Source organism: Gorilla gorilla, chromosome Y, assembly GCF_029281585.2.
Source record: "Gorilla gorilla gorilla isolate KB3781 chromosome Y, NHGRI_mGorGor1-v2.1_pri, whole genome shotgun sequence".
Classification (NCBI taxonomy): domain Eukaryota; kingdom Metazoa; phylum Chordata; class Mammalia; order Primates; family Hominidae; genus Gorilla; species Gorilla gorilla.
Window position 1 is genome coordinate 6,078,987 of NC_073248.2, and position 288,358 is coordinate 6,367,344.

A 288,358-nucleotide genomic window follows, 5' to 3' on the forward strand; every position below is an offset into this window, starting at 1 on the left:
AAGGTGGAAATATCTACACCGCTATCTGTATAAACATGGAAATATATGCCCAAATATCTGTATAATCATGGACATATCCGCACTGCTATCTGTATAAACATGGAAATATCTACACCGCTATCTGCATAAACATGGAAATATCCACACCGCTATCTGTGTAAACACGGATATGTCTACACCGCTATCTGTGTAAACACGGAAATATCTACAGCACCATCTGTGTAAACATGAAAATATCTACACCGCCATCTCTATAAACATGGAAATATCTACACCGCCATCTGTATGAACATGGAAATATCTACACCGCCATCTCAATAAACGTGGAAATATCTACACCGCTATCTGTATGAATTTGGAAATATCTACAATGCTATCTGTATAAAATTGGAATTATCTACACCACTATCTCTATAAACATGGAAATATCTACACTGCTATCTGTATCAACATGGAAATATCTACACCGCTATCTGTATAAACATGGAAATATCCTCACCGCTATCTGTATAAACATGGAAATATCTACTACGCTGTCTCTATAAACTTGGAAATAACTACACCACTATCTCTGTAAACATGGAAGTATCTACACCGCCATCTCTATAAACATGGAAATATCTACACCACCATCTGTATAAACATGGAAATATCTATACCGCTATCTGCATAAACATGGAAATATCTACACCGCCATCTCTATGAACATGGAAATATCTACACCGCCATCCGTACGAACATGGAAATATCTACACCGCCATCTTTATGAACATGTAAATATCTACACCGCCATCTGTATGAACATGGAAATATCTACACCGGTAACTGTATGAACATGGAAATATCTACACCGCTATTGGAATGAACATGGAAATATCTACACTGCTATCTGTATGAACATGGAAATATCTACACCGCTATCTGTATGAACATGGAAATATCTACACCGCTATCTGTATGAACATGGAAATATCTACACCGCCATCTGTATGAACATGTAAATATCTACACCGCCATCTGTATGAACATGGAAATATCTACAACGCTAACTGTATGAACATGGAAATATCTAAATCGTTATCTGTTTGAACATGGAAATATCTACACCGCTATCTGTATAAACATGGAAATATCTACACCGCCACCTGTATGAACATGGAAATATCTACACTGCCATCCGTACGATCATGGAAATATCTACACCGCCATCTGTATGAACATGGAAATATCTACACCGCTATCTGTATGAACATGGAAATATCTACACCGCCATCTGTATGAACATGGAAATATGTACAACGCCATCTGTACGAACATGGACATATCTGCACCGCCATCTGTATTAAGGTGGAAATATCTACACCGCTATCTGTATAAACATGGAAATATATGCCCAAATATCTGTATAATCATGGACATATCCGCACTGCTATCTGTATAAACATGGAAATATCTACACCGCTATCTGCATAAACATGGAAATATCCACACCGCTATCTGTGTAAACACGGATATGTCTACACCGCTATCTGTGTAAACACGGAAATATCTACAGCACCATCTGTGTAGACATGAAAATATCTACACCGCCATCTCTATAAACATGGAAATATCTACACCGCCATCTGTATGAACATGGAAATATCTACACCGCCATCTCAACAAACGTGGAAATATCTACACCGCTATCTGTATGAATTTGGAAATATCTACAATGCTATCTGTATAAAATTGGAATTATCTACACCACTATCTCTATAAACATGGAAATATCTACACTGCTATCTGTATCAACATGGAAATATCTACACCGCTATCTGTATAAACATGGAAATATCCTCACCGCTATCTGTATAAACATGGAAATATCTACTACGCTGTCTCTATAAACTTGGAAATAACTACACCACTATCTCTGTAAACATGGAAGTATCTACACCGCCATCTCTATAAACATGGAAATATCTACACCACCATCTGTATAAACATGGAAATATCTATACCGCTATCTGCATAAACATGGAAATATCTACACCGCCATCTCTATGAACATGGAAATATCTACACCGCCATCCGTACGAACATGGAAATATCTACACCGCCATCTTTATGAACATGTAAATATCTACACCGCCATCTGTATGAACATGGAAATATCTACACCGGTAACTGTATGAACATGGAAATATCTACACCGCTATTGGAATGAACATGGAAATATCTACACTGCTATCTGTATGAACATGGAAATATCTACACCGCTATCTGTATGAACATGGAAATATCTACACCGCTATCTGTATGAACATGGAAATATCTACACCGCCATCTGTATGAACATGTAAATATCTACACCGCCATCTGTATGAACATGGAAATATCTACAACGCTAACTGTATGAACATGGAAATATCTAAATCGTTATCTGTTTGAACATGGAAATATCTACACCGCTATCTGTATAAACATGGAAATATCTACACTGCCACCTGTATGAACATGGAAATATCTACACTGCCATCCGTACGATCATGGAAATATCTACACCGCCATCTGTATGAACATGGAAATATCTACACCGCTATCTGTATGAACATGGAAATATCTACACCGCCATCTGTATGAACATGGAAATATGTACAACGCCATCTGTACGAACATGGACATATCTGCACCGCCATCTGTATTAAGGTGGAAATATCTACACCGCTATCTGTATAAACATGGAAATATATGCCCAAATATCTGTATAATCATGGACATATCCGCACTGCTATCTGTATAAACATGGAAATATCTACACCGCTATCTGCATAAACATGGAAATATCCACACCGCAATCTGTGTAAACACGGATATGTCTACACCGCTATCTGTGTAAACACGGAAATATCTACAGCACCATCTGTGTAGACATGAAAATATCTACACCGCCATCTCTATAAACATGGAAATATCTACACCGCCATCTGTATGAACATGGAAATATCTACACCGCCATCTCAATAAACGTGGAAATATCTACACCGCTATCTGTATGAATTTGGAAATATCTACAATGCTATCTGTATAAAATTGGAATTACCTACACCACTATCTCTATAAACATGGAAATATCTACACTGCTATCTGTATCAACATGGAAATATCTACACCGCTATCTGTATAAACATGGAAATATCCTCACCGCTATCTGTATAAACATGGAAATATCTACTGCGCTGTCTCTATAAACTTGGAAATAACTACACCACTATCTCTGTAAACATGGAAGTATCTACACCACCATCTCTATAAACACGGAAATATCTACACCACCATCTGTATAAACATGGAAATATCTATACCGCTATCTGCATAAACATGGAAATATCTACACCGCCATCTCTATGAACATGGAAATATCTACACCGCCATCCGTACGAACATGGAAATATCTACACCGCCATCTTTATGAACATGTAAATATCTACACCGCCATCTGTATGAACATGGAAATATCTACACCGGTAACTGTATGAACATGGAAATATCTACACCGCTATTGGAATGAACATGGAAATATCTACACTGCTATCTGTATGAACATGGAAATATCTACACCGCTATCTGTATGAACATGGAAATATCTACACCGCTATCTGTATGAACATGGAAATATCTACACCGCCATCTGTATGAACATGTAAATATCTACACCGCCATCTGTATGAACATGGAAATATCTACAACGCTAACTGTATGAACATGGAAATATCTAAATCGTTATCTGTTTGAACATGGAAATATCTACACCACCATCTGTATAAACATGGAAATATCTATACCGCTATCTGCATAAACATGGAAATATCTACACCGCCATCTCTATGAACATGGAAATATCTACACCGCCATCCGTACGAACATGGAAATATCTACACCGCCATCTTTATGAACATGTAAATATCTACACCGCCATCTGTATGAACATGGAAATATCTACACCGGTAACTGTATGAACATGGAAATATCTACACCGCTATTGGAATGAACATGGAAATATCTACACTGCCATCTGTATGAACATGGAAATATCTACACCGCTATCTGTATGAACATGGAAATATCTACACCGCTATCTGTATGAACATGGAAATATCTACACCGCCATCTGTATGAACATGTAAATATCTACACCGCCATCTGTATGAACATGGAAATATCTACAACGCTAACTGTATGAACATGGAAATATCTAAATCGTTATCTGTTTGAACATGGAAATAACTACACCGCTATCTGTATAAACATGGAAATATCTACACCGCCACCTGTATGAACTTGGAAATATCTACACTGCCATCCGTACGATCATGGAAATATCTACACCGCCATCTGTATGAACATGGAAATATCTACACCGCTATCTGTATGAACATGGAAATATCTACACCGCCATCTGTATGAACATGGAAATATGTACAACGCCATCTGTACGAACATGGACATATCTGCACCGCCATCTGTATTAAGGTGGAAATATCTACACCGCTATCTGTATAAACATGGAAATATATGCCCAAATATCTGTATAATCATGGACATATCCGCACTGCTATCTGTATAAACATGGAAATATCTACACCGCTATCTGCATAAACATGGAAATATCCACACCGCTATCTGTGTAAACACGGATATGTCTACACCGCTATCTGTGTAAACACGGAAATATCTACAGCACCATCTGTGTAGACATGAAAATATCTACACCGCCATCTCTATAAACATGGAAATATCTACACCGCCATCTGTATGAACATGGAAATATCTACACCGCCATCTCAACAAACGTGGAAATATCTACACCGCTATCTGTATGAATTTGGAAATATCTACAATGCTATCTGTATAAAATTGGAATTATCTACACCACTATCTCTATAAACATGGAAATATCTACACTGCTATCTGTATCAACATGGAAATATCTACACCGCTATCTGTATAAACATGGAAATATCCTCACCGCTATCTGTATAAACATGGAAATATCTACTACGCTGTCTCTATAAACTTGGAAATAACTACACCACTATCTCTGTAAACATGGAAGTATCTACACCGCCATCTCTATAAACATGGAAATATCTACACCACCATCTGTATAAACATGGAAATATCTATACCGCTATCTGCATAAACATGGAAATATCTACACCGCCATCTCTATGAACATGGAAATATCTACACCGCCATCCGTACGAACATGGAAATATCTACACCGCCATCTTCATGAACATGTAAATATCTACACCGCCATCTGTATGAACATGGAAATATCTACACCGGTAACTGTATGAACATGGAAATATCTACACCGCTATTGGAATGAACATGGAAATATCTACACTGCTATCTGTATGAACATGGAAATATCTACACCGCTATCTGTATGAACATGGAAATATCTACACCGCTATCTGTATGAACATGGAAATACCTACACCGCCATCTGTATGAACATGTAAATATCTACACCGCCATCTGTATGAACATGGAAATATCTACAACGCTAACTGTATGAACATGGAAATATCTAAATCGTTATCTGTTTGAACATGGAAATATCTACACCGCTATCTGTATAAACATGGAAATATCTACACTGCCACCTGTATGAACATGGAAATATCTACACTGCCATCCGTACGATCATGGAAATATCTACACCGCCATCTGTATGAACATGGAAATATCTACACCGCTATCTGTATGAACATGGAAATATCTACTCCGCCATCTGTATGAACATGGAAATATGTACAACGCCATCTGTACGAACATGGACATATCTGCACCGCCATCTGTATTAAGGTGGAAATATCTACACCGCTATCTGTATAAACATGGAAATATATGCCCAAATATCTGTATAATCATGGACATATCCGCACTGCTATCTGTATAAACATGGAAATATCTACACCGCTATCTGCATAAACATGGAAATATCCACACCGCAATCTGTGTAAACACGGATATGTCTACACCGCTATCTGTGTAAACACGGAAATATCTACAGCACCATCTGTGTAGACATGAAAATATCTACACCGCCATCTCTATAAACATGGAAATATCTACACCGCCATCTGTATGAACATGGAAATATCTACACCGCCATCTCAATAAACGTGGAAATATCTACACCGCTATCTGTATGAATTTGGAAATATCTACAATGCTATCTGTATAAAATTGGAATTACCTACACCACTATCTCTATAAACATGGAAATATCTACACTGCTATCTGTATCAACATGGAAATATCTACACCGCTATCTGTATAAACATGGAAATATCCTCACCGCTATCTGTATAAACATGGAAATATCTACTGCGCTGTCTCTATAAACTTGGAAATAACTACACCACTATCTCTGTAAACATGGAAGTATCTACACCACCATCTCTATAAACATGGAAATATCTACACCACCATCTGTATAAACATGGAAATATCTAAACCGCTATCTGCATAAACATGGAAATATCTACACCGCCATCTCTATGAACATGGAAATATCAACACCGCCATCCGTACGAACATGGAAATATCTACACCGCCATCTTTATGAACATGTAAATATCTACACCGCCATCTGTATGAACATGGAAATATCTACACCGGTAACTGTATGAACATGGAAATATCTACACCGCTATTGGAATGAACATGGAAATATCTACACTGCTATCTGTATGAACATGGAAATATCTACACCGCTATCTGTATGAACATGGAAATATCTACACCGCTATCTGTATGAACATGGAAATATCTACACCGCCATCTGTATGAACATGTAAATATCTACACCGCCATCTGTATGAACATGGAAATATCTACAACGCTAACTGTATGAACATGGAAATATCTAAATCGTTATCTGTTTGAACATGGAAATATCTACACCGCTATCTGTATAAACATGGAAATATCTACACCGCCACCTGTATGAACATGGAAATATCTACACTGCCATCCGTACGATCATGGAAATATCTACACCGCCATCTGTATGAACATGGAAATATCTACACCGCTATCTGTATGAACATGGAAATATCTACACCGCCATCTGTATGAACATGGAAATACGTACAACGCCATCTGTACGAACATGGACATATCTGCACCGCCATCTGTATTAAGGTGGAAATATCTACACCGCTATCTGTATAAACATGGAAATATATGCCCAAATATCTGTATAATCATGGACATATCCGCACTGCTATCTGTATAAACATGGAAATATCTACACCGCTATCTGCATAAACATGGAAATATCCACACCGCTATCTGTGTAAACACGGATATGTCTACACCGCTATCTGTGTAAACACGGAAATATCTACAGCACCATCTGTGTAGACATGAAAATATCTACACCGCCATCTCTATAAACATGGAAATATCTACACCGCCATCTGTATGAACATGGAAATATCTACACCGCCATCTCAATAAACGTGGAAATATCTACACCGCTATCTGTATGAATTTGGAAATATCTACAATGCTATCTGTATAAAATTGGAATTATCTACACCACTATCTCTATAAACATGGAAATATCTACACTGCTATCTGTATCAACATGGAAATATCTACACCGCTATCTGTATAAACATGGAAATATCCTCACCGCTATCTGTATAAACATGGAAATATCTTCTACGCTGTCTCTATAAACTTGGAAATAACTAAACCACTATCTCTGTAAACATGGAAGTATCTACACGGCCATCTCTATAAACATGGAAATATCTACACCACCATCTGTATAAACATGGAAATATCTATACCGCTATCTGCATAAACATGGAAATATCTACACCGCCATCTCTATGAACATGGAAATATCTACACCGCCATCCGTACGAACATGGAAATATCTACACCGCCATCTTTATGAACATGTAAATATCTACACCGCCATCTGTATGAACATGGAAATATCTACACCGGTAACTGTATGAACATGGAAATATCTACACCGCTATTGGAATGAACATGGAAATATCTACACTGCTATCTGTATGAACATGGAAATATCTACACCGCTAACTGTATGAACATGGAAATATCTACACCGCTATCTGTATGAACATGGAAATATCTACACCGCCATCTGTATGAGCATGTAAATATCTACACCGCCATCTGTATGAACATGGAAATATCTACAACGCTAACTGTATGAACATGGAAATATCTAAATCGTTATCTGTTTGAACATGGAAATATCTACACCGCTATCTGTATGAACATGGAAATATCTACACCGCTATCTGTATGAACATGGAAATATCTACACCGCTATCTGTATGAACATGGAAATATCTAGACTGCTATCTGTATGAACATGCAAATATCTACACAGCTATCTGTATATCAATGAAAATATCTACACTGCTATCTCTATAAACATGGAAATAACCACACTGCTATCTATATAAACATGGAAATATCTACACCGCTATCAGTATGAACATGGAAATATCTTCACCGGTATCTGTATAAACGTGGAAATATCTACAACGCTGTCTCTATAAACTTGGAAATAACTACACCACTATCTCTTTAAACATGGAAATATCTAGACCGCCATCTCTATAAACATGGAAATATCTACACCACCATCTGTATAAACATGGAAATATCTATACCGCTATCTGCATAAACGTGGAAATATCTACACCGCCATCTCAATGAACATGGAAATATCTATAACGCCATCTGTACTAACATGGAAATATCTATACCGCCATCTGTATGAACATGTAAATATCTACACCGCCATCTGTATGAACATGGAAATGTCTACACCGCTAACTGTATGAACCTGGAAATATCTACACCGCTATCTGTATGAACATGGAAATATCTACACCGCTATCTGTATGAACATGGAAATATCTACACCATTATGTGTATGAACATGGAAATATCTACACCGCTATCTGTACGAACAAGGAAATATCTACACCGCTATCTGTATGAACATGCAAATATCTACACAGCTATCTGTATATCAACGGAAATATCTACACAGCTATTTCTATAAACATGGAAATAACTACACTGCTATCTGTATAAACATGGAAATATCTACACCGCCACCTGTATGAACATGGAAATATCTACACTGCCATGCGTACGAACATGGAAATATCTACACCACCATCTGTATGAACATGTAAATATCTACACAGCAATCTGTATGAACATGGAAATATCAACACCGCTAACTGTATGAACATGGAAATATCTACACCGCTATCTGTACGAAGATGGAAATATCTACACCGCTATCTGTATGAACATGGAAATATCTACACCGCTATCTATATGAACATGCAAATATCTACACAGCTATCTGTATATCAATGGAAATATCTACACTGCTATCTCTATAAACATGGAAATAACTACACTGCTATCTGTATAAATATGGAAATATCTACACCGCCATCTCTATGAACATGGAAATATTTACACCGCCTTTTGTATGAACATGGAAATATCTTCACCGCCATCTGTATGAACATGGATATATGTACACCGGCATCTGGATGAACATGGAAATATCTACACCGCTGTCTGCATGAACATGGAAATATCTACACAGCTACCTGAATATACAGGGAAATATCTAAACAGATTTCTCTATAAATATGGAAATAACTACAGTGCTATCTCTATAAACTTCGAAATATCTACACCGCCATCTGAATGAACATGGAAATATCTGCACCGCCATCTGTACAAACATGGACATATCTACACCGCCATCTGTATTAAGATGGAAATATCTACACTGCTATATGTATAAACATGGAAATATCTGCCCAACTATCTGTATAAACATGGAAATATCCGCACCGCTATCTGTATAAATATGGAAATATCTACACTGCTATCTGCATAAACATGGAAATATCCACACCGCTATCTGTGTAAACATGGAAATGTCTACACCGCTATCTGTGTAAACATGGAAATATCTACACCTCCATCTGTGTAAACATGAAAATATCTAAAACGCCATCCCTAAAAACATGGAAATATCTACACCGCCATCAGTATGAACATGGAAATATCTACACCGCCATCTCTATAAACGTGGAAATATCTACACCACTATCTGTATGAACTTGGAAATATCTACACTGCTCTCTGTATAAAATTGAAATTATCTACACCACTATCTCTATAAACATGGAAATACATACACTGCTATCTGTATAAACATGGAAATATCTACACCGCTATCTGTATAAACATGGAAATATCTTCACCGCTATCTGTATAAACATGGAAATATCTACAACGCTGTCTCTATAAACTTGGAAATAACTACACCACTATCTCTTTAAACATGGAAATATCTAGACCGCCATCTCTATAAACATGGAAATATCTACACAACCAAGTGTATAAACATGGAAATATCTATACCGCTATCGGCATAAACATGGAAATATCTACACTGCCATCTCTCTGAACATGGAAATATCTACACCGCCATCTGTACGAACATGGAAATAACTATACCGCCATCTGTATGAACATGTAAGTATCTACACCGCCATCTGTATGAACATGGAAATATCTACACCACTAACTGTATGAACATGGAAATATCTACACCGCTATCTGTATGAACATGGAAATATCTACACCGTTTTCTGTATGAACATGGAAATATCTACACCGCTATCTGTATGAACATGGAAATACCTACACCGCTATCTGTACGAACATGGAAACATCTACACCGCTATCTGTATGAACATGCAAATATCTACACAGCTATCTGTATATCAATGGAAATATCTACACAGCTATCCCTATAAACATGGAAAGAACTACACTACTATCTGTATAAACATGGAAATATCTACACCGCCACCTGTATGAACATGGAAATATCTACACTGCCGTCCGTACGAACATGGAAATATCTACACCGCCATCTGTATGAACATGTAAATATCTACACCGCCATCTGTATGAACATTTAAATATCTACACCGCTAACTGTATGAACATGGAAAAATCTACACCGCTATCGGTATGAACATGGAAATATCTACACCGCTATCTGTATGAACATGGAAATATCTACACCGCTATCTGTATGAACATGGAAATATCTACACCACCATCTGTATGAACATGTAAATATCTACACCGCCATATGTATGAACATGGAAATATCGACACCACTATCTGTATGAACATGGAAATATCCAAACCGCTATCTGTATGAACATGCAAATACCTACACAGCTATCTGTATGTCAATGAAAATATCTACACTGCTATCTCTATAAACATGGAAATAACTACACTGCTATCTGTATAAACATGGAAATATCTACACCGCCATCTCTATGAACATGGAAATATCTACACCGCCATTTGTATGAACATGGAAATATCTACACCACCATCTGTATGAACATGGAAATATCTACACCGCCATCTCTATAAACGTGGAAATATCTACACCGCTATCTGTATGAACTTGGAAATATCTACACTGCTCTCTGTATAAAATTGAAATTATCTACACCACTATCTCTATAAACATGGAAATACCTACACTGCTATTTGTACAAACATGGAAATATCTACACCGCTATCTGTATAAACATGGAAATAGCTTCACCGCTATCTGTATAAACATGGAAATATCTACAACGCTGTCTCTATAAACTTGGAAATAACTACACCACTATCTCTTTAAACATGGAAATATCTAGACCGCCATCTCCATAAACATGGAAATATCTACACCACCAAGTGTATAAACATGGAAATATCTATACCGCTATCTGCATAAACATGGAAATATCTACACCGCCATCTCTCTGAACATGGAAGTATCTACACCGCCATATGTACGAACATGGAAATAACTATACCGCCATCTGTATGAACATGTAAATATCTACACCGCCATCTGTATGAACATGTAAATATCAACACCACTAACTGTATGAACATGGAAATATCTACACCGCTATCTGTATGAACATGGAAATATCTACACCGTTTTCTGTATGAACATGGAAATATCTACACCGCCATCTGTATGAACATGGAAATATCTACCCCACTATCTGTACGAACATGGAAACATCTACACCGCTATCTGTATGAACATGCAAATATCTACACAGCTATCTGTATATCAATGGAAATATCTACACAGCTATGTCTATAAACATGGAAATAACTACACTGCTATCTGTATAAACATGGAAATATCTACACCGCCACCTGTATGAACATGGAAATATCTACACTGCCATCCGTACGATCATGGAAATATCTACACCTCCATCTGTATGAACATGGAAGTATCTACACCGCTATCTGTATGAACATGGAAATATCTACACCGCCATCTGTATGAACATGGAAATATCTACACCGCCATCTGTATGAACATGGAAATATCTACACCGCTAACTGTATGAACATGGAAATATCTACACCGCTATCTGTATGAACATGGAAATATCTACACCGCTATCTGTATGAACATGGAAATATCTACACCACTAACTGTATGAACATGTAAATATCTACACCGCCATCTGTATGAACATGGAAATATCTACACCACTAACTGTATGAACATGGAAATATCTACACCGCTATCTGTATGAACATGGAAATATCTACACCGTTTTCTGTATGAAAATGGAAATATCTACACCGCTATCTGTATGAACATGGAAATATCTCCTCCACTATCTGTACGAACATGGAAACATCTACACCGCTATCTGTATGAACATGCAAATATCTACACAGCTATCTGTATGAACATGGAAATATCTACACCGCTATCTGTATGAACATGGAAATATCTACACCGCTATCTGTATGAACATGGAAATATCTAAACCTCTATCTGTATGAGCATGGAAATATCTACACCGCTATCTGTATGAACATGGAAATATCTACACCGCTATCTGTATGAACATGGAAATATCTAGACTGCTATCTGTATGAACATGCAAATATGTACACAGCTATCTGTATATCAATGGAAATATCTACACAGCTATGTCTATAAACATGGAAATAACTACACAGATATCTGTATAAACATGGAAATATCTACACTGCCATCCGTACGATCATGGAAATATCTACACCGCCATCTGTATGAACATGGAAATATCTACACCGCCATCTGTATGAACATGGAAATATCTACACCGCCATCTGTATGAACATGGAAATATCTACACCGTCATCTGTATGAACATGGAAATATCTACACCGCTAACTGTATGAACATGGAAATATCTACACCGCTATCTGTATGAACATGGAAATATCTACACCGCTATCTGTATGAACATGGAAATATCTACACCGCTATCTGTATGAACATGGAAATATCTAAACCGCTATCTGTATGAACATGGAAATATCTACACCGCTATCTGTATGAACATGGAAATATCTACACCGCTATCTGTATGAACATGGAAATATCTAGACTGCTATCTGTATGAACATGGAAATATCTACACAGCTATCTGTATGAACATGGAAATATCTACACCGCTATCTATATGAACATGGAAATATCCAAACCGCTCTCTGTATGAACATGCAAATACCTACACAGCTATCTGTATGTCAATGAAAATATCTACACTGCTATCTCTATAAACATGGAAATAACTACACTGCTATCTGTATAAATATGGAAATATCTACACCGCCATCTCTATGAACATGGAAATATCTACACCGCCATTTGTATGAACATGGAAATATCTACACCGCCATCTCTATGAACATGGAAATATCTACACCGCCATCTGCATGAACATGGAAATATCTACACCACCATCTGTATGAACATTGAAATATCTTCACCGTCATCTGTATGAACACGGATATATGTACACCGGCATCTGGATGAACATGGAAATATCTACACCGCTATCTGCATGAACATGGAAATATCTACACAGCTATCTGAATATACATGGAAATATCTGCCCAGATTTCTCTATAAATATGGAAATAACTACAGTGCTATCTCTATAAACTTCGAAATATCTACACCGCCATCTGTATGAACATGGAAATATCTGCCCCGCCATCTGTACAAACATGGACATATCTACACCGCCATCTCTCTTAAGATGGAAATATCTACACCGCTATCTGTATAAACATGGAAATATCTGCCCAACTATCTGTATAAACATGGAAATATCCGCACCGCTATCTGTATAAATATGGAAATATCTACACTGCTATCTGCATAAACATGGAAATATCCACACCGCTATCTGTGTAAACATGGAAATATCTTCACCGCCATCTGTGTAAACATGAAAATATCTAAACCGCCATCCCTAAAAACATGGAAATATCTACACCGCCATCTGTATGAACATGGAAATATCTACACCGCCATCTCTATAAACGTGGAAATATCTACACCGCTATCTGTATTAACTTGGAAATATCTACACTGCTCTCTGTATAAAATTGAAATTATCTACATCACTATCTCTATAAACATGGAAATACCTACACTGCTATCTGTATAAACATGGAAATATCTACACCGCTATCTTTATAAACATGGAAATAGCTTCACCGCTATCTGTATAAACATGGAAATATCTACAACGCTGTCTCTATAAACTTGGAAATAACTACACCACTATCTCTTTAAACATGGAAATATCTAGACCGCCATCTCTATAAACATGGAAATATCTACACCACCAAGTGTATAAACATGGAAATATCTATACCGCTATCTGCATAAACATGGAAATATCTACACCGCCATCTCTCTGAACATGGAAATATCTACACCGCCATCTGTACGAACATGGAAATAACTATACCGCCATCTGTATGAGCATGTAAATATCTACACCGCCATCTGTATAAATATGGAAATATCTACACCGCCATCTCTATGAACATGGAAATATCTACACCGCCATTTGTATGAACATGGAAATATCTACACCGCCATCTCTATGAACATGGAAATATCTACACCGCCATCTGCATGAACATGGAAATATCTACACCACCATCTGTATGAACATTTAAATATCTTCACCGTCATCTGTATGAACACGGATATATGTACACCGGCATCTGGATGAACTTGGAAATATCTACACCGCTATCTGCATGAACATGGAAATATCTACACAGCTATCTGAATATACATGGAAATATCTGCCCAGATTTCTCTATAAATATGGAAATAACTACAGTGCTATCTCTATAAACTTCGAAATATCTACACCGCCATCTGTATGAACATGGAAATATCTGCCCCGCCATCTGTACAAACATGGACATATCTACACCGCCATCTCTCTTAAGATGGAAATATCTACACCGCTATCTGTATAAACATGGAAATATCTGCCCAACTATCTGTATAAACATGGAAATATCCGCACCGCTATCTGTATAAATATGGAAATATCTACACTGCTATCTGCATAAACATGGAAATATCCACACCGCTATCTGTGTAAACATGGAAATGTCTACACCGCTATCTGTGTAAACATGGAAATATCTTCACCGCCATCTGTGTAAACATGAAAATATCTAAACCGCCATCCCTAAAAACATGGAAATATCTACACCGCCATCTGTATGAACATGGAAATATCTACACCGCCATCTCTATAAACGTGGAAATATCTACACCGCTATCTGTATTAACTTGGAAATATCTACACTGCTCTCTGTATAAAATTGAAATTATCTACACCACTATCTCTATAAACATGGAAATACCTACACTGCTATCTGTATAAACATGGAAATATCTACACCGCTATCTTTATAAACATGGAAATAGCTTCACCGCTATCTGTATAAACATGGAAATATCTACAACGCTGTCTCTATAAACTTGGAAATAACTACACCACTATCTCTTTAAACATGGAAATATCTAGACCGCCATCTCTATAAACATGGAAATATCTACACCACCAAGTGTATAAACATGGAAATATCTATACCGCTATCTGCATAAACATGGAAATATCTACACCGCCATCTCTCTGAACATGGAAATATCTACACCGCCATCTGTACGAACATGGAAATAACTATACCGCCATCTGTATGAGCATGTAAATATCTACACCGCCATCTGTATGAACATGGAAATATCTACACCACTAACTGTATGAACATGGAAATATCTACACCGCTATCTGTATGAACTTGGAAATATCTACACAGTTTTCTGTATGAACATGGAAATATCTACACCGCTATCTGTATGAAAATGGAAATATCTACCCCACTATCTGTACGAACATGGAAACATCTACACCGCTATCTGTATGAACATGCAAATATCTACACAGCTATCTGTATATCAATGGAAATATCTACACAGCTATGTCTATAAACATGGAAATATCTACACCGCCACCTGTATGAATATGGAAATATCTACACTGCCATCCGTATGATCATGGAAATATCTACACCGCCATCTGTATGAACATGGAAATATCTACACCACTATCTGTATGAACATGGAAATATCTACACCGCCATCTGTATGAACATGGAAATATCTACACCGCCATCTGTATGAACATGGAAATATCTACACCGCTAACTGTATGAACATGGAAATATCTACACCGCTATCTGTATGAACATGGAAATATCTACACCGCTATCTGTATGAACATGGAAATATCTACACCGCTATCTGTATGAACATGGAAATATCTAAACCGCTATCTGTATGAGCATGGAAATATCTACACCGCTATCTGTATGAGCATGGAAATATCTACACCGCTATCTGTATGAGCATGGAAATATCTACACCGCTATCTGTATGAACATGGAAATATCTAGACTGCTATCTGTATGAACATGGAAATACCTACACAGCTATCTGTATGAACATGGAAATATCTACACCGCTATCTGTATGAACATGGAAATATCCAAACCGCTATCTGTATGAACATGCAAATACCTACACAGCTATCTGTATGACAATGAAAATATCTACACTGCTATCTCTATAAACATGGAAATAACTACACTGCTATCTGTATAAATATGGAAATATCTACACCGCCATCTCTATGAACATGGAAATATCTACACCGCCATTTGTATGAACATGGAAATATCTACACCGCCATCTCTATGAACATGGAAATATCTACACCGCCATTTGTATGAACATGGAAATATCTACACCACCATCTGTATGAACATTGAAATATCTTCACCGTCATCTGTATGAACATGGATATATGTACACCGGCATCTGGATGAACATGGAAATATCTACACCGCTATCTGCATGAACATGGAAATATCTACACAGCTATCTGAATATACATGGAAATATCTACACAGATTTCTCTATAAATATGGAAATAACTACAGTGCTATCTCTATAATCTTCGAAATATCTACACCGCCATCTGTATGAACATGGAAATATCTGCACCGCCATCTGTACAAACATGGACATATCTACACCGCCATCTGTATTAAGATGGAAATATCTACACCGCTATCTGTATAAACATGGAAATATCTGCCCAACTATCTGTATAAACATGGAAATATCCGCACCGCTATCTGAATAAATATGGAAATATCTACACTGCTATCTGCATAAACATGGAAATATCCACACCGCTATCTGTGTAAACATGGAAATGTCTACACCGCTATCTGTGTAAATATGGAAATATCTTCACCGCCATCTGTGTAAACATGAAAATATCTAAACCGCCATCCCTAAAAACATGGAAATATCTACACCGCCATCTGTATGAACATGGAAATATCTACACCGCCATCTCTATAAACGTGGAAATATCTACACCGCTATCTGTATGAACTTGGAAATATCTACACTGCTCTCTGTATAAAATTGAAATTATCTACACCACTATCTCTATAAACATGGAAATACCTACACTGCTATCTGTATAAACATGGAAATATCTACACCGCTATCTGTATAAACATGGAAATAGCTTCACCGCTATCTGTATAAACATGGAAATATCTACAACGCTGTCTCTATAAACTTGGAAATAACTACACCACTATCTCTTTAAACATGGAAATATCTAGACCGACATCTCTATAAACATGGAAATATCTACACCACCAAGTGTATAAACATTGAAATAACTATACCGCTATCTGCATAAACATGGAAATATGAACACCGCCATCTCTCTGAACATGGAAATATCTACACCGCCATCTGTACGAACATGGAAATAACTATACCGCCATCTGTATGAACATGTAAATATCTACACCGCTATCTGTATGAACATGGAAATATCTACACCGTTTTCTGTATGAACATGGAAATATCTACACCGCTATCTGTATGAACATGGAAATATCTACCCCACTATCTGTACGAACATGGAAACATCTACACCGCTATCTGTATGAACATGCAAATATCTACACAGCTATCTGTATATCAATGGAAATATCTACACAGCTATGTCTATAAACATGGAAATAACTACACTGCTATCTGTATAAACATGGAAATATCTACAACGCCACCTGTATGAACATGGAAATATCTACACTGCCATCCGTACGATCATGGAAATATCTACACCGCCATCTGTATGAACATGGAAATATCTACACCGCCATCTGTATGAACATGGAAATATCTACACCGCCATCTGTATGAACATGGAAATATCTACACCGCCATCTGTATGAACATGGAAATATCTACACCGCTAACTGTATGAACATGGAAATATCTACACCGCTATCTGTATGAACATGGAAATATCTACACCGCTATCTGTATGAACATGGAAATATCTACACCGCTATCTGTATGAACATGGAAATATCTACACCGCCACCTGTATGAACATGGAAATATCCATACTGCCATCCGTACGAACATGGAAATATCTACACCGCCATCTGTATGAACATGTAAATATCTACACCGCCATCTGTATGAACATTTAAATATCTACACCGCTAACTGTATGAACATGGAAAAATCTACACCTCTATCGGTATGAACATGGAAATATCTACACCGCTATCTGTATGAACATGGAAATATCTACACCGCTATCTGCATGAACATGGAAATATCTACACAGCTATCTGAATATACATGGAAATATCTACACAGATTTCTCTATAAATATGGAAATAACTACAGTGGTATCTCTATAAACTTCGAAATATCTACACCGCCATCTGTATGAACATGGAAATATCTGCACCGCCATCTGTACAAACATGGACATATCTACACCGCCATCTGTATTAAGATGGAAATATCTACACCGCTATCTGTGTAAACATGGAAATAACTGCCCAACTATCTGTATAAACATGGAAATATCCGCACCGCTATCTGTATAAATATGGAAATATCTACACTGCTATCTGCATAAACATGGAAATATCCACACCGCTATCTGTGTAAACATGGAAATGTCTACACCGCTATCTGTGTAAACATGGAAATATCTTCACCACCATCTGTGTAAACATGAAAATATCTAAACCGCCATCCCTAAAAACATGGAAATATCTACACCGCCATCTGTATGAACATGGAAATATCTACACCGCCATCTCTATAAACGTGGAAATATCTACACCGCTATCTGTATGAACTTGGAAATATCTACACTGCTCTCTGTATAAAATTGAAATTATCTACACCACTATCTCTATAAACATGGAAATACCTACACTGCTATCTGTATAAACATGGAAATATCTACACCGCTATCTGTATAAACATGGAAATAGCTTCACCGCTATCTGTATAAACATGGAAATATCTACAACGCTGTCTCTATAAACTTGGAAATAACTACACCACTATCTCTTTAAACATGGAAATATCTTGACCGCCATCTCTATAAACATGGAAATATCTACACCACCAAGTGTATAAACATGGAAATATCTATACCGCTATCTGCATAAACATGGAAATATCTACACCGCCATCTCTCTGAACATGGAAATATCTACACCGCCATCTGTACGAACATGGAAATAACTATACCGCCATCTGTATGAACATGTAAATATCTACACCGCCATCTGTATGAACATGGAAATATCTACACCACTAACTGTATGAACATGGAAATATCTACACCGCTATCTGTATGAACATGGAAATATCTACACCGTTTTCTGTATGAACGTGGAAATATCTACACCGCTATCTGTATGAATATGGAAATATCTACCCCGCTATCTGTACGAACATGGAAACATCTACACCGCTATCTGTATGAACATGCAAATATCTACACAGCTATCAGTATATCAATGGAAATATCTACACAGCTATGTCTATAAACATGGAAATAACTACACTGCTATCTGTATAAACATGGAAATATCTACACCGCCACCTGTATGAACATGGAAATATCTACACTGCCATCCGTACGATCATGGAAATATCTACACCGCCATGTGTATGAACATGGAAATATCTACACCGCTATCTGTATGAACTTGGAAATATCTACACCGCCATCTGTATGAACATATAAATATCTACACCGCTATCTGTATGAACATGGAAATATCTAGACTGCTATCTGTATGAACATGCAAATATCTACACAGCTATCTGTATATCAATGGAAATATCTACACTGCTATCTCTATAAACATGGAAATAACTACACTGCTATCTGTATAAACATGGAAATATCTACACCGCCATCTCTATGAAGATGGAAATATCTACACCGCCATTTGTATGAACATGGTAATATCTACGCGGCCATCTCTATGAACATGGAAATATCTACACCGCCATCTGTATGAACATGGAAATATCTTCACTGCCATCTGTATGAACATGGATATATGTGCACCGGTATCTGGATGAATATGAAAATATCTATCTACACTGCTATCTGCATGAACATGGAAATATCTACACAGCTATCTGAATGTACCTGTAAATATCTACACAGATTTCTCTATAAATATGGAAATAACTACAGCGCTATCTCTATGAACTTCAAAATATCTACACCGCTATCTGTATGAACATGGAAATATCTACACCGCTATCTGTATGAACATGGAAATATCTAGACTGCTATCTGTATGAACATGCATATATCTACACAGCTATCTGGATATCAATGGAAATATCTACACTGCTATCTCTATAAACATGGAAATAACTACACTGCTATCTGTATAAACATGGAAATATATACACCGCCATCTCTATGAAGATGGAAATATCTACACCGCCATTTGTATGAACATGGTAATATCTACACCGCCATCTCTATAAACATGGAAATATCTACACCGCCATTTGTATGAACATGGAAATATCTACACCGCCATCTGTATGAACATGGAAATATCTTCACCGCCATCTGTATGAACATGGATATATGTGCACCGGCATCTGGATGAACATGAAAATAACTTTCTACACTGCTATCTGCATGAACATGGAAATATCTACACAGCTATCTGAATATACATGTAAATATCTACACAGATTTCTCTATAAATATGGAAATAACTACAGCGCTATCTCTATGAACTTCGAAATATCTACACCGCCATCTGTATGAACATGGAAATATCTACACCGCTAACTGTATGAACATGGAAATATCTACACCGCTATGGGTTTCAACATGGTAATATCTACACCGCTATCTGTATGAACATGGAAATATCTACACCGCTATCTGTATGAACATGGAAATATCTACACCGCCATCTGTATGAACATGGAAATATCTACACCGCCATCTGTATGAACATGGAAATATCTACACCGCTAACTGTATGAACATGGAAATATATACACCGCTATCAGTATGAACATGGAAATATCTACACCGCTATCTGTATGAACATGGAAATATCTACACCGCTATCTGTATGAATATGGAAATATCTAGACTGCTATCTGTATGAACATGCAAATATCTACACAGCTATCTGTATATCTATGGAAATATCTACACTGCTATCTCTATAAGCATGGAAATAACTACACTGCTATCTGTATAAACATGGAAATATCTACACCGTCATCTCTATGAAGATGGAAATATCTACATCGCTATCTGTATGAACATGGAAATATCTACACCGCTATCGGTATGAACATGGAAATATCTACACTGCTATCTGTATAAATATGGAAATATCTACACTGCCATCTCTATGAACATGGAAATATCTACACCGCCATTTGTATGAACATGGAAATATCTAAACCGCCATCTCTATTAACATGGAAATATCTACACCGCCATTTGTATGAACCTGGAAATATCTACACCACCATCTGTAAGAACATGGAAATACCTTCACCGTCATCTGTATGAACATGGAAATATGTACACCGGCATCTGGATGAACATGGAAATATCTACACTGCTATCTGCATGAACATGGAAATATCTACACAGCTATCTGAGTATACATGGAAATATCTACACAGATTTCTCTATAAATGTGGAAATAACTACAGCGCTATCTCTATAAACTTAGAAATATCTACACCGCCATCTGTATGAACATGGAAATATCTGCACCGCCATCAGTACAAACATGGACATATCTACACCGCCATCTGTATTAAGATGGAAATATCTACACCGCTATCTGTATAAACATGGAAATATCTGCCAAACTATCTGTATAAACATGGAAATATAAGCACCGCTATCTGTATAAATATGGAAATATCTACACTGCTATCTGCATAAACATGGAAATATCCACACCGCTATCTGTGTAAACATGGAAATGTCTACACCGCTATCTGTGTAAACATGGAAATATCTACACCGCCATCTGTGTAAACATGAAAATATCTAAACCGCCATCCCTAAAAACATGGAAATATCTACACCGCCATCTGTATGAACATGGAAATATCTACACCGCTATTGGTATGAAGATGGAAATATCTACACCGCTATCTGTATGAACATGGAAATATCTACACCACCATCTGTACGAACATGGAAATATCTACACCGATAACTGTATGAACATGGAAATATCTACACCGCTATCTGTATGAACATGGAAATATCTACACCGCTATCTGTATGAACATGGAAATATCTACACCGCTATCTGTATGAACATGTAAATATCTACACTGCTATATGCATAAACATGGAAATATCCACACCGCTATCTGTGTAAACATGGAAAGGTCTACAACGCTATCTGTGTAAACATGGAAATATCTACACCGCCATCTGTGTAAACATGAAAATATATAAACCGCCATCCCTAAAAATATGGAAATATCTACACCGCCATCTGTATGAACATGGAAATATCTACACCGCCATCTCTATAAACGTGGAAATATCTACACCGCTATCTGTATGCACTTGGAAATATCTACACTGCTCTCTGTATAAAATTGAAATTATCTACACCACTATCACTATAAACATGGAAATATCTTCACCGCTATCTGTATAAACATGGAAATATCTACAACGTTGTCTCTATAAACCTGGAAATAACTACACCACTATCCCTGTAAACATGGAAATATCTACAACGCCATCTCCTTAAACATGGAAATATCTACACCACCATCGGTATAAACGTGGAAATATCTATACCGCTATCTGCATAAACATGGAAATATCTACACCACCATTTCTATGAGCATGGAAATATCTACACCGTCATCTGTACGAACATGGAAATATCTATACCGCCATCTGAATGAACTTGTAAATATCTACACCGCCATCTGTATGAACATGGAAATATCTACACCGCTAACTGTATGAACATGGAAATATCTACACCGCTATCTGTACGAACATGGACATATCTACACCGCCATCTGTATTAAGATGGAAATATCTACACCGCCATCTGTATGAACATTGAAATATCTACACTGCTCTCTGTATAAAATTGAAATTATCTACTCCAGTATCTCTATAAACATGGAAATATCTACACTGCTATCTGTATAAACATGGAAATATCTACACCGCTATCTGCATAAACATGGAAATAGCTTAACTACTATCTGTATAAACATGGAAATATCTACAACGCTGTCTCTATAAACTTGGAAATAACTACACCACTATCTCTGTAAACATGGAAATATCTAGACCACCATCTCTATAAACATGGAAATATCTATACCGCTATCTGTATAAACATGGAAATACCTACACCGCCTTCTCTATGAACATGGAAATGTCTACACCGCCATCTGTACAAACATGGAAATAACAACACCGCTATCTGTAGGAACATGGAAATATCTACACCGCTATCTGTATGAACATGGAAATATCTACACCGCTATCTGTATGAACATGGAAATATCTAGACCGCTATCTGTATGAACATGGAAATATCTACCCCACTATCTGTACGAACATGGAAACATCTACACCGCTATCTGTATGAACATGCAAATATCTACACAGCTATCTGTATATCAATGGAAATATCTACACAGCTATGTCTATAAACATGGAAATAACTACACTGCTATCTGTATAAACATGGAAATATCTACACCGCCACCTGTATGAACATGGAAATATCTACACTGCCATCCGTACGATCATGGAAATATCTACACCGCCATCTGTATGAACATGGAAATATCTACACCGCTATCTGTATGAACATGGAAATATCTACACCGCCATCTGTATGAACATGGAAATATCTGCACCGCCATCTGTACAAACATGGACATATCTACACCGCCATCTGTATTAAGATGGAAATATCTACTCCGCTATCTGTATAAACATGGAAATATCTGCCCAACTATCTGTATAAAAATGGAAATATCCGCACCGCTATCTGTATAAATATGGAAATATCTACACTGCTATCTGCATAAACATGGAAATATCCACACCGCTATCTGTGTAAACATGGAAATGTCTACACCGCTATCTGTGTAAACATGGAAATATCTTCACCACCATCTGTGTAAACATGAAAATATCTAAACCGCCATCCCTAAAAACATGGAAATATCTACACCGCCATCTGTATGAACATGGAAATATCTACACCGCCATCTCTATAAACGTGGAAATATCTACACCGCTATCTGTATGAACTTGGAAATATCTACACTGCTCTCTGTATAAAATTGAAATTATCTACACCACTATCTCTATAAACATGGAAATACCTACACTGCTATCTGTATAAACATGGAAATATCTACACCGCTATCTGTATAAACATGGAAATAGCTTCACCGCTATCTGTATAAACATGGAAATATCTACAACGCTGTCTCTATAAACTTGGAAATAACTACACCACTATCTCTTTAAACATGGAAATATCTAGACCGCCATCTCTATAAACATGGAAATAACTACACCACCAAGTGTATAAACATGGAAATATCTATACCGCTATCTGCATAAACATGGAAATATCTACACCGCCATCTCTCTGAACATGGAAATATCTACACCGCCATCTGTACGAACATGGAAATAACTATACCGCCATCTGTATGAACATGTAAATATCTACACCGCCATCTCTATGAACATGGAAATATCTACACCACTAACTGTATGAACATGGAAATATCTACACCGCTATCTGTATGAACATGGAAATATCTACACCGTTTTCTGTATGAACGTGGAAATATCTACACCGCGATCTGTATGAATATGGAAATATCTACCCCGCTATCTGTACGAACATGGAAACATCTACACTGCTATCTGTATGAACATGCAAATATCTACACAGCTATCAGTATATCAATGGAAATATCTACACAGCTATGTCTATAAACATGGAAATAACTACACTGCTATCTGTATAAACATGGAAATATCTACACCGCCACCTGTATGAACATGGAAATATCTACACTGCCATCCGTACGATCATGGAAATATCTACACCGCCATGTGTATGAACATGAAATATCTACACCGCTATCTGTATGAACTTGGAAATATCTACACCGCCATCTGTATGAACATGGAATTATCTACACCGCCATCTGTATGAACATGGAAATATCTACACCGCTAACTGTATGAACATGGAAATATCTACACCGCTCTCTGTATGAACATGGAAATATCTACACCGCTATCTGTATGAACATGGAAATATCTACACCGCTATCTGTATGAACATGAAAATATCTACACCGCTATCTGTATGAACATGGAAATATCTACACCGCTATCTGTATGAACATGGAAATATCTAGACTGCTATCTGTATGAACATGCAAATATCTACACAGCTATCTGTATATCAATGGAAATATCTACACTGCTATCTCTATAAACATGGAAATAACTACACTGCTATCTGTATAAACATGGAAATATCTACACCACCATCTCTATGAACATGGAAATATCTACACCGCCATCTGTATGAACATGGAAATATCTTCACTGCCATCTGTATGAACATGGATATATGTGCACCGGTATCTGGATGAACATGAAAATATCTATCTACACTGCTATCTGCATGAACATGGAAATATCTACACAGCTATCTGAATGTACATGTAAATATCTACACAGATTTCTCTATAAATATGGAAATAACTACAGCGCTATCTCTATGAACTTCAAAATATCTACACCGCTATCTGTATGAACATGGAAATATCTACACCGCTATCTGTATGAACATGGAAATATCTAGACTGCTATCTGTATGAACATGCATATATCTACACAGCTATCTGGATATCAATGGAAATATCTACACTGCTATCTCTATAAACATGGAAAAACTACACTGCTATCTGTATAAACATGGAAATATCTACACCGCCATCTCTATGAAGATAGAAATATCTACACCGCCATTTGTATGAACATGGTAATATCTACACCGCCATCTCTATAAACATGGAAATATCTACACCGCCATTTGTATGAACATGGAAATATCTACACCGCCATCTGTATGAACATGGAAATATCTTCACCGCCATCTGTATGAACATGGATATATGTGCACCGGCATCTGGATGAACATGAAAATAACTATCTACACTGCTATCTGCATGAACATGGAAATATCTACACAGCTATCTGAATATACATGTAAATATCTACACAGATTTCTCTATAAATATGGAAATAACTACAGCGCTATCTCTATGAACTTCGAAATATCTACACCGCCATCTGTATGAACATGGAAATATCTACACCGCTAACTGTATGAACATGGAAATATCTACACCGCTATGGGTATGAACATGGAAATATCTACACCGCTATCTGTATGAACATGGAAATATCTACACCGCCATCTGTATGAACATGGAAATATCTACACCGCCATCTGTATGAACATGGAAATATCTACACCGCCATCTGTATGAACATGGAAATATCTACACCGCTAACTGTATGAACATGGAAATATATACACCGCTATCAGTATGAACATGGAAATATCTACACCGCTATCTGTATGAACATGGAAATATCTACACCGCTATCTGTATGAACATGGAAATATCTACACCGCTATCTGTAAGAACATGGAAATATCTACACCGCTATCTGTATGAACATGGAAATATCTACACCGCTATCTGTATGAATATGGAAATATCTAGACTGCTATCTGTATGAACATGCAAATATCTACACAGCTATCTGTATATCTATGGAAATATCTACACTGCTATCTCTATAAGCATGGAAATAACTACACTGCTATCTGTATAAACATGGAAATATCTACACCGTCATCTCTATGAAGACGGAAATATCTACACCGCTATCTGTATGAACATGGAAATATCTACACCGCTATCGGTATGAACATGGAAATATCTACACTGCTATCTGTATAAATATGGAAATATCTACACCGCCATCTCTATGAACATGGAAATATCTACACCGCCATTTGTATGAACATGGAAATATCTAAACCGCCATCTCTATGAACATGGAAATATCTACACCGCCATTTGTATGAACCTGGAAATATCTACACCACCATCTGTAAGAACATGGAAATACCTTCACCGTCATCTGTATGAACATGGATATATGTACACCGGCATCTGGATGAACATGGAAATATCTACACTGCTATCTGCATGAACATGGAAATATCTACACAGCTATCTGAGTATACATGGAAATATCTACACAGATTTCTCTATAAATGTGGAAATAACTACAGCGCTATCTCTATAAACTTAGAAATATCTACACCGCCATCTGTATGAACATGGAAATATCTGCACCGCCATCAGTACAAACATGGACATATCTACACCGCCATCTGTATTAAGATGGAAATATCTACACCGCTATCTGTATAAACATGGAAATATCTGCCCAACTATCTGTATAAACATGGAAATATAAGCACCGCTATCTGTATAAATATGGAAATATCTACACTGCTATCTGCATAAACATGGAAATATCCACACCGCTATCTGTGTAAACATGGAAATGTCTAAACCGCTATCTGTGTAAACATGGAAATATCTACACCGCCATCTGTGTAAACATGAAAATATCTAAACCGCCATCCCTAAAAACATGGAAATATCTACACCGCCATCTGTATGAACATGGAAATATCTACACCGCTATTGGTATGAAGATGGAAATATCTACACCGCTATCTGTATGAACATGGAAATATCTACACCACCATCTGTACGAACATGGAAATATCTACACCGATAACTGTATGAACATGGAAATATCTACACCGCTATCTGTATGAACATGGAAATATCTACACCGCTATCTGTATGAACATGGAAATATCTACACCGCTATCTGTATGAACATATAAATATCTACACTGCTATATGCATAAACATGGAAATATCCGCACCGCTATCTGTGTAAACATGGAAAGGTCTACAACGCTATCTGTGTAAACATGGAAATATCTACACCGCCATCTGTGTAAACATGAAAATATATAAACCGCCATCCCTAAAAATATGGAAATATCTACACCGCCATCTGTATGAACATGGAAATATCTACACCGCCATCTCTATAAACGTGGAAATATCTACACTGCTATCTGTATGCACTTGGAAATATCTACACTGCTCTCTGTATAAAATTGAAATTATCTACACCACTATCACTATAAACATGGAAATATCATCACCGCTATCTGTATAAACATGGAAATATCTACAACGTTGTCTCTATAAACCTGGAAATAACTACACCACTATCCCTGTAAACATGGAAACATCTACACCGCCACCTGTATGAAAATGGAAATATCTACACTGCCATCTGTACGAACATGGAAATATCTACACCGCCATCTGTATGAACATGTAAACATCTACACCGCCATCTGTTTGAACATGGACATATCTACACCGCCATCTGTATTAAGATGGAAATATCTACACCGCTATCTGTATAAACATGGAAATATCTGCCCAACTATCTGTATAAACATGGAAATATCCGCACCGCTCTCTGTATAAACATGGAAATATCTACACCGCCTCCGGTACGAACAGGGAAATATCTACACTGCCATCCGTACGAACATTGAAATATCTACACCGCCATCTGTATGAATATGTAAATATCTACACCGCCATCTGTATGATCATGGAAATATCTACACCGCTAACTGTATGAACATGGAAATATCTACACAGCTATCTGTATATCAATGGAAATATCTACACTGCTATCTGTATAAAGATGGAAATATCTACACCGCCATCTCTATGAACTTGGAAATATCTACACCGCTATCTGTATGAGCATGGAAATATCTACAACGCTCTCTGTATGAACATGGAAATATCTACACCGCTATCTGTATGAACATGGAAATATCTTCACCGCTATGTGTATGAACATGCAAATATATACATAGCTATCAGTATATCAATCTAAATATCTACACTGCTATCTCTAGAAACATGGAAATATCTACACTGCTATCAGTATAAACATGGAAATATCTACACCGCCATTTGTATGAACATGGTAATATCTACAGCGCTAACTGTACGAACATGGAAATATCTACACCGCTATCTGTATGAACATTGAAATGTCTACACCGTTATCTGTATGAACATGGAAATATCTACACTGCTATCTGTATGAACATGGAGATATCTACACAGCTATCAGTATATCAATGGAAATATCTACACTGCTATCTCTATAAACATGGAAATAACTACAATGCTATCTGTATAAACATGGAAATATCTACACCGCCATCTCAATGAACATGGAAATATCTACACCACCATTTATATGAACATGGAAATATCTACACCGCCATCTCTATGAACAGGGAAATATCTACACCGCCATCTGTATGAACATGGAAATATCTACACCGCCATCTGTATGAACATGGAAATATCTACACCGCCATCTCTATAAACGTGGAAATATCTACACGGCTATCTGTATGAACTTGGAAATATCTACATTGCTCTCGGTATAAAATTGAAATTATCTACACCACTATCTCTATAAACATGGAAATATCTACACTGCTATCTGTATAAAGATGGAAATATTTACACCGCTATCTGTATAAACATGGATATATCTTCACCGCTATCTGTATAGACATGGAAATATCTACAACGCTGTCTCTATAAACTTGGAAATAACTACACCACTATCTCTGTAAACATGGAAATATCTAGACCGCCATCTCTATAAACATGGAAATATCTACACCACCATCTGTATAAACATGGAAATATCTATACCGCTATCTGCATAAACATGGAAATATCTACACCGCCATCTCTATGAACATGGAAATATCTACACCGCCATCTGTACGAACATGGAAATATCTACACCGCCATCTGTATGAACATGTAAATATCTAGACAGCCATCTGTATGAACATGGAAATATCTACAACGCTAACTGTATGAACATGGAAATATCTACACTGCTATCTTTATGAACATGGAAATATCTACACCGTTATCTGTATAAACATGGAAATATCTACACCGCCCTCTGAATAAACATGGAAATATCTACACCGCCATCTTAATAAACATGGAAATATCTACACCGCCATCTGTATAAACATGGAAATATCTACACCGCCCTCCATATGAACATGGAAATATCTACTCCGCCATCTCTATGAACATGCAAATATCTACACCGCCGTCTCTATGAACATAGAAATATCTACACCGCCATCTGCATGAACATGTAAATAATTTCACCGCCATCTGTATGAACATGGAAATATCCACACCGCCATCTGTATGAACATGGAAATATCTACACCGCCATCCGCATGAACATGGAAATATCTACACCGCTATCTGTATGAACATGCAAATGTCTACATCGCTATCTGTATGAACATGGAAATATCTACACCACTCTCTGTATGAACATGGAAATATCTACACCGCTACCTGTATGAACATGCATATATCTACACCGCTATCTGTATATCAATGGAAATATCTACACTGCTATCTCTATATACATGGAAATAACTGCACTGCTATCTGTGTAAGCATGGAAATATCTACACCGCTATCTGCATGTACATGGAAATATCTACACAGCTATCTGCATATACATGGAAATATCTACACAGCTTTCTCTATAAACATGGAAAAACTACACCGCTATCTCTATAATCTTCGAAATATCTACACCGCCATCTATATAAACATGGAAATATCTACAACGCTGTCTCTATAAACTTGGAAATAATTACACCACTATCTCTATAAACATGGAAATATCTAGACCGCCATCTCTATAAACATGGAAATATCTACACCACCATCTGTATAAACATGGAAATATCTATACCGCTATCTGCATAAACATGGAAATATCTACACCGCCATCTCTATGAACATGGAAATATCTACACCGCCATCTGTACGAACATGGAAATATCTACACCGCCATCTGTATGAACATGGAAATATCTACACAGCTAACTGCACATACATGGAAATATCGACACAGCTTTCTCTATAAACAAGGAAATAACAACACCGCTATCTCTATAAACATGGAAATATCTACACCGCCATTTGTATGAACATAGAAATATCTACACTGCCATCTCTATAAACATGGAAATATCTACACCGCCATCTGTATAAACATGGAAATATCTACAATGCTTTCTCTATAAACATGGAAAATCTACACCGCTATCTCTATAAACTTGGAAATATCTACACAGCTTTGTGTATCAACAAGCAAATATCTACACCGCTCTCTGTGTAGACATGGAAATATCTAAACCGCCCTCTGTATAAACATGGAAATATCTATGCCGCCATCTCTGTAAACATGGAAATATCTACACCGCCATCTGTATGAACATGGAAATATCTACACCGCCATTTGTATGAACATGGAAATATCTACACCGCCATCTGTAGGAACATGGAAATATCTTCACCGAAATCTGAATGAACATGGAAATATCTACACCGCTATCTATATTAACATGGAAATATCTACACAGCTAACTGCATATACATGTAAATATCTACACAGCTTTCTCTATAAACAAGGATATAACTACACCGCTATTTCTATAAACATGGAAATATGTACACTGCCATTTGTATGAATATGGAAATACCTACACTGCCATCTGTAACGTGGAGACATCTATACCGCCATATGTATAAAAATGGAAATATCTACAACGCTCTCTGTGTAAACATGGAAATATCTAAACCGCCCTCTGTATAAACATGGAAATATCTACACTGCCATCTCTATAAACATGGAAATATCTACACCGCCACCTGTATGAACATGGAAATATCTACAACGCCATCCGTATGAACATGGAAATATCCACACCGCCATCTCTATGAACATGGAAATATCTACATCGCCATCTGTATGAACTTCTAAATATCTTCACCGCCATCTGTATGAACATGGAAATATCTACACCGCTATGTGTCTGAACTTGGTAATATCTACAATGCTAACTGTATGAACATGGAAATATCTACAACGCTATCTGTATAAATATGGAAATATCTACACCGCTATCTGTATGTACATGGAAATATCTACACCGCTATCTGTATAAACATGGAAATATCTTCACCGCTATCTGTATATACATGGAAATATCTACAATGCTGTCTCTATAAACTTTGAAATAACTACACCACTATCTCTAAAACATTGAAATATCTAGACTGCCATCTCTATAAACATGGAAATATCTACACCACCATCTGTATAAACATGGAAATATCTATACCGCTATCTGCATAAACATGGAAATATCAACACCGCCACCTCTATGAACATGGAAATATCTACACCGCTATCTGTATGAAAATAGAAATATCTACACCGCTATCTGTACGAACATGGAAATATCTACACCGATATCTGTGTGAACGTGCAAATATCTACACAGCTATCTGTACATCAATGGAAATATCTACACTGATATCTCTATAAACATGGAAATTACTACACTGCTATCTGTATAAACATGGAAATATATACACCGCCACCTGTATGAACATGGAAATATCTACACTGCCATCCGTAGGAAAGTGTAAATATCTACACCGCCATCTGTATGAACATGTAAATATCTACACCGCCATCTGTATGAACATGGAAATATCTACACCACTAACTGTATGAACATGGAAATATCTACACCGCTATCTGTATGAACATGGAAATATCTACACCGCTATCTGTATGAACATGGAAATATCTACACAGCTATCTGTGTATCAATGGAAATATCTACACTGCTATCTCTATAAACATGGAAATAATTACACTGCTATGTGTATAAACATGGAAATATCTACACCGCCATATCTATGAACATGGAAATATCTACACCGCCATTTGTATGAACATGGAAATATCTACACCGCCATCTGTATGAACATGGAAATATCTTCACCGCCATCTGTATGAGCATGGATATATCTACACTGGCATCTGGATGAACTTGGAAATATCTACACCGCTATCTGCATGAACATGGAAATATCTACACAGCTATCTGCATATACATGGAAATATCTACACAGATTTCTCTATAAATATGGAAATAACTACAACGCTATCTCTATAAACTTCGAAATATCTCCACCGCTATCGGTATGAACATGGAAATATCTACACCGCCATCTGTACAAACATGGACATATCTACTCTGCCATCTGTATTAAGATGGAAATATCTACACCGCCCTCTGTATGAACATGGAAATATCTACACCGCTATCTGTATGAACATGCAAATATCTACACAGCTATCTGTATATCAATGGAAATATCTACACTGCTATCTCCATAAACATGGAAATAATTACACTGCTATGTGTATAAACATGGAAATATCTACATCGCCATCTCTATGAACATAGAAATATCTACACCGCCATTTGTATGAACATGGAAATATCTACACCGGATCTCTATGAACATGGAAATATCTACACCGCCATGTGTATGAACATGGAAATATCTACACCGCCATCTGTATGAACATGGAAATATCTTCACCACCATCTGTATGAGCATGGATATATCTACACTGGCATCTGGATGAACTTGGAAATATCTACACCGCTATCTGTATAAACATGGAAATATCTGCCCAACAATCTGTATAAACATGGAAATATCCGCACCGCTAACTGTATAAACTTGGAAATATCTACACCGCTATCTGCATAAACATGGAGATATCCACACCGCTATCTGCGTAAACATGGAAATATCTCCACCGCCATCTGTGTAAACGTGAAAATATCTACACCGCCATCTCTAAAAACATGGAAATATCTACACCGCCATCTGTATGAACATGGAAATACCCACACCGCCATCTCTATAAATGTGGAAATATCTGCACAGCTATCTGTATGAACTTGGAAATATCTACACTGCTATCTGTATAAAATTGAAATTATCTACACCACTATCCCTATAAACATGGAAATATCTACACTGCTCTCTGTATAAACATGGAAATATCTACAATGCTGTCTCTATAAACTTGGAAATACCTACAGCACTATCTCTATAAACATGGAAATAGCTAGACATCAATATCTATAAACATGGAAATATCTACACCACCATCTGTATAAACATGGAAATATCTATACCGCTATCTGCATAAACATGGAAATATCTACACCGCCATCTCTATGAACATGGAAATATCTACACCGCCATCTGTACGAACATGGAAATATCTACACCGCCATCTGTATGAACATCTAAATATCTACACCGCCATCTGAATGAACATGGAAATATCTACACCGCTAACTGTATGAACATGGAAATATCTACACCGCTATCTGTATGAACATGGAAATATCTACACCGTTATCTGTACGAACACGGAAATATCTACACCGCTATCTGTATGAACATGGAAATATCTACACCGCTATCTGTACGAACATGGAAATATCTACACCGCTATCTGTATGAACATGCAAATATCTACACAGCTATATGTATATCCATGGAAATATCTACATTGCTATCTATATAACCATGGAAATAACTACACTGCTATCTGTATGAACATGGAAATATCTACACCGCCACCGGTATGAACATGGAAATATCTACACTGCCATCCGTACGAACATGGAAATATCTATACCGCCGTCTGTATGAACATGTAAATATCTACACCGTCATCTGTATGAACATGGAAATATCTACACCGCTAACTGTATGAATATGGAAATATCTAAACCGTTATCTGTAAAACATGGAAATATCTACACCGCTATGTGTATGAACATGGAAATATCTACACCGCCCTCTGTATGAACATGGAAATATCTACACCGCTATCCGTATGAACATGCAAATATCTACACAGCAATCTGTATATCAATGGAAATATCTACACCGCTATTTCTATAAACATGGAAATATCTACATTGCTATCTGTATAAACATGGAAATATCTACACCGCCATGTCTATGAACATGGAAATATCTACACCGCCATTTGTATGAACACGGAAATATCTACACCGCCATCTCTATGAACATGGAAATATCAACACCACCATTTGTATGAACATCGAAATAAATACACCGCCATCTGTATGAAAATGGAAATATTTTCACCACCATCTGTATGAACATGGATATATCTACACTGGCATCTGGATGAACATGGAAATATCTACACCGCTATCTGCATGAACATGGAAATATTTACACTGCTATCTGCATATACATAGAAATATCTACAGAGATTTCTCTATAAATATGGAAATAACTACAACGCTATCTCTATAATCTTCGAAATATCTACACCGCTATCTGTATGAACATGGAAATATCTACACCGCCATCTGTACGAACATGGACATATCTACACCGCCATCTGTATTAAGATGGAAATATCTACACCGCTATCTGTATAAACATGGAAATATCTGCCCAACTATCTGTACAAACATGGAAATATCCGCACCGCTATCTGTATAAACATGGAAATATCTACACCGCTATCTGCATAAACATGGAAATATCCACACCGCTATCTGTGTAAACATGGAAATGTCTACACCGCTATCTGTGTAAACATGGAAATATCTCCACCGCCATCTGTGTAAACCTGAAAATATGTACACTGCCATCTCTAAAAACATGGAAATATCTACACCGCCATCTGCATGAACATGGAAATATCTACACCGCCATCTCTATAAACGTGGAAATATCTACACCGCTATGTGTATGAACTTGCAAATATCTACACTGCTATCTGTATAAAATTGAAATTATCTACACCACTATCTCTATAAACATGGAAATATCTACACTGCTCTCTGTATAAACATGGAAATATCTACACCGCTCTCTGTATAAACATGGAAATATCTTCACCGCTATCTGTATAAACATGGAAATATCTACAATGCTGTCTCTATAAACTTGGAAATCACTACAGCACTATCTCTATATACATGGAAATATCTAGACAGCAATCTCTATAAACATGTAAATATCTACACCACCATCTGTATAAACATAGAAATATCTATACCGCTATCTGCATAAACATGGAAATATCTACACGGCCATCTCTATGAACATGGAAATATCTACACCGCCATCTGTACGAACATGGAAATACCTACACCGCCATCTGTATGAACATGTAAATATCTTCACCACCATCTCTATGAACATGGAAATATCTACACCGCTAACTGTATGAACATGGAAATAACTACACCGCTATCTGTATGAACGTGGAAATATCTACACCGTTATCTGTATGAACATGGAAATATCTACACCGCTATCTGTAAGAACATGTAAATATCTACACAGCTATCTCTACGAACATGAAAATATCTACACCGCTATCTGTATGAGCATGCAAATATCTACACAGCTATCTGTATATGAATGGAAATATCTACATTGCTATCTCTATAAACATGGAAATAACTACACTGCTATCTGTATGAACATGGAAATATCTACACCGCCACCTGTATGAACATGGAAATATCTACACTGCCATCCGTACGAACATGGAAATATCTACACCGCCATCTGTATGAACATGCAAATATCTACACAGCTATCTGTAAATCAATGGAAATATCTACACCGCTATCTCTATAAATTTGGAAATATCTACATTGCTATCTGTATAAACACGGAAATATCTACACCGCCATCTCTGTGAACATGGAAATATTTACACCGCTATTTGTATGAACACGGAAATATCTTCACCGCCATCTGTACGAACATGGAAATATCTACACCGCCATCTGTACGAACATGGAAATATCTACACCACCATTTGTATGAACATGGAAATATCTACACCGCCATCAGTATGAACATGGAAATATCTTCACCGCCATCTGTATGAACATGGATATATCTACACCGGCATCTGGATGAACATGGAAATATCTACACCGCTATCTGCATGAACATGGAAATATCTACACAGCTATCTGAATATACATGGAAATATCTACAGAGATTTCTCTATAAATATGGAAATAACTACAGCGCTATCTCTATAAACTTCGAAATATCTACACCGCCATCTGTATGAACATGATAATATCTACACCGCCATCTGTACAAACATGGACATATCTACACCGGCATCTGTATTAAGATGGAAATATCTACACCGCTATCTGTATAAACATGGAAATATCTGCCCAACTATCTGTATAAACATGGAAATATCCGCATCACTATCTGTATAAACATGGAAATATCTACACCACTATCTGCATAAACATGGAAATACCCACACCGCTATCTGTGTAAACATGGAAATGTCTACAACGCTATCTGTGTAAACATGGAAATATCTACACCGCCATCTGTGTAAACATGAAAATATCTACACCGCCATCTCTATAAACATGGAAATATCTACACGGCCATCAGTATGAACATGGAAATATCTACACTGAAATCTCTATCAACGTGGAAATATCTACACCGCTATCTGTATGAACTTGGAAATATCTACACTGCTCTCGGTATAAAATTGAAATTATCTACACCACTATCACTATAAACATGGAAATATCTACACTGCTATCTGCATAAACATGGAAATATCTACACCGCTATCTGTATAAACATGGAAATATCTTCACCGCTATCTGTATAAACATGGAAATATCTACAACGCTTCTCTATAAACTTGGAAATAACTACACCACTATCTCTGTAAACATGGAAATATCTAGACCGCCATCTCTATAAACACGGAAATATCTACACCACCATCTGTATAAACATGGAAATATCTAAACCGCTATCAGCATAAACATGGAAATATCTACACCGCCATCTCTATGAACATGGAAATATCTACACCGCCATCTGTACGAACTTGGAAATATCTACACAGCCATCTGTATGAACATGTAAATATCTACACCACCATCTGTATGAACATGGAAATATCTACACCGCTAACTGTATGAACATGGAAATATCTACACTGCTATCAGTGTGAACATGGAAATATCTACACCGTTATCTGTATGAACATGGAAATATCTACACCGCTATCTGTATGAACATGGAAATATCGACACGGCTATCTGTACGAACATGGAAATATCTACTCCGCCACCTGTATGAACATGGAAATATCTACACTGCCATCCGTACGAACATGGAAATATCTACACCGCCATCTGTATGAACATGTAAATATCTACACCGACAACTGTATGGACATGGAAATATCTACACCGCTATCTGCATGAACATGGAAATATCTACACCGCTATCTGTATGAACATGGAAATATCTACACCGCTATCTGTATGAACATGGAAATATCTACACCGCTATCTGTATGAACATGGAAATATCTACACCGCTATCTGTATGAACATGCAAATATCTACACAGCTATCTGTATATCAATGGAAATATCTATACTGCTATCTCTATAAACATGGAAATAACTACACTGCTATCTTTATAAACATGGAAATATCTACACCGCCATCTCTATGAACATGGAAATATCTACACCGCCATTTGTATGAACATGGACATATCTACACCGCCATCTCTATGAACATGGAAATATCTACACCGCCATTTGTATGAACACGGAAATATCTACACAATCATCTGTATGAACATGGAAATATCTTTACCGCCGTCTGTATGAACATGGATATATCTACACCGGCATCTGGATGAACATGGAAATATCTACACCGCTATCTGCATGAACATGGAAATATCTACACAGCTATCTGCATATACATGGAAATATCTACACCGCTATCTGTATGAACTTGGAAATATCGACACAGCCATCTGTATATCAATGGAAATATCTACACTACTATCTCTATAAACATGGAAATAACTACACTGCTATCTGTATAAACATGGAAATATCTACACCGCCATCTCTATGAACATGGAAATATCTACACCGCCATTTGTATGAACATGGAAATATCTACACCGCCATCTGTATGAACACGGAAATATGTACACCGCCATTTGTATGAACATGGAAATATCTACACCGCCATCTGTATGAACTTGGAAATATCTTCACTGCCATCTGTATGAGTATGGATATATCTACACTGGCATCTGGATGAGTATGGAAATATCTACACGGCTATCTGCATGAACATCGAAATATCTACACAGCTATCTGCCTATACATGGAAATACCTAAACAGATTTCTCTATAAATATGGAAATAACTACAGCGCTATATCTATAACCTTCGAAATATCTACACCGCCATCTGTATGAACATGGAAATATCTACACCGCCATCTGTATGAACACGGAAATATGTACACCGCCATTTGTATGAACATGGAAATATCTACACCGCCATCTGTATGAACTTGGAAATATCTTCACTGCCATCTGTATGAGTATGGATATATCTACACTGGCATCTGGATGAGTATGGAAATATCTACACGGCTATCTGCATCAACATGGAAATATCTACACAGCTATCTGCCTATACATGGAAATACCTAAACAGATTTCTCTATAAATATGGAAATAACTACAGCGCTATATCTATAACCTACGAAATATCTACACCGCCATCTGTATGAACATGGAAATATCTACACCGCCATCTGTACGAACATGGACATATCTACACCGCCATCTCTATTAAGATGGAAATATCTACACCGCTATCTGTATAAACATGGAAATATCTGCCCAACTATCTGTATAAACATGGAAATATCCGCACCGCTATCTGTATAAACATGGAAATATCTACCCCGCTATCTGCATAAACATGGAAATATCCATACCGCTATATGTGTAAACATGGAAATGTCTACACCGCTATCTGTGTAAACATGGAAATATCTACACCGACATCTGTGTAAACATGGAAATATCTACACCGCCATCTCTATAAACATGGAAATATCTACACCGCCATCTGTATGAACATAGAAATATCTACACCGCCATCTCTATAAACGTGGAAATATCTACACCACTATCTGTATGAACTTGGAAATATCTACACTGCTATCTGTATAAAATTGAAATTATCTACACCACTATCTCTATAAACATGGAAATATCTACACTGTTATCTGAATAAACATGAAAATATCTACACCGCTATCTGTACAAACATGGAAATAACTTCACCGCTATCTGTATAAACATGGAAATATCTACAATCCTGTCTCTATAAACTTGGAAATAACTACACCACTATCTCTATAAACATGGAAATGTCTAGACCGCCATCTCTATAAACATGGAAATATCTACACCACCATCTGTATAAACATGGAAATATCTATACCGCTATCTGCATAAACATGGAAATATCTACACCGCCATCTCTATGAACATGGAAATATCTACACGGCCATCTGTACAAACATGGAAATAACTTCACCGCTATCTGTATAAACATGGAAATATCTACAACGCTGTCTCTATAAACTTGGAAATAACTACACCACTATCTCTATAAACATGGAAATATCTAGACCGCCATCTGTATAAACATGGAAATATCTACACCACCATCTGTATAAACATGGAAATATCTATACCGCTAACTGCATTAACATGGAAATATCTACACCGCCATCTCTATGAACATGGAAATATCTACACGGCCATCTGTACGAACATGGAAGTATCTACACCGCCATCTGTATGAACATGTAAATATCTACACGGCCATCTGTATGAACATGGAAATATCTACACCGCTAACTGTATGACCATGGAAATATCTACACCGCTATCTGTATGAACATGGAAATATCTACTCCGTTATCTGTATGAACATGGAAATATCTACACCGCTATCTGTATGAACATGGAAATATCTACACCACTATCTGTACGAAGATGGAAATATCTACACCGTTATCTGTATGAACATGCAAATATCTACACAGCTATGTGTATATCAATGGAAATATTTACACTGCTATCTCTATAAACATGGAAATAACTACACTGCTATCTTTATAAACATGGAAATATCTACACCGCCATCTCTATAAACATGGCAATATCTACACCGCCATTTGTATGAACATGGAAATATCTACACCGCCATCTCTATGAACATGGAAATATCTACACCGCCATTTGTATGTACAAGGAAATATCTACACCGCCATCAGTATGAAAATGGAAATATCTACACCGCCATCTCTATAAACGTGGAAATACCTACATCGCTATCTGTATGAACTTGGAAATATCTACACTGTTCTCGGTATAAAATTGAAATTATCTACACCACTATCTCTATAAACATGGAAATATCTACACTGCTATCTGTATAAACATGGAAACATCTACACCGCTATCTTTATAAACATGGAAATATCTAGACCGCCATCTCTATAAACATGGAAATATCTACACCACCATCTGTATAAACATGGAAATATCTATACCGCTACCAGCATAAACATGGAAATATCTACTCCGCCATCTCTATGAACATGGAAATATCTACACCGCCATCTGTATGAACATGGAAATATGTACACCGTCATCTGTACGAACATGGAAATATCTACACCGCCATCTGTATGAACATGTAAATATCTATACCGCCATCTGGATGAACATGGAAATATCTACACCGCTAACTGTATGAACATGGAAATATCTACAACGCTATCTGTATGAAAATGGAAATATCTACACCGTTATCTGTATGAACATGGAAACATCTACACCGCTATCTGTATGAACATGGAAATAACTACACCGCTATCTGTACGAACATGGAAATATCTACACCGCTATCTGTATGAACATGCAAATATCTACACAGCTATCTGTATATCAATGGAAATATCTACACTGCTATCCGTATAAACATGGAAATAACTACACTGCTATCTGTATAAACATGGAAATATCTGCACCGCCACCTGTATGAACATGGAAATAACTACACTGACATCCCTACGAACATGGAAATATGTACACCGCCATATGTATGAACATGGAAATATCTACACCGCCATCTGTATGAACTTGGAAATATCTACAACGCTAACTGTATGTTCATGGAAATATCTACACCGCTATTGGTATGAACATGGAAATATCTACACCGCTATCTGCATGAACATGGAAATATCTACACCGCTATCTGTATGAACATGGAAATATCTACACCGCTATCAGTATGAACATGCAAATATCTACACAGCTATCTGTATAAAATTGAAATTATCTACACCACTATCTCTATAAACATGGAAATAACTACACTGCTATGTGTATAAACATGGAAATATCTAAACCGCCATCTCTATGAACATAGAAATATCTACACCGCCATTTGTATGAACATGGAAATATCTACACCGCCATCTCTATGAACATGGAAATATCTACACCGTCATTTGTATGAACATGGAAATATCTACACCACCATCTGTATGAACATGGAAATATCTTCACCGCCATCTGTATGAGCATGGATATATCTACACCGGCATCTGGATGAACATGGAAAAATCTACACCGCTATCTGCATGAACATGGAAATATCTTCACCGCCATCTGTATGAACATGGATATATCTACACCGGCATCTGGATGAACATGGAAAAATCTACACCGCTATCTGCATGATCATGGAAATATCTACAAAGCTATCTGCATATACATGGAAATATCTACACAGTTTTCTCTATAAATATGGAAATAACTACAGCGCTATCTCTATAAACTTCGAAATATCTACACCGCCATCTGTATGAACATGGACATATCTACACCGCCATCTGTATTAAGATGGAAATATCTACACGGCTATCTGTATAAACATGGAAATATCTGCCCAACTATCTGTATAAACATGGAAATATCCACACCGCTCTCTGTATAAACATGGAAATATATACACCGCTATCTGCATAAACATGGAAATATCCACACCGCTATCTGTGTAAACATGGAAATGTCTACACCGCTATCTGTGTAAAGATGGAAATATCTACACCGCCATCTGTGTAAACATGGAAATATCTGCACTGCCATCTCTATAAACATGGAAACGTCTACACCACCACCTGTATAAACATGGAAATATCTATACCGCTATCTGCATAAACATGGAAATATCTACACCGCCATCTCTATGAACATGGAAATATCTACACCTCCATCTGTACGAACATGGAAATATCTACACCGCCATCTGTATGAACATGTAAATATCTATACCGCCATCTGGATGAACATGGAAATATCTACACCGCTAACTGTATGAACATTGAAATATCTACAACGCTATCTGTATGAAAATGGAAATATCTACACCGTTATCTGTATGAACATGGAAATATCTACACCGCTATCTGTATGAACATGGAAATATCTACACCGCTATCTGTACGAACATGGAAATATCTACACCGCTATCTGTATGAACATGCAAATATCTACACAGCTATCTGTATATCAATGGAAATATCTACACTGCTATCCGTATAAACATGGAAATAACTACACTGCTATCTGTATAAACATGGAAATATCTACACCGCCACCTGTATGAACATGGAAATAACTACACTGCCATCCCTACGAACATGGAAATATGTACACCGCTATTTGTATGAACACGGAAATATCTACACCGCCATCTGTACGAACATGGAAATATCTACACCGCCATTTGTATGAACATGGAAATATCTACACCGCCATCAGTATGAACATGGAAATATCTTCACCGCCATCTGTATGAACATGGATATATCTACACCGCCATCTGTACGAACATGGAAGTAACTATACCGCCATCTGTATGAACATGTAAATATCTACACCGCCATCTGTATGAACATGGAAATATCTACACCACTAACTGTTTGAACATGGAAATATCTACACCGCTATCTGTATGAACATGGAAATATCTACACCGTTTTCTGTATGAACATGGAAATATCTACACCGCTATCTGTATGAACATGGAAATATCTACCCCACTATCTGTACGAACATGGAAACATCTACACCGCTATCTGTATGAACATGCATATATCTACACAGCTATCTGTATATCAATGGAAATATCTACACAGCTATGTCTATAAACATGGAAATAACTACACAGCTATCTGTATAAACATGGAAATATCTACACCGCCACCTGTATGAACATGGAAATATCTACACTGCCATCCGTACGATCATGGAAATATCTACACCGCCATCTGTGTGAACATGGAAATATCTACACCGCTATCTGTATGAATATGGAAATATCTACACCGCTACCTGTATGAACATGCATATATCTACACCGCTATCTGTATATCAATGGAAATATCTACACTGCTATCTCTATATACATGGAAATAACTGCACTGCTATCTGTGTAAGCATGGAAATATCTACACCGCTATCTGCATGTACATGGAAATATCTACACAGCTATCTGCATATACATGGAAATATCTACACAGCTTTCTCTATAAACATGGAAAAACTACACTGCTATCTCTATAATCTTCGAAATATCTACACCGCCATCTATATGAACATGGAAATATCTACACCGCCATCTGTAGGAACATGGAAATATCTACACCGCCATCTGTATTAAGATGGAACTATCTACACCGCTATCAGTATAAACATGGAAATACCTACACCGCTATCTGTATAAACTTGGAAATATCTGCAAGGCTATCTGTATAAACATGGAAATATCTGCACCGCTATCCTGTATAAACATGGAAAATCCACACCGATATCTGTGTCAACATGGATATATCTTCACTGCTATCTGTATAAACATGGAAATATCTACAACGCTGTCTCTATAAACTTGGAAATAATTACACCACTATCTCTATAAACATGGAAATATCTAGACCGCCGTCTCTATAAACATGGAAATATCTACACCACCATCTGTATAAACATGGAAATATCTATACCGCTATCTGCATAAACATGGAAATATCTACACCGCCATCTCTATGAACATGGAAATATCTACACCGCCATCTGTACGAACATGGAAATATCTACACCGCCATCTGTATGAACATGTAAATATCTACACCGCCATCTGTATGAACATGGAAATATCTACAACGCTAACTGTATGAACATGGAAATATCTACACTGCTATCTGTATGAACATGGAAATATCTACACCGTTATCTGTATAAACATGGAAATATCTACACCGCCCTCTGTATAAACATGGAAATATCTACACCGCCATCTTAATAAACATGGAAATATCTACACCACCATCTGTATAAACATGGAAATATCTACACCGCCATCTCTATGAACATGCAAATATCTACACCGCCGTCTCTATGAACATAGAAATATCTACACCGCCATCTGCGTGAACATGTAAATAATTTCACCGCCATCTGTATGAACGTGGAAATATCCACACCGCCATCTGTATGAACATGGAAATATCTACACCGCCATCCGCATGAACATGGAAATATCTACACCGCTATCTGTATGAACATGCAAATATCTAAATCGCTATCTGTATGAACATGGAAATATCTACACCGCTATCTGAATGAACATTGAAATATCTACACCGCTACCTTTATGAACATGGAAATATCTACACCGCTATCTGTGTCAACATGGAAATATCTACACCACTCTCTGTATGAACATGGAAATATCTACACCGCTACCTGTATGAACATGCATATATCTACACCGCTATCTGTATATCAATGGAAATATCTACACTGCTATCTCTATATACATGGAAATAACTGCACTGCTATCTGTGTAAACATGGAAATATCTACACCGCTATCTGCATGTACATGGAAATATCTACACAGCTATCTGCATTTACATGGAAATATCTACACAGCTTTCTCTATAAACATGGAAAAACTACACCGCTATCTCTATAATCTTTGAAATATCTACACCGCCATCTATATGAACATGGAAATATCTACAACGCCATCTGTAGGAACATGGAAATATCTACACCGCCATCTGTATTAAGATGGAACTATCTACACCGCTATCAGTATAAACATGGAAATACCTACACCGCTATCTGTATAAACTTGGAAATATCTGCAAGGCTATCTGTATAAACATGGAAATATCTGCACCGCTATCCAGTATAAACATGGAAAATCAACACCGATATCTGTGTCAACATGGATATATCTTCACTGCTATCTGTATAAACATGGAAATATCTACAACGCTGTCTCTATAAACTTGGAAATAATTACACCACTATCTCTATAAACATGGAAATATCTAGACCGCCATCTCTATAAACATGGAAATATCTTCACCGCAATCTGTATCAACATGGAAATATCTTCACCGCCATCTGGATGAACATAGAAATATCTACACCGCCATCTGGATGAACATGGAAATATCTACACCTCCATCTGTATGAACATGGCAATATCTACACCGCTACCTGTGTGAACATGGAAATATCTACACCGCTATCTGAATGTACATGGAAATATCTACACCGCTATCTGTATGAACATGCAAATATCTACACCGCTATCTGTAAATCAATGGAAATATCCACACTGCTATCTCTATAAACATGGAAATAACAACACTGCTATCTTTTTACACATGGAAATATCAACACCGCCATCTCTATAAACGTGGAAATATCTACACCGCCATCCGTATGAACATGGAAATATCTACACCGCCATCTCTAAGAACATGGAAATATCTACACCGCTATCTGTATGAACATGGAAATTTCTACACCGCTATCTGTATGAACATGGAAATATCTACACAGCTATCTGTATATAAATGGAAATATCTACACTGCTATCTCTATAAACATGGAAATATCTACACCGCTATCTCTATAAACATGGAAATAACTACACCGCCATCTCTATGAACATGGAAATATCTACACCGCCATTTGTATGAACATGGAAATATCTACACCGCCATCTGTAGGAACATGGAAATATCTTCACCGCCATCTGCATGAACATGGAAATATCTACACCGCTATTTGTATGAACATGGAAATATCTACACAGCTAACTGCACATACATGGAAATATCGACACAGCTTTCTCTATAAACAAGGAAATAACAACACCGCTATCTCTATAAACATGGAAATATCTACACCGCCATTTGTATGAACATAGAAATATCTACACTGCCATCTCTATAAACATGGAAATATGTACACCGCCATCTGTATAAACATGGAAATATCTACAATGCTGTCTCTATAAACATGGAAAATCTACACCGCTATCTCTATAAACTTGGAAATATCTACACAGCTATGTGTATCAACAAGCAAATATCTACACCGCTCTCTGTGTAGACATGGAAATATCTAAACCGCCCTCTGTATAAACATGGAAATATCTATGCCGCCATCTCTGTAAACATGGAAATATCTACACCGCCATCTGTATGAACATGGAAATATCTACACCGCCATTTGTATGAACATGGAAATATCTACACCGCCATCTGTAGGAACATGGAAATATCTTCACCGAAATCTGAATGAACATGGAAATATCTACACCGCTATCTATATTAACATGGAAATATCTACACAGCTAACTGCATATACATGTAAATATCTACACAGCTTTCTCTATAAACAAGGATATAACTACACCGCTATTTCTATAAACATGGAAATATGTACACTGCCATTTGTATGAACATGGAAATACCTACACTGCCATCTGTAACGTGGAGACATCTATACCGCCATATGTATAAAAATGGAAATATCTACAACGCTCTCTGTGTAAACATGGAAATATCTAAACCGCCCTCTGTATAAACATGGAAATATCTAAACTGCCATCTCTATAAACATGGAAATATCTACACCGCCACCTGTATGAACATGGAAATATCTTCACCGCCATCTGTATGAGCATGAATATATCTACACTGGCATCTGGATGAACTTGGAAATATCTACACCGCTATCTGCATGAACATGGAAATATCTACACAGCTATCTGCATATACATGGAAATATCTACACAGATTTCTCTATAAATATGGAAATAACTACAACGCTATCTCTATAAACTTCGAAATATCTCCACCGCTATCGGTATGAACATGGAAATATCTACACCGCCATCTGTACAAACATGGACATATCTACTCTGCCATCTGTATTAAGATGGAAATATCTACACCGCCCTCTGTATGAACATGGAAATATCTACACCGCTATCTGTATTAACATGCAAATATCTACACAGCTATCTGTATATCAATGGAAATATCTACACTGCTATCTCCATAAACATGGAAATAATTACACTGCTATGTGTATAAACATGGAAATATCTACATCGCCATCTCTATGAACATAGAAATATCTACACCGCCATTTGTATGAACATGGAAATATCTACACCGCCATCTCTATGAACATGGAAATATCTACACCGCCATGTGTATGAACATGGAAATATCTACACCGCCATCTGTATGAACATGGAAATATCTTCACCACCATCTGTATGAGCATGGATATATCTACACTGGCATCTGGATGAACTTGGAAATATCTACACCGCTATCTGTATAAACATGGAAATATCTGCCCAACTATCTGTATAAACATGGAAATATCCGCACCGCTAACTGTATAAACTTGGAAATATCTACACCGCTATCTGCATAAACATGGAGATATCCACACCGCTATCTGCGTAAACATGGAAATATCTCCACCGCCATCTGTGTAAACGTGAAAATATCTACACCGCCATCTCTAAAAACATGGAAATATCTACACCGCCATCTGTATGAACATGGAAATACCCACACCGCCATCTCTATAAATGTGGAAATATCTGCACAGCTATCTGTATGAGCTTGGAAATATCTACACTGCTATCTGTATAAAATTGAAATTATCTACACCACTATCCCTTTAAACATGGAAATATCTACACTGCTCTCTGTATAAACATGGAAATATCTACACCGCTCTCTGTATAAACATGGAAATATCTTCACCGCTATCTGTATAAACATGGAAATATCTACAATGCTGTCTCTATAAACTTGGAAATACCTACAGCACTATCTCTATAAACATGGAAATACCTAGACATCAATCTCTATAAACATGGAAATATCTACACCACCATCTGTATAAACATGGAAATATCTATACCGCTATCTGCATAAACATGGAAATATCTACACCGCCATCTCTATGAACATGGAAATATCTACACCGCCATCTGTACGAACATGGAAATATCTACACCGCCATCTGTATGAACATCTAAATATCTACACCGCCATCTGAATGAACATGGAAATATCTACACCGCTAACTGTATGAACATGGAATTATCTACACCGCTATCTGTATGAACATGGAAATATCTACACCGTTATCTGTACGAACACGGAAATATCTACACCGCTATCTGTATGAACATGGAAATATCTACCCCGCTATCTGAACGAACATGGAAATATCTACACCGCTATCTGTATGAACATGCAAATATCTACACAGCTATATGTATATCCATGGAAATATCTACATTGCTATCTCTATAACCATGGAAATAACTACACTGCTATCTGTATGAACATGGAAATATCTACACCGCCGCCGGTATGAACATGGAAATATCTACACTGCCATCCGTACGAACATGGAAATATCTATACCGCCGTCTGTATGAACATGTAAATATCTACACCGTCATCTGTATGAACATGGAAATATCTACACCGCTAACTGTATGAATATGGAAATATCTACACCGTTATCTGTAAAACATGGAAATATCTACACCACTATGTGTATGAACATGGAAATATCTACACCGCCCTCTGTATGAACATGGAAATATCCACACCGCTATCCGTATGAACATGCAAATATCTACACAGCAATCTGTATATCAATGGAAATATCTACACCGCTATCTCTATAAACATGAAAATATCTACATTGCTATCTGTATAAACATGGAAATATCTACACCGCCATGTCTATGAACATGGAAATATCTACACCGCCATTTGTATGAACACGGAAATATCTACACCGCCATCTCTATGAACATGGAAATATCAACACCACCATTTGTATGAACATCGAAATAAATACACCGCCATCTGTATGAAAATGGAAATATTTTCACCACCATCTGTATGAACATGGATATATCTACACTGGCATCTGGATGAACATGGAAATATCTACACCGCTATCTGCATGAACATGGAAATATTTACACTGCTATCTGCATATACATAGAAATATCTACAGAGATTTCTCTATAAATATGGAAATAACTACAACGCTATCTCTATAATCTTCGAAATATCTACACCGCTATCTGTATGAACATGGAAATATCTACACCGCCATCTGTACAAACATGGACATATCTACACCGCCATCTGTATTAAGATGGAAATATCTACACCGCTATCTTTATAAACATGGAAATATCTGCCCAACTATCTGTATAAACATGGAAATATCCGCACCGCTATCTGTATAAACATGGAAATATCTACACCGCTATCTGCATAAACATGGAAATATCCACACCGCTATCTGTGTAAACAAGGAAATGTCTACACCGCTATCTGTGTAAACATGGAAATATCTCCACCGCCATCTGTGTAAACCTGAAAATATGTACACTGCCATCTCTAAAAACATGGAAATATCTACACCGCCATCTGCATGAACATGGAAATATCTACACCGCCATCTCTATAAACGTGGAAATATCTACACCGCTATGTGTATGAACTTGCAAATATCAACACTGCTATCTGTATAAAATTGAAATTATCTACACCACTATCTCTATAAACATGGAAATATCTACACTGCTCTCTGTATAAACATGGAAATATCTACACCGCTCTCTGTATAAACATGGAAATATCTTCACCGCTATCTGTATAAACATGGAAATATCTACAATGCTGTCTCTATAAACTTGGAAATCACTACAGCACTATCTCTATATACATGGAAATATCTAGACAGCAATCTCTATAAACATGTAAATATCTACACCACCATCTGTATAAACATAGAAATATCTATACCGCTATCTGCATAAACATGGAAATATCTACACCGCCATCTCTATGAACATGGAAATATCTACACCGCCATCTGTACGAACATGGAAATATCTACACCGCCATCTGTATGAACATGTAAATATCTTCACCACCATCTCTATGAACATGGAAATATCTACACCGCTAACTGTATGAACATGGAAATAACTACACCGCTATCTGTATGAACGCGGAAATATCTACACCGTTATCTGTATGAACATGGAAATATCTACACCGCTATCTGTAAGAACATGTAAATATCTACACAGCTATCTCTACGAACATGAAAATATCTACAACGCTATCTGTATGAGCATGCAAATATCTACACAGCTATCTGTATATGAATGGAAATATCTACATTGCTATCTCTATAAACATGGAAATAACTACACTGCTATCTGTATGAACATGGAAATATCTACACCGCCACCTGTATGAACATGGAAATATCTACACTGCCATCCGTACGAACATGGAAATATCTACACCGCCATCTGTATGAACATGCAAATATCTACACAGCTATCTGTAAATCAATGGAAATATCTACACCGCTATCTCTATAAATTTGGAAATATCTACATTGCTATCTGTATAAACACGGAAATATCTACACCGCCATCTCTGTGAACATGGAAATATTTACACCGCTATTTGTATGAACACGGAAATATCTTCACCGCCATCTGTACGAACATGGAAATATCTACACCGCCATCTGTACGAACATGGAAATATCTACACCGCCATTTGTATGAACATGGAAATATCTACACCGCCATCAGTATGAACATGGAAATATCTTCACCGCCATCTGTATGAACATGGATATATCTACACCAGCATCTGGATGAACATGGAAATATCTACACCGCTATCTGCATGAACATGGAAATATCTACACAGCTATCTGCATATACATGGAAATATCTACAGAGATTTCTCTATAAATATGGAAATAACTACAGCGCTATCTCTATAAACTTCGAAATATCTACACCGCCATCTGTATGAACATGATAATATCTACACCGCCATCTGTACAAACATGGACATATCTACACCGCCATCTGTATTAAGATGGAAATATCTACACCGCTATCTGTATAAACATGGAAATATCTGCCCAACTATCTGTATAAACATGGAAATATCCGCATCACTATCTGTATAAACATGGAAATATCTACACCACTATCTGCATAAACATGGAAATACCCACACCGCTATCTGTGTAAACATGGAAATGTCTACAACGCTATCTGTGTAAACATGGAAATATCTACACCGCCATCTGTGTAAACATGAAAATATCTACACCGCCATCTCTATAAACATGGAAATATCTACACGGCCATCAGTATGAACATGGAAATATCTACACTGAAATCTCTATCAACGTGGAAATAACTACACCGCTATCTGTATGAACTTGGAAATATCTACACTGCTCTCGGTATAAAATTGAAATTATCTACACCACTATCACTATAAACATGGAAATATCTACACTGCTATCTGCATAAACATGGAAATATCTACACCGCTATCTGTATAAACATGGAAATATCTTCACCGCTATCTGTATAAACATGGAAATATCTACAACGCTTCTCTATAAACTTGGAAATAACTACACCACTATCTCTGTAAACATGGAAATATCTAGACCGCCATCTCTATAAACACGGAAATATCTACACCACCATCTGTATAAACATGGAAATATCTAAACCGCTATCAGCATAAACATGGAAATATCTACACCGCCATCTCTATGAACATGGAAATATCTACACCGCCATCTGTACGAACTTGGAAATATCTACACAGCCATCTGTATGAACATGTAAATATCTACACCACCATCTGTATGAACATGGAAATATCTACACCGCTAACTGTATGAACATGGAAATATCTACACTGCTATCAGTGTGAACATGGAAATATCTACACCGTTATCTGTATGAACATGGAAATATCTACACCGCTATCTGTATGAACATGGAAATATCGACACGGCTATCTGTACGAACATGGAAATATCTACTCCGCCACCTGTATGAACATGGAAATATCTACACTGCCATCCGTACGAACATGGAAATATCTACACCGCCATCTGTATGAACATGTAAATATCTACACCGACAACTGTATGGACATGGAAATATCTACACCGCTATCTGCATGAACATGGAAATATCTACACCGCTATCAGTATGAACATGGAAATATCTACACCGCTATCTGTATGAACATGGAAATATCTACACCGCTATCTGTATGAACATGGAAATATCTACACCGCTATCTGTATGAACATGCAAATATCTACACAGCTGTCTGTATATCAATGGAAATATCTATACTGCTATCTCTATAAACATGGAAATAACTACACTGCTATCTTTATAAACATGGAAATATCTACACCGCCATCTGTACGAACTTGGAAATATCTACACAGCCATCTGTATGAACATGTAAATATCTACACCACCATCTGTATGAACATGGAAATATCTACACCGCTAACTGTATGAACATGGAAATATCTACACTGCTATCAGTGTGAACATGGAAATATCTACACCGTTATCTGTATGAACATGGAAATATCTACACCGCTATCTGTATGAACATGGAAATATCGACACGGCTATCTGTACGAACATGGAAATATCTACTCCGCCATCTGTATGAACATGGAAATATCTACACTGCCATCCGTACGAACATGGAAATATCTACACCGCCATCTGTATGAACATGTAAATATCTACACCGACAACTGTATGGACATGGAAATATCTACACCGCTATCTGCATGAACATGGAAATATCTACACCGATATCTGTATGAACATGGAAATATCTACACCGCTATCTGTATGAACATGGAAATATCTACACCGCTATCTGTATGAACATGCAAATATCTACACCGCTATCTGTATATCAATGGAAATATCTATACTGCTATCTCTATAAACATGGAAATAACTACACTGCTATCTTTATAAACATGGAAATAACTACACTGCTATCTTTATAAACATGGAAATATCTACACCGCCATTTGTATGAACATGGAAATATCTACACCGCCATCTCTATGAACATGGAAATATCTACACCGCCATTTGTATGAACACGGAAATATCTACACAGTCATCTGTATGAACATGGAAATATCTTCACCGCCGTCTGTATGAACATGGTTATATCTACACCGGCATCTGGATGAACATGGAAATATCTACACCGCTATCTGCATGAACATGGAAATATCTACACAGCTATCTGCATATACATGGAAATATCTACACCGCTATCTGTATGAACTTGGAAATATCTACACAGCCATCTGTATATCAATGGAAATATCTACACTACTATCTCTATAAACATGGAAATAACTACACTGCTATCTGTATAAACATGGAAATATCTACACCGCCATCTCTATGAACATGGAAATATCTACACCGCCATTTGTATGAACATGGAAATATCTACACCGCCATCTGTATGAACACGGAAATATGTACACCGCCATTTGTATGAACATGGAAATATCTACACCGCCATCTGTATGAACTTGGAAATATCTTCACTGCCATCTGTATGAGTATGGATATATCTACACTGGCATCTGGATGAGTATGGAAATATCTACACGGCTATCTGCATGAACATGGAAATATCTACACAGCTATCTGCCTATACATGGAAATAGCTAAACAGATTTCTCTATAAATATGGAAATAACTACAGCGCTATATCTATAACGTTCGAAATATCTACACCGCCATCTGTATGAACATGGAAATATCTACACCGCCATCTGTACGAACATGGACATATCTACACCGCCATCTGTATTAAGATGGAAATATCTACACCGCTATCTGTATAAACATGGAAATATCTGCCCAACTATATGTATAAACATGGAAATATCCGCACCGCTATCTGTATAAACATGGAAATATCTACACCGCTATCTGCATAAACATGGAAATATCCATACCGCTATATGTGTAAACATGGAAATGTCTACACCGCTATCTGTGTAAACATGGAAATATCTACACCGACATCTGTGTAAACATGGAAATATCTACACCGCCATCTCTATAAACATGGAAATATCTACACCGCCATCTGTATGAACATGTAAATATCTACACCACCATCTGTATAAACATGGAAATATCTATACCGCTATCTGCATAAACATGGAAATATCTACACCGCCATCTCTATGAACATAGAAATATCTACACCGCCATCTGCGTGAACATGTAAATAATTTCACCGCCATCTGTATGAACGTGGAAATATCAACACCGCCATCTGTATGAACATGGAAATATCTACACCGCCATCCGCATGAACATGGAAATATCTACACCGCTATCTGTATGAACATGCAAATATCTACATCGCTATCTGTATGAACATGGAAATATCTACACCGCTATCTGAATGAACATTGAAATATCTACACCGCTACCTTTATGAACATGGAAATATCTACACCGCTATCTGTGTCAACATGGAAATATCTACACCACTCTCTGTATGAACATGGAAATATCTACACCGCTACCTGTATGAACATGCATATATCTACACCGCTATCTGTATATCAATGGAAATATCTACACTGCTATCTCTATATACATGGAAATAACTGCACTGCTATCTGTGTAAACATGGAAATATCTACACCGCTATCTGCATGTACATGGAAATATCTACACAGCTATCTGCATTTACATGGAAATATCTACACAGCTTTCTCTATAAACATGGAAAAACTACACCGCTATCTCTATAATCTTCGAAATATCTACACCGCCATCTGTATGAACATGGAAATATCTACAACGCCATCTGTAGGAACATGGAAATATCTACACCGCCATCTGTATTAAGATGGAACTATCTACACCGCTATCAGTATAAACATGGAAATACCTACACCGCTATCTGTATAAACTTGGAAATATCTGCAAGGCTATCTGTATAAACATGGAAATATCTGCACCGCTATCCAGTATAAACATGGAAAATCAACACCGATATCTCTGTCAACATGGATATATCTTCACTGCTATCTGTATAAACATGGAAATATCTACAACGCTGTCTCTATAAACTTGGAAATAATTACACCACTATCTCTATAAACATGGAAATATCTAGACCGCCATCTCTATAAACATGGAAATATCTTCACCGCAATCTGTATCAACATGGAAATATCTTCACCGCCATCTGGATGAACATAGAAATATCTACACCGCCATCTGGATGAACATGGAAATATCTACACCGCCATCTGTATGAACATGGCAATATCTACACCGCTACCTGTGTGAACATGGAAATATCTACACCGCTATCTGAATGTACATGGAAATATCTACACCGCTATCTGTATGAACATGCAAATATCTACACCGCTATCTGTAAATCAATGGAAATATCCACACTGCTATCTCTATAAACATGGAAATAACAACACTGCTATCTTTTAACACATGGAAATATCAACACCGCCATCTCTATAAACGTGGAAATATCTACACCGCCATCCGTATGAACATGGAAATATCTACACCGCCATCTCTAAGAACATGGAAATATCTACACCGCTATCTGTATGAACATGGAAATTTCTACACCGCTATCTGTATGAACATGGAAATATCTACACAGCTATCTGTATATAAATGGAAATATCTACACTGCTATCTCTATAAACATGGAAATATCTACACCGCTATCTCTATAAACATGGAAATAACTACACCGCCATCTCTATGAACATGGAAATATCTACACCGCCATTTGTATGAACATGGAAATATCTACACCGCCATCTGTAGGAACATGGAAATATCTTCACCGCCATCTGCATGAACATGGAAATATCTACACCGCTATTTGTATGAACATGGAAATATCTACACAGCTAACTGCACATACATGGAAATATCGACACAGCTTTCTCTATAAACAAGGAAATAACAACACCGCTATCTCTATAAACATGGAAATATCTACACCGCCATTTGTATGAACATAGAAATATCTACACTGCCATCTCTATAAACATGGAAATATCTACACCGCCATCTGTATAAACATGGAAATATCTACAATGCTGTCTCTATAAACATGGAAAATCTACACCGCTATCTCTATAAACTTGGAAATATCTACACAGCTATGTGTATCAACAAGCAAATATCTACACCGCTCTCTGTGTAGACATGGAAATATCTAAACCGCCCTCTGTATAAACATGGAAATATCTATGCCGCCATCTCTGTAAACATGGAAATATCTACACCGCCATCTGTATGAACATGGAAATATCTACACCGCCATTTGTATGAACATGGAAATATCTACACCGCCATCTGTAGGAACATGGAAATATCTTCACCGAAATCTGAATGAACATGGAAATACCTACACAGCTATCTATATTAACATGGAAATATCTACACAGCTAACTGCATATACATGTAAATATCTACACAGCTTTCTCTATAAACAAGGATATAACTACACCGCTATTTCTATAAACATGGAAATATGTACACTGCCATTTGTATGAACATGGAAATACCTACACTGCCATCTGTAACGTGGAGACATCTATACCGCCATATGTATAAAAATGGAAATATCTACAACGCTCTCTGTGTAAACATGGAAATATCTAAACCGCCCTCTGTATAAACATGGAAATATCTACACTGCCATCTCTATAAACATGGAAATATCTACACCGCCACCTGTATGAACATGGAAATATCTACAACGCCATCCGTATGAACATGGAAATATCCACACCGCCATCTCTATGAACATGGAAATATCTACATCGCCATCTGTATGAACTTCTAAATATCTTCACCGCCATCTGTATGAACATGGAAATATCTACACCGCTATGTGTCTGAACTTGGTAATATCTACACTGCTAACTGTATGAACATTGAAATATCTACAACGCTATCTGTATAAATATGGAAATATCTACACCGCTATCTGTATGTACATGGAAATATCTACACCGCTATCTGTATAAACATGGAAATATCTTCACCGCTATCTGTATATACATGGAAATATCTACAATGCTGTCTCTATAAACTTTGAAATAACTACACCACTATCTCTAAAACATTGAAATATCTAGACTGCCATCTCTATAAACATGGAAATATCTACACCACCATCTGTATAAACATGGAAATATCTATACCGCTATCTGCATAAACATGGAAATATCAACACCGCCACCTCTATGAACATGGAAATATCTACACCGCTATCTGTATGAAAATAGAAATATCTACACCGCTATCTGTACGAACATGGAAATATCTACACCGATATCTGTGTGAACGTGCAAATATCTACACAGCTATCTGTACATCAATGGAAATATCTACACTGATATCTCTATAAACATGGAAATTACTTCACTGCTATCTGTATAAACATGGAAATATATACACCGCCACCTGTATGAACATGGAAATATCTACACTGCCATCCGTACGAACATGTAAATATCTACACCGCCATCTGTATGAACATGTAAATATCTACACCGCCATCTGTATGAACATGGAAATATCTACACCACTAACTGTATGAACATGGAAATATCTACACCGCTATCTGTATGAACATGGAAATATCTACACTGCTATCTGTATGAACATGGAAATATCTACACAGCTATCTGTGTATCAATGGAAATATCTACACTGCTATCTCTATAAACATGGAAATAATTACACTGCTATGTGTATAAACATGGAAATATCTACACCGCCATATCTATGAACATGGAAATATCTACACCGCCATTTGTATGAACATGGAAATATCTACACCGCCATCTGTATGAACATGGAAATATCTTCACCGCCATCTGTATGAGCATGGATATATCTACACTGGCATCTGGATGAACTTGGAAATATCTACACCGCTATCTGCATGAACATGGAAATATCTACACAGCTATCTGCATATACATGGAAATATCTACACAGATTTCTCTATAAATATGGAAATAACTACAACGCTATCTCTATAAACTTCGAAATATCTCCACCGCTATCGGTATGAACATGGAAATATCTACACCGCCATCTGTACAAACATGGACATATCTACTCTGCCATCTGTATTAAGATGGAAATATCTACACCGCCCTCTGTATGAACATGGAAATATCTACACCGCTATCTGTATGAACATGCAAATATCTACACAGCTATCTGTATATCAATGGAAATATCTACACTGCTATCTCCATAAACATGGAAATAATTACACTGCTATGTGTATAAACATGGAAATATCTACATCGCCATCTCTATGAACATAGAAATATCTACACCGCCATTTGTATGAACATGGAAATATCTACACCGCCATCTCTATGAACATGGAAATATCTACACCGCCATGTGTATGAACATGGAAATATCTACACCGCCATCTGTATGAACATGGAAATATCTTCACCACCATCTGTATGAGCATGGATATATCTACACTGGCATCTGGATGAACTTGGAAATATCTACACCGCTATCTGTATAAACATGGAAATATCTGCCCAACTATCTGTATAAACATGGAAATATCCGCACCGCTAACTGTATAAACTTGGAAATATCTACACCGCTATCTGCATAAACATGGAGATATCCACACCGCTATCTGCGTAAACATGGAAATATCTCCACCGCCATCTGTGTAAACGTGAAAATATCTACACCGCCATCTCTAAAAACATGGAAATATCTACACCGCCATCTGTATGAACATGGAAATACCCACACCGCCATCTCTATAAATGTGGAAATATCTGCACAGCTATCTGTATGAACTTGGAAATATCTACACTGCTATCTGTATAAAATTGAAATTATCTACACCACTATCCCTTTAAACATGGAAATATCTACACTGCTCTCTGTATAAACATGGAAATATCTACACCGCTCTCTGTATAAACATGGAAATATCTTCACCGCTATCTGTATAAACATGGAAATATCTACAATGCTGTCTCTATAAACTTGGAAATACCTACAGCACTATCTCTATAAACATGGAAATACCTAGACATCAATCTCTATAAACATGGAAATATCTACACCACCATCTGTATAAACATGGAAATATCTATACCGCTATCTGCATAAACATGGAAATATCTACACCGCCATCTCTATGAACATGGAAATATCTACACCGCCATCTGTACGAACATGGAAATATCTACACCGCCATCTGTATGAACATCTAAATATCTACACCGCCATCTGAATGAACATGGAAATATCTACACCGCTAACTGTATGAACATGGAAATATCTACACCGCTATCTGTATGAACATGGAAATATCTACACCGTTATCTGTACGAACACGGAAATATCTACACCGCTATCTGTATGAACATGGAAATATCTACACCGCTATCTGTACGAACATGGAAATATCTACACCGCTATCTGTATGAACATGCAAATATCTACACAGCTATATGTATATCCATGGAAATATCTACATTGCTATCTCTATAACCATGGAAATAACTACACTGCTATCTGTATGAACATGGAAATATCTACACCGCCACCGGTATGAACATGGAAATATCTACACTGCCATCCGTACGAACATGGAAATATCTATACCGCCGTCTGTATGAACATGTAAATATCTACACCGTCATCTGTATGAACATGGAAATATCTACACCGCTAACTGTATGAATATGGAAATATCTACACCGTTATCTGTAAAACATGGAAATATCTACACCGCTATGTGTATGAACATGGAAATATCTACACCGCCCTCTGTATGAACATGGAAATATCTACACCGCTATCCGTATGAACATGCAAATATCTACACAGCAATCTGTATATCAATGGAAATATCTACACCGCTATCTCTATAAACATGGAAATATCTACATTGCTATCTGTATAAACATGGAAATATCTACACCGCCATGTCTATGAACATGGAAATATCTACACCGCCATTTGTATGAACACGGAAATATCTACACCGCCATCTCTATGAACATGGAAATATCAACACCACCATTTGTATGAACATCGAAATAAATACACCGCCATCTGTATGAAAATGGAAATATTTTCACCACCATCTGTATGAACATGGATATATCTACACTGGCATCTGGATGAACATGGAAATATCTACACCGCTATCTGCATGAACATGGAAATATTTACACTGCTATCTGCATATACATAGAAATATCTACAGAGATTTCTCTATAAATATGGAAATAACTACAACGCTATCTCTATAATCTTCGAAATATCTACACCGGTATCTGTATGAACATGGAAATATCTACACCGCCATCTGTACAAACATGGACATATCTACACCGCCATCTGTATTAAGATGGAAATATCTACACCGCTATCTGTATAAACATGGAAATATCTGCCCAACTATCTGTATAAACATGGAAATATCCGCACCGCTATCTGTATAAACATGGAAATATCTACACCGCTATCTGCATAAACATGGAAATATCCACACCGCTATCTGTGTAAACATGGAAATGTCTACACCGCTATCTGTGTAAACATGGAAATATCTCCACCGCCATCTGTGTAAACCTGAAAATATGTACACTGCCATCTCTAAAAACATGGAAATATCTACACCGCCATCTGCATGAACATGGAAATATCTACACCGCCATCTCTATAAACGTGGAAATATCTACACCACTATGTGTATGAACTTGCAAATATCTACACTGCTATCTGTATAAAATTGAAATTATCTACACCACTATCTCTATAAACATGGAAATATCTACACTGCTCTCTGTATAAACATGGAAATATCTACACCGCTCTCTGTATAAACATGGAAATATCTTCACCGCTATCTGTATAAACATGGAAATATCTACAATGCTGTCTCTATAAACTTGGAAATCACTACAGCACTATCTCTATATACATGGAAATATCTAGACGGCAATCTCTATAAACATGTAAATATCTACACCACCATCTGTATAAACATAGAAATATCTATACCGCTATCTGCATAAACATGGAAATATCTACACCGCCATCTCTATGAACATGGAAATATCTACACCGCCATCTGTACGAACATGGAAATATCTACACCGCCATCTGTATGAACATGTAAATATCTTCACCACCATCTCTATGAACATGGAAATATCTACACCGCTAACTGTATGAACATGGAAATAACTACACCGCTATCTGTATGAACGCGGAAATATCTACACCGTTATCTGTATGAACATGGAAATATCTACACCGCTATCTGTAAGAACATGTAAATATCTACACAGCTATCTCTACGAACATGAAAATATCTACACCGCTATCTGTATGAGCATGCAAATATCTACACAGCTATCTGTATATGAATGGAAATATCTACATTGCTATCTCTATAAACATGGAAATAACTACACTGCTATCTGTATGAACATGGAAATATCTACACCGCCACCTGTATGAACATGGAAATATCTACACTGCCATCCGTACGAACATGGAAATATCTACACCGCCATCTGTATGAACATGCAAATATCTACACAGCTATCTGTAAATCAATGGAAATATCTACACCGCTATCTCTATAAATTTGGAAATATCTACATTGCTATCTGTATAAACACGGAAATATCTACACCGCCATCTCTGTGAACATGGAAATATTTACACCGCTATTTGTATGAACACGGAAATATCTTCACCGCCATCTGTACGAACATGGAAATATCTACACCGCCATCTGTACGAACATGGAAATATCTACACCGCCATTTGTATGAACATGGAAATATCTACACCGCCATCAGTATGAACATGGAAATATCTTCACCGCCATCTGTATGAACATGGATATATCTACACCGGCATCTGGATGAACATGGAAATATCTACACCGCTATCTGCATGAACATGGAAATATCTACACAGCTATCTGCATATACATGGAAATATCTACAGAGATTTCTCTATAAATGTGGAAATAACTACAGCGCTATCTCTATAAACTTCGAAATATCTACACCGCCATCTGTATGAACATGATAATATCTACACCGCCATCTGTACAAACATGGACATATCTACACCGCCATCTGTATTAAGATGGAAATATCTACACCGCTATCTGTATAAACATGGAAATATCTGCCCAACTATCTGTATAAACATGGAAATATCCGCATCACTATCTGTATAAACATGGAAATATCTACACCACTATCTGCATAAACATGGAAATACCCACACCGCTATCTGTGTAAACATGGAAATGTCTACAACGCTATCTGTGTAAACATGGAAATATCTACACCGCCATCTGTGTAAACATGAAAATATCTACACCGCCATCTCTATAAACATGGAAATATCTACACGGCCATCAGTATGAACATGGAAATATCTACACTGAAATCTCTATCAACGTGGAAATATCTACACCGCTATCTGTATGAACTTGGAAATATCTACACTGCTCTTGGTATAAAATTGAAATTATCTACACCACTATCACTATAAACATGGAAATATCTACACTGCTATCTGCATAAACATGGAAATATCTACACCGCTATCTGTATAAACATGGAAATATCTTCACCGCTATCTGTATAAACATGGAAATATCTACAACGCTTCTCTATAAACTTGGAAATAACTACACCACTATCTCTGTAAACATGGAAATATCTAGACCGCCATCTCTATAAACACGGAAATATCTACACCACCATCTGTATAAACATGGAAATATCTAAACCGCTATCAGCATAAACATGGAAATATCTACACCGCCATCTCTATGAACATGGAAATATCTACACCGCCATCTGTACGAACTTGGAAATATCTACACAGCCATCTGTATGAACATGTAAATATCTACACCACCATCTGTATGAACATGGAAATATCTACACCGCTAACTGTATGAACATGGAAATATCTACACTGCTATCAGTGTGAACATGGAAATATCTACACCGTTATCTGTATGAACATGGAAATATCTACACCGCTATCTGTATGAACATGGAAATATCGACACGGCTATCTGTACGAACATGGAAATATCTACTCCGCTATCTCTATGAACATGCAAATATCTACACAGATATGTGTATATCAATGGAAATATTTACACTGCTATCTCTATAAACATGGAAATAACTACACTGCTATCTTTATAAACATGGAAATATCTACACCGCCATCTCTATAAACATGGAAATATCTACACCGCCATTTGTATGAACATGGAAATATCTACACCGCCATCTCTATGAACATGGAAATATCTACACCGCCATTTGTATGTACAAGGAAATATCTACACCGCCATCTGTATGAAAATGGAAATATCTACACCGCCATCTCTATAAACGTGGAAATACCTACATCGCTATCTGTATGAACTTGGAAATATCTACACTGTTCTCGGTATAAAATTGAAATTATCTACACCACTATCTCTATAAACATGGAAATATCTACACTGCTATCTGTATAAACATGGAAACATCTACACCGCTATCTGTATAAACATGGAAATATCTTCACCGACATCTGTATAAACATGGAAATATCTAGACCGCCATCTCTATAAACATGGAAATATCTATACCACCATCTGTATAAACATGGAAATATCTATACCGCTACCAGCATAAACATGGAAATATCTACTCCGCCATCTCTATGAACATGGAAATATCTACACCGCCATCTGTACGAACATGGAAATATGTACACCGCCATCTGTACGAACATGGAAATATCTACACCGCCATCTGTATGAACATGTAAATATCTATACCGCCATCTGGATGAACATGGAAATATCTACACCGCTAACTGTATGAACATGGAAATATCTACAACGCTATCTGTATGAAAATGGAAATATCTACACCGTTATCTGTATGAACATGGAAACATCTACACCGCTATCTGTATGAACATGGAAATATCTACACCGCTATCTGTACGAACATGGAAATATCTACACCGCTATCTGTATGAACATGCAAATATCTACACAGCTATCTGTATATCAATGGAAATATCTACACTGCTATCCGTATAAACATGGAAATAACTACACTGCTATCTGTATAAACATGGAAATATCTGCACCGCCACCTGTATGAACATGGAAATAACTACACTGCCATCCCTACGAACATGGAAATATGTACACCGCCATCTCTATGAACATGGAAATATCTACACCGCCATCTGTACGAACATGGAAATATCTACACCGCCATCTGTATGAACATGTAAATATCTTCACCACTATCTCTATGAACATGGAAATATCTACACCGCTAACTGTATGAACATGGAAATAACTACACCGCTATCTGTATGAACGCGGAAATATCTACACCGTTATCTGTATGAACATGGAAATATCTACACCGCTATCTGTAAGAACATGTAAATATCTACACAGCTATCTCTACGAACATGAAAATATCTACACCGCTATCTGTATGAGCATGCAAATATCTACACAGCTATCTGTATATGAATGCAAATATCTACATTGCTATCTCTATAAACATGGAAATAACTACACTGCTATCTGTATGAACATGGAAATATCTACACCGCCACCTGTATGAACATGGAAATATCTACACTGCCATCCGTACGAACATGGAAATATCTACACCGCCATCTGTATGAACATGCAAATATCTACACAGCTATCTGTAAATCAATGGAAATATCTACACCGCTATCTCTATAAATTTGGAAATATCTACATTGCTATCTGTATAAACACGGAAATATCTACACCGCCATCTCTGTGAACATGGAAATATTTACACCGCTATTTGTATGAACACGGAAATATCTTCACCGCCATCTGTACGAACATGGAAATATCTACACCGCCATCTGTACGAACATGGAAATATCTACACCGCCATTTGTATGAACATGGAAATATCTACACCGCCATCAGTATGAACATGGAAATATCTTCACCGCCATCTGTATGAACATGGATATATCTACACCGGCATCTGGATGAACATGGAAATATCTACACCGCTATCTGCATGAACATGGAAATATCTACACAGCTATCTGCATATACATGGAAATATCTACAGAGATTTCTCTATAAATATGGAAATAACTACAGCGCTATCTCTATAAACTTCGAAATATCTACACCGCCATCTGTATGAACATGATAATATCTACACCGCCATCTGTACAAACATGGACATATCTACACCGCCATCTGTATTAAGATGGAAATATCTACACCGCTATCTGTATAAACATGGAAATATCTGCCCAACTATCTGTATAAACATGGAAATATCCGCATCACTATCTGTATAAACATGGAAATATCTACACCACTATCTGCATAAACATGGAAATACCCACACCGCTATCTGTGTAAACATGGAAATGTCTACAACGCTATCTGTGTAAACATGGAAATATCTACACCGCCATCTGTGTAAACATGAAAATATCTACACCGCCTTCTCTATAAACATGGAAATATCTACACGGCCATCAGTATGAACATGGAAATATCTACACTGAAATCTCTATCAACGTGGAAATATCTACACCGCTATCTGTATGAACTTGGAAATATCTACACTGCTCTTGGTATAAAATTGAAATTATCTACACCACTATCACTATAAACATGGAAATATCTACACTGCTATCTGCATAAACATGGAAATATCTACACCGCTATCTGTATAAACATGGAAATATCTTCACCGCTATCTGTATAAACATGGAAATATCTACAACGCTTCTCTATAAACTTGGAAATAACTACACCACTATCTCTGTAAACATGGAAATATCTAGACCGCCATCTCTATAAACACGGAAATATCTACACCACCATCTGTATAAACATGGAAATATCTAAACCGCTATCAGCATAAACATGGAAATATCTACACCGCCATCTCTATGAACATGGAAATATCTACACCGCCATCTGTACGAACTTGGAAATATCTACACAGCCATCTGTATGAACATGTAAATATCTACACCACCATCTGTATGAACATGGAAATATCTACACCGCTAACTGTATGAACATGGAAATATCTACACTGCTATCAGTGTGAACATGGAAATATCTACACCGTTATCTGTATGAACATGGAAATATCTACACCGCTATCTGTATGAACATGGAAATATCGACACGGCTATCTGTACGAACATGGAAATATCTACTCCGCTATCTCTATGAACATGCAAATATCTACACAGATATGTGTATATCAATGGAAATATTTACACTGCTATCTCTATAAACATGGAAATAACTACACTGCTATCTTTATAAACATGGAAATATCTACACCGCCATCTCTATAAACATGGAAATATCTACACCGCCATTTGTATGAACATGGAAATATCTACACCGCCATCTCTATGAACATGGAAATATCTACACCGCCATTTGTATGTACAAGGAAATATCTACACCGCCATCTGTATGAAAATGGAAATATCTACACCGCCATCTCTATAAACGTGGAAATACCTACATCGCTATCTGTATGAACTTGGAAATATCTACACTGTTCTCGGTATAAAATTGAAATTATCTACACCACTATCTCTATAAACATGGAAATATCTACACTGCTATCTGTATAAACATGGAAACATCTACACCGCTATCTGTATAAACATGGAAATATCTTCACCGACATCTCTATAAACATGGAAATATCTAGACCGCCATCTCTATAAACATGGAAATATCTATACCACCATCTGTATAAACATGGAAATATCTATACCGCTACCAGCATAAACATGGAAATATCTACTCCGCCATCTCTATGAACATGGAAATATCTACACCGCCATCTGTACGAACATGGAAATATGTACACCGCCATCTGTACGAACATGGAAATATCTACACCGCCATCTGTATGAACATGTAAATATCTATACCGCCATCTGGATGAACATGGAAATATCTACACCGCTAACTGTATGAACATGGAAATATCTACAACGCTATCTGTATGAAAATGGAAATATCTACACCGTTATCTGTATGAACATGGAAACATCTACACCGCTATCTGTATGAACATGGAAATATCTACACCGCTATCTGTACGAACATGGAAATATCTACACCGCTATCTGTATGAACATGCAAATATCTACACAGCTATCTGTATATCAATGGAAATATCTACACTGCTATCCGTATAAACATGGAAATAACTACACTGCTATCTGTATAAACATGGAAATATCTGCACCGCCACCTGTATGAACATGGAAATAACTACACTGCCATCCCTACGAACATGGAAATATGTACACCGCCATATGTATGAACATGAAAATATCTACACCGCCATCTGTATGAACTTGGAAATATCTACAACGCTAACTGTATGTTCATGGAAATATCTACACCGCTATTGGTATGAACATGGAAATATCTACACCGCTATCTGCATGAACATGGAAATATCTACACCGCTATCTGTATGAGCATGGAAATATCTACACCGCTATCAGTATGAACATGCAAATATCTACACAGCTATCTGTATAAAATTGAAATTATCTACACCACTATCTCTATAAACATGGAAATAACTACACTGCTATGTGTATAAACATGGAAATATCTAAACCGCCATCTCTATGAACATAGAAATATCTACACCGCCATTTGTATGAACATGGAAATATCTACACCGCCATCTCTATGAACATGGAAATATCTACACCGTCATTTGTATGAACATGGAAATATCTACACCGCCATCTGTATGAACATGGAAATATCTTCACCGCCATCTGTATGAGCATGGATATATCTACACCGGCAAATGGATGAACATGGAAAAATCTACACCGCTATCTGCATGAACATGGAAATATCTTCAACGCCATCTGTATGAGCATGGATATATCTACACCGGCATCTGGATGAACATGGAAAAATCTACACCGCTATCTGCATGAACATGGAAATATCTACACAGCTATCTGCATATACATGGAAATATCTACACAGTTTTCTCTATAAATATGGAAATAACTACAGCGCTATCTCTATAAACTTCGAAATATCTACACCGCCATCTGTATGAACATGGACATATCTACACCGCCATCTGTATTAAGATGGAAATATCTACACCGCTATCTGTATAAACATGGAAATATCTGCCCAACTATCTGTATAAACATGGAAATATCCACACCGCTCTCTGTATAAACATGGAAATATATACACCGCTATCTGCATAAACATGGAAATATCCACACCGCTATCTGTGTAAACATGGAAATGTCTACACCGCTATCTGTGTAAAGATGGAGATATCTACACCGCCATCTGTGTAAACATGGAAATATCTGCACTGCCATCTCTATAAACATGGAAACGTCTACACCACCACCTGTATAAACATGGAAATATCTATACCGCTATCTGCATAAACATGGAAATACCTACACCGCCATCTTTATAAACATGGAAATATCTACACCGCCATCTGTACGAACATGGAAATATCTACACCGCCATCTGTATGAACATGTAAATATCTATACCGCCATCTGGATGAACATGGAAATATCTACACCGCTAACTGTATGAACATGGAAATATCTACAACGCTATCTGTATGAAAATGGAAATATCTACACCGTTATCTGTATGAACATGGAAATATCTACACCGCTATCTGTATGAACATGGAAATATCTACACCGCTATCTGTACGAACATGGAAATATCTACACCGCTATCTGTATGAACATGCAAATATCTACACAGCTATCTGTATATCAATGGAAATATCTACACTGCTATCCGTATAAACATGGAAATAACTACACTGCTATCTGTATAAACATGGAAATATCTACACCGCCACCTGTATGAACATGGAAATAACTACACTGCCATCCCTACGAACATGGAAATATGTACACCGCTATTTGTATGAACACGGAAATATCTACACCGCCATCTGTACGAACATGGAAATATCTACACCGCCATTTGTATGAACATGGAAATATCTACACCGCCATCAGTATGAACATGGAAATATCTTCACCGCCATCTGTATGAACATGGATATATCTACACCGCCATCTGTACGAACATGGAAATAACTATACCGCCATCTGTATGAACATGTAAATATCTACACCGCCATCTGTATGAACATGGAAATATCTACACCACTAACTGTTTGAACATGGAAATATCTACACCGCTATCTGTATGAACATGGAAATATCTACACCGTTTTCTGTATGAACATGGAAATATCTACACCGCTATCTGTATGAACATGGAAATATCTACCCCACTATCTGTACGAACATGGAAACATCTACACCGCTATCTGTATGAACATGCAAATATCTACACAGCTATCTGTATATCAATGGAAATATCTACACAGCTATGTCTATAAACATGGAAATAACTACACAGCTATCTGTAAAAACATGGAAATATCTACACCGCCACCTGTATGAACATGGAAATATCTACACTGCCATCCGTACGATCATGGAAATATCTACACCGCCATCTGTGTGAACATGGAAATATCTACACCGCTATCTGTATGAACATGGAAATATCTACACCGCCATCTGTATGAACATGGAAATATCTACACCGCCATCTGTATGAACATGGAAATATCTACACCGCTAACTGTATGAACATGGAAATATCTGCACCGCTATCTGTATGAACATGGAAATATCTACACCGCTATCTGTATGAACATGGAAATATCTACACCGCTATCTGTATGAACATGGAAATATCTACACCGCTATCTGTATGAACATGGAAATATCTACACCGCTATCTTTATGAACATGGAAATATCTACACCGCTATCTGTATGAACATGGAAATATCTAGACTGCTATCTGTATGAACATGGAAATATCTACACAGCTATCTGTATGAACATGGAAATATCTACACCGCTATCTGTATGAACATGGAAATATCCAGACCGCTATCTGTATGAACATGCAAATACCTACACAGCTATCTGTATGTCAATGAAAATATCTACACTGCTATCTCTATAAACATGGAAATAACTACACTGCTATCTGTATAAATATGGAAATATCTACACCGCCCTTTGTATGAACATGGAAATATCTACACCGCCATCTCTATGAACATGGAAATATCTACACCGCCATTTGTATGAACATGGAAATATCTACACCACCATCTGTATGAACATTGAAATATCTTCACCGTCATCTGTATGAACATGGATATAGGTACACCGGCATCTGGATGAACATGGAAATATCTACACCGCTATCTGCATGAACATGGAAATATCTACACAGCTCTCTGAATATACATGGAAATATCTACACAGATTTCTCTATAAATATGGAAATAACCACAGTGCTATCTCTATAAACTTCGAAATATCTACACCGCCATCTGTATGAACATGGAAATATCTGCACTGCCATCTGTACAAACATGGACATATCTACACCGCCATCTGTATTAAGATGGAAATATCTACTCCGCTATCTGTATAAACATGGAAATATCTGCCCAACTATCTGTATAAACATGGAAATATCCGCACCGCTATCTGTATAAATATGGAAATATCTACACTGCTATCTGCATAAACATGGAAATATCCACACCGCTATCTGTGTAAACATGGAAATGTCTACACCGCTATCTGTGTAAACATGGAAATATCTTCACCACCATCTGTGTAAACATGGAAATATCTAAACCGCCATCCCTAAAAACATGGAAATATCTACACCGCCATCTGTATGAACATGGAAATATCTACACCGCCATCTCTATAAACGTGGAAATATCTACACCGCTATCTGTATGAACTTGGAAATATCTACACTGCTCTCTGTATAAAATTGAAATTATCTACACAACTATCTCTATAAACATGGAAATACCTACACTGCTATCTGTATAAACATGGAAATATCTACACCGCTATCTGTATAAACATGGAAATAGCTTCACCGCTATCTGTATAAACATGGAAATATCTACAACGCTGTCTCTATAAACTTGGAAATAACTACACCACTATCTCTTTAAACATGGAAATATCTAGACCGCCATCTCTATAAACATGGAAATATCTACACCACCAAGTGTATAAACATGGAAATATCTATACCGCTATCTGCATAAACATGGAAATATCTACACCGCCATCTCTCTGAACATGGAAATATCTACACCGCCATCTGTACGAACATGGAAATAACTATACCGCCATCTGTATGAACATGTAAATATCTACACCGCCATCTGTATGAACATGGAAATATCTACACCACTAACTGTATGAACATGGCAATATCTACACCGCTATCTGTATGAACATGGAAATATCTACACCGTTTTCTGTATGAACATGGAAATATCTACACCGCTATCTGTATGAATATGGAAATATCTACCCCGCTATCTGTACGAACATGGAAACATCTACACCGCTATCTGTATGAACATGCAAATATCTACACAGCTATCAGTATATCAATGGAAATATCTACACAGCTATGTCTATAAACATGGAAATAACTACACTGCTATCTGTATAAACATGGAAATATCTACACCGCCACCTGTATGAACATGGAAATATCTACACTGCCATCCGTACGATCATGGAAATATCTACACCGCCATGTGTATGAACATGGAAATATCTACACCGCTATCTGTATGAACTTCGAAATATCTACACCGCCATCTGTATGAACATGGAATTATCTACACCGCCATCTGTATGAACATGGAAATATCTACACCGCTAACTGTATGAACATGGAAATATCTACACCGCTCTCTGTATGAACATGGAAATATCTACACCGCTATCTGTATGAACATGGAAATATCTACACCGCTATCTGTATGAACATGAAAATATCTACCCCGCTATCTGTATGAACATGGAAATATCTACACCGCTATCTGTATGAACATGGAAATATCTAGACTGCTATCTGTATGAACATGCAAATATCTACACAGCTATCTGTATATCAATGGAAATATCTACACTGCTATCTCTATAAACATGGAAATAACTACACTGCTATCTGTATAAACATGGAAATATCTACACCGCCATCTCTATGAAGATGGAAATATCTACACCGCCATTTGTATGAACATGGTAATATCTACGCCGCCATCTCTATGAACATGGAAATATCTACACCGCCATCTGTATGAACATGGAAATATCTTCACTGCCATGTGTATGAACATGGATATATGCGCACCAGTATCTGGATGAACATGAAAATATCTATCTACTCTGCTATCTGCATGAACATGGAAATATCTACACAGCTATCTGAATGTACATGTAAATATCTACACAGATTTCTCTATAAATATGGAAATAACTACAGCGCTATCTCTATGAACTTCAAAATATCTACACCGCTATCTGTATGAACATGGAAATATCTACACCGCTATCTGTATGAACATGGAAATATCTAGACTGCTATCTGTATGAACATGCATATATCTACACAGCTATCTGGATATCAATGGAAATATCTACAATGCTATCTCTATAAACATGGAAATAACTACACTGCTATCTGTATAAACATGGAAATATCTACACCGCCATCTCTATGAAGATGGAAATATCTACACCGCCATTTGTATGAACATGGTAATATCTACACCGCCATCTCTATAAACATGGAAATATCTACACCGCCATTTGTATGAACATGGAAATATCTACACCGCCATCTGTATGAACATGGATATATGTGCACCGGCATCTGGATGAACATGAAAATAACTATCTACACTGCTATCTGCATGAACATGGAAATATCTACACAGCTATCTGAATATACATGTAAATATCTACACAGATTTCTCAATAAATATGGAAATAACTACAGCGCTATCTCTACGAACTTCGAAATATCTACACCGCCATCTGTATGAACATGGAAATATCTACACCGCTAACTGTATGAACATGGAAATATCTACACAGCTATGGGTATGAACATGGAAATATCTACACCGCTATCTGTATGAACATGGAAATATCTACACCGCTATCTGTATGAACATGGAAATATCTACACCGCCATCTGTATGAACATGGAAATATCTACACCGCCATCTGTATGAACATGGAAATATCTACACCGCTAACTGTATGAACATGGAAATATATACACCGCTATCTGTATGAACATGGAAATATCTACACCGCTATCTGTATGAACATGGAAATATTTACACCGCTATCTGTATGAACATGGAAATATCTACACCGCTATCTGGAAGAACATGGAAATATTTACACCGCTATCTGTATGAACATGGAAATATCTACACCGCTATCTGTATGAATATGGAAATATCTAGACTGCTATCTGTATGAACATGCAAATATCTACACAGCTATCTGTATATCAATGGAAATATCTACACTGCTATCTCTATAAGCATGGAAATAACTACACTGCTATCTGTATAAACATGGAAATATCTACACCGCCATCTCTATGAAGATGGAAATAACTACACCGCTATCTGTATGAACATGGAAATATCTACACCGCTATCGGTATGAACCTGGAAATATCTACACTGCTATCTGTATAAATATGGAAATATCTACACCGCCATCTCTATGAACATGGAAATATCTACACCGCCATTTGTATGAACATGGAAATATCTAAACCGCCATCTCTATGAACATGGAAATATCTACACCGCCATTTGTATGAACCTGGAAATATCTACACCACCATCTGTAAGAACATGGAAATACCTTCACCGTCATCTGTATGAACATGGATATATGTACACCGGCATCTGGATGAACATGGAAATATCTACACTGCTATCTGCATGAACATGGAAATATCTACACAGCTATCTGAGTATACATGGAAATATCTACACAGATTTCTCTATAAATGTGGAAATAACTACAGCGCTATCTCTATAAACTTAGAAATATCTACACCGCCATCTGTATGAACATGGAAATATCTGCACCGCCATCAGTACAAACATGGACATATCTACACCGCCATCTGTATTAAGATGGAAATATCTACACCGCTATCTGTATAAACATGGAAATATCTGCCCAACTATCTGTATGAACATGGAAATATAAGCACCGCTATCTGTATAAATATGGAAATATCTACACTGCTATCTGCATAAACATGGAAATATCCACACCGCTATCTGTGTAAACATGGAAATGTCTACACCGCTATCTGTGTAAACATGGAAATATCTACACCGCCATCTGTGTAAACATGAAAATATCTAAACTGCCATCCCTAAAAACATGGAAATATCTACACCGCCATCTCTATGAACATGGAAATATCTACACCGCTAACTGTATGAACATGGAAATATCTACACCGCTATTGGTATGAAGATGGAAATATCTACACCGCTATCTGTATGAACATGGAAATATCTACACCGCTATCTGTATGAACATGGAAATATCTACACCACAATCTGTACGAACATGGAAATATCTACACCGATAACTGTATGAACATGGAAATATCTACACCGCTATCTGTATGAACATGGAAATATCTACACCGCTATCTGTATGAACATGGAAATATCTACACCGCTATCTGTATGAACATGGAAATATCTACACCGCTATCTGTATGAACATGGAAATATCTACACCGCTATCTGTATGAACATGGAAATATCTACACCGCTATCTGTATGAACATGGAAATATCTAGACTGCTATCTGTATGAACATGCAAATATCTACACAGTTATCTGTATATCAATGGAAATATCTACACCGCTATCTGCATTAAGATGGAAATATCCACACCGCTATCTGTGTAAACATTTAAAGGTCTACACCGCTATCTGTGTAAACATGGAAATATCTACACCGCCATCTGTGTAAACATGAAAATATCTACACCGCCATCCCTATAAACATGGAAATATCTACACCGCCATCTGTATGAACATGGAAATATCTACACCGCCATCTCTATAAACGTGGAAATATCTACAGCGCTATCTGTATGAACTTGGAAATATCTACACTGCTCTCTGTATAAAATTGAAATTATCTACACCACTATCTCTATAAACTTGGAAATAAATACACCACTATCCCTGTAAACATGGAAATATCTACACCGCCATCTCTATAAACATGGAAATATCTACACCACCATCTGTATAAACATGGAAATATCTATACCGCTATCTGCATAAACATGGAAATATCTACATCGCCATCTCTATGAACATGGAAATATCTACACCGCCATCTGTACGAACATGGAAATATCTATACCGCCATCTGTATGAACATGTAAATATCTACACCGCCATCTGTAGGAACACGGAAATATCTATACCGCCATCTGTATGAACATGAAAATATCTACACCGCCATCTGTATGAACATGGAAATATCTACACCGCTAACAGTAAGAACATGGAAATATCTACACCGCTATCGGTATGAACATGGAAATATCTACACCGCTATCTGTATGAACATGGAAATATCTACACCGCTATCGGTATGAACATGGAAATATCTACACTGCTATCTGTATAAATATGGAAATATCAACACCGCCATCTCTATGAAAATGGAAATATCTACACCGCCATTTGTATGAACATGGAAGTATCTACAACGCCATCTCTATTAACATGGAAATATCTACACCGCCATTTGTATGAACATGGAAATATCTACGCCACCGTCTGTAAGAACATGGAAATATCTTCACCGTCATCTGTATGAACATGGATATATGTACACCGGCATCTGGATGAACATGGAAATATCTACACCGCTATCTGCATGAACATGGAAATATCTACACAGCTATCTGAGTATACATGGAAATATCTACACAGATTTCTCTATAAATGTGGAAATAACTACAGTGCTATCTCTATAAACTTCGAAATAACTACACCGCCTTCTGTATGAACATGGAAATATCTGCACCGCCATCTGTACAAACATGGACATATCTACCCCGCCATCTGTATTAAGATGGAAATATCTACACCGCTATCTGTATAAACATGGAAATATCTGCCCAACTATCTGTATAAACATGGAAATATCCGCACTGCTATCTGTATAAATATGGAAATATCTACACTGCTATGTGCATAAACTTGGAAATATCCACACGGCTATCTGTGTAAACATGGAAATGTCTACACCGCTATCTGTGTAAACATGGAAATATCTTCACCGCCTTCTGTGTAAACATGAAAATATCTAAACCGCCATCCCTAAAAACATGGAAATATCTACACCGCCATCTGTATGAACATGGAAATATCTACACCGCCATCTCTATAAACGTGGAAATATCTAAACCGCTATCTGTATGAACTTGGAAATATCTACACTGCTCTCTGAATAAAATTGAAATTATCTACACCACTATCTCTATAAACATGGAAGTACCTACACTTCTATCTGTATAAAAATGGAAATATCTACACCGCTGTCTGTATGAACATGGAAATATCTACACCGCTATCTGTATGAACATGGAAATATCTACACCGCTATCTGTAGGAACATGGAAATATCTACACCGCTATCTGTACGAACATGGAAACATCTACACCGCTATCTGTATGAACATGCAAATATCTACACAGCTATCTGTATATCAATGGAAATATCTACACAGCTATGTCTGTAAATATGGAAATAACTACACTGCTATCTGTATAAACATGGAAATATCTACACCGCCATCTCTCTGAACATGGAAATATCTACACTGCCATCCGTACGAACATGGAAATATCTATACCGCCATCTGTATGAACATGTAAATATCTACACCGCCATCTGTATGAACATGGAAATATCTACACTGCTAACTGTATGAACATGGAAATATCTATACCGCTATCGGTACGAACATGGAAATATATACACCGCTATCTTTATGAACATGGAAATATCTACACCGCTATCTGTATGAACATGGAAATATCTACACCGCTATCTGTATGAACATGGAAATATCTACACCACCATCTGTATGAACACGTAAATATCTACACCGCCATCTGTATGAACATGGAAATATCTACACCGCTAACTGTATGAACATGGAAATATCAAAACCGCTATCTGTATGAACATGTAAATATCTACACCGCTATCTGTATGAAGATGGAAATATCTACACCGCTATCTGTATGAACATGGAAATATCTACACCGCTATCTGTATGAACATGGAAATATCTAGACCGCTATCTGTATGAACATGCAAATACCTAAACAGCTATCTGTATGTCAATGAGAATATCTACACTGCTATCTCTGTTAACATGGAAATAACTACACTGCTATCTGTAAAAATATGGAAATATCTACACCGCCATCTCTATGAACATGGAAATATCTACACCGCCATTTGTATGAACATGGAAATATCTACACCGCCATCTCTATGAACATGGAAATATCTACACCGACATTTGTATGAACATGGAAATATCTACACCACCATCTGTAAGAACATGGAAATATCTTCACCGTCATCTGTATGAACATGGATATATGTACACCGGCATCTGGATGAACACGGAAATATCTACACCGCTATCTGCATGAACATGGAAATATCTACACAGCTATCTGCGTATACATGGAAATATCTACACAGATTTCTCTATAAATGTGGAGATAACTACAGTGCTATCTCTATAAACTTCGAAATATCTACACCACCATCTGTATGAACATGGAAATATCTGCACCGCCACCTGTACTAACATGGACATATCTACACCGCCATCTGTATTAAGATGGAAATATCTACACCGCTATCTGTATAAACATGGAAATATCTGCCCAACTATCTGTATAAACATGGAAATATCCGCACCGCTATCTGTATAAATATGGAAATATCTACACTGCTATATGCATAAACATGGAAATATCAACACCGCTATCTGTGTAAACATGGAATGGTCTACACCGCTATCTGTGTAAACAGGGAAATATCTACACCGCCATCTGTGTAAACATGAAAATATATAAACCGCCATCCCTAAAAATATGGAAATATCTACACCGCCATCTGTATTAACATGGAAATATCCACACCGCCATCTCTATAAACGTGGAAATATCTACACCGCTATCTGTATGCACTTGGAAATATCTACACTGCTCTCTGTATAAAATTGAAATTATCTACACCACTATCTCTATAAACATGGAAATATCTTCACCGCTATGTGTATAAACATGGAAATATCTACAACGTTGTCTCTATAAACCTGGAAATAACTACACCACTATCCCTGTAAACATGGAAATATCTACAACGCCATCTCCTTAAACATGGAAATATCTACACCACCATCTGTATAAACGTGGAAATATCTATACCGCTATCTGCATAAACATGGAAATATCTACACCACCATTTCTATGAACATGGAAATATCTACACCGTCATCTGTACGAACATGGAAATATCTATACCGCCATCTGAATGAACTTGTAAATATCTACACCGCCATCTGTATGAAGATGGAAATATCTACACCGCTAACTGTATGAACATGGAAATATCTACACCGCTATCTGTACGAACATGGACATATCTACACCTACATCTGTATTAAGATGGAAATATCTACACCGCCATCTGTATGAACAGGGAAATATCTACACTGCTCTCTGTATAAAATTGAAATTATCTACACCAGTATGTCTATAAACATGGAAATATCTACACTGCTATCTGTATAAACATGGAAATATCTACACCGCTATCTGTATAAACATGGAAATATCTTCACTGCTATCTGTATAAACATGGAAATATCTACAACGCTGTCTCTATAAACTTGGAAATAACTACACCACTATCTCTGTAAACATGGAAATATCTAGACCACCATCTCTATAAACATGGAAATATCTATACCGCTATCTGTATAAACATGGAAATACCTACACCGCCTTCTCTATGAACATGGAAATGTCTACACCGCCATCTGTACAAACATGGAAATATCTACACCGCTATCTGTAGGAACATGGAAATATCTACACCGCTATCTGTATGAACATGGAAATATCTACACCGCTATCTGTATGAACATGGAAATATCTACACCGCTATCTGTATGAACATGGAAATATCTAGACCGCTATCTGTATGAACATGGAAATATCTACACCACTATCTGTACGAACATGGAAATATCTACTCCGCTATCTGTAGGAACATGCATATATCTACACAGCTATCAGTATAGCAATGGAAATATCTACACTGCTATCTCTATAAACATGGAAATAAATACACTGCTATCTGTATAAACATGGAAATATCTACACCGCCACCTGTATGAACATGGAAATATCTACACTGCCATCCCAACGAACATGGAAATATCTACACCACCATCTCTATGAACATGGAAATATCTACACCGCCATCTCTATGAACATGGAAATATATACACCGCCATCTGAACTTCCATGGAAATACCTACACCACCATCTTATGAACATGGAAATATCTACACCACCATCTGTATGAACACGGAAATATCTACTCCGCTAACTGTATGAACATGGAAATATCTACACTGCTATCTGTACGAACATGGAAATATGTACACCTCTATCTGTATGAACACGCAAATATCTACACAGCTATCTGTATATCAATGGAAATACCTACACTGCTATCTCTATAAATATGGAAATAACTACACTGCTATCTGTATAAACAGGGAAATATCTACACCGCCACCTGTATGAACATGGAAATATCTACACTGCCGTCCGTACGAACATGGAAATATCTTAACCGCCATCTGTATGAACATGTAAATATCTACACCGCCATCTGTATGAACATGGAAATATCTACACCGTCATCTGTATGAACATGGAAATATCAACACCGCTATTGGTAAGAACATGGAAATACCTACACCGCTAGCTGCATGAACATGGAAATATCTACACCGCTATCTGTATGAACATGGAAATATCTACACCGCTATCTGTATGATCATGGAAATATCTACACCGCTATCTGTATGAACATGCAAATATCTACACAGCTATCTGTATAAAATTGAAATTATCTACACCACTATCTCTATAAACATGGAAATAACTACACTGCTGTCTGTATAAACATGGAAATATCTACACCGCCATCTCTATGAACATGGAAATATCTACACCGCCATTTGTATGGACATGGACATATCTACACCGCCATCTCTATGAACATGGAAATATCTACACCGCCATTTGTATGAACATGGAAATATCTACACCGCCATCTGTATGAACATGGATGTATCTTCACCGCCATCTGTATGAACATGGATATATCTACACCGGCATCTGGATGAACATGGAAATATCTACACCGCTATCTGCATGAACATGGAAATATCTACACATCTATCTGCATATACATGGAAATATCTACACATATTTCTCTATAAATGTGGAAATAACTACAGCGCTATATCTATAAACTTCAAAATATCTGCACTGCCATCTGTATGAACATGCAAATATGTTCAATGCCATCTGTACGAACATGGACATATCTACACCGCCATCTGTATTAAGATGGAAATATCTTCACCGCTATATGTATAAACATGGAAATATCTGCCCAACTATCTGTATAAACATGGAAATATCCGCACCGTTTTCTGTATAAACATGGAAATATCTACACCGCTATATGCATAAACATGGAAATATCCACACCGCTATCTGTGTAAACACGGAAATGTCTACACCGCTATCTGTGTAAACACGGAAATATCTACACCACCATCTGTGTAGACATGAAAATATCTACACCGCCATCTCTATAAACATGGAAATATCTACACCGCCATCTGTATGAACATTTAAATATCTACACCGCCATCTGTATGAACATGGAAATATCTACACCGCTATTGGTATGAACATGGAAATATCTACACCGCTATCTGTACGAACATGGAAATATCTACACCGCTAATTGTATGAACATGGAAATATCTACACCGCCATCTGTATGAACATGGAAATATCTACAACGCTGTCTCTATAAACTTGGAAATAACTACACCACTATCTCTATAAACATGGAAATATCTAGACCGCCATCTCTATAAACATGGAAATATCTACACCACCATCTGTATAAACATGTAAATATCTATACCGCTATCTGCATAAACATGGAAATATCTACACCGCCATCTCTATGAACATGGAAATATCTACACGGCCATCTGTACGAACATGGAAATATCTACACCGCTAACTGTATGAACATGTAAATATCTACACCGCTATCTGTATGAACATGGAAATATCTACACCGCTATCTGTATGAACATGGAAATATCTACACCGTAATCTGTATGAACATGGAAATATCTACACCGCTATCTGTATGAACATGGAAATATCTACACCGCTATCTGTACGAACATGGAAATATCTACACCGCTATCTGTATGAACATGCAAATATCTTCACAGCTATCTGTATATCAGTGGAAATATCTACCCTGCTATCTCCATAAATATGGAAATAACTACACTGCTATCTGTATAAACATAGAAATATCTTCACCCCTACCTGTATGAACATGGAAATATCTACACTGCCATCCATACGAACATGGAAATGTCTACACCGCCATCTGTATGAACATGTAAATATCTACACCGCCATCTGTATGAACATGGAAATATCTAAAACGCTAACTGTATGGACATGGAAATATCTACACCGCTATTGGTATGAACATGGAAATATCTACTCCACTGTCTGCATGAACATGGAAATATCTCCACCGCTATCTGTATGAACATGGAAATATCTACACCGCTATCTGTATGAACATGGAAATATCTACACCGCTATCTGTATGAACATGAAAATATCTACACAGCTATCTGTATAAAATTGAAATTATCTACACCACTATCTCTATAAACATGGAAATAACTACACTGCTATCAGTATAAACATGGAAATATCTACACCGCCATCTCTATGAACATGGAAATATCTACACTACCAACTGTACGAACATGGAAATAACTACACCGCCATCTGTATGAACATGTAAATATCTACACCGCCATCTGTATGAACATGGAAATATCTACACCGCTAACTGTATGAACATGGAAATATCTACACAGCTATCTGCATGAACATGGAAATATCTACACCGTTATCTGTATGAACATGGAAATATCTACACCGCTATCTGTATGAACATGGAAATATCTACACCGCTATTTGTATGAACATGGAAATATCTACACCGCCATCTGTATGATCATGGATATTTCTTCACCGCCTTCTGTATGAACATGGATATATCTACACCGGCATCAGGATGAACATGGAAATACCTACACCGCTATCTGCATGAACATGGAAATATCTACAAAGCTATCTGCATAAATGGAAATATCTACGCAGATTTCTCTATAAATGTGGAAATAACTACAGCGCTATCTCTATAAACTTCAAAATATCTACACCGCCATCTGTATGAACATGGAAATATCTACACCGCCATCTGTACGAACATGGAAATATCTACACCGCCTTCTGTATGAACATGGAAATATCTACACCACCATCTGTATAAACGTGGAAATATCTACACCGCTAACTGTATGAACATGGAAATATCTGCACCACTATCTGTATGAACAAGGAAATATCTACACCGCTATCTGTATGAACATGGAAATATCTGCACCGCTATCTGTATGAACATGGAAATATCTACACCGCTATCTGTATGAACATGGAAATATCTACACCGCTATCTATATGAACATGCAAACATCTACACCGCTATCTGTATGAACATGGAAATATCTACACCGCTATCTGTATGAACATGCAAATGTCTACACAGATATCTGTATATCAGTGGAAATATCTACAATGCTATCTCTATTAACATGGAAATAACTACACTGCTATCTGTAAACATGGAAATATCTACACCGGCATCTCTATGTACATGTAAATATCTACACCGCCATTTGTATGAACATGGAAATATCTACACCGCCATCTCTATGAACATGGAAATATCTACACCTCCATTTGTATGAACATGGAAATATCTACACCGTCATCTGTATGAACATGGAAATATCTTCACCGCCATCTGTATGAACATGGATATATCTACACCGGCATCTAGATGAACGTGGAAATATCTACACCGCTATGTGCATGAACATGGAAATATCTAGACTGTTATCTGCATATACATGGAAATATCTACACAGATTTCTCTATAAATATGGAAACAACTACAGTGCTATCTCTATAAACTTCGAAATATCTACACCACAATCTGTATAAACATGGAAATATGTACAACGACATCTGTACGGACATGGACATATCTACACCACCATCTTTATTAAGATGGAAATATCTACACCACTATCTGTATAAACATGGAAATATCTGCCCAACTATCTGTATAAACATGGAAATATCCGCACCACCATCTGTATAAACATGGAAATATCTACACCACCATCTGTATAAGCATGGAAATATCCACACCACTATCTGTGTAAACATGGAAATGTCTACACCGCTATCTGTGTAAGCACGGAAATATCTACACCTCCATCTGTGTAAACATGAAAATATCTACACTGCCATCTCTATAAACATGGAAACATCCACACCGCCATCTGTATCTACATGGAAATATCTACACCGCCATCTCTATAAACGTGGAAATATCTACACCGCTATCTGTATGAATTTGGAAATATCTACAATGCTATCTGTAAAAAATTGGAATTATCTACACCACTATCTCTATAAACATGGAAATATCTACACTGCTATGTGTATAAACATGGAAATATCTACACCGCTATCTGTATAAACATGGAAATATCTTCACCGCTATCTGTATAAACATGGAAATATCTTCACCGCTATCTGTATGAACATGGAAATATCTACACCGCTATCTGTACGAACATGGAAATACCTACACCGCTATTGGGAAGAACATGGAAATATCTACACCGCTATCTGCATGAACATGGAAATATCTACACCGCTATCTGTATGAACATGGAAATATCTACAACGCTATCTGTATGAACATGGAAATATCTACACCGCCACATGTATGAACATGGAAATATCTACACTGCCATCCGTACGAACATGGAAATATCTACACCACCATCTGTATGAACACGTAAATATCTACACCGCCATCTGTATGAACATGGAAATATCTACACCGCTATCTGTATAAACATGGAAATATCTTCACCGCTATCTGTATATACATGGAAATATCTACAATGCTGTCTCTATAAACTTTGAAATAACTACACCACTATCTCTAAAACATTGAAATATCTAGACTGCCATCTCTATAAACATGGAAATATCTACACCACCATCTGTTTAAACATGGAAATATCTATACCGCTATCTGCATAAACATGGAAATATCAACACCGCCACCTCTATGAACATGGAAATATCTACACCGCTATCTGTATGAAAATAGAAATATCTACACCGCTATCTGTACGAACATGGAAATATCTACACCGATATCTGTGTGAACGTGCAAATATCTACACAGCTATCTGTACATCAATGGAAATATCTACACTGATATCTCTATAAACATGGAAATTACTACACTGCTATCTGTATAAACATGGAAATATATACACCGCCACCTGTATGAACATGGAAATATCTACACTGCCATCCGTACGAACATGGAAATATCTACACCGCCATCTGTATGAACATGTAAATATCTACACCGCCATCTGTATGAACATGGAAATATCTACACCACTAACTGTATGAACATGGAAATATCTACACCGCTATCTGTATGAACATGGAAATATCTACACCGCTATCTGTATGAACATGGAAATATCTACACAGCTATCTGTGTATCAATGGAAATATCTACACTGCTATCTCTATAAACATGGAAATAATTACACTGCTATGTGTATAAACATGGAAATATCTACACCGCCATCTCTATGAACATGGAAATATCTACACCGCCATTTGTATGAACATGGAAATATCTACACCGCCATCTGTATGAACATGGAAATATCTTCACCGCCATCTGTATGAGCATGGATATATCTACACTGGCATCTGGATGAACTTGGAAATATCTACACCGCTATCTGCATGAACATGGAAATATCTACACAGCTATCTGCATATACATGGAAATATCTACACAGATTTCTCTATAAATATGGAAATAACTACAACGCTATCTCTATAAACTTCGAAATATCTCCACCGCTATCGGTATGAACATGGAAATATCTACACCGCCATCTGTACAAACATGGACATATCTACTCTGCCATCTGTATTAAGATGGAAATATCTACACCGCCCTCTGTATGAACATGGAAATATCTACACCGCTATCTGTATGAACATGCAAATATCTACACAGCTATCTGTAGAACAATGGAAATATCTACACTGCTATCTCCATAAACATGGAAATAATTACACTGCTATGTGTATAAACATGGAAATATCTACATCGCCATCTCTATGAACATAGAAATATCTACACCGCCATTTGTATGAACATGGAAATATCTACACCGCCATCTCTATGAACATGGAAATATCTACACCGCCATGTGTATGAACATGGAAATATCTGCACCGCCATCTGTATGAACATGGAAATATCTTCACCGCCATCTGTATGAGCATGGATATATCTACACTGGCATCTGGATGAACATGGAAATATCTACACCGCTATCTGTATAAACATGGAAATATCTGCCCAACTATCTGTATAAACATGGAAATATCCGCACCGCTAACTGTATAAACTTGGAAATATCTACACCGCTATCTGCATAAACATGGAGATATCCACACCGCTATCTGCGTAAACATGGAAATGTCTACACCGCTATCTGTGTAAACATGGAAATATCTCCACCGCCATCTGTGTAAACGTGAAAATACACCGCGATCTGTACGAACATGGAAATATCTTCACCGCTATCTGTATAAACATGGAAATATCTACAATGCTGTCTCTATAAACTTGGAAATAACTACACCACTATCTCTATAAACATGGAAATATCTAGACCGCCATCTCTATAAACATGGAAATATCTACACCACCATCTGTATAAACATGGAAATATCTATACCGCTATCTGCATAAACATGGAAATATCTACACCGCCATCTCTATGAACATGGAAATATCTACTCCGCCATCTCTACGAACATGGAAATATCCTCACCTGCTGTCTGTATGAACATGTAAATAACTACACTGCCATCTGTATGAACATGGAAATATCTACACCACTAACTGTATGAACATGGAAATATCTACACCGCTATCTGTATGAACATGGAATTATCTACACCGTTATCTCTATGAACATGGAAATATCTACACCGCTCTCTGTATGTACATGGAAATATCTACACCGCTATCTGTACGAACATGGAAATATCTACACCGCTATCAGTAAGAACTTGCAAATATCTACAAAGCTATATGTAGATCAATAGAAATATCTACATTGCTATCTCTATAAACATGGAAATAAATACACTGCTATCTGTATAAACATGGAAATATCTACACCGCCTCCTGTACGAACATGGAAATAGCTACACTGCCATCCATACGAACATGGAAATATCTACACCGCCATCTTTATGAACATGTAAATATCTACACAGCTATCTGTATATCAATGGAAATATCTACACTGCTATCTCTATAAACATGGAAATAAGTACACTGCTATCTGTATGAACATGGAAATATCTACACCGCCACCTCTATGAACATGGAAATATCTACACTGCCATCTGTACGAACATGGAAATATCTACACCGCTATCTGCAAAACATGGAAATATCTACACCGCCAGCAGTATGAACATGGAAATATCTACACCGCTATCTGTATGAACATGGAAATATCTACACCGCTATCTGTATGAACATGCAAATATCTACACAGCTATCTGTATATCAATGGAAATATCTACACCGCTATGTCTATAAACATGGAAATATCTACATTGCTATCTGTATAAACATGGAAATATCTACACCGCCATCTCTATGAACATGGAAATATCTACGCCGCCATTTCTATGAACACGGAAATATCTACACCGCCATCTGTACGAACATGGAAATATCTGCACCACCATCTGTATGAACATGGAAATATCTACACCGCCATCTGTATGAACATGGAAATATCGTCACCGCCATCTGTATGAACATGGATATATCTTAACCGGCATCTGGATGAACATGGAAATATCTACACCGCTATCTATATAAACATGGAAATATCTGCCCTACTATCTGTATAAACATGGAAATATCCGCACCGCTATCTGCATAAACATGGAAATATCCACACCGCTATCTGTGTAAACATGGAAATATCTACACCGCTATCTGCATAAACATGGAAATATCCACACCGCTATCTGTGTAAACATGGAAATGTCTACACCACTATCTGAGTAAACATGGAAATATCTCCACCGCCATCTGTGTAAACATGAAAATATCTACACCACCATCTCTAGAAACATGGAAATATATAAACCGCCATCTGTATGAACATGGAAATACCTACACCGCCATCTCTATAAACCTGGAAATATCTACACCGCTATCTGTATGAACTTGGAAATATCTACACTGCTACCTGTATAAAATAGAAATTATCTACACCACTATCTCTATAAACATGGAAATATCTACACTGCTATCTGTATAAACATGGAAATATCTACACCGCTATCTGTATAAACATGGAAATATCTTCACCGCTATCAGTATAAACATGTAAATATCTACAAGGCTGTCTGTATAAACTTGGAAATAACTACATCACTATCTCTATAAACATGGAAATATCTAGACCGCCATCTCTATAAACATGGAAATATCTACACCACTAACTGTATAAACATGGAAATATCTATACCGCTATCTGCATAAACATGGAAATAACTACACCGCCATCTCTATGAACATGGAAATATCTACACCGCCATCTGTACGAACATGGAAATATCTACACCGCCATCTGTATGAACATGTAAATATCTACACCGCCATCTGTAAAACATGGAAATATCTACACCGCTAACTGTATGAACATGGAAATATCTACACCGCTATCTGTATGAACATGGAAATATCTACACCGTTATCTGTATGAACACGGAAATATCTACACCGCTATCTGTATGAACATGGAAATATCTACACCGCTATCTGCATGAACATGGAAATATCTACACCGCTAACTGTTTGAACATGGAAATATCTACACCGCTATCTGTGTGAACATGGAAATATCTACACCGCTCTCTGTATGATCATGGAAATATCTACACCGTTATCTCTATGAACATGGTAATATCTACACCGCTATGTGTATGAACATGGAAATATCTACACCGCTATATGTATGAACATGCAAATATCTACACAGCTATCTGTACATCAATGGAAATATCTACACCGCTATCTGTATAAACATGGAAATAACTACACTGCTATCTGTATGAACATGGAAATATCTACACCGCCACCTGTATGAACATGGAAATATCGACACTGCCATCAGTACGAACATGTAAATATCTACACCGCCATCTGTATGAACATGGAAATATCTACACCGCTAACAGTGTGAAGATGGAAATATCTACCCCGCTATTTGTATGAACATGGAAATATCTACACCGCTATCTGTAAAACATGGAAATATCTACACCGCTATCTGTATGAACATGGAAATATCTAAACCGCTATCTATATGAACACGGAAATATCTGCAACGCTATCTGTATGAATAAGAAAATATCTAGACCGCCATCTCTATAAAAATGTAAATATCTACACCGCTATCTGTATAAACATGGAAATATCTACACCGCAATCTGTATAAACATGGAAATATCTACACCGTTATCTCTATAAACTAGGAAATAACTAAAACACTATCTCTGTAAACATGGAAATATCTAGACTGCAATCTCTATAAACATAGAAATATCTACACCGCCATCTGTATAAACATGGAAATATCTATACCGCTAGCTGAATAAACATGGAAATATCCACACTGCTATCTCCATAAACATGGAAATATCTACACCACTATCTCTATAAACTTGGAAATATCTACACTGCTATCTCCATAAACTTAGAAATCTCTACACCGCTGTGTTTCTAAACATGGAAATATCTACACCGCTATCTCTGTAAACATGGAAATATCTAAACCGCCCTCTGCATAATCACGAAAATATCTACACTGCCATCTGTATAAACATGGAAATATCTACACCGCCGTCTGTATCAACATGGAAATATCTACACCGCCATCCGAATGAACATGGAAATATCTACACCGCTATGTGAATGAACATGGAAATATCTACACTGCTATCTGTATGAACATGGAAATATCTACACCGCTATCTGTATGAACATGGAAATATCCACACCGCTATCTCTATAAAAATGGAAATAACTACACTGCTATCTGTATGAACATGGAAATATCTACACTGCCACCTGTATGAACATGGAAATACCTACACTGCCATCCGTAGGAACATGGAAGTATCTACACCGCCATCTGTATGAAGATGTAAATATCTACACCGCCATCTGTATGAACATGGAAATATCTACACCGCTATCTGTATGAACATGGAAATATATTCACCGCTATCTGTATGAACATGGAAATATCTACACCGCTATCTGTAAAACATGGAAATACCTACACCGCTATCTGTATGAACATGGAAATATCTACACCGCTATCTGTATGAACATGGAAATATCTACACCGCTATCTGTATGAACATGCAAATATCTACACAGCTATCTGTATATCAATGGAAATATCTACACCTCTATCTCTATAAACATGGAAATATCTACATTGCTATCTGTATAAACATGGAAATATCTACATTGCTATCTGTATAAACATGGAAATATCTACACCGCCATCTCTATAAACGTGGAAATATCTACACGGCTATCTGTATGAACTTGGAAATATCTACATTGCTATCTGTATAAAAATGGAAATATTTACACCGATATCTCTATAAACATTGAAATATCTACACCACTATCTGTATAAACAAGGTAATATCTAGACCGCCATCTCTAAAAACATGGAAATATCTCCACCGCTATCTGTATAAACATGGAAATATCTACAAAGCTATCTGTATAAACTTGCAAATAACTACACCACTACCTCTATAAACAAGGAAATATCTACACTGCCGTCTCTATAAACATGGAAATATCTACACCGCCATCTGTAGAAACAAGGAAATATCTATACCGCTATCTGTATAAACAAGGAATTATCTACAGCGCTATCTCTATAAACATGGAAATATCTACATTGCTATCTCTATAAACTTGGAAATCACTACACCGCTATGTGTACCAACATGGAAATATCTACACCGCTATCTCTGTAAACATGGAAATATCTAAACCGCCCTCTGCATAAACACGAAAATATCTACACTGCCATCTGTATAAACATGGAAATATCTACACAGCCATCCGTATGTACATGGAAATACCTACACCGCCATGTGTACGAACATGGAAATATCTACACCGCCATCTCTATGAACATGGAAATATCTACACCGCTATATGTATGAACATGGAAATTTCTACACCGCTATCTGTATGAAGTTGGAAATTTCTACACCGCTATCTGTATGAACATGGAAATATCTTCACCACTATTTGAATAAACATGGAAATATCTACAACGCTGTCTCTATAAACTTGGAAATAACTACAGCACTATCTCTATAAACATGGAAATATCTAGACCGCCATCTCTACAAACATGGAAATATCTACACCACCAGCTGTATAAACATGGAAATACCTATACCGCTATCTGCATAAACATGGAAATATCTACACCGCCATCTCTATGAACATGGAAATATCTACACCGTCATCTTTACAAACATGGAAATATCTACACCGCCATCTGTATGAACATGTAAATATCTACACCGCCATCTGTATGAACATGGAAATATCTACACCGCTAACTGTATGAACATGGAAATATCTACAAGGCTATCTGCATGAACATGGAAATATCTACACCGTTATCTGTATGAACATGGAAATATCTACACCGCTATCTGTATGAACATGGAAATATCTACACGGCTATCTGTACGAACATGGAAATATCTACACCGCTATCTGTATGAACATGCAAATATCTACACAGCTATCTGTATATCAATGGAAATATCTACATTGCTATCTCTATAAACTTGGAAATAACTAAACTGCTATCTGTATAAACATGGAAATATCTACACCGCCACCTGTATGAATATGGAAATATCTACACCGCTATCTGTATGAACATGGAAATATCTACAGCGCTATCTGTATGAACATGGAAAGATCTACACCGCCATCTGTATGAACATGGAAATATCTACACCGCTATCTGTATAAACATGGAAATAACTACATTGCTATCTGTATGAACATGGAAATATCTACACCGCCACCTGTACGAACATGGAAATATCTACACTGCCATCCGTACGAACATGGAAATATCTACACCGCCATCTGTATGAACACGGAAATATCTACACCGCTAACTGTATGAACATGGAAATAACTACACCGCTATCTCTATGAACATGGAAATATCTACACAGCTATCTGTATGAACATGGAAATATCTGCACCGCTATCTGTATGAACATGGAAATATCTACACAGCTATCTGTATATCAATGGAAATATCTACAGTGCTATCTCTATAAACATGGAAATAACTACACTGCTATTTGTACAAACATGGAAATATCTACACCGCAATCTCTATGAAAAAGGAAATATCTACACCGCCATGTGTATGAACATGGAAATATCTACACCGCCATCTGTATGAACATGGAAATATCTTCACCGCCATCTGTATGAACATGGATATATCTACACCGGCTTCTGGATGAACATGGAAATATCTACACCGCTATCTGCATGAACATGGAAATATCTACACCGCTAACTGTATGAACATGGAAATATCTACACCGCTATCTGTGTGAACATGGAAATATCTACACCGCTATCTGTGTGAACATGGAAATATCTACACCGTTATCTGTATGAACATGGAAATATCTACACTGCTATCTCTATAAACATGGGAATAACTACACAGCTATCTGTAAAAACATGGGAATATCTGCACCGCCACCTGTATGAACATGGAAATATCTACACTGCCATCCGTATGAAAATGGAAATATCTACACCGCCATCTGTATGAACATGTAAATATCTGCACCACCATCTGTATGAACATGGAAAGATCTACACCGCCATCTGTATGAACATGGAAATATCTACACCGCTAACTGAGTGAACATGGAAATATCTACACCGCTATCAGTATTAACATGGAAATATCTACACCGCTATCTGTATGAACATGCAAATATCTACACAGCTATCTGTATATCAATGGAAATATCTACACTGCTATCTCTATAAACATGGAAATAACTACACTGCTATCTGTATAAACATGGATATATCTACAGCGCCATCTCTATGAACATGGAAATATCTACACCGCCATTTGTATGAACATGGAAATATCTACACCGCCATCTCTATGAACATGGAAATATCTACACCGCCATGTGTATGAACATGGAAATATCTACACCGCCATCTGTATGAACATGGAAATATCTTCACCGCCATCTGTATGAACACGGATATATCTACACCGGCATCTGGATGAACGTGGAAATATCTACACCGCTATCTGCATGAACATGGAAATATCTACAGAGCTATCTGCATATACATGGAAATATCTACACAGATTTCTCTATAAATTTGGAAATAAGTACAGTGCTATCTGTATAAACTTCGAAATATCTGCACCACCATCTGTATGAACATGGAAATATCTACACCGCCATCTGTACGAACATAGATATATCTTCACCGCCATCTGTATTAAGATGGAAATATCTACACCGCTATCTGTATAAACATGGAAATCTCTGCCCAACTATCTGTATAAACATGGAAATATCCGCACCGATATCTGTATAAACACGGAAATATCTACACCGCTATCTGCATAAACATGGAAATATCCACACCGCTATCTGTGTAAACATGGAAATGTCTACACCGCTATCTGTGTAAACATGGAAATATCTATACGGCTAGCTGAATAAACATGGAAATATCTACACTGCTATCTCCATAAACATGGAAATATCTACACCACTATCTCTATAAACTTGGAAATATCTACACTGCTATCTCCATAAACTTAGAAATCTCTACACCGCTGTGTTTATAAACATGGAAATATCTACACCGCTATCTCTGTAAACATGCAAATATCTAAACCGCCCTCTGCATAATCACGAAAATATCTACACTGCCATCTGTATAAACATGGAAATATCTACACCGCCGTCTGTATCAACATGGAAATATCTACACCGCCATCCGAATGAACATGGAAATATCTACACCGCTATCTGTATGAACATGGAAATATCTACACCGCTATCTGCATGAACTTGGAAATATCTACACCGCTAACTGAATGAACAGGGAAATATCTACACCGCTATCTGTGTGAACATGGAAATATCTACACCGCTGTCTGTATGATCATGGAAATATCTACACTGTTATCTGTATGAACATGGAAACATCCACACCGCTATGTTTATGAACATGGAAATATCTACACCGCTATCTGTATGAACATGCAAATATCTACACAGCTATCTGTATATCAATGGAAATATCTACACCGCTATCTGTATAAACATGGAAATAACTACATTGCTATCTGTATGAACATGGAAATATCTACACCGCCACCTGTACGAACATGGAAATATCTACACTGCCATCCATACGAACATGGAAATATCTACACCGCCATCTGTATGAACATGTAAATATCTACACAGCTATCTGTATATCAATGGAAATATCTACACTGATATCTCTATAAACATGGAAATAACTGCACTGCTATCTGTATGAACATGGAAATATCTACACCACCACCTGTGTGAACATGGAAATATCTACACTGCCATCCGTATGAACATGGAAATATCTACACCGCCATCTGTATGAACATGTAAATATCTACACCGCCATCTGTATGAACATGTAAATATCTTCACCGCCATCTGTATGAACACGGAAATATCTACACCGCTAACTGTATGAACATGGAAATATCTACACCGCTGTCTGTATGATCATGGAAATATCTACACTGTTATCTGTATGAACATGGAAACATCTACACCGCTATGTGTATGAACATGGAAATATCTACACCGCTATCTGTATGAACATGCAAATATCTACACAGCTATCTGTATATCAATGGAAATATCTACACCGCTATCTGTATAAACATGGAAATAACTACATTGCTATCTGCATGAACATGGAAATATCTACACCGCCACCTGTACGAACATGGAAATATCTACACTGCCATCCGTATGAACATGGAAATATCTACACCGCCGTCTGTATGAACATGTAAATATCTACACCGCCATCTGTATGAACATGGAAATATCTACACCGCTAACTGTATGAAGATGAAAATATCTACCCCGCTATCTGTATGAACATGGAAATATCTACACCGCCATCTGTATGAACATGGAAATATCTACACCGCTAACTGTATGAAGATGAAAATACCTACCCCGCTATCTGTATGAACATGCAAATATCTACACAGCTATCTATATATCAATGGAAATATCTACACTGCTATCTCTATAAACATGGAAATAACTACACTGCTATCTGTATAAACATGGAAATATATACACCGCCATCTCTATGAACATGGAAATATCTACACCTCCATTTGTATGAACATGGAAATACCTACACCGCCATCTCTATGAACATGGATATATCTACACCGCAATGTGTATGAACATGGAAATATCTATACCGCCATCTGTATGAACATGGAAATATCTTCACCGCCATCTGTATGAACATGGATATATCTACACCGGCATCTAGATGAACATGGAAATATCTACACTGCTATCTGCATGAACATGGAAATATCTACACAACTATCTGCATATACATGGAAATATCTACACAGATTTCTCTATAAATTTGGAAATAACTACAGCGCTATCTCTATAAACTTCGAAATATCTACACCGCCATCCCTATGAACAATGAAATATCTACACCGCCCTCTGTACGAACTTAGACATATCTACACCGCCATCTGTATTAAGATGGAAATATCTACACCGCTATCTGTATAAACATGGAAATATCTCCCCAACTATCTGTATAAACATGGCAATATCCGCACCACTATCTGTATAAACATGGAAATATCTACACCGCTATCTGCATAAACGTGGAAATATCCACACCGCTATCTGTGTAAACATGGAAATGTCTACACCGCTATCTGTGTAAACATGGAAATATCTCCACCGCCATCTGTGTAAACATGAAAATATTTACACCGCCATCTCTAAAAACATGGAAATATCTACACCGCCATCTGGATGAACATGGAAATATCTACACCTCTATCTGTATGAACATGGAAATATCTACACCGCTATCTGCATGAACATGCAAATATCTACACAGCTATATGTATATCAATGGAAATATCTACATTGCTATCTCTATAAACATGGAAATAACTACACTGCTATCTGTATAAACATGGAAATATCTACACCGCCACCTGTACGAACATGGAAATATCTACACTGCCATCCGTACGAACATGGAAATATCTACACCGCCATCTGTATGAACATGTAAATATCTACACAGCTATCTGTATATCAATGGAAATATCTACACTGATATCTCTATAAACATGGAAATAACTACACTGCTATCTGTATGAACATGGAAATATCTACACCGCCACCTGTATGAACATGGAAATATCTACACTGCCATCCGTACGAACATGGAAATATCTACACCGCCATCTGTATGAACATGTAAATATCTACACCGCCATCTGTATGAACATGTAAATATCTACACCGCCATCTGTATGAACACGGAAATATCTACACCGCAAAGTGTATGAACATGGAAATAACTACACCGCTATCTGTATGAACATGGAAATATCTACACAGCTATCTGTATGAACATGGAAATATCTGCACCGCTATCTGTATGAACATGGAAATATCTACACAGCTCTCTGTATATCAATGGAAATATCTACACTGCTATCTCTATAAACATGGAAATAACTACACTGCTATCTGTACAAACATGGAAATATCTACACCGCAATCTCTATGAACATGGAAATATCTACACCGCCATGTGTATGAACATGGAAATATCTACACCGCCATCTGTATGAACATGGAAATATCTTCACCGCCATCTGTATGAACATGGATATATCTACACCGGCATCTGGATGAGCATGGAAATATCTACACCGCTAACTGTATGAACATGGAAATATCTAAACCGCTATCTGTGTGAACATGGAAATATCTACACCGCTATCTGTGTGAACATGGAAATATCTACACCGTTATCTGTATGAACATGGAAATATCTACACCGCTATGTGTATGAACATGGAAATATCTACACCGCTATCTGTATGAACATGGAAATATCTACACCGCTATCTTATGAACATGCAAATATCTACACAGCTATCTGTATATCAATGAAAATATCTACACTGCTATCTCTATAAACTTGGGAATAACTACACAGCTATCTGTAAAAACATGGGAATATCTACACCGCCACCTGTATGAACATGGAAATATCTACACTGCCATCCGTATGAACATGGAAATATCTACACCGCCATCTGTATGAACATGTAAATATCTACACCGCCATCTGTATGAACATGGAAATATCTACACCGCCATCTGTATGAACATGGAAATATCTACACCGCTAACTGAGTGAACATGGAAATATCTACACCGCTATCAGTATTAACATGGAAATATCTACACCGCTATCTGTATGAACATGCAAATATCTACACAGCTATCTGTATATCAATGGAAATATATACACTGCTATCTCTATAAACATGGAAATAACTACACTGCTATCTGTATAAACATGGAAATATCTCCCCAACTATCTGTATAAACATGGCAATATCCGCACCACTATCTGTATAAACATGGAAATATCTACACCGCTATCTGCATAAACGTGGAAATATCCACACCGCTATCTGTGTAAACATGGAAATGTCTACACCGCTATCTGTGTAAACATGGAAATATCTCCACCGCCATCTGTGTAAACATGAAAATATTTACACCGCCATCTCTAAAAACATGGAAATATCTACACCGCCATCTGGATGAACATGGAAATATCTACACCTCTATCTGTATGAACATGGAAATATCTACACCGCTATCTGCATGAACATGCAAATATCTACACAGCTATATGTATATCAATGGAAATATCTACATTGCTATCTCTATAAACATGGAAATAACTACACTGCTATCTGTATAAACATGGAAATATCTACACCGCCACCTGTACGAACATGGAAATATCTACACTGCCATCCGTACGAACATGGAAATATCTACACCGCCATCTGTATGAACATGTAAATATCTACACAGCTATCTGTATATCAATGGAAATATCTACACTGATATCTCTATAAACATGGAAATAACTACACTGCTATCTGTATGAACATGGAAATATCTACACCGCCACCTGTATGAACATGGAAATATCTACACTGCCATCCGTACGAACATGGAAATATCTACACCGCCATCTGTATGAACATGTAAATATCTACACCGCCATCTGTATGAACATGTAAATATCTACACCTCCATCTGTATGAACACGGAAATATCTACACCGCTAACTGTATGAACATGGAAATAACTACACCGCTATCTGTATGAACATGGAAATATCTACACAGCTATCTGTATGAACATGGAAATATCTGCACCGCTATCTGTATGAACATGGAAATATCTACACAGCTCTCTGTATATCAATGGAAATATCTACACTGCTATCTCTATAAACATGGAAGTAACTACACTGCTATCTGTACAAACATGGAAATATCTACACCGCAATCTCTATGAACATGGAAATATCTACACCGCCATGTGTATGAACATGGAAATATCTACACCGCCATCTGTATGAACATGGAAATATCTTCACCGCCATCTGTATGAACATGGATATATCTACACCGGCATCTGGATGAGCATGGAAATATCTACACCGCTAACTGTATGAACATGGAAATATCTACACCGCTATCTGTGTGAACATGGAAATATCTACACCGTTATCTGTATGAACATGGAAATATCTACACCGCTATGTGTATGAACATGGAAATATCTACACCGCTATCTGTATGAACATGGAAATATCTACACCGCTATCTTATGAACATGCAAATATCTACACAGCTATCTGTATATCAATGAAAATATCTACACTGCTATCTCTATAAACATGGGAATAACTACACAGCTATCTGTAAAAACATGGGAATATCTACACCGCCACCTGTATGAACATGGAAATATCTACACCGCCATCTGTATGAACATGGAAATATCTACACCGCCATCTGTATGAACATGGAAATATCTACACCGCTAACTGAGTGAACATGGAAATATCTACACCGCTATCAGTATTAACATGGAAATATCTACACCGCTATCTGTATGAACATGCAAATATCTACACAGCTATCTGTATATCAATGGAAATATATACATTGCTATCTCTATAAACATGGAAATAACTACACTGCTATCTGTATAAACATGGAAATATCTACAGAGCCATCTCTATGAACATGGAAATATCTACACCGCCATTTGTATGAACATGGAAATACCTACACCGCCATCTCTATGAACATGGATATATCTACACCGCCATGTGTATGAACATGGAAATATCTACACCGGCATCTGTATGAACATGGAAATATCTTCACCGCCATCTGTATGAACATGGATATATCTACACCGGCATCTGGATGAACATGGAAATATCTACACCGCTATCTGCATGAACATGGAAATATCTACACAACTATCTGCATATACATGGAAATATCTTCACAGATTTCTCTATAAATTTGGAAATAACTACAGCGCTATCTCTATAAACTTCGAAATATCTACACCGCCATCCCTATGAACATGGAAATATCAACACCGCCCTCTGTACGAACATAGACATATCTACACCGCCATCTGTATTAAGTTGGAAATATCTTCACCGCTATCTGTATAAACATGGAAATATCTCCCCAACTATCTGTATAAACATGGCAATATCCACACCGCTATCTGTATAAACATGGAAATATCTACACCGCTATCTGCATAAACGTGGAAATATCCACACCGCTATCTGTGTAAACATGGAAATGTCTACACCGCTATCTGTGTAAACATGGAAATATCTCCACCGCCATCTGTGTAAACATGAAAATATTTACACCGCCATCTCTAAAAACATGGAAATATCTACACCGCCATCTGGATGAACATGGAAATATCTACACCGCCATCTCTATAAACGTGGAAATATCTACACCGCTATCTGTATGAACTTGGAATTATCTACACTGCTATCTGTATAAAATTGAAATTATCTACACCACTATCTCTATAAACATGGAAATATCTACACCACCATCTGTATAAACATGGAAATATCTATACCGCTATCTGCATAAACATGGAAAATCTACACCGCCATCTCCATGAACATGGAAATATCTACACCGCCATCTGTACGAACATGGAAATATCTACAATGCCATCTGTATGAACATGTAAATATCTACACCGCCATCTGTATGAACATGGAAATATCTACACCGCTAACTGTATGAACATGGAAATATCTACACCGCTATCTGTATGAACATGGAAATATCTACACCGTTATCTGTAAGAACATGGAAATATCTACACCGCTATCTGTATAAACATGGAAATATCTACACCTCTATCTGTATGAACATGGAAATATCTACACCGCTATCTGCATGAACATGCAAATATCTACAGAGCTATATGTATATCAATGGAAATATCTACATTGGTATCTCTATAAACATGGAAATAACTACACTGCTATCTGTATAAACATGGAAATATCTACACCGCCACCTGTACGAACATGGAAATATCTACACTGCCATCCGTACGAACATGGAAATATCTACACCGCCATCTTTATGAACATGTAAATATCTACACAGCTATCTGTATATCAATGGAAATATCTACACTGATATCTCTATAAACATGGAAATAACTACACTGCTATCTGTATGAACATGGAAATATCTACACCGCCACCTGTATGAACATGGAAATATCTACACTGCCATCCGTACGAACATGGAAATATCTACACCGCCATCTGCATGAACATGTAAATATCTACACCGCCATCTGTATGAACATGTAAACATCTACACCGCCATCTGTATGAACACGGAAATATCTACACCGCTAACTGTATGAACATGGAAATAACTACACCGCTATCTGTATGAACATGGAAATATCTACACAGCTATCTGTATGAACATGGAAATATCTGCACCGCTATCTGTATGAACATGGAAATATCTACACTCCTCTCTGTATATCAATGGAAATATATACACTGCAATCTCTATAAACATGGAAATAACTACACTGCTATCTGTACAAACATGGAAATATCTACACCGCAATCTCTATGAACATGGAAATATCTACACCGCCATGTGTATGAACATGGAAATATCTACAAAGCCATATGTATGAACATGGAAGTATCTTCACCACCATCTGTATGAACATGTATATATCTACACCGGCATCCGGATGAACATGGAAATATCTACACCGCTATCTGCATGAACATGGAAATATCTACACCGCTAACTGTATGAACATGGAAATATCTACAGCGCTATCTGTGTGAACATGGAAATATCTACACCGCTATCTGTGTGAACATGGAAATATCTACACCGTTATCTGTATGAACATGGAAATATCTACACCGCTATGTGTATGAACATGGAAATATCTACACCGCTATCTGTATGAACATGGAAATATCTACACCGCTATCTGTATGAACATGCAAATATCTACACAGCTATCTGTACATCAATGGAAATATCTACACTGCTATCTCTATAAACATGGGAATAACTACACAGCTATCTGTAAAAACATGGGAATATCTACACCGCCACCTGTATGAACATGGAAATATCTACACCGCCATCCGTATGAATATGGAAATATCTACACCGCCATCTGTATGAACATGTAAATATCTACACCGCCATCTGTATGAACATGGAAATATCTACACCGCCATCTGTATGAACATGGAAATATCTACACCGCTGAGTGAACATGGAAATATCTACACTGCTATCAGTATTAACATGGAAATATCTACACCGCTATCTGTATGAACATGCAAATATCTACACAGCTATCTGTATATCAATGGAAATATATACACTGCTATCTCTATAAACATGGAAATAACTACACTGCTATCTGTATAAACATGGAAATATCTACAGAGCCATCTCTATGAACATGGAAATATCTACACCGCCATTTGTATGAACATGGAAATATCTACACCGCCATCTCTATGAACATGGAAATATCTACACCGCCATGTGTATGAACATGGAAATATCTACACCGCCATCTGTATGAACATGGAAATATCTTCACCGCCATCTGTATGAACACGGATATATCTACACCGGCATCTGGATGAACGTGGAAATATCTACACTGCTATCTGCATGAACATGGAAATATCTACAGAGCTATCGGCATATACATGGAAATATCTACACAGATTTCTCTATAAATTTGGAAATAAGTACAGTGCTATCTGTATAAACTTCGAAACATCTGCACCGCCATCTGTATGAACATGTAAATATCTACACCGCCATCTGTTTGAACACGGAAATATCTACACCGCTAACTGTATGAACATGGAAATAACTACACCGCTATCTGTATGAACATGGAAATATCTACACAGCTATCTGTATGAACATGGAAATATCTGCACTGCTATCTGTATGAACATGGAAATATCTACACAGCTCTCTGTATATCAGTGGAAATATCTACACTGCTATCTCTGTAAACATGGAAATAACTACACTGCTATCTGTACAAACATGGAAATATCTACACCACAATCTCTATGAACATGGAAATATCTACACCGCCATGTGTATGAACATGGAAATATCTACACCGCCATCTGTATGAACATGGAAATATCTTCACCGCCATCTGTATGAACATGGATATATCTACACCGGCATCTGGATGAGCATGGAAATATCTACACCGCTAACTGTATGAACATGGAAATATCTAAACCGCTATCTGTGTGAACATGGAAATATCTACACCGCTATCTGTGTGAACATGGAAATATCTACACCGTTATCTGTATGAACATGGAAATATCTACACCGCTATGTGTATGAACATGGAAATATCTACACCGCTATCTGTATGAACATGGAAATATCTACACCGCTATCTTATGAACATGCAAATATCTACACAGCTATCTGTATATCAATGAAAATATCTACACTGCTATCTCTATAAACTTGGGAATAACTACACAGCTATCTGTAAAAACATGGGAATATCTACACCGCCACCTGTATGAACATGGAAATATCTACACTGCCATCCGTATGAACATGGAAATATCTACACCGCCATCTGTATGAACATGTAAATATCTACACCGCCATCTGTATGAACATGGAAATATCTACACCGCCATCTGTATGAACATGGAAATATCTACACCGCTAACTGAGTGAACATGGAAATATCTACACCGCTATCAGTATTAACATGGAAATATCTACACCGCTATCTGTATGAACATGCAAATATCTACACAGCTATCTGTATATCAATGGAAATATATACACTGCTATCTCTATAAACATGGAAATAACTACACTGCTATCTGTATAAACATGGAAATATCTCCCCAACTATCTGTATAAACATGGCAATATCCGCACCACTATCTGTATAAACATGGAAATATCTACACCGCTATCTGCATAAACGTGGAAATATCCACACCGCTATCTGTGTAAACATGGAAATGTCTACACCGCTATCTGTGTAAACATGGAAATATCTCCACCGCCATCTGTGTAAACATGAAAATATTTACACCGCCATCTCTAAAAACATGGAAATATCTACACCGCCATCTGGATGAACATGGAAATATCTACACCTCTATCTGTATGAACATGGAAATATCTACACCGCTATCTGCATGAACATGCAAATATCTACACAGCTATATGTATATCAATGGAAATATCTACATTGCTATCTCTATAAACATGGAAATAACTACACTGCTATCTGTATAAACATGGAAATATCTACACCGCCACCTGTACGAACATGGAAATATCTACACTGCCATCCGTACGAACATGGAAATATCTACACCGCCATCTGTATGAACATGTAAATATCTACACAGCTATCTGTATATCAATGGAAATATCTACACTGATATCTCTATAAACATGGAAATAACTACACTGCTATCTGTATGAACATGGAAATATCTACACCGCCACCTGTATGAACATGGAAATATCTACACTGCCATCCGTACGAACATGGAAATATCTACACCGCCATCTGTATGAACATGTAAATATCTACACCGCCATCTGTATGAACATGTAAATATCTACACCGCCATCTGTATGAACACGGAAATATCTACACCGCTAACTGTATGAACATGGAAATAACTACACCGCTATCTGTATGAACATGGAAATATCTACACAGCTATCTGTATGAACATGGAAATATCTGCACCGCTATCTGTATGAACATGGAAATATCTACACAGCTCTCTGTATATCAATGGAAATATCTACACTGCTATCTCTATAAACATGGAAGTAACTACACTGCTATCTGTACAAACATGGAAATATCTACACCGCAATCTCTATGAACATGGAAATATCTACACCGCCATGTGTATGAACATGGAAATATCTACACCGCCATCTGTATGAACATGGAAATATCTTCACCGCCATCTGTATGAACATGGATATATCTACACCGGCATCTGGATGAGCATGGAAATATCTACACCGCTAACTGTATGAACATGGAAATATCTACACCGCTATCTGTGTGAACATGGAAATATCTACACCGTTATCTGTATGAACATGGAAATATCTACACCGCTATGTGTATGAACATGGAAATATCTACACCGCTATCTGTATGAACATGGAAATATCTACACCGCTATCTTATGAACATGCAAATATCTACACAGCTATCTGTATATCAATGAAAATATCTACACTGCTATCTCTATAAACATGGGAATAACTACACAGCTATCTGTAAAAACATGGGAATATCTACACCGCCACCTGTATGAACATGGAAATATCTACACCGCCATCTGTATGAACATGGAAATATCTACACCGCCATCTGTATGAACATGGAAATATCTACACCGCTAACTGAGTGAACATGGAAATATCTACACCGCTATCAGTATTAACATGGAAATATCTACACCGCTATCTGTATGAACATGCAAATATCTACACAGCTATCTGTATATCAATGGAAATATATACATTGCTATCTCTATAAACATGGAAATAACTACACTGCTATCTGTATAAACATGGAAATATCTACAGAGCCATCTCTATGAACATGGAAATATCTACACCGCCATTTGTATGAACATGGAAATACCTACACCGCCATCTCTATGAACATGGATATATCTACACCGCCATGTGTATGAACATGGAAATATCTACACCGGCATCTGTATGAACATGGAAATATCTTCACCGCCATCTGTATGAACATGGATATATCTACACCGGCATCTGGATGAACATGGAAATATCTACACCGCTATCTGCATGAACATGGAAATATCTACACAACTATCTGCATATACATGGAAATATCTTCACAGATTTCTCTATAAATTTGGAAATAACTACAGCGCTATCTCTATAAACTTCGAAATATCTACACCGCCATCCCTATGAACATGGAAATATCAACACCGCCCTCTGTACGAACATAGACATATCTACACCGCCATCTGTATTAAGTTGGAAATATCTTCACCGCTATCTGTATAAACATGGAAATATCTCCCCAACTATCTGTATAAACATGGCAATATCCACACCGCTATCTGTATAAACATGGAAATATCTACACCGCTATCTGCATAAACGTGGAAATATCCACACCGCTATCTGTGTAAACATGGAAATGTCTACACCGCTATCTGTGTAAACATGGAAATATCTCCACCGCCATCTGTGTAAACATGAAAATATTTACACCGCCATCTCTAAAAACATGGAAATATCTACACCGCCATCTGGATGAACATGGAAATATCTACACCGCCATCTCTATAAACGTGGAAATATCTACACCGCTATCTGTATGAACTTGGAATTATCTACACTGCTATCTGTATAAAATTGAAATTATCTACACCACTATCTCTATAAACATGGAAATATCTACACCACCATCTGTATAAACATGGAAATATCTATACCGCTATCTGCATAAACATGGAAAATCTACACCGCCATCTCCATGAACATGGAAATATCTACACCGCCATCTGTACGAACATGGAAATATCTACAATGCCATCTGTATGAACATGTAAATATCTACACCGCCATCTGTATGAACATGGAAATATCTACACCGCTAACTGTATGAACATGGAAATATCTACACCGCTATCTGTATGAACATGGAAATATCTACACCGTTATCTGTAAGAACATGGAAATATCTACACCGCTATCTGTATAAACATGGAAATATCTACACCTCTATCTGTATGAACATGGAAATATCTACACCGCTATCTGCATGAACATGCAAATATCTACAGAGCTATATGTATATCAATGGAAATATCTACATTGGTATCTCTATAAACATGGAAATAACTACACTGCTATCTGTATAAACATGGAAATATCTACACCGCCACCTGTACGAACATGGAAATATCTACACTGCCATCCGTACGAACATGGAAATATCTACACCGCCATCTTTATGAACATGTAAATATCTACACAGCTATCTGTATATCAATGGAAATATCTACACTGATATCTCTATAAACATGGAAATAACTACACTGCTATCTGTATGAACATGGAAATATCTACACCGCCACCTGTATGAACATGGAAATATCTACACTGCCATCCGTACGAACATGGAAATATCTACACCGCCATCTGCATGAACATGTAAATATCTACACCGCCATCTGTATGAACATGTAAATATCTACACCGCCATCTGTATGAACACGGAAATATCTACACCGCTAACTGTATGAACATGGAAATAACTACACCGCTATCTGTATGAACATGGAAATATCTACACAGCTATCTGTATGAACATGGAAATATCTGCACCGCTATCTGTATGAACATGGAAATATCTACACTCCTCTCTGTATATCAATGGAAATATATACACTGCAATCTCTATAAACATGGAAATAACTACACTGCTATCTGTACAAACATGGAAATATCTACACCGCAATCTCTATGAACATGGAAATATCTACACCGCCATGTGTATGAACATGGAAATATCTACAAAGCCATATGTATGAACATGGAAGTATCTTCACCACCATCTGTATGAACATGTATATATCTACACCGGCATCCGGATGAACATGGAAATATCTACACCGCTATCTGCATGAACATGGAAATATCTACACCGCTAACTGTATGAACATGGAAATATCTACAGCGCTATCTGTGTGAACATGGAAATATCTACACCGCTATCTGTGTGAACATGGAAATATCTACACCGTTATCTGTATGAACATGGAAATATCTACACCGCTATGTGTATGAACATGGAAATATCTACACCGCTATCTGTATGAACATGGAAATATCTACACCGCTATCTGTATGAACATGCAAATATCTACACAGCTATCTGTATATCAATGGAAATATCTACACTGCTATCTCTATAAACATGGGAATAACTACACAGCTATCTGTAAAAAAATGGGAATATCTACACCGCCACCTGTATGAACATGGAAATATCTACACCGCCATCCGTATGAATATGGAAATATCTACACCGCCATCTGTATGAACATGTAAATATCTACACCGCCATCTGTATGAACATGGAAATATCTACACCGCCATCTGTATGAACATGGAAATATCTACACCGCTGAGTGAACATGGAAATATCTACACTGCTATCAGTATTAACATGGAAATATCTACACCGCTATCTGTATGAACATGCAAATATCTACACAGCTATCTGTATATCAATGGAAATATATACACTGCTATCTCTATAAACATGGAAATAACTACACTGCTATCTGTATAAACATGGAAATATCTACAGAGCCATCTCTATGAACATGGAAATATCTACACCGCCATTTGTATGAACATGGAAATATCTACACCGCCATCTCTATGAACATGGAAATATCTACACCGCCATGTGTATGAACATGGAAATATCTACACCGCCATCTGTATGAACATGGAAATATCTTCACCGCCATCTGTATGAACACGGATATATCTACACCGGCATCTGGATGAACGTGGAAATATCTACACTGCTATCTGCATGAACATGGAAATATCTACAGAGCTATCGGCATATACATGGAAATATCTACACAGATTTCTCTATAAATTTGGAAATAAGTACAGTGCTATCTGTATAAACTTCGAAACATCTGCACCGCCATCTGTATGAACATGTAAATATCTACACCGCCATCTGTTTGAACACGGAAATATCTACACCGCTAACTGTATGAACATGGAAATAACTACACCGCTATCTGTATGAACATGGAAATATCTACACAGCTATCTGTATGAACATGGAAATATCTGCACTGCTATCTGTATGAACATGGAAATATCTACACAGCTCTCTGTATATCAGTGGAAATATCTACACTGCTATCTCTGTAAACATGGAAATAACTACACTGCTATCTGTACAAACATGGAAATATCTACACCACAATCTCTATGAACATGGAAATATCTACACCGCCATGTGTATGAACATGGAAATATCTACACCGCCATCTGTATGAACATGGAAATATCTTCACCGCCATCTGTATGAACATGGATATATCTACACCGGCATCTGGATGAGCATGGAAATATCTACACCGCTAACTGTATGAACATGGAAATATCTAAACCGCTATCTGTGTGAACATGGAAATATCTACACCGCTATCTGTGTGAACATGGAAATATCTACACCGTTATCTGTATGAACATGGAAATATCTACACCGCTATGTGTATGAACATGGAAATATCTACACCGCTATCTGTATGAACATGGAAATATCTACACCGCTATCTTATGAACATGCAAATATCTACACAGCTATCTGTATATCAATGAAAATATCTACACTGCTATCTCTATAAACTTGGGAATAACTACACAGCTATCTGTAAAAACATGGGAATATCTACACCGCCACCTGTATGAACATGGAAATATCTACACTGCCATCCGTATGAACATGGAAATATCTACACCGCCATCTGTATGAACATGTAAATATCTACACCGCCATCTGTATGAACATGGAAATATCTACACCGCCATCTGTATGAACATGGAAATATCTACACCGCTAACTGAGTGAACATGGAAATATCTACACCGCTATCAGTATTAACATGGAAATATCTACACCGCTATCTGTATGAACATGCAAATATCTACACAGCTATCTGTATATCAATGGAAATATATACACTGCTATCTCTATAAACATGGAAATAACTACACTGCTATCTGTATAAACATGGAAATATCTCCCCAACTATCTGTATAAACATGGCAATATCCGCCCCACTATCTGTATAAACATGGAAATATCTACACCGCTATCTGCATAAACGTGGAAATATCCACACCGCTATCTGTGTAAACATGGAAATGTCTACACCGCTATCTGTGTAAACATGGAAATATCTCCACCGCCATCTGTGTAAACATGAAAATATTTACACCGCCATCTCTAAAAACATGGAAATATCTACACCGCCATCTGGATGAACATGGAAATATCTACACCTCTATCTGTATGAACATGGAAATATCTACACCGCTATCTGCATGAACATGCAAATATCTACACAGCTATATGTATATCAATGGAAATATCTACATTGCTATCTCTATAAACATGGAAATAACTACACTGCTATCTGTATAAACATGGAAATATCTACACCGCCACCTGTACGAACATGGAAATATCTACACTGCCATCCGTACGAACATGGAAATATCTACACCGCCATCTGTATGAACATGTAAATATCTACACAGCTATCTGTATATCAATGGAAATATCTACACTGATATCTCTATAAACATGGAAATAACTACACTGCTATCTGTATGAACATGGAAATATCTACACCGCCACCTGTATGAACATGGAAATATCTACACTGCCATCCGTACGAACATGGAAATATCTACACCGCCATCTGTATGAACATGTAAATATCTACACCGCCATCTGTATGAACATGTAAATATCTACACCGCCATCTGTATGAACACGGAAATATCTACACCGCTAACTGTATGAACATGGAAATAACTACACCGCTATCTGTATGAACATGGAAATATCTACACAGCTATCTGTATGAACATGGAAATATCTGCACCGCTATCTGTATGAACATGGAAATATCTACACAGCTCTCTGTATATCAATGGAAATATCTACACTGCTATCTCTATAAACATGGAAGTAACTACACTGCTATCTGTACAAACATGGAAATATCTACACCGCAATCTCTATGAACATGGAAATATCTACACCGCCATGTGTATGAACATGGAAATATCTACACCGCCATCTGTATGAACATGGAAATATCTTCACCGCCATCTGTATGAACATGGATATATCTACACCGGCATCTGGATGAGCATGGAAATATCTACACCGCTAACTGTATGAACATGGAAATATCTACACCGCTATCTGTGTGAACATGGAAATATCTACACCGTTATCTGTATGAACATGGAAATATCTACACCGCTATGTGTATGAACATGGAAATATCTACACCGCTATCTGTATGAACATGGAAATATCTACACCGCTATCTTATGAACATGCAAATATCTACACAGCTATCTGTATATCAATGAAAATATCTACACTGCTATCTCTATAAACATGGGAATAACTACACAGCTATCTGTAAAAACATGGGAATATCTACACCGCCACCTGTATGAACATGGAAATATCTACACCGCCATCTGTATGAACATGGAAATATCTACACCGCCATCTGTATGAACATGGAAATATCTACACCGCTAACTGAGTGAACATGGAAATATCTACACCGCTATCAGTATTAACATGGAAATATCTACACCGCTATCTGTATGAACATGCAAATATCTACACAGCTATCTGTATATCAATGGAAATATATACATTGCTATCTCTATAAACATGGAAATAACTACACTGCTATCTGTATAAACATGGAAATATCTACAGAGCCATCTCTATGAACATGGAAATATCTACACCGCCATTTGTATGAACATGGAAATACCTACACCGCCATCTCTATGAACATGGATATATCTACACCGCCATGTGTATGAACATGGAAATATCTACACCGGCATCTGTATGAACATGGAAATATCTTCACCGCCATCTGTATGAACATGGATATATCTACACCGGCATCTGGATGAACATGGAAATATCTACACCGCTATCTGCATGAACATGGAAATATCTACACAACTATCTGCATATACATGGAAATATCTTCACAGATTTCTCTATAAATTTGGAAATAACTACAGCGCTATCTCTATAAACTTCGAAATATCTACACCGCCATCCCTATGAACATGGAAATATCAACACCGCCCTCTGTACGAACATAGACATATCTACACCGCCATCTGTATTAAGTTGGAAATATCTTCACCGCTATCTGTATAAACATGGAAATATCTCCCCAACTATCTGTATAAACATGGCAATATCCGCACCGCTATCTGTATAAACATGGAAATATCTACACCGCTATCTGCATAAACGTGGAAATATCCACACCGCTATCTGTGTAAACATGGAAATGTCTACACCGCTATCTGTGTAAACATGGAAATATCTCCACCGCCATCTGTGTAAACATGAAAATATTTACACCGCCATCTCTAAAAACATGGAAATATCTACACCGCCATCTGGATGAACATGGAAATATCTACACCGCCATCTCTATAAACGTGGAAATATCTACACCGCTATCTGTATGAACTTGGAATTATCTACACTGCTATCTGTATAAAATTGAAATTATCTACACCACTATCTCTATAAACATGGAAATATCTACACCACCATCTGTATAAACATGGAAATATCTATACCGCTATCTGCATAAACATGGAAAATCTACACCGCCATCTCCATGAACATGGAAATATCTACACCGCCATCTGTACGAACATGGAAATATCTACAATGCCATCTGTATGAACATGTAAATATCTACACCGCCATCTGTATGAACATGGAAATATCTACACCGCTAACTGTATGAACATGGAAATATCTACACCGCTATCTGTATGAACATGGAAATATCTACACCGTTATCTGTAAGAACATGGAAATATCTACACCGCTATCTGTATAAACATGGAAATATCTACACCTCTATCTGTATGAACATGGAAATATCTACACCGCTATCTGCATGAACATGCAAATATCTACAGAGCTATATGTATATCAATGGAAATATCTACATTGGTATCTCTATAAACATGGAAATAACTACACTGCTATCTGTATAAACATGGAAATATCTACACCGCCACCTGTACGAACATGGAAATATCTACACTGCCATCCGTACGAACATGGAAATATCTACACCGCCATCTTTATGAACATGTAAATATCTACACAGCTATCTGTATATCAATGGAAATATCTACACTGATATCTCTATAAACATGGAAATAACTACACTGCTATCTGTATGAACATGGAAATATCTACACCGCCACCTGTATGAACATGGAAATATCTACACTGCCATCCGTACGAACATGGAAATATCTACACCGCCATCTGCATGAACATGTAAATATCTACACCGCCATCTGTATGAACATGTAAATATCTACACCGCCATCTGTATGAACACGGAAATATCTACACCGCTAACTGTATGAACATGGAAATAACTACACCGCTATCTGTATGAACATGGAAATATCTACACAGCTATCTGTATGAACATGGAAATATCTGCACCGCTATCTGTATGAACATGGAAATATCTACACTCCTCTCTGTATATCAATGGAAATATATACACTGCAATCTCTATAAACATGGAAATAACTACACTGCTATCTGTACAAACATGGAAATATCTACACCGCAATCTCTATGAACATGGAAATATCTACACCGCCATGTGTATGAACATGGAAATATCTACAAAGCCATATGTATGAACATGGAAGTATCTTCACCACCATCTGTATGAACATGTATATATCTACACCGGCATCTGGATGAACATGGAAATATCTACACCGCTATCTGCATGAACATGGAAATATCTACACCGCTAACTGTATGAACATGGAAATATCTACAGCGCTATCTGTGTGAACATGGAAATATCTACACCGCTATCTGTGTGAACATGGAAATATCTACACCGTTATCTGTATGAACATGGAAATATCTACACCGCTATGTGTATGAACATGGAAATATCTACACCGCTATCTGTATGAACATGGAAATATCTACACCGCTATCTGTATGAACATGCAAATATCTACACAGCTATCTGTATATCAATGGAAATATCTACACTGCTATCTCTATAAACATGGGAATAACTACACAGCTATCTGTAAAAACATGGGAATATCTACACCGCCACCTGTATGAACATGGAAATATCTACACCGCCATCCGTATGAATATGGAAATATCTACACCGCCATCTGTATGAACATGTAAATATCTACACCGCCATCTGTATGAACATGGAAATATCTACACCGCCATCTGTATGAACATGGAAATATCTACACCGCTGAGTGAACATGGAAATATCTACACTGCTATCAGTATTAACATGGAAATATCTACACCGCTATCTGTATGAACATGCAAATATCTACACAGCTATCTGTATATCAATGGAAATATATACACTGCTATCTCTATAAACATGGAAATAACTACACTGCTATCTGTATAAACATGGAAATATCTACAGAGCCATCTCTATGAACATGGAAATATCTACACCGCCATTTGTATGAACATGGAAATATCTACACCGCCATCTCTATGAACATGGAAATATCTACACCGCCATGTGTATGAACATGGAAATATCTACACCGCCATCTGTATGAACATGGAAATATCTTCACCGCCATCTGTATGAACACGGATATATCTACACCGGCATCTGGATGAACGTGGAAATATCTACACCGCTATCTGCATGAACATGGAAATATCTACAGAGCTATCGGCATATACATGGAAATATCTACACAGATTTCTCTATAAATTTGGAAATAAGTACAGTGCTATCTGTATAAACTTCGAAACATCTGCACCGCCATCTGTATGAACATGTAAATATCTACACCGCCATCTGTTTGAACACGGAAATATCTACACCGCTAACTGTATGAACATGGAAATAACTACACCGCTATCTGTATGAACATGGAAATATCTACACAGCTATCTGTATGAACATGGAAATATCTGCACTGCTATCTGTATGAACATGGAAATATCTACACAGCTCTCTGTATATCAGTGGAAATATCTACACTGCTATCTCTGTAAACATGGAAATAACTACACTGCTATCTGTACAAACATGGAAATATCTACACCACAATCTCTATGAACATGGAAATATCTACACCGCCATGTGTATGAACATGGAAATATCTACACCGCCATCTGTATGAACATGGAAATATCTTCACCGCCATCTGTATGAACATGGATATATCTACACCGGCATCTGGATGAACATGAAAATATCTACACCGCTATCTGCATGAACATGGAAATATCTACACCGCTAACTGTATGAACATGGAAATATCTAAACCGCTATCTGTGTGAACATTGAAATATCTACACCGCTATCTGTGTGAACATGGAAATATCTACACCGTTATCTGTATGAACATGGAAATATCTACACCGCTATGTTTATGAACATGGAAATATCTACACCGCTATCTGTATGAACATGGAAATATCTACACCGCTATCTGTATGAACATGCAAATATCTACACAGCTGTCTGTATATCAATGGAAATATCTACACTGCTATCCCTATAAACATGGGAATAACTACACAGCTATCTGTAAAAACATGGGAATATCTACACCGCCAGCTGTATGAACATGGAAATATCTACACTGCCATCCGTATGAACATGGAAATATCTACACCGCCATCTGTATGAACATGTAAATATGTACACCGCCATCTGTATGAACATGGAAATATCTACACCGCCATCTGTATGAACATGGAAATATCTACACCGCTAACTGAGTGAACATGGAAATATCTACACCGCTATCAGTATTAACATGGAAATATCTACACCGCTATCTGTATGAACATGCAAATGTCTACACAGCTATCTGTATATCAACGGAAATATATACACTGCTATCTCTATAAACATGGAAATAACTACACTGATATTTGTATAAACATGGAAATATCTACAGAGCCATCTCTATGAACATGGAAATATCTACACCGCCATTTGTATGAACATGGAAATACCTACACTGCCATCTCTATGAACATGGATATATCTACACCGCCATGTGTATGAACATGGAAATATCTACACCGCCATCTGTATGAACATGGAAATATCTTCACCGCCATCTGTATGAACATGGATATATCTACACCGGCATCTGGATGAACATGGAAATATCTACACAACTATCTGCATATACATGGAAATATCTACACAGATTTCTCTATAAATTTGGAAATAACTACAGCGCTATCTCTATAAACTTCGAAATATCTACACCGCCATCCCTATGAACATGGAAATATCTACACCGCCCTCTGTACGAACATAGACACATCTACACCGCCATCTCTATTAAGATGGAAATATCTACACCGCTATCTGTATAAACATGGAAATATCTCCCCAACTATCTGTATAAACATGGCAATATCCGCACCGCTATCTGTATAAACATGGAAATAACTACACCGCTATCTGCATGAACGTGGAAATATCCGCACCGCTATGTGTGTAAACATGGAAAGTCTACACCGCTATCTGTGTAAACATGGAAATATCTCCACCGCCATCTGTGTAAACATGAAAATATTTACACCGCCATCCCTAAAAACATGGAAATATCTACACCGCCATCTGGATGAACATGGAAATATCTACACCGCCATCTCTATAAACGTGGAAATATCTACACCGCTATCTGTATGAACTTGGAATTATCTACACTGCTATCTGTATAAAATTGAAATTATCTACACCACTATCTCTATAAACATGGAAATAACTAAACCACCATCTGTATAAACATGGAAATATCTATACCGCTATCTGCATAAACATGGAAAATCTACACCGCCATCTCTATGAACATGGAAATATCTACACCGCCATCTGTACGAACATGGAAATATCTACAATGCCATCTGTATGAACATGGAAATATCTACACCGCCATCTGTATGAACATGGAAATATCTACACCGCTATCTGTATGAACATGGAAATATCTACACCATTATCTGTAAGAACATGGAAATATCTACACCGCTATCTGTATAATCATGGAAATATCTACACCTCTTTCTGTATGAACATGGAAATATCTACACCGCTATCTGCATGAACATGCAAATATCTACACAGCTATATGTATATCAATGGAAATATCTACATTGCTATCTATATAAACATGGAAATAACTACACTGCTATCTGTATAAACATGGAAATATCTACACCGCCACCTGTACGAACATGGAAATATCTACACTGCCATCCGTACGAACATGGAAATATCTACACCGCCATCTGTATGAACATGTAAATATCTACACAGCTATCTGTATATCAATGGAAATATCTACACTGATATCTCTATAAACATGGAAATAACTACACTGCTATCTGTATGAACATGGAAATATCTACACCGCCACCTGTATGAACATGGAAATATCTACACTGCCATCCGTACGAACATGGAAATGTCTACACCGCCATCTGTATGAACATGTAAATATCTACACCGCCATCTGTATGAACATGTAAATATCTACACCGCCATCTGTATGAACACGGAAATATCTACACCGCTAACTGTATGAACATGGAAATAACTACACCGCTATCTGTATGAACATGGAAATATCTACACAGCTATCTGTATGGACATGGAAATATCTGCACCGCTATCTGTATGAACATGGAAATATCTACACAGCTCTCTGTATATCAATGGAAATATCTACACTGCAATCTCTATAAACATGGAAATAACTACACTGCTATCTGTACAAACATGGAAATATCTACACCGCAATCTCTATGAACATGGAAATATCTACACCGCCATGTGTATGAACATGGAAATATCTACACCGCCATCTGTATGAACATGGAAATATCTTCACCGCCATCTGTATGAACATGGATATATCTACACCGGCATCTGGATGAAGATGGAAATATCTACTCCGCTATCTGCATGAACATGGAAATATCTACACCGCTAACTGTATGAACATGGAAACATCTACACCGCTATCTGTGTGAACATGGAAATATCTACACTGCTATCTGTATGAACATGGAATTATCTACACCGCTATGTGTATGAACATGGAAATATCTACACCGCTATCTGTATGAACATGGAAATATCTACACCGCTATCTGTATGAACATGCAAATATCTACACAGCTATCTGAATATCAATGGAAATATCTACACTGCTATCTCTATAAACATGGGAATAACTACACAGCTATCTGTAAAAACATGGGAATATCTACACCGCCACCTGTATGAACATGGAAATATCTACACTGCCATCCGTATGAACATGGAAATATCTACACCGCCAACTGTATGAACATGTAAATATCTACACCGCCATCTGTATGAACATGGAAATATCTACACCGCCATCTGTATGAACATGGAAATATCTACACCGCTAACTGAGTGAACATGGAAATATCTACACCGCTATCAGTATTAAAATGGAAATATCTACACCGCTATCTGTATGAACATGCAAATATCTACACAGCTATCTGTATATCAATGGAAATATCTACACTGCTATCTCTATAAACATGGAAATAACTACACTGCTATCTGTATAAACATGGAAATATCTACAGAGCCATCTCTATGAACATGGAAATACCTACACCGCCATTTGTATGAACATGGAAATATCTACACCGCCATCTCTATGAACATGGAAATATCTACACCGCCATGTGTATGAACATGGAAATATCTACACCGCCATCTGTATGAACATGGAAATATCTTCACCGCCATCTGTATGAACACGGATATATCTACACCGGCATCTGGATGAACGTGGAAATATCTACACCGATATCTGCATGAACATTGAAATATCTACAGAGCTTTCTGCATATACATGGAAATATCTACACAGATTTCTCTATAAATTTGGAAATAAGTACAGTGCTATCTGCATAAACTTCGAAATATCTGCACCACCATCTGTATGAACATGGAAATATCTACACCGCCATCTGTACGAACATAGATATATCTTCACCGCCATCTGTATTAAGATGGAAATATCTACACCGCTATCTGTATAAACATGGAAATCTCTGCCCAACTATCTGTATAAACATGGAAATATCCGCACCGATATCTGTATAAACACGGAAATATCTACACCGCTATCTGCATGAACATGGAAATATCCACACCGCTATCTGTGTAAACATGGAAATGTCTACACCGCTATCTGTGTAAACATGGAAATATCTACACCGCCATCCGTGTAAACATGAAAATATCTACACCGCCATCTCTAAAAACATGGAAATATCTACACCGCCATCTGTATGAACATGGAAATATCTACACTGCTATCTGTATAAAATTGAAATTATCTACACAACTATCTCTATAAACATGGAAATATCTACACAGCTATCTGTATAAACATGGAAATATCTACACCGCTATCTGTATAAACATGGAAATACCTTCACCGCTATCTGTATAAACATGGAATTATCTACAACGATGTCTCTATAAACTTGGAAATAACTACACCACTATCTCTATAAACATGGAAATATCTAGACCGCCATCTCTATAGACATGGAAATATCTACACCACCATCTGTATAAACATGGAAATATCTATACCGCTATCTGCATAAATATGGAAATATCTACACCGCCATCTCTATGAACATGGAAATATCTACACCGCCATCTGTACGAACATGGAAATATCTACACCGCTAACTGAATGAACATGGAAATATCTACACCGATATCTGTATGAACATGGAAATATCTGCACCGTTATCTGTATGAACATGGAAATATCTATACCGCTATCTGTATGAACATGGAAATATCTACACCTCTATCTGTACGAACATGGAACTATCTACACCGCTATCTGTATGAACATGCAAATATCTACACAGCTATCTGTATATCAATGGAAATATCTACACAGATTTCTGTATAAATATGGAAATATCTACAGCGCTATCTCTATAAACTTCGAAATATCTACACCGCCATCTGTATGAACATGCAAATATCTACAGAGCTATCTGTATAACAATGGAAATTTCTACACTGCTATCTCTATAAACATGGAAATAACTACATTGCTATCTGTATAAACATGGAAATATCAACACCGCCACCTGTATGAACATGGAAATATCTACACCGCCCTCTGTATGAACACGGACATATCTACACCGCCATCTGTATTAAGATGGAAATATCTACACCGCTATCTGTATAAACATGGAAATATCTACACCGCTATCTGCATAAACATGGAAATATCCACACCGTTATCTGTGTAAACATGGAAATGTCTACACCGCTCTCTGTGTAAACATGGAAATATCTACACCGCCATCTGTGTAAACCTGAAAATATCTACACCGCCATCTCTAAAAACATGGAAATATCTTCACCGCCATCTGCATGAACATGGAAATATCTACACCACCATCTTTATAAACATGGAAATATCTATACCGCTATCTGCATAAACATGGAAATATCTACACCGCTATCTCTATGAACATGGAAATATCTACACCGCCATCTGTACGAACATGGAAATATCTACACCGCCATCTGTACGAACATGGAAATATCTACACCACCATCTGCATGAACATGTAAATATCTACACCGCCATCTGTATGAACATGGAAATATCTACACCGCTAACTGTATGAACATGGAAATATCTACACCGCTATCTGTATGAACATGGAAATATCTGCAATGCTCTCTCTATAAACTTGGAAATAACTACACCACTATCTCTATAAACATGGAAATATCTGGACCGCCATCTCTATAAACATGGAAATGTCTACACCACCATCTGTATAAACATGGAAATATCTATACCGCTATCTGCATAAACATGGAAATATCTACACCGCCATCTCTATGAACATGGAAATATCTACACCGCCATCTGTACGAAAATGGAAATATCTACACCTCCATCGGCATGAACATGTAAATATCTACACAGCCATCTGAACGAACATGAAAATATCTACACCGCCATGTGTATGAACATGGAAATATCTACACCGCCATCTGTATGAACATGGAAATATCTTCACCGCCATCTCTATGAACATGGATATATCAACACCGGCATCTGGATGAACATGGAAATATCTACACCGCTATCTGCATGAACATGGAAATATCTACACAGCTATCTGCATATACATGGAAATATCTACACAGATTTCTCTATAAATATAGAAATAACTACAGCGCTATCTCTATAAACTTCAAAATATCTACACCGCAATCTGTATGAACATGGAAATATCGACAACGCCATCTGTACGAACATAGACATATCTACACCGCCATCTGTATTAAGATGGAAATATCTACACCGCAATCTGTATAAACATGGAAATATCTGCCCAACTATCTGTATAAAGATGGAAATATCCGCACCGCTATCTGTATAAACATGGAAATATCCGCACCGCTATCTGTGTAAACATGGAAATGTCTACACCGCTATCTGTGTAAACATGGAAATATCTACACCGCCATCTGTGTAAACATGAAAATATCTACACCGCCATCTCTATAAACATGGAAATATCTACACTGCGATCTGTATAAACATGGAAATATCTACACCGCCATCTCTATAAAAGTGGAAATATCTACACCGCTATCTGTATGAACTTGGAAATATCTACACTGCTATCTGTATAAAATTGAAATTATCTACACCACTATCTCTATAAACATGGAAATATCTACACTGCTGTCTGTATAAACATGGAAATATCTACACCGCTATCAGTATAAACATGGAAATATCTTCACCGCTATCTTTATAAACATGGAAATATCTACAACGCTGTCTCTATAAACTTGGAAATAACTACACCACTATCTCTATAAACATGGAAATATCTAGACAGCCATCCCTATAAACATGGAAATATCTACACCACCATCTGTATAAACATGGAAATACCTATACCGTTATCTGCATAAACATGGAAATATGTACACCGCCATCTCTATGAACATGGAAATATCTACACCGCCATTTGTATGAACACGGAAATATCTACAACGCCATCTGTATGAACATGGAAATATCCACACCGCCATTTGTATGAACATGGAAATATCTACACCGCCATCTGTATGAACATGGAAATATCTTCACCGCCATCTGTATGAACATGGATACATCTACACCGGCATCTGGATGAACATGGAAATATCTACACCGCTATCTGCATGAACATGGAAATATCTACACCGCTAACTGTATGAACATGGAAATATCCACACCGCTATCTGTGTAAACATGGAAATGTCTACACCGCTATCTGTGTAAACATGGAAATATCTACACCACCATCTGTGTAAACATGAAAATATCTACACCGCCATCTCTATAAACATGGAAATATCTACACCACCATCAGTATGACCATGGAAATATCTACACCGCCATCTCTATAAACGTGGAAATATCTGCACCGCTATCTGTATGAACTTGGAAATATCTACACTGCTCTCGGAATGAAAATGAAAATATCTACACCACTATCTCTATAAACATGGAAATATCTACACTGCTATCTGTATAAACATGGAAATATCTACACCGCTATCTGTATAAACATGGAAATATCTTCACCGCTATCTGCATAAACATGGAAATATCTACAACGCTTATCTATAAACTTGGAAATAACTACACCACTATCTCTTTAACATGGAAATATCTAGACCACCATCTCTATAAACACGGAAATATCTACACCACCATCTGTATAAACATGGAAATATCTATACCGCTATCTGCGTAAACATGGAAATATCTACACCGCCATCTCTATGAACATGGAAATATCTACACCGCCATCTGTACGAACTTGGAAATATCTACACCGCCATCTGTATGAGCATGTAAATATCTACACCACCATCTGTATGAACATGGAAATATCTACACCGCTAACTGTATGAACATGGAAATATCTACACCGCTATCTGTATGAACATGGAAATATCTACACCGCTATCTGTATGAACATGGAAATATCTACACCGCTATCTGTATGAACATGGAAATATCTACAACGCTATCTTTTCGAACATGGATATATCTACACCGCTATCTGTATGAACGTGCACATAACTACACAGCTATCTGTTTATCAATGGAAATATCTACACTGCTATCTCTATAAACATGGAAATAACTACACTGCTATCTGTATGAACATGGAAATATCTACACCGCCACCTGTATGAACATGGAAATATCTATACTGCCATCTGTATGAGCATGGAAATATCTACACCGCCATCTCTATGAACATGGAAATATCCACAACGCCATTTGTATGAACATGGAAATATGTGCACCGCCATCTGTATGAACATGGAAATATCTTCACCGCCATCTGTATGAGCATGAATATATTTACACCGGCATCTGGATGAACATGGAAATATCTACACAGCTATCTGCATATACATGGAAATATCTACACAGATTTCTCTATAAATATGGAAATAACTACAGCGCTATCTCTATAAACTTCGAAATATCTACAGCGCCATCTGTATGAACATGCAAATATCTACAGAGCTATCTGTATAACAATGGAAATTTCTACACTGCTATCTCTATAAACATGGAAATAACTACATAGCTATCTGTATAAACATGGAAATATCTACACCGCCACCTGTATGAACATGGAAATATCTACAACGCCATCTGTATGAACACGGACATATCTACACCGCCATCTGTATTAAGATGGAAATATCTACACGGCTATCTGTATAAACATGGAAATATCTACAGCGCTATCTGCATAAACATGGAAATATCCACACCGCTATCTGTGTAAACATGGAAATGTCTACACCGCTATCTGTGTAAACATGGAAAGATCTACACCGCCATCTGTGTAAACCTGAAAATATCTACACTGCCATCTCTAAAAACATGGAAATATCTTCACCGCCATCTGCATGAACATGGAAATATCTACACCACCATCTGTATAAACATGGAAATATCTACACTGCCATCTCTAGGAACATGGAAATATCTACACCGCCATCTGTACGAACATGGAAATAACTACACCTCCATCTGCATGAACATGTAAATATCTACACTACCATCTGTACGAAGATGAAAATATCTACAACGCTAACTGTATGAACATGGAAATATCTACACCGCTATCTGTATGAACATGGAAATATCTACACCGATATCTGTATGAACATGGAAATATCTACACCGCTATCTGTAAGAATATGGAAATATCTACACCGCTATCTGTATGAACATGCAAATATCTACACAGCTATCTGTATATCAATGGAAATATCTACACTACTATCTCTATAAACATGGAAATAACTACACTGCTATCTGTATAAACATGGAAATATCTACACCGCCATCTCTATGAACATGGAAATATCTACACCGCCATTTGTATGAACATGGAAATATCTACACCGCCATCTCTATGAACATGGAAATATCTACACCGCCATCTGTATGAACAAGGAAATATGTACACCGCCATCTGTACGAATATGGAAATATCTTCACCGCCATCTGTATGAGTATGGATATATCTCCACCGGCATCTGGATGAACATGGAAATATCTACACGGCTATCTGCATTTACATGGAAATATCTACACAGCTATATGCATATACATGGAAATATCTACACAGATTTCTCTATAAATATGGAAATAACTACAGCGCTATCTCTATAAACTTCGAAATATCTACACCGACATCTGTATGAACATGGAAATAACTACACCGCCATCTGAACGAACATGGACATATCTACACCGCCATCTGTATTGAGATGGAAATATCTACACCACTATCTGTATCAACATGGAAATATCTGCCCAACTATCTGTATAAACATGGAAATATCCACACCGCTATCTGTATAAACAGGGAAATATCTACACCGCTATCTGCATAAACATGGAAATATCCATACCGCTATCTGTGTAAACATGGAAATGTCTACACCTCTGTCTGTGTAAACCTGGAAATATCTACACCGCCATCTGTATGAACATGGAAATATCTACACCGCCATCTCTATAAACGTGGAAATATCTATACCGCTATCTGTATGAACTTGGAAATATCTACACTGCTACCTGTATAAAATTGAAATTATCTACACCACTATCTCTATAAACATGGAAATATCTACACTGTTATCTGTATAAACATGAAAATATCTACACCGCTATCTGTATTAACATGGAAATAACTTCACCGTTATCTGTATAAACATGGAAATATCTACAACGCTGTCTCTATAAACTTGGAAATAACTACACGGCTATCTCTATAAACATGGAAATATTTAGACAGCCATCTCTATAAACATGGAAATATCTACACCACCATCTGTATAAACATGGAAATATCAATACCGCTATCTGCATAAACATGGAAATATCTATACCGCCATCTCTTAGAACATGGAAATATCTACACGGCCATCTGTACGAACATGGAAATATCTACACCGCCATCTGTATGAACATGTAAATATCTACACGGCCATCTCTATGAACATGGAAATATCTAAACCGCTAACTGTATGACCATTGAAATATCTACACAGCTATCTGTATGAACATGGAAATATCTACACCGCTATCCGTATGAACATGGAAATATCTACACCGCTATCTGTGTGAACATGGAAATATCTTCACCGCCATCTGTATGAACATGGATATACCTACACCGGCATATGGATGATCATGGAAATATCTACTCCGCTATCTGCATGAACATGGAAATATCTACACAGCTGTCTGCATATGCATGGAAATATATACACAGATTTCTCTATAAATATGGAAATAACTACAGCGCTATCTCTATCAACATCGAAATATCTACACCGCCATCTGCATGAACATGGAAATGTCTACACCGCCATCTGTACGAACATGGACATATCTACACCGCCATCTGTATTAAGATGGAAATATCTACACCGCTATCTGTATAAACATGGAAATATCTGCCCAACAATCTGTATAAACATGGAAATATCCGCACCGCTATCTGTATAAACATGGAAATATCTACACCGCTATCTGCATAAACATGGAAATATCCACACCGCTATCTGCATGAACATGGAAATATCTACACAGATTTCTCTAAAAATATGGAAATAACTACAGCGCTATCTCTATAAACTTCGAAATATCTACACCGCCATCTGTATGAACATGCAAATATCTACAGAGCTATCTGTATATCAATGGAAATTTCTACACTGCTATCTCTATAAACATGGAAATAACTACATTGCTATCTGGAAACATGGAAATATCTACACCGCCACCTGTATGAACATGGAAATATCTACACCGCCATCTGTACGAACACGGACATATCTACACCGCCATCTGTATTAAGATGGAAATATCTACACCGATATCTGTATAAACATGGAAATATTTACACCGCTATCTGCATAAACATGGAAATATCCACACCGCTATCTGTGTAAACATGGAAATGTCTACACCGCTGTCTGTGTAAAGATGGAAATATCTACACCGCCATCTGTGTAAACCTGAAAATATCTACACCGCCATCTCTAAAAACATGGAAATATCTACACCGCCATCTGCATGAACATGGAAATATCTACACCACCATCTGTATAAACATGGAAATATCTATACTGCTATCTGCATAAACATGGAAATATCTACACCGCCATCTATATGAACATGGAAATATCTACACCGCCATCTGCATGAAAATGTAAATATCTACACCGCCATCTGTATGAACATGGAAATATCTACACCGCTAACTGTATGAACATGAAAATATCTACACCGCTATCTGTATGAACATGGAAATATCTGCAATGCTGTCTCTATAAACTTGGAAATAACTACACCACTATCTCTATAAACATGGAAATATCTGGACCGCCATCTCTAAAAACATGGAAAGGTCTACACCACCATCTGTATAAACATGGAAATATCTATACCGCTATCTGCATAAACATGGAAATATCTACACCGCCATCTCTATGAACATGGAAATATCTACACCGCCATCTGTATGAACATGGAAATATCTACACCTCCATCTGCATGAACATGTAAATATCTACACAGCCATCTGTACGAACATGAAAATATCTACAACGCTAACTGTATGAACATGGAAATATCTACACCGCTATCTGTATGAACATGGAAATATCTACACCGATATCTGTATGAACATGGAAATATCTACACCGCTATCTGTACGAACATGGAAATATCTACACCGCTATCTGTATGAACATGCAAATATCTACACAGCTATCTGTATATCAATGGAAATATCTACACTACTATCTCTATAAACATGGAAATAACTACACTGCTATCTGTATAAACATGGAAATATCTACACCGCCATCTCTATGAACATGGAAATATCTACACCGCCATTTGTATGAACATGGAAATATCTACACCGCCATCTCTATGAACATGGAAATATCTACACCGCCATCTGTACGAACATGGAAATATATACACCGCCATCTGCATGAACATGTAAATATCTACACCGCCATCTGTATGAACATGGAAATATCTACACCGCTAACTGTATGAACATGGAAATATCTACACCGCTATCTGTATGAACATGGAAATATCTGCAATGCTGTCTCTATAAACTTGGAAATAACTACACCACTATCTCTATAAACATGGAAATATCTGGACCGCCATCTCTAAAAACATGGAAATGTCTACACCACCATCTGTATAAACATGGAAATATCTATACCGCTATCTGCATAAACATGGAAATATCTACACCGCCATCTCTATGAACATGGAAATATCTACACCGCCATCTGTACGAACATGGAAATATCTACACCTCCATCTGCATGAACATGTAAATATCTACACAGCCATCTGTACGAACATGAAAATATCTACAACGCTAACTGTATGAACATGGAAATATCTACACCGCTATCTGTATGAACATGGAAATATCTACACCGATATCTGTATGAACATGGAAATATCTACACCGCTATCTGTACGAACATGGAAATATCTACACCGCTATCTGTATGAACATGCAAATATCTACACAGCTATCTCTATATCAATGGAAATATCTACACTACTATCTCTATAAACATGGAAATAACTACACTGCTATCTGCATAAACATGGAAATATCTACACCGCCATCTCTATGAACATGGAAATATCTAAACCACCATTTGTATGGACATGGAAATATCTACACCGCCCTCTCTATGAACATGGAAATATCTACACCGCCATTTGTATGAACATGGAAATATGTACACCGCCATCTGTATGAACATGGAAATATCTTCACCGCCATCTGTATGAGCATGGATATATCTACACCGGCATCTGGATGAACATGGAAATATCTACACGGCTATCTGCATTTACATGGAAATATCTACACAGCTATCTGCATATACATGGAAATATCTACACAGATTTCTCTATAAATATGGAAATAACTACAGCGCTATCTCTATAAACTTCGAAATATCTACACCGACATCTGTATGAACATGGATATAACTACACCGCCATCTGAACGAACATGGACATATCTACACCGCCATCTGTATTAAGATGGAAATATCTACACCGCTATCTGTATCAACATGGAAATAACCTCAAAGCTATCTGTATAAACATGGAAATATCTACAACGCTGTTTCTATAAACTTGGAAATAACTACACGGCTATCTCTATAAACATGGAAATATTTAGACAGCCATCTCTATAAACATGGAAATATCTACACCACCATCTGTATAAACATGGAAATATCTATACCGCTATCTGCATAAACATGGAAATATCTATACCGCCTTCTCTAAGAACATAGAAATATCTACACGGCCATCTGTACGAACATGGAAATATCTACACCGCCATCTGTATGAACATGTAAATATCTACACGGCCATCTCTATGAACATGGAAATATCTAAACCGCTAACTGTATGACCATTGAAATATCTACACCGCTATCTGTATGAACATGGAAATATCTACACCGCTATCTGTACGAACATGGAAATATCTACACCGCTATCTGTATGAACATGGAAATATCTACCCCGCTGTCTGTACAAAGATGGAAATATCAACACCACTATCAGTATGAAAATGCAAATATCTACACAGCTATGTGTATATCAATGGAAATATCTACACTTCTATCTCTATAAACATGGAAATAACTACACTGCTATCTGTCTAAACATGGAAATATCTACACCGCCATCTCTATGAACATGGAAATATCTACACCGCTATTTGTATGAACATGGAAGTATCTACACCGCCATCTCTATGAACATGGAAATATCTACACCGCTGTGGGTATGAACATGGAAATATCTACACCGCCATCTGCATGAACATGGAAATATCTACACCACCATCTCTATAAACGTGGAAATAACTACGTCGCTATCTGTATGAACTTGGAAATATCTACACTGCTCTCGGTATAAAATTGAAATTATCTACACCACTATCTCTATAAACATGTAAATATCTACACTGCTATCTGTATAAACGTTGAAATATCTACACCGCTATCTGTATAAACATGGAAATATCATCACCGCTATCTGTATAAACATGGAAATATCTAGACCTCCATCTCTATAAATATGGAAATATCTACACCACCATCTGTATAAACATGGAAATATCTGTACCGCTATCTGCATAAACATGGAAATATCTACACCGCCATCTCTATGAACATGGAAATATCTACACCGCCAACTGAACGAACATGGAAATATCTACACCGCCATCTGTATGAACATGTAAATATCTACACCACCATCTGGATGAACATGGAAATATCTACACCGCTATCTGCATGAACATGGAAATATCTACACCGCTATCTGTATGAACATGGAAATATCTACACTGTTATCTGTATGAACATGGAAATAACTACACCGCTATCTGTATGAACATGGAAATATCTACACCACTATCTGTACGAACATGGAAATATCTACACCGCTATCTGTATGAACAAGCAAATATCTACACAGCTATCTGTAAATCAATGGAAATATCTACACTGATATCTCTATAAACAAGGAAATAACTACACTGCTATCTGTATAAACATGGAAATATCTACACCGCCACCTGTATGAACATGGAAATAACTACACTGCCAGACGTATGAACATGGAAATATCTACACCGCCATCTGTATGAACCTGTAAATATCTACACCGCCATCTGTATGAACATGGAAATATCTACAACGCTAACTGTATGGACATGGAAATATCTACACCGCTATCTGCATAAACATGGAAATATCCACACCGCTATCTGTGTAAACATGGAAATGACTACACCGCTATCTGTATAAACATGGAAATATCTTCACCGCTATCTGCATGAACATTGAAATATCTACACCGCTATCTGAATAAACATGGAAATATCTACACCGCTATCTGTATAAACATGGAAATATCTTCACCGCTATCTGTATAAACATGGAAATATCTACAACGCTGTCTCTATAAACTTGGAAATAACGACACCACTATCTCTATAAACATGGAAATATCTAGACCGCCATCTCTATAAACATGGAAATGTCTACACCACCATCTGTATAAACATAGAAATATCTATACCGCTATCTGCATAAACATGGAAATATCTACACCGCCATCTCTATGAACATGGAAATATCTACACCGCCATCTTAATGAACATGGAAATATCTACACCACCATCTGTATGAACATGGAAATATCTACACTGCTATCTGTATGAACCTGCAAATATCTACACCGCTATCTGTATGAACCTGCAAATATCTACACTGCTATCTGTATATCAATGGAAACATCTACACTGCTATCTCTATAAACATGGAAATAACTACACTGCTATCTGTATAAACATGGAAATATCTACACCGCCATCTCTATGAACATGGAAATATATACAACGCCATTTGTATGAACAGGGAAATACCTACACTACCATCTCTATGAACATGGAAATATATACACCGCCATTTGTATGAACATGGAAATATCTACACCGCCATCTGTATGAACATGGAAATAACTTCACCACCATCTGTATCAACATGCATATATGTACACCGGCATCTGGATGAACATGGAAATATCTACACCGCCTCCTGTACGAACATTGAAATATCTGCAATGCCATCCGTACGAACATGGAGATATCTACACAGCCATCTATATTAAGATGGAAATATCTACACCGCCATCTGTATGAACAAGGAAATATCTACACCACCAACTGTATGGACATGGAAATAACTACACCGCTATTGGTATGAACATGGAAATATCTACACCGCTGTCTGTATGAACGTGGAAATATCTACACCGCTATCTGTATGAACATGGAAATATCTACACTGCTATCTGTATGAACATGGAAATATCTACACCGCTATCTGTATGAACATGCAAATATCTACCCAGCTATCTGTATATCAATGGAAATATCTACACTGCTATCTCTATAAACATGGAAATAACTACACTGCTATCTGTATAAACATGGAAATATCTACACCGCCATCTCTATGAACATGGAAATATCTACACCGCCATTTGCATGAACATGGAAATATCTACACCGCCATCTCTATGAACATGGAAATATCTACACCGCCATTTGTATGAACATGGAAATATGTACACCGCCATCTGTATGAACATGGAAATATCTACACCGCTAACTGTATGAACATGGAAATATCTACACCGCCATCTATATGAACATGGAAATATCTACACCGCCATCTGTATGAACATGGAAATATCTACACCGCCATTTGTATGAACATGGAAATATCTACACCGCCATCTCTATGAGCATGGAACTATCTACACCGCCATTTGTATGAACATGGAAAGATCTACACCACCATCTGTATGAACATGGAAATATATACACCACCATCTGTATGAACATGGAAATATCTTCACCGCCATCTATATGAACATGTGTATATGTACACTAGCATCTGGATGAACATGGAAATGTCTACACCGCTATCTGCATGAACATGGAAATATCTACACTGCTATCTGAATATACATGGAAATATCTACACAGATTTCTCCATAAATATGGAAATAACTACAGCGCTATCTCTATAAACTTCGAAATATCTACACCGCCATCTGTATGAACATGGAAATATCTACACCGCCATCCGTACAAACATGGACATATCTACACCGCCATCTGTATTAAGATGGAAATATCTACACCGCTATCTGTATAAACATGAAAATATCTACCCAACTATCTGTGTAAACATGGAAATATCCGCACCGCTATCTGAATAAACATGGAAATATCCGCACCGCTATCTGTATAAACATGGAAATATCTACACTGCTATCTGCATAAACATGGAAATATCCACAGCGCTATCTGTGTAAACATGGAAATGTCTACACCGCTATCTGTGTAAACATGGAAATATCTACACCGCCATCTGTGTAAACATCAAAATATCTACACCGCCATCCCTATAAACATGGAAATATCTACACCGTCCTCTGTATGAACATGCAAATCTCTACACCGCCATCTCTATAAACGTGGAAATATCTACACCGCTATCTGTATGAACTTGGAAATATCTACACTGCTCTCTGTATGAAATTGAAATTATCTACACCACTATCTCTATAAAGATGGAAATATCTACACTGCTATCTGTATAAACATGGAAATATCTACACCGCTATCTGTATGAACATGGAAATATATTCACCGCTATCTGTATAAACATGGAAATATCAACAACGCTGTCTCTATAAACTTGGAAATAACTACACCACTATCTCTGTAAACATGGAAATATCTAGACCGCCTTCGCTATAAACATGGAAATATCTACACCACCATCTGTATAAACATGGAAATATCTATACCGCTATCGGCATAAACATGGAAGTATCTACGCCGCCATCTCTATGAACATGGAAATATCTACACCGCCATCTGTACGAACATGGAAATATCTATACCGCCATCTGTATGAACATGTAAATATCTACACCGCCATCTGTATGAACATGGAAATATCTACACCGCTAACTGTATGAACATGGAAATATCTACACCGCTATCTGTATGAACATGTAAATATCTACACCGTTATCTGTATGAACATGGAAATATCTACACTGCTATCTGTATGAACATGGAAATATCTACACCGCTATCTATACGAACATGGAAATTTCTACACTGCTATCTGTATGAACACGCAAATATCTACACAGCTATCTGTATATCAATGGAAATATCTACACAGCTGACTTTATAAACATGGAAATAACTACACTGCTATCTGTATAAACATGGAAATAGCTACACGGCCACCTGTATGAACATGGAAATATCTACACCGCTATCTGTATGAACATGGAAATATCTACACTGCTATCTGTATGAACATGGAAATATCTACACCGCTATCTGTATGAACATGGAAATATCTACACCGCTATCTGTATGAACATGCAAATATCTACACAGCTATCTGTATATCAATGGAAATATCTACACCACTATCTCTATAAACATGGACATATCTACACTGCTATCAGTATAAACATGGAAATATCTACACCGCTATCTGTATAAACATGGAAATATCTTCACCGCTATCTGTATAAACAGGGAAATATCTACAACACTGTCACTATAAACTTGGAAATAACTACACCACTATCTCTGTAAACATGGAAATATCTAGACCGCCATATCTATGTACATGGAAATATCTACACCACCATCTGTATAAACATGGAAATATCTATACCGCTATCTGCATAAACATGGAAATATCTACACCGCCATCTCTATGAACATGGAAATATCTACACCGCCATCTGTACGAACATGGAAATATCTATACACCCATCTGTAAGAACATGTAAATATCTACACCGCCATCTGTATGAACATGGAAATATCTACACCACTAACTGTATGAACATGGAAATATCTACACCGCTGTCTGTATGAACATGGAAATATCTACACCGTTATCTGTATGAACATGGAAATATCTACACCGCTATCTGTATGAACATGGAAATATCTACACCGCTATCTGTACGAACATGGAAATATCTACACCGCTATCTGTATGAACATTCAAATATCTACACAGCTATCTGTATATCAATGGAAATATCTACACAGCTATCTCTATTAACTTGGAAATAACTACACTGCTATCTGTATAAACATGGAAATATCTACACCGCCACCTGTATGAACACGGAAATATCTACACTGCCATCTGTACAAACATGGAAATATCTACACCGCCATCTGTATGAACATGGAAATACCTTCACCACCATCTGCATGAACATGGAAATACCTACACCGCTAAATGTATGAACATGGAAATGTCTACACCGCTATTGGTATGAACATGGAAATATCTACGCCGCTATCTGTATGAACATGGAAATATCTACACCGCTATCTGTATGAACATGGAAATATCTACACCGCTATCTGTATGAACATGGAAATATCTACACCGCCATCTGTATGAACCTGTAAATATCTACACGGCCATCTGTATGAACATGGAAATATCTACACAGCTAACTGTATGAACATAGAAATATCTACACCGCTATCTGTATGAACATGGAAATATCTACACCGCTATCTGTATGAACATGGAAATATCTACACCGCTAACTGTATGAACATGGAAATATCTACACCGCTATCTGTATGAACATGGAAATATCTACACCGCTATCTCTATGAACATGCAAATATCTACACAGCTATCTGTATATCAATGGAAATATCTACACTGCTATCTCTATAAATATGGAAATAACTACACTGCTATCTCTATAAATATGGAAATATCTACACCGCCATCTCTATGAACATGGAAATAACTACATCACAATTTGTATGAACATGGAAATATCTACACCGCCATCTCTATGAACATGGAAATATCTACACCGCCATTTGTATGAACATGGAAATATCTACACCACCATCTGTATGAACATGGAAATATCTACACCGCTATCTGTATGAACATGGAAATATCTACACCGCTATCTGTACGAACATGGAAATATCTACACCGCTATCTGTATGAACATGCAAATATCTACACAGCTATCTGTATATCAATGGAAATATCTACACAACTATCTCTATTAACATGGAAATAACTACACTGCTATCTGTATAAACATGGAAATATCTACACCGCTACCTGTATGAACATGGAAATATCTACACTGCCATCCGTACAAACATGGAAATATCTACACCGCCATATGTATGAACATATGAATATCTTCACCGCCATCTGTATGAACATGGAAATATCTACACCGCTAAATGTATGAACATGAAAATGTCTACACCGCTATTGGTATGAACATGGAAATATCTACGCCGCTATCTGTATGAACTTGGAAATATCTAAACCGCTATCTGTATGAACATGGAAATATCTACACCGCTATCTGTATGAACATGGAAATATCTACACCGCCATCTATATGAACATGTAAATATCTACACCACAATCTGTATGAACATGGAAATATCTACACCGCTAACTGTATGAACAAGGAAATATCTACCCCGCTATCTGTATGAACATGGAAATATCTACACCGCTATCTGTATGAACATGGAAATATCCTCACCGCTATCTGTATGAACATGGAAACATCTACCCCGCTATCTCTATGAACATGGAAATATCTACACCGCTATCTCTATGAACATGCAAATATCTACACAGCTATCTGTATATCAATTTAAATATCTACACTGCTATCTCTATAAACATGGAAATAACTACACTGCTATCTCTATAAATATGGAAATATCTACACCGCCATCTCTATGAACGTGGAAATATCTACACCGCCATTTGTATGAACATGGAAATATCTACACCGCCATCTCTATGAACATGGAACTATCTACACCGCCATTTGTATGAACATGGAAAGATCTACACCACCATCTGTATGAACATGGAAATATATACACCACCATCTGTATGAACATGGAAATATCTTCACGGCCATCTGTATGAACATGGATATATGTACACTAGCTTCTGGATGAACATGGAAATATCTACACCGCTATCTACATGAACATGGAAATATCTACACAGCTATCTGAATATACATGGAAATACCTACACAGATTTCTCCATAAATATGGAAATAACTACAGCGCTATCTCTATAAACTTCGAAATATCTACACCGCCATCCCTATGAACATGGAAATATCTACACCGCCATCCGTACAAACATGGACATATCTACACCGCCATCTGTATTAAGATGGAAATATCTACACCGCTATCTGTATAAACATGGAAATATCTGCCCAACTATCTGTATAAACATGGAAATATCCGCACCGCTATCTGAATAAAAATGGAAATATCCGCACCGCTATCTGTATAAACATGGAAATATCTACACTGCTATCTGCATAAACATGGAAATATCCACAGCGCTATCTGTGTAAACATGGAAATGTCTACACCGCTATCTGTGTAAACATGGAAATATCTACACCGCCATCTGTGTAAACATGAAAATATCTACAGCGCGTTCCCTATAAACATGGAAATATCTACACCGTCCTCTGTATGAACATGGAAATATCTACACCGCCATCTCTATAAACGTGGAAATAACTACACCGCTATCTGTATGAACTTGGAAATATCTACACTACTCACTGTATAAAATTGAAATTCTCTACACCACTATCTCTACAAAGATGGAAATATCTACACTGCTATCTGTATAAACATGGAAATATCTACACCGCTATCTGTATAAACATGGAAATATCTTCACCGCTATCTGTATAAACATGGAAATATCAACAACGCTGTCTCTATAAACTTGGAAATAACTACACCACTATCTCTGTAAACATGGAAATATCTAGACCGCCATCGCTATAAACATGGAAATATCTACACCACCATCTGTATGAACATGGAAATATCTATACCGCTATCGGCATAAACATGGAAGTATCTACACCACCATCTCTATGAACATGGAAATATCTACACCGCCATCTGTACGAACATGGAAATATCTATACCGCCATCTGTATGAACATGTAAATATCTACACCGCCATCTGTATGAACATGGAAATATCTACACCGCTAACTGTATGAACATGGAAATATCTACACCGCTCACTGTATGAACATGGAAATATCTACACCGTTATCTGTATGAACATGGAAATATCTACACCGCTATCTGTATGAACATGGAAATATCTACACCGCTATCTGTACGAACATGGAAATATCTACACTGCTATCTGTATGAACACGCAAATATCTACAGAGCTATCTGTATATCAATGGAAATATCTACACAGCTGTCTTTATAAACATGGAAATAACTACACTGCTATCTGTATAAACATGGAAATAGCTACACGGCCACCTGTATGAACATGGAAATATCTACACCGCTATCTGTATGAACATGGAAATATCTACACTGCTATCTGTATGAACATGGAAATATCTACACCGCTATCTGTATGAACATGGAAATATCGACACCGCTATCTGTATGAACATGCAAATATCTACACAGCTATCTGTATATCAATGGAAATATCTACACCACTATCTCTATAAACATGGACATATCTACACTGCTATCTGTATAAACATGGAAATATCTACACCGCTATCTGTATAAACATGGAAATATCTTCACCGCTATCTGTATAAACATGGAAATATCTACAACGCTGTCACTATAAACTTGGAAATAACTACACCATTATCTCTGTAAACATGGAAATATCTAGACCGCCATCTCTATATACATGGAAATATCTACACCACCATCTGTATAAACATGGAAATATCTATACCGCCATCTGCATAAACATGGAAATATCTACACCGCCATCTCTATGAACATGGAAATATCTACACCGCCATCTGTACGAACATGGAAATATCTATACCGCCATCTGTATGAACATGTAAATATCTACACCGCCATCTGTATGAACATGGAAATATCTACACCACTAACTGTATGAACGTGGAAATATCTACACCGCTGTCTGTATGAACATGGAAATATCTACACCATTATCTGTATGAACATGGAAATATCTACACCGCTATCTGTATGAACATGGAAATATCTACACCGCTATCTGTACGAACATGGAAATATCTACACCGCTATCTGTATGAACATGCAAATATCTACCCAGCTATCTGTATATCAATGGAAATATCTACAAAGCTATCTCTATTAACATGGAAATAACTACACTGCTATCTGTATAAACATGGAAATATCTACACCGCCACCTGTATGAACATAGAAATATCTACACTGCCATCCATACAAACATGGAAATATCTACACCGCCATCTGTATGAACATGGAAATATCTTCACCGCCATCTGCATGAACATGGAAATATCTGCGCAACTATCTGTATAAACATGGAAATATCTACACCGCTATCTGTATGAACATGGAAATATCTACACCGCTATGTGTATGAACATGGAAATATCTACACCGCCATCTGTATGAACCTGTAAATATCTACACGGCCATCTGTATGAACATGGAAATATCTACACAGCTAACTGTATGAACATAGAAATATCTACACCGCTATCTGTATGAACATGGAAATATCTACACCGCTATCTGTATGAACATGGAAATATCTACACCGCTAATTGTATGAACATGGAAATATCTAAACCGCTATCTGTATGAACATGGAAATATCTACACCGCTATCTCTATGAACATGCAAATATCTACACAGCTATCTGTATATCAATGGAAATATCTACACTGCTATCTCTATAAACATGGAAATAACTACACTGCTATCTCTATAAATATGGAAATATCTACACCGCCATCTCTATGAACATGGAAATAACTACATCGCAATTTGTATGAACATGGAAATATCTACACCGCCATCTCTATGAACATGGAAATATCTACACCGCCATTTGTATGAACATGGAAATATCTACACCACCATCTGTATGAACATGGAAATATCTACACCGCTATCTGTATGAACATGGAAATATCTACACCGCTATCTGTACGAACATGGAAATATCTACACCGCTATCTGTATGAACATGCAAATATCTACACAGCTATCTGTATATCAATGGAAATATCTACACAACTATCTCTATTAACATGGAAATAACTACACTGCTATCTGTATAAACATGGAAATATCTACACCGCCACCTGTATGAACATGGAAATATCTACACTGCCATACGTACAAACATGGAAATATCTACACCGCCATCTGTATGAACATATGAATATCTTCACCGCCATCTGTATGAACATGGAAATATCTACACCGCTAAATGTATGAACATGGAAATGTCTACACCGCTATTGGTATGAACATGGAAATATCTACGCCGCTATCTGTATGAACTTGGAAATATCTAAACCGATATCTGTATGAACATGGAAATATCTACACCGCTATCTGTATGAACATGGAAATATCTACCCCGCCATCTATATGAACATGTAAATATCTACACCGCAATCTGTATGAACATGGAAATATCTACACCGCTAACTGTATGAACAAGGAAATATCTACACCGCTATCTGTATGAACATGGAAATATCTACACCGCTATCTGTATGAACATGGAAATATCTACACCGCTATCTGCATGAATATGGAAATATCTACACAGCTATCTGAATATACATGGAAATATCTACACAGATTTCTCCATAAATATGGAAATAACTACAGCGCTATCTGTATGAACATGGAAATATCTACACCGCCATCTGTACAAACATGGACATATCTACACCGCCATCTGTATTAAGATGGAAATATCTACACCGCTATCTGTATAAACATGGAAATATCTGCCCAACTATCTGTATAAACATGGAAATATCCGCACCGCTATCTGAATAAACATGGAAATATCCGCACCACTATCTGTATAAACATGGACATATCTACACTGCTATCAGCATAAACATGGAAATATCCACACCGCTATCTGTGTAAACATGGAAATGTCTACACCGCTATCTGTGTAAACATGGAAATATCGACACCGCCATCTGTGTAAACATGAAAATATCTACACCGCCATCTCTATAAACATGGAAATATCTACACCGTCCTCTGTATGAACATGGAAATATCTAAACCGCCATCTCTATAAACGTGAAAATATCTACACCGCTATCTGTATGAACTTGGAAATATCTACACTGCTCTCTGTATGAAATTGAAATTATCTACACCACTATCTCTATAAAGATGGAAATATCTACACAGCTATCTGTATAAACATGTAAATATCTACACCGCTATCTGTATAAACATGGAAATATCTTCACCGCTATCTGTATAAACATGGAAATATCAACAACGCTGTCTCTATAAACTTGGAAATAACTACACCACTATCTCTGTAAACATGGAAATATCTAGACCGCCATCGCTATAAACATGGAAATATCTACACCACCATCTGTATAAACATGGAGATATCTATACCGCTATTGGCATAAACATGGAAGTATCTACACCGCCATCTCTATGAACATGGAAAAATCTACACCGCCATCTGTACGAACATGGAAATATCTATACCGCCATCTGTATGAACATGTAAATATCTACACCGCCATCTGTATGAACATGGAAATATCTACACCGCCATCTGTATGAACATGGAAATATCTACACCGCTATCTGTATGAACATGGAAATATCTACACCGTTATCTGTATGAACATGGAAATATCTACACCGATATCTGTATGAACATGTAAATATCTACACCGCTATCTGTACGAACATGGAAATTTCTACACTGCTATCTGTATGAACACGCAAATATCTACACAGCTATCTGTATATCAATGGAAATATCTACACAACTATGTCTATTAACATGGAAATAACTACACTGCTATCTGTATAAACATGGAAATATCTACACCGCCACCTGTATGAACATGGAAATATCTACACTGCCATCCGTACAAACATGGAAATATCTACACCGCCATCTGTATGAACATATGAATATCTTCACCGCCATCTGTATGAACATGGAAATATCTACACCGCTAAATGTATGAACATGGAAATGTCTACACCGCTATTGGTATGAACATGGAAATATCTACGCCGCTATCTGTATGAACTTGGAAATATCTACACCGCTATCTGTATGAACATGGAAATATCTACACCGCTATCTGTATGAACATGGAAATATCTACACCGCCATCTATATGAACATGTAAATATCTACACCGCCATCTGTATGATCATGGAAATATCTACACCGCTAACTGTATGAACAAGGAAATATCAACACCGCTATCTGTATGAACATGGAAATATCTACACCGCTATCTGTATGAACATGGAAATATCCTCACCGCTATCTGTATGAACATGGAAATATCTACACCGCTATCTCTATGAACATGGAAATATCTACACCGCTATCTCTATGAACATGCAAATATCTACACAGCTATCTGTATATCAATGGAAATATCTACACTGCTATCTCTATAAATATGGAAATATCTACACCGCCATCTCTATGAACGTGGAAATATCTACACCGCCATTTGTATGAACATGGAAATATCTACACCGCCATCTCTATGAACATGGAACTATCTACACTGCCATTTGTATGAACATGGAAAGATCTACACCCCCATCCGAATGAACATGGAAATATATACACCACCATCCGTATGAACATGGAAATATCTTCACCGCCATCTGTATGAACATGGATATATGTACACTAGCATCTGGATGAACATGGAAATATCTACACCGCTATCTGCATGAACATGGAAATATCTACACAGCTATCTGAATATACATGGAAATATCTACACAGATTTCTCCATAAATATGGAAATAACTACAGCGCTATCTCTATAAACTTCGAACTATCTACACCGCCATCTGTATGAACATGGAAATATCTACACCGCCATCCATACAAACATGGACATATCTACACCGCCATCTGTATTAAGATGGAAATATCTACACCGCTATCTGTATAAACATGGAAATATCTGCCCAACTATCTGTATAAACATGGAAATATCCGCACCGCTATCTGAATAAACATGGAAATATCCGCACCGCTATCTGTATAAACATGGAAATATCTACACTGCTATCTGCATAAACATGGAAATATCCACACCGCTATCTGTGTAAACATGGAAATGTCTACACCGCTATCTGTGTAAACATGGAAATATCTACACCGCCATCTGTGTAAACATCAAAATATCTACACTGCCATCCTTATAAACATGGAAATATCTACACCGTCCTCTGTATGAACATGGAAATATCTACACCGCCATCTCTATAAACGTGGAAATATCTATACCGCTATCTGTATGAACTTGGAAATATCTACACTGCTCTCTGAATAAAATTGAAATTATCTACACCACTATCTCTATAAACATGGAAATATCTACACTGCTATCTGTATAAACTTGGAAATATCTACACCGCTATCTGTATAAACATGGAAATACCTTCACCGCTATCTGTATAAACATGGAAATATCTACAACGCTGTCTCTATAAACTTGGAAAAAGCTACACCACTATCTCTGTAAACATGGAAATATCTAGACTGCCATCTCTATAAACATGGAAATATCTACACCACCATCTGTATAAACATGGAAATATCTACACCGCTATTGGCATAAACATGGAAGTATATACACCGCCATCTCTATGAACATGGGAAAATCTACACCGCCATTTGTACGAACATGGAAATATCTATACCGCCATCTGTATGAACATGTAAATATCTACACCGCCATCTGTATGAACATGGAAATATCTACACCGCTAACTGTATGAACATGGAAATATCTACACCACTATCTGTATGAACATGGAAATATCTACACCGTTATCTGTATGAACATGGAAATATCTACACCGCTATCTGTATGAACATGGAAATATCTACACTGCTATCTGTACGAACATGGAAATTTCTACACTGCTATCTGTATGAACACGCAAATATCTACACAGCTATCTGTATATCAATGGAAATATCTACACAGCTGTCTTTATAAACATGGAAATAACTACACTGCTATCTGTATAAACATGGAAATAGCTACACGGCCACCTGTATGAACATGGAAATATCTACACCGCTATCTGTATGAACATGGAAATATCTACACTGCTATCTGTATGAACATGGAAATACCAACACCGCTATCTGTATGAACATGGAAATATCTACACCGCTATCTGTATGAACATGCAAATATCTACACAGCTATCTGTATATCAATGGAAATATCTACACCACTATCTATATAAACATGGACATATCTACACTGCTATCTGTATAAACATGGAAATATCTACAACGCTATCTGTATAAACATGGAAATACCTTCACCGCTATCTGTATAAACATGGAAATATCTACAACGCTGTCACTATAAACTTGGAAATAACTACACCACTATCTCTGTAAACATGGAAATATCTAGACCGCCATATCTATCTACATGGAAATATCTACACCACCATCTGCATAAACATGGAAATATCTATACCGCTATCTGCATAAACATGGAAATATCTACACCGCCATCTCTATGAACATGGAAATATCTACACCGCCTTCTGTACAAACATGGAAATATCTACACCGCCATCTGTATGAACATGTAAATATATACACCGCCATCTGTATGAACATGGAAATATCTACACCGCTAACTGTATGAACATGGAAATATCTACACTGCTGTCAGTATGAACATGGAAATATCTACACCGTTATCTGTATGAACATGGAAATATCTACACCGCTATCTGTATGAACATGGAAATATCTACACCGCTATCTGTACGAACATGGAAATATCTACACCGCTATCTGTATGAACATGCAAATATCTACACAGCTATCTGTATATCAATGGAAATATCTACAGAGCTATCTCTATTAACATGGAAATAACTACACTGCTATCTGTATAAACATGGAAATATCTACACCGCCACCTGTATGAACATGGAAATATCTACACTGCCATCCGTACAAACATGGAAATATCTACACCGCCATCTGTATGAACATGGAAATATCTTCACCGCCATCTGCATGAACATGGAAATACCTACACCGCTAAATGTATGAACATGGAAATGTCTTCACCACAATTGGTATGAACATGGAAATATCTACGCCGCTATCTGTATGAACATGGAAATATCTACACCGCTATCTGTATGAACATGGAAATATCTACACCGCTATCTGTATGAACATGGAAATATCTACACCGACATCTGTATGAACATGTAAATAACTACACGGCCATCTGTATGAACATGGAAATATATACACAGCTAACTGTATGAACATAGAATTATCTACACCGCTATCTGTATGAACATGGAAATATCTACACCGCTATCTGTATGAACATGGAAATATCTACACCGCTAACTGTATGAACATGGAAATATCTACACCGCTATCTGTATGAACATGGAAATATCTACACCGCTATCTCTATGAACATGCAAATATCTACACAGCTATCTGTATATCAATGGAAATATCTACACTGCTATCTCTATAAACATGGAAATAACTACACTGCTATCTCTATAAATATGGAAATATCTACACCGCCATCTCTATGAACATGGAAATATGTACACCGCAATTTGTATGAACATGGAAATATCTACACCGCTATCTCTATGAACATGGAAATATCTACACCGCCATTTGTATGAACATGGAAATATCTACACAACCATCTGTATGAACATGGAAATATCTACACCGCTATCTGTATGAACATGGAAATATCTACACTGCTATCTGTACGAACATGGAAATATCTACACCGCTATCTGTATGAACATGCAAATATCTACACAGCTATCTGTATATCAATGGAAATATCTACACAACTATGTCTATTAACATGGAAATAACTACACTGCTATCTGTATAAACATGGAAATATCTACACCGCCACCTGTATGAACATGGAAATATCTACACTGCCATCCGTACAAACATGGAAATATCTACACCGCCATCTGTATGAACATATGAATATCTTCACCGCCATCTGTATGAACATGGAAATATCTACACCGCTAAATGTATGAACATGGAAATGTCTACACCGCTATCGGTATGAACATGGAAATATCTACGCCGCTATCTGTATGAACTTGGAAATATCTACACCGCTATCTGTATGAACATGGAAATATCTACACCGCTATCTGTATGAACATGGAAATATCTACACTGCCATCTATATGAACATGTAAATATCTACACCGCCATCTGTATGAACATGGTAATATCTACACCGCTAACTGTATGAACAAGGAAATATCAACACCGCTATCTGTATGAACATGGAAATATCTACACCGCTATCTGTATGAACATGGAAATACCCTCACCGCTGTCTGTATGAACATGGAAATATCTACACCGCTATCTCTATGAACATGGAAATATCTACACCGCTATCTCTATGAACATGCAAATATCTACACAGCTATCTGTATATCAATGGAAATATCTACACTGCTATCTCTATAAATATGGAAATATCTACACCGCCATCTCTATGAACGTGGAAATATCTACACCGCCATTTGTATGAACATGGAAATATCTACACCGCCATCTCTATGAACATGGAACTATCTACACTGCCATTTGTATGAACATGGAAAGATCTACACCACCATCTGTATGAACATGGAAATATATACACCACCATCTGTATGAACATGGAAATATCTTCACCGCCATCTGTATGAACATGGATATATGTACACTAGCATCTGGATGAACATGGAAATATCTACACCGCTATCTGCATGAATATGGAAATATCTACACAGCTATCTGAATATACATGGAAATATCTACACAGATTTCTCCACAAATATGGAAATAACTGCAGCGCTATCTCTATAAACTTCGAAATATCTACACCGCCATGTGTATGAACATGGAAATATCTACATCGCCATCCGTACAAACATGGACATATCTACACCGCCATCTGTATTAAGATGGAAATATCTACACCGCAATCTGTATAAACATGGAAATATCTGCCCAACTATCTGTATAAACATGGAAATATCCACACCGCTATCTGAATAAACATGGAAATATCCGCACCGCTATCTGTATAAACATGGAAATATCTACACTGCTATCTGCATAAACATGGAAATATCCATACCGCTATCTGTGTAAACATGGAAATGTCTACACCGCTATCTGTGTAAACATGGAAATATCTACACCGCCATCTGTGTAAACATGAAAATATCTACACCGCCACCCCTATAAACATGGAAATATCTACACCGTCCTCTGTATGAACATGGAAATATCTACACCGCCATCTCCATAAACGTGGAAATATCTATACCGCTATCTGTATGAACTTGGAAATATCTACACTGCTCTCTGTATAAAATTGAAATTATCTACACCACTATCTCTATAAACATGGAAATATCTACACTGCTATCTGTATAAACCTGGAAATATCTACACCGCTATCTGTATAAACATGGAAATACCTTCACCGCTATCTGTATAAACATGGAAATATCTACAACGCTGTCTCTATAAACATGGAAATATCTATACCGCTATCTGCATAAACATGGAAGTATCTACACCGCCATCTCTATGAACATGGAAAAACCTACACCGCCATCTGTACGAACATGGAAATATCTATACCGCCATCTGTATGAACATGTAAATATCTACACCGCCATCTGTATGAACATAGAAATATCTACACCGCTATCTGTATGAACATGTAAATATCTACACTGTTATCTGTATGAACATGTAAATATCTACACCGCTATCTGTATGAACATGGAAATATCTACACCGCTATCTGTACGAACATGGAAATTTCTACACTGCTAACTGTATGAACACGCAAATATCTACACAGATATCTGTATATCAATGGAAATATCTACACAGATGTCTTTATAAACATGGAAATAACTACACTGCTATCTGTACAAACATGGAAATACCTATACCGCTATCTGCATAAACATGGAAATAGCTACACCGCCATCTCTATGAACATGGAAATATCTACACTGCCTTCTGTACAAACATGGAAATATCTACACCGCCATCTGTATGAACATGTAAATATATACACCGCCATCTGTATGAACATGGAAATATCTACACCGCTAACTGTATGAACATGGAAATATCTACACCGCTGTCCGTATGAACATGGAAATATCTACACCGTTATCTGTATGAACATGGAAATATCTACACCGCTATCTGTATGAACATGGAAATATCTACACCGCTATCTGTAAGAACATGGAAATATCTACACCGCTATCTGTATGAACATGCAAATATCTACACCGCCATCTGTATGAACATGTAAATATCTACACGGCCATCTGTATGAACATGGAAATATCTACACAGCTAAATGTATGAACATAGAAATATCTTCACCGCCATCTGTATGAACATGGAAATATCTACACCGCTATCTGTATGAACATGCAAATATCTACACCGCTAACTGTATGAACATGGAAATATCTACACCGCTATCTGTATGAACATGGAAATATCTACACCGCTATCTCTATGAACATTCAAATATCTACACAGCTATCTGTATATCAATGGAAATATCTACACTGCTATCTCTATAAACATGGAAATAACTACACTGCTATCTCTATAAATATGGAAATATCTACACCGTCATCTCTATGAACATGGAAATATGTACACCGCAATTTGTATGAACATGGAAATATCTACACCGCCATCTCTATGAACATGGAAATATCTACACCGCCATTTGTATGAACATGGAAATATCCACACCACCATCTGTGTGAACATGGAAATATCTACACCGCTATCTGTATGAACATGGAAATATCTACACTGCTATCTGTACGAACATGGAAATATCTACACCGCTATCTGTATGAACATGCAAATATCTACACAGCTATCTGTATATCAATGGAAATATCTACACAACTATGTCTATTAACATGGAAATAACTACACTGCTATCTTTATACACATGGAAATATCTACACCGCCACCTGTATGAACATGGAAATATCTACAGTGCCATCCGTACAAACATGGAAATATCTACACTGCCATCTGTATGAACATATGAATATCTTCACCGCCATCTGTATGAACATGGAAATATCTACACCGCTAAATGTATGAACATGGAAATGTCTACACCGCTATTGGTATGAACATGGAAATATCTACGCCGCTATCTGTATGAACTTGGAAACATCTACACCGCTATCTGTATGAACATGGAAATATCTACACCGCTATCTGTATGAACATGGAAATATCTACACCGCCATCTATATGAACATGTAAATATCTACACCGCCATCTGTATGAACATGGAAATATCTACACCGCTAACTGTATGAACAAGGAAATATCAACACCGCTATCTGTATGAACATGGAAATATCTACACCGCTATCTGTATGAACATGGAAATATCCTCACCGCTATCTGTATGAACATGGAAATATCTACACCGCTATCTCTATGAACATGGAAATATCTACACCGCTATCTCTATGAACATGCAAATATCTACACAGCTATCTGTATATCAATGGAAATATCTACACAGCTATCTCTATAAATATGGAAATATCTACACCGCCATCTCTATGAACGTGGAAATATCTACACCGCCATTTGTATGAACATGGAAATATCTACACCGCCATCTCTATGAACATGGAACTATCTACACTGCCATTTGTATGAACATGGAAAGATCTACACCACCATCTGTATTAACATGGAAATATATACACCACCATCTGTATGAACATGGAAATATCTTCACTGCCATCTGTATGAACATGGATATATGTACACTAGCATCTGGATGAACATGGAAATATCTACACCGCTATCTGCATGTACATGGAAATATCTACACAGCTATCTGAATATACATGGAAATATCTACACAGATTTCTCCATAAATATGGAAATAACTACAGCGCTATCTCTATAAACTTTGAAATATCTACACCGCCATCTGTATGAAGATGGAAATATCTACACCGCCATCCGTACAAACATGGACATATCTACACCGCCATCTGTATTAAGATGGAAATATCTACAACGCTATCTGTATAAACATGGAAATATCTGCCCAACTATCTGTATAAACATGGAAATATCCGCACCGCTATCTGAATAAACATGGAAATATCCGCACCACTATCTGTATAAACATGGAAATCTCTACACGGCTATCTGCATAAACATGGAAATATCCACACCGCTATCTGTGTAAACATGGAAATGTCTACACTGCTATCTGTGTAAACATGGAAATATCTACACCGCCATCTGTGTAAACATGAAAATATCTACACCGCCATCCCTATAAACATGGAAATATCTACACCGTCCTCTGTATGAACATGGAAATATCTACACCGCTATCTGTATGAACATGGAAATATCTACACCGCTATCTGTATGAACATGGAAATATCTACACCGCTATTTGTACGAACATGGAAATTTCTACACTGCTATCTGTATGAACACGCAAATATCTACACAGCTATCTGTATATCAATGGAAATATCTACACAGATGTCTTTATAAACATGGAAATAACTACACTGCTATCTGTACAAACATGGAAATAGCTACACGGCCACCTGTATGAACATGGAAATATCTACACCGCTATCTGTATGAACATGGAAATATCTACACTGCTATCTGTATGAACATGGAAATATCTACACCGCTATCTGTATGAACATGGAAATATCTACACCGCTATCTGTATGAACATGCAAATATCTACACAGCTATCTGTATATCAATGGAAATATCTACACCACTATCTCTATAAACATGGACGTATCTACACTGCTATCTGTATAAACATGGAAATATCTACACCGCTATCTGTATAAACATGGAAATACCTTCACCGCTATCTGTATAAACATGGAAATATCTACAACGCTGTCACTATAAACTTGGAAATAACTACACCACTATCTCTGTAAACATGGAAATATCTAGAACGCCATATCTATATACATGGAAATATCTACACCACCATCTGTATAAACATGGAAATATCTATACCGCTATCTGCATAAACATGGAAATATCTACACCGCCATCTCTATGAACATGGAAATGTCTACACTGCCTTCTGTACAAACATGGAAATTTCTACACCGCCATCTGTATGAACATGTAAATATATACACTGCCATCTGTATGAACATGGAAATATCTACACCGCTAACTGTATGAACATGGAAATATCTACACCGCTGTCAGTATGAACATGGAAATATCTACACCGTTATCTGTATGAACATGGAAATATCTACACCGCCATCTCTATGAACATGGAAATATCTACACCGCCATTTATATGAACCTGGAAATATGTACACCGCTATCTGTATGAACTTGGAAATATCTACACTGCTCTCTGTATAAAATTGAAATTATCTACACCACTATCTCCATAAACATGGAAATATCTACACTGCTATCTGTATAAACATGGAAATATCTACACCGCTATCTGCATAAACATGGATATATCTTCACCGCTATCTGTATAAATATGCAAATATCTACAACTCTGTCTCTATAAACTTGGAAATAACTACACCACTATCTCTGTAAACATGGAAATATCTAGACCGCCATCTCTATAAACATGGAAATATCTACACGACCATCTGTAGAAACATGGAAATATCTATACCGCTATCTGCATAAACATGGAAATATCTACACCGCCATCTCTATGAACATGGAAATATCTACACCGCCATCTGTACGAACATGGAAATATCTCTACCGCCATCTGTATGAACATGTAAATATCTACACCGCCATCTGTATGAACATGGAAATATCTACACCGCTAACTGTATGAACATGGAAATATCTACACCGCTATCTGTATGAACATAGAAATATCTACACCGTTATCTGTATGAACATGGAAATATCTACACAGCTATCTGTATGCACATGGAAACATCTACACCGCTATCTGTACGAACATGGAAATATCTACACCGCTATCTGTATGAGCATGCAAATATCTACACAGCTATCTGTATATCAATGGAAATATCTACACAGCTGTCTCTATAAACATGGAAATAACTACACTGCTATCTGTATAAACATGGAAATATCTACACCGCCACCTGTATGAACATGGAAATATCCACACCGCTATCTGTATGAACATGCAAATATCTACACAGCTATCTGTATATCAATGGAAATATCTACACTGCTATCTCTATAAACATGGAAATAACTACACTGCTATCTGTATAAACATGAAAATATCTACACCGCTATCTCTATGAACATGGAAATATCTACACCGGTATTTGTATGAACATGGAATTATCTACACCACCATCTCTATGAACAGGGAAATATCTACACCGACATTTGTATGAACATGGAAATATCTACACCGCCATCTGTATGAACATGGAAATATCTTCATCGCCATCTGTATGAACATGGATATATGTTCACCGGCATCTGGATGAACATGGAAATATCTAGACCGCTATCTGCATGAACATGGAAATATCTACACAGCTATCTGAATATACATGGAAATATCTACACAGATTTCTCTATAAGTATGGAAATGACTACAGCGCTATCTCTATAAACTTCGAAATATCTACAGCGCCATCTGTATGAACATGGAAATATCAACACCGCCATCTGTATGAACATGGACATATCTACACCGCCATCTGTATTAAGATGGAAATATCTACACCGCTATCTGTATAAACATGGAAATATCTGCCCAACTATCTGTATAAACATGGAAATATCCGCACCGCTATCTGTGTAAACATGGAAATATCTACACCGCTATTTGCATAAACATGGAAATATCCAAACCGCCATCTGTGTAAACATGGAAATGTCTACAGCGCTATCTGTGTAAACAAGGAAATATCTACACCGCCATCTGTGTAAACATGAAAATATCTACACCGCCATCCCTATAAACATGGAAATATCTACACCGCCATCTGTATGAACATGGACATATCTACACTGATATCTGTATGAACATGAAAATATCTACACGGCTATCTGTACGAACATTGAAACATCTACACCGCTATCTGTATGAACATACAAATATCTACACAGCTATCTGTATATCAATGGAAATATCTACACTGTTATCTCTATAAACATGGAAATATCTACACTGCTATCTGTATAAATATGGAAATATCTACACCGCCATCTCTTTGAACATGGAAATATCTACACCGCCATCTGTACGAACATGGAAATATCTATACCGCCATCTGTATGAACATGTAAATATCTACACCGCCATCTGTATGAACATGGAAATATCTACACCGCTAACTGCATAAACATGGAAATATCTAGGCCGCTATCTGTATGAACATGGAAATATCTACACCGTTATCTGTAGGAACATGGAAATATCTACACCGCTATCTGTATGAACATGGAAATATCTACACCGCTATCTGTATGAACATGGAAATATCTACACCGCTATCTGTATGAACATGGAAATATCTACACCGCCATCTGTACGAACATGGAAATATCTATACCGCCATCTGTATGAACATGTAAATATCTACACCGCCATCTGTATGAACATAGAAATATCTACACCGCCATCTGTATGAACATGTAAATATCTACACTGTTATCTGTATGAACATGTAAATATCTACACCGCTATCTGTATGAACATGGAAATATCTACACCGCTATCTGTACGAACATGGAAATTTCTACACTGCTAACTGTATGAACACGCAAATATCTACACAGATATCTGTATATCAATGGAAATATCTACACAGATGTCTTTATAAACATGGAAATAACTACACTGCTATCTGTACAAACATGGAAATACCTATACCGCTATCTGCATAAACATGGAAATAGCTACACCGCCATCTCTATGAACATGGAAATATCTACACTGCCTTCTGTACAAACATGGAAATATCTACACCGCCATCTGTATGAACATGTAAATATATACACCGCCATCTATATGAACATGGAAATATCTACACCGCTAACTTAATGAACATGGAAATATCTACACCGCTGTCCGTATGAACATGGAAATATCTACACCGTTATCTGTATGAATATGGAAATACCTACACCGCTATCTGTATGAACATGGAAATATCTACACCGCTATCTGTAAGAACATGGAAATATCTACACCGCTATCTGTAAGAACATGGAAATATCTACACCGATATCTGTATGAACATGGAAATATCTACACCGCTATCTGTAGGAACATGGATATATCTACACCGTTATCTGTATGAACATGGAAATATCTACACCGCCATCTCTATGAACATGGAAATATCTACACCGCCATTTGTATGAACCTGGAAATATGTACACCGCTATCTGTATGAACTTGGAAATATCTACACTGCTCTCTGTATAAAATTGAAATTATCTACACCACTATCTCCATAAACATGGAAATATCTACACTGCTATCTGTATAAACATGGAAATATCTACACCGCTATCTGCATAAACATGGATATATCTTCACCGCTATCTGTATAAATATGCAAATATCTACAACTCTGTCTCTATAAACTTGGAAATAACTACACCACTATCTCTGTAAACATGGAAATATCTAGACCGCCATCTCTATAAACATGGAAATATCTACACGACCATCTGTAGAAACATGGAAATATCTATACCGCTATCTGCATAAACATGGAAATATCTACACCGCCATCTCTATGAACATGGAAATATCTACATCGCCATCTGTACGAACATGGAAATATCTCTACCGCCATCTGTATGAACATGTAAATATCTACACCGCCATCTGTATGAACATGGAAATATCTACACCGCTAACTGTATGAACATGGAAATATCTACACCGCTATCTGTATGAACATAGAAATATCTACACCGTTATCTGTATGAACATGGAAATATCTACACAGCTATCTGTATGCACATGGAAACATCTACACCGCTATCTGTACGAACATGGAAATATCTACACCGCTATCTGTATGAGCATGCAAATATCTACACAGCTATCTGTATATCAATGGAAATATCTACACAGCTGTCTCTATAAACATGGAAATAACTACACTGCTATCTGTATAAACATGGAAATATCTACACCGCCACCTGTATGAACATGGAAATATCCACACCGCTATCTGTATGAACATGCAAATATCTACAGAGCTATCTGTATATCAATGGAAATATCTACACTGCTATCTCTATAAACATGGAAATAACTACACTGCTATCTGTATAAACATGAAAATATCTACACCGCTATCTCTATGAACATGGAAATATCTACACCGGTATTTGTATGAACATGGAATTATCTACACCACCATCTCTATGAACAGGGAAATATCTACACCGACATTTGTATGAACATGGAAATATCTAAACCGCCATCTGTATGAACATGGAAATATCTTCATCGCCATCTGTATGAACATGGATATATGTTCACCGGCATCTGGATGAACATGGAAATATCTAGACCGCTATCTGCATGAACATGGAAATATCTACACAGCTATCTGAATATACATGGAAATATCTACACAGATTTCTCTATAAGTATGGAAATGACTACAGCGCTATCTCTATAAACTTCGAAATATCTACAGCGCCATCTGTATGAACATGGAAATATCAACACCGCCATCTGTATGAACATGGACATATCTACACCGCCATCTGTATTAAGATGGAAATATCTACACCGCTATCTGTATAAACATGGAAATATCTGCCCAACTATCTGTATAAACATGGAAATATCCGCACCGCTATCTGTGTAAACATGGAAATATCTACACCGCTATTTGCATAAACATGGAAATATCCAAACCGCCATCTGTGTAAACATGGAAATGTCTACAGCGCTATCTGTGTAAACAAGGAAATATCTACACCGCCATCTGTGTAAACATGAAAATATCTACACCGCCATCCCTATAAACATGGAAATATCTACACCGCCATCTGTATGAACATGGACATATCTACACTGATATCTGTATGAACATGAAAATATCTACACGGCTATCTGTACGAACATTGAAACATCTACACCGCTATCTGTATGAACATACAAATATCTACACAGCTATCTGTATATCAATGGAAATATCTACACTGTTATCTCTATAAACATGGAAATATCTACACTGCTATCTGTATAAATATGGAAATATCTACACCGCCATCTCTTTGAACATGGAAATATCTACACCGCCATCTGTACGAACATGGAAATATCTATACCGCCATCTGTATGAACATGTAAATATCTACACCGCCATCTGTATGAACATGGAAATATCTACACCGCTAACTGCATAAACATGGAAATATCTAGGCCGCTATCTGTATGAACATGGAAATATCTACACCGTTATCTGTAGGAACATGGAAATATCTACACCGCTATCTGTATGAACATGGAAATATCTACACCGCTATCTGTATGAACATGGAAATATCTACACCGCTATCTGTATGAACATGGAAATATCTACACCGCCATCTGTACGAACATGGAAATATCTATACCGCCATCTGTATGAACATGTAAATATCTACACCGCCATCTGTATGAACATAGAAATATCTACACCGCCATCTGTATGAACATGTAAATATCTACACTGTTATCTGTATGAACATGTAAATATCTACACCGCTATCTGTATGAACATGGAAATATCTACACCGCTATCTGTACGAACATGGAAATTTCTACACTGCTAACTGTATGAACACGCAAATATCTACACAGATATCTGTATATCAATGGAAATATCTACACAGATGTCTTTATAAACATGGAAATAACTACACTGCTATCTGTACAAACATGGAAATACCTATACCGCTATCTGCATAAACATGGAAATAGCTACACCGCCATCTCTATGAACATGGAAATATCTACACTGCCTTCTGTACAAACATGGAAATATCTACACCGCCATCTGTATGAACATGTAAATATATACACCGCCATCTGTATGAACATGGAAATATCTACACCGCTAACTGTATGAACATGGAAATATCTACACCGCTGTCCGTATGAACATGGAAATATCTACACCGTTATCTGTATGAACATGGAAATACCTACACCGCTATCTGTATGAACATGGAAATATCTACACCGCTATCTGTAAGAACATGGAAATATCTACACCGCTATCTGTAAGAACATGGAAATATCTACACCGATATCTGTATGAACATGGAAATATCTACACCGCTATCTGTAGGAACATGGATATATCTACACCGTTATCTGTATGAACATGGAAATATCTACACCGCTATCTGTATGAACATGGAAATATCTACACCGCTATCTGCACGAACATGGAAATATCTACACCGCTATCTGTATGAACATGCAAATATCTACACAGCTATCTGTATATCAATGGAAATATCTACACAGCTGTCTCTATAAACATGGAAATAACTACACTGCTTTCTGTATAAGCATGGAAATATCTACACCGCTATCTGTGTGAACATGGAAATATCTACACCGCTGTCTGTATGATCATGGAAATATCTACACTGTTATCTGTATGAACATGGAAACATCCACACCGGTATGTGTATGAACATGGAAATATCTACACCGCTATCTGTATGAACATGCAAATATCTACACAGCTCTATGTATATCAATGGAAATATCTACACCTCTATCTCTATAAACATGGAAATATCTACATTGCTATCTGTATAAACATGGAAATATCTACATTGCTATCTGTATAAACATGGAAATATCTACACCGCCATCTCTATAAACGTGGAAATATCTACACCGCTATCTGTATGAACTTGGAAATATCTACATTGCTATCTGTATAAAAATGGAAATATTTACACCGCTATCTCTATAAACATTGAAATATCTACACCACTGTCTGTATAAACAAGGTAATATCTAGACCGCCATCTCTAAAAACATGGAAATATCTCCACCGCTATCTGTATAAACATGGAAATATCTACAAAGCTGTCTGTATAAACTTGCAAATAACTACACCACTACCTCTATAAACAAGGAAATATCTACACTGCCGTCTCTATAAACATGGAAATATCTACACCGCCATGTGTAGTAACAAGGAAATATCTATACCGCTATCTGTATAAGCAAGGAATTATCTACAGCGCTATCTCTATAAACATGGAAATATCTACATGGCTATCTCTATAAACTTGGAAATCTCTACACCGCTATGTGTACCAACATGGAAATATCTACACCGCTATCTCTGTAAACATGGAAATATCTAAACCGCCCTCTGCATAAACACGAAAATACCTACACTGCCATCTGTATAAACATGGAAATATCTACACCGCCATCCGTATGAACATGGAAATATCTACACAGCCATCCGTATGAAAATGGAAATATCTACACCGTCATCTCTATGAACATGGAAATACCTACACCGCCATGTGTACGAACATGGAAATATCTACACCGCCATCTCTATGAACATGGAAATATCTACACCGCTATATGTATGAACATGGAAATTTCTACACCGCTATCTGTATGAAGTTGGAAATTTCTACACCGCTATCTGTATGAACATGGAAATATCTTCACCACTATTTGTATAAACATGGAAATATCTACAACGCTGTCTCTATAAACTTGGAAATAACTACAGCACTATCTATATAAACATGGAAATATCTAGACCGCCATCTCTACAAACATGGAAATATCTACACCACCAGCTGTATAAACATGGAAATACCTATACCGCTATCTGCATAAACATGGAAATATCTACACCGCCATCTCTATGAACATGGAAATATCTACACCGTCATCTTTACAAACATGGATATATCTACACCGCCATCTGTATGAACATGTAAATATCTACACCGCCATCTGTATGAACATGGAAATATCTACACCGCTAACTGTATGAACATGGAAATATCTACAAGGCTATCTGCATGAACATGGAAATATTTACACCGTTATCTGAATGAACATGGAAATATCTACACCGCTATCTGTATGAACATGGAAATATCTACACGGCTATCTGTACGAACATGGAAATATCTACACCGCTATCTGTATGAACGGTCAAATATCTACACAGCTATCTGTATATCAATGGAAATATCTACACTGCTATCTCTATAAACTTGGAAATAACTAAACTGCTATCTGTATGAACATGGAAATATCTACACCGTCACCTGTACGAACATGGAAATATCTACACCGCTATCTGTATGAACATGGAAATATCTACACCGCTATCTGCATGAACTTGGAAATATCTACACCGCTAACTGTATGAACATGGAAATATCTACACCGCTATCTGTGTGAACATGGAAATATCTGCACCGCTGTCTGTATGATCATGGAAATATCTACACTGTTATCTGTATGAACATGGAAACATCCACACCGCTATGTGTATGAACATGGAAATATCTACACCGCTATCTGTATGAACATGCAAATATCTACACAGCTATCTGTATATCAATGGAAATATCTACACCTCTATCTCTATAAACATGGAAATATCTACATTGCTATCTGTATAAACATGGAAATATCTACATTGCTATCTGTATAAACATGGAAATATCTACACCGCCATCTCTATAAACGTGGAAATATCTACACCGCTATCTGTATGAACTTGGAAATATCTACATTGCTATCTGTATAAAAATGGAAATATTTACACCGCTATCTCTATAAACATTGAAATATCTACACCACTATCTGTATAAACAAGGTAATATCTAGACCGCCATCTCTAAAAACATGGAAATATCTCCACCGCTATCTGTATAAACATGGAAATATCTACAAAGCTATCTGTATAAACTTGCAAATAACTACACCACTACCTCTATAAACAAGGAAATATCTACACTGCCGTCTCTATAAACATGGAAATATCTACACCGCCATCTGTAGAAACAAGGAAATATCTATACCGCTATCTGTATAAGCAAGGAATTATCTACAGCGCTATCTCTATAAACATGGAAATATCTACATGGCTATCTCTATAAACTTGGAAATCTCTACACCGCTATGTGTACCAACATGGAAATATCTACACCGCTATCTCTGTAAACATGGAAATATCTAAACCGCCCTCTGCATAAACACGAAAATACCTACACTGCCATCTGTATAAACATGGAAATATCTACACCGCCATCCGTATGAACATGGAAATATCTACACAGCCATCCGTATGAAAATGGAAATATCTACACCGTCATCTCTATGAACATGGAAATACCTACACCGCCATGTGTACGAACATGGAAATATCTACACCGCCATCTCTATGAACATGGAAATATCTACACCGCTATATGTATGAACATGGAAATTTCTACACCGCTATCTGTATGAAGTTGGAAATTTCTACACCGCTATCTGTATGAACATGGAAATATCTTCACCACTATTTGTATAAACATGGAAATATCTACAACGCTGTCTCTATAAACTTGGAAATAACTACAGCACTATCTCTATAAACATGGAAATATCTAGACCGCCATCTCTACAAACATGGAAATATCTACACGACCAGCTGTATAAACATGGAAATACCTATACCGCTATCTGCATAAACATGGAAATATCTACACCGCCATCTCTATGAACATGGAAATATCTACACCGTCATCTTTACAAACATGGATATATCTACACCGCCATCTGTATGAACATGTAAATATCTACACCGCCATCTGTATGAACATGGAAATATCTACACCGCTAACTGTATGAACATGGAAATATCTACAAGGCTATCTGCATGAACATGGAAATATCTACACCGTTATCTGTATGAACATGGAAATATCTACACCGCTATCTGTATGAACATGGAAATATCTACACGGCTATCTGTACGAACATGGAAATATCTACACCGCTATCTGTATGAACATGCAAATATCTACACAGCTATCTGTATATCAATGGAAATATCTACACTGCTATCTCTATAAACTTGGAAATAACTAAACTGCTATCTGTATAAACATGGAAATATCTACACCGCCACCTGTATGAACATGGAAATATCTGCACCGCTATCTGTATGAACATGGAAATATCTACACCGCTATCTGCATGAACTTGGAAATATCTACACCGCTAACTGTATGAACATGGACATATCTACACCGCTATCTGTGTGAACATGGAAATATCTACACCGCTGTCTGTATGATCATGGAAATATCTACATTGTTATCTGTATGAACATGGAAACATCCACACCGCTATGTGTATGAACATGGAAATATCTACACCGCTATCTGTATGAACATGCAAATATCTACACAGCTATCTGTATATCAATGGAAATATCTACAGCGCTATCTGTATAAACATGGAAATAACTACATTGCTATCTGTATGAACATGGAAATATCTACACCGCCACCTGTACGAACATGGAAATATCTACACTGCCATCCGTACGAACATGGAAATATCTACACCGCCATCTGTATTAACATATAAATATCTACACCACCATCTGTATGAACATGGAAATATCTACACCGCTAACTGTATGAAGATGAAAATATCTACCCCGCTATCTGTATGAACATGGAAATATCTACACCGCTATCAGTATGAACATGGAAATATCTACACCGCTATCTGTATGAACATGCAAATATCTACACAGCTATCTATATATCAATGGAAATATCTACACTGCTATCTCTATAAACATGGAAATAACTACACTGCTATCTGTATAAACATGGAAATATATACACCGCCATCTCTATGAACATGGAAATATCTACACCGCCATTTGTATGAACATGGAAATACCTACACCGCCATCTCTATGAACATGGATATATCTACACCGCCATGTGTATGAACATGGAAATATCTACACCGCCATCTGTATGAACATGGAAATATCTTCACCGCCATCTGTATGAACATGGATATATCTACACCGGCATCTGGATGAACATGGAAATATCTACACCGCTATCTGCATGAACATGGAAATATCTACACAACTATCTGCATATACATGGAAATATCTACACAGATTTCTCTATAAATTTGGAAATAACTACAGCGCTATCTCTATAAACTTCAAAATATCTACACCGCCATCCCTATGAACATGGAAATATCTACACCGCCCTCTGTACGAACATAGACATATCTACACCGCCATCTGTATTAAGATGGAAATATCTACACCGCTATCTGTATAAACATGGAAATATCTCCCAAAATATTTGTATAAACATGGCAATATCCGCACCGCTATCTGTATAAACATGGAAATATCTACACCGCTATCTGCATAAACGTGGAAATATCCACACCGCTATCTGTGTAAACATGGAAATGTCTACACCGCTATCTGTGTAAACATGGAAATATCTCCACCGCCATCTGTGTAAATATGAAAATATTTACACCGCCATCTCTAAAAACATGGAAATATATACACCGCCATCTGGATGAACATGGAAATATCTACACCGCCATCTCTATAAACGTGGAAATATCTACACCGCTATCTGTATGAACTTGGAATTATCTACACTGCTATCTGTATAAAATTGAAATTATCTACACCACTATCTCTATAAACAATGGAAATATCTACACCACCATCTGTATAAACATGGAAATATCTGTACCGCTATCTGCATAAACATGGAAAATCTACACCGCCATCTCTATGAACATGGAAATATCTACACCGCCATCTGTACGAACATGGAAATATCTACAATGCCATCTGTATGAACATGTAAATATCTACACCGCCATATGTATGAACATGGAAATATCTACACCGCTAACTGTATGAACATGGAAATATCTACACCGCTATCTGTATGAACATGGAAATATCTACACCGTTATCTGTAAGAACATGGAAATATCTACACCGCTATCTGTATGAACATGGAAATATCTACACCTCTATCTGTATGAACATGGAAATATCTACACCGCTATCTGCATGAACATGCAAATATCTACACAGCTATATGTATATCAATGGAAATATCTACATTGCTATCTCTATAAACATGGAAATAACTACACTGCTATCTGTATAAACATGGAAATATCTACACCGCCACCTGTACGAACATGGAAATATCTACACTGCCATCCGTACGAACATGGAAATATCTACACCGCCATCTGTATGAACATGTAAATATCTACACAGCTATCTGTATATCAATGGAAATATCTACACTGATATCTCTACAAACATGGAAATAACTACACTGCTATCTGTATGAACATGGAAATATCTACACTGCCACCTGTATGAACATGGAAATATCTACACTGCCATCCGTATGAACATGGAAATATCTACACCGCCATCTGTATGAACATGTAAATATCTACAACGCCATCTGTATGAACATGTAAATATCTACACCGCCATCTGTATGAACACGGAAATATCTACACCGCTAACTGTATGAACATGGAAATAACTACACCGCTATCTGTATGAACATGGAAATATCTACACAGCTATCTGTATGAACATGGAAATATCTGCACCGCTATCTGTATGAACATGGAAATATCTACACAGCTATCTGTATATCAATGGAAATATCTACACTGCTATCTCTATAAATATGGAAATAACTACACTGCTATCTGTACAAACATGGAAATATCTACACTGCAATCTCTATGAACATGGAAATATCTACACCGCCATGTGTATGAACATGGAAATATCTACACCGCCATCTGTATGAACATGGAAATATCTTCACCGCCATCTGTATGAACATGGATATATCTACACCGGCATCTGGATGAACATGGAAATATCTACACCGCTATCTGCATGAACATGGAAATATCTACACCGCTAACCGTATGAACATGGAAATATCTACACCGCTATCTGTGTGAACAGGGAAATATCTACACCGCTATCTGCATGAACATGCAAATATCTACACAGCTATATGTATATCAATGGAAATATCTACATTGCTATCTCTATAAACATGGAAATAACTACACTGCTATCTGTATAAACATGGAAATATCTACACCGCCACCTGTACGAACATGGAAATATCTACACTGCCATCCATACGAACATGGAAATATCTACACCGCCATCTGTATGAACATGTAAATATCTACACAGCTATCTGTATATCAATGGAAATATCTACACTGATATCTCTATAAACATGGAAATAACTACACTGCTATCTGTATGAACATGGAAATATCTACACCGCCACCTGTATGAACATGGAAATATCTACACTGCCATCCGTACGAACATGGAAATATCTACACCGCCATCTGTATGAACATGTAAATATCTACACCGCCATCTGTATGAACATGTAAATATCTACACCGCCATCTGTATGAACACGGAAATATCTACACCGCTAACTGTATGAACATGGAAATAACTACACCGCTATCTCTATGAACATGGAAATATCTACACAGCTATCTGTATGAACATGGAAATATCTGCACCGCTATCTGTATGAACATGGAAATATCTACACAGCTATCTGTATATCAATGGAAATATCTACACTGCTATCTCTATAAACATGGAAATAACTACACTGCTATCTGTACAAACATGGAAATATCTGCACCGCAATCTCTATGAACATGGAAATACCTACACCGCCATGTGTATGAACATGGAAATATCTACACCGCCATCTGTATGAACAAGGAAATATCTTCACCGCCATCTGTATGAACATGGATATATCTACACCGGCTTCTGGATGAACATGGAAATATATACACCGCTATCTGCATGAACATGGAAATATCTACACCGCTAACTGTATGAACATGGAAATATCTACACCGCTATCTGTGTGAACATGGAAATATCTAGACCGCTATCTGTGTGAACATGGAAATATCTACACCGTTATCTGTATGAACATGGAAATATCTACACTGCTATCTCTATAAACATGGGAATAACTACACAGCTATCTGTAAAAACATGGGAATATCTACACCGCCACCTGTATGAACATGGAAATATCTACACTGCCATCCGTATGAACAAGGAAATATCTACACCGCCATCTGTATGAACATGTAAATATCTACACCGCCATCTGTATGAACATGGAAAGATCTACACCGCCATCTGTATGAACATGGAAATATCTACACCGCTAACTGAGTGAACATGGAAATATCTACACCGCTGTCAGTATTAACATGGAAATATCTACACCGCTATCTGTATGAACATGCAAATATCTACACAGCTATCTGTATATCAATGGAAATATCTACACTGCTATCTCTATAAACATGGAAATAACTACACTGCTATCTGTATAAACATGGATATATCTACAGCGCCATCTCTATGAACATGGAAATATCTACACCGCCATTTGTATGAACATGGAAATATCTACACCGCCATCTCTATGAACATGGAAATATCTACACCGCCATGTGTATGAACATTTAAATATCTACACCAACATCTGTATGAACATGGAAATATCTTCACCGCCATCTGTATGAACACGGACATATCTACACCGGCATCTGGATGAACGTGGAATTATCTACACCGCTATCTGCATGAACATGGAAATATCTACAGAGCTATCTGCATATAAATGGAAATATCTACACAGATTTCTCTATAAATTTGGAAATAAGTACAGTGCTATCTGTATAAACTTCGAAATATCTGCACCACCATCTGTATGAACATGGAAATATCTACACCGCCATCTGTACGAACATAGATATATCTTCACCGCCATCTGTATTAAGATGGAAATATCTACACCGCTATCTGTATAAACATGGAAATCTCTGCCCAACTATCTGTATAAACATGGAAATATCCGCACCGATATCTGTATAAACACGGAAATATCTACACCGCTATCTGCATAAACATGGAAATATCCACACCGCTATCTGTGTAAACATGGAAATGTCTACACCGCTATCTGTGTAAACATGGAAATATCTATACCGCTAGCTGAATAAACATGGAAATATCTACACTGCTATCTCCATAAACATGGAAATATCTACACCACTATCTCTATAAACTTGGAAATATCTACACTGCTATCTCAATAAACTTAGAAATCTCTACACCGCTGTGTTTATAAACATGGAAATATCTACACCGCTATCTCTGTAAACATGGAAATATCTAAACCGCCCTCTGCATAATCACGAAAATATCTACACTGCCATCCGTATAAACATGGAAATATCTACAACGCCGTCTGTATCAACATGGAAATATCTACACCGCCATCCGAATGAACATGGAAATATCTACACCGCTATGTGAATGAACATGGAAATATCTACACCGCTATCTGTATGAACATGGAAATATCTACACCGCTATCTGTATGAACATGGAAATATCCACACCGCTATCTCTATAAAAATGGAAATAACTACACTGCTATCTGTATGAACATGGAAATATCTACACTGCCACCTGTATGAACATGGAAATACCTACAATGCCATCCGTAGGAACATGGAAGTATCTACACCGCCATCTGTATGAAGATGTAAATATCTACACCGCCATCTGTATGAACATGGAAATATCTACACCGCTATCTGTATGAACATGGAAATATATTCACCGCTATCTGTATGAACATGGAAATATATACACCGTTATCTGCATGAACATGGAAATATCTACACCGCTAACTGTATGGACATGGAAATATCTACACCGCTATCTGTGTGAACATGGAAATACCTACACCGCTATCTGCATGAACATGCAAATATCTACACAGCTATATGTATATCAATGGAAATATCTACTCTGATATCTCTATAAACATGGAAATAACTACACTGCTATCTGTATGAACATGGAAATATCTACACCGCCACCTTTATGAACATGGAAATATCTACACTGCCATCCATATGAACATGGAAATATCTACACCGCCATCTGTATGAACATGGAAATATCTACACCGCCATCTGTATGAACATGGAAATATCTACACCGCTAACTGAGTGAACATGGAAATATCTACACAGCTATCAGTATTAACATGGAAATATCTACACCGCTATCTGTATGAACATGCAAATATCTACACAGCTATCTGTATATCAATGGAAATATATACACTGCTATCTCTATAAACATGGAAATAACTACACTGCTATCTGTATAAACACGGATATATCTACAGCGCCATCTCTATGAACATGGAAATATCTACACCGCCATTTGTATGAACATGGAAATATCTACACCGCCATCTCAATGAACATGGAAATATCTACACCGCCATGTGTATGAACATGGAAATATCTACACCGCCATCTGTATGAACATGGAAATATCTTCACCGCCATCTGTATGAACACGGATATATCTACACCGGCATCTGGATGAACGTGGAAATATCTACACCGCTTTCTGCATGAACATGGAAATATCTACAGAGCTATCTGCATATACATGGAAATATCTACACTGATTTCTCTATAAATTTGGAAATAAGTACAGTGCTATCTGTATAAACTTCGAAATATCTGCACCACCATCTGTATGAACATGGAAATATCTACACCGCCATCTGTACGAACATAGATATATCTTCACCGCCATCTGTATTAAGATGGAAATATCTACACCGCTATCTGTATAAACATGAAAATCTCTGCCCAACTATCTGTATAAACATGGAAATATCCGCACCGATATCTATATAAACACGGAAATATCTACACCGCTATCTGCATAAACATGGAAATATCCACACCGCTATCTGTGTAAACATGGAAATGTCTACACCGCTATCTGTGTAAACATGGAAATATCTATACCGCTAGCTGAATAAACATGGAAATATCTACACTGCTATCTCCATAAACATGGAAATATCTACACCACTATCTCTATAAACTTGGAAATATCTACACTGCTATCTCCATAAACTTAGAAATCTCTACACCGCTGTGTTTATAAACATGGAAATATCTACACCGCTATCTCTGTAAACATGGAAATATCTAAACCGCCCTCTGCATAATCACGAAAATATCTACACTGCCATCTGTATAAACATGGAAATATCTACACCGCCGTCTGTATCAACATGGAAATATCTACACCGCCATCCGAATGAACATGGAAATATCCACACCGCGATATGTGTAAACATGGAAATGTCTACACCGCTATCTGTATGAACATGGAAATATCTACACCGCTATCTGTTTGAACATGGAAATATCCACACCGCTATTTCTATAAAAATGGAAATAACTACACTGCTATCTGTATGAACATGGAAATATCTACACTGCCACCTGTATGAACATGGAAATACCTACACTGCCATCCGTAGGAACATGGAAATATCTACACCGCCATCTGTATGAAGATGTAAATATCTACACCGCCATCTGTATGAACATGGAAATATCTACACCGCTATCTGTATGAACATGGAAATATATTCACCGCTATCTGTATGAACATGGAAATATCTACACCGCTATCTGTAAAACATGGAAATACCTACACCGCTATCTGTATGAACATGGAAATATCTACACCGCTATCTGTATGAACATGGAAATATCTACACCGCTATCTGTATGAACATGCAAATATCTACACAGCTATCTGTATATCAATGGAAATATCTACACCTCTATCTCTATAAACATGGAAATATCTACATTGCTATCTGAATAAACATGGAAATATATACATTGCTATCTGTATAAACATGGAAATATCTTCACCGCCATCTCTATAAACGTGGAAATATCTACACCGCTATCTGTATGAACTTGGAAATATCTACATTGCTATCTGTATAAAAATGGAAATATTTACACCGCTGTCTCTATAAACATTGAAATATCTACACCACTATCTGTATAAACAAGGTAATATCTAGACCGCCATCTCTAAAAACATGGAAATATCTCCACCGCTATCTGTATAAACATGGAAATATCTACAAAGCTATCTGTATAAACTTGCAAATAACTACACCACTACCTCTATAAACAAGGAAATATCTACACTGCCATCTCTATAAACATGGAAATATCTACACCGCCATCTGTAGAAACAAGGAAATATCTATACCGCTATCTGTATAAACAAGGAATTATCTACAGCCCTATCTCTATAAACATGGAAATATCTACATGGCTATCTCTATAAACTTGGAAATCTCTACACCGCTATGTGTACCAACATGGAAATATCTACACCGCTATCTGTGTAAACATGGAAATATCTAAACCGCCCTCTGCATAAACACGAAAATACCTACACTGCCATCTGTATAAACATGGAAATATCTACACCGCCATCCATATGAACATGGAAATATCTACACAGCCATCCATATGAAAATGGAAATATCTACACCGTCATCTCTATGTACATGGAAATACCTACACCGCCATGTGTACGAACATGGAAATATCTACACCGCCATCTCTATGAACATGGAAATATCCACACCGCTATATGTATGAACATGGAAATTTCTACACCGCTATCTGTATGAAGTTGGAAATTTCTACACCGCTATCTGTATGAACATGGAAATATCTTCACCACTATTTGAATAAACATGGAAATATCTACAACGCTGTCTCTATAAACTTGGAAATAACTAAAGCACTATCTCTATAAACATGGAAATATCTAGACCGCCATCTCTACAAACATGGAAATATCTACACCACCAGCTGTATAAACATGGAAATAACTATACCGCTATCTGCATAAACCTGGAAATATCTACACCGCCATCTCTATGAACATGGAAATATCTAGACCGTCATCTTTACAAACATGGAAATATCTACACCGCCATCTGTATGAACATGGAAATATCTACACCGTCATCTTTACAAACATGGATATATCTACACCGCCATCTGTATGAACATGTAAATATCTACACCGCCATCTGTATGAACATGGATATATCTACACCGCTAACTGTATGAACATGGAAATATCTACAAGGCTATCTGCATGAACATGGAAATATCTACACCGTTATCTGTATGAACATGGAAATATCTACACCGCTATCTGTATGAACATGGAAATATCTACACGGCAATCTGTACGAACATGGAAATATCTACACCGCTATCTGTATGAACATGCAAATATCTACACAGCTATCTGTATATCAATGGAAATATCTACACTGCTATCTCTATAAACTTGGAAATAACTAAACTGCTATCTGTATAAACATGGAAATATCTACACCGCCACCTGTATGAACATGGAAATATCTACACCGCTATCTGTATGAACATGGAAATATCTACACCGCCATCTGCATGAACTTGGAAATATCTACACCGCTAACTGTATGAACAGGGAAATATCTACACCGCTATCTGTGTGAACATGGAAATATCTACACCGCTGTCTGTATGATCATGGAAATATCTACACTGTTATCTGTATGAACATGGAAACATCCACAACGCTATGTGTATGAACATGGAAATATCTACACCGCTATCTGTATGAACATGCAAATATCTACACAGCTATCTGTATATCAATGGAAATATCTACACCGCTATCTGTATAAACATGGAAATAACTACATTGCTATCTGTATGAACATGGAAATATCTACACCGCCACCTGTACGAACAAGGAAATATCTACACTGCCATCCGTACGAACATGGAAATATCTACACCGCCATCTGTATGAACATGTAAATATCTACACCGCCATCTGTATGAACATGGAAATATCTACACCGCTAACTGTATGAACATGGAAATATCTACCCCGCTATCTGTATGAACATGGAAATATCTACACCGCTATCAGTATGAACATGGAAATATCTACACCGCTATCTGTATGAACATGCAAATATCTACACAGCTATCTATATATCAATGGAAATATCTACACTGCTCTCTCTATAAACATGGAAATAACTACACTGCTATCTGTATAAACATGGAAATATATACACCGCCATCTCTATGAACATGGAAATATCTACACCGCCATTTGTATGAACATGGAAATACCTACACCGCCATCTCTATGAACATGGATATATCTACACCGCCATGTGTATGAACATGGAAATATCTACACCGCCATCTGTATGAACATGGAAATATCTTCACCGCCATCTGTATGAACATGGATATATCTACACCGGCATCTGAATGAACATGGAAATATCTACACCGCTATCTGCATGAACATGGAAATATCTACACAACTATCTGCATATACATGGAAATATCTACACAGATTTCTCTATAAATTTGGAAATAACTACAGCTTTATCTCTATAAACTTCGAAATATCTACACCGCCATCCCTATGAACATGGAAATATCTACACCGCCCTCTGTACGAACATAGACATATCTACACCGCCATCTGTATTAAGATGGAAATATCTACACCGCTATCTGTATAAACATGGAAATATCTGCCCAACTATCTGTATAAACATGGCAATATCCGCACCGCTATCTGTATAAACTTGGAAATATCTACACCGCTATCTGCATAAACGTGGAAATATCCACACCGCTATCTGTGTAAACATGGAAATATCTCCACCGCCATCTGTGTAAACATGAAAATATTTACACCGCCATCTCTAAAAACATGGAATTATCTACACCGCCATCTGGATGAACATGGAAATATCTACACCGCCTTCTCTATAAACGTGGAAATATCTACACCGCTATCTGTATGAACTTGGAATTATCTACACTGCTATCTGTATAAAATTGAAATTATCTACACCACTATCTCTATAAACATGGAAATATCTACACCACCATCTCTATAAAGATGGAAATATCTATACCGCTATCTGCATAAACATGGAAAATCTACACCGCCATCTCTATGAACATGGAAATATCTACACCGCCATCTGTACGAACATGGAAATATCTACAATGCCATCTGTATGAACATGTAAATAACTACACCGCCATATGTATGAACATGGAAATATCTACACCGCTAACTGTATGAACATGGAAATATCTACACCGCTATCTGTATGAACATGGAAATATCTACACCGTTATCTGTAAGAACATGGAAATATCTACACCGCTATCTGTATGAACATGGAAATATCTACACCTCTATCTGTATGAACATGGAAATATCTACACCGCTATCTGCATGAACATGCAAATATCTACACAGCTATATGTATATCAATGGAAATATCTACATTGCTATCTCTATAAACATGGAAATAACTACACTGCTATCTGTATAAACATGGAAATATCTACACCGCCACCTGTACGAACATGGAAATATCTACACTGCCATCCGTACGAACATGGAAATATCTACACCGCCATCTGTATGAACATGTAAATATCTACACAGCTATCGGTATATCAATGGAAATATCTACACTGATATCTCTATAAACATGGAAATAACTACACTGCTATCTGTATGAACATGGAAATATCTACACCGCCACCTGTATGAACATGGAAATATCTACACTGCCATCCGTATGAACATGGAAATATCTACACCGTTAACTGTATGAACATGTAAATATCTACACCGCCATCTGTATGAACATGGAAATAACTACACCGCTATCTGTATGAACATGGTAATATCTACACAGCTATCTGTATGAACATGGAAATATCTGCACCGCTATCTGTATGAACATGGAAATATCTACACAGCTATCTGTATATCAATGGAAATATCTACACTGCTATCTCTATAAACATGGAAATAACTACACTGCTATCTGTACAAACATGGAAATATCTACACCGCAATCTCTATGAACAAGGAAATATCTACACCGCCATGTGTATGAACATGGCAATATCTACACCGCCATCTGTATGAACGTGGAAATATCTTCACCGCCATCTGCATGAACATGGATATATCTACACCGGCATCTGGATGAACATGGAAATATCTACACCGCTATCTGCATGAACATGGAAATATCTACACCGCTTACTGTATGAACATGGAAATATCTACACCGCTATCTGTGTGAACATGGAAATATCTACACCGCTATCTGTGTGAACATGGAAATATCTACACCGTTATCTGTATGAACATGGAAATATCTACAAAGCTATGTGTATGAACATGGAAATATCTACACCGCTATCTGTATGAACATGGAAATATCTACACCGCTATCTGTATGAACATGCAAATATCTACACAGCTATCTGTATATCAATGGAAATATCTACACTGCTATCTCTATAAACATGGGAATAACTACACAGCTATCTGTAAAAACATGGGAATATCTACACCGCCACCTGTATGAACATGGAAATATCTACACTGCCATCCGTATGAACATGGAAATATCTACACCGCCATCTGTATGAACATGGAAATATCTATACCGCTATCTGTATGAACATGGAAATATCTACACCGTTATCTGTATGAAAATGGAAATATCTACACCGCTATCTGTATGAACATGGAAATATCTACACCGCTATCTGGACGAACATGGAAATATCTACACCGCCATTTGTATGAACCTGGAAATATCTACACCACTATCTGTATGAACATGGAAATATCTACACTGCTCTCTGTATAAAACTGAAATTATCTACACCACTATCTCTATAAACATGGAAATATCTACACTGCTATCTGTATAAACATGGAAATATCTACACCGCTATCTGTATAAACATGGAAATATCTTCACCGCTATCTGTATAAACATGGAAATATCTACAACGCTGTCTCTATAAACTAGGAAATAACTACACCACTATCTCTGTAAACATGGAAATGTCTAGACAGCCATCTCTATATACATGGAAATATCTACACCACCATCTGTATAAACATGGAAATATGTATACCGCTATCTGTATGAACATGGAAATATCTACACCGCCATCTGTACGAACATGCAAATATCTATACCGCCATCTGTATGAACATGTAAATATCTACACCGCCATCTGTATGAACATGGAAATATCTACACCGCTAACTGTATGAACATGGAAATATCTACACCGCTGTCTGTATGAACATGGAAATATCTACACCGTTATCTGTATGAACATGGAAATATCTACACCGATATCTCTATGAACATGGAAATATCTACACCGCTATCTGTATGAACATGGATATATCTACACCGTTATCTGTATGAACATGGAAATATCTACACCGCTATCTGTATGAACATGGAAATATCTACACCGCTATCTGCACGAACATGGAAATATCTACACCGCTATCTGTATGAACATGCAAATATCTACACAGCTATCTGTATATCAATGGAAATATCTACACAGCTGTCTCTATAAACATGGAAATAACTACACTGCTTTCTGTATAAGCATGGAAATATCTACACCGCTATCTGTGTGAACATGGAAATATCTACACCGCTGTCTGTATGATCATGGAAATATCTACACTGTTATCTGTATGAACATGGAAACATCCACACCGCTATGTGTATGAACATGGAAATATCTACACCGCTATCTGTATGAACATGCAAATATCTACACAGCTCTCTGTATATCAATGGAAATATCTACACCTCTATCTCAATAAACATGGAAATATCTACATTGCTATCTGTATAAACATGGAAATATCTACATTGCTATCTGTATAAACATGGAAATATCTACACCGCCATCTCTATAAACGTGGAAATATCTACACCGCTATCTGTATGAACTTGGAAATATCTCCATTGCTATCTGTATAAAAATGGAAATATTTACACCGCTATCTCTATAAACATTGAAATATCTACACCACTATCTGTATAAACAAGGTAATATCTAGACCGCCATCTCTAAAAACATGGAAATATCTCCACCGCTATCTGTATAAACATGGAAATATCTACAAAGCTATCTGTATAAACTTGCAAATAACTACACCACTACCTCTATAAACAAGGAAATATCTACACTGCCGTCTCTATAAACATGGAAATATCTACACCGCCATCTGTAGAAACAAGGAAATATCTATACCGCTATCTGTATAAGCAAGGAATTATCTACAGCGCTATCTCTATAAACATGGGAATATCTACATGGCTATCTCTATAAACTTGGAAATCTCTACACCGCTATGTGTACCAACATGGAAATATCTACACCGCTATCTCTGTAAACATGGAAATATCTAAACCGCCCTCTGCATAAACACGAAAATACCTACACTGCCATCTGTATAAACATGGAAATATCTACACCGCCATCCGTATGAACATGGAAATATCTACACAGCCATCCGTATGAAAATGGAAATATCTACACCGTCATCTCTATGAACATGGAAATACCTACACCGCCATGTGTACGAACATGGAAATATCTACACCGCCATCTCTATGAACATGGAAATATCTACACCGCTATATGTATGAACATGGAAATTTCTACACCGCTATCTGTATGAAGTTGGAAATTTCTACACCGCTATCTGTATGAACATGGAAATATCTTCACCACTATTTGTATAAACATGGAAATATCTACAACGCTGTCTCTATAAACTTGGAAATAACTACAGCACTATCTCTATAAACATGGAAATATCTAGACCGCCATCTCTACAAACATGGAAATATCTACACCACCAGCTGTATAAACATGGAAATACCTATACCGCTATCTGCATAAACATGGAAATATCTACACCGCCATCTCTATGAACATGGAAATATCTACACCGTCATCTTTACAAACATGGATATATCTACACCGCCATCTGTATGAACATGTAAATATCTACACCGCCATCTGTATGCACATGGAAATATCTACACCGCTAACTGTATGAACATGGAAATATCTACAAGGCTATCTGCATGAACATGGAAATATTTACACCGTTATCTGAATGAACATGGAAATATCTACACCGCTATCTGTATGAACATGGAAATATCTACACGGCTATCTGTACGAACATGGAAATATCTACACCGCTATCTGTATGAACGTGCAAATATCTACACAGCTATCTGTATATCAATGGAAATATCTACACTGCTATCTCTATAAACTTGGAAATAACTAAACTGCTATCTGTATGAACATGGAAATATCTACACCGTCACCTGTACGAACATGGAAATATCTACACCGCTATCTGTATGAACATGGAAATATCTACACCGCTATCTGCATGAACTTGGAAATATCTACACCGCTAACTGTATGAACATGGAAATATCTACACCGCTATCTGTGTGAACATGGAAATATCTACACCGCTGTCTGTATGATCATGGAAATATCTAAACTGTTATCTGTATGAACATGGAAACATCCACACCGCTATGTGTATGAACATGGAAATATCTACACCGCTATCTGTACGAACATGCAAATATCTACACAGCTATCTGTATCTCAATGGAAATATCTACACCTCTATCTCTATAAACATGGAAATATCTACATTGCTAACTGTATAAACATGGAAATATCTACATTGCTATCTGTATAAACATGGAAATATCTACACCGCCATCTCTATAAACGTGGAAATATCTACACCGCTATCTGTATGAACTTGGAAATATCTACATTGCTATCTGTATAAAAATGGAAATATTTACACCGCTATCTCTATAAACATTGAAATATCTACACCACTATCTGTATAAACAAGGTAATATCTAGACCGCCATCTCTAAAAACATGGAAATATCTCCACCGCTATCTGTATAAACATGGAAATATCTACAAAGCTATCTGTATAAACTTGCAAATAACTACACCACTACCTCTATAAACAAGGAAATATCTACACTGCCGTCTCTATAAACATGGAAATATCTACACCGCCATCTGTAGAAACAAGGAAATATCTATACCGCTATCTGTATAAACAAGGAATTATCTACAGCGCTATCTCTATAAACATGGAAATATCTACATGGCTATCTCTATAAACTTGGAAATCTCTACACCGCTATGTGTACCAACATGGAAATATCTACACCGCTATCTCTGTAAACATGGAAATATCTAAACCGCCCTCTGCATAAACACGAAAATACCTACACTGCCATCTGTATAAACATGGAAATATCTACACCGCCATCCGTATGAACATGGAAATATCTACACAGCCATCCGTATGAAAATGGAAATATCTACACCGTCATCTCTATGAACATGGAAATACCTACACCGCCATGTGTATGAACATGGAAATATCTACACCGCCATCTCTATGAACATGGAAATATCTACACCGCTATATGTTAGAACATGGAAATTTCTACACCGCTATCTGTATGAAGTTGGAAATTTCTACACCGCTATCTGTATGAACATGGAAATATCTTCACCACTATTTGTATAAACGTGGAAATATCTACAACGCTGTCTCTATAAACTTGGAAATAACTACAGCACTATCTCTATAAACATGGAAATATCTAGACCGCCATCTCTACAAACAAGGAAATATCTACACCACCAGCTGTATAAACATGGAAATACCTATACCGCTATCTGCATAAACATGGAAATATCTACACCGCCATCTCTATGAACATGGAAATATCTACACCGTCATCTTTACAAACATGGATATATCTACACCGCCATCTGTATGAACATGTAAATATCTACACCGCCATCTGTATGAACATGGAAATATCTACACCGCTAACTGTATGAACATGGAAATATCTACAAGGCTATCTGCATGAACATGGAAATATCTACACCGTTATCTGTATGAACATGGAAATATCTACACCGCTATCTGTATGAACATGGAAATATCTACACGGCTATCTGTACGAACATGGAAATATCTACACCGCTATCTGTATGAACATGCAAATATCTACACAGCTATCTGTATATCAATGGAAATATCTACACTGCTATCTCTATAAACTTGGAAATAACTAAACTGCTATCTGTATAAACATGGAAATATCTACACCGCCACCTGTATGAACATGGAAATATCTACACCGCTATCTGTATGAACATGGAAATATCTACACCGCTATCTGCATGAACTTGGAAATATCTACACCGCTAACTGTATGAACATGGAAATATCTACACCGCTATCTGTGTGAACATGGAAATATCTACACCGCTGTCTGTATGATCATGGAAATATCTACACTGTTATCTGTATGAACATGGAAACATCCACACCGCTATGTGTATGAACATGGAAATATCTACACCGATATCTGTATGAACATGCAAATATCTACACAGCTATCTGTATATCAATGGAAATATCTACACCGCTATCTGTATAAACATGGAAATAACTACATTGCTATCTGTATGAACATGGAAATATCTACACCGCCACCTGTACGAACATGGAAATATCTACACTGCCATCCGTACGAACATGGAAATATCTACACCGCCATCTGTATTAACATGTAAATATCTACACCACCATCTGTATGAACATGGAAATATCTACACCGCTAACTGTATGAAGATGAAAATATCTACCCCGCTATCTGTATGAACATGGAAATATCTACACCGCTATCAGTATGAACATGGAAATATCTACACCGCTATCTGTATGAACATGCAAATATCTACACAGCTATCTATATATCAATGGAAATATCTACACTGCTATCTCTATAAACATGGAAATAACTACACTGCTATCTGTATAAACATGGAAATATATACACCGCCATCTCTATGAACATGCAAATATCTACACCGCCATTTGTATGAACATGGAAGTACCTACACCGCCATCTCTATGAACATGGATATATCTACACCGCCATGTGTATGAACATGGAAATATCTACACCGCCATCTGTATGAACATGGAAATATCTTCACCGCCATCTGTATGAACATGGATATATCTACACCGGCATCTGGATGAACATGGAAATATCTACACCGCTATCTTCATGAACATGGAAATATCTACACAACTATCTGCATATACATGGAAATATCTACACAGATTTCTCTATAAATTTGGAAATAACTACAGCGCTATCTCTATAAACTTCGAAATATCTACACCGCCATCCCTATGAACATGGAAATATCTACACCGCCCTCTGTACGAACATAGACATATCTACACCGCCATCTGTATTAAGATGGAAATATCTACACCGCTATCTGTATAAACATGGAAATATCTCCCCAACTATTTGTATAAACATGGCAATATCCGCACCGCTATCTGTATAAACATGGAAATATCTACACCGCTATCTGCATAAACGTGGAAATATCCACACCGCTATCTGTGTAAACTTGGAAATGTCTACACCGCTATCTGTGTAAACATGGAAATATCTCCACCGCCATCTGTGTAAATATGAAAATATTTACACCGCCATCTCTAAAAACATGGAAATATCTACACCGCCATCTGGATGAACATGGAAATATCTACACCGCCATCTCTATAAACGTGGAAATATCTACACCGCTATCTGTATGAACTTGGAATTATCTACACTGCTATCTGTATAAAATTGAAATTATCTACACCACTATCTCTATAAACAATGGAAATATCTACACCACCATCTGTATAAACATGGAAATATCTGTACCGCTATCTGCATAAACATGGAAAATCTACACCGCCATCTCTATGAACATGGAAATATCTACACCGCCATCTGTACGAACATGGAAATATCTACAATGCCATCTGTATGAACATGTAAATATCTACACCGCCATATGTATGAACATGGAAATATCTACACCGCTAACTGTATGAACATGGAAATATCTACACCGCTATCTGTATGAACATGGAAATATCTACACCGTTATCTGTAAGAACATGGAAATATCTACACCGCTATCTGTATGAACATGGAAATATCTACACCTCTATCTGTATGAACATGGAAATATCTACACCGCTATCTGAATGAACATGCAAATATCTACACAGCTATATGTATATCAATGGAAATATCTACATTGCTATCTCTATAAACATGGAAATAACTACACTGCTATCTGTATAAACATGGAAATATCTACACCGCCACCTGTACGAACATGGAAATATCTACACTGCCATCCGTACGAACATGGAAATATCTACACCGCCATCTGTATGAACATGTAAATATCTACACAGCTATCTGTATATCAATGGAAATATCTACAATGATATCTCTATAAACATGGAAATAACTACACTGCTATCTGTATGAACATGGAAATATCTACACCGCCACCTGTATGAACATGGAAATATCTACACTGCCATCCGTATGAACATGGAAATATCTACACCGCCATATGTATGAACATGTAAATATCTACAATGCCATCTGTATGAACATGTAAATATCTACACCGCCATCTGTATGAACACGGAAATATCTACACCGCTAACTGTATGAACATGGAAATAACTACACCGCTATCTGCATGAACATGCAAATATCTACACAGCTATATGTATATAAATGGAAATATCTACATTGCTATCTCTATAAACATGGAAATAACTACACTGCTATCTGTACAAACATGGAAATATCTACACTGCAATCTCTATGAAGATGGAAATATCTACACCGCCATCTGTATGAACATGGAAATATCTACACCGCTATCTGTATGAACATGGAAATATATTCACCGCTATCTGTATGAACATGGAAATATATACACCGTTATCTGCATGAACATGGAAATATCTACACCGCTAACTGTATGGACATGGAAATATCTACACCGCTATCTGTGTGAACATGGAAATACCTACACCGCTATCTGCATGAACATGCAAATATCTACACAGCTATATGTATATAAATGGAAATATCTACATTGCTATCTCTATAAACATGGAAATAACTACACTGCTATCTGTATAAACATGGAAATATCTACACCGCCACCTGTACGAACATGGAAATATCTACACTGACATCCGTACGAACATGGAAATATCTACACCGCCATCTGTATGAACATGTAAATATCTACACAGCTATCTGTATATCAATGGAAATATCTACACTGATATCTCCATAAACATGGAAATAACTACACTGCTATCTGTATGAACATGGAAATATCTACACCGCCACCTGTATGAACATGGAAATATCTACACTGCCATCCGTATGAACATGGAAATATCTACACCGCCATCTGTATGAACATGTAAATATCTACACCGCCATCTGTATGAACATGGAAATATCTACACCGCCATCTGTATGAACATGGAAATATCTACACCGCTAACTGAGTGAACATGGAAATATCTACACAGCTATCAGTATTAACATGGAAATATCTACACCGCTATCTGTATGAACATGCAAATATCTACACAGCTATCTGTATATCAATGGAAATATATACACTGCTATCTCTATAAACATGGAAATAACTACACTGCTATCTGTATAAACACGGATATATCTACAGCGCCATCTCTATGAACATGGAAATATCTACACCGCCATTTGTATGAACATGGAAATATCTACACCGCCATCTCAATGAACATGGAAATATCTACACCGCCGTGTGTACGAACATGGAAATATCTACACCGCCATCTGTATGAACATGGAAATATCTTCACCGCCATCTGTATGAACACGGATATATCTACACCGGCATCTGGATGAACGTGGAAATATCTACACCGCTATCTGCATGAACATGGAAATATCTACAGAGCTATCTGCATATACATGGAAATATCTACACTGATTTCTCTACAAATTTGGAAACAAGTACAGTGCTATCTGTATAAACTTCGAAATATCTGCACCACCATCTGTATGAACATGGAAATATCTACACCGCCATCTGTACGAACATAGATATATCTTCACCGCCATCTGTATTAAGATGGAAATATCTACACCGCTATCTGTATAAACATGGAAATCTCTGCCCAACTATCTGTATAAACATGGAAATATCCGCACCGATATCTGTATAAACACGGAAATATCTATACCGCTATCTGCATAAACATGGAAATATCCACACCGCTATCTGTGTAAACATGGAAATGTCTACACCGCTATCTGTGTAAACATGGAAATATCTATACCGCTAGCTGAATAAACATGGAAATATCTACACTGCTATCTCCATAAACATGGAAATATCTACACCACTATCTCTATAAACTTGGAAATATCTACACTGCTATCTCCATAAACTTAGAAATCTCTACACCGCTGTGTTTATAAACATGGAAATATCTACACCGCTATCTCTGTAAACATGGAAATATCTAAACCGCCCTCTGCATAATCACGAAAATATCTACACTGCCATCTGTATAAACATGGAAATATCTACACCGCCGTCTGTATCAACATGGAAATATCTACACCGCCATCCGAATGAACATGGAAATATTCACACCGCGATATGTGTAAACATGGAAATGTCTACACCGCTATCTGTATGAACATGGAAATATCTACACCGCTATCTGTTTGAACATGGAAATATCCACACCGCTATTTCTATAAAAATGGAAATAACTACACTGCTATCTGTATGAACATGGAAATATCTACACTGCCACCTGTATGAACATGGAAATACCTACACTGCCATCCGTAGGAACATGGAAATATCTACACCGCCATCTGTATGAAGATGTAAATATCTACACCGCCATCTGTATGAACATGGAAATATCTACACCGCTATCTGTATGAACATGGAAATATATTCACCGCTATCTGTATGAACATGGAAATATCTACACCGCTATCTGTAAAACATGGAAATACCTACACCGCTATCTGTAAGAACATGGAAATATCTACACCGCTATCTGTATGAACATGGAAATATCTACACCGCTATCTGTATGAACATGCAAATATCTACACAGCTATCTGTATATCAATGGAAATATCTACACCTCTATCTCTATAAACATGGAAATATCTACATTGCTATCTGAATAAACATGGAAATATATACATTGCTATCTGTATAAACATGGAAATATCTTCACCGCCATCTCTATAAACGTGGAAATATCTACACCGCTATCTGTATGAACTTGGAAATATCTACATTGCTATCTGTATAAAAATGGAAATATTTACACCGCTGTCTCTATAAACATTGAAATATCTACACCACTATCTGTATAAACAAGGTAATATCTAGACCGCCATCTCTAAAAACATGGAAATATCTCCACCGCTATCTGTATAAACATGGAAATATCTACAAAGCTATCTGTATAAACTTGCAAATAACTACACCACTACCTCTATAAACAAGGAAATATCTACACTGCCGTCTCTATAAACATGGAAATATCTACACCGCCATCTGTAGAAACAAGGAAATATCTATACCGCTATCTGTATAAACAAGGAATTATCTACAGCCCTATCTCTATAAACATGGAAATATCTACAAGGCTATCTCTATAAACTTGGAAATCTCTACACCGCTATGTGTACCAACATGGAAATATCTACACCGCTATCTGTGTAAACATGGAAATATCTAAACCGCCCTCTGCATAAACACGAAAATACCTACACTGCCATCTGTATAAACATGGAAATATCTACACCGCCATCCATATGAACATGGAAATATCTACACAGCCATCCATATGAAAATGGAAATATCTACACCGTCATCTCTATGTACATGGAAATACCTACACCGCCATGTGTACGAACATGGAAATATCTACACCGCCATCTCTATGAACATGGAAATATCCACACCGCTATATGTATGAACATGGAAATTTCTACACCGCTATCTGTATGAAGTTGGAAATTTCTACACCGTTATCTGTATGAACATGGAAATATCTTCACCACTATTTGAATAAACATGGAAATATCTACAACGCTGTCTCTATAAACTTGGAAATAACTACAGCACTATCTCTATAAACATGGAAATATCTAGACCGCCATCTCTACAAACATGGAAATATCTACACCACCAGCTGTATAAACATGGAAATACCTATACCGCTATCTGCATAAACATGGAAATATCTACACCGCCATCTCTATGAACATGGAAATATCTAGACCGTCATCTTTACAAACATGGAAATATCTACACCGCCATCTGTATGAACATGGAAATATCTACACCGTCATCTTTACAAACATGGATATATCTACACCGCCATCTGTATGAACATGTAAATATCTACACCGCCATCTGTATGAACATGGAAATATCTACACCGCTAACTGTATGAACATGGAAATATCTACAAGGCTATCTGCATGAACATGGAAATATCTACACCGTTATCTGTATGAACATGGAAATATCTACACCCCTATCTGTATGAACATGGAAATATCTACACGGCTATCTGTACGAACATGGAAATATCTACACCGCTATCTGTATGAACATGCAAATATCTACACAGCTATCTGTATATCAATGGAAATATCTACACTGCTATCTCTATAAACTTGGAAATAACTAAACTGTTATCTGTATAAACATGGAAATATCTACACCGCCACCTGTATGAACATGGAAATATCTACACCGCTATCTGCATGAACATGGAAATATCTACACCGCCATCTGCATGTACTTGGAAATATCTACACCGCTAACTGTATGAACATGGAAATATCTACCCCGCTATCTGTATGAACATGGAAATATCTACACCGCTATCAGTATGAACATGGAAATATCTACACCGCTATCTGTATGAACATGCAAATATCTACACAGCTATCTATATATCAATGGAAATATCTACACTGCTATCTCTATAAACATGGAAATAACTACACTGCTATCTGTATAAACATGGAAATATATACACCGCCATCTCTATGAACATGGAAATATCTACACCGCCATTTGTATGAACATGGAAATACACCGCCATCTCTATGAACATGGATATATCTACACCGCCATGTGTATGAACATGGAAATATCTACACCGCCATCTGTATGAACATGGAAATATCTTCACCGCCATCTGTATGAACATGGATATATCTACACCAGCATCTGAATGAACATGGAAATATCTACACCGCTATCTGCATGAACATGGAAATATCTACACAACTATCTGCATATACATGGAAATATCTACACAGATTTCTCTATAAATTTGGAAATAACTACAGCGCTATCTCTATAAACTTCGAAATATCTACACCGCCATCCCTATGAACATGGAAATATCTACACCGCCCTCTGTACGAACATAGACATATCTACACCGCCATCTGTATTAAGATGGAAATATCTACACCGCTATCTGTATAAACATGGAAATATCTGCCCAACTATCTGTATAAACATGGCAATATCCGCACCGCTATCTGTATAAACATGGAAATATCTACACCGCTATCTGCATAAACGTGGAAATATCCACACCGCTATCTGTGTAAACATGGAAATATCTCCACCGCCATCTGTGTAAACATGAAAATATTTACACCGCCATCTCTAAAAACATGGAAATATCTACACCGCCATCTGGATGAACATGGAAATATCTACACCGCCATCTCTATAAACGTGGAAATATCTACACCGCTATCTGTATGAACTTGGAATTATCTACACTGCTATCTGTATAAAATTGAAATTATCTACACCACTATCTCTATAAACATGGAAATATCTACACCACCATCTCTATAAAGATGGAAATATCTATACCGCTATCTGCATAAACATGGAAAATCTACACCGCCATCTCTATGAACATGGAAATATCTACACCGCCATCTGTACGAACATGGAAATATCTACAATGCCATCTGTATGAACATGTAAATATCTACACCGCCATATGTATGAACATGGAAATATCTACACCGCTAACTGTATGAACATGGAAATATCTACACCGCTATCTGTATGAACATGGAAATATCTACACCGTTATCTGTAAGAACATGGAAATATCTACACCGCTATCTGTATGAACATGGAAATATCTACACCTCTATCTGTATGAACATGGAAATATCTACACCGCTATCTGCATGAACATGCAAATATCTACACAGCTATATGTATATCAATGGAAATATCTACATTGCTATCTCTATAAACATGGAAATAACTACACTGCTATCTGTATAAACATGGAAATATCTACACCGCCACCTGTACGAACATGGAAATATCTACACTGCCATCCCTACGAACATGGAAATATCTACACCGCCATCTGTATGAACATGTAAATATCTACACAGCTATCGGTATATCAATGGAAATATCTACACTGATATCTCTATAAACATGGAAATAACTACACTGCTATCTGTATGAACATGGAAATATCTACACCGCCACCTGTATGAACATGGAAATATCTACACTGCCATCCGTATGAACATGGAAATATCTACACCGCCATCTGTATGAACATGTAAATATCTACACCGCCATCTGTATGAACATGTAAATATCTTCACCGCCATCTGTATGAACACGGAAATATCTACACCGCTAACTGTATGAACATGGAAATAACTACACCGCTATCTGTATGAACATGGAAATATCTACACAGCTATCTGTATGAACATGGAAATATCTGCACCGCTATCTGTATGAACAAGGAAATATCTACACAGCTATCTGTATATCAATGGAAATATCTACACTGCTATCTCTATAAACATGGAAATAACTACACTGCTATCTGTACAAACATGGAAATATCTACACCGCAATCTCTATGAACAAGGAAATATCTACACCGCCATGTGTATGAACATGGCAATATCTACACCGCCATCTGTATGAACGTGGAAATATCTTCACCGCCATCTGTATGAACATGGATATATCTACACCGGCATCTGGATGAACATGGAAATATCTACACCGCTATCTGCATGAACATGGAAATATCTACACCGCTAACTGTATGAACATGGAAATATCTACACCGCTATCTGTGTGAACATGGAAATATCTACACCGCTATCTGTGTGAACATGGAAATATCTACACCGTTATCTGTATGAACATGGAAATATCTACACCGCTATGTGTATGAACATGGAAATATCTACACCGCTATCTGTATGAACATGGAAATATCTACACCGCTATCTGTATGAACATGCAAATATCTACACAGCTATCTGTATATCAATGGAAATATCTACACTGCTATCTCTATAAACATGGGAATAACTACACAGCTATCTGTAAAAACATGGGAATATCTACACCGCCACCTGTATGAACATGGAAATATCTACACTGCCATCCGTATGAACATGGAAATATCTACACCGCCATCTGTATGAACATGTAAATATCTACACCGCCATCTGTATGAACATGGAAAGATCTACACCGCCATCTGTATGAACATGGAAATATCTACACCGCTAACTGATTGAACATGGAAATATCTACACCGCTATCAGTATTAACATGGAAATATCTACACCGCTATCTGTATGAACATGCAAATATCTACACAGCTATCTGTATATCAATGGAAATATATACACTGCTATCTCTATAAACATGGAAATAACTACACTGCTATCTGTATAAACATGGAAATATCTACAGCGCCATCTCTATGAACATGGAAATATCTACACCGCCATTTGTATGAACAAGGAAATATCTACACCGCCATCTCTATGAACATGGAAATATCTACACCGCCATGTGTATGAACATGGAAATATCTACACCGCCATCTGTATGAACATGGAAATATCTTCACCGCCATCCGTATGAACACGGATATATCTACACCGGCATCTGGATGAACGTGGAAATATCTACACCGCGATCTGCATGAACATGGAAATATCTAGAGAGCTATCTGCATATACATGGAAATATCTACACAGATTTCTCTATAAATTTGGAAATAAGTACAGTGCTATCTGTATAAACTTCGAAATATCTGCACCACCATCTGTATGAACATGGAAATATCTACACCGCCATCTGTACGAACATAGATATATCTTCACCGCCATCTGTATTAAGATGGAAATATCTACACCGCTATCTGTATAAACATGGAAATCTCTGCCCAACTATCTGTATAAACATGGAAATATCCGCACCGATATCTGTATAAACACGGAAATATCTACAACGCTATCTGCATAAACATGGAAATATCCACTCCGCTATCTGTGTAAATATGGAAATGTCTACACCGCTATCTGTGTAAACATGGAAATATCTACACCGCCCTCTGCATAATCACGAAAATATCTACACTGCCATCCGTATAAACATGGAAATATCTACACCGCCGTCTGTATCAACATGGAAATATCTACACCGCAATCCGAATGAACATGGAAATATCTACACCTCTATGTGAATGAACATGGAAATATCTACACCGCTATCTGTATGAACATGGAAATATCTACACCGCTATCTGTATGAACATGGAAATATATTCACCGATATCTGTATGAACATGGAAATATCTACACCGCTATCTGTATGAACATGCAAATATCTACACAGCTATCTGTATATCAATGGAAATATCTACACCTCTATCTCTATAAACATGGAAATATCTACATTGCTATCTGTATAAACATGGAAATATCTACACCGCCATCTCTATAAACGTGGAAATATCTACACCGCTATCTGTATGAACTTGGAAATATCTACATTGCTATCTGTATAAAAATGGAAATATTTACACCGCTATCTCTATAAACATTGAAATATCTACACCACTATCTGTATAAACAAGGTAATATCTAGACCGCCATCTCTAAAAACATGGAAATATCTCCACCGCTATCTGTATAAACATGGAAATATCTACAAAGCTATCTGCATAAACTTGCAAATAACTACACCACTACCTCTATAAACAAGGAAATATCTACACTGCCGTCTCTATAAACATGGAAATATCTACACCGCCATCTGTAGAAACAAGGAAATATCTATACCGCTATCTGTATAAACAAGGAATTATCTACAGCGCTATCTCTATAAACATGGAAATATCTACATGGCTATCTCTATAAACTTGGACATCTCTACACCGCTATGTGTACCAACATGGAAATATCTACACCGCTATCTCTGTAAACATGGAAATATCTAAACCGCCCTCTGCATAAACACGAAAATACCTACACTGCCATCTGTATAAACATGGAAATATCTACACCGCCATCCGTATGAACATGGAAATATCTACACAGCCATCCGTATGAAAATGGAAATATCTTCACCGTCATCTCTATGAACATGGAAATACCTACACCGCCATGTGTACGAACATGGAAATATCTACACCGCCATCTCTATGAACATGGAAATATCTACACCGCTATATGTATGAACATGGAAATTTCTACACCGCTATCTGTATGAAGTTGGAAATTTCTACATCACTATCTGTATGAACATGGAAATATCTTCACCACTATTTGTATAAACATGGAAATATCTACAACGCTGTCTCTATAAACTTGGAAATAACTACAGCACTATCTCTATAAACATGGAAATATCTAGACCGCCATCTCTACAAACATGGAAATATCTACACCACCAGCTGTATAAACATGGAAATACCTATACCGCTATCTGCATAAACATGGAAATATCTACACCGCCATCTCTATGAACATGGAAATATCTAGACCGTCATCTTTACAAACATGTAAATATCTACACCGCCATCTGTATGAACATGGAAATATCTACACCGCTAACTGTATGAACATGGAAATATCTACAAGGCTATCTGCATGAACATGGAAATATCTACACCGTTATCTGTATGAACATGGAAATATCTACACCACTATCTGTATGAACATGGAAATATCTACACGGCTATCTGTACGAACATGGAAATATCTACACAGCTATCTGTATATCAATGGAAATATCTACACTGCTATCTCTATAAACTTGGAAATAACTAAACTGCTATCTGTATAAACATGGAAATATCTACACCGCCACCTGTATGAACATGGAAATATCTACACCGCTATCTGTATGAACATGGAAATATCTACACCGCTATCTGCATGAACTTGGAAATATCTACACCGCTAACTGTATGAACATGGAAATATCTACACCGCTATCTGTGTGAACATGGAAATATCTACACCGCTGTCTGTATGATCACGGAAATATCTACACTGTTATCTGTATGAACATGGAAACATCTACACCGCTATGTGTATGAACATGGAAATATCTACACCGCTATCTGTATGAACATGCAAATATCTACACAGCTATCTGTATATCAATGGAAATATCTACACCGCTATCTGTATAAAAATGGAAATAACTACATTGCTATCTATATGAACATGGAAATATCTACACCGCCACTTGTACGAACATGGAAATATCTACACTGCCATCCATACGAACATGGAAATATCTACACCGCTGTCTGTATGAACATGTAAATATCTACACCGCCATCTGTATGAACATGGAAATATCTACACCGCTAACTGTATGAAGATGAAAATATCTACCCCGCTATCTGTATGAACATGGAAATATCTACACCGCCATCTGTATGAACATGGAAATATCTACACCGCTAACTGTATGAAGATGAAAATATCTACCCCGCTATCTGTATGAACATGCAAATATCTACACAGCTATCTATATATCAATGGAAATATCTACACTGCTATCTCTATAAACATGGAAATAACTACACTGCTATCTGTATAAACATGGAAATATATACACCGCCATCTCTATGAACATGGAAATATCTACACCGCCATTTGTATGAACATGGAAATACCTACACCGCCATCTCTATGAACATGGATATATCTACACCGCCATGTGTATGAACATGGAAATATCTACACCGCCATCTGTATGAACATGGAAATATCTTCACCGCCATCTGTATGAACATGGATATATCTACACCGGAATCTGGATGAACATGGAAATATCTACACCGCTATCTGCATGAACATGGAAATATCTACACAACTATCTGCATATACATGGAAATTTCTACACAGATTTCTCTATAAATTTGGAAATAACTACAGCGCTATCTCTATAAACTTCGAAATATCTACACCGCCATCCCTATGAACATGGAAATATCTACACCGCCCTCTGTACGAACATAGACATATCTACACCGCCATCTGTATTAAGATGGAAATATCTACACCGCTATCTGTATAAACATGGAAATATCTCCCCAACTATCTGTATAAACATGGCAATATCCGCACCGCTATCTGTATAAACATGGAAATATCTACACCGCTATCTGCATAAACGTGGAAATATCCACACCGCTATCTGTGTAAACATGGAAATGTCTACACCGCTATCTGTGTAAACATGGAAATATCTCCACCGCCATCTGTGTAAACATGAAAATATTTACACCGCCATCTCTAAAAACATGGAAATATCTACACCGCCATCTGGTTGAACATGGAAATATCTTCACCGCCATCTCTATAAACGTGGAAATATCTACACCGCTATCTGTATGAACTTGGAATTATCTACACTGCTATCTGTATAAAATTGAAATTATCTACACCACTATCTCTATAAACATGGAAATATCTAAACCACCATCTGTATAAACATGGAAATATGTATACCGCTATCTGCATAAACATGGAAAATCTACACCTCCATCTCTATGAACATGGAAATATCTACACCGCCATCTGTACGAACATCGAAATATTTACAATGCCATCTGTATGAACATGTAAATATCAACACCGCCATCTGTATGAACATGGAAATATCTACACCGCTAACTGTATGAACATGGAAATATCTTCACCGCTATCTGTATGAACATGGAAATATCTACACCGTTATCTGTAAGAACATGGAAATATCTACACCGCTATCTGTATAATCATGGAAATATCTACACCTCTATCTGTATGAACATGGAAATATCTACACCGCTATCTGCATGAATATGCAAATATCTACACAGCTATATGTATATCAATGGAAATATCTACATTGCTATCTCTATAAACATGGAAATAACTACACTGCTATCTGTATAAACATGGAAATATCTACACCGCCACCAGTACGAACATGGAAATATCTACACTGCCATCCGTACGAACATGGAAATATCTACACCGCCATCTTTATGAACATGTAAATATCTACACAGCTATCTGTATATCAATGGAAATATCTACACTGATATCTCTATAAACATGGAAATAACTACACTGCTATCTGTATGAACATAGAAATATCTACACCGCCACCTGTATGAACATGGAAATATCTACACTGCCATCCGTACGAACATGGAAATATCTACACCGCCATCTGTATGAACATGTAAATATCTACACCGCCATCTGTATGAACATGTAAATATCTACACCGCCATCTGTATGAACACGGAAATATCTACACCGCTAACTGTATGAACATGGAAATAACTACACCGCTATGTGTATGAACATGGAAATATCTACACCGCTATCTGTATGAACATGGAAATATCTACACCGCTATCTGTATGAACATGCAAATATCTACACAGCTATCTGTATATCAACGGAAATATCTACACTGCTATCTCTATAAACATGGGAATAACTACACAGCTATCTGTAAAAACATGGGAATATCTACACCGCCACCTGTATGAACATGGAAATATCTACACTGCCATCCGTATGAACATGGAAATATCTACACCGCCATCTGTATGAACATGTAAATATCTACACCGCCATCTGTATGAACATGGAAATATCTACACCGCCATCTGTATGAACATGGAAATATCTACACCGCTAACTGAGTGAACATGGAAATATCTACACCGCTATCAGTATTAACATGGAAATATCTACACCGCTATCTGTATGAACATGCAAATATCTACACAGCTATCTGTATATCAATGGAAATATATACACTGCTATCTCTATAAACATGGAAATATCTACACTGCTATCTGTATAAACATGGAAATATCTACAGAACCATGTCTATGAACATGGAAATATCTACACCGCCATTTTTTTGAACATGGAAATATCTTCACCGCCATCTCTATGAACATGGAAAAATCTACACCGCCATGTGTATGAACATGGAAATATCTACACCGCCATCTGTATGAACATGGAAATATCTTCACCGCCATCTGTATGAACACGGATATATCTACACCGGCATCTGGATGAACGTGGAAATATCTACACCGATATCTGCATGAACATGGAAATATCTACAGAGCTATCTGCATATACATGGAAATATCTACAAAGATTTCTCTATAAATTTGGAAATAAGTACAGTGCTATCTGTATAAACTTCGAAATATCTGCACCACCATCTGTATGAACATGGAAATATCTACACCGCCATCTGTACGAACATAGATATATCTTCACCGCCATCTGTATTAAGATGGAAATATCTACACCGCTATCTGTATAAACATGGAAATCTCTGCCCAACTATCTGTATAAACATGGAAATATCCGCACCGATATCTGTATAAACACGGAAATATCTACACCGCTATCTGCATAAACATGGAAATATCCACACCGCTATCTGTGTAAACATGGAAATGTCTACACCGCTATCTGTGTAAACATGGAAATATCTATACCGCTAGCTGAATAAACATGGAAATATCTACACTGCTATCTCCATAAACATGGAAATATCTACACCACTATCTCTATAAACTTGGAAATATCTACACTGCTATCTCCATAAACTTAGAAATCTCTACACCGCTGTGTTTATAAACATGGAAATATCTACACCGCTATCTCTGTAAACATGGAAATATCTAAACCGCCCTCTGCATAATCACGAAAATATCTACACTGCCATCTGTATAAACATGGAAATATCTACACCGCCGTCTGTATCAACATGGAAATATCTACACCGCCAGCCGAATGAACATGGAAATATCTGCACCGCTATGTGAATGAACATGGAAATATCTACACCGCTATCTGACTGAACATGGAAATATCTACACCGCTATCTGTATGAACATGGAAATATCCACACCGCTATCTCTATAAAAATGGAAATAACTACACTGCTATCTGTATGAACATGGAAATATCTACACTGCCACCTGTATGAACATGGAAATACCTACACTGCCATCCGTAGGAACATGGAAATATCTACACCGCCATCTGTATGAAGATGTAAATATCTACACCGCCATCTGTATGAACATGGAAATATCTACACCGCTATCTGTATGAACATGGAAATATATTCACCGCTATCTGTATGAACATGGAAATATCTACACCGCTATCTGTATGAACATGCAAATATCTACACAGCTATCTGTATATCAATGGAAATATCTACACCTCTATCTCTATAAACATGGAAATATCTACATTGCTATCTGTATAAACATGGAAATATCTACATTGCTATCTGTATAAACATGGAAATATCTACACCGCCATCTCTATAAACGTGGAAATATCTACACCGCTATCTGTATGAACTTGGAAATATCTACATTGCTATCTGTATAAAAATGGAAATATTTACACCGCTATCTCTATAAACATTGAAATATCTACACCACTATCTGTATGAACATGGAAATATCCACACCGCTATCTCTATAAAAATGGAAATAACTACACTGCTATCTGTATGAACATGGAAATATCTACACTGCCACCTTTATGAACATGGAAATACCTACACTGCCATCCGTAGGAACATGGAAATATCTACACCGCCATCTGTATGAAGATGTAAATATCTACACCGCTACCTGTATGAACATGGAAATATCCACACCGCTATCTCTATAAAAATGGAAATAACTACACTGCTATCTGTATGAACATGGAAATATCTACACTGCCAACTGTATGAACATGGAAATACCTACACTGCCATCAGTAGGAACATGGAAATATCTACACCGCCATCTGTATGAAGATGTAAATATCTACAACGCCATCTGTATGAACATGGAAATATCTACACCGCTATCTGTATGAACATGGAAATATATTCACCGCTATCTGTATGAACATGGAAATATCTACACCGCTATCTGTAAAACATGGAAATACCTACACCGCTATCTGTATGAACATGGAAATATCTACACCGCTATCTGTATGAACATGGAAATATCTACACCGCTATCTGTATGAACATGCAAATATCTACACAGCTATCTGTATATCAATGGAAATATCTACACCTCTATCTCTATAAACATGGAAATATCTACATTGCTATCTGAATAAACATGGAAATATATACATTGCTATCTGTATAAACATGGAAATATCTACACCGCCATCTCTATAAACGTGGAAATATCTACACCGCTATCTGTATGAACTTGGAAATATCTACATTGCTATCTGTATAAAAATGGAAATATTTACACCGCTATCTCTATAAACATTGAAATATCTACACCACTATCTGTATGAACATGGAAATATCCACACCGCTATCTCTATAAAAATGGAAATAACTACACTGCTATCTGTATGAACATGGAAATATCTACACTGCCACCTTTATGAACATGGAAATACCTACACTGCCATCCGTAGGAACATGGAAATATCTACACCGCCATCTGTATGAAGATGTAAATATCTACACCGCTATCTGTATGAACATGGAAATATCCACACCGCTATCTCTATAAAAATGGAAATAACTACACTGCTATCTGTATGAACATGGAAATATCTACACTGCCAACTGTATGAACATGGAAATACCTACACTGCCATCAGTAGGAACATGGAAATATCTACACCGCCATCTGTATGAAGATGTAAATATCTACACCGCCATCTGTATGAACATGGAAATATCTACACCGCTATCTGTATGAACATGGAAATATATTCACCGCTATCTGTATGAACATGGAAATATCTACACCGCTATCTGTAAAACATGGAAATACCTACACCGCTATCTGTATGAACATGGAAATATCTACACCGCTATCTGTATGAACATGGAAATATCTACACCGCTATCTGTATGAACATGCAAATATCTACACAGCTATCTGTATATCAATGGAAATATCTACACCTCTATCTCTATAAACATGGAAATATCTACATTGCTATCTGAATAAACATGGAAATATATACATTGCTATCTGTATAAACATGGAAATATCTACACCGCCATCTCTATAAACGTGGAAATATCTACACCGCTATCTGTATGAACTTGGAAATATCTACATTGCTATCTGTATAAAAATGGAAATATTTACACCGCTATCTCTATAAACATTGAAATATCTACACCACTATCTGTATAAACAAGGTAATATCTAGACCGCCATCTCTAAAAACATGGAAATATCTCCACCGCTATCTGTATAAACATGGAAATATCTACAAAGCAATCTGTATAAACTTGCAAATAACTACACCACTACCTCTATAAACAAGGAAATATCTACACTGCCGTCTCTATAAACATGGAAATATCTACACCGCCATCTGTAGAAACAAGGAAATATCTATACCGCTATCTGTATAAACAAGGAATTATCTACAGCGCTATCTCAATAAACATGGAAATATCTACATGGCTATCTCTATAAACTTGGAAATCTCTACACCGCTATGTGTACCAACATGGAAATATCTACACCGCTATCTGTGTAAACATGGAAATATCTAAACCGCCCTCTGCATAAACACGAAAATACCTACACTGCCATCTGTATAAAGATGGAAATATCTACACCGCCATCCGTATGAACATGGAAATATCTACACAGCCATCCGTATGAAAATGGAAATATCTACACCGTCATCTCTATGAACATGGAAATACCTACACCGCCATGTGTACAAACATGGAAATATCTACACCGCCATCTCTATGAACATGGAAATATCCACACCGCTATATGTATGAACATGGAAATTTCTACACCGCTATCTGTATGAAGTTGGAAATTTCTACACCGCTATCTGTATGAACATTGAAATATCTTCACCACTATTTGTATAAACATGGAAATATCTACAACGCTGTCTCTATAAACTTGGAAATAACTACAGCACTATCTCTATAAACATGGAAATATCTAGACCGCCATCTCTACAAACATGGAAATATCTACACCACCAGCTGTATAAACATGGATATACCTATACCGCTATCTGCATAAACATGGAAATATCTACACCGCCATCTCTATGAACATGGAAATATCTACACCGTCATCTTTACAAACATGGATATATCTACACCGCCATCTGTATGAACATGGAAATATCTACACCGCCATCTGTATGAACATGGAAATATCTACACCGCTAACTGTATGAACATGGAAATATCTACAAGGCTATCTGCATGAACATGGAAATATCTACACCGTTATCTGTATGAACATGGAAATCTCTACACCGCTATCTGTATGAACATGGAAATATCTACACGGCTATCTGTACGAACATGGAAATATCTACACCGCTATCTGTATGAACATGCAAATATTTACACAGCTATCTGTATATCAATGTAAATATCTACACTGCTATCTCTATAAACTTGGAAATAACTAAACTGCTATCTGTATAAACATGGAAATATCTACACCGCCACCTGTATGAACATGGGAATATCTACACCGCTATCTGTATGGACATGGAAATATCTACACCGCTATCTGCATGAACTTGGAAATATCTACACCGCTAACTGTATGAACAGGGAAATATCTACACCGCTATCTGTGTGAACATGGAAATATCTACACCGCTGTCTGTATGATCATGGAAATATCTACACTGTTATCTGTATGAACATGGAAATATCCACACCGCTATGTGTATGAACATGGAAATATCTACACCGCTATCTGTATGAACATGCAAATATCTACACAGCTATCTGTATATCAATGGAAATATCTACACCGCTATCTGTATAAACATGGAAATAACTACATTGCTATCTGTATGAACATGGAAATATCTACACCGCCACCTGTACGAACATGGAAATATCTACACTGCCATCCGTACGAACATGGAAATATCTACACCGCCATTTGTATGAACATGTAAATATCTACACCGCCATCTGTATGAACATGGAAATATCTACACCGCTAACTGTATGAACATGGAAATATCTACCCCGCTATCTGTATGAACATGGAAATATCTACACCGCTATCAGTATGAACATGGAAATATCTACACCGCTATCTGTATGAACATGCAAATATCTACACAGCTATCTATATATCAATGGAAATATCTACACTGCTATCTCTATAAACATGGAAATAACTACACTGCTATCTGTATAAACATGGAAATATATACACCGCCATCTCTATGAACATGGAAATATCTACACCGCCATTTGTATGAACATGGAAATACCTACACCGCCATCTCTATGAACATGGATATATCTACACCGCCATGTGTATGAACATGGAAATATCTACACCGCCATCTGTATGAACATGGAAATATCTTCACCGCCATCTGTATGAACATGGATATATCTACACCGGCATCTGGATGAACATGGAAATATCTACACCGCTATCTGCATGAACATGGGAATATCTACACAACTATCTGCATATACATGGAAATATCTACACAGATTTCTCTATAAATTTGGAAATAACTACAGCGCTATCTCTATAAACTTTGAAATATCTACACTGCCATCCCTATGAACATGGAAATATCTACACCGCCCTCTGTACGAACATAGACATATCTACACCGCCATCTGTATTAAGATGGAAATATCTACACCGCTATCTGTATAAACATGGAAATATCTGCCCAACTATCTGTATAAACATGGCAATATCCGCACCGCTATCTGTATAAACATGGAAATATCTACACTGCTATCTGCATAAACGTGGAAATATCCACACCGCTATCTGTGTAAACATGGAAATATCTCCACCGCCATCTGTGTAAACATGAAAATATTTACACCGCCATCTCTAAAAACATGGAAATATCTACACCGCCATCTGGATGAACATGGAAATATCTACACCGCCATCTCTATAAACGTGGAAATATCTACACCGCTATCTGTATGAACTTGGAATTATCTACACTGCTATCTGTATAAAATTGAAATTATCTACACCACTATCTCTATAAACATGGAAATATCTACAACACCATCTGTATAAACATGGAAATATCTATACCGCTATCTGCATAAACATGGAAAATCTACACCGCCATCTCTATGAACATGGAAATATCTACAACGCCATCTGTACGAACATGGAAATATCTACAATGCCATCTGTATGAACATGTAAATATCTACACCGCCATCTGTATGAACATGGAAATATCTACACCGCTAACTGTATGAACATGGAAATATCTACACCGCTATCTGTATGAACAAGGAAATATCTACACCGTTATCTGTGAGAACATGGAAATATCTACACCGCTATCTGTATGAACATGGAAATATCTACACCTATATCTGTATGAACATGGAAATATCTACACCGCTATCTGCATGAACATGCAAATATCTACACAGCTATATGTATATCAATGGAAATATCTACACTGCTATCTCTATAAACATGGAAATAACTACCCTGCTATCTGTATAAACATGGAAATATCTACACCGCCACCTGTACGAACATGGAAATATCTACACTGCCATCCGTACGAACATGGAAATATCTACACCGCCATCTGTATGAACATGTAAATATCTACACAGCTATCGGTATATCAATGGAAATATCTACACTGATATCTCTATAAACATGGAAATAACTACACTGCTATCTGTATGAACATGGAAATATCTACACCGCCACCTGTATGAACATGGAAATATCTACACTGCCACCCGTATGAACATGGAAATATCTACACCGCCATCTGTATGAACATGTAAATATCTACACCGCCATCTGTATGAACATGTAAATATCTTCACCGCCATCTGTATGAACACGGAAATATCTACACCGCTAACTGTATGAACATGGAAATAACTACACCGCTATCTGTATGAACATGGAAATATCTACACAGCTATCTGTATGAACATGGAAATATCTGCACCGCTATCTGTATGAACATGGAAACATCTACACAGCTATCTGTATATCAATGGAAATATCTATACTGCTATCTCTATAAACATGGAAATAACTACACTGCAATCTGTACAAACATGGAAATATCTACACCGCAATCTCTATGAACATGGAAATATCTACACCGCCATGTGTATGAACATGGCAATATCTACACCGCCATCTGTATGAACGTGGAAATACCTTCACCGCCATGTGTATGAACATGGCAATATCTACACCGCCATCTGTATGAACGTGGAAATACCTTCACCGCCATCTGTATGAACATGGATATATCTACACCGGCATCTGGATGAACATGGAAATATCTACACCGCTATCTGCATGAACATGGAAATATCTACACCGCTAACTGTATGAACATGGAAATATCTACACCGCTATCTGTGTGAACATGGAAATATCTACACCGCTATCTGTGTGAACATGGAAATATCTACACCGTTATCTGTATGAACATGGAAATATCTACACCGCTATGTGTATGAACATGGAAATATCTACACCGCTATCTGTATGAACATGGAAATATCTACACCGCTATCTGTATGAACATGCAAATATCTACACAGCTATCTGTATATCAATGGAAATATCTACACTGCTATCTCTATAAACATGGGAATAACTACACAGCTATCTGTAAAAACATGGGAATATCTACACCGCCACCTGTATGAAAATGGAAATATCTACACTGCCATCCGTATGAACATGGAAATATCTACACCGCCATCTGTATGAACATGTAAATATCTACACCGCCATCTGTATGAACATGGAAAGATCTACACCGCCATCTGTATGAACATGGAAATATCTACACCGCTAACTGAGTGAACTTGGAAATATCTACACCGCTATCAGTATTAACATGGAAATATCTACACCGCTATCTGTATGAACATGCAAATATCTACACAGCTATCTGTATATCAATGGAAATATATACACTGCTATCTCTATAAACATGGAAATAACTACACTGCTATCTGTATAAACATGGAAATATCTACAGCGCCATCTCTATGAACATGGAAATATCTACACCGCCATTTGTATGAACATGGAAATATCTACACCGCCATCTCTATGAACATGGAAATATCTACACCGCCATGTGTATGAACATGGAAATATCTACACCGCCATCTGTATGAACACGGAAATACCTACACCGCCATCTGTATGAACATGGAAATATCTTCACCGCCATCTGTATGAACACGGATATAACTACACCGGCATCTGGATGAACGTGGAAATATCTACACCGCTATCTGCATGAACATGGAAATATCTACAGAGCTATCTGCATATACATGGAAATATCTACACAGATTTCTCTATAAATTTGGAAATAAGTACAGTGCTATCTGTATAAACTTCGAAATATCTGCACCACCATCTGTATGAACATGGAAATATCTTCACCGCCATCTGTACGAACATAGATATATCTTCACCGCCATCTGTATTAAGATGGAAATATCTACACCGCTATCTGTATAAACATGGAAATCTCTGCCCAACTATCTGTATAAACATGGAAATATCCGCACCGATATCTGTATAAACACGGAAATATCTACACCGCTATCTGCATAAACATGGAAATATCCACACCGCTATCTGTGTAAACATGGAAATGTCTACACCGCTATCTGTGTAAACATGGAAATATCTATACCGCTAGCTGAATAAACATGGAAATATCTACACTGCTATCTCCATAAACATGGAAATATCTACACCACTATCTCTATAAACTTGGAAATATCTACACTGCTATCTCCATAAACTTAGAAATCTCTACACCGCTGTGTTTATAAACATGGAAATATCTACACCGCTATCTCTGTAAACATGGAAATATCTAAACCGCCCTCTGCATAATCACGAAAATATCTACACTGCCATCCGTATAAACATGGAAATATCTACACCGCCGTCTGTATCAACATGGAAATATCTACACCGCCATCCGAATGAACATGGAAATATCTACACCGCTATGTGAATGAACATGGAAATATCTACACCGCTATCTGTATGAACATGGAAATATCTACACCGCTATCTGTATGAACATGGAAATATCCACACCGCTATCTCTATAAAAATGGAAATAACTACACTGCTATCTGTATGAACATGGAAATATCTACACTGCCACCTGTATGAACATGGAAATACCTACACTGCCATCCGTAGGAACATGGAAATATCTACACCGCCATCTGTATTAAGATGTAAATATCTACACCGCCATCTGTATGAACATGGAAATATCTACACCGCTATCTGTATGAACATGGAAATATATTCACCGCTATCTGTATGAACATGGAAATATCTACACCGCTATCTGTATGAACATGCAAATATCTACACAGCTATCTGTATATCAATGGAAATATCTACACCTCTATCTCTATAAACATGGAAATATCTACATTGCTATCTGTATAAACATGGAAATATCTACATTGCTATCTGTATAAACATGGAAATATCTACACCGCCATCTCTATAAACGTGGAAATATCTACACCGCTATCTGTATGAACTTGGAAATATCTACATTGCTATCTGTATAAAAATGGAAATATTTACACCGCTATCTCTATAAACATTGAAATATCTACACCACTATCTGTATAAACAAGGTAATATCTAGACCGCCATCTCTAAAAACATGGAAATATCTCCACCGCTATCTGTATAAACATGGAAATATCTACAAAGCTATCTGCATAAACTTGCAAATAACTACACCACTACCTCTATAAACAAGGAAATATCTACACTGCCGTCTCTATAAACATGGAAATATCTACACCGCCATCTGTAGAAACAAGGAAATATCTATACCGCTATCTGTATAAACAAGGAATTATCTACAGCGCTATCTCTATAAACATGGAAATATCTACATGGCTATCTCTATAAACTTGGAAATCTCTACACCGCTATGTGTACCAACATGGAAATATCTACACCGCTATCTCTGTAAACATGGAAATATCTAAACCGCCCTCTGCATAAACACGAAAATACCTACACTGCCATCTGTATAAACATGGAAATATCTACACCGCCATCCGTATGAACATGGAAATATCTACACAGCCATCCGTATGAAAATGGAAATATCTACACCGTCATCTCTATGAACATGGAAATACCTACACCGCCATGTGTACGAACATGGAAATATCTACACCGCCATCTCTATGAACATGGAAATATCTACACCGCTATATGTATGAACATGGAAATTTCTACACCGCTATCTGTATGAAGTTGGAAATTTCTACATCACTATCTGTATGAACATGGAAATATCTTCACCACTATTTGTATAAACATGGAAATATCTACAACGCTGTCTCTATAAACTTGGAAATAACTACAGCACTATCTCTATAAACATGGAAATATCTAGACCGCCATCTCTAAAAACATGGAAATATCTACACCACCAGCTGTATAAACATGGAAATACCTATACCGCTATCTGCATAAACATGGAAATAGCTACACCGCCATCTCTATGAACATGGAAATATCTAGACCGTCATCTTTACAAACATGGAAATATCTACACCGCCATCTGTATGAACATGGAAATATCTACACCGCCATCTGTATGAACATGGAAATATCTACACCGCTAACTGTATGAACATGGAAATATCTACAAGGCTATCTGCATGAACATGGAAATATCTACACCGTTATCTGTATGAACATGGAAATATCTACACCACTATCTGTATGAACATGGAAATATCTACACGGCTATCTGTACGAACATGGAAATATCTACACAGCTATCTGTATATCAATGGAAATATCTACACTGCTATCTCTATAAACTTGGAAATAACTAAACTGCTATCTGTATAAACATGGAAATATCTACACCGCCACCTGTATGAACATGGAAATATCTACACCGCTATCTGTATGAACATGGAAATATCTACACCGCTATCTGCATGAACTTGGAAATATCTACACCGCTAACTGTATGAACATGGAAATATCTACACCGCTATCTGTGTGAACATGGAAATATCTACACCGCTGTCTGTATGATCACGGAAATATCTACACTGTTATCTGTATGAACATGGAAACATCTACACCGCTATGTGTATGAACATGGAAATATCTACACCGCTATCTGTATGAACATGCAAATATCTACACAGCTATCAGTATATCAATGGAAATATCTACACCGCTATCTGTATAAAAATGGAAATAACTACATTGCTATCTGTATGAACATGGAAATATCTACACCGCCACCTGTACGAACATGGAAATATCTACACTGCCATCCATACGAACATGGAAATATCTACACCGCTGTCTGTATGAACATGTAAATATCTACACCGCCATCTGTATGAACATGGAAATATCTACACCGCTAACTGTATGAAGATGAAAATATCTACCCCGCTATCTGTATGAACATGGAAATATCTACACCGCCATCTGTATGAACATGGAAATATCTACACCGCTAACTGTATGAAGATGAAAATATCTACCCCGCTATCTGTATGAACATGCAAATATCTACACAGCTATCTATATATCAATGGAAATATCTACACTGCTATCTCTATAAACATGGAAATAACTACACTGCTATCTGTATAAACATGGAAATATATACACCGCCATCTCTATGAACATGGAAATATCTACACCGCCATTTGTATGAACATGGAAATACCTACACCGCCATATCTATGAACATGGATATATCTACACCGCCATGTGTATGAACATGGAAATATCTACACCGCCACCTGTACGAACATGGAAATATCTACACTGCCATCCATACGAACATGGAAATATCTACACCGCTGTCTGTATGAACATGTAAATATCTACACCGCCGTCTGTATGAACATGGAAATATCTACACCGCTAACTGTATGAAGATGAAAATATCTACCCCGCTATCTGTATGAACATGGAAACATCTACACAGCTATCTGTATATCAATGGAAATATCTACACTGCTATCTCTATAAACATGGAAATAACTACACTGCAATCTGTACAAACATGGAAATATCTACACCGCAATCTCTATGAACATGGAAATATCTACACCGCCATGTGTATGAACATGGCAATATCTACACCGCCATCTGTATGAACGTGGAAATACCTTCACCGCCATGTGTATGAACATGGCAATATCTACACCGCCATCTGTATGAACGTGGAAATACCTTCACCGCCATCTGTATGAACATGGATATATCTACACCGGCATCTGGATGAACATGGAAATATCTACACCGCTATCTGCATGAACATGGAAATATCTACACCGCTAACTGTATGAACATGGAAATATCTACACCGCTATCTGTGTGAACATGGAAATATCTACACCGCTATCTGTGTGAACATGGAAATATCTACACCGTTATCTGTATGAACATGGAAATATCTACACCGCTATGTGTATGAACATGGAAATATCTACACCGCTATCTGTATGAACATGGAAATATCTACACCGCTATCTGTATGAACATGCAAATATCTACACAGCTATCTGTATATCAATGGAAATATCTACACTGCTATCTCTATAAACATGGGAATAACTACACAGCTATCTGTAAAAACATGGGAATATCTACACCGCCACCTGTATGAAAATGGAAATATCTACACTGCCATCCGTATGAACATGGAAATATCTACACCGCCATCTGTATGAACATGTAAATATCTACACCGCCATCTGTATGAACATGGAAAGATCTACACCGCCATCTGTATGAACATGGAAATATCTACACCACTAACTGAGTGAACTTGGAAATATCTACACCGCTATCAGTATTAACATGGAAATATCTACACCGCTATCTGTATGAACATGCAAATATCTACACAGCTATCTGTATATCAATGGAAATATATACACTGCTATCTCTATAAACATGGAAATAACTACACTGCTATCTGTATAAACATGGAAATATCTACAGCGCCATCTCTATGAACATGGAAATATCTACACCGCCATTTGTATGAACATGGAAATATCTACACCGCCATCTCTATGAACATGGAAATATCTACACCGCCATGTGTATGAACATGGAAATATCTACACCGCCATCTGTATGAACATGGAAATATCTTCACCGCCATCTGTATGAACACGGATATAACTACACCGGCATCTGGATGAACGTGGAAATATCTACACCGCTATCTGCATGAACATGGAAATATCTACAGAGCTATCTGCATATACATGGAAATATCTACACAGATTTCTCTATAAATTTGGAAATAAGTACAGTGCTATCTGTATAAACTTCGAAATATCTGCACCACCATCTGTATGAACATGGAAATATCTTCACCGCCATCTGTACGAACATAGATATATCTTCACCGCCATCTGTATTAAGATGGAAATATCTACACCGCTATCTGTATAAACATGGAAATCTCTGCCCAACTATCTGTATAAACATGGAAATATCCGCACCGATATCTGTATAAACACGGAAATATCTACACCGCTATCTGCATAAACATGGAAATATCCACACCGCTATCTGTGTAAACATGGAAATGTCTACACCGCTATCTGTGTAAACATGGAAATATCTATACCGCTAGCTGAATAAACATGGAAATATCTACACTGCTATCTCCATAAACATGGAAATATCTACACCACTATCTCTATAAACTTGGAAATATCTACACTGCTATCTCCATAAACTTAGAAATCTCTACACCGCTGTGTTTATAAACATGGAAATATCTACACCGCTATCTCTGTAAACATGGAAATATCTAAACCGCCCTCTGCATAATCACGAAAATATCTACACTGCCATCCGTATAAACATGGAAATATCTACACCGCCGTCTGTATCAACATGGAAATATCTACACCGCCATCCGAATGAACATGGAAATATCTACACCGCTATGTGAATGAACATGGAAATATCTACACCGCTATCTGTATGAACATGGAAATATCTACAACGCTATCTGTATGAACATGGAAATATCCACACCGCTATCTCTATAAAAATGGAAATAACTACACTGCTATCTGTATGAACATGGAAATATCTACACTGCCACCTGTATGAACATGGAAATACCTACACTGCCATCCGTAGGAACATGGAAATATCTACACCGCCATCTGTATTAAGATGTAAATATCTACACCGCCATCTGTATGAACATGGAAATATCTACACCGCTATCTGTATGAACATGGAAATATATTCACCGCTATCTGTATGAACATGGAAATATCTACACCGCTATCTGTATGAACATGCAAATATCTACACAGCTATCTGTATATCAATGGAAATATCTACACCTCTATCTCTATAAACATGGAAATATCTACATTGCTATCTGTATAAACATGGAAATATCTACATTGCTATCTGTATAAACATGGAAATATCTACACCGCCATCTCTATAAACGTGGAAATATCTACACCGCTATCTGTATGAACTTGGAAATATCTACATTGCTATCTGTATAAAAATGGAAATATTTACACCGCTATCTCTATAAACATTGAAATATCTACACCACTATCTGTATAAACAAGGTAATATCTAGACCGCCATCTCTAAAAACATGGAAATATCTCCACCGCTATCTGTATAAACATGGAAATATCTACAAAGCTATCTGCATAAACTTGCAAATAACTACACCACTACCTCTATAAACAAGGAAATATCTACACTGCCGTCTCTATAAACATGGAAATATCTACACCGCCATCTGTAGAAACAAGGAAATATCTATACCGCTATCTGTATAAACAAGGAATTATCTACAGCGCTATCTCTATAAACATGGAAATATCTACATGGCTATCTCTATAAACTTGGAAATCTCTACACCGCTATGTGTACCAACATGGAAATATCTACACCGCTATCTCTGTAAACATGGAAATATCTAAACCGCCCTCTGCATAAACACGAAAATACCTACACTGCCATCTGTATAAACATGGAAATATCTACACCGCCATCCGTATGAACATGGAAATATCTACACAGCCATCCGTATGAAAATGGAAATATCTACACCGTCATCTCTATGAACATGGAAATACCTACACCGCCATGTGTACGAACATGGAAATATCTACACCGCCATCTCTATGAACATGGAAATATCTACACCGCTATATGTATGAACATGGAAATTTCTACACCGCTATCTGTATGAAGTTGGAAATTTCTACATCACTATCTGTATGAACATGGAAATATCTTCACCACTATTTGTATAAACATGGAAATATCTACAACGCTGTCTCTATAAACTTGGAAATAACTACAGCACTATCTCTATAAACATGGAAATATCTAGACCGCCATCTCTAAAAACATGGAAATATCTACACCACCAGCTGTATAAACATGGAAATACCTATACCGCTATCTGCATAAACATGGAAATAGCTACACCGCCATCTCTATGAACATGGAAATATCTAGACCGTCATCTTTACAAACATGGAAATATCTACACCGCCATCTGTATGAACATGGAAATATCTACACCGCCATCTGTATGAACATGGAAATATCTACACCGCTAACTGTATGAACATGGAAATATCTACAAGGCTATCTGCATGAACATGGAAATATCTACACCGTTATCTGTATGAACATGGAAATATCTACACCACTATCTGTATGAACATGGAAATATCTACACGGCTATCTGTACGAACATGGAAATATCTACACAGCTATCTGTATATCAATGGAAATATCTACACTGCTATCTCTATAAACTTGGAAATAACTAAACTGCTATCTGTATAAACATGGAAATATCTACACCGCCACCTGTATGAACATGGAAATATCTACACCGCTATCTGTATGAACATGGAAATATCTACACCGCTATCTGCATGAACTTGGAAATATCTACACCGCTAACTGTATGAACATGGAAATATCTACACCGCTATCTGTGTGAACATGGAAATATCTACACCGCTGTCTGTATGATCACGGAAATATCTACACTGTTATCTGTATGAACATGGAAACATCTACACCGCTATGTGTATGAACATGGAAATATCTACACCGCTATCTGTATGAACATGCAAATATCTACACAGCTATCAGTATATCAATGGAAATATCTACACCGCTATCTGTATAAAAATGGAAATAACTACATTGCTATCTGTATGAACATGGAAATATCTACACCGCCACCTGTACGAACATGGAAATATCTACACTGCCATCCATACGAACATGGAAATATCTACACCGCTGTCTGTATGAACATGTAAATATCTACACCGCCATCTGTATGAACATGGAAATATCTACACCGCTAACTGTATGAAGATGAAAATATCTACCCCGCTATCTGTATGAACATGGAAATATCTACACCGCCATCTGTATGAACATGGAAATATCTACACCGCTAACTGTATGAAGATGAAAATATCTACCCCGCTATCTGTATGAACATGCAAATATCTACACAGCTATCTATATATCAATGGAAATATCTACACTGCTATCTCTATAAACATGGAAATAACTACACTGCTATCTGTATAAACATGGAAATATATACACCGCCATCTCTATGAACATGGAAATATCTACACCGCCATTTGTATGAACATGGAAATACCTACACCGCCATATCTATGAACATGGATATATCTACACCGCCATGTGTATGAACATGGAAATATCTACACCGCCACCTGTACGAACATGGAAATATCTACACTGCCATCCATACGAACATGGAAATATCTACACCGCTGTCTGTATGAACATGTAAATATCTACACCGCCGTCTGTATGAACATGGAAATATCTACACCGCTAACTGTATGAAGATGAAAATATCTACCCCGCTATCTGTATGAACATGGAAACATCTACACAGCTATCTGTATATCAATGGAAATATCTACACTGCTATCTCTATAAACATGGAAATAACTACACTGCAATCTGTACAAACATGGAAATATCTACACCGCAATCTCTATGAACATGGAAATATCTACACCGCCATGTGTATGAACATGGCAATATCTACACCGCCATCTGTATGAACGTGGAAATACCTTCACCGCCATGTGTATGAACATGGCAATATCTACACCGCCATCTGTATGAACGTGGAAATACCTTCACCGCCATCTGTATGAACATGGATATATCTACACCGGCATCTGGATGAACATGGAAATATCTACACCGCTATCTGCATGAACATGGAAATATCTACACCGCTAACTGTATGAACATGGAAATATCTACACCGCTATCTGTGTGAACATGGAAATATCTACACCGCTATCTGTGTGAACATGGAAATATCTACACCGTTATCTGTATGAACATGGAAATATCTACACCGCTATGTGTATGAACATGGAAATATCTACACCGCTATCTGTATGAACATGGAAATATCTACACCGCTATCTGTATGAACATGCAAATATCTACACAGCTATCTGTATATCAATGGAAATATCTACACTGCTATCTCTATAAACATGGGAATAACTACACAGCTATCTGTAAAAACATGGGAATATCTACACCGCCACCTGTATGAAAATGGAAATATCTACACTGCCATCCGTATGAACATGGAAATATCTACACCGCCATCTGTATGAACATGTAAATATCTACACCGCCATCTGTATGAACATGGAAAGATCTACACCGCCATCTGTATGAACATGGAAATATCTACACCGCTAACTGAGTGAACTTGGAAATATCTACACCGCTATCAGTATTAACATGGAAATATCTACACCGCTATCTGTATGAACATGCAAATATCTACACAGCTATCTGTATATCAATGGAAATATATACACTGCTATCTCTATAAACATGGAAATAACTACACTGCTATCTGTATAAACATGGAAATATCTACAGCGCCATCTCTATGAACATGGAAATATCTACACCGCCATTTGTATGAACATGGAAATATCTACACCGCCATCTCTATGAACATGGAAATATCTACACCGCCATGTGTATGAACATGGAAATATCTACACCGCCATCTGTATGAACATGGAAATATCTTCACCGCCATCTGTATGAACACGGATATAACTACACCGGCATCTGGATGAACGTGGAAATATCTACACCGCTATCTGCATGAACATGGAAATATCTACAGAGCTATCTGCATATACATGGAAATATCTACACAGATTTCTCTATAAATTTGGAAATAAGTACAGTGCTATCTGTATAAACTTCGAAATATCTGCACCACCATCTGTATGAACATGGAAATATCTTCACCGCCATCTGTACGAACATAGATATATCTTCACCGCCATCTGTATTAAGATGGAAATATCTACACCGCTATCTGTATAAACATGGAAATCTCTGCCCAACTATCTGTATAAACATGGAAATATCCGCACCGATATCTGTATAAACACGGAAATATCTACACCGCTATCTGCATAAACATGGAAATATCCACACCGCTATCTGTGTAAACATGGAAATGTCTACACCGCTATCTGTGTAAACATGGAAATATCTATACCGCTAGCTGAATAAACATGGAAATATCTACACTGCTATCTCCATAAACATGGAAATATCTACACCACTATCTCTATAAACTTGGAAATATCTACACTGCTATCTCCATAAACTTAGAAATCTCTACACCGCTGTGTTTACAAACATGGAAATATCTACACCGCTATCTCTGTAAACATGGAAATATCTAAACCGCCCTCTGCATAATCACGAAAATATCTACACTGCCATCCGTATAAACATGGAAATATCTACACCGCCGTCTGTATCAACATGGAAATATCTACACCGCCATCCGAATGAACATGGAAATATCTACACCGCTATGTGAATGAACATGGAAATATCTACACCGCTATCTGTATGAACATGGAAATATCTACAACGCTATCTGTATGAACATGGAAATATCCACACCGCTATCTCTATAAAAATGGAAATAACTACACTGCTATCTGTATGAACATGGAAATATCTACACTGCCACCTGTATGAACATGGAAATACCTACACTGCCATCAGTAGGAACATGGAAATATCTACACCGCCATCTGTATTAAGATGTAAATATCTACACCGCCATCTGTATGAACATGGAAATATCTACACCGCTATCTGTATGAACATGGAAATATATTCACCGCTATCTGTATGAACATGGAAATATCTACACCGCTATCTGTATGAACATGCAAATATCTACACAGCTATCTGTATATCAATGGAAATATCTACACCTCTATCTCTATAAACATGGAAATATCTACATTGCTATCTGTATAAACATGGAAATATCTACATTGCTATCTGTATAAACATGGAAATATCTACACCGCCATCTCTATAAACGTGGAAATATCTACACCGCTATCTGTATGAACTTGGAAATATCTACATTGCTATCTGTATAAAAATGGAAATATTTACACCGCTATCTCTATAAACATTGAAATATCTACACCACTATCTGTATAAACAAGGTAATATCTAGACCGCCATCTCTAAAAACATGGAAATATCTCCACCGCTATCTGTATAAACATGGAAATATCTACAAAGCTATCTGCATAAACTTGCAAATAACTACACCACTACCTCTATAAACAAGGAAATATCTACACTGCCGTCTCTATAAACATGGAAATATCTACACCGCCATCTGTAGAAACAAGGAAATATCTATACCGCTATCTGTATAAACAAGGAATTATCTACAGCGCTATCTCTATAAACATGGAAATATCTACATGGCTATCTCTATAAACTTGGAAATCTCTACACCGCTATGTGTACCAACATGGAAATATCTACACCGCTATCTCTGTAAACATGGAAATATCTAAACCGCCCTCTGCATAAACACGAAAATACCTACACTGCCATCTGTATAAACATGGAAATATCTACACCGCCATCCGTATGAACATGGAAATATCTACACAGCCATCCGTATGAAAATGGAAATATCTACACCGTCATCTCTATGAACATGGAAATACCTACACCGCCATGTGTACGAACATGGAAATATCTACACCGCCATCTCTATGAACATGGAAATATCTACACCGCTATATGTATGAACATGGAAATTTCTACACCGCTATCTTTATGAAGTTGGAAATTTCTACATCACTATCTGTATGAACATGGAAATATCTTCACCACTATTTGTATAAACATGGAAATATCTACAACGCTGTCTCTATAAACTTGGAAATAACTACAGCACTATCTCTATAAACATGGAAATATCTAGACCGCCATCTCTAAAAACATGGAAATATCTACACCACCAGCTGTATAAACATGGAAATACCTATACCGCTATCTGCATAAACATGGAAATAGCTACACCGCCATCTCTATGAACATGGAAATATCTAGACCGTCATCTTTACAAACATGGAAATATCTACACCGCCATCTGTATGAACATGGAAATATCTACACCGCCATCTGTATGAACATGGAAATATCTACACCGCTAACTGTATGAACATGGAAATATCTACAAGGCTATCTGCATGAACATGGAAATATCTACACCGTTATCTGTATGAACATGGAAATATCTACACCACTATCTGTATGAACATGGAAATATCTACACGGCTATCTGTACGAACATGGAAATATCTACACAGCTATCTGTATATCAATGGAAATATCTACACTGCTATCTCTATAAACTTGGAAATAACTAAACTGCTATCTGTATAAACATGGAAATATCTACACCGCCACCTGTATGAACATGGAAATATCTACACCGCTATCTGTATGAACATGGAAATATCTACACCGCTATCTGCATGAACTTGGAAATATCTACACCGCTAACTGTATGAACATGGAAATATCTACACCGCTATCTGTGTGAACATGGAAATATCTACACCGCTGTCTGTATGATCACGGAAATATCTACACTGTTATCTGTATGAACATGGAAACATCTACACCGCTATGTGTATGAACATGGAAATATCTACACCGCTATCTGTATGAACATGCAAATATCTACACAGCTATCAGTATATCAATGGAAATATCTACACCGCTATCTGTATAAAAATGGAAATAACTACATTGCTATCTGTATGAACATGGAAATATCTACACCGCCACCTGTACGAACATGGAAATATCTACACTGCCATCCATATGAACATGGAAATATCTACACCGCTGTCTGTATGAACATGTAAATATCTACACCGCCATCTGTATGAACATGGAAATATCTACACCGCTAACTGTATGAAGATGAAAATATCTACCCCGCTATCTGTATGAACATGGAAATATCTACACCGCCATCTGTATGAACATGGAAATATCTACACCGCTAACTGTATGAAGATGAAAATATCTACCCCGCTATCTGTATGAACATGCAAATATCTACACAGCTATCTATATATCAATGGAAATATCTACACTGCTATCTCTATAAACATGGAAATAACTACACTGCTATCTGTATAAACATGGAAATATATACACCGCCATCTCTATGAACATGGAAATATCTACACCGCCATTTGTATGAACATGGAAATACCTACACCGCCATCTCTATGAACATGGATATATCTACACCGCCATGTGTATGAACATGGAAATATCTACACCGCCACCTGTACGAACATGGAAATATCTACACTGCCATCCATACGAACATGGAAATATCTACACCGCTGTCTGTATGAACATGTAAATATCTACACCGCCATCTGTATGAACATGGAAATATCTACACCGCTAACTGTATGAAGATGAAAATATCTACCCCGCTATCTGTATGAACATGGAAACATCTACACAGCTATCTGTATATCAATGGAAATATCTACACTGCTATCTCTATAAACATGGAAATAACTACACTGCAATCTGTACAAACATGGAAATATCTACACCGCAATCTCTATGAACATGGAAATATCTACACCGCCATGTGTATGAACATGGCAATATCTACACCGCCATCTGTATGAACGTGGAAATAACTTCACCGCCATGTGTATGAACATGGCAATATCTACACCGCCATCTGTATGAACGTGGAAATACCTTCACCGCCATCTGTATGAACATGGATATATCTACACCGGCATCTGGATGAACATGGAAATATCTACACCGCTATCTGCATGAACATGGAAATATCTACACCGCTAACTGTATGAACATGGAAATATCTACACCGCTATCTGTGTGAACATGGAAATATCTACACCGCTATCTGTGTGAACATGGAAATATCTACACCGTTATCTGTATGAACATGGAAATATCTACACCGCTATGTGTATGAACATGGAAATATCTACACCGCTATCTGTATGAACATGGAAATATCTACACCGCTATCTGTATGAACATGCAAATATCTACACAGCTATCTGTATATCAATGGAAATATCTACACTGCTATCTCTATAAACATGGGAATAACTACACAGCTATCTGTAAAAACATGGGAATATCTACACCGCCACCTGTATGAAAATGGAAATATCTACACTGCCATCCGTATGAACATGGAAATATCTACACCACCATCTGTATGAACATGTAAATATCTACACCGCCATCTGTATGAACATGGAAAGATCTACACCGCCATCTGTATGAACATGGAAATATCTACACCGCTAACTGAGTGAACTTGGAAATATCTACACCGCTATCAGTATTAACATGGAAATATCTACACCGCTATCTGTATGAACATGCAAATATCTACACAGCTATCTGTATATCAATGGAAATATATACACTGCTATCTCTATAAACATGGAAATAACTACACTGCTATCTGTATAAACATGGAAATATCTACAGCGCCATCTCTATGAACATGGAAATATCTACACCGCCATTTGTATGAACATGGAAATATCTACACCGCCATCTCTATGAACATGGAAATATCTACACCGCCATGTGTATGAACATGGAAATATCTACACCGCCATCTGTATGAACATGGAAATATCTTCACCGCCATCTGTATGAACACGGATATAACTACACCGGCATCTGGATGAACGTGGAAATATCTACACCGCTATCTGCATGAACATGGAAATATCTACAGAGCTATCTGCATATACATGGAAATATCTACACAGATTTCTCTATAAATTTGGAAATAAGTACAGTGCTATCAGTATAAACTTCGAAATATCTGCACCACCATCTGTATGAACATGGAAATATCTTCACCGCCATCTGTACCAACATAGATATATCTTCACCGCCATCTGTATTAAGATGGAAATATCTACACCGCTATCTGTATAAACATGGAAATCTCTGCCCAACTATCTGTATAAACATGGAAATATCCGCACCGATATCTGTATAAACACGGAAATATCTACACCGCTATCTGCATAAACATGGAAATATCCACACCGCTATCTGTGTAAACATGGAAATGTCTACACCGCTATCTGTGTAAACATGGAAATATCTATACCGCTAGCTGAATAAACATGGAAATATCTACACTGCTATCTCCATAAACATGGAAATATCTACACCACTATCTCTATAAACTTGGAAATATCTACACTGCTATCTCCATAAACTTAGAAATCTCTACACCGCTGTGTTTATAAACATGGAAATATCTACACCGCTATCTCTGTAAACATGGAAATATCTAAACCGCCCTCTGCATAATCACGAAAATATCTACACTGCCATCCGTATAAACATGGAAATATCTACACCGCCGTCTGTATCAACATGGAAATATCTACACCGCCATCCGAATGAACATGGAAATATCTACACCGCTATGTGAATGAACATGGAAATATCTACACCGCTATCTGTATGAACATGGAAATATCTACACCGCTATCTGTATGAACATGGAAATATCCACACCGCTATCTCTATAAAAATGGAAATAACTACACTGCTATCTGTATGAACATGGAAATATCTACACTGCCACCTGTATGAACATGGAAATAGCTACACTGCCATCCGTAGGAACATGGAAATATCTACACCGCCATCTGTATTAAGATGTAAATATCTACACCGCCATCTGTATGAACATGGAAATATCTACACCGCTATCTGTATGAACATGGAAATATATTCACCGCTATCTGTATGAACATGGAAATATCTACACCGCTATCTGTATGAACATGCAAATATCTACACAGCTATCTGTATATCAATGGAAATATCTACACCTCTATCTCTATAAACATGGAAATATCTACATTGCTATCTGTATAAACATGGAAATATCTACATTGCTATCTGTATAAACATGGAAATATCTACACCGCCATCTCTATAAACGTGGAAATATCTACACCGCTATCTGTATGAACTTGGAAATATCTACATTGCTATCTGTATAAAAATGGAAATATTTACACCGCTATCTCTATAAACATTGAAATATCTACACCACTATCTGTATAAACAAGGTAATATCTAGACCGCCATCTCTAAAAACATGGAAATATCTCCACCGCTATCTGTATAAACATGGAAATATCTACAAAGCTATCTGCATAAACTTGCAAATAACTACACCACTACCTCTATAAACAAGGAAATATCTACACTGCCGTCTCTATAAACATGGAAATATCTACACCGCCATCTGTAGAAACAAGGAAATATCTATACCGCTATCTGTATAAACAAGGAATTATCTACAGCGCTATCTCTATAAACATGGAAATATCTACATGGCTATCTCTATAAACTTGGAAATCTCTACACCGCTATGTGTACCAACATGGAAATATCTACACCGCTATCTCTGTAAACATGGAAATATCTAAACCGCCCTCTGCATAAACACGAAAATACCTACACTGCCATCTGTATAAACATGGAAATATCTACACCGCCATCCGTATGAACATGGAAATATCTACACAGCCATCCGTATGAAAATGGAAATATCTACACCGTCATCTCTATGAACATGGAAATACCTACACCGCCATGTGTACGAACATGGAAATATCTACACCGCCATCTCTATGAACATGGAAACATCTACACCGCTATATGTATGAACATGGAAATTTCTACACCGCTATCTGTATGAAGTTGGAAATTTCTACATCACTATCTGTATGAACATGGAAATATCTTCACCACTATTTGTATAAACATGGAAATATCTACAACGCTGTCTCTATATACTTGGAAATAACTACAGCACTATCTCTATAAACATGGAAATATCTAGACCGCCATCTCTAAAAACATGGAAATATCTACACCACCAGCTGTATAAACATGGAAATACCTATACCGCTATCTGCATAAACATGGAAATAGCTACACCGCCATCTCTATGAACATGGAAATATCTAGACCGTCATCTTTACAAACATGGAAATATCTACACCGCCATCTGTATGAACATGGAAATATCTACACCGCCATCTGTATGAACATGGAAATATCTACACCGCTAACTGTATGAACATGGAAATATCTACAAGGCTATCTGCATGAACATGGAAATATCTACACCGTTATCTGTATGAACATGGAAATATCTACACCACTATCTGTATGAACATGGAAATATCTACACGGCTATCTGTACGAACATGGAAATATCTACACAGCTATCTGTATATCAATGGAAATATCTACACTGCTATCTCTATAAACTTGGAAATAACTAAACTGCTATCTGTATAAACATGGAAATATCTACACCGCCACCTGTATGAACATGGAAATATCTACACCGCTATCTGTATGAACATGGAAATATCTACACCGCTATCTGCATGAACTTGGAAATATCTACACCGCTAACTGTATGAACATGGAAATATCTACACCGCTATCTGTGTGAACATGGAAATATCTACACCGCTGTCTGTATGATCACGGAAATATCTACACTGTTATCTGTATGAACATGGAAACATCTACACCGCTATGTGTATGAACATGGAAATATCTACACCGCTATCTGTATGAACATGCAAATATCTACACAGCTATCAGTATATCAATGGAAATATCTACACCGCTATCTGTATAAAAATGGAAATAACTACATTGCTATCTGTATGAACATGGAAATATCTACACCGCCACCTGTACGAACATGGAAATATCTACACTGCCATCCATACGAACATGGAAATATCTACACCGCTGTCTGTATGAACATGTAAATATCTACACCGCCATCTGTATGAACATGGAAATATCTACACCGCTAACTGTATGAAGATGAAAATATCTACCCCGCTATCTGTATGAACATGGAAATATCTACACCGCCATCTGTATGAACATGGAAATATCTACACCGCTAACTGTATGAAGATGAAAATATCTACCCCGCTATCTGTATGAACATGCAAATATCTACACAGCTATCTATATATCAATGGAAATATCTACACTGCTATCTCTATAAACATGGAAATAACTACACTGCTATCTGTATAAACATGGAAATATATACACCGCCATCTCTATGAACATGGAAATATCTACACCGCCATTTGTATGAACATGGAAATACCTACACCGCCATCTCTATGAACATGGATATATCTACACCGCCATGTGTATGAACATGGAAATATCTACACCGCCATCTGTATGAACATGGAAATACCTTCACCGCCATCTGTATGAACATGGATATATCTACACCGGAATCTGGATGAACATGGAAATATCTACACCGCTATCTGCATGAACATGGAAATATCTACACAACTATCTGCATATACATGGAAATTTCTACACAGATTTCTCTATAAATTTGGAAATAACTACAGCGCTATCTCTATAAACTTCGAAATATCTACACCGCCATCCCTATGAACATGGAAATATCTACACCGCCCTCTGTACGAACATAGACATATCTACACCGCCATCTGTATTAAGATGGAAATATCTACACCGCTATCTGTATAAACATGGAAATATCTCCCCAACTATCTGTATAAACATGGCAATATCCGCACCGCTATCTGTATAAACATGGAAATATCTACACCGCTATCTGCATAAACGTGGAAATATCCACACCGCTATCTGTGTAAACATGGAAATGTCTACACCGCTATCTGTGTAAACATGGAAATATCTCCACCACCATCTGTGTAAACATGAAAATATTTACACCGCCATCTCTAAAAACATGGAAATATCTACACCGCCATCTGGTTGAACATGGAAATATCTACACCGCCATCTCTATAAACGTGGAAATATCTACACCGCTATCTGTATGAACATGGAAATATCTACACTGCTATCTGTATAAAATTGAAATTATCTACACCACTATCTCTATAAACATGGAAATATCTAAACCACCATCTGTATAAACATGGAAATATCTATACCGCTATCTGCATAAACATGGAAAATCTACACCGCCATCTCTATGAACATGGAAATATCTACAACGCCATCTGTACGAACATCGAAATATCTACAATGCCATCTGTATGAACATGTAAATATCTACACCGCCATCTGTATGAACATGGAAATATCTACACCGCTAACTGTATGAACATGGAAATATCTTCACCGCTATCTGTATGAACATGGAAATATCTACACCGTTATCTGTAAGAACATGGAAATATCTACACCGCTATCTGTATAATCATGGAAATATCTACACCTCTATCTGTATGAACATGGAAATATCTACACCGCTATCTGCATGAATATGCAAATATCTACACAGCTATATGTATATCAATGGAAATATCTACATTGCTATCTCTATAAACATGGAAATAACTACACTGCTATCTGTATAAACATGGAAATATCTACACCGCCACCAGTACGAACATGGAAATATCTACACTGCCATCCGTACGAACATGGAAATATCTACACCGCCATCTTTATGAACATGTAAATATCTACACAGCTATCTGTATATCAATGGAAATATCTACACTGATATCTCTATAAACATGGAAATAACTACACTGCTATCTGTATGAACATGGAAATATCTACACCGCCACCTGTATGAACATGGAAATATCTACACTGCCATCCGTACGAACATGGAAATATCTACACCGCCATCTGTATGAACATGTAAATATCTACACCGCCATCTGTATGAACATGTAAATATCTACACCGCCATCTGTATGAACACGGAAATATCTACACCGCTAACTGTATGAACATGGAAATAACTACACCGCTATCTGTATGAACATGGAAATATCTACACAGCTATCTGTATGAACATGGAAATATCTGCACCGCTATCTGTATGAACATGGAAATATCTATACAGCTCTCTGTATATCAATGGAAATATCTACACTGCAATCTCTATAAACATGGAAATAACTACACTGCTATCTGTACAAACATGGAAATATCTACACCGCAATCTCTATGAACATGGAAATATCTACACCGCCATGTGTAAGAACATGGAAATATCTACACCGCCATCTGTATGAACATGGAAATATCTTCACCGCCATCTGTATGAACATGGATATATCTACACCGGCATCTGGATGAACATGGAAATATCTACACCGCTATCTGCATGAACATGGAAATATCTACACCGCTAACTGTATGAACATGGAAATATCTACACCGCTATCTGTGTGAACATGGAAATATCTACACCGCTATCTGTGTGAACATGGAAATATCTACACCGTTATCTGTATGAACATGGAAATATCTACACCGCTATGTGTATGAACATGGAAATATCTACACCGCTATCTGTATGAACATGGAAATATCTACACCGCTATCTGTATGAACATGCAAATATCTACACAGCTATCTGTATATCAATGGAAATATCTACACTGCTATCTCTATAAACATGGGAATAACTACACAGCTATCTGTAAAAACATGGGAATATCTACACCGCCACCTGTATGAACATGGAAATATCTACACTGCCATCTGTATGAACATGGAAATATCTACACCGCCATCTGTATGAACATGTAAATATCTACACCGCCATCTGTATGAACATGGAAAGATCTACACCGCCATCTGTATGAACATGGAAATATCTACACCGCTAACTGAGTGAACATGGAAATATCTACACCGCTGTCAGTATTAACATGGAAATATCTACACCGCTATCTGTATGAACATGCAAATATCTACACAGCTATCTGTATATCAATGGAAATATATACACTGCTATCTCTATAAACATGGAAATAACTACACTGCTATCTGTATAAACATGGAAATATCTACAGAACCATCTCTATGAACATGGAAATATCTACACCGCCATTTTTTTGAACATGGAAATATCTTCACCGCCATCTCTATGAACATGGAAAAATCTACACCGCCATGTGTATGAACATGGAAATATCTACACCGCCATCTGTATGAACATGGAAATATCTTCACCGCCATCTGTATGAACACGGATATATCTACACCGACATCTGGATGAACGTGGAAATATCTACACCGATATCTGCATGAACATGGAAATATCTACAGAGCTATCTGCATATACATGGAAATATCTACACAGATTTCTCTATAAATTTGGAAATAAGTACAGTGCTATCTGTATAAACTTCGAAATATCTGCACCACCATCTGTATGAACATGGAAATATCTACACCGCCATCTGTACGAACATAGATATATCTTCACCGCCATCTGTATTAAGATGGAAATATCTACACCGCTATCTGTATAAACATGGAAATCTCTGCCCAACTATCTGTATAAACATGGAAATATCCGCACCGATATCTGTATAAACACGGAAATATCTACACCGCTATCTGCATAAACATGGAAATATCCACACCGCTATCTGTGTAAACATCGAAATGTCTACACCGCTATCTGTGTAAACATGGAAATATCTACACCGCCATCCGTGTAAACATGAAAATATCTACACCGCCATCTCTAAAAACATGGAAATATCTACACCGCCATCTGTATGAACATGGAAATATCTACACCGCCATCTCTATAAACGTGGAAATATCTACACCGCTATCTGTAAGAACTTGGAAATATCTACACTGCTATCTGTATAAAATTGAAATTATCTACACAACTATCTCTATAAACATGGAAATATCTACACAGCTATCTGTATAAACATGGAAATATCTACACCGCTATCTGTATAAACATGGAAATACCTTCACCGCTATCTGTATAAACATGGAATTATCTACAACTCTGTCTCTATAAACTTGGAAATAACTACACCACTATCTCTATAAACATGGAAACATCTAGACCGCCATCTCTATAGACATGGAAATATCTACACCACCATCTGTATAAACATGGAAATATCTATACCGCTATCTGCATAAATATGGAAATATCTACAACGCCATCTCTATGAACATGGAAATATCTACACCACTAACTGAATGAACATGGAAATATCTACACCGATATCTGTATGAACATGGAAATATCTGCACCGTTATCTGTATGAACATGGAAATATCTACACCGCTATCTGTATGAACATGGAAATATCTACACCTCTATCTGTACGAACATGGAACTATCTACACCGCTATCTGTATGAACATGCAAATATCTACACAGCTATCTGTATATCAATGGAAATATCTACACAGATTTCTGTATAAATATGGAAATAACTACAGCGCTATCTCTATAAACTTCGAAATATCTACACCGCCATCTGTATGAACATGGAAATACCTACAGAGCTATCTGTATAACAATGGAAATTTCTACACTGCTATCTCTATAAACATGGAAATAACTACATTGCTATCTGTATAAACATGGAAATATCTACAACGCCACCTGTATGAACATGGAAATATCTACACCGCCATCTGTATGAACACGGACATATCTACACCGCCATCTGTATTAAGATGGAAATATCTACACCGCTATCTGTATAAACATGGAAATATCTACACTGCCATCTGTATAAACATGGAAACATCTACACCGCCGTCTGTATCAACATGGAAATATCTACACCGCCATCCGAATGAACATGGAAATATCTACACCGCTATGTGAATGAACATGGAAATATCTACACCGCTATCTATATGAACATGGAAATATCTACACCGCTATCTCTATGAACATGGAAATATCCACACCGCTATTTCTATAAAAATGGAAATAACTACACTGCTATCTGTATGAACATGGAAATATCTACACTGCCACCTGTATGAACATGGAAATACCTACACTGCCATCCGTAGGAACATGGAAGTATCTACACCGCCATCTGTATGAAGATGTAAATATCTACACCGCCATCTGTATGAACATGGAAATATCTACACCGCTATCTGTATGAACATGGAAATATATTCACCGCTATCTGTATGAACGTGGAAATATCTACACCGCTATCTGCATGAACATGGAAATATCTACACCGCTAACTGTATGAACATGGAAATATCTACACCGCTATCTGTGTGAACATGGAAATACCTACACCGCTATCTGCATGAACATGCAAATATCTACACAGCTATATGTATATCAATGGAAATATCTACATTGCTATCTCTATAAACATGGAAATAACTACACTGCTATCTGTATAAACATGGAAATATCTACACCGCCACCTCTACGAACATGGAAATATCTACACTGCCATCCGTACGAACATGGAAATATCTACACCGCCATCTGTATGAACATGTAAATATCTACACCGCCATCTGTATGAACATGTAAATATCTACACCGCCATCTGTATGAACACGGAAATATCTACACCGCTAACAGTATGAACATGGAAATTACTACACCGCTATCTCTATGAACATGGAAATATCTACACAGCTATCTGTATGAACATGGAAATATCTGCACCGCTATCTGTATGAACATGGAAATATCTACACAGCTATCTGTATATCAATGGAAATATCTACACTGCTATCTCTATAAACATGGAAATAACTACACTGCCATCTGTGCAAACATGGAAATGTCTACACCGCAATCTCTATGAACATGGAAATATCTACACCTCCATGTGTATGAACATGGAAATATCTACACCGCCATCTGTATGAACATGGAAATATCTTCACCGCCATCTATAATGAACATGGATATATCTACACCGGCTTCTGGATGAACATGGAAATATCTACACCGCTATCTGCATGAACATGGAAATATCTACACCGCTAACTGTATGAACATGGAAATATCTACACCGCTATCTGTGTGAACATGGAAATATCTACACCGCTATCTGTGTGAACACGGAAATATCTACACCGTTATCTGTATGAACATGGAAATATCTACACTGCTATCTCTATAAACATGGGAATAACTACACAGCTATCTTTAAAAAATGGGAATATCTACACCGCCACCTGTATGAACATGGAAATATCTACACTGCCATCCGTATGAACATGGAAATATCTACACCGCCATCTGTATGAACATGTAAATATCTACACCGCCGTCTGTATGAACATGGAAATATCTACACCGCCATCTGTATGAACATGGAAATATCTACACCGCTAACTGAGTGAACATGGAAATATCTACACCGCTATCAGTATTAACATGGAAATATCTACACCGCTATCTGTATGAACATGCAAATATCTACACAGCTATCTGTATATCAATGGAAATATCTACACTGCTATCTCTATAAACATGGAAATAACTACACTGCTATCTGTATAAACGTGGATTTATCTACAGCGCCATCTCTATGAACATGGAAATATCTACACCGCCATTTGTATGAACATGGAAATATCTACACCGCCATCTCTATGAACATGGAAATATCTACACCGCCATGTGTATGAACATGGAAATATCTACACCGCCATCTGTATGAACATGGAAATATCTTCACCGACATCTGTATGAACACGGATATATCTACACCGGCATCTGGATGAACGTGGAATTATCTACACCGCTATCTGCATGAACATGGAAATATCTACAAAGCTATGTGCATATACATGGAAATATCTACACAGATTTCTCTATAAATTTGGAAATAAGTACAGTGCTATCTGTATAAACTTCGAAATATCTGCACCACCATCTGTATGAACATGGAAATATCTACACCGCCATCTGTACGAACATAGATATATCTTCACCGCCATCTGTATTAAGATGGAAATATCTACACCGCTATCTGTATAAACATGGAAATCTCTGCCCAACTATCTGTATAAACATGGAAATATCCGCACCGATATCTGTATAAACACGGAAATATCTACACCGCTATATGCATAAACATGGAAATATCCACACCGCTATCTGTGTAAACATGGAAATGTCTACACCGCTATCTGTGTAAACATGGAAATATCTATACCGCTAGCTGAATAAACATGGAAATATCTACACTGCTATCTCCATAAACATGGAAATATCTACACCACTATCTCTATAAACTTGGAAATATCTACACTGCTATCTCCATAAACTTAGAAATCTCTACACCGCTGTGTTTATAAACATGGAAATATCTACACTGCTATCTCTGTAAACATGGAAATATCTAAACCGCCCTCTGCATAATCACGAAAATATCTACACTGCCATCCGTATAAACATGGAAATATCTACACCGCCGTCTGTATCAACATGGAAATATCTACACCGCCATCCGAATGAACATGGAAATATCTACACCGCTATGTGAATGAACATGGAAATATCTACACCGCTATCTGACTGAACATGGAAATATCTACACCGCTATCTGTATGAACATGGAAATATCCACACCGCTATCTCTATAAAAATGGAAATAACTACACTGCTATCTGTATGAACATGGAAATATCTACACTGCCACCTGTATGAACATGGAAATACCTACACTGCCATCCGTAGGAACATGGAAATATCTACACCGCCATCTGTATGAAGATGTAAATATCTACACCGCCATCTGTATGAACATGGAAATATCTACACCGCTATCTGTATGAACATGGAAATATATTCACCGCTATCTGTATGAACATGGAAATATCTACACCGCTATCTGTATGAACATGCAAATATCTACACAGCTATCTGTATATCAATGGAAATATCTACACCTCTATCTCTATAAACATGGAAATATCTACATTGCTATCTGTATAAACATGGAAATATCTACATTGCTATCTGTATAAACATGGAAATATCTACACCGCCATCTCTATAAACGTGGAAATATCTACACCGCTATCTGTATGAACTTGGAAATATCTACATTGCTATCTGTATAAATATGGAAATATTTACACCGCTATCTCTATAAACATTGAAATATCTACACCACTATCTGTATGAACATGGAAATATCCACACCGCTATCTCTATAAAAATGGAAATAACTACACTGCTATCTGTATGAACATGGAAATATCTACACTGCCACCTTTATGAACATGGAAATACCTACACTGCCATCCGTAGGAACATGGAAATATCTACACCGCCATCTGTATGAAGATGTAAATATCTACACCGCTATCTGTATGAACATGGAAATATCCACACCGCTATCTCTATAAAAATGGAAATAACTACACTGCTATCTGTATGAACATGGAAATATCTACACTGCCACCTGTATGAACATGGAAATACCTACACTGCCATCAGTAGGAACATGGAAATATCTACACCGCCATCTGTATGAAGATGTAAATATCTACACCGCCATCTGTATGAACATGGAAATATCTACACCGCTATCTGTATGAACATGGAAATATATTCACCGCTATCTGTATGAACATGGAAATATCTACACCGCTATCTGTAAAACATGGAAATACCTACACCGCAATCTGTATGAACATGGAAATATCTACACCGCTATCTGTATGAACATGGAAATATCTACACCGCTATCTGTATGAACATGCAAATATCTACACAGCTATCTGTATATCAATGGAAATATCTACACCTCTATCTCTATAAACATGGAAATATCTACATTGCTATCTGAATAAACATGGAAATATATACATTGCTATCTGTATAAACATGGAAATATCTACACCGCCATCTCTATAAACGTGGAAATATCTACACCGCTATCTGTATGAACTTGGAAATATCTACATTGCTATCTGTATAAAAATGGAAATATTTACACCGCTATCTCTATAAACATTGAAATATCTACACCACTATCTGTATAAACAAGGTAATATCTAGACCGCCATCTCTAAAAACATGGAAATATCTCCACCGCTATCTGTATAAACATGGAAATATCTACAAAGCTATCTGTATAAACTTGCAAATAACTACACCACTACCTCTATAAACAAGGAAATATCTACACTGCCGTCTCTATAAACATGGAAATATCTACACCGCCATCTGTAGAAACAAGGAAATATCTATACCGCTATCTGTATAAACAAGGAATTATCTACAGCGCTATCTCTATAAACATGGAAATATATACATGGCTATCTCTATAAACTTGGAAATCTCTACACCGCTATGTGTACCAACATGGAAATATCTACACCGCTATCTGTGTAAACATGGAAATATCTAAACCGCCCTCTGCATAAACACGAAAATACCTACACTGCCATCTGTATAAAGATGGAAATATCTACACCGCCATCCGTATGAACATGGAAATATCTACACAGCCATCCGTATGAAAATGGAAATATCTACACCGTCATCTCTATGAACATGGAAATACCTACACCGCCATGTGTACAAACATGGAAATATCTACACCGCCATCTCTATGAACATGGAAATATCCACACCGCTATGTATGAACATGGAAATTTCTACACCGCTATCTGTATGAAGTTGGAAATTTCTACACCGCTATCTGTATGAACATGGAAATATCTTCACCACTATTTGTATAAACATGGAAATATCTACAACGCTGTCTCTATAAACTTGGAAATAACTACAGCACTATCTCTATAAACATGGAAATATCTAGACCGCCATCTCTACAAACATGGAAATATCTACACCACCAGCTGTATAAACATGGATATACCTATACCGCTATCTGCATAAACATGGAAATATCTACACCGCCATCTCTATGAACATGGAAATATCTACACCGTCATCTTTACAAACATGGATATATCTACACCGCCATCTGTATGAACATGTAAATATCTACACCGCCATCTGTATGAACATGGAAATATCTACACCGCTAACTGTATGAACATGGAAATATCTACAAGGCTATCTGCATGAACATGGAAATATCTACACCGTTATCTGTATGAACATGGAAATATCTACACCGCTATCTGTATGAACATGGAAATATCTACACGGCTATCTGTACGAACATGGAAATATCTACACCGCTATCTGTATGAACATGCAAATATCTACACAGCTATCTGTATATCAATGTAAATATCTACACTGCTATCTCTATAAACTTGGAAATAACTAAACTGCTATCTGTATAAACATGGAAATATCTACACCGCCACCTGTATGAACATGGGAATATCTACACCGCTATCTGTATGGACATGGAAATATCTACACCGCTATCTGCATGAACTTGGAAATATCTACACCGCTAACTGTATGAACAGGGAAATATCTACACCGCTATCTGTGTGAACATGGAAATATCTACACCGCTGTCTGTATGATCATGGAAATATCTACACTGTTATCTGTATGAACATGGAAATATCCACACCGCTATGTGTATGAACATGGAAATATCTAAACCGTTATCTGTATGAACATGCAAATATCTACACAGCTATCTGTATATCAATGGAAATATCTACACCGCTATCTGTATAATCATGGAAATAACTACATTGCTATCTGTATGAACATGGAAATATCTACACCGCCACCTGTACGAACATGGAAATATCTACACTGCCATCCGTACGAACATGGAAATATCTACACCGCCATCTGTATGAACATGTAAATATCTACACCGCCATCTGTATGAACATGGAAATATCTACACCGCTAAATGTATGAACATGGAAATATCTACCCCGCTATCTGTATGAACATGGAAATATCTACACCGCTATCAGTATGAAAATGGAAATATCTACACCGCTATCTGTATGAACATGCAAATATCTACACAGGTATCTATATATCAATGGAAATATCTACACTGCTATCTCTATAAACATGGAAATAACTACACTGCTATCTGTATAAACATGGAAATATATACACCGCCATCTCTATGAACATGGAAATATCTACACCGCCATTTGTATGAACATGGAAATACCTACACCGCCATCTCTATGAACATGGATATATCTACACCGGCATCTGGATGAACATGGAAATATCTACACCGCTATCTGCATGAACATGGAAATATCTACACCGCTAACTGTATGAACATGGAAATATCTACACCGCTATCTGTGTGAACATGGAAATATCTACACCGCTATCGGTGTGAACATGGAAATATCTACACCGTTATCTGTATGAACATGGAAATATCTACACCGCTATGTGTATGAACATGGAAATATCTACACCGCTATCTGTATGAACATGGAAATATCTACACCGCTATCTGTATGAACATGCAAATATCTACACAGCTATCTGTATATCAATGGAAATATCTACACTGCTATCTCTATAAACATGGGAATAACTACACAGCTATCTGTAAAAACATGGGAATATCTACACCGCCACCTGTATGAACATGGAAATATCTACACTGCCATCAGTATGAACATGGAAATATCTACACCGCCATCTGTATGATCATGTAAATATCTACACCGCCATCTGTATGAACATGGAAAGATCTACACCGCCATCTGTATGAACATGGAAATATCTACACCGCTAACTGAGTGAACATGGAAATATCTACACCGCTATCAGTATTAACATGGAAATATCTACACCGCTATCTGTATGAACATGCAAATATCTACACAGCTATCTGTATATCAATGGAAATATATACACTGCTATCTCTATAAACATGGAAATAACTACACTTCTATCTGTATAAACATGGAAATATCTACAGAACCATCTCTATGAACATGGAAATATCTACACCGCCATTTTTTTGAACATGGAAATATCTTCACCGCCATCTCTATGAACATGGAAAAATCTACACCGCCATGTGTATGAACATGGAAATATCTACACCGCCATCTGTATGAACATGGAAATATCTTCACCGCCATCTGTATGAACACGGATATATCTACACCGACATCTGGATGAACGTGGAAATATCTACACCGATATCTGCATGAACATGGAAATATCTACAGAGCTATCTGCATATACATGGAAATATCTACACAGATTTCTCTATAAATTTGGAAATAAGTACAGTGCTATCTGTATAAACTTCGAAATATCTGCACCACCATCTGTATGAACATGGAAATATCTACACCGCCATCTGTACGAACATAGATATATCTTCACCGCCATCTGTATTAAGATGGAAATATCTACACCGCTATCTGTATAAACATGGAAATCTCTGCCCAACTATCTGTATAAACATGGAAATATCCGCACCGATATCTGTATAAACACGGAAATATCTACACCGCTATCTGCATAAACATGGAAATATCCACACCGCTATCTGTGTAAACATCGAAATGTCTACACCGCTATCTGTGTAAACATGGAAATATCTACACCGCCATCCGTGTAAACATGAAAATATCTACACCGCCATCTCTAAAAACATGGAAATATCTACACCGCCATCTGTATGAACATGGAAATATCTACACCGCCATCTCTATAAACGTGGAAATATCTACACCGCTATCTGTAAGAACTTGGAAATATCTACACTGCTATCTGTATAAAATTGAAATTATCTACACAACTATCTCTATAAACATGGAAATATCTACACAGCTATCTGTATAAACATGGAAATATCTACACCGCTATCTGTATAAACATGGAAATACCTTCACCGCTATCTGTATAAACATGGAATTATCTACAACTCTGTCTCTATAAACTTGGAAATAACTACACCACTATCTCTATAAACATGGAAACAACTAGACCGCCATCTCTATAGACATGGAAATATCTACACCACCATCTGTATAAACATGGAAATATCTATACCGCTATCTGCATAAATATGGAAATATCTACACCGCCATCTCTATGAACATGGAAATATCTACACCACTAACTGAATGAACATGGAAATATCTACACCGATATCTGTATGAACATGGAAATATCTGCACCGTTATCTGTATGAACATGGAAATATCCACACCGCTATCTCTATAAAAATGGAAATAACTACACTGCTATCTGTATGAACATGGAAATATCTACACTGCCACCTTTATGAACATGGAAATACCTACACTGCCATCCGTAGGAACATGGAAATATCTACACCGCCATCTGTATGAAGATGTAAATATCTACACCGCTATCTGTATGAACATGGAAATATCCACACCGCTATCTCTATAAAAATGGAAATAACTACACTGCTATCTGTATGAACATGGAAATATCTACACTGCCACCTGTATGAACATGGAAATACCTACACTGCCATCAGTAGGAACATGGAAATATCTACACCGCCATCTGTATGAAGATGTAAATATCTACACCGCCATCTGTATGAACATGGAAATATCTACACCGCTATCTGTATGAACATGGAAATATATTCACCGCTATCTGTATGAACATGGAAATATCTACACCGCTATCTGTAAAACATGGAAATACCTACACCGCAATCTGTATGAACATGGAAATATCTACACCGCTATCTGTATGAACATGGAAATATCTACACCGCTATCTGTATGAACATGCAAATATCTACACAGCTATCTGTATATCAATGGAAATATCTACACCTCTATCTCTATAAACATGGAAATATCTACATTGCTATCTGAATAAACATGGAAATATATACATTGCTATCTGTATAAACATGGAAATATCTACACCGCCATCTCTATAAACGTGGAAATATCTACACCGCTATCTGTATGAACTTGGAAATATCTACATTGCTATCTGTATAAAAATGGAAATATTTACACCGCTATCTCTATAAACATTGAAATATCTACACCACTATCTGTATAAACAAGGTAATATCTAGACCGCCATCTCTAAAAACATGGAAATATCTCCACCGCTATCTGTATAAACATGGAAATATCTACAAAGCTATCTGTATAAACTTGCAAATAACTACACCACTACCTCTATAAACAAGGAAATATCTACACTGCCGTCTCTATAAACATGGAAATATCTACACCGCCATCTGTAGAAACAAGGAAATATCTATACCGCTATCTGTATAAACAAGGAATTATCTACAGCGCTATCTCTATAAACATGGAAATATATACATGGCTATCTCTATAAACTTGGAAATCTCTACACCGCTATGTGTACCAACATGGAAATATCTACACCGCTATCTGTGTAAACATGGAAATATCTAAACCGCCCTCTGCATAAACACGAAAATACCTACACTGCCATCTGTATAAAGATGGAAATATCTACACCGCCATCCGTATGAACATGGAAATATCTACACAGCCATCCGTATGAAAATGGAAATATCTACACCGTCATCTCTATGAACATGGAAATACCTACACCGCCATGTGTACAAACATGGAAATATCTACACCGCCATCTCTATGAACATGGAAATATCCACACCGCTATGTATGAACATGGAAATTTCTACACCGCTATCTGTATGAAGTTGGAAATTTCTACACCGCTATCTGTATGAACATGGAAATATCTTCACCACTATTTGTATAAACATGGAAATATCTACAACGCTGTCTCTATAAACTTGGAAATAACTACAGCACTATCTCTATAAACATGGAAATATCTAGACCGCCATCTCTACAAACATGGAAATATCTACACCACCAGCTGTATAAACATGGATATACCTATACCGCTATCTGCATAAACATGGAAATATCTACACCGCCATCTCTATGAACATGGAAATATCTACACCGTCATCTTTACAAACATGGATATATCTACACCGCCATCTGTATGAACATGTAAATATCTACACCGCCATCTGTATGAACATGGAAATATCTACACCGCTAACTGTATGAACATGGAAATATCTACAAGGCTATCTGCATGAACATGGAAATATCTACACCGTTATCTGTATGAACATGGAAATATCTACACCGCTATCTGTATGAACATGGAAATATCTACACGGCTATCTGTACGAACATGGAAATATCTACACCGCTATCTGTATGAACATGCAAATATCTACACAGCTATCTGTATATCAATGTAAATATCTACACTGCTATCTCTATAAACTTGGAAATAACTAAACTGCTATCTGTATAAACATGGAAATATCTACACCGCCACCTGTATGAACATGGGAATATCTACACCGCTATCTGTATGGACATGGAAATATCTACACCGCTATCTGCATGAACTTGGAAATATCTACACCGCTAACTGTATGAACAGGGAAATATCTACACCGCTATCTGTGTGAACATGGAAATATCTACACCGCTGTCTGTATGATCATGGAAATATCTACACTGTTATCTGTATGAACATGGAAATATCCACACCGCTATGTGTATGAACATGGAAATATCTAAACCGTTATCTGTATGAACATGCAAATATCTACACAGCTATCTGTATATCAATGGAAATATCTACACCGCTATCTGTATAATCATGGAAATAACTACATTGCTATCTGTATGAACATGGAAATATCTACACCGCCACCTGTACGAACATGGAAATATCTACACTGCCATCCGTACGAACATGGAAATATCTACACCGCCATCTGTATGAACATGTAAATATCTACACCGCCATCTGTATGAACATGGAAATATCTACACCGCTAAATGTATGAACATGGAAATATCTACCCCGCTATCTGTATGAACATGGAAATATCTACACCGCTATCAGTATGAAAATGGAAATATCTACACCGCTATCTGTATGAACATGCAAATATCTACACAGGTATCTATATATCAATGGAAATATCTACACTGCTATCTCTATAAACATGGAAATAACTACACTGCTATCTGTATAAACATGGAAATATATACACCGCCATCTCTATGAACATGGAAATATCTACACCGCCATTTGTATGAACATGGAAATACCTACACCGCCATCTCTATGAACATGGATATATCTACACCGGCATCTGGATGAACATGGAAATATCTACACCGCTATCTGCATGAACATGGAAATATCTACACCGCTAACTGTATGAACATGGAAATATCTACACCGCTATCTGTGTGAACATGGAAATATCTACACCGCTATCGGTGTGAACATGGAAATATCTACACCGTTATCTGTATGAACATGGAAATATCTACACCGCTATGTGTATGAACATGGAAATATCTACACCGCTATCTGTATGAACATGGAAATATCTACACCGCTATCTGTATGAACATGCAAATATCTACACAGCTATCTGTATATCAATGGAAATATCTACACTGCTATCTCTATAAACATGGGAATAACTACACAGCTATCTGTAAAAACATGGGAATATCTACACCGCCACCTGTATGAACATGGAAATATCTACACTGCCATCAGTATGAACATGGAAATATCTACACCGCCATCTGTATGATCATGTAAATATCTACACCGCCATCTGTATGAACATGGAAAGATCTACACCGCCATCTGTATGAACATGGAAATATCTACACCGCTAACTGAGTGAACATGGAAATATCTACACCGCTATCAGTATTAACATGGAAATATCTACACCGCTATCTGTATGAACATGCAAATATCTACACAGCTATCTGTATATCAATGGAAATATATACACTGCTATCTCTATAAACATGGAAATAACTACACTTCTATCTGTATAAACATGGAAATATCTACAGAACCATCTCTATGAACATGGAAATATCTACACCGCCATTTTTTTGAACATGGAAATATCTTCACCGCCATCTCTATGAACATGGAAAAATCTACACCGCCATGTGTATGAACATGGAAATATCTACACCGCCATCTGTATGAACATGGAAATATCTTCACCGCCATCTGTATGAACACGGATATATCTACACCGACATCTGGATGAACGTGGAAATATCTACACCGATATCTGCATGAACATGGAAATATCTACAGAGCTATCTGCATATACATGGAAATATCTACACAGATTTCTCTATAAATTTGGAAATAAGTACAGTGCTATCTGTATAAACTTCGAAATATCTGCACCACCATCTGTATGAACATGGAAATATCTACACCGCCATCTGTACGAACATAGATATATCTTCACCGCCATCTGTATTAAGATGGAAATATCTACACCGCTATCTGTATAAACATGGAAATCTCTGCCCAACTATCTGTATAAACATGGAAATATCCGCACCGATATCTGTATAAACACGGAAATATCTACACCGCTATCTGCATAAACATGGAAATATCCACACCGCTATCTGTGTAAACATCGAAATGTCTACACCGCTATCTGTGTAAACATGGAAATATCTACACCACCATCCGTGTAAACATGAAAATATCTACACCGCCATCTCTAAAAACATGGAAATATCTACACCGCCATCTGTATGAACATGGAAATATCTACACCGCCATCTCTATAAACGTGGAAATATCTACACCGCTATCTGTAAGAACTTGGAAATATCTACACTGCTATCTGTATAAAATTGAAATTATCTACACAACTATCTCTATAAACATGGAAATATCTACACAGCTATCTGTATAAACATGGAAATATCTACACCGCTATCTGTATAAACATGGAAATACCTTCACCGCTATCTGTATAAACATGGAATTATCTACAACTCTGTCTCTATAAACTTGGAAATAACTACACCACTATCTCTATAAACATGGAAACAACTAGACCGCCATCTCTATAGACATGGAAATATCTACACCACCATCTGTATAAACATGGAAATATCTATACCGCTATCTGCATAAATATGGAAATATCTACACCGCCATCTCTATGAACATGGAAATATCTACACCACTAACTGAATGAACATGGAAATATCTACACCGATATCTGTATGAACATGGAAATATCTGCACCGTTATCTGTATGAACATGGAAATATCTACACCGCTATCTGTATGAACATGGAAATATCTACACCTCTATCTGTACGAACATGGAACTATCTACACCGCTATCTGTATGAACATGCAAATATCTACACAGCTATCTGAATATCAATGGAAATATCTACACAGATTTCTGTATAAATATGGAAATAACTACAGCGCTATCTCTATAAACTTCGAAATATCTACACCGCCATCTGTATGAACATGGAAATACCTACAGAGCTATCTGTATAACAATGGAAATTTCTACACTGCTATCTCTATAAACATGGAAATAACTACATTGCTATCTGTATAAACATGGAAATATCTACACCGCCACCTGTATGAACATGGAAATATCTACACCGCCATCTGTATGAACACGGACATATCTACACCGCCATCTGTATTAAGATGGAAATATCTACACCGCTATCTGTATAAACATGGAAATATCTACACTGCCATCTGTATAAACATGGAAATATCTACACCGCCGTCTGTATCAACATGGAAATATCTACACCGCCATCCGAATGAACATGGAAATATCTACACCGCTATGTGAATGAACATGGAAATATCTAAACCGCTATCTGTATGAACATGGAAATATCTACACCGCTATCTGTATGAACATGGAAATATCCACACCGCTATCTCTATAAAAATGGAAATAACTACACTGCTATCTGTATGAACATGGAAATATCTACACTGCCACCTGTATGAACATGGAAATACCTACACTGCCATCCGTAGGAACATGGAAGTATCTACACCGCCATCTGTATGAAGATGTAAATATCTACACCGCCATCTGTATGAACATGGAAATATCTACACCGCTATCTGTATGAACATGGAAATATATTCACCGCTATCTGTATGAACGTGGAAATATCTACACCGCTATCTGCATGAACATGGAAATATCTACACCGCTAACTGTATGAACATGGAAATATCTACACCGCTATCTGTGTGAACATGGAAATATCTACACCGCTATCTGCATGAACATGCAAATATCTACACAGCTATATGTATATCAATGGAAATATCTACATTGCTATCTCTATAAACATGGAAATAACTACACTGCTATCTGTATAAACATGGAAATATCTACACCGCCACCTGTACGAACATGGAAATATCTACACTGCCATCCGTACGAACATGGAAATATCTACACCGCCATCTGTATGAACATGTAAATATCTACACCGCCATCTGTATGAACATGTAAATATCTACACCGCCATCTGTATGAACACGGAAATATCTACACCTCTAACAGTATGAACATGGAAATTACTACACCGCTATCTCTATGAACATGGAAATAACTACACAGCTATCTGTATGAACATGGAAATATCTGCACCGCAATCTGTATGAACATGGAAATATCTACACAGCTATCTGTATATCAATGGAAATATCTACACTGCTATCTCTATAAACATGGAAATAACTACACTGCTATCTGTACAAACATGGAAATATCTACACCGCAATCTCTATGAACATGGAAATATCTACAACTCCATGTGTATGAACATGGAAATATCTACACCGCCATCTGTATGAACATGGAAATATCTTCACCGCCATCTATAATGAACATGGATATATCTACACCTGCTTCTGGATGAACATGGAAATATCTACACCGCTATCTGCATGAACATGGAAATATCTACACCGCTAACTGTATGAACATGGAAATATCTACACCGCTATCTGTGTGAACATGGAAATATCTACACCGCTATCTGTGTGAACACGGAAATATCTACACCGTTATCTGTATGAACATGGAAATATCTACATTGCTATCTCTATAAACATGGGAATAACTACACAGCTATCTTTAAAAAATGGGAATATCTACACCGCCACCTGTATGAACATGGAAATATCTACACTGCCATCCGTATGAACATGGAAATATCTACACCGCCATCTGTATGAACATGTAAATATCTACACCGCCGTCTGTATGAACATGGAAATATCTACACCGCCATCTGTATGAACATGGAAATATCTACACCGCTAACTGAGTGAACATGGAAATATCTACACCGCTATCAGTATTAACATGGAAATATCTACACCGCTATCTGTATGAACATGCAAATATCTACACAGCTATCTGTATATCAATGGAAATATCTACACTGCTATCTCTATAAACATGGAAATAACTACACTGCTATCTGTATAAACGTGGATATATCTACAGCGCCATCTCTATGAACATGGAAATATCTACACCGCCATTTGTATGAACATGGAAATATCTACACCGCCATCTCTATGAACATGGAAATATCTACACCGCCATGTGTATGAACATGGAAATATCCACACCGCCATCTGTATGAACATGGAAATATCTTCACCGACATCTGTATGAACACGGATATATCTACACCGGCATCTGGATGAATGTGGAATTATCTACACCGCTATCTGCATGAACATGGAAATATCTACAGAGCTATGTGCATATACATGGAAATATCTACACAGATTTCTCTATAAATTTGGAAATAAGTACAGTGCTATCTGTATAAACTTCGAAATATCTGCACCACCATCTGTATGAACATGGAAATATCTACACCGCCATCTGTACGAACATAGATATATCTTCACCGCCATCTGTATTAAGATGGAAATATCTACACCGCTATCTGTATAAACATGGAAATCTCTGCCCAACTATCTGTATAAACATGGAAATATCCGCACCGATATCTGTATAAACACGGAAATATCTACACCGCTATATGCATAAACATGGAAATATCCACACCGCTATCTGTGTAAACATGGAAATGTCTACACAGCTATCTGTGTAAACATGGAAATATCTATACCGCTAGCTGAATAAACATGGAAATATCTACACTGCTATCTCCATAAACATGGAAATATCTACACCACTATCTCTATAAACTTGGAAATATCTACACTGCTATCTCCATAAACTTAGAAATCTCTACACCGCTGTGTTTATAAACATGGAAATATCTACACTGCTATCTCTGTAAACATGGAAATATCTAAACCGCCCTCTGCATAATAACGAAACTATCTACACTGCCATCCGTATAAACATGGAAATATCTACACCGCCGTCTGTATCAACATGGAAATATCTACACCGCCATCCGAATGAACATGGAAATATCTACACCGCTATGTGAATGAACATGGAAATATCTACACCGCTATCTGACTGAACATGGAAATATCTACACCGCTATCTGTATGAACATGGAAATATCCACACCGCTATCTCTATAAAAATGGAAATAACTACACTGCTATCTGTATGAACATGGAAATATCTACACTGCCACCTGTATGAACATGGAAATACCTACACTGCCATCCGTAGGAACATGGAAATATCTACACCGCCATCTGTATGAAGATGTAAATATCTACACCGCCATCTGTAAGAACATGGAAATATCTACACCGCTATCTGTATGAACATGGAAATATATTCACCGCTATCTGTATGAACATGGAAATATCTACACCGCTATCTGTATGAACATGCAAATATCTACACAGCTATCTGTATATCAATGGAAATATCTACACCTCTATCTCTATAAACATGGAAATATCTACATTGCTATCTGTATAAACATGGAAATATCTACATTGCTATCTGTATAAACATGGAAATATCTACACCGCCATCTCTATAAACGTGGAAATATCTACACCGCTATCTGTATGAACTTGGAAATATCTACATTGCTATCTGTATAAATATGGAAATATTTACACCGCTATCTCTATAAACATTGAAATATCTACACCACTATCTGTATGAACATGGAAATATCCACACCGCTATCTCTATAAAAATGGAAATAACTACACTGCTATCTGTATGAACATGGAAATATCTACACTGCCACCTTTATGAACATGGAAATACCTACACTGCCATCCGTAGGAACATGGAAATATCTACATCGCCATCTGTATGAAGATGTAAATATCTACACCGCTATCTGTATGAACATGGAAATATCCACACCGCTATCTCTATAAAAATGGAAATAACTACACTGCTATCTGTATGAACATGGAAATATCTACACTGCCACCTGTATGAACATGGAAATACCTACACTGCCATCAGTAGGAACATGGAAATATCTACACCGCCATCTGTATGAAGATGTAAATATCTACACCGCCATCTGTATGAACATGGAAATATCTACACCGCTATCTGTATGAACATGGAAATATATTCACCGCTATCTGTATGAACATGGAAATATCTACACCGCTATCTGTAAAACATGGAAATACCTACACCGCAATCTGTATGAACATGGAAATATCTACACCGCTATCTGTATGAACATGGAAATATCTACACCGCTATCTGTATGAACATGCAAATATCTACACAGCTATCTGTATATCAATGGAAATATCTACACCTCTATCTCTATAAACATGGAAATATCTACATTGCTATCTGAATAAACATGGAAATATATACATTGCTATCTGTATAAACATGGAAATATCTACACCGCCATCTCTATAAACGTGGAAATATCTACACCGCTATCTGTATGAACTTGGAAATATCTACATTGCTATCTGTATAAAAATGGAAATATTTACACCGCTATCTCTATAAACATTGAAATATCTACACCACTATCTGTATAAACAAGGTAATATCTAGACCGCCATCTCTAAAAACATGGAAATATCTCCACCGCTATCTGTATAAACATGGAAATATCTACAAAGCTATCTGTATAAACTTGCAAATAACTACACCACTACCTCTATAAACAAGGAAATATCTACACTGCCGTCTCTATAAACATGGAAATATCTACACCGCCATCTGTAGAAACAAGGAAATATCTATACCGCTATCTGTATAAACAAGGAATTATCTACAGCGCTATCTCTATAAACATGGAAATATATACATGGCTATCTCTATAAACTTGGAAATCTCTACACCGCTATGTGTACCAACATGGAAATATCTACACCGCTATCTGTGTAAACATGGAAATATCTAAACCGCCCTCTGCATAAACACGAAAATACCTACACTGCCATCTGTATAAAGATGGAAATATCTACACCGCCATCCGTATGAACATGGAAATATCTACACAGCCATCCGTATGAACATGGAAATATCTACACCGTCATCTCTATGAACATGGAAATACCTACACCGCCATGTGTACAAACATGGAAATATCTACACCGCCATCTCTATGAACATGGAAATATCCACACCGCTATGTATGAACATGGAAATTTCTACACCGCTATCTGTATGAAGTTGGAAATTTCTACACCGCTATCTGTATGAACATGGAAATATCTTCACCACTATTTGTATAAACATGGAAATATCTACAACGCTGTCTCTATAAACTTGGAAATAACTACAGCACTATCTCTATAAACATGGAAATATCTAGACCGCCATCTCTACAAACATGGAAATATCTACACCACCAGCTGTATAAACATGGATATACCTATACCGCTATCTGCATAAACATGGAAATATCTACACCGCCATCTCTATGAACATGGAAATATCTACACCGTCATCTTTACAAACATGGATATATCTACACCGCCATCTGTATGAACATGTAAATATCTACACCGCCATCTGTATGCACATGGAAATATCTACACCGCTAACTGTATGAACATGGAAATATCTACAAGGCTATCTGCATGAACATGGAAATATCTACACCGTTATCTGTATGAACATGGAAATATCTACACCGCTATCTGTATGAACATGGAAATATCTACACGGCTATCTGTACGAACATGGAAATATCTACACCGCTATCTGTATGAACATGCAAATATCTACACAGCTATCTGTATATCAATGTAAATATCTACACTGCTATCTCTATAAACTTGGAAATAACTAAACTGCTATCTGTATAAACATGGAAATATCTACACCGCCACCTGTATGAACATGGGAATATCTACACCGCTATCTGTATGGACATGGAAATATCTACACCGCTATCTGCATGAACTTGGAAATATCTACACCGCTAACTGTATGAACAGGGAAATATCTACACCGCTATCTGTGTGAACATGGAAATATCTACACCGCTGTCTGTATGATCATGGAAATATCTACACTGTTATCTGTATGAACATGGAAATATCCACACCGCTATGTGTATGAACATGGAAATATCTAAACCGTTATCTGTATGAACATGCAAATATCTACACAGCTATCTGTATATCAATGGAAATATCTACACCGCTATCTGTATAATCATGGAAATAACTACATTGCTATCTGTATGAACATGGAAATATCTACACCGCCACCTGTACGAACATGGAAATATCTACACTGCCATCCGTACGAACATGGAAATATCTACACCGCCATCTGTATGAACATGTAAATATCTACACCGCCATCTGTATGAACATGGAAATATCTACACCGCTAAATGTATGAACATGGAAATATCTACCCCGCTATCTGTATGAACATGGAAATATCTACACCGCTATCAGTATGAGCATGGAAATATCTACACCGCTATCTGTATGAACATGCAAATATCTACACAGGTATCTATATATCAATGGAAATATCTACACTGCTATCTCTATAAACATGGAAATAACTACACTGCTATCTGTATAAACATGGAAATATATACACCGCCATCTCTATGAACATGGAAATATCTACACCGCCATTTGTATGAACATGGAAATACCTACACCGCCATCTCTATGAACATGGATATATCTACACCGCCATGTGTATGAACATGGAAATATCTACACCGCCATCTGTATGAACATGGAAATATCTTCACCGCCATCTGTATGAACATGGATATATCTACACCGGCATCTGGATGAACATGGAAATATCTACACCGCTATCTGCATGAACATGGAAATATCTACACAACTATCTGCATATACATGGAAATATCTACACAGATTTCTCTATAAATTTGGAAATAACTACAGCGCTATCTCTATAAACTTTGAAATATCTACACTGCCATCCCTATGAACATGGAAATATCTACACCGCCCTCTGTACGAACATAGACATATCTACACCGCCATCTGTATTAAGATGGAAATATCTACACCGCTATCTGTATAAACATGGAAATATCTGCCCAACTATCTGTATAAACATGGCAATATCCGCACCGCTATCTGTATAAACATGGAAATATCTACACCGCTATCTGCATAAACGTGGAAATATCCACACCGCTATCTGTGTAAACATGGAAATATCTCCACCGCCATCTGTGTAAACATGAAAATATTTACACCGCCATCTCTAAAAACATGGAAATATCTACACCGCCATCTGGATGAACATGGAAATATCTACACCGCCATCTCTATAAACGTGGAAATATCTACACCGCTATTTGTATGAACTTGGAATTATCTACACTTCTATCTGTATAAAATTGAAATTATCTACACCACTGTCTCTATAAACATGGAAATATCTACACCACCATCTGTATAAACATGGAAATATCTATACCGCTATCTGCATAAACATGGAAAATCTACACCGCCATCTCTATGAACATGGAAATATCTACAACGCCATCTGTACGAACATGGAAATATCTACAATGCCATCTGTATGAACATGTAAATATCTACACCGCCATCTGTATGAACATGGAAATATCTACACCGCTAACTGTATTAACATGGAAATATCTACACCGCTATCTGTATGAACATGGAAATATCTACACCGTTATCTGTAAGAACATGGAAATATCTACACCGCTATCTGTATGAACATGGAAATATCTACACCTATATCTGTATGAACATGGAAATATCTACACCGCTATCTGCATGAACATGCAAATATATACACAGCTATATGTATATCAATGGAAATATCTACACTGCTATCTCTATAAACATGGAAATAACTACCCTGCTATCTGTATAAACATGGAAATATCTACACCGCCACCTGTACGAACATGGAAATATCTACACTGCCATCCGTACGAACATGGAAATATCTACACCGCCATCTGTATGAACATGTAAATATCTACACAGCTATCGGTATATCAATGGAAATATCTACACTGATATCTCTATAAACATGGAAATAACTACACTGCTATCTGTATGAACATGGAAATATCTACACCGCCACCTGTATGAACATGGAAATATCTACACTGCCATCCGTATGAACATGGAAATATCTACACCGCCATCTGTATGAACATGTAAATATCTACACCGCCATCTGTATGAACATGTAAATATCTTCACCGCCATCTGTATGAACACGGAAATATCTACACCGCTAACTGTATGAACATGGAAATAACTACACCGCTATCTGTATGAACATGGAAACATCTACACAGCTATCTGTATGAACATGGAAATATCTGCACCGCTATCTGTATGAACATGGAAATATCTACACAGCTATCTGTATATCAATGGAAATATCTACACTGCTATCTCTATAAACATGGAAATAACTACACTGCAATCTGTACAAACATGGAAATATCTACACCGCAATCTCTATGAACATGGAAATTTCTACACCGCCATGTGTATGAACATGGCAATATCTACACCGCCATCTGTATGAACGTGGAAATACCTTCACCGCCATGTGTATGAACATGGCAATATCTACACCGCCATCTGTATGAACGTGGAAATACCTTCACCGCCATCTGTATGAACATGGATATATCTACACCGGCATCTGGATGAACATGGAAATATCTACACCGGTATCTGCATGAACATGGAAATATCTACACCGCTATCTGTGTGAACATGGAAATATCTACACCGCTATCTGTGTGAACATGGAAATATCTACACCGTTATCTGTATGAACATGGAAATATCTACACCGCTATGTGTATGAACATGGAAATATCTACACCGCTATCTGTATGAACATGGAAATATCTACACCGCTATCTGTATGAACATGCAAATATCTACACAGCTATCTGTATATCAATGGAAATATCTACACTGCTATCTCTATAAACATGGGAATAACTACACAGCTATCTGTAAAAACATGGGAATATCTACACCGCCACCTGTATGAACATGGAAATATCTACACTGCCATCCGTATGAACATGGAAATATCTACACCGCCATCTGTATGAACATGTAAATATCTACACCGCCATCTGTATGAACATGGAAAGATCTACACCGCCATCTGTATGAACACGGAAATATCTACACCGCTAACTGAGTGAACATGGAAATATCTACACCGCTATCAGTATTAACATGGAAATATCTACACCGCTATCTGTATGAACATGCAAATATCTACACAGCTATCTGTATATCAATGGAAATATATACACTGCTATCTCTATAAACATGGAAATAACTACACTGCTATCTGTATAAACATGGAAATATCTACAGCGCCATCTCTATGAACATGGAAATATCTACACCGCCATTTGTATGAACATGGTAATATCTACACCGCCATCTCTATGAACATGCAAATATCTACACCGCCATGTGTATGAACATGGAAATATCTACACCGCCATCTGTATGAACATGGAAATATCTTCACCGCCATCTGTATGAACACGGATATAACTACACCGGCATCTGGATGAACGTGGAAATATCTACACCGCTATCTGCATGAACATGGAAATATCTACAGAGCTATCTGCATATACATGGAAATATCTACACAGATTTCTCTATAAATTTGGAAATAAGTACAGTGCTATCTGTATAAACTTCGAAATATCTGCACCACCATCTGTATGAACATGGAAATATCTTCACCGCCATCTGTACCAACATAGATATATCTTCACCGCCATCTGTATTAAGATGGAAATATCTACACCGCTATCTGTATAAACATGGAAATCTCTGCCCAACTATCTGTATAAACATGGAAATATCCGCACCGATATCTGTATAAACACGGAAATATCTACACCGCTATCTGCATAAACATGGAAATATCCACACCGCTATCTGTGTAAACATGGAAATGTCTACACCGCTATCTGTGTAAACATGGAAATATCTATACCGCTAGCTGAATAAACATGGAAATATCTACACTGCTATCTCCATAAACATGGAAATATCTACACCACTATCTCTATAAACTTGGAAATATCTACACTGCTATCTCCATAAACTTAGAAATCTCTACACCGCTGTGTTTATAAACATGGAAATATCTACACCGCTATCTCTGTAAACATGGAAATATCTAAACCGCCCTCTGCATAATCACGAAAATATCTACACTGCCATCTGTATAAACATGGAAATATCTACACCGCCGTCTGTATCAACATGGAAATATCTACACCGCCATCCGAATGAACATGGAAATATCTACACCGCTATGTGAATGAACATGGAAATATCTACACCGCTATCTGTATGAACATGGAAATATCTACACCGCTATCTGTATGAACATGGAAATATCCACACCGCTATCTCTATAAAAATGGAAATAACTACACTGCTATCTGTATGAACATGGAAATATCTACACTGCCACCTGTATGAACATGGAAATACCTACACTGCCATCCATAGGAACATGGAAATATCTACACCGCCATCTGTATTAAGATGTAAATATCTACACCGCCATCTGTATGAACATGGAAATATCTACACCGCTATCTGTATGAACATGGAAATATATTCACCGCTATCTGTATGAACATGGAAATATCTACACCGCTATCTGTATGAACATGCAAATATCTACACAGCTATCTGTATATCAATGGAAATATGTACACCTCTATCTCTATAAACATGGAAATATCTACATTGCTATCTGTATAAACATGGAAATATCTACATTGCTATCTGTATAAACATGGAAATATCTACACCGCCATCTCTATAAACGTGGAAATATCTACACCGCTATCTGTATGAACTTGGAAATATCTACATTGCTATCTGTATAAAAATGGAAATATTTACACCGCTATCTCTATAAACATTGAAATATCTACACCACTATCTGTATAAACAAGGTAATATCTAGACCGCCATCTCTAAAAACATGGAAATATCTCCACCGCTATCTGTATAAACATGGAAATATCTACAAAGCTATCTGTATAAACTTGCAAATAACTACACCACTACCTCTATAAACAAGGAAATATCTACACTGCCGTCTCTATAAACATGGAAATATCTACACCGCCATCTGTAGAAACAAGGAAATATCTATACCGCTATCTGTATAAACAAGGAATTATCTACAGCGCTATCTCTATAAACAATGAAATATCTACATGGCTATCTCTATAAACTTGGAAATCTCTACACCGCTATGTGTACCAACATGGAAATATCTACACCGCTATCTCTGTAAACATGGAAATATCTAAACCGCCCTCTGCATAAACACGAAAATATCTACACTGCCATCTGTATAAACATGGAAATATCTACACCGCCATCCATATGAACATGGAAATATCTACACAGCCATCCGTATGAAAATGGAAATATCTACACCGTCATCTCTATAAACATGGAAATACCTACACCGCCATGTGTACGAACGTGGAAATATCTACACCGCCATCTCTATGAACATGGAAATATCTACACCGCTATATGTATGAACATGGAAATTTCTACACTGCTATCTGTATGAAGTTGGAAATTTCTACACCGCTATCTGTATGAACATGGAAATATCTTCACCACTATTTGTATAAACATGGAAATATCTACAACGCTGTCTCTATAAACTTGGTAAAAACTACACCACTATCTCTATAAACATGGAAATATCTAGACCGCCATCTCTACAAACATGGAAATATCTACACCACCAGCTGTATAAACATGGAAATACCTATACCGCTATCTGCATAAACATGGAAATATCTACACCGCCATCTCTATGAACATGGAAATATCTACACCGTCATCTTTACAAACATGTAAATATCTACACCGCCATCTGTATGAACATGTAAATATCTACACCGCCATCTGTATGAACATGGAAATATCTACACCGCTAACTGTATGAACATGGAAATATCTACAAGGCTATCTGCATGAACATGGAAATATCTACACCGTTATCTGTATGAACATGGAAATATCTACACCACTATCTGTATGAACATGGAAATATCTACACGGCTATCTGTACGAACATGGAAATATCTACACAGCTATCTGTATATCAATGGAAATATCTACACTGCTATCTCTATAAACTTGGAAATAACTAAACTGCTATCTGTATAAACATGGAAATATCTACACCGCCACCTATATGAACATGGAAATATCTACACCGCTATCTGTATGAACATGGAAATATCTACACCGCTATCTGCATGAACTTGGAAATATCTACACCGCTAACTGTATGAACATGGAAATATCTACACCGCTATCTGTGTGAACATGGAAATATCTACACCGCTGTCTGTATGATCATGGAAATATCTACACTGTTATCTGTATGAACATGGAAACATCTACACCGCTATGTGTATGAACATGGAAATATCTACACCGCTATCTGTATGAACATGCAAATATCTACACAGCTATTTGTATATCAATGGAAATATCTACACCGCTATCTGTATAAACATGGAAATAACTACATTGCTATCTGTATGAACATGGAAATATCTACACCGCCACCTGTACGAACATGGAAATATCTACACTGCCATCCGTACGAACATGGAAATATCTACACCGCCGTCTGTATGAACATGTAAATAGCTACACCGCCATCTGTATGAACATGGAAATATCTACACCGCTAACTGTATGAAGATGAAAATATCTACCCCGCTATCTGTATGAACATGGAAATATCTACAACGCCATCTGTATGAACATGGAAATATCTACACCGCTAACTGTATGAAGATGAAAATATCTACCCCGCTATCTGTATGAACATGCAAATATCTACACAGCTATCTATATATCAATGGAAATATCTACACTGCTATCTCTATAAACATGGAAATAACTACACTGCTATCTGTAAAAACATGGGAATATCTACACCGCCACCTGTATGAACATGGAAATATCTACACTGCCATCCGTATGAACATGGAAATATCTACACCGCCATCTGTATGAACATGTAAATATCTACACCGCCATCTGTATGAACATGGGAAGATCTACACCGCCATCTGTATGAACATGGAAATATCTACACCGCTAACTGAGTGAACATGGAAATATCTACACCGCTATCAGTATTAACATGGAAATATCTACTCCGCTATCTGTATGAACATGCAAATATCTACACAGCTATCTGTATATCAATGGAAATATATACACTGCTATCTCTATAAACATGGAAATAACTACACTGCTATCTGTATAAACATGGAAATATCTACAGCGCCATCTCTATGAACATGGAAATATCTACACCGCCATTTGTATGAACATGGTAATATCTACACCGCCATCTCTATGAACATGCAAATATCTACACCGCCATGTGTATGAACATGGAAATATCTACACCGCCATCTGTATGAACATGGAAATATCTTCACCGCCATCTGTAGGAACACGGATATAACTACACCGGCATCTGGATGAACGTGGAAATATCTACACCGCTATCTGCATGAACATGGAAATATCTACAGAGCTATCTGCATATACATGGAAATATCTACACAGATTTCTCTATAAATTTGGAAATAAGTACAGTGCTATCTGTATAAACTTCGAAATATCTGCACCACCATCTGTATGAACATGGAAATATCTTCACCGCCATCTGTACGAACATAGATATATCTTCACCGCCATCTGTATTAAGATGGAAATATCTACACCGCTATCTGTATAAACATGGAAATCTCTGCCCAACTATCTGTATAAACATGGAAATATCCGCACCGATATCTGTATAAACACGGAAATATCTACACCGCTATCTGCATAAACATGGAAATATCCACACCGCTATCTGTGTAAACATGGAAATGTCTACACCGCTATCTGTGTAAACATGGAAATATCTATACCGCTAGCTGAATAAACATGGAAATATCTACACTGCTATCTCCATAAACATGGAAATATCTACACCACTATCTCTATAAACTTGGAAATATCTACACTGCTATCTCCATAAACTTAGAAATCTCTACACCGCTGTGTTTATAAACATGGAAATATCTACACCGCTATCTCTGTAAACATGGAAATATCTAAACCGCCCTCTGCATAATCACGAAAATATCTACACTGCCATCCGTATAAACATGGAAATATCTACACCGCCGTCTGTATCAACATGGAAATATCTACACCGCCATCCGAATGAACATGGAAATATCTACACCGCTATGTGAATGAACATGGAAATATCTACACCGCTATCTGTATGAACATGGAAATATCTACACCGCTATCTGTATGAACATGGAAATATCCACACCGCTATCTCTATAAAAATGGAAATAACTACACTGCTATCTGTATGAACATGGAAATATCTACACTGCCACCTGTATGAACATGGAAATACCTACACTGCCATCCGTAGGAACATGGAAATATCTACACCGCCATCTGTATTAAGATGTAAATATCTACACCGCCATCTGTATGAACATGGAAATATCTACACCGCTATCTGTATGAACATGGAAATATATTCACCGCTATCTGTATGAACATGGAAATATCTACACCGCTATCTGTATGAACATGCAAATATCTACACAGCTATCTGTATATCAATGGAAATATGTACACCTCTATCTCTATAAACATGGAAATATCTACATTGCTATCTGTATAAACATGGAAATATCTACATTGCTATCTGTATAAACATGGAAATATCTACACCGCCATCTCTATAAACGTGGAAATATCTACACCGCTATCTGTATGAACTTGGAAATATCTACATTGCTATCTGTATAAAAATGGAAATATTTACACCGCTATCTCTATAAACATTGAAATATCTACACCACTATCTGTATAAACAAGGTAATATCAAGACCGCCATCTCTAAAAACATGGAAATATCTCCACCGCTATCTGTATAAACATGGAAATATCTACAAAGCTATCTGTATAAACTTGCAAATAACTACACCACTACCTCTATAAACAAGGAAATATCTACACTGCCGTCTCTATAAACATGGAAATATCTACACCGCCATCTGTAGAAACAAGGAAATATCTATACCGCTATCTGTATAAACAAGGAATTATCTACAGCGCTATCTCTGTAAACATGGAAATATCTAAACCGCCCTCTGCATAAACACGAAAATATCTACACTGCCATCTGTATAAACATGGAAATATCTACACCGCCATCCATATGAACATGGAAATATCTACACAGCCATCCGTATGAAAATGGAAATATCTACACCGTCATCTCTATAAACATGGAAATACCTACACCGCCATGTGTACGAACATGGAAATATCTACACCGCCATCTCTATGAACATGGAAATATCTACACCGCTATATGTATGAACATGGAAATTTCTACACCGCTATCTGTATGAAGTTGGAAATTTCTACACCGCTATCTGTATGAACATGGAAATATCTTCACCACTATTTGTATAAACATGGAAATATCTACAACGCTGTCTCTATAAACTTGGTAAAAACTACACCACTATCTCTATAAACATGGAAATATCTACACCGCCATCTCTATGAACATGGAAATATCTACACCGTCATCTTTACAAACATGTAAATATCTACACCGCCATCTGTATGAACATGTAAATATCTACACCGCCATCTGTATGAACATGGAAATATCTACACCGCTAACTGTATGAACATGGAAATATCTACAAGGCTATCTGCATGAACATGGAAATATCTACACCGTTATCTGTATGAACATGGAAATATCTACACCACTATCTGTATGAACATGGAAATATCTACACGGCTATCTGTACGAACATGGAAATATCTACACAGCTATCTGTATATCAATGGAAATATCTACACTGCTATCTCTATAAACTTGGAAATAACTAAACTGCTATCTGTATAAACATGGAAATATCTACAACGCCACCTATATGAACATGGAAATATCTACACCGCTATCTGTATGAACATGGAAATATCTACACCGCTATCTGCATGAACTTGGAAATATCTACACCGCTAACTGTATGAACATGGAAATATCTACACCGCTATCTGTGTGAACATGGAAATATCTACACCGCTGTCTGTATGATCATGGAAATATCTACACTGTTATCTGTATGAACATGGAAACATCTACACCGCTATGTGTATGAACATGGAAATATCTACACCGCTATCTGTATGAACATGCAAATATCTACACAGCTATTTGTATATCAATGGAAATATCTACACCGCTATCTGTATAAACATGGAAATAACTACATTGCTATCTGTATGAACATGGAAATATCTACACCGCCACCTGTACGAACATGGAAATATCTACACTGCCATCCATACGAACATGGAAATATCTACACTGCCGTCTGTATGAACATGTAAATAGCTACACCGCCATCTGTATGAACATGGAAATATCTACACCGCTAACTGTATGAAGATGAAAATATCTACCCCGCTATCTGTATGAACATGGAAATATCTACAACGCCATCTGTATGAACATGGAAATATCTACACCGCTAACTGTATGAAGATGAAAATATCTACCCCGCTATCTGTATGAACATGCAAATGTCTACACAGCTATCTATATATCAATGGAAATATCTACACTGCTATCTCTATAAACATGGAAATAACTACACTGCTATCTGTATAAACATGGAAATATATACACCGACATCTCTATGAACATGGAAACATCTACACCGCCATTTGTATGAACATGGAAATACCTACACCGCCATCTCTATGAACATGGATATATCTACACCGCCATGTGTATGAACATGGAAATATCTACACCGCCATCTGTATGAACATGGAAATATCTTCACCGCCATCTGTATGAACATGGATATATCTACACCGGCATCTGGATGAACATGGAAATATCTACACCGCTATCTGCATGAACATGGAAATATCTACACAACTATCTGCATATACATGGAAATATCTACACAGATTTCTCTATAAATTTGGAAATAACTACAGCGCTATCTCTATAAACTTCGAAATATCTACACCGCCATCCCTATGAACATGGAAATATCTACACCGCCCTCTGTACGAACATAGACATATCTACACCGCCATCTGTATTAAGATGGAAATATCTACACCGCTATCTGTATAAACATGGAAATATCTCCCCAACTATCGGTATAAACATGGCAATATCCGCACCAATATCTGTATAAACATGGAAATATCTACACCGCTATCTGCATAAACGTGGAAATATCCACACCGCTATCTGTGTAAACATGGAAATGTCTAAACCGCTATCTGTGTAAACATGGAAATATCTCCACCGCCATCTGTGTAAACATGAAAATATTTACACCGCCATCTCTAAAAACATGGAAATATCTACACCGCCATCTGGATGAACATGGAAATATCTACACCGTCATCTCTATAAACGTGGAAATATCTACACCGCTATCTGTATGAACATGGAATTATGTACACTGCTATCTGTATAAAATTGAAATTATCTGCACCACTATCTCTATAAACATGGAAATATCTACACCACCATCTGTATAAACATGGAAATATCTATACCGCTATCTGCATAAACATGGAAAATCTACACCGCCATATCTATGAACATGGAAATATCTTCACCGCCATCTGTATGAACATGGAAATATCTACAATGCCATCTGTATGAACATATAAATATCTACACCGCCATCTGTATGAACATGGAAATATCTACACCGCTAACAGTATGAACATGGAAATATCTACACCGCTATCTGTATGAACATGGAAATATCTACACCGTTATCTGTAAGAACATGGAAATATCTACACCGCTATCTGTATGAACATGGAAATATCTACACCTCTATCTGTATGAACATGGAAATATCTACACTGCTATCTGCATGAACATGCAAATATCTACACAGCTATATGTATATCAATGGAAATATCTACATTGCTATCTCTATAAACATGGAAATAACTACACTGCTATCTGTATAAACATGGAAATATCTACACCGCCACCTGTACGAACATGGAAATATCTACACTGCCATCCGTACGAACATGGAAATATCTACACCGCCATCTGTATGAACATGTAAATATCTACACAGCTATCTGTATATCAATGGAAATATCAACACTGATATCTCTATAAACATGGAAATAACTACACTGCTATCTGTATGAACATGGAAATATCTACACCGCCACCTGTATGAACATGGAAATATCTACACTGCCATCCGTACAAACATGGAAATATCTACACCGCCATCTATATGAACATGTAAATATCTACACCGCCATCTGTATGAACATGTAAATATCTACACCGCCATCTGTATGAACACGGAAATATCTACACCGCTAACTGTATGAACATGGAAATAACTACACCGCTATCTGTATGAACATGGAAATATCTACACAGCTATCTGTATGAACATGGAAATATCTGCACCGCTATCTGTATGAACATGGAAATATCTACACAGCTCTCTGTATATCAATGGAAATATCTACACTGCAATCTCTATAAACATGGAAATAACTACACTGCTATCTGTACAAACATGGAAATATCTACACCGCAATCTCTATGAACATGGAAATATCTACACCGCCATGTGTATGAACATGGAAATATCTACACCGCCATCTGTATGAACATGGAAATAACCGCCATCTGTATGAACATGGATATATCTACACCGGCATCTGGATGAACATGGAAATATCTACACCGCTATCTGCATGAACATGGAAATATCTACACCGCTAACTCTATGAACATGGAAATATCTACACCGCTATCTGTGTGAACATGGAAATATCTACACCGCTATCTGTGTGAACATGGAAATATCTACACCGTTATCTGTATGAACATGGAAATATCTACACCGCTATGTGTATGAACATGGAAATATCTACACCGCTATCTGTATGAACATGGAAATATCTACACCGCTATCTGTATGAACATGCAAATATCTACACAGCTCTCTGTATATCAATGGAAATATCCACACTGCTACCTCTATAAACATGGGAATAACTAAACAGCTATCTGTAAAAACATGGGTATATCTACACCGCCACCTGTATGAACATGGAAATATCTACACTGCCATCCGTATGAACATGTAAATATCTACACCGCCATCTGTATGAACATGGAAATATCTACACCGCCATCTGTATGAACATGGAAATATCTACACCGCTAACTGAGTGAACATGGAAATATCTACACCGCTATCAGTATTAACATGGAAATATCTGCACCGCTATCTGTATGAACATGCAAATATCTACACAGCTATCTGTATATCAATGGAAATATATACACTGCTATCTCTAAAAACATGGAAATAACTACACTGCTATCTGTATAAACATGGAAATATCTACAGCACCATCTCTATGAACATGGAAATATCTACACCGCCATGTGTATGAACATGGAAATATCTACACCGCCATCTGGATGAACGTGGAAATATCTACACCGATATCTACATGAACATGGAAATATCTACAGAGCTATCTGCATATACATGGAAATATCTACACAGATTTCTCTATAAATTTGGAAATAAGTACAGTGCTATCTGTATAAACTTCGAAATATCTGCACCACCATCTGTATGAACATGGAAATATCTACACCGCCATCTGTACGAACATAGATATATCTTCACCGCCATCTGTATTAAGATGGAAATATCTACACCGCTATCTGTATAAACATGGAAATCTCTGCCCAACTATCTGTATAAACATGGAAATATCCGCACCGATATCTGTATAAACACGGAAATATCTACACCGCTATCTGCATAAACATGGAAATATCCACACCGCTATCTGTGTAAATATGGAAATGTCTACACCGCTATCTGTGTAAACATGGAAATATCTACACCGCCATCCGTGTAAACATGAAAACATCTACACCGCCATCTCTAAAAACATGGAAATATCTACACCGCCATCTGTATGAACATGGAAATATCTACACCGCCATCTCTATAAACGTGGAAATATCTACACCGCTATCTGTATGAACATGGAAATATCTACACCGCCATCTGTATGAACATGGAAATATCTACACCGCTAACTGTATGAACATGGAAATATCTACACCGCTATCTGTATGAACATGGAAATATCTGCAATTCTGTCTCTATAAACTTGGAAATAACTACACCACTATCTCTATAAACATGGAAATATCTGGACCGTCATCTCTATAAACATGGAAATGTCTACACCACCATCTGTTTAAACATGGAAATATCTATACCGCTATCTGCATAAACATGGAAATATCTACACCGCCATCTCTATGAACATGGAAATATCTACACCGCCATCTGTACGAACATGGAAATATCTACACCTCCATCTGCATGAACATGTAAATATCTACACAGCCATCTGTACGAACATGAAAATATCTACACCGCTATCGGTACGAACATGGAAATATCTACACCGCTATCTGTATGAACATGCAAATATCTACACAGCTATCTGTATATCAATGGAAATATCTACACTACTATCTCTATAAACATGGAAATAACTACACTGCTATCTGTATAAACATGGAAATATCTACACCGCCATCTCTATGAACATGGAAATATCTACACCGCCATTTGTATGAACATGGAAATATCTACACCGCCATCTCTATGAACATGGAAATATCTACACCGCCATTTGTATGAACATGGAAATATGTACACCGCCATCTGTATGAACACGGAAATATCTTCACCGCCATCTGTATGAGCATGGATATATCTACACCGGCATCTGGATGAACATGGAAATATCTACACGGCTATCTGCATTTACATGGAAATATCTACACAGCTATCTGCATATACATGGAAATATCTACACAGATTTCTCTATAAATATGGAAATAACTACAGCGCTATCTCTATAAACTTCGAAATATCTACACCGACATCTGTATAACTACACCGCCATCTGAACGAAAATGGACTTATCTACACCGCCATCTGTATTAAGATGGAAATATCTACACCGCTATCTGTATCAACATGGAAATAACCTCAAAGCTATCTGTATAAACATGGAAATATCTACAACGCTGTCTCTATAAACTTGGAAATAACTACACGGTTATCTGTATAAACATGGAAATATTTAGACAGCCATCTCTATAAACATCGAAATATCTACACCACCATCTGTATAAACATGGAAATATCTATACCGCTAACTGCATAAACATGGAAATACCTATACCGCCTTCTCTAAGAACATAGAAATATCTACACGGCCATCTGTACGAACATGGAAATATCTACACCGCCATCTGTATGAACATGTAAATATCTACACGGCCATCTCTATGAACATGGAAATATCTAAACCGCTAACTGTATGACCATTGAAATATCTACACCGCTATCTGTATGAACATGGAAATATCTACACCGCTATCTGTACGAACATGGAAATATCTACACCGCTATCTGTATGAACATGGAAATATCTACCCCGCTGTCTGTACAAAGATGGAAATATCAACACCACTATCAGTATGAAAATGCAAATATCTACACAGCTATGTGTATATCAATGGAAATATCTACACTTCTATCTCTAAAAACATGGAAATAACTACACTGCTATCTGTATAAACATGGAAATATCTACACCGCCATCTCTATGAACATGGAAATATCTACACCGCCATTTGTATGAACATGGAAGTATCTACACCGCCATCTCTATGAACATGGAAATATCTACCACGCCATTTGTAAGAACGTGGAAATATCTACACCGCCATCTGCATGAACATGGAAATATCTACACCGCCATCTCTATAAACGTGGAAATAACTACGTCGCTATCTGTATGAACTTGGATATATCTACACTGCTCTCGGTATAAAATTGAAATTATCTACACCACTATCTCTATAAACATGTAAATATCTACACTGCTATCTGTATAAACATGGAAATATCTACACCGCTATCTGTATAAACATGGAAATATCATCACCGCTGTCTGTATAAACATGGAAATATCTAGACCGCCATCTCTATAAATATGGAAATATCTACACCACCATCTGTATAAACATGGAAATATCTGTACCGCTATCTGCATAAACATGGAAATATCTACACCGCCATCTCTATGAACATGGAAATATCTACACCGCCAACTGTAGAAACATGGAAATATCTCCACCGCCATCTGTATGAACATGTAAATATCTACACCGCCATCTGGATGAACATGGAAATATCTACACCGCTATCTGCATGAACATGGAAATATCTACACCGCTATCTGTATGAACATGGAAATATCTACACCGTTATCTGTATGAACATGGAAATAACTACACCGCTATATGTATGAACATGGAGATATCTACACCACTATCTGTACGAACATGGAAATATCTACACCGCTATCTGTATGAACATGCAAATATCTACACAGCTATCTGTATATCAATGGAAATATCTACACTGATATCTCTATAAACAAGGAAATAACTACACTGCTATCTGTATAAACATGGAAATATCTACACCGCCACCTGTATGAACATGGAAATAACTACACTGCCATACGTATGAACATGGAAATATCTACACCGCCATCTGTATGAACCTGTAAATATCTACACCGCCATCTGTATGAACATGGAAATATCTACAACGCTAACTGTATGGACATGGAAATATCTACACCGCTATCTGCATAAACATGGAAATATCCACACCGCTATCTGTGTAAACATGGAAATGACTACACCGCTATCTGTGTAAACATGGAAATATCTACACCGCCATCTGCGTAAACATGAAAATATCTACACCGCCATCTCTATAAACATGGAAATATGTACACCGCCATCTGTATGAACATGGAAATATCTACACTGCCATCTCTATAAACGTGGAAATATCTACACTGCTATCTGCATGAACTTGGAAATATCTACACTGCTATCTGTATAAAATTGAAATTATCTACACCACTATCTCTATAAACATGGAAATATCTACACTGCTATCTGTATAAACATGGAAATATCTACACCGCTATCTGTATAAACATGGAAATATCTTCACCGCTATCTGTATAAACATGGAAATATCTACAACGCTGTCTCTATAAACTTGGAAATAACGACACCACTATCTCTATAAACATGGAAATATCTAGACCGCCATCTCTATAAACATGGAAATGTCTACACCACCATCTGTATAAACATAGAAATATCTATACCGCTATCTGCATAAACATGGAAATATCTACACCGCCATCTCTATGAACATGGAAATATCTACACCGCCATCTGTATGAACATGGAAATATCTACACCACCATCTGTATGAACATGGAAATATCTACACCGCTATTTGTATGAACCTGCAAATATCTACACCGCTATCTGTATGAACCTGCAAATATCTACACTGCTATCTGTATATCAATGGAAACATCTACACTGCTATCTCTATAAACATGGAAATAACTACACTGCTATCTGTATAAACATGGAAATATCTACACCGCCATCTCTATGAACATGGAAATATATACAATGCCATTTGTATGAACAGGGAAATATCTACACCACCATCTCTATGAACATGGAAATATATACACCGCCATTTGTATGAACATGGAAATATCTACACCGCCATCTGTATGAACATGGAAATAACTTCACCACCATCTGTATCAACATGGATATATGTACACCGGCATCTGGATGAACATGGAAATATCTACACCGCTATCTGCACGAACATGGAAATATCTACACAGCTATCTGAACATACATGGAAATATCTACACAGATTTCTCTATAAATATGGAAATATCTACAGCGCTATCTCTGTAAACTTCGAAATATCTACACCGCAATCTGTATTAAGATGGAAATATCTACACCGCTATCTGTATAAACATGGAAATATCTACCCAACTATCTCTATAAACATGGAAATATCCGCACCGCTATCTGTATAAACATGGAAATATCTACACTGCTATCTGCATAAACATGGAAATATCCACACCGCTATCTGTGTAAACATGGAAAAGTCTACACCGCTATCTGTGTAAACATGGAAATAACTATACCGCCATCTGTGTAAACATGAAAATATCTACACCGCCATCCCCATAAACATGGAAATATCTACACCACCATCTGTATAAACATGGAAATATCTATACCGCTATCTGCATAAACATGGAAATATCTACACCGCCGTCTCCATCAATATGGAAATACCTACACCGCCATCTGTACGAACATGGAAATACCTACACCGCCATCTGTAAGAACATGGAAATATCTACACCGCCATCTGTATGAACATGGAAATATCTACACCGCTAACTGTATGAACATGGAAATATCTACACCGCTATCTGTACGAACATGGAAATATCTACACCGCTATCTGCATGAACATGGAAATATCTACAGAGCTATGTGCATATACATGGAAATATCTACACAGATTTCTCTATAAATTTGGAAATAAGTACAGTGCTATCTGTATAAACTTCGAAATATCTGCACCACCATCTGTATGAACATGGAAATATCTACACCGCCATCTGTACGAACATAGATATATCTTCACCGCCATCTGTATTAAGATGGAAATATCTACACCGCTATCTGTATAAACATGGAAATCTCTGCCCAACTATCTGTATAAACATGGAAATATCCGCACCGATATCTGTATAAACACGGAAATATCTACACCGCTATCTGCATAAACATGGAAATATCCACACCGCTATCTGTGTAAATATGGAAATGTCTACACCGCTATCTGTGTAAACATGGAAATATCTACACCGCCATCCGTGTAAACATGAAAACATCTACACCGCCATCTCTAAAAACATGGAAATATCTACACCGCCATCTGTATGAACATGGAAATATCTACACCGCCATCTCTATAAACGTGGAAATATCTACACCGCTATCTGTATGAACATGGAAATATCTACACCGCCATCTGTATGAACATGGAAATATCTACACCGCTAACTGTATGAACATGGAAATATCTACACCGCTATCTGTATGAACATGGAAATATCTGCAATTCTGTCTCTATAAACTTGGAAATAACTACACCACTATCTCTATAAACATGGAAATATCTGGACCGTCATCTCTATAAACATGGAAATGTCTACACCACCATCTGTTTAAACATGGAAATATCTATACCGCTATCTGCATAAACATGGAAATATCTACACCGCCATCTCTATGAACATGGAAATATCTACACCGCCATCTGTACGAACATGGAAATATCTACACCTCCATCTGCATGAACATGTAAATATCTACACAGCCATCTGTACGAACATGAAAATATCTACACCGCTATCGGTACGAACATGGAAATATCTACACCGCTATCTGTATGAACATGCAAATATCTACACAGCTATCTGTATATCAATGGAAATATCTACACTACTATCTCTATAAACATGGAAATAACTACACTGCTATCTGTATAAACATGGAAATATCTACACCGCCATCTCTATGAACATGGAAATATCTACACCGCCATTTGTATGAACATGGAAATATCTACACCGCCATCTCTATGAACATGGAAATATCTACACCGCCATTTGTATGAACATGGAAATATGTACACCGCCATCTGTATGAACATGGAAATATCTTCACCGCCATCTGTATGAGCATGGATATATCTACACCGGCATCTGGATGAACATGGAAATATATACACGGCTATCTGCATTTACATGGAAATATCTACACAGCTATCTGCATATACATGGAAATATCTACACAGATTTCTCTATAAATATGGAAATAACTACAGCGCTATCTCTATAAACTTCGAAATATCTACACCGACATCTGTATAACTACACCGCCATCTGAACGAAAATGGACTTATCTACACCGCCATCTGTATTAAGATGGAAATATCTACACCGCTATCTGTATCAACATGGAAATAACCTCAAAGCTATCTGTATAAACATGGAAATATCTACAACGCTGTCTCTATAAACTTGGAAATAACTACACGGTTATCTGTATAAACATGGAAATATTTAGACAGCCATCTCTATAAACATCGAAATTTCTACACCACCATCTGTATAAACATGGAAATATCTATACCGCTAACTGCATAAACATGGAAATACCTATACCGCCTTCTCTAAGAACATAGAAATATCTACACGGCCATCTGTACGAACATGGAAATATCTACACTGCCATCTGTATGAACATGTAAATATCTACACGGCCATCTCTATGAACATGGAAATATCTAAACCGCTAACTGTATGACCATTGAAATATCTACACCGCTATCTGTATGAACATGGAAATATCTACACCGCTATCTGTACGAACATGGAAATATCTACACCGCTATCTGTATGAACATGGAAATATCTACCCCGCTGTCTGTACAAAGATGGAAATATCAACACCACTATCAGTATGAAAATGCAAATATCTACACAGCTATGTGTATATCAATGGAAATATCTACACTTCTATCTCTAAAAACATGGAAATAACTACACTGCTATCTGTATAAACATGGAAATATCTACACCGCCATCTCTATGAACATGGAAATATCTACACCGCCATTTGTATGAACATGGAAGTATCTACACCGCCATCTCTATGAACATGGAAATATCTACCCCGCCATTTGTAAGAACGTGGAAATATCTACACCGCCATCTGCATGAACATGGAAATATCTACACCGCCATCTCTATAAACGTGGAAATAACTACGTCGCTATCTGTATGAACTTGGATATATCTACACTGCTCTCGGTATAAAATTGAAATTATCTACACCACTATCTGTATAAACATGTAAATATCTACACTGCTATCTGTATAAACATGGAAATATCTACACCGCTATCTGTATAAACATGGAAATATCATCACCGCTGTCTGTATAAACATGGAAATATCTAGACCGCCATCTCTATAAATATGGAAATATCTACACCACCATCTGTATAAACATGGAAATATCTGTACCGCTATCTGCATAAACATGGAAATATCTACACCGCCATCTCTATGAACATGGAAATATCTACACCGCCAACTGTAGAAACATGGAAATATCTCCACCGCCATCTGTATGAACATGTAAATATCTACACCGCCATCTGGATGAACATGGAAATATCTACACCGCTATCTGCATGAACATGGAAATATCTACACCGCTATCTGTATGAACATGGAAATATCTACACCGTTATCTGTATGAACATGGAAATAACTACACCGCTATATGTATGAACATGGAGATATCTACACCACTATCTGTACGAACATGGAAATATCTACACCGCTATCTGTATGAACATGCAAATATCTACACAGCTATCTGTACATCAATGGAAATATCTACACTGATATCTCTATAAACAAGGAAATAACTACACTGCTATCTGTATAAACATGGAAATATCTACACCGCCACCTGTATGAACATGGAAATAACTACACTGCCATACGTATGAACATGGAAATATCTACACCGCCATCTGTATGAACCTGTAAATATCTACACCGCCATCTGTATGAACATGGAAATATCTACAACGCTAACTGTATGGACATGGAAATATCTACACCGCTATCTGCATAAACATGGAAATATCCACACCGCTATCTGTGTAAACATGGAAATGACTACACCGCTATCTGTGTAAACATGGAAATATCTACACCGCCATCTGCGTAAACATGAAAATATCTACACCGCCATCTCTATAAACATGGAAATATGTACACCGCCATCTGTATGAACATGGAAATATCTACACTGCCATCTCTATAAACGTGGAAATATCTACACTGCTATCTGCATGAACTTGGAAATATCTACACTGCTATCTGTATAAAATTGAAATTATCTACACCACTATCTCTATAAACATGGAAATATCTACACTGCTATCTGTATAAACATGGAAATATCTACACCGCTATCTGTATAAACATGGAAATATCTTCACCGCTATCTGTATAAACATGGAAATATCTACAACGCTGTCTCTATAAACTTGGAAATAACGACACCACTATCTCTATAAACATGGAAATATCTAGACCGCCATCTCTATAAACATGGAAATGTCTACACCACCATCTGTATAAACATAGAAATATCTATACCGCTATCTGCATAAACATGGAAATATCTACACCGCCATCTCTATGAACATGGAAATATCTACACCGCCATCTGTATGAACATGGAAATATCTACACCACCATCTGTATGAACATGGAAATATCTACACCGCTATCTGTATGAACCTGCAAATATCTACACCGCTATCTGTATGAACCTGCAAATATCTACACTGCTATCTGTATATCAATGGAAACATCTACACTGCTATCTCTATAAACATGGAAATAACTACACTGCTATCTGTATAAACATGGAAATATCTACACCGCCATCTCTATGAACATGGAAATATATACAATGCCATTTGTATGAACAGGGAAATATCTACACCACCATCTCTATGAACATGGAAATATATACACCGCCATTTGTATGAACATGGAAATATCTACACCGCCATCTGTATGAACATGGAAATAACTTCACCACCATCTGTATCAACATGGATATATGTACACCGGCATCTGGATGAACATGGAAATATCTACACCGCTATCTGCACGAACATGGAAATATCTACACAGCTATCTGAACATACATGGAAATATCTACACAGATTTCTCTATAAATATGGAAATATCTACAGCGCTATCTCTGTAAACTTCGAAATATCTACACCGCAATCTGTATTAAGATGGAAATATCTACACCGCTATCTGTATAAACATGGAAATATCTACCCAACTATCTCTATAAACATGGAAATATCCGCACCGCTATCTGTATAAACATGGAAATATCTACACTGCTATCTGCATAAACATGGAAATATCCACACCGCTATCTGTGTAAACATGGAAAAGTCTACACCGCTATCTGTGTAAACATGGAAATAACTACACCGCCATCTGTGTAAACATGAAAATATCTACACCGCCATCCCCATAAACATGGAAATATCTACACCACCATCTGTATAAACATGGAAATATCTATACCGCTATCTGCATAAACATGGAAATATCTACACCGCCGTCTCCATCAATATGGAAATACCTACACCGCCATCTGTACGAACATGGAAATACCTACACCGCCATCTGTAAGAACATGGAAATATCTACACCGCCATCTGTATGAACATGGAAATATCTACACCGCTAACTGTATGAACATGGAAATATCTACACCGCTATCTGTACGAACATGGAAATATCTACACCGCTATCTGTACGAACATGGAAATATCTACACCGCTATCTGTATGAACATGCAAATATCTACACAGCTATCTGTATATCAATGGAAATAACTACATTGCTATCTCTATTAACATGGAAATATCTACACTGCTATCTGTATAAACATGGAAATATCTACACCGCCTCCTGTACGAACATTGAAATATCTGCACTGCCATCCGTACGAACATGGAAATATCTACACAGCCATCTATATTAAGATGGAAATATCTACACCGCCATCTGTATGAACATGGAAATATCTACACCACTAACTGTATGGACATGGAAATAACTACACCGCTATTGGTATGAACATGGAAATATCTACACCGCTGTCTGTATGAACACGGAAATATCTACACCGCTATCTGTATGAACATGGAAATATCTACACTGCTATCTGTATGAACATGGAAATATCTACACCGCTATCTGTATGAACATGCAAATATCTACCCAGCTATCTGTATATCAATGGAAATATCTACACTGCTATCTCTATAAACATGGAAATAACTACACTGCTATCTGTATAAACATGGAAATATCTACACCGCCATCTCTATGAACATGGAAATATCTACACCGCCATTTGCATGAACATGGAAATATCTACACCGCCATTTGTATGAACATGGAAATATCTACACCGCCATTTTTATGAACATGGAAATATGTACACCGCCATCTGTATGAACATGGAAATATCTTCACCGCCATCTGTATGAGTATGGATATATCGAAACCGGCATCTGAAGGAACATGGAAATATCTACACGGCTATCTGCATTTACATGGAAATATCTACACAGCTATCTGCATATACATGGAAATATCTACACAGATTTCTCTATAAATATGGAAATAACTACAGCGCTATCTGTATAAACTTCGAAATATCTACACCGACATCTGTATGAACATGGAAATAACTACACCGCCATCTGAACGAACATGGACATAACTACACCGCCATCTGTATGAACATGTAAATATCTACACCGCCATCTGTATGAACATGGAAATGTCTACACCGCTAACTGTATGAACATGGAAATATCTACACCGCTGTCTGTATGAACATGGAAATATCTACACCGTTATCTGTATGAACATGGAAATAACTTCAGCACTATCTGTATTAACATGGAAATATCTAGACCGCTATCTGTATGAACATGCAAATATCTACACAGCTATCTCTATATCAATGAAAATATCTACACTGCTATCCCTATAAACATGGAAATAACTACACTGCTATCTGTATAAATATGGAAATATCAACACCGCCATCTCTATGAACATGGAAATATCTACACCGCCATTTGTATGAACATGGAATTATCTACACCGCCATCTCTATGAACACGGAAATATCAACACCGCCGTATGTATGAACTTGGAAATATCTACACCACCATCTGTTTGAACATGGAAATAACTTCACTGCCATCTGTATGAACATGGATATATGTACACCGGCATCTGGATGAACATGGAAATATCTACACCGCTATCTGCATGAACATGGAAATATCTACACAGCTATCTGAATATACATGGAAATATCTACACAGATTTCTCTATATATATGGAAATAACTACAGCGCTATCTCTATAAACTTCGAAATATATACACCGCCATCTGTATGAACATGGAAATATCTACTCCGCCCTCTGTACAAACATGGAAAGATCTACACCACCACCTGTATTAAGATGGAAATATCTACACCGCTATCTGTAAAAACATGGAAATATCTGCCCAACTATCTGTATTAACATGGAAATATCCGAACCGCTATCTGTATAAACATGGAAATGTCTACACTGCTATCTGCATAAACATGGAAATATCCACAAAGCTATCTGTGTAAACATGGAAATGTCTACACCGCTATCTGTGTAAACATGGAAATATCTACACGCCATCTGTGTAAACATGAAAATATCTACACCGCCATCCCTATAAACATGGAAATATCTACACCGCCATCTGTATGAACATGGAAATATCTACACCGCCATCTCTATAAATGTGGAAATATCTACACCACTATCTGTATGAACTTGGAAATATCTACACTGCTCTCTGTATAAAACTGAAATTATCTACACCACTATCTCTAAAAGCAAGGAAATATGTACACTGCTATCTGTATAAACATGGAAATATCTACACCGTTTCGGTATAAACATGGAAATATCTTCACAGCTATCTGTATAAACATGGAAATATCTACAACGCGGTCTCTATAAACTTGGAAATAACTACACCACTATCTCTGTAAACATGAAAATATCTAGACCTCCATCTCTATAAACATGGCAATATCTACACCACCATCTGTATAAACATGGAAATATCTATACCGCTATCTGCATAAACATGGAAATATCTACACCGCCATCTCTATGAACATAGAAATATCTACACCGCCATATGTACGAACATGGAAATATCTATACCGCCATCTGTATGAGCATGTAAATATCTACACCGACATCTGTATGAACATGGAAATATCTACACCGCTAACTGCATGAACATGGAAATATCTACAGCGCTATCTGTATGAACATGGAAATATCTACACCGTTATCTGTATGAACATGGAAATATCTATACCGCTATCTGTATGAACATGGAAATATCTACACCGCTATCTGTACGAACATGGAAATATCTACACCGCTATCGGTACGAACATGCAAATATCTACACAGCTATCTGTATACCAATGGAAATAACTACACAGCTATCTATATAAACATGGAAATAACTACACTGCTATCTGTATAAACATAGAAATATCTACACCGCCACCTGTATGAACATGGAAATATCTACACTGCCATCCGTACAAACATGGAAATATGTACACCGCCATCTGTATGAACATGTAAATATCTACACCGCTATCTGTATGAACATGGAAATATCTACACTGCCATTTGTATGACCATGGAAATATCTACTCCGCTATCTGCATGAACATGGAAATATCTACACAGCTATCTGAATATACATGGAAATATCTACAGAGATTTATCTATAGATATGGAAATAACTACAGCGATATCTCTATAAACTTCAAAATATCTACACCGCCATCTGTATGAACATGGAAATATCTACACGGCCATCTGTACAAAGATGGACATATCTACACCGCCATCTGTATTAAGATGGAAATATCTATACCGCTATCTGTATAAACATGGAAATATCTGCCCAACTATCTGTATAAACATGGAAATATCCGCACCGCTATCTGTATAAACATGGAAATATCTACACAGCTATCTGCATAAACATGGAAATATCCACACCGCTATCTGTGTAAACAGGGAAATGTCTACACCGCTATCTGTATAAACATGGAAATATCTACACCGCCACCTGTATGAACATGGAAATATCTACACTGCCATCCGTACAAACATGGAAATATCTACACCGCCATCTGTATGAACATGGAAATATCTTCACCGCCATCTGTATGAACATGGAAATATCTACACCGCTAAATGTATGAACATGGAAATGTCTACACCGCTATTGGTATGAACATGGAAATATCTACACCGCCAACTGTATGAACATGGAAATATCTACACTGCCATCCGTGCGAACATGGAAATATCTACACCGCCATCTGTATGAACATGGAAATATCTACACAGCTATCTGTATATCAATGGAAATATCTACACTGCTATCTCTATAAACATGGAAATAACTACACTGCTATCTGTATAAATATGGAAATATCTACACCGCCATCTCTATGAACATGGAAATATCTACACCGCCATTTGTATGAACATGGAAATATCTACAACGCCATCTCTATGAGCATGGAAATATCTACACCGCCATTTGTATGAACATGGAAATAGCTACACCACCATCTGTATGAACATGGAAATATCTTCACCGCCATCTGTATGAACATGGATATATGTACACCGGCATCTGGATGAACATGGAAATATCTACACCGCTATCTGCATGAACATGGAAATATCTACACAGCTATCTGAATATACATGGAAATATCTACAGAGATTTCTCTATAAATATGGAAATAACTACAGCGCTATCTCTATAAAGTTCGAAATATCTACACCACCATCTGTATGAACATGGAAATATCTACACCACCATCTGTACAAACATGGACATATCTACACCGCCATCTGTATTAAGATGGAAATATCTACACCGCTATCTGTATAAACATGGAAATATCTGCCCAACGATCTGTATAAACATGGATATATCCGCACCGCTATCTGTATAAACATGGAAATATCTACACTGCTATCTGCAAAAACATGGAAATATCCACACCGCTATCTGTGTAAACATGGAAATGTCTACACAGCTATCTGTGTAAACATGGAAATATCTACACCGCCATCTGTGTAAACATGAAAATATCTACACCGCCATCCCTATAAACATGGAAATATCTACACCGCCATCTGTATGAACATGGAAATATCTACACCGCCATCTCTATAAACGTGGAAATATCTACACCGCTATCTGTATGAACTTGGAAATATCTACACCGCTATCTGTATGAACATGGAAATATCTACACCGCTAACTGTATGAACATGGAAATATCTACACCGCTATCTGTATGAACATGGAAATATCTACACGGCTATCTCTATGAACATGCAAATATCTACACAGCTATCTGTATACCAATGGAAATAACTACACAGCTATCTATATAAACATGGAAATAACTACACTGCTATCTGTATAAACATAGAAATATCTACACCGCCACCTGTATGAACATGGAAATATCTACACTGCCATCCGTACAAACATGGAAATATGTACACCGCCATCTGTATGAACATGTAAATATCTACACCGCTATCTGTATGAACATGGAAATATCTACACTGCCATTTGTATGACCATGGAAATATCTACTCCGCTATCTGCATGAACATGGAAATATCTACACAGCTATCTGAATATACATGGAAATATCTACAGAGATTTATCTATAGATATGGAAATAACTACAGCGATATCTCTATAAACTTCAAAATATCTACACCGCCATCTGTATGAACATGGAAATATCTACACGGCCATCTGTACAAAGATGGACATATCTACACCGCCATCTGTATTAAGATGGAAATATCTATACCGCTATCTGTATAAACATGGAAATATCTGCCCAACTATCTGTATAAACATGGAAATATCCGCACCGCTATCTGTATAAACATGGAAATATCTACACAGCTATCTGCATAAACATGGAAATATCCACACCGCTATCTGTGTAAACAGGGAAATGTCTACACCGCTATCTGTATAAACATGGAAATATCTACACCGCCACCTGTATGAACATGGAAATATCTACACTGCCATCCGTACAAACATGGAAATATCTACACCGCCATCTGTATGAACATGGAAATATCTTCACCGCCATCTGTATGAACATGGAAATATCTACACCGCTAAATGTATGAACATGGAAATGTCTACACCGCTATTGGTATGAACATGGAAATATCTACACCGCCAACTGTATGAACATGGAAATATCTACACTGCCATCCGTGCGAACATGGAAATATCTACACCGCCATCTGTATGAACATGGAAATATCTACACAGCTATCTGTATATCAATGGAAATATCTACACTGCTATCTCTATAAACATGGAAATAACTACACTGCTATCTGTATAAATATGGAAATATCTACACCGCCATCTCTATGAACATGGAAATATCTACACCGCCATTTGTATGAACATGGAAATATCTACAACGCCATCTCTATGAGCATGGAAATATCTACACCGCCATTTGTATGAACATGGAAATAGCTACACCACCATCTGTATGAACATGGAAATATCTTCACCGCCATCTGTATGAACATGGATATATGTACACCGGCATCTGGATGAACATGGAAATATCTACACCGCTATCTGCATGAACATGGAAATATCTACACAGCTATCTGAATATACATGGAAATATCTACAGAGATTTCTCTATAAATATGGAAATAACTACAGCGCTATCTCTATAAAGTTCGAAATATCTACACCACCATCTGTATGAACATGGAAATATCTACACCACCATCTGTACAAACATGGACATATCTACACCGCCATCTGTATTAAGATGGAAATATCTACACCGCTATCTGTATAAACATGGAAATATCTGCCCAACGATCTGTATAAACATGGATATATCCGCACCGCTATCTGTATAAACATGGAAATATCTACACTGCTATCTGCAAAAACATGGAAATATCCACACCGCTATCTGTGTAAACATGGAAATGTCTACACAGCTATCTGTGTAAACATGGAAATATCTACACCGCCATCTGTGTAAACATGAAAATATCTACACCGCCATCCCTATAAACATGGAAATATCTACACCGCCATCTGTATGAACATGGAAATATCTACACCGCCATCTCTATAAACGTGGAAATATCTACACCGCTATCTGTATGAACTTGGAAATATCTACACCGCTATCTGTATGAACATGGAAATATCTACACCGCTAACTGTATGAACATGGAAATATCTACACGGCTATCTCTATGAACATGCAAATATCTACACAGCTATCTGTATATCAATGGAAATATCTACACTGCTATCTCTATAAACATGGAAATAACTACACTGCTATCTCTATAAATATGGAAATATCTACACCGCCATCTCTATGAACATGGAAATATCTACACCGCCATGTGTATGAACATGGAAATATCTACACCGCTATCTGTATGAACATGGAAATATCTACACCGCTATCTGTATGAACATGGAAATATCTACACCGCTAACTGTATGAACATGGAAATATCTACACCGCTATCTGTACGAACATGGAAATTTCTACACTGCTATCTGTATGAACACGCAAATATCTACACAGCTATCTCTATATCAATGGAAATATCTACACAGCTGTCTTTATAAACATGGAAATAACTACACTGCTATCTGTATAAACATGGAAATAGCTACACGGCCACCTGTATGAACATGGAAATATCTACACCGCTATCTGTATGAACATGGAAATATCTACACTGCTATCTGTATGAACATGGAAATATCTACACCGCTATCTGTATGAACATGGAAATATCTACACCGCTATCTGTATGAACATGCAAATATCTACACAGCTATCTGTATATCAATGGAAATATCTACACCACTATCTCTATAAACATGGACATATCTACACTGCTATCTGTATAAACATGGAAATATCTACACCGCTATCTGTATAAACATGGAAATATCTTCACCGCTATCTGTATAAACATGGAAATATCTACAACGCTGTCACTATAAACTTGGAAATAACTACACCACTATCTCTGTAAACATGGAAATATCTAGACCGCCATATCTATGTACATGGAAATATTTACACCACCATCTGTATAAACATGGAAATATCTATACCGCTATCTGCATAAACATGGAAATATCTACACCGCCATCTCTATGAACATGGAAATATCTACACCGCCATCTGTACGAACATGGAAATATCTATACCGCCATCTGTATGAACATGTAAATATCTACACTGCCATCTGTATGAACATGGAAATATCTACACCACTAACTGTATGAACATGGAAATATCTACACCGCTGTCTGTATGAACATGGAAATATCTACACCGCTATCTGTATGAACATGGAAATATCTACACCGCTATCTGTATGAACAGGGAAATATCTACACCGCCATCTGTATGAACATGTAAATATCTACACGGCCATCTGTATGAACATGGAAATATCTACACAGCTAACTGTATGAACATAGAAATATCTACACCGCTATCTGTATGAACATGGAAATATCTACACCGCTATCTGTATGAACATGGAAATATCTACACCGCTAACTGTATGAACATGGAAATATCTACACCGCTATCTGTATGAACATGGAAATATCTACACGGCTATCTCTATGAACATGCAAATATCTAAACAGCTATCTGTATATCAATGGAAATATCTACACTGCTATCTCTATAAACATGGAAATAACTACACTGCTATCTCTATAAATATGGAAATATCTACACCGCCATCTCTATGAACATGGAAATATCTACACCGCCATTTGTATGAACATGGAAATATCTACACCGCTATCTGTATGAACATGGAAATATCTACACCGCTATCTGTATGAACATGCAAATATCTACACCGCCATCTGTATGAACATGGAAATATCTACACCGCCATCTGTATGAACATGGAAATACCTACACCGCCATTAGTATGAACATGGAAATATCTACACCGCCATCTATATGAACATGTAGATATCTACACAGCCATCTGTATGAACATGGAAATATCTACACCGCCATCTGTATGAACATGGAAATATCTACACCGCTAACTGTATGAACATGGAAATATCTACACCTCCATCTATATGAACATGGAAATATCTACACCGCCATCTGTATGAACATGGAAATATCTACACCGCCATTTGTATGAACATGGAAATATCTACACCGCCATCTCTATGAACATGGAACTATCTACACGGCATTTGTATGAACATGGAAAGATCTACACCACCATCTGTATGAACATGGAAATATATACACCACCATCTGTATGAACATGGAAATATCTTCACTGCCATCTCTATGAACATGGGTATATGTACACTAGCATCTGGATGAACATGAAAATATCTACACCGCTATCTGCATGAACATGGAAATATCTACACAGCTATCTGAATATACATGGAAATATCTACACAGATTTCTCCATAAATATGGAAATAACTACAGCGCTATATCTATAAACTTCGAAATTTCTACACCGCCATCTGTATGAACATGGAAATATCTACACCGCCATCCGTACAAACATGGACATATCTACACTGCCATCTGTATTAAGATGGAAATATCTACACCGCTATCTGTATAAACATGGAAATATCTGCCCAACTATCTGTGTAAACATGGAAATATCCGCACCGCTATCTGAATAATCATGGAAATATCCGCACCGCTATCTGTATAAACATGGAAATATCTACACTGCTATCTGCATAAACATGGAAATATCCACAGCGCTATCTGTGTAAACATGGAAATGTCTACACCGCTATCTGTATAAACATGGAAATATCTACACCGCAATCTGTGTAAACATGAAAATATCTACACCGCCATCCCTATAAACATGGAAATATCTACACCGTCCTCTGTATGAACATGGAAATATCTACACCGCCATCTCTATAAACGTGGAAATATCTACACCGCTATCTGTATGAACTTGGAAATATCTACACTGCTCTCTGTATGAAATTGAAATTATCTACACCACTATCTCTATAAAGATGGAAATATCTACACTGCTATCTGTATAAACATGGAAATATCTACACCGCTATCTGTATAAACATGGAAATATATTCACCGCTATCTGTATAAACATGGAAATATCAACAACGCTGTCTCTATAAACTTGGAAATAACTACACCACTATCTCTGTAAACATGGAAATATCTAGACCGCCATCGCTATAAACATGGAAATATCTACACCACCATCTGTATAAACATGGAAATATCTATACCGCTTTCGGCATAAACATGGAAGTATCTACGCCGCCATCTCTATGAACATGGAAATATCTACACCGCCATCTGTACGAACATGGAAATATCTATACCGCCATCTGTATGAACATGTAAATATCTACACCGCCATCTGTATGAACATGGGAATATCTACACCGCTAACTGTATGAACATGGAAATATCTACACCGCTATCTGTATGAACATGGAAATATCTACACCGTTATCTGTATGAACATGGAAATATCTACACCGCTATCTGTATGAACATGGAAATATCTACACCGCTATCTGTACGAACATGGAAATTTCTACACTGCTATCTGTATGAACACGCAAATATCTACACAGCTATCTCTATATCAATGGAAATATCTACACAGCTGTCTTTATAAACATGGAAATAACTACACTGCTATCTGTATAAACATGGAAATACCTACACGGCCACCTGTATGAACATGGAAATATCTACACCGCTATCTGTATGAACATGGAAATATCTACACCGCTATCTGTATGAACATGGAAATATCTACACCGCTATCTGTATGAATATGGAAATATCTACACCGCTATCTGTATGAACATGCAAATATCTACACAGCTATCTGTATATCAATGGAAATATCTACACCACTATCTCTATAAACATGGACATATCTACACTGCTATCTGTATAAACATGGAAATATCTACACCGCTATCTGTATAAACATGGAAATATCTTCACCGCTATCTGTATAAACATGGAAATATCTACAACGCTGTCACTATAAACTTGGAAATAACTACACCACTATCTCTGTAAACATGGAAATATCTAGACCGCCATATCTATGTACATGGAAATATCTACACCACCATCTGTATAAACATGGAAATATCTATACCGCTATCTGCATAAACATGGAAATATCTACACCGCCATCTCTATGAACATGGAAATATCTACACCGCCATCTGTACGAACATGGAAATATCTATACCGCCATCTGTATGAACATGTAAATATCTACACCGCCATCTGTATGAACATGGAAATATCTACACCACTAACTGTATGAACATGGAAATATCTACACCGCTGTCTGTATGAACATGGAAATATCTACACCGTTATCTGTATGAACATGGAAATATCCACACCGCTATCTGTATGAACATGGAAATATCTACACCGCCATCTGTATGAACCTGTAAATATCTACACGGCCATCTGCATGAACATGGAAATATCTACACAGCTAACTGTATGAACATACAAATATCTACACCGCTATCTGTATGAACATGGAAATATCTACACCGCTATCAGTATGAACATGGAAATATCTACACCGCTATCTGTATGAACATGGAAATATCTACACCGCTATCTCTATGAACATGCAAATATCTACACAGCTATCTGTATATCAATGGAAATATCTACACTGCTATCTCTATAAACATGGAAATAACTACACTGCTATCTCTATAAATATGGAAATATCTACACCGCCATCTCTATGAACATGGAAATAACTACATCGCAATTTGTATGAACATGGAAATATCTACACCGCCATCTCTATGAACATGGAAATATCTACACCGCCATCTGTATGAACATGGAAATACCTACACCACTAACTGTATGAACATGGAAATATCTACACCGCTATCTGTATGAACATGGAAATATCTACACCGCTATCTGCATGAACATGGAAATATCTACACCGCCATCTCTATAAACGTGGAAATAACTACGTCGCTATCTGAATGAACTTGGAAATATCTACACTGCTCTCGGTATAAAATTGAAATTATCTACACCACTATCTCTATAAACATGTAAATATCTACACTGCTATCTGTATAAACATGGAAATATCTACACCGCTATCTGTATAAACATGGAAATATCATCACCGCTGTCTGTATAAACATGGAAATATCTAGACCGCCATCTCTATAAATATGGAAATATCTACACCACCATCTGAATAAACATGGAAATATCTGTACCGCTATCTGCATAAACATGGAAATATCTACACCGCCATCTCTATGAACATGGAAATATCTACACCGCCAACTGTAGAAACATGGAAATATCTACACCGCCATCTGTATGAACATGTAAATATCTACACCGCCATCTGGATGAACATGGAAATATCTACACCGCTATCTGCATGAACATGGAAATATCTACACCGCTATCTGTATGAACATGGAAATATCTACACCGTTATCTGTATGAACATGGAAATAACTACACCGCTATATGTATGAACATGGAGATATCTACACCACTATCTGTACGAACATGGAAATATCTACACCGCTATCTGTATGAACATGCAAATATCTACACAGCTATCTGTACATCAATGGAAATATCTACACTGATATCTCTATAAACAAGGAAATAACTACACTGCTATCTGTATAAACATGGAAATATCTACACCGCCACCTGTATGAACATGGAAATAACTACACTGCCATACGTATGAACATGGAAATATCTACAACGCTAACTGTATGGACATGGAAATATCTACACCGCTATCTGCATAAACATGGAAATATCCACACCGCTATCTGTGTAAACATGGAAATGACTACACCGCTATCTGTGTAAACATGGAAATATCTACACCGCCATCTGCGTAAACATGAAAATATCTACACCGCCATCTCTATAAACATGGAAATATGTACACCGCCATCTGTATGAACATGGAAATATCTACACTGCCATCTCTATAAACGTGGAAATATCTACACTGCTATCTGCATGAACTTGGAAATATCTACACTGCTATCTGTATAAAATTGAAATTATCTACACCACTATCTCTATAAACATGGAAATATCTACACTGCTATCTGTATAAACATGGAAATATCTACACCGCTATCTGTATAAACATGGAAATATCTTCACCGCTATCTGTATAAACATGGAAATATCTACAACGCTGTCTCTATAAACTTGGAAATAACGACACCACTATCTCTATAAACATGGAAATATCTAGACCGCCATCTCTATAAACATGGAAATGTCTACACCACCATCTGTATAAACATAGAAATATCTATACCGCTATCTGCATAAACATGGAAATATCTACACCGCCATCTCTATGAACATGGAAATATCTACACCGCCATCTGTATGAACATGGAAATATCTACACCACCATCTGTATGAACTTGGAAATATCTACACCGCTATCTGTATGAACCTGCAAATATCTACACCGCTATCTGTATGAACCTGCAAATATCTACACTGCTATCTGTATATCAATGGAAACATCTACACTGCTATCTCTATAAACATGGAAATAACTACACTGCTATCTGTATAAACATGGAAATATCTACACCGCCATCTCTATGAACATGGAAATATATACAATGCCATTTGTATGAACAGGGAAATATCTACACCACCATCTCTATGAACATGGAAATATATACACCGCCATTTGTATGAACATGGAAATATCTACACCGCCATCTGTATGAACATGGAAATAACTTCACCACCATCTGTATCAACATGGATATATGTACACCGGCATCTGGATGAACATGGAAATATCTACACCGCTATCTGCACGAACATGGAAATATCTACACAGCTATCTGAACATACATGGAAATATCTACACAGATTTCTCTATAAATATGGAAATATCTACAGCGCTATCTCTGTAAACTTCGAAATATCTACACCGCAATCTGTATTAAGATGGAAATATCTACACCGCTATCTGTATAAACATGGAAATATCTACCCAACTATCTCTATAAACATGGAAATATCCGCACCGCTATCTGTATAAACATGGAAATATCTACACTGCTATCTGCATAAACATGGAAATATCCACACCGCTATCTGTGTAAACATGGAAAAGTCTACACCGCTATCTGTGTAAACATGGAAATAACTACACCGCCATCTGTGTAAACATGAAAATATCTACACCGCCATCCCCATAAACATGGAAATATCTACACCACCATCTGTATAAACATGGAAATATCTATACCGCTATCTGCATAAACATGGAAATATCTACACCGCCGTCTCCATCAATATGGAAATATCTACACCGCCATCTGTACGAACATGGAAATACCTACACCGCCATCTGTAAGAACATGGAAATATCTACACCGCCATCTGTATGAACATGGAAATATCTACACCGCTAACTGTATGAACATGGAAATATCTACACCGCTATCTGTACGAACATGGAAATATCTACACCGCTATCTGTACGAACATGGAAATATCTACACCGCTATCTGTATGAACATGCAAATATCTACACCGCTATCTGTATATCAATGGAAATAACTACATTGCTATCTCTATTAACATGGAAATATCTACACTGCTATCTGTATAAACATGGAAATATCTACACCGCCTCCTGTACGAACATTGAAATATCTGCACTGCCATCCGTACGAACATGGAAATATCTACACAGCCATCTATATTAAGATGGAAATATCTACACCGCCATCTGTATGAACATGGAAATATCTACACCACTAACTGTATGGACATGGAAATAACTACACCGCTATTGGTATGAACATGGAAATATCTACACCGCTGTCTGTATGAACACGGAAATATCTACACCGCTATCTGTATGAACATGGAAATATCTACACTGCTATCTGTATGAACATGGAAATATCTACACCGCTATCTGTATGAACATGCAAATATCTACCCAGCTATCTGTATATCAATGGAAATATCTACACTGCTATCTCTATAAACATGGAAATAACTACACTGCTATCTGTATAAACATGGAAATATCTACACCGCCATCTCTATGAACATGGAAATATCTACACCGCCATTTGCATGAACATGGAAATATCTACACCGCCATCTCTATGAACATGGAAATATCTACACCGCCATTTTTATGAACATGGAAATATGTACACCGCCATCTGTATGAACATGGAAATATCTTCACCGCCATCTGTATGAGTATGGATATATCGAAACCGGCATCTGAAGGAACATGGAAATATCTACACGGCTATCTGCATTTACATGGAAATATCTACACAGCTATCTGCATATACATGGAAATATCTACACAGATTTCTCTATAAATATGGAAATAACTACAGCGCTATTTGTATAAACTTCGAAATATCTACACCGACATCTGTATGAACATGGAAATAACTACACCGCCATCTGAACGAACATGGACATATCTACACCGCCATCTGTATGAACATGTAAATATCTACACCGCCATCTGTATGAACATGGAAATGTCTACACCGCTAACTGTATGAACATGGAAATATCTACACCGCTGTCTGTATTAACATGGAAATATCTACACCGTTATCTGTATGAACATGGAAATAACTTCAGCACTATCTGTATTAACATGGAAATATCTAGACCGCTATCTGTATGAACATGCAAATATCTACACAGCTATCTCTATATCAATGAAAATATCTACACTGCTATCCCTATAAACATGGAAATAACTACACTGCTATCTGTATAAATATGGAAATATCAACACCGCCATCTCTATGAACATGGAAATATCTACACCGCCATTTGTATGAACATGGAATTATCTACACCGCCATCTCTATGAACACGGAAATATCAACACCGCCGTATGTATGAACTTGGAAATATCTACACCGCCATCTGTTTGAACATGGAAATAACTTCACTGCCATCTGTATGAACATGGATATATGTACACCGGCATCTGGATGAACATGGAAATATCTACACCGCTATCTGCATGAACATGGAAATATCTACACAGCTATCTGAATATACATGGAAATATCTACACAGATTTCTCTATATATATGGAAATAACCACAGCGCTATCTCTATAAACTTCGAAATATATACACCGCCATCTGTATGAACATGGAAATATCTACACCGCCCTCTGTACAAACATGGAAAGATCTACACCACCACCTGTATTAAGATGGAAATATCTACACCGCTATCTGTAAAAACATGGAAATATCTGCCCAACTATCTGTATTAACATGGAAATATCCGAACCGCTATCTGTATAAACATGGAAATGTCTACACTGCTATCTGCATAAACATGGAAATATCCACAAAGCTATCTGTGTAAACATGGAAATGTCTACACCGCTATCCGTGTAAACATGGAAATATCTACACGCCATCTGTGTAAACATGAAAATATCTACACCGCCATCCCTATAAACATGGAAATATCTACACCGCCATCTGTATGAACATGGAAATATCTACACCGCCATCTCTATAAATGTGGAAATATCTACACCACTATCTGTATGAACTTGGAAATATCTACACTGCTCTCTGTATAAAACTGAAATTATCTACACCACTATCTCTAAAAGCAAGGAAATATGTACACTGCTATCTGTATAAACATGGAAATATCTACACCGCTTTCGGTATAAACATGGAAATATCTTCACAGCTATCTGTATAAACATGGAAATATCTACAACGCGGTCTCTATAAACTTGGAAATAACTACACCACTATCTCTGTAAACATGGAAATATCTAGACCGCCATCGCTATAAACATGGAAATATCTACACCACCATCTGTATAAACATGGAAATATCTATACCGCTTTCGGCATAAACATGGAAGTATCTACGCCGCCATCTCTATGAACATGGAAATATCTACACCGCCATCTGTACGAACATGGAAATATCTATACCGCCATCTGTATGAACATGTAAATATCTACACCGCCATCTGTATGAACATGGGAATATCTACACCGCTAACTGTATGAACATGGAAATATCTACACCGCTATCTGTATGAACATGGAAATATCTACACCGTTATCTGTATGAACATGGAAATATCTACACCGCTATCTGTATGAACATGGAAATATCTACACCGCTATCTGTACGAACATGGAAATTTCTACACTGCTATCTGTATGAACACGCAAATATCTACACAGCTATCTCTATATCAATGGAAATATCTACACAGCTGTCTTTATAAACATGGAAATAACTACACTGCTATCTGTATAAACATGGAAATACCTACACGGCCACCTGTATGAACATGGAAATATCTACACCGCTATCTGTATGAACATGGAAATATCTACACCGCTATCTGTATGAACATGGAAATATCTACACCGCTATCTGTATGAATATGGAAATATCTACACCGCTATCTGTATGAACATGCAAATATCTACACAGCTATCTGTATATCAATGGAAATATCTACACCACTATCTCTATAAACATGGACATATCTACACTGCTATCTGTATAAACATGGAAATATCTTCACCGCTATCTGTATAAACATGGAAATATCTACAACGCTGTCACTATAAACTTGGAAATAACTACACCACTATCTCTGTAAACATGGAAATATCTAGACCGCCATATCTATGTACATGTAAATATCTACACCACCATCTGTATAAACATGGAAATATCTATACCGCTATCTGCATAAACATGGAAATATCTACACCGCCATCTCTATGAACATGGAAATATCTACACCGCCATCTGTACGAACATGGAAATATCTATACCGCCATCTGTATGAACATGTAAATATCTACACCGCCATCTGTATGAACATGGAAATATCTACACCACTAACTGTATGAACATGGAAATATCTACACCGCTGTCTGTATGAACATGGAAATATCTACACCGTTATCTGTATGAACATGGAAATATCCACACCGCTATCTGTATGAACATGTAAATATCTACACCGCCATCTGTATGAACCTGTAAATATCTACACGGCCATCTGCATGAACATGGAAATATCTACACAGCTAACTGTATGAACATAGAAATATCTACACCGCTATCTGTATGAACATGGAAATATCTACACCGCTATCAGTATGAACATGGAAATATCTACACCGCTAACTGTATGAACATGGAAATATCTACACCGCTATCTGTATGAACATGGAAATATCTACACCGCTATCTCTATGAACATGCAAATATCTACACAGCTATCTGTATATCAATGGAAATATCTACACTGCTATCTCTATAAACATGGAAATAACTACACTGCTATCTCTATAAATATGGAAATATCTACACCGCAATCTCTATGAACATGGAAATAACTACATCGCAATTTGTATGAACATGGAAATATCTACACCGCCATCTCTATGAACATGGAAATATCTACACCGCCATTTGTATGAACATGGAAATATCTACACCACCATCTGTATGAACATGGAAATATCTACAGCGCCATCTGTATGAACATGGAAATATCTACACCGCTAACTGTATGAACATGGAAATATCTACACCGCTATCTGTATGAACATGGAAATATCTACAAAGCTATCTCTATGAACATGCAAATATCTACATAGCTATCTTTATATCAATGGAAATATCTACACTGCTATCTCTATAAACATGAAAATAACTACACTGCTATCTCTATAAACATGGAAATATCTACACCGCCACCTGTATGAACATGGAAATATCTACACTGCCATCCGTACAAACATGGAAATATCTACACCGCCATCTGTATGAACATATGAATATCTTCACCGCCATCTGTATGAACATGGAAATATCTACACCGCTAAATGTATGAACATGGAAATGTCTACACCGCTATTGGTATGAACATGGAAATATCTACGCCTCTATCTGTATGAACTTGGAAATATCTAAACCGCTATCTGTATGAACATGGAAATATCTACACCGCTATCTGTATGAACATGGAAATATCTACACCGCCATCTATATGAACATGTAAATATCTACACCGCAATCTGTATGAACATGGAAATATCTACACCGATAACTGTATGAACAAGGAAATATCTACACCGCTATCTGTATGAACATGGAAATATCTACACCGCTATCTGTATGAACATGGAAATATCCTCACCGCTATCTGTATGAACATGGAAACATCTACCCCGCTATCTCTATGAACATGGAAATATCTACACCGCTATCTCTATGAACATGCAAATATCTACACAGCTATCTGTATATCAATGGAAATATCTACACTGCTATCTCTATAAACATGGAAATAACTACACTGCTATCTCTATAAATATGGAAATATCTACACCGCCATCTCTATGAACGTGGAAATATCTACACCGCCATTTGTATGAACATGGAAATATCTACACCGCCATCTCTATGAACATGGAACTATCTACACCGCCATTTGTATGAACATGGAAAG